This window comes from Schistocerca americana, chromosome 2, assembly GCF_021461395.2.
Source record: "Schistocerca americana isolate TAMUIC-IGC-003095 chromosome 2, iqSchAmer2.1, whole genome shotgun sequence".
Classification (NCBI taxonomy): Eukaryota; Metazoa; Arthropoda; class Insecta; order Orthoptera; family Acrididae; genus Schistocerca; species Schistocerca americana.
Genome location: NC_060120.1, coordinates 445182554 through 445441155, shown reverse-complemented (window position 1 = coordinate 445441155; position 258602 = coordinate 445182554). Strand labels below are relative to the sequence as shown.

Here is a 258602-nt window from a genome sequence, read left to right as displayed (position 1 = left end):
CGTGTGATCTATTAGTGTCTGCGAACTGCTCTCTCGCTCTCCGAAACGAGACTCTACTTCCGCTTCCTCTCCTCTAGAAGTTCCCCGCGGTGGCGCCTGTGTCGCGATGGGCGTGGCGCAGCGCCGCTACCGAATTGCTCGACCACGCATGCCGTATCGGTGGCGCGGATTATAAAAGGCCGCGGCTGCCTGACATGGTTTCACGGCACAGTTAATTGTGTTCAATATCCATTACCCCTATATTTATCATGAAGATATATTAGAAAAGAGTCCCGATGAAAATCTTAGCTTTACCGCTGGAAGGCATACAAAACTGTTTTGCCACCAAACATAAAACATCTGCTTCTGTTTTCAGACGGCTACTCAGGGCAGAGTAAGAATAAAACTATGATAAGATTCCTCATGACACTTGCAGAATATGAACGTTTCGTCACAATTAATCAATAGTTCATAGTTCGAAGATATGCCCTCCTACGCTGTGACACAGACTTTCCGCCTGTTAAGAGGAAAACTCGAGCTGTTAGAATTTATGGCATCATGCAGTATGTAGAACGTATTTTTCCTCAAGTGTCCAACAAGTGTTCCAAATTACAGTTGTTTCGCAGGCTATCATTGACTTCAAAACCAACAGCCAGACAGGACAGCAAAGTAAACCCAAGAAATAAGAAACTTCCGTCGTATCAGAATTCTCGTACGAGGACGACCTGAAAAGTAATGCCTAAGAATTTTTTTGTGTGAAGACCTCACGTCTGTTTGCACCTCTTCATCACTACCAAAGTGAAGGCGTTTCACTCACTCTACTCGTATGTCGTGAACAATACTATCATTTCTAGGTTCCACAATGAACTACTATTCAAGTGCTGTCTATTGCGGGGCGCTGCAGTCAGTATAATGTGGCGTGCTCTGGTAGCTGCTGTCCATTTGAAAAAGCGATCTCAAGAGTTCTGCAGAATTTTGTTGTTGTTCCGGTCTTTCTGAGAAATACGTTTAACAGCATGCAGGAGGTCTGAGTTCCACAGACAGGAGACACTATATCACTGCCACCAGATGGATCTATTTGTGGACCATAAGCGACAACATGGAACAGGCCTGTATCCCTTGTAACATTCCCTAGGCCGAGGTACCACTTTGTAACATTCCCTCTGCGGAATGACAAACTCTAACTTATAACGTACTGGACCACTTGGACTGTCTCGTAGGCTAAGCGGTAGATGTACAGGGATGCGTGGCAGGTTCTCTTTGTGACTTACCTGCGCGGTGGCAGCGTAGTCAGCCTCCGCACTTTCTTGAACTTTAATCTTACCTGCCCTTACCTGCAGTTCAGCCGCTCGTACGTTGTTCGGCACCCTGTGGATTCTGGACTTAGTAACTACGTAGAACTAAGGTTTTGGAGAGGAATTCCGGTGCTACTTAATAATGCAACACTGCTCTGATAAAAGTAATTATATTCTAGAGACAAGTTGGCCTCAAAATCCTTTGATACAATTTATCACAAACAAGTTGCAAAATCGTACTTTGCGTGCCAGAATCCAGCCAGATAGCGGGCAGACGGATATGCCCCACTAAGTGGGTTTAGGACACTGTCGGATACCGATTGCCTTTGGTTGTTGTCTCAATTAGGCTAATCCCAATTGTGATCGTTTTAATATCATTCCTTCAGCTGCCACGCGAATCTTTTGGTGCATAAGGCCAGGATCTTGTATTACCCGATGCCACGGAACTCAGTCTTTACTTACACATGATACCCCACATAAAAATAAGCATGATCATAACGAATTGTTCATAATGATCATTGGCAGAAAACAAAAACAGAATTTGCAACAGCAGGAGCGAGCACAGCAGCTGACTTACCGTGTTCAATGACTGTCATGTTGTACATGCACTGAACTTCGCTCAATTAACAACTTGCATCTATACCTCAGTAACTGTCACATATTAAGATAAACATTCATTCACAGTCCAAATAATTTCACCACCTACGCGAACGCTACTTTGTCACGATCTTATGCAGATTTCGCCAAAAGCTTAGTTTGTAATTTTGCGGTAGCGCAACTGCCGGCCATCCGTAGTGCTCCCCGGGCTAACCGCTAGTCCTCAATAAAGGCGAGCTGTGCTCTCCTCCTCCCCCACTAAACCGCTTGTGACGTCACCCAACATCTCGGCCCTTAAAACAGACACATTGTACCTTATACTTTCCCTGTAGCTTTCTGCGCAAATACACTTTTGATTCAAACTCTTCTGCAGATTTTACTCTGGCCCTCTGCTTTAATCTAAAGGTTTTTCAAATGAACTACTTTTTATTACCCTTAGGCTAGCTCTGATCGGACCAGTCCACCTTCTCCATCTCCAAGGGGTGTCCGCCTGTGGATGCTGCATCGTATTTCTAAGCTACCCCTGGCTTTTCTTTGTTCTTCCGCCTCCATGTTCTCGAAAGCCACCGTGCTGGTCTACTACGCCCGACTCTGCTCTTACTGTAACCATTCGGCATGCTATCTCCGCTCTGGCTGGCTAGAACTTTAGTTTTGTTGCCCTTGCAACATCCTCACATTCTTGGGGTTCACAACAAGTTCTTAAAACTATTGCTTATCTGAAGCGTGGTCATTCGTGCACAGCACATTGCCACGTTTCACCCTACCTATAATATGGTGTGGGACGGAGAGGGAGGGATGAAGGGAGGTAAGAGTGGCTCTAAGTTGGGTAGTTCATGACCGCTCATTGATGAGAATACATTTAACTGCCGCATCTCCTCCTGGTGCAATCTTTTGGGACGACGATTTTCCCCAATGCCTAATAAATGTGTTGCATTATGACCCACTGATTAAGCGTGCTGGTTTTTTTTTATGGCACTTTCATTGTGTCATTAGAACCGTGAAGCATTTTCCATCAATTGTGGTAGTGTGTATTGGCTTTCCTGGATTTCTATTACATGGGCCGGTGAGTGATTGTCGAGCAATGCAGCAGGAGGAGTCTGTAGGGAACTCTGGTGTGAAACAGCGATAGACAAAGTCCTCAGCTGTATGTTTACAGATAATACACTTATTAAACTCCTCTCTGTGCAATACCAGCATCTCGTCATTTGCATATATTTCCTACCAAAAATAAAGATAGTACATTCCACTCTAGCCTTTTTGCACCAGCTTATAGGCGAAGGTGTCATCCTCTGTAGAGTTTGAGTACATATGCCATTATGTTCTAGTAGTATTGTGAATTTTTTTCCCAGGAGGATAACACCAGTTGTAAGGCATCATCAATATTTGTTGTGTATTGCGATTTTAGGCGCCTGTGTAGCGTTGTGGATATAGATGTGTAATTAGGACCGAGTTTTATGATTAGTTGTGTAAATGGGACCGGTCTTTACTTCAGTTCCCCCCCCCCCCCCCCCCCCAAAATAAATAAAGTACACTAATCTCTCCTTCACCTGGAGTGTTTCCATGTGTTGGGGGAGAGCACTTGCGGCTTTCTGTCCTGCCAATTCCCAGGTGGGGTGGGACGTCTATGTTATTTACTTTGTAAAGATGTTTAGACATTGTGTGAAATTAATGTTTCGAAACTATTCTCATTATTTTATTTATTTAATTATGTCATAATTCCTGTAACACTGATGTATCTGTTTATTTCTATTCTTTTGTAAAGCCTGTACTTATGAAACATCCCCTTAGAAAAATTTATGAATTACTGTGCTGATAGACATCTTATGTTATTTGCTTTTCAAACAGCTGAGCAAAACTGAACGTACTCAGACATTACTCTCTTTACTTATTCTGATCAACACTAAACTGACACACAATATTTTTAGCGCAACGCAATCTGACTTCTAATAATCCCTACAAAAGAATGGCCCTGACTAACAATAACCTATACCTTTCATAAATCACTTACCTCACAAAAATCTTCGTTACTCAAACTACTGCAATACAGCGAGCGCCACTACTGCCAGCTAAATAAAAAATTCAAACTACTGAAGGCACTAACTACTAATAGGCATAGTTAGCAAATGAAAGATTTTGATAGAGAACAAGCAGTGTATTTACCTTAATAGTGTTCACAATTCACAAGTCATTTTATATATATATATATATATATATATATATATCAATCCATGGTATCCAATATTACAAATTTACTCTTTCTGGTGGACACACGTCCAGATCGTCCGCTCTCAAAATTCCGCCATCTCTCTCCCCACATCCACCACTGCTGGCAGCTCACCTTCAACTGCGTAACGCTACGCGCTGTTAACAGGCAACAGCCCAACACTACAATAGCAAATTCCAACAGTGCAAACCAACCACAGCCTTCACACAGCACAGTCAGTGATTTTCATATAGAGCGCTACGTGGCGTTGTGTTGTTGTGGTCTTCAGTCCTGAGACTGGTTTGATGCAGCTCTCCATGCTACTCTATCCTGTGCAAGCCTCTTCATCTCCCAGTACCTACTGCAACCTACATCCTTCTGAATCTGCTTAGTGTATTCATCTCTTGGTCTCCCTCTACGATTTTTACCCTCCACGCTGCCCTCCAATACTAAATTGGTGATCCCTTGATGCCTCAGAACATGTCCAAACAACCGATCCCTTCTTCTAATCAAGTTGTGCCACAAACTTCTCTTCTCCCCAATTCTATTCAATACCTATACGTGGCGTTATCAACATTAAAACCTAAACAACCTACTTCCAATCTCTCCTTCACCTGGAGTGTTTCCATGTGTTGGGGGAGAGCACTTGTGGCTTTCTGTCCTGCCAATTCCCATTCCCAGGTGGGGTGGGACGTCAGCACAGCCTTGGGACAAAGAAATTCTCACCATTTTTTAAATTCTCAACTTTTTTTTAGAATTCCCGTCAAAATTTGAAATTCCCGCCAGTAGGGTAGATGGGGGGGGGGGGGGGGAGGAGGTGGAGAGGTCGGGGACCAACGTGCAGGCTAGAGAAAACACATGACATCATATGGGGTCGGGCTAATTAATTGATCAGGGTTCCCTCACGTAACACTGAGAACAGAATAAAAAATTCGGAGGCATACTTTTCAGCACACCCTCTTTGTATTAACTCCTTTCCTACCGCATCTAACTTGATTCATCACCCAACAATATGTTTAGTGAGTCAACCAAGTCAGTAAACAACGTGATTACAAAATAAATAACACACAGAGTCTGAATGATCGTCAAGTTAAAGTGTGTCGCTGTTGCTATCGTTGATGCAGGAGCACTAAATAGTATTGTCTGCTAGTTCACGTTAGTATCCGTCAGAAAATCAGTGTCGTTTAATTGTTATTGGTTCAAGTAGTCTCATTAGTGACCTCGGTGAGTATCTTTTTAGAGTGCGCATATAATACGTACAAACGTGTTCCCGAGCTCTTCGCTCTGCCTCACGACACAACCTTTATGACCACACACCCGTTTCCATATAACTGCGAACGAAACTGTATGTCATATACATTTGTGGCAGTGCAGGACCTTTTCACACCTGTCGACGAAGCTGCTTTGGTGCACTGACCAAAGGGACATCAAGAATGGACCGGACAATGATTGATAAGTGTTATACATGTATGCACGGTGTATGTAACACTTAATATCTTTATCGCAGACCGCAAGAAGCCTACTGGGAGGAGAAACAGTCGCTGCAAACTAGACGTGACTCTACAATGTCGTGAGACTGTGAAGGGACAGCTATCTCAAATCTGAAAGGCTCGCCGAATACTGGACAACCAGGTTATGCCGTCTGCCTGTAGAGCTGCTGGGGAATGTGGCATTACAAAACCTCTCTTCCAAAACGACTTATTTTCGCGTTCACAGACCCGAAACTGTCGCTGCTTTGAAAGTGCATTCATTGTTTTTGCTCAAAACACATACAGAATGATAATGGTACACTGGGCTCGCGTTCGAAAGAAGATAATTTTCAGATCGCCGTCTGTATATTCTGATTGCAGTTCTACAGAAATCAGTGCACGCGAATGATGAAACATATCTCAAGAAGCAATGACCGCTACTATTACGTATTGTTGTCAAACTGTGCTAATGTCCCATCCCCAATGATCATGACCTCGAACTCGTCCAGAGGTTCGATTCTAATCTTCGCTTTTTGGTTAACGGCAGATCGGCACACCGACGGCCATTCTCCGACCTATACGGTTGTATTTGAGTAGCATTGAAACAAACCTTGCAAAGTACCCGAGTTGACAATTTCTACCACTCGCCAGTTATTCTCAGCAACTCTAACCATATTGTCTGTGTCATTCTGCGTAGGTTCAGCGACAGTTCTTCCGCTTCCCAATGAAGAATTTTATGTACCTACCTCTGTACACAGCAAGCTACTGAACGTTGTGTGGTGTACCAAAATCACCTCCTCCCCCTTTCTCCCTTCCACTTACCCCACTTCCGTATTTCATTTGTAAATGGCACACTCAAAGAAATATTGTAGGTACTACTCTACATACGCCTGTCTCAAATTTTGCTGTCAATACGCGATATTAACGTTTAAATATGAGAAATGTTTCTTGATTTGCATAGTAACGTGCGAGTAAGATTCTGCGCGATGTATAATGCCTTTCTTCTGGCGTCCCGAATCGAGTCAGCATGGCTTATAATCTTTGATGAATAGTGCAATAAACGAAGAGTAGCAGCTAAGGGCAATGTACCGCTTCTTATCGCAAAGTCTGTGGCGTCAGCAGGCTAGCGCAACATTCAGACGCCAGCTTACAGCGCGCATAATGAAGTGTTCTGGTAGTATTGCCACTGACACGTGTTTGGAAAAAGTACATTCACTGAAACGATCTACAACAAATTAAGTAAAAAGAAAGTTTTGTTTCTGCAGGTGTTTCTTTCATGAGGGCGTGGTTAGCAGATCTCTAATAGGCATGGTAATAATAAAATATTTTGAAAATGTTATTCACTCTAATTGCGACCTAGAACTCTTGAGGAATACCTGTAAGTGTAACCGAATGTGCTAAGGTGAGCGTGTGGAATGATAATCGATTCAGAAGTCGCTGGTTCGAATACCCTCAGCAAAAGATATATTCACCACCAGTATTTGGTTGGCAAGGGGAGGTGAGGTAGGGAACTCAAGTTACTGGTCACCAGGCTTTTCACCAGCATCCTGGAGCAAATACCGAAGGTTTACACAGTCTCTTGGAGTGAAGACTTACGACACTGTTGATGGTCAACCGACTTTCGGATAGGAAAATTAATCTCGGGAGCCCGTTGGTGTTAATGAGAGGAGTAGGCTATGTTTTTCCATAACAACACAAACACGACACTACTCTGTAACAGTTCTGTCACTAAATGTAACTGGGTTTGCTCTTTTGATGCTAGTTAATTCTCAGGATGAGCATTACTGCAAAGGGCATTTGATTCTAAAGCATTGTGTCAGGGTGAAAATACTAAATTAATTAATTTTTCTCTCTTAACAACATGTGGGTTCTTCCTTGGCTCAGGTATGACATCGAATGAAACATCATTTTTACATAAGATAACTTTTATTGAAGATTTATACAACTGTTTCCTTACTCGATGTTCTGGCTCGGAGAGCGGCAGCTGTGTCGTTTGCTGCGGCAGCGGCGGCGTCTAATTACGTGTGGCGGTGTGTATCTCGTGTCGCCGTCTCGCCCAGTTGACTGGAGACGCGCCTCGTGCGGTGGCCCGTTTAATTATTGAGAGCAAAGTCGTGCATCGGATGGTGATTCCTTGGATGTGGCGTCCCAGTGTTTCTCTTCTCTAAGCGGCCGCGTGTGTTGTGCGTCGGCCAGCGGAGCGGCGCGGCGGGGGAAAGCCAGTGCCCCGGACTCGAACAACAGACTCCCGCTTGCCAGTCTTCGGCTGTCAGATCTTCATCCCAGCTCACAGATGACTGCTGATGTGAGGCCGTCTCCTTCCCGTCCTCACGAGTCACCCGGGTACGTAAAAATCAGACTTCAAATACCTTTTAACTTCTGTCTTCTGGCGCCGAGGCTCTTGCTTGCTATTCCATTACAGCGGCGGACTTGGTGCGTCTGCACATGATGTAGTCTCTTCTTGCATGACGGTCTTCAGCACCAAAACTGACTGAAAACTACTGCTACTCTACTTCACTTCCTCTTTTCTCTTCTTCGGGCCCATTGCGTCTCGCGTATTTATTCACTTCAGTTCACTGGAGGTTAACGACTTCACGGTCATTGTCTCTTCTGTCACGTTGAAAAGCTTCTCGAAGAATCTTCTTAACGTCGGTCATTGGCTCTTGGAATGTAGGCGAGGGCCTTTGCTCACATGTGAGACTGAGAAACTCGTGAGCCGGTCATTGCCTCTTCTGTCACGTTGGAAAGCTTCTCGAAGAATCTTCTTAACGTCGGTCATTGGCTGTTGTAATGTAGGCGAGGGCCTTTGCTCACATGTGACAACTGAGAAACACGTGAGCCGGTCGGGCGATGTTTGCCAGTGTGTAATTCTTCTAAACTACGTTTTTCATTTATATTCTAATTTCTACTTCACTTTGATTTCACTAATTTATTTACTTATCTTAAGTACCACTCAACAACTCTGTACGAGCCGCGCGGGATTAGTTGAGCGGTCTGAGGCGCTACAGTCATGGACTGTACGGCTGCTCTTGGCGGAGGTTCGAGTCCTCCCTCGGGCATGGGTGTGTGTGTTTGTCCTTAGTATAATTTAGGTTAAGTAGTGAGTAAGCTTAGGGACTGATAACCTTAGCAGTTAAGTTCCATAAGATTTCACACACACACTCTGTACGAGCACTCACCACAGTCATTCAGACGATAAACACGCTTAAGAATTCATGATAAAGCAAAGCAAGGCAGCGGCAAATCAGTTCCACTAAGGCCCTGTCCAGCCAGGATGGCAATGCACGATTCCTGCACCCATCCCCAACGTTTATTTCCAGAGCGAGGAGCCTACTTGGACCACATAAAGATAAATGCACTTTCTTCCAGTGAGTGGATTCAACCTAAAACTACGATTCTGGAAGGTCTGCAAAGCATCCATCCGTGTCTGCCGTAAGTTCTTTATTGAGTTCAAAATGCTTTTTAGCCACACATTTATTTGTATATGGGAATAACTGAAAGCCAGAAAGTATCAAATCCGGCGAATAAAGTGCGCATTTCAACAATTTGTACTTCAAATGTTTCACTTTTTCCATTGCCAAAACATATTTATGGACAAGTTAGTAATCCTAATGACATACGAATTTTTCTTTGGTAACCCAAGCATCTTCTCACGTTTAATTCATATTATTTGCCACCTTTTTTTCTGTGCAAAGCAAACCAAAAGAAGAATCTGTTTCACCCGCCCCTTTGACCGCTTTTTCATCATCTGAAGTAAAGTGATGGACACTGTGAAACCCACCAAGAGTGGAATTGCTCCACTTGTTGTAATTCAACTCCGTAAAAATATTTTTATTTTTCTGTTTTAGACGTAATACGTCTACCACGAATACTTTTAATAGCTAAATTCTTATCCACGCTGTATTTTGCTAAACTTATTATTCAATGTATAGCTTTAAACCATTGATGATGACAGAATAATAAAGTTTCTAGAAAACATTTTCTTTCGTGGAATATTCTAAATTTACGTTTCACTAAATACAACGTACTCTTCAAATTCTACTCCACTAATAATTATTTGTTTTTGGATTAACATACCTTATTTGAAAGCCCTCATTGTGCTCTTTCAAACAGTCATTTTACCTTTTCAGAAAACTTGATCTTTGGGAAGTTATTTATATTCAAAATAACTGTATTCCACAATGTTCGAATCTTATCCTTTCAGAATGCCGGCGGTGTACTTTTGCGATCCCAATTTACCTGTTTCCAAAACTATATAGACTTTTACGAAAGTAACAAATTGTTGTTGTTGTTGTGGTCTTCAGTCCTGAGACTGGTTTGATGCAGCTTTCCATGCTGCTCTATCCTGTGCAAGCTTCTTCATCTCCCAGTACCTACTGCAACCTACATCCTTCTGAATCTGCTTAGTGTAGTCATCTCTTGGTCTCCCTCTACGATTTTTACCCTCCACGCTGCCCTCCAATGCTAAATTTGTGATCCCTTGATGCCTCAAAACATGTCCTACCAACCGATCCCTTCTTCTAGTCAAGTTGTGCCACAAACTTCTCTTCTCCCCAATCCTATTCAATACCTCCTCATTAGTTACGTGATCTACCCACCTTATCTTCAGCATTCTTCTGTAGCACCACATTTCGAAAGCTTCTATTCTCTTCTTGTCCAAACTAGTTATCGTCCATGTTTCACTTCCATACATGGCTACACTTCATACAAATACTTTCAGAAACGACTTCCTGACACTTAAATCTATACTCGACGTTGACAAATTTGTCTTCTTCAGAAACGATTTCCTTGCCATTGCCAGTCTACATTTTATATCCTCTCTACTTCGACCATCATCAGTTATTTTACTCCCTAAATAGCAAAACTCCTTTACTACTTTAAGTGTCTCATTTCCTAATCGAATTCCCTCAGCATCACTCGACTTAATTCGACTACATTCCATTATCCACGTTTTGCTTTTGTTGATGTTCATCTTATATCCTCCTTTCAAGACACTGTCCATTCCGTTCAACTGCTCTTCCAAGTCCTTTGCTGTCTCTGACAGAATTACAATGTCATCGGCGAACCTCAAAGTTTTTACTTCTTCTCCATGAATTTTAATACCTACTCCGAATTTTTCTTTTGTTTCCTTTACTGCTTGCTCAATATACAGATTGAATAACATCGAGGAGAGGCTACAACCCTGTCTCACTCCTTTCCCAACCACTGCTTCCCTTTCATGCCCCTCGACTCTTATAACAAAATATTTCAATTAGGAAGATATTCCAATTTGCGGACAACGGAGCGAGTTTTCTGATGTAAGTAAGAATAATTTAACTCTTACAGATGTCGAATGACATGAAATGAAATTGTATACTTTTTTCGTGGCACTGGAAAGAGCCTTGGAAGAGGACTTCAACGACGTAACATGTGTGGAACCTGTTGAATGAGAACAAGATAACAGCGCCGCACACCTCTAACCTGCCATTCGGAGAAGTGGCCACACAAACGGTTGTACTGCTGTACCGAATGTCAGCTAACAAGTCACAGTTTGTATGTTTACCTGTGCGCTACAAGCCTGTCAGTGTGCGCTCTGGTTTTATGCAGGGTGAAAAGTATTTAAACCGACAAACTCTGGGAGGTTGTAGGAGACATCAAAACAAATTGTTTTTCCCTAATGTCATTTTTTCCTATGAGGATTATTTAAACCGGTGGAGGCCGTATTACGCTCTTCAGTTGTTAGAGGGCGTATTACGCTCTTCAGTTGTAGGCAACTGCTGTCCACCAGTGTAGTAGTGCATTGTCTTTGTTTACTAATTGGGCGATACACCTGGAGTGAGTACACTGATCTGGTTGGTGCGTACTACATCCTAATCGCCGTATCCCGCATCATACGACCTTTGCTGCTGTGTACCAACGTCTGCATGAGACCGGGTCATTTAGCAGATTACCGGCACATTTCACTCGTCGTGTGCGTCGATTCCTGGACCGACGGTTCCCGGAAACGTGAATTGGCAGAGGTGGTCCTGTACCATGGCATGCTCGATCCCCAGATATGTCCCCTCTGGACTTTTTTATGTGGGGAGAGATGCGCAACCTTGTTAACGCAACTCCTGTTGCATCAGAAGGGGATCTGGTTTCCTGGATGGTAGCAGCAGCAGGAACAATTCAGAATACTCCTGGGGTTTTTGCCCGTGTCAGACTGAACATGATCCGACGGTGTAACCTTTGTTTATGTGTCAATGGAGGCATTTTTGAAAATCTACTGTAATTGAAATTGGGTTGTGTTAATGTGTTGTCTCTTGGTCATAAAAAAATGGTTGCTTTAATTAATATGCCGCCAGACAAATCTTCCTCTACCGGTTTAAATACTCCTCATAGGAAAAAATGACATCAGGGAAAAATATTTGTTTTTATGTCCCCTACAACCTCCCAGAGTTTGTCGGTTTAAATACTTTTCACCCTGTAGATGTATGTCAGACAACTTGCTGTTCAGGGTTTCACAATGTATACGTCATTCGGAAGAGTCGTTATTGTTTTCGTTTATGTAGAATGTTGCCAAATACAGTGGTGTACAAAACTTAAGGACGAAGTAACTTTCGCATGATGTGTCACTACCAAGTAACACAGCTCGATGAAACTTGGGATCATAGAGGTCTCTTAAAAAAATTCCGGAACTTTGCCCACAAATTTTTTCTACACTTACCTTTTACTTATTGTGCATGGTGTCCGAAACACTCTCCTCCACAACTGATACGCCGTTTCCACTTCCCGAAGCAGTCTTGGTACGCCTCTTCCTGGATCGCGCGGAGCTCCTTTTGCAAATTTATATTGCCTATCCTTGCTAATCTTCGTTCTTTCAACAGGGTTTTCAACTTTAGAAATAAAAAAAAAAATCCGCAGGTGCCAGATATGGAGAGTACGGAGGATTAGGCAGCACAGAGGTTTTGTTTCTTCTTCAAGTCACGCACCAACAGGGATGAATGTGCGGATGCATTATTGAGATGCAAGAGCCATGAATTATCTCGCCATATTTCAGGCCGTTTCCTTCTCACGTTTTCTCACAGGCGTCGCAACACATCCCGGTTGTACCATCAATTAGCAGTTTGTCGCTGTAGCACGAATTCATGATGAACTAATAATCCTTCAGTGTCAAAGAAAACTATCAGCTTGACTTCGACATTTGACCTGACCTGATGAGCTCTTTTTGTTCTTGGAGAATCTTTCTTGACCCATTCTGAAGATTGAACCTTGGTCTCAACATCATAACAGTAATCTCATCACCAGTTATAATTCTCTTAAGGCAAATCGCGTTCTCACTTGAGCGCGATCCAAAAGCTCTGCACAGATTGCAAGGCGAAGGTCTTTCTAGTCTTGACTCATGAACCATGGGACGAACTTGGCGGCAGCACGATGCATTTCAAGTTGCTGTGTCAGAATTTCATCGTGTAATCACACTCAAATGTAACGTTCTTCTGCAATCTCTCTGACAGTCTTCGACTGGTACGCACAATTTCTTTGACGTTCCTGACATAAACGTCGTCGGTAGACGTCGAATGGCGTCCTGAACGACGGTCATCTTTATTTTAAACCGTGTGAACAATTCGTAATATTGAATACCGCTTAACTACTCATCATCATAGGTTTCCTGCATCATTTGGTGAGTCCCTGTGTAGGTTTTCTTGAGTTTCAAGGAAACTTTAATGCAGACGCGTTGCTCTTCTAACTTTGGCACCTCGAAATTCGCAAACTGTGCGCCACAAAACTCACACTTATGTGAAAACGAATTTCTTCGTTTTCCTTGTAGGCAGCAACAAGGCCGCAATTCAACACCTGCCTCCACAAGCACTGGTTGAAATGGTAGTTGCAGTCATTAATCTTTGCATCCGGAAACAAATGTGCTACTGATAGGATGATTGCAGCTTCAAAATCCGTCATGATAGCTGTAGGATTCCATCTAGGTACGTTGCTCTTACAGCTGTGAAAAAGCGATCGTACGTTTCTCGCTTTTTATTGGATAGCAATGCGTGCACGGTTGGAACTGTGATTGTTTCCTCCTCAGAACTAGAAATATCGGCGTGAACAATAAATAACTGTCCAAACTGCTTGCTGCAACTTTTGAACGTTCCATTGACAAAGAACGAATTGCAGTATGTTAAACGGGATTTTCCCCTTTCGCTGGCGAACACCAATATCCTATCATTTTTGGTCCTCTGTCGTCATATACAAGTAAAAATTTGCTCCCGTCATTCATTAGCAAATGATGTTCTGGCAGAAATATTCCTGCAGCATCGATCGGATCATGTGTAGATCCCATGCTTATTGCCTAAAGTGTTGCCCCGATCGTTTTGCACTCCTGTGTGACGGCAGTGATGTGACAATGCAGTACTGAACTGCGGTGTGTTGCCTGTTTGGTGTCCCTGTAGAGTGTAGACCGCCCGCTACCTGTTCGGCCGGGTCTCCTCACAAATGTCGCTCCTCACAACTGTCGCTCCTCACAAGTGTTGCAACCCCACTTTGTGGACACTTGTGAGAAACTGGAATGTGGCGACACTTGTGAGAAATCCGGGATGCTAAGGGACCGCCACAGGGTGTGTCGTAAATGCTGCGCCACTACCTGCTCGGCCGCTACCTGCTGCCGCGTAGTGTGTGTGACTGAGTGCTCGGCTTGTGGTGGCTCGGACAACTGCTGAGGGACATTCACGGTCCTCCAGTGCAGCCAGGTTACATTATTTCATTTTTTTGGGGGGCCAATGAAGAGTAGCCTTCGTCAAATTAGAAATCAGAGTTGATTTTGCCCACACGATGTCATGTCAACCATTAGTTCAAATGGTTCAAATGGCTCTGAGCACTATGGGACTTAACATCTGAGGTCATCAGTCCCCTAGAACTTAGAACTACTTAAACTTAACTAACCTAAGGAGAGCACACACATCCATGCCCGAAGCAGGATTCGAACTTGCGACCGTAGGGGTCACGCGGTTCCAGACAGAAGCACCTAGTCCTAGAACAAACATTAGTTGCAGCACAGTTACGCGTGAGACCTTTTTCACTAGAATTTTTGTTCCGATTAATCTTACATAGGGCATAATTTTCGCTCAACGTCATACTTAACGATGTATTTTACAGAAACTATAGAAACCTAAAATGTTTTCAATCTTTCAACCCCTTACCCTAAATTTGATATGATAGGAGTGGCAACCTTTTACAATATATTCAGAGGAGCCAACTAAAGAACTTGGTTCTCGGTAGAAACTTTTTCTTTAATTATTTCGAAATAAACCTCAATTTTTCCGTACCACGCAGGGAAGTGTACTGAAGTCTAATGTGAGTCCTGCTAGCAATTAGCGTTAAGGAATGCAGTTTATGTATTGAAGTAAGATGCATTCATCGTCCACTCAAACAGACATTGTTTCTAAAATTCTCTGAGGGAAGGGCGAGCCAGTCTATTTACTGAATGTCCTCTCATTCCAAGAGCTCCTCTATCAGCGCTATTCGATTCGGTCGCCCATTGTCACCCATAAAGACGAAGTTAGGGCCGAAAGCACACCTAAGAAGACGGGCAAGGGATGGGAGTACAGTGTCGCAATGACATTAACTGGTGAGTGCACCGCGCTCAATGATCTGGAACTCAGTATGCCCATACGATAGTATGCTGATTTATGCCCCTCTACACCATAGCACCTGAAACATTGCACCTGCCATTTCCGACAGTGTGGACGGACCCTCATGTAGCGAGAGGTTTGAACATGCAGTGCACCCGGGAACGTTGTTGAACATGATCATTTTGGTGGTGTAAGTGTTACGGTATCGGGAGGCGTAACGTTACATGGGCGTACTGACCTCCAAATCTATGAACACGGTATACTCACTAGGATGCACTGGGGAGACGTACTGCAGCATGTGCACATGCACCAATGACCGTCATGTAGTTGTCAACCACCCTACCACAAGAACTCCTTACAAAACTTGTGGCCAGAATGGAAACACGTTGCAGAGCATGCATTGCCGTCTGTGGTGATCACACATTCTATTCATATCCGTGCCTCACCGTTTATTATGTCCAGGAGACCACCACAAATTTCTGTGGCTTCAATGCAGTTATAGTTTTTCAATAAATATGTCTTTCTATTCGATCATTGCATACTTGCAGTTACCTTTTTTACTACACTGAAGCATTTCTTTTTAAGTATGGTCAACGATTCCTCGAGCTATGTTACTTGGCAGTGCCACATTGTGCGAAAGTTACCTTCCTCTTTAAGTTTTGCACACCAGTGCCGAGAAACTGGAAATTGAAGAATAAAATACACCGAAGACAAAGTATAGCAACTGAAGACTGAAATGCAACTACTATTTTAGTAGCGCTAAACTATCTAACACTATGAGGCGGGTGGAATGTGCCAGGAGAATAAGGCAAAGGAGTGGCCAGCAAAAGACATACACTACAATGAATTTCATTCGTTCCACATTTTAGTTCAGTCAAAAGTTCCTTGGCAATAACTTTCAAAATCGTTTAGGTCCAGAATACAGACTTTTGATCGCCCGATAACTTGACCGGTCTCGTACTTACCACGAAAACAAATGCGAACGCGCACACTCAAACGATTCTAAATCGGCCGACGACAAAGTTTAATGGGCACTACTATTCCCTTCATACTTCATTGTTTGCCAACAATCGGCCGATTCTTAAACATCAAGCCGCACTTTACGAGTGCGCAGTCTTGTCGATTATCTCGTTCGTTTTTAATGTGGGGCTCTTTTCTCTCTACATAGTGTGAGGTGGTGAAATGGCGGTGATAGTTGGCAAATTGATAGAAACCGCAAAAGAAGAGATCGAGAAACGACCAGCTCTGTATAAAAATAGTTTAAAGGAATACGGAGATATAAATTTCAAGAAAAATCTGTGGTTGGAAGTCAGCGGGAAGCAGTTGTTCCGGGATGCAATCTATGTGATAGTCATGGAATACACAAATATTTACATTTTAACACCTTATCATATTGAAATGAAAGAGAGCCTTATGGTGAAGTAAAGTACCACGGTAAGTATTGTCATGTTCCTAGGTTGTTTTCATACACTATGAGATACAATTATCCATAGAGCAGTCGTAGAGTGGATCTGCGAATTTCACTCCATATTTTATTCGTACGTAATTGTGAAGGGTACAGCAAGCTCCAGTACTGTGGGCACAACAATTTATATTTACGTCTATTGAGCGGTGGAAAAAAAAGAAAAAAAACACCACATTCGATCACGCGGTGGGCTTTAGAATGACTGTAGTTAAAGATTTTCGTGGTGTAGTTAAATATTTTTCCGCATATCGATGTAATACGTGATTTAAATGGTATAGCTTCAGTGGGCAAGTTTTAGCCAGGAGGGATATTCAGTTGATTTCCTGAGAGCCGTTTACCCGTGTTAGATGATTGAAATACCTCTGAATCACTAGCTCTTCCATAAGAACCGATGTCTGCAAACAAATTTGTAATCAGCGTCGGCTAAGCTATCAGAACACAAGAGAAGAACTTTTTTCATTTCAAATATGAAGATCCGGTACGTTCTGACTACATCGTCTGTATATGCTTGCCGTCAGTCGCTCCAATTACGTTTGGAAATGCGTGCGACGATAAAATTCGCTAGCAATTTGTAAAGAGCCATCTTCTTCTCTATTTGCCGTACACGAGAGTATTTGACACATATTCCAAATGGGTTCACACGTCGTTTGTGCAATATCTTGTACAGTAGACACTTCAATCAGATATTCAAATGACAGTGTGTTGAACCTAGACCTAGTAGCCAGATATATGCAAAAAAATATTAACAACAATATACAGGTTTCTCTATTATTCTCAACTAAATAACATTTTCATAATTATACTGAATTACGGGCAACCGCAAAAAAAAAACCACCGCTCTCGCTGTAGAAAGTATTTTTTTGTTTGTTTGCCCCACGACCGGCTTGACGCCAATTTAGGCATATCCTCATATGATCCAAACAGGGTTTAGAAAGAAAGTGTTTTACAATTTTTTCTTTTTACCATGGCTTAGTAAATATTGTTATATGTAGTAGAATAGTGTTGTACATTAGGCATATTTTAAGCTGCTCTGAGGCCTCCCACCCCCGGTCCTTCACATCATCGATAAATCAAAGCCTCTAGATGTATTTGCGAAATTTATAAAAAAAAAAGGTAGGTGTCGTGATGTTTGAAATTTTCCCAGCGTACTGATTGTTCCATAAAAACACGGGAGAACATTGTAATTCTGTCAGATACAGCAAAGGACTTGGAAGAGCAGCTGAATGGAATGGACAGTGTCTTGAAAGGAGGATATAAGATGAACATCAACAAAAGCAAAACAAGGATAATGGAATGTAGTCTAATTAAGTCGGGTGATGCTGAGGGAATTAGATTAGGAAATGAGACACTTAAAGTAGTAAAGGAGTTTTGCTATTTGGGGAGCAAAATAACTGATGATGGTCGAAGTAGAAAGGATATAAAATGTAGACTGGCAATGGCAAGGAAAGCGTTTCTGAAGAAGACAAATTTGTTAACATCGAATATAGATTTAAGTGTCAGGAAGTCATTTCTGAAAGTATTTGTATGGAGTGTAGCCATGTATGGAAGTGAAACATGGACGATAAATAGTTTGGACAAGAAGAGAATAGAAGCCTTCGAAATGTGGTGCTACAGAAGAATGCTGAAGATTAGATGGGTAGATCACATAACTAATGAGGAGGTATTGAATAGGATTGGGAAGAAGAGAAGTTTGTGGCACAACTTGACCAGAAGAAGGGATCGGTTGGTAGGACATGTTTTGAGGCATCAAGGGATCACCAATTTAGAATTGGAGGGCAGCGTGGAGGGTAAAAATCGTAGAGGGAGACCAAGAGATGAATACACTAAGCAGATTCAGAAGGATGTAGGTTGCAGTAGGTACTGGGAGATGAAAAAGCTTGCACAGGATAGAGTAGCATGGAGAGCTGCATCAAACCAGTCTCAGGACTGAAGACCACAACAACAACACACATAATGGTGGGTAATAAAACAGTAGACACATAAATACAAACACGGAGCCGTTCACACTCGACAATAATCCACACTACAAACTGTTGACACGACACACAAACACTGAAGATGTCGATGGCACAGGTGAACGATGGAGTGTGACGGTGAACACTGAACACTAAACACGACAGCACACACGAGACACTAATGGCGATGATCTCCGGCGCGCGAATGTCCACGTAGCATTTGTGAGCCGGGGACCTGCCAAGGGGGGAAGAAGGGTGAGGGGGGGGGGGGAGAGGGGAGAGCGAAGATGCCAATGGCTGAGGAGACGGGAGGAGGAGTAGAGGGACAGGGGAGGGGAAGCCTGGGGGAGGAGTGGGGAGAAATGGAGGAGGGTGGGAAGGGGGAGAGAAGGGAGGGAGGGTGCCCAAAGGAACAAACACAGGAAGAGAGAGGGAAGATCAAAGTTGGTAGGAGGGGTAAATGGAGGGGAGGAGGGCATCATCAGGGAGGGGGAGCTGGCGGAATCCACCTTGGGAGAGGGTAAGGAGGGTGGAGAGATGGAGAGCAGGTGGGGCATGGGAATACAGGCACGGAAGCAGGCGGGGGTGGGAGAGAATGGGGGAGACAAGCGGGTGAGGAGGATTGAGTTTACGGGAGGTGTAGAGGATGCATATCCTTTCAAGGAAAAGGAGGAGGTGGGGGAACGGAATGAGGTCATACAGGATCCGCATGGGGAAGGAGAGATGGATGCAATAGGCGAGGCTGAGAGCATGGCGTTCAAGGATCCGAAGGGATTTGTAAAAGGTGGGGGAGGGGGGAGCGGAGATCCAGGCAGGATGGGCATAACAGAGGATAGGGCGGATGAGGGATTTATAGGTGTGGAGGATGGTGGAGGGGTCCAGACCCCATGTACGGCTAGAAAGGAGCTTGAGGAGCGGGAGCGTGCCTTGGCTTGGATTGTCAGGAGATGGAGGGTCCATGAGAGGCGACGTTCGAGGGTGACGCCAAGGTACTTAAGGGTGGGGGTGAGGACGATAGGACGGCCATAGATGGTTAGATAGAAATCAAGGAGGCGGGAGGAAGGGGTGGTTTTGCCTACAATGATCGCCTGGGTTTTGGAGGGATTGACCTTGGGCAACCACTGGTTGCACCAAACAATGAACCGGTCAAGATGGGATTGGAGAAGGTGTTGGGAACGCTGCAGGGTGGGGCGAGGGCAAGGAAGGCAGTGTCATCGACAAACTGGAGAAGGTGGCCGGGGGGTGATGGCGGCGGCATGTCCGCCGTATACAAAAGGTACAGAAGGGGGAAGACGACGGAGCCTTGGGGCACACAGGTGGAGGGAAAAAAGGTGTAGGAATCTGTGTTAAGGATTGTGACGTAGGAAGGACAGTGGGAGAGAAAGGAGCCAATCAGACGGACATAGTTAAGAGGAAGGGCGAAGGTTTGGAGCTTGAAGAGGAGACCGGAATGCCATACGCGGTCATAGGCACATTCGAGGTCCAGGGAGAGGAAGATTGCGGAGCAACAGGAATTAAGATGTTCGGAAAGGAGATGAGAGAGGTGAAGGAGAAGGTCATCGGAAGAGCAGGGTGGCCAAAAGCCACACTGGGTAACGGGATGGAGGCGGTGCTGGCGGAGATGCTGGTGGATGCGTCAGGTGAGGATGGATTCCAGGACCTTGCAGAAGACCGAGGTAAGGCTGATGCGACGGTAGGAGGAGATGGCGTATGGTGGTTTGCTGCGTTTAAGGAACATCAGGATACAGGAGGTTTTCCACAGGTCTGGGTAGTAGCCAGTGGACAGGACTACATTGTAGAGCCTGGCCAGGATGGAGAGGAAAGAGACAGGAGCTTCACGAAGGTGGCGGTAGGTGACACGATCGTGACCAGGAGTGGTGTTGCGGTTTGTGCGGAGTGTAGCAATGAGATCCTGCATAGTGATAGGGGCATTGAGTTCCGTGTGTGCAATGTTGTCCAAGTACTGGAAACCAGGTGCAAGGGGAGGGACAGAAGTGTCAGTTCGATTGCAGACATACGGGAAGAGGGAGTAATCGAACGGGGGATCGTCGGGGATGGAAAAGACATCAGAGAGGTAGGAAGCAAAGTGATTGGCCTTACTAAGGGTGTCAGGGAAGGGATGATCATCATGGAGAAGAGGATAGTAGGGGGAGGGTTTAGGTCCGGTGAGGCGACGGAAGGCTGACCAGAACTTGGTCGAGTTTATAGGTAGGGTAGCATTTAAATGGGTGCATGTCTGTCGCCAGTCCCAGCGTTTCTTAGCTGCGAGCAAGCTTTGCATGTGTCACTGGAGTTGCCGGTGGCGTCGTAGTGTGTCCGAGTCACGTGTGTGGAGGAAGGCATGGTAGATGTGGTGGGATTCATGGAGCAGGAGGACAGCCTGTGGGGGTAAGGTAGGACGGTGGGGGTGGATGGCGACAGTAGGGACGTGGGCCTCCACGGCCTCAGACAAGGTCTGCTGAAGAAAGGAGGCGGCATGGGTAACATTGTCAGGGTGGTGGTAGGTGAAGGGGTGGCCTTCGACCTGGGTGGAGAGGGTATCTCGGTAAGCATTCGAGTTGGCAAGGGAATAATCATGGATGTACTTCGGCAGAGGGTCATTATGAAGGTCGGGGCGGGGGCGACGACCGTCTGAAACGGTGAGGAGGACAGGGAGATGGTCGCTACCAATAGGGTCCAGGACATCCACCGCTATGCAGCCAAGGAAGTTGGGGGAGGAGAGGATGACATCGGGAGTGGAGTTGGATTTGGGGTGGGTGTGCTGGGGAATGGGGATGAGGTCGCCTTGGAGGGTGGAGAGGAACCGATGCCACCGCCATAACTGGGTGGTAGAACGACTATGGATATTGAGGTCGGTGGTGATCACATAGGAGGAGAAAGTACGATCAATGTGGGAGAGGAAGTAGAAAGGATTAGGGGCGTTAGGGTGGACATAGATGGTGGCGCAGGTGACGGTAAGGCCGGGGAAGAAGAGACTAAGGATCAGGTGTTCAGTGGAGTCGGGAAGGAGAGGTTGGAGCCGAACCAGGATCTGGCGGTGGTGACCAATGGCAACTCCACCACGTGCAATCGGGAGAGGATTATTGGAGTGGTGGAGAAGGTAGGGCAAGGTGTGGATAGTGTGGTGGGGTTGGGGGAAGGTTTCATTGAGGAGGAAGGCATCCATGCGGTGGGTTGCAAGGGTGTGCATGAAGAGGTTCTTGTTGGCGGGAAGGGAACGGATGTTGTTGAACAGGATACGGTGCTGTCACGCCATGACAGGGATTTAGACGAGGGTGTCGAGATGGGAGAAGGTGAAATGGGCCTGGTTGTGGGAGTAGGTGGCATACATTTTTAGGTGGAAGATGGAACGGGCGGCGAGGGAGACATGTTGGAGGGTGTGAGGGTGCTGGGAGGTGTGGACGTTTTGCAGGACAATGGTGAGGAACCTGATGATGTCCTCAGCGGTGGGGGGGGGACGAAAGGAATTGCCAGGAGGGGTGGGGGCGACCAGAGGGCGGACAGGGATGGTGAGTTCAGGAGTGGTTGGAGCGGGTGGGGCTTTACATTTTTGGGAGTAGGTGAGATGGGGGAGATTGCAGGCATTACAGGAGGGAGGGGACTGAAGGTTAGGGCACTGCCGGAGGAAGTGCACTTGCCTACAATGCGGGCAGGTGGGGGCCTCGCGGCACTCAGCTGTTGGGTGCGTGTTGTAGTGCAGACACCTCTGGCAGTGAAGGGATTGAGGAGGGGAACGGGAGGGGTCGACCTTATATCGCTGGTTGAAGAGGAGGGCACCCTCCTTCAGGAGATGGTCAATGGAGGGGGCGTCCTCAGAGAAAACCCGCTTAAGGTGGGTGGGGACGGCTGAGTTAAAAATGTGGCGGACCGCCCACACCTCCAGGGAGGGATGCACCTTGAGCTCCGCCAACACCTACTCCTCCGTGGTCGTCGGACTAAGCCGAGTGATCACGGCGGTGAGGGTCAGTGGGCGACGCGGGGGTTGGAGTTGGCGGGTCGGAGATGGAGAAGGAGCAGGTGTGAGGGAGGCATTGGGGCCAAACTTGGTGATGGGGAGGCGGGACAGGATGTCACTATGGAGAGTGGGGCTGGGGGAGGAGATGAGACCTGCATCCCATCTGGGAGTGAGGAGGGAGATGGGGGCACCAGGGAAGTGTTGGCGGAGGAGGAGGGAGAGGTTCTGGGCCTCGAGAAGGGAAGGATCGGGATGGGAGAGGAGGTATTTGTATAAAGTGGGGGGGGGGGGAGGAGGAGGAGGAGGCGGAGGGAGCAGGGCCAGGTGGGGAGACATCCATGGCATCCTGGGTGGGGAGGGAGGACGGGGCAGGGCCTTCTTGGGAGCAGAGGAGGTGGGGGTGCCACTAGGGCGTTTAAGGGCAGCAGTAGGGTGGGTGGTGATATGAGGGACAGGAGGTATAGGGAGGTGGCAGGAAGTGGCAGGTCCCAGCGTGGACGCAGTAGTCGGCGCCGGAGATTGTGATGGTGAAGGTGATGGCGACGGCGATGGCGGTGGTGGTGGCGGTAGCTGGAGCTGCAGTGACAGGCTGGGGGAGTGGGGGGAAAGGATCAGAGGTAGAGGAGCTGGAGGAAGAAGCTGGGGAGGGGGCGACAAAGAGCGAGTGAGAATGGAGGGTTAGAAGAGGAGGGATGGAAAGAGGGGGGGGGGGCGACTGGGCACACCATGTAATGGTGGTGGTGGTGGTGGTGGTGGCGGAGGGCGAAGTCTACACTATGGCAGTGGTGGTAGTAGTGGCAGTGGTGGTGGGGGCTGACATGACGACAGGGAAGAACTAAAACAGTACAGGACGAAAAAGAGAGGAAAAAACCGGGGACAGATGAAGACAGAGGAAGACGGACGAAGACGAGGACCAGAGTCCCACGCTGCTGGCGCTGGCGACGGCTGGCAGTAACGCTGCAGCTGCTGCTGCCGCGGACGGGTCCGGGGCCACTCCTGCTGCTGCTGCTGCTGGCTGGACCGCTGCTGCTGGCCGGCTTGCGGGACTGCAGCTGCTGCTGCTGCTACTGGCTGGACCGCTGCTGCTGGCTATCTGGACCGCTGCTACTGCTGCTGATGCTGCTTGGCTGGACCACTGCTGCTCGGCTGAACCGCTGCTGACTGGCTGGCACGTGCAATCCTAACACTTCGATTAGTGACAGGCACAAATCGAAGGGCGGTACTCTTGCAAATACGCGCTGAGCTCTGCTATTTAAAGCCAAAGGGGGCTGCAATGTGCATGCGCTTCGCATGTACTGTTTAGCGTGCACGTTCACAACTCCGTGCGTTGCGCCTGACACCCTCCGTGGTGAAAACTTGGCATTTTGATATCAGATCGATCTTCATCTTTATACCGATAACTACGTTGACTACGAAGTTTCTCTACAACGGGATTCCAAGCGGAATTTAAAAATGGTTCAAATGGCTCCGAGCACTATGGGACTTAACATCTGTGGTCATCAGTCCCCCAGAACTTAGAACTACTTAAACCTAACTAACCTAAGGACATCACACACATCCATGCCCAAGGCAGGATTCGAACCTGCGACCGTAGCAGTCACACGGTTCCGGACTGAGCGCCTTAACCGCGAGACCACCGCGGCCGGCCAAGCGGAATTTAACTGGAAACCGCTATCTCGATTGATAAGAGTCTCGCTGTCTGACAATTTTATTTCTATGGATTCATTTATAATTGAACTCCAGAAATTTGATGTTTGAGCCACAATTTTTGTATCATTGTAATTCATAGAGTGGCCAGTACAAATGCAATGTTCAGCGATTGCAGACTTGGTGGGTTGGAGAAGGCGAATATGCCGCTGGTGTTCCACAATACGTTCCTGCACCGTTGTTGTTGTCTGCCCTACATATGACTTGCCACAATCACACGGAATCTTGTAGACACCTGATTTGCGTAGGCCCAGGTCATCCTGAACGGATCCCACCAGTGATGATATTTTAGGAGGAGGGCGAAAGATGACTCTAACTTGATGCTTCCTCAATATTCTACCTATCTGTGACGAGATGTTCCCAATAAAAGGTAGATAAGCCGTTGACCTGAAGACCTCTCTCTCCTTCTTCCTTGTTGCGTCGTTTGTAGGACTGCATAGCTCTATTCACTAGCTTAGTTGAAAAGCCATTCATCAGGAATACTTTTTGCAGGTGTTTCAGTTCCGCTTGAAGACTGTCGACGTCCGAAATTTTTACGTCATATGAATTCCATACATGAAAATATTAAGTTCACTATGGAAACTGAGAAAGATGGTTGTTTGCCATTTTTAGATGTTCTGGTGCGGCGCAAGAATGATGGCACACTAGGTCATTCGGTGCATAGGAAACCGACCCATACAGATTTGTATTTGCAAGCTACCAGTTGCCACCATCCGGCACAAACAATGGGTGTCCTTAAAACTTTAATCCACCATGCCAATACTATTTTATCTACCTTTTATTGGGAACATCTCGTCACAGATAGATAGAATATTGAGGAAGCATCAAGTTAGAGTCATCTTTCGCCCTCCTCCTAAAATATCATCACTGGTGGGATCCGTTCAGGATGACCTGGGCCTACGTAAATCAGGTGTCTACAAGATTCCGTGTGATTGCGGCAAGTCGTATATAGGGCAGACAACAAGAACGGTGCAGGAACGTATTGGGGAACACCAGCGGCATACTCACCTTCTCCGACCCACCAAGTTTGCAATCGCTGAACATTGCATTTGTACTGGCCACTCTATGAATTACAATGATACAAAAATTGTGGCTCAAACATCAAATTTCTGGAGTTCAATTATAAATGAATCCATAGAAATAAAATTGTCAGACAGCGAGATTCTTATCAATCGAGATAGCGGTTACCAGTTAAATTCCGCTTGGAACTCCATTGTAGAGAAACTTCGTAGTCAACGTAGTTATCGGTATAAAGATGAAGATCGACCTGATATCGAAATGCCAAGTTTTGACCGCGGAGGGCGGCAGGCGCAGCGCACGGAGTTGTGAACGCCCGCGCTAAAACAGTACATGCGAAGCGCATGCGCAATGCAGCCCCCTTTGGCTTTAAATAGCTGAGCTCAGCGCTTATTCGCCAGTACTTGCACAGCTGTACTCACGTTGAGATGGCGAAAAGCCTTTGTGCCGAAATATCGTGGCAAGATGTTACTGACTTAACGGCAGCTCTCCCGTGTTTTTATGGAACAAAGGTAGGTGCCCCTAAAACAAAACGGGCATTTGGTGCGCAGAGAATAAGATAAACCTTACAGAGCGTGCGAAAATGTATTTAAACATAGTAAAGCTATACCATATTGTCAGCTGGAGGCGATACGGGCACTAGCTAGAGCACTATGCAGCCAGCCATGAGGAAAATTTCATCGGCCGTGGTATCCGAAAATCCAGCGGAGAGACACTACCTAGAGAAAGTATGGCTAGTGCTCCGAACGGTGAAGCGTGAAAGAGGGGGAGGTGCAGTACATAAAAATAATTTACAATCTAAACCAGCAAGTGATATAAAACATGGACGATACATGTATAGAAAGCTAATATGGTAAATTGCGTATGATGCAGACTACTTAATATTTATAATGGATATTATTCCACGCATTTTAAAAGCAATGAAGAATTTATAAACAGCAAAAGTTTTTACATGCAGCAAAATACGTCGTCGAAAATAAGAACAATCGACTGTCGGGTTAGGTAGTCAACATTTCCTATAATATTCCTATGTATCTGTTCAGTCTGTTGTGTAGAAAAAGTGGAACAATTAGGACTTGTTTTCGTAGAGATAAATGCACTAAAGAATTCGACGTATTGTCAACTGCGAGCAAGAGACAAAAATATATCTACTTTGACAAAATGTTATTTTTACTTTCGTGTAACAATAATCGTTCGACACAAGGTAACATAGGGCCAACACATTCTCCAACTGACGATGATCTTGACTGAAGGTGACAGCGAATGTGAACCTCCTACTTGTAGGTCAATTCCACATCATGGAGGTAAAAAATGCCTTAGGCAGAATCGTACTAATCTTGATGACGGTGATAAAGAGTTATTACAAGCATTAAACGAAACAAAAGATGGTGATACTACCTTCGCTTTACGTATTGTACCCTCACTCCAGTCTCTTGCCCCATGAGAAAAACTAGATGCTAAGATTAATACCCTAAGCATTTTCAAACATATATTAGCAGAGCGCCGTCGTCAGACTTCTTCAGAAATGAGTCAACGCGCAAGCAAAAAAATGGTTCAAATGGCTCTGAGCACTATGGGACTTAACATCTGTGGTCATCAGTCCCCTAGAACTCAGAACTACTTAAACCTAACCAACCTAAGGACATCACACACATCCATGTCCGAGGCAGGATTCGAACCTGCGACCGTAGCGGTCACGCGTTTCCAGACTGAAGCGCCTAGAACCGCACGGCCACACCGGCCGGCAACGCGCAAGCAGCTGCAACGGACAACTGTCAACTTTGTCTTCTCTGCAATACATTATCCAGGGACCAGTATTCCAGTGGAATCGGTGACAAATCGAACAAATTATTCTCCACGTGCTGATGGTGGTGATTCATCACCAAATTTGCCGACAGTACATGAGATACGGGACATTCAAAACAGTACATCGCCAGGGTGCTCCAACGACACAGTACAATCATATTGCTTCGTTTTACTAATGACTCTGAACTGATTGATTTGGAAGAAACATGTGCCTTTATTAAAAAATAAGTATACCTATAAAAAGAAAATATATGTTACACTTGCCTTGATGTCACATTTACTATCTGTTTTACAGCTATAGCACGTCGTATAATTGTATGTTTTCTTATGGATGGTCCAATTAATTTAACAAGTTCACTGCAACTGGCAATGCTCGTTCTATAACAAGCGAAAACTTTTTCGGGCGTTTAGTAGTTTAGAATCCTGTGTGTAAAACAAGTGAACTTGTACAACTAGCAGTTGGACGACAGCCAATCAGCGCTCCCACTATCAACCGAAAACCGAACAATTTAACTACAACAGTTTGCGGAGATGCAGTCCAATCCGACCAAATTAGTAGACGATAGTTTGGCTTGTACTGCGCGCCTGCCCTTACAGTCCTCCGAGTGATGTCTGCAAAAGCTGCAAAGTGATACGGCGTCTGTATGCAAGATTTTGTTTACGGATGAAACATTGTTTACCACCTATGGACAAAAGAATCTCCGCAATATGCACTACAGGTCAACTAGAAATCCACACTGCTTGAAGGAAGTGAAGAAACAACAGCTTAGATTGTGAACGTTTAGCGCGCGTTTTTCAGGAACCAAATCACTGGCCCTCGTTTTATTAATAGGGCTCTAAATAGCCACAAGTATATTCAGTTCCTAACAGATAGTTCGCCGTTGTTACTGCAAGACATATATCATTGACATAAGGCAATCCGTGTGGCCTCAACATGATTATGTTCCGCCTACTCTGCATAAATAATTGCAGAAATTCTTAACAGATCGGTGCGGAATGGGCGAGTAGTTCCGGCCGTGATGCGTTACTGCGTCGGACACTAACTCGAGTTCTACAGTCTGGCCCGAAAGTTCTGCCATCTCCCTCTTTTTTGGTCATGATTTATATTTATTTATTTTGAACAGGTCATAGTAGATGTGTGACAAACGTTGATACTTTACGTTCCAATAGTTTAGTGATCCAGAACATCAGTATGGGCACAATCATTGTCGCAGCGCGAAATGGTGCGGCGCCAGGTCCTGTGTGAAATTTGCTGAAGCGTAGGCAGTGTGATTCCATTGAATGCCTCACTAACAGCTCGCTTCACGTCACTAACAGCTTGCTTCCATTCGTCAAATATCTGGTATCGACGTTTCGCGACATGCTGGTTAATTATTCCCCACAGGGAACTGTAGCATGGTGTCAGATCTGGATTCCCGCTGGCAGATGCACTGATCCTCTCCCTATCCACCTCTGGGGCCACGCTCCATCCATGAGTTCTCCAACACGGAGGGTGTACTGGGCAGGAGCTCCACTTGTTGAAACAAACTGTTACCAAGAGTGTTGAGTCTCTGGAGACCTGGAATGAACCATTCACGCAACATTTGGAAATTGCAGCCCAGATCATAACATGTGGGGAATTATTCTTCAACTCTTCATAATAATATGGATTTTCCTTGCTCCAGAAAAAATACCGCTATTCCGACAAGACCGATAACACATCGAGCAATCTTGACTACGCTTCACGTATTCGCTGCATGCCCTGATCAGTCCATTCATTTACCAATGTTGGTCTAAAAGACTGCAATTCTAGATCTTTTTTCATGTGTGTCAGCGTAGTCGTTTCTGGAATTCCAAGTTCAGCAAATCTTTTCCAGAACGATTTTGTGGGAGGTCTGGTCGCAGAATTCGCCATTACTGCACGTGTTTGTTGTCGTGTTGATGGTTGATATGTCCTGTTTCCATCCGAAAAGGATCTGATTCTGCAGAGTTTCTGTTGCCATCGTAATATCGTTCGCTTTGGTGGAGATTATTTGGGCAACCGTGCCGCAAAATTTCGTTGCACATCTTTCATGGTTTTGCCGATGTGTGCACGTTCATGAGCACATGCACCTGCCAGTACACGTTCTTCCTTACTGCAGGTACTTGTGTCCGCCGACTGAAAATAAGGGAAAGACATCGAGTATAACTTCACATGATGACCAAAAAAGACGAGGGAGTGACAAGACTCTCGGATCTTACTGTAGTCCGCGAAAGGCTGCATCTAGAGGGCTAGGTTGAATGAATCGCAAAGGTACGTTCTAGCAAATTGGACTTGATTCTTTCCTTCATAATCAAGTGGACACTTGCTTACTTCATCTTTTATAAAGCTGTCTGTGCTCCAGCTAAATTTCTTCTCAGTAGGCCGCGGCTGTTGACATACTATTACTAAATGAAAACACAACTTAAACAATGTACTTAAATCTCCACAAACTAAGTGAGTAGGTATGTGAGTGGGATCTGTTAGGCTAATTGCAGTTAATTTCGGCCCACAATTGACATGGGATGCACACACAGACCAGTTGTGCATTTAAATATGATACGTGATCGTACTTACTACGTGGTTTAAAATCCTATGTCAGGAGGGAACAGCTTCAATTTACATACTGTGCTTTCTTCTCGTCTTACTTAGGGAAATATTTGGGACAACTCTTCTGGTGCGAAAACAGTGTTTATTTGGCAAAAAAGAAAGAAAGGCAGTGAGAACAATACGCGCATTCCAAAGAGAGAATCATAGCGTTCGAATTTCACAGAACTAAAAATATTACCTGTTCCTTTCCCCTTTATTAAAGCCTAACTCCTCGCAATAAAAGAAAACAAACAGCGACTTTAATTTACAGAAGTTCCACAGTTATGGGGCAAGGAACAGAAGTAATATAGATTTAGAATGCTTCAAAGTTCTTTCGACTACGCTGCAAAAGTTTCCCTGGGGAGCACTTACAAATCCTAGATTTAGTCCCGATCTCTCCCCATGCGATTTCCGTGTTTATGATCCGCGAAGAAAGACATTCATGGCTATAAATTTGCTTTGGATGATCGTATGGCATTTCATTTTGCTTTGGATGAAGAGGTCCGGATGAAATCATGTTTTCATAGACAATGGAAAACATATTTGCAAGAAGGCATTCGCCTCTTGTGTCACAGTGGGATAAATGAATTAACATTTATGGCGATTACTTTTTAAATAATAAAACGTGTACTTATTTTTCTCTATCCTTCTCGTTTTCGTTTGACTGCTCCTCGTAATTTTTGTCACAGCACCAACCGTCGGATTTTTTTTTTTATCAAAGTGGGAGGAGAATGTTGATCCAAGTTGTTCAAATTTGCACACATAAAAATGGATATTAGCTGGAGGCATGGCTCAGCAGCCGTGCTCCATTGGGTCTGCTGGATCTTGTAGGACCGCTGTCGAGGTCTTATCGAAACGTGCTGTTCCATTAACAACTGTAGAACGCTGTGGGTTGGTATTGATACGCGATGCCACAGATGGATGCCAGCTTTTCTCTAAATTTCCATTGAAACCTGTCTGTACGTACCGTGTTTGGAACAGCGAAGAAAATGTGGTTGAGATCAGCGTAATAGGCATTATTACTATCGCAGTAAGGAGAATTCAAGATTAGTATTCGGTGTAGATGTGCTGCAAAATATTCATAATTAAAACGCATCCAAATTATACTTGTTATTAATTTCTCTGAGAAATTTTTGGCGTGGAAGCAAGGTTTAGGAGGGCTATTTCTTTGTATCGAGGCATACCGTTTTCCCTTGCAAGATATAGATAAATTCTAATAATCTTACCAACAGACATTATTTTTCTTCCTGATCCGTGTTTCAGGTCTGATTTAGAAATTGGTGAGTGATAAAAAATTTCTGATGGTAGGTACGGCTAAGTTTGCGAACTGATCTACCCATCCAATGTGAGTGATGCCTGAGTGAGCAGAGATCTCTTTTAACTTTTTTTTTTTAAATTTCATTGGATTTATTTGGCCTCTATCTGCCCAGCTATTTAGCCAATTGAATAGATAGTTGATATATTACAGTTATATATTACTTTTATAGTTAGTTTTTAATACACTTCAATAATCATATATTATCACTAGAAATAATACAAACACAGAAAACTACTGTTTCTTTAATAATTAGCATCCATTTATCGCTGGAGTAAATTTTCTGCGGTTCATTGTTGGAATTAAATAATTTATTGTACAAGAGATTAACACTATACACAAATACCCAGTTCTGAAATGAATGCATAAGGTTTCTTCTAATATTAGCAGTTGTTGGTATACACGTAGTGAGTCAGTCAACTACCGCTCTCATTTATGGATACATTTCACACTCCACTGCAGTCCTTACATTCGCAAGTTAGGAATGAATAATTCACCCAAAATAACTGATTTTGATAAATAATGAAACCTTGGAATAAGGTGATTAGAGGAAAGAGATAAACATTTAAAGACGATATTAAATCACTTGGAATATGCTTTAGGTATTCATTATAGATTTCCTGAAAAGTTTCAATGATGCTCGCCGTTATATTTGTAAATCCTGAAATTCACGGCGAATGCCAACGTTCCAAGATACGGTATAGGTAGGGGAGACCGGGGACAAAAGTAACATTTTGCATATTGCATTTTTGTATTACCACCCTATAAACTTTTGAAACAAAAGGAACTAATGTGTGTCTTCTCTGAAGCTTTCCTAACACAAATAAATTTAATTTCCACAAAATTACATATATTTGGTATTTGTAAAACTAATTTTAAGGCATCCCCATTACCGGGGACGATAGTAACACAGGTAGGTTACGAAAGTAACATAATAAGTTAAGACACATTTTATTACCTAAAGGACTCATACAGTAACTTAAAGTACATTACCATTACGAAACATTAATTAAACATCAATAAACTTCAATTCTCATTCGTTTACAGTTATTATATTAATTGAAATAGCAGTTAATAGCACTGAACAAATTCAGGTTTAATGAGTAAATGTTCAGTGTGTCAATAAAAGAGAAAAGTAATACATACTCCTTTGGTACAAGCAACATGAGACCAACCCTTACATTCCCAACACTGAATTCACTTCTCTTTGGGACGACTGTGGTGGAAAGGCTCGACACATACAAGGCAGTAGCTATCATTGTCTTCCGGTGATGATTCTTCGGGTTTTTTCTGCTTTCGCACTCTTGGCCGGCTGCTTTTTAAATTTAGCTTGTTTTCCGCTTTTTTCGCCTGGGGACGGGCCTTTAGCTCTTCTTTTATAGCCAGTCTCAAGTGGTGTCGGTCAAAATTGCAGACTTTCACCTTTTTGTTCCTTTTCTTGTTTCTTGCCTTGGACCTGCTTTTGGTAACGGACGAACACTTCGGGTGAAAAGGCTGCGCGAACTGAAGAAGATGATTATAAATCACTAGGTCCTGCATTTGTGTCCTGCTGTGACATTTGAAAGTGTTTTCTCGCATATTGCTACTGGATCAAAATTAGATGTCCTACCAGCTTCAGAGGGGTCACTAGATATCGCTAATGATTCTGCTAAGTACGTAGTTTGGTTACCATAATTGGGAAGCTTGTGCTGGGCGATCAGTGACAGAAGATGGTGCAAAATCGATTTCACTGAACGCATTCCTATTAAATGGCACTATGCCTGTGCAGTGAAACCCTGCTGAAATGTTTTTGGGAGTTACACCAAGTGGAAGTGCTTCCCTTACAATTAAAGGGATGTCATAAATTGACATGGTCTTTCCTGGATGATTCTTGATCCAGTTGTCAGCAAAAGCATTCACCATCTTTTTAAATGGATCATAAACTGAACGATCTAGAGGCTGCATCCTGTGTGTACAGTGTGGTGAGAATAACAACATAACAATCCCCTTGGTTTTGCTAAAATTCAGGCTTCTGATGGAGATATGGGATTCGTGATTGTAGAGAAGCAGTAAAAATTTGTGCACAGGAGTTGGTTTAGCAAATTTTACGAAATGATGCAAAAATAACAAAAATTCTTCCTCTTGCATTCAACCACTCACATTTCCTGCTCCAATGCAACCAATAGGACCGTCTCGAATAAAACAGTCATGATACCTCAAGCAAGAGAATACAAAGAGAGGTGGTGTACTGTTTCCCTGAGCGTTGATGGCAATAGCAACAGTTACAAGAATGCCTCTTTCAGCCGACGTGATAGCTCCTACCTGCTTTATTCCCAGTTTAGGAACAATCCTGTTTGGTTTCTGAACACTGACAGCTGTCTCGTCCATATTCCAAATGTCCATGGGCTCTAACTTATATCTCTCCATAAAGCTAGTCAGGTAGTTGAAAAAGGCGTTCACATTTGATGGATTAAAAGTCGTTGCTCGAGCCAGACTTGTGGGTTGAGGTGACCGAATAGACAACTGGGGATTCCAATTCATGAATGCTGAAAACAGTCTGGACCAGCAGTTTGATTGTCCACCCAAGTTGATGGAATTGGTATATTGTTTGTCGTTGCCAGTTCGTGAGCTAATTTACGGATATCCTTAGGGCAAAGTCCGTAAAATATCTCCGGCGCTTTAATCACATATTCAGTTATAATTTTTTCTTGTTCATAAGAGAACACTCGTTTTACACTTCTGTATCCAACACGAGGCATTGGTGTGCTGCAATCACTCATACAGTTCTCTTTCTTTGTAATGTACCGATGCAATGTCACATGGCATACATTGCGTTTCTTGCTGCTGCTCTAATACTTATATTATAATTTGCAACATCATCTGCCGCAGTTTGATATACAGTAGTAGGAGTTAGTCCTCTTGTAGTCGTCCTAACCCATGTTCATAGCATAATTCCCTGTAACGAAATAACTAAGTAAATAACGAACCTGTTCAGTAATAACGAGTTTGTTCAGCAAGACACTGCTACTCCTAACAGTATCATACCTAATTTACTGTTCACTAACGGAAAAATACACGGGGGACCTGCAGCTAACAATATTTTTTCAGTAACGGGGACGAAAGAAACACTGTTACTTTCGTCCTTACCAGTAATGTTTCTTTTATCCCCGACCACGCTTTTCTGTTTAATTGATATTTTAGACACAGTCTATACAAGTAATTAAAAAGTTCATTATGGTGGCATAAAACTGAAAGTTTCACACTAGTTAAATTATTACAGTAGACTAACGTTTATAGCGTAATACCACCGTTATCACAAAACTAAGAAAATTGAGAAAACGTACGTGACCCACCGAAAAAACGTTTTACTGCGACACTCTCAACAGAGACTCTCCAGTACTGGCCAACAATTGGTAGGCAGTTGGGAAACATGAAGGGAATTGAAGATAGATGCAAACTATCCACGATAGCCTAGTTACAGAGTTTCAAGTACCAGCTTTAAGTGAGGTATCTAGACATATAAATAACACCCCCATGTATTGTGGAGGAAGGGTGAGCACAATTACAACATATACAGAGGGATTTCAGCTATCTTTCTGTGCTCGACACATGAATGGAACGAGAGGAAGCCCTAATAACTGGTGTAAAAGGAGGTATAATCTGCAGTACACTTCACACTGGTTTGCAGAGTATATACATTGGCAGAAAAAAAATCACAACACCAAAAAAATAATTAATATAGAGTAATGAAATTTTGGGACTATATTTGTCTAGGTAACATATGTATGTGGTTAGCGTCTCAAGATCACAAGTTAATGTAAGCACAAGATAAGCCATTTCAAATGGGAAATGCTGGTACATTAATAACAGGTGTAGCTGCCAGAATGTTGCATGCAGCCATGCAAATGTGCATGCATTGTATTGTACAGGTGCCGAATTTTAGTTTGTGGGATGGAGTTCCATGCCAGTTGCACTTGGTTGGGCAATATAGGGGCAGCTAATGTTGTTTGTGGATGATGCTGGAGTTGTCCAATGGTGTCCCATATGTGCTCGATTGGAGACAGATCTGGTGTTGAGCAGCCCAAGACAACATGTCGACACTCTGCAGAGGATGTTAGGTTACAACAGCGGTATGTGGGTGATCGTTATCCTGTTGGAGAAACCTCCTGGAATGCTGCTCATGAATGTCAGCGCAACAGGTCAAACCACCAGACTATCATACAGATTTGTGATCAGGGTGCTTGGGATAACCATGAGAGTGCACAGTCTGCTGTTGTACAACAGCACACCAGACTCTAACTCCAGGTGTAGCTCCAGTGTGTCTAGCAAGCAGACAAGTTGGTTGCAGGTGCTCAACTGTCCTCCTTCTAAGCAACACACGGGCATCACCGGCACCAAGACAGAACAGCTTTCATCAGAAAACACAACATACCTACACCCTGCCCTCCACTGAGCTCTCACTTGACACCACTGAAGTCACTGTCTGATGGTGGGATTAAGTTGAAGGCGGCCGCCCACATTGTATGAACTCTCAGACATTCTGCTTGACTGTATAGTGGACACACACACACACACACACACACACACACACACACATACACACACACACATTCCTCAGTATCAAATGTAGTTACAGAGCCTGATAACATGTGCGATGAAGCCTTAGGATTTGAGGGCTTTGTTGTGGTCTGATTGCATATTTCATAACTGCAACCAGCCAAAGAGAGTGCCCAATCACTGCCGGGGATTAGCTGTACAATCTGGGATGTCTGGTGTAGATTTAAAATAGTGAACAATAAAATACGGTCTACAGTAAGAATGAATTTCATACCATACAATTATTGGTCAAATTTCTTTTATGGAAACATATTGGCCAATGCTTCCTCCTTGATCCAAGAATAACTGTGTTGTACTGTATAGCACACACATCAAAAAAAGTTTTGCATCACCCTGGTTCCCAGAACTCCTGAAGATAGATGTTAACTGTGGATATTGTGTCACAGACACAGTCCCTTTGACTGTCCAGGGGTGTCACTAAATCTGCCCAAATATGTAAACAACCATGCATGAGCAGCATCTATTAGACGGAGGGGATCTGACAGCTGATCAGTTCCAGTCATGTCTAGATGGTCAATACTGTGGTTGCATTGTTACTTCCTACCAAGAAGGGCTCTCAACAAGGAAGTGTCCAGGCGTCTCAGAGTGAACCAAAGCGACATTGTTCGAACATGGAGGAGATACAGAGAGACAGGATCTGTCGATGACATGCCTCGCTCAGGCTGCCCAAGGGCTACTTCTGCAGTGGATGACCACTACCTATGGATTATGGCTTGGAAGAAACCTGACAGCAACGACACAATGTTGAATAATGCTTTTCGTGCACCCACAGGACATCATGTTATGACTCAAACTGTGCACAGTAGGCTGCATGATGCACACCTTCACTCCCAAAGTCCACAGCAAGATCCATCTTTGCAACCACAACACCGTGCAGCATGGTATAGATGGGCCCAACAACATGCCAAATGGACCACCCAGGATTGGCATCACATTCTCTTCACCAATGAGTGTTGCATATGCCTTCAACCAGACAATTGTCAGATACATGTTTGGAGGCAACCTGGTCATGCTGAACGCTGTAGACACACTGTCCAGTGAGTGCAGCAAGTGGAGGTTCCTTGCTGTTTTGGGGTGGCATTATGGGGGCCGATGTACGGTGCTGGTGGTCATGGAAGGCACCATAATGGCTGTATGAAATGTGAATGCCATCCTCCAACCGATAGTGCAACCATATCAGGTGCATATTGGCGAGGCATTCGTCTCCATGGATGTCAATTCACACCCCCATCGTGGACATCTTGTGAGTGACTTCCTTCAGGATAATGACATCGCTCGACTAGAGTGGCCAGCATGTTCTCCAGACACGAACCCTATTGAACATGCCTGGGGTAGATTGAAAAGGGCTGTTTATGGATGACGTGGCCCACCAACCACTGAGGGATTTATGCCGAATCGCCATTGAGGAGTGGGACAATCTGGGCCAACAGTGTCTTGATGAACTTGAGGATACAGGCATGCATCAATGCAAGAGGACGTGCTCCTGGGTATTATGGGCACTGGTATGTACTGCAATCTGGACCACCACCTCTGAAGGTCTTGCTGTATGGCGGTACAACCTGAAATGTGTGGTTTTCATGAGCAGTAAAAATGATGGAAATGGTGTTTATCTTGACCTCTATTCCAATTTTCTGTACAGGTTCCAGAACTCTTGGAACTAAGGAGATGCAAAACTTTTTTTTTTATGTGTGTATTTTGGATCTAAGTCGTGGTGCTTTCCATTTATCTGGCAGTGACCATGGAATTCTTCAATGCCATTTTGTGATACATCTCTGGTGTGGAATGACCAAGCCCTTGTGCCACAAGCAGTATTCTCTTCACCATAAGAATAATACGAATATAAACATTTTGCCATATATTCTTTCGTGTTTGCTGCTATCTCATTTAAATCCTGTCTGCCTAATAAACTACGAAACTAGAGTGAGACAACAGCAAACGCGGAAGAATATACATATCATGTCATGTTTATATTCGTATTATTCTTATGCCTAATAGTGGTACACTCAGAAATGAAGCACAGCAATTAACTAGATTTTTAAATGTAAGATGACTCTAATATCTGTGCAGAATGTAATGTACTAAAGAGGCATCTGCAAAGATTTTCAAACGGAGAAAAATTTTCGCTAAACTCTCGTTCAGAACATCTATCATACGCCGTCTATTATTTGGTTCTTGTTGATGATTATCGAAGAAAGCAGCAATGTAAATAGCAACAGATACCAGTCTCTTGCCATTGTTTCGCTAATATGACGATTCCTCTCTTTTGTTTTTTAGTTATAAGCGGCGGTAGCTTGCACAAAAGCAAGCCATCCCGCGAGCGGCGACAGGTCGTAAACACATTATCAGAATGTGACTAACAATGCATGACACAGTACAGTAACGCATTTTCAGCTTAGAGTGATGTAAACACCTATAACAAAGAGAACGGTACTTATCAGATGAAAGAAAAACAAGCAATCAATTCAAACCAGACGAAGCACGTGAAAAGGGAAGGATACCCGTATACATACAGACGGAGCGCCTGATGCATAGCAATGGCTAGCTGGTGAAGCTTAACTGCTAAGCTTACGACTCAAACCAAACTACTGTAGCTGTATCGTCATTCATTCGACATAAATTGTGTCTCATTTTACAATGGACCAACTTTGTTTCGATTTGGAGGTGCGGCCTGAAACTTTTCTCTCCCCTTGAATTTCGAGTCTCAAATTTCAGGTGCGGCTTAGATTCGAGTGTGGCTTAGATTCGAGTAAATACGGGTAAATATCTACGAAGTACTAATCCTCATAAAAGTAAGCAAATGAAAAGAAGAAAATATCTTCAAGCATAATTGTAAGTTCTGATCTCATGATACAAGACGGAAGCATTACTTGCATGTCAATTCATTAAATACAAACATTTTTAAGGGAGGCGTGTATCATACTGGCATTATCAGTGGTGTATGAATCCATGGTTTCATGGCGATATGAATTAATAAAATTTTCTCGGGCTTCCAGCTGCGTCAGGTGGTTAAAATCCCACGAGCTTTCAACTGAGCTCTTCTCAGTCATTGTCAAGTGGTAAGAATGACTGCTGAGTTGACGTGGCCACATTGCTATATAGCAGCACTGCTGGCTGCGACGTCACTGGTGCTCTCTTCCTCGCCATATATGGTAATGTTTTCATTCCGCATCTGTTGCACCTGTTTTAACCTCGCGATGGCTGGGTCTCAGGCTCTGCTGAGCTACAAACCACCGTCGTTGTTAAGAAGAGGAAGAGGGCATTATTAAGAATCTCCTCCCTCAGGCGCTGAGACCACCTACGCTTTATGGACTACCAAAAATCCACAAACCGGATTCTCCTCTTTGTCCCATTGTGAACACCATTGGGTCACCGACTTACAAATTGTCAAAACACCTGGCCAGCCTCCTTGCACCGCATGTGGGTCGTTGTATGCATCACATCAGGAACACCGACAACTTTATCAACAGAATTAAACAATTGCATTTTAGTCAAGGAGATATAATGGTTAGTATTGATGTGGTCTCCATGTTTACACATGTTCTGGTCAAAGACTGTATAGATCTCCTCTCCCAGTTATTTGATAGCACAATTGTGGGACTGTTTAAGCACACATTGACATCATCATATTTCCTACATGGCAGCCAGTATTTTGACCAGTTGGGTGGCATGGCCACGGGAAGCCCATTAGCTCCATCCTTTTTATGGAAAAATTTGAAGACATTGCCTTGGACACAGATCCAGCTAAGGCAAGTTGCTTTTATTGTTGGGTTGATGACACTTTTATCATCTGTCCCCATGGTCATGAAAAACTGGGAGAATTCTTAGAACACCTGACAGCATTCACGGCCACATCAAGTTTATGATGGAAGTCGAGACAGATGGTGCATTGCCCTTCCTTGATGTTCTCGTTCGACGGAAGACCAATGGGCACCTCATCCACGGTGTCTACAGGAAACTGACACACACAGATCAGTATCTGCACACTCTCAGCCATCACCATCCGGCACAAAAACATGGCGTTCTGAATACCCTTGTCCATCATGCTAAAGTCGTCTCAGACACTGAAAGTCTGTCACTAGAACTGAGCCACCTCCAAAAAGTTTTTCAGGAAAATGGGTACAGCCACAGACAGGTGTCACTGGCTATATCTGGTGTGACATGCAAGAAACTCACCAACAGAGAAGAGAACACCATCGAAAAAGAAAGCAAGAAACTTGTGTTTCTGCCTTTCTGTGGTACTGTGTTGGGAAAGATTAGCCGGCTCTTGAAGAGATATAACATTTCATTGGTGTTCAGGCCCCCAGCAAAAATTCAACAGCTCATGAGGCCTGTGAACGATGATCTAGGGCGTAGAACGCCGGGAGTGTACAAGATACCATGTAAGTGTGGCTGTTACTATGTCGGCCAGACAGTACACACTATGGAGCAACACTGGATGGAACACGAGAGGTGCTTACGATTATGCTATCCAGAAAAATCAGCCGTAGCAGAACAAGCCTTAGAAAATATACACTGAATTCTATTCGATGAAACATCTGTCGTTATGAAGATGAAGGGATTTTGGAATAGCATCATAAAAGAAGCTATTGAAATAAAAACCTCTGAAAACACCATTAACGAGGACGGCAATTTGCAGCACAGCACAGCCTGGGACCCGATCATCGTGAGGTGAAAACAGGCACGATGGACGCTGGATGAAACCAGTACCATATACGGCAAGGAAGAAAGCACGAGTGACGTCACAGCCAGCAGTGCGGCTATATAACGACGTGGGCACGGCGACACAGCAATCATTCTTACCACTTGACAATGACTGAGGAGACCTCGGTCAAAAGCTTGTGGGATTTTAACCAGCTGACGTGGCTGGAAGCCCGATAAAAAATTTTATTAATTTGCAGTGGTGGCTTGTGGCTACACATTCTGGGTGTTCACAAATTTTTAGTATCAAATAAATTTGAGAGTGTGAAATTAATAGCATCTGCTGTATAACAGTTATGCTTACAAACAAGTTTATACAACTATAGCAACTGCTAGTAATAATAATAATAATAGTAATAATAATCATTAATAATAATAATAATACACATAACTCGTCTGGAAAAGAAAAAAATATGATTTTTGGGGAATATTGTTTTGTTTTGTTCATAATTAAGTACAATGTAGGGCAAGAATGAAATAATGTTTGAACTTCCACTGCACCCCCATCTCGCATTTTTATGTGAGGGGAGTTTTTGTGCTTTTTTATTTTTTCGGATGAATGTACAAGATCTTTAACACATGTAATAATCCACGCATTAACTTCTGGAACATTCTCACTTTGCACCTTGTGACATTCGCCTGCTTTATTTCTTCATTGATAGCCCTTGGTGTCGATGTACTACGTTGTTATATTGGCTGAAAATTGGGGGCCAGAGGGATGGGGGGGGGGGGGGGGGGGAGTGGAAGTTCAACACTGACTACTGTAAATGATATAGCAGACAGTTGCACAATTGAATTTCACAGTTCTTTACTTTCATTGTTCACAATACCCCAATATTACACAATTATATGGCCAGTTCACTATTAGTAAATGTTGATAAGCCTCATTAATAGGTTGTAGGAAACATCAGTATACTGCTACAATAGTTTGCTGTTCAACCTCAATGAGCAGTAAAAACCTAACCACACAGCTCACAGTTCTTGCAGAATAGTACAGTATGTGTGACACTATTTTTCAAATAAATTAAACAGACATTGTCATTAACTGTTCTAACACATGGCCTATTTGTGTTACACTTATCCCACTGTCAAGTTGATGCATTGTTGTTAATCTAACAAATACATATTTCACATCTGAAAATCGGCAGTGAACTGACTGTCTTGGGACTGAAAATCAGTCCTTTGTATATCCTCACAATAATAGGCACTGAGAATATACATTATTTGATATTTAAGTTATAGAAATTACAATTAACACATAATTCATTCAATTAACTGAATACACTGAAAAATTCCTTCTTTTTAACAGTTCCTTCTTCCACAAAGGCTAGGCCGAGTTATTTGTTTAAATAATGAAATTATCAGATATAGTTATACAAACAATATTTTTGAAAAACCTGGTAATAATTTTGGAATTAATTAAGGGCTAACTTTGCTAATATGTTTTCGAATAGAGCCAAATAAATACTTTAAATAAGAATCCTAGTAGTTCTTCTTACAAATGTTTATAATTAGTACAGAATTTTATTGGAATTTGCATAGCTGAATAAGTGTTAAGGAGAAAAAAATGACATTTTACTAATGACTATATTTGCACATTTAAAAAAAAAAAAAAAAAAAAAAAAAAAAAAAAAAAAAAAAAAAAAAAAATTACAGAGAACACAACAGAATAATTAGCGCGCACAAAGAGTGTTAGACAATGCCAAAGAGGTCTATTTTACACAGTGCACTTTGTGCCGTCACACACAAAATATATTGTTCACACAATTCCAACACCCCTCCTTGAACTTATATTTTGTGTGTTGCTTCCACAAGATAAACCAAATAGTCCCACAATCTTCTCAAACTTCTCCCTTTCCAAGGGTTTGGTCAGAAGGTCAGCTAACATGTCTTCTGTGCGCAGATAGTCCATGGCAAAGTTCTGTCGCTCTATGTGGTCCCGAATGAAATGGTGCCGTATATCAATATGCTTTGTCCTAGCACTAGTAACATCATTTTTAGCTAGGTTTATGGCTCCCTTATTGTCACAGAAGATGGTTGTAGGTTCCTCAATTAAATTGGGTTCTATTTCACTTATTAATGTTCATAGCCATAATGCTTCCTGTGTGGTGTAAGATAGTGCCATATACTCGGCCTCTACGGTGCTCAATGCAACAGTTTTTTGCTTTTGACAGGACCATGATGTGAGGCCCCCATTAATTTAAAACAGCAGCCAGTGGTGGAGTATCTGTCTCCCAATTCACTCCCCCAGTCCACATCGCTATATCCCTCTAGTTTTGCGTTACCATCTCTATGGTATTTTAACTCATAGTTTGAAGTTCCTCTTAGGTATTGGAATATCCTCTTTACAGCTTTCCAGTGCTTTTCCTTTGGGTCTCTGCAATATCTGCTCACTGCGTTGGTGGCAAAAGCAATGTCGGGTTGCGACGTTTGAGACAAATATAACAGACTCCCTACTGCTTCTAAATAAGGAACATTCTTGTCACATTCCACATCAGTCTCATTTACACTTAACTTCACTCCTACTTCCATTGGAGTACTTATGGGTTTGCAATCACTTATGCCAAATTTCTTTAATATTTTTTCCGTGTATGATGATTGACTTATGCTCAATTCTTGTCTTTCTTCATCCTTAGTAATCTGCATACCTAAATAACGTTTGACTTCTCCCAAATCATGTACCTTAAACTTGGTTTGCAGCTGTTTCTTGAAAATTCTCATTTGGCCTTCACTTTCAGTCAGGATAAAGAAATCGTCCACCCATATCGCCATTATTATTATTTCTTCTTTTCTCCCTTTATAGTAAATGCTGGGATCTGCCTTGGATTGCTTCATATTGATATTTATTAGAGTTTCATGTAGACATCGATTCCAGAAATGTCCACTTTGTTTAAGTCCATAAATACTTTTTCTCAAATGCCAAATCTTTTTACTTTCTGATCTGGTTTTTATGGCTTCCCTTGGTGGAATGACATACATCTCCTCCTCCAATTTTCCATTTAAATATGCCGTTTTAACATCCATATGACGAATTATTAAATTTTGTTTTACTGCCAAGGCTAAAAGATATCTCAATGATGCATACTTGACTACAGGTGAAAAAGTTTCTTCGTAATCTACCCCTTGTTTTTGTGAATATCCTTTTACCACAAGTCTTGCTTTGTATTTTGGTGATGAGCTTTCAGGGTTCTTCAAATTGAATACCCATCTTGCCTGCAGTGGTTTCTTATCTCCTGGCATATCTACCCATTCAAAGGTTTCATTCTGATATAAAGATTCTAATTCTCTCTTCATCGCTTCTTTCCATTCTTGAGAGTTTGGGCCACTCATTGCTTCTTCTGCTGTTCTTGGCTCATCATTAAAAGACTGTGCTGTATACATCTCAAAATCCGGATATTCCTTCGGTTTTGGTACACGAGAAGAACACCTTACATTGTTTTCTTCATTTTTTTCATCCTCTAACTCATTGTCATCATAAATTGTATCCATTTGTCCTTGGCTGTCGTCTTCCTCTTCTTCACTTTCTATTTCCTCACACAAGGTTTCACCTTCTGTACTAGGTGCAGTTGACTTAGTTGTTTTCCTCTCTTTTGAGTCCTGTCTATTTTCAAAGAATATTACATCTCTACTTGCGACAATCTTTTTAGTCAATGGATCCATTAATCGGTAGCTCTTTGAATTTTCACAATAGCCTACAAAAATATACTTTTTAGCTTTCGGATCCCATTTTCCTCTTAGCTGTTTTGGAATATGTGCCATTGCATCACACCCAAAAACCCTTATATTGCTTAGATCAGGTTTCTTTCCTATCCATATCTCATAAGGGGTTCTATTCTTTAATGCTTTTGTAGGTGATCTGTTGTTCAAATATACAGCTGTTGACACTGCCTCTGCCCAAAAATCTTTGGATAATTCAGCGTCAGTCATCATGTTCCTTGCTTTCTCAACAATGGTCTATTAGCCCTCTCAGCAAACCCATTTTGAGATGGGCTGTACCTTATGGTAGTTTGATGCCTGATTCCCTTTTCTGCCAGAAGTTTCTTCAATTTCTGGTTAATATATTCTCTCCCTTTATCAGACCTGATGATCTTGATCTTCTTTCCCGTCCACCTTTCAACCATATTGCAATATTCCTGAAAGATATCTCTCACTTGATCTTTAGAACTAAGAAAATAAACATGAGTATATCGTGAGTAATCATCAATAAACGTAAGAAAATAATTACTCCCACCTATGGATTCACACTCCATCGGGCCACATACATCTGTGTGGATTAACTGTAAGACTTCTGTGGATTTACTCTTACTAGTCTTGAAGGGTAACCTTGCTTGTTTTCCCATTATACATGTCTCACAAGGATCCTTGGACACACTAAAATTCTGTATTCCCTTTACCATATCCTTTATTATAGACATACTCTTTCTATTTAGATGTCCAAGCCTCCGGTGCCATTAAAAACCTTCTGCTGAATATACTGAATCACTAACATTTTTATGTTTACTGTCAATGGTATCCAACTTAAAAATACCCCTTTCATTACTTGCTGTAGCTATAACTTCACCACTTTCACTGATTACTCTTGCACCCTGCATGTCAAAAGTGACTGTATTTCCTTTCTTGACAATTTCTCCTACAGACAGCAGGTTAGTTGCCACATTTTTCACATAGTGAACATTGTGTGCTGTAACCATATCTGATTCACTATTTACACTTACATGTAGATCTAGTTTCCCAGCCAGGTGACACTGGAGCTTGTTGCCATCAACTGTAGATATTCCCATATCTTTGATGTCATAAAGAAGTGATTTATCTTTAACAGTATGCACAGATGCACCTGAGTCTAAAATCCATTCCATATCATGATTACTCATCCCACCAAAAGAATAAAAACATGAGAGTGCCTTACCTTTGTTATTGGTCCTTCTCTCTGGGGTGTCAGTAACATACCTCTTTTGCTGAGTGTCTGATCTTGGGCTTTCTTTTTCTTTGCACTGAGATGCAACATGTCCCATCTTCTGACATTTATAGCACCTCACCGGTTTCTTCTTTTTGTTTTTTGAGTAGAGAGCAGGCGCACCTTCCTTCTCCAATGTACAACAGCTTGGAGGATTTTCATCTTAACACTGTCGCCTGTGATTGGTATACCCGAGCTTTTAAGAATGTTCTTGGCTCATCATTAAAAGACTGTGCTGTATATATCTCAAAATCTGTAGCTGTAAAGAGGATATTCCGATACCTAAGAGGAACCTCAAATTATGAGTTAATATACCATAGAGATGGTAACACAAAACTAGAGGGATATAGCGATGCGGACTGGGGGAGTGAATTGAGAGACAGATACTCCACCACTGGCTGCTGTTTTAAATTAATGGGGGGCCTCACATCATGGTCCTGTCAAAAGCAAAAAACTGTTGCATTGAGTACCGTAGAGGCCGAGTATATTTGTTTTGTCTTGCTTTGTATTTTGGTGATGAGCTTTCAGGGTTCTTCAGATTGAATACCCATCTTGCCTGCAGTGGTTTCTTATCTCCTGGCATATCTACCCATTCAAAGGTTTTGTTTTGATATAAAGATTCTAATTCTCTCTTCATCGCTTCTTTCTATTCTTGAGAGCTACACTTTAAATTCTTGAAGTACACAGTGCACTTCACGCCGTCACATACGAAATATATTGTTCACACAATTCCAACAAATTTGTATTTGTTTATAAGTCAACAATAGAATCTAAGTCACGAAACAATTCACCCTATAATGATCTGTAGCTAAAGATATTAACTAGGAAAGGTCAAAATAAATTAGGAAATTAATTACATACAGAAAACTAAGCACAAAACTAGACCTGGTGCTATATTCCTTAAGGCTGAGGGCCAACCTTTCTCTTTTATGGAAATGCAGATTATAGTCATGCATGTTAATGGTAATTAGGCAAAAATGAAAATAAAATGAATTTAAGGAGGCAGATGGCAAAATAAGATAGGAAGTAAAGAGATCCCAGTTTGCTTCCCCACAGCCTACACAACAACTTATGCTTATTACACACTTCTTTGTTAAATATTTGCTTGTAGGCATGCTTATTTGATTTCATTCATTTTCTGAATCAACTGATCTGGTCTGGAAGGCATTAGTTCCTTTGTGACTAACTTATCCTGATAATTTTCTTTTCTGTTAGCACTTAAAATGGATTCAACAGAGTTCATATTGACACTGCACACAAAAGCCAATTTCAGCATAGTAAACAAGCAACTCCAAACAAACTGCCATTTGCAGAAATGATTAAATTCAGGTAGTAATGTCTTCCAGCATGGTCACTAGACTAGAATGAAAATGAGGTACCCTGGGAACCAAAAGCACACCATCGTCGATCCAACATTTAAGTGAATATAAGATGGACCAGTGAGACAGCTTTTCATGAATGTTTGTATATACAGTGTTGGCTTACATTAGATCAACAGATTTCAGAAGCACAAATAAATGCTACAATCTCACAATTGACAATGATGTGCTCAGTGGTTATCAGCACCTCAACTGAATTGCTGTATAATAAAATTCTAAACTTAATATACTATAGCTCATTCAGAAACCCACAAAATAAGTTTTTCTGTCAGTATAACTACAAAATATACTGACATCCAAAACAATTTTACTATATAGTGAGTGACCAGGCATATCTGAGGATTGTGCTACTGTCTAATGGGATCTATGCCAAGCGAACGGGGATACAAATCTGCTGCAGTGTGTTACCACATGGTGACATTGACAAATACAAACAAATCTCTTGTGTTAGTATAATAGCAATTCTTACATTTAACCTTGCAATAAAGATGGTGTTTCTGTAGTCCTTGTGGAAGTGCAAAATGGCTAAACGGGGATGGCTAGAGGACAAATGTAAGGATGTAGAGGCTTATCTCACCAGGGGTAAGATAGAGACTGCCTACAGGAAAATTAAAGAGACCTTTGGAGAAAAGAGAACCACTTTTATGGCAAAGGAGGGAAAGCAGAAAGGTGGAAGGAGTATATAGAGGGTCTATACAAGGGCGATGTACTTGAGGACAATATTATGGAAATGGAAGAGGATGTAGATGAAGATGAAATGGGAGATACGATACTGCATGAAGAGTTTGACAGAGCACTGAAACATCTGAGTCGAAACAATGCCCTGGAAGTAGACAACATTCCATTAGAACTACTGACAGCCTTGGGAGAGGCAGTCCTGACAAAACTCTACCATCTGGTGAGCAAGATATATGAGACAGCCGAAATACCCTCAGACTTCAAGAAAAATATAATAATTCCAATCCCAAAGAAAGCAGGTGTTGACAGATGTGAAAATTACCAAGCTATCAGTTTAATAAGTCACGGCTGCAAAATACTAACGCGAATTCTTTATAGACGAATGGAAAATTTATTTATTTTTTTCCATAAGATAGATGGGGATACACCAACCCAAAATAAGCTATTTTTATTGCTTCGATATCTAAATATTGAACTAATCTCCTTAGTAAATACAGACTAGCTGTTATTTTACCACAGACATAATCTATTTGCTGATTCCACGAAAGTCTGTCATCTATAGATATCCCCAGAAATTTACATTCTGAACAGCTGTTTTCCTGAATGTCCTCATTTAAAACAGTATTTTTATTTGAGCCACTTGTCTTAAAATAAATTAAATTAGTTTTGTTAGTATTGACCCTCAGGTTTTCTTTTTCAAAATGTGTTTGGGCTTTTTCAACAAAATTCTGTACCACTGAATTTAGGTCATCATTACTACGTGCCCAGCAAACCCCAGAGGTATCATCAGCATACATAGTAATACGATGACTGGTGTCTAATACTTTTGGGAAATCATTCACGTAGCAAATAAACAAGAAGGGGCCCAAGATAGAGCCTTGTGGCACACCAAAATTTATATTTCTTATCTTTGATCATCTTTTTTCGATTACCTCTCCATTATCATACACAACTTCTGTGCATTGTTGTCTATCTTTAAGGTAAGATTCTATTAAAAGCAACAGTTTCCCACTGACGCCATTATAAACAAGTTTACTTAAAAGAGCGCCATGATGGACTCTGTCAAACGCTTTGGAAAGATCTAAAAACACTCCTGCCATTTCGTAACCCTCATTTATTTTCTCCATTAGACAGTGTACAAACTGTACTGCTGCAGATATGGTGCTCCGACCACTTCTAAAGCCGTGTTGGAAATCTCCTATTAAGTTATTCATAGTATAGTGCTCGATTAAGATTTCTAGCATTATTTTTTCAATTAATTTACCAAACACTGAGGTTAAGGCAACTGGTCTGTAGTTCTGGAGTTGTTTTCTTTTCCCTTTTTTATATAAAGGTTTAACTATGGCAAGTTTCAGTTTCTTCGGACACACACCTTCTTCAAGTACACAATTTATTAGATGGACTAATGGTCTGGCTAACTCCCCCTTGCATTTTTTCAGTAGAAAAGGAGAAAATTCATCCCACCCAGCTGATCTTTTATTTTTTAGGCTGTCAATTAGCTGTGTTACGTCCTTGATGGTTACTGTAGGTAGCTTACAAGACTCTCGTTCCTTTTCCTTATCGTTTTTAAATTGCATCTCCTGTTTCATGGAAGTATCATTTCCAACAGCATCTATAAAGTAATCATTAAATATATTGCTAACTATATACGGATCAGAAAAATTATCATTTCATATACTTAACTCTACATTATTAATTTTAGTTTTTGAATCAGTGTTCCTCACATCATTAACTACTGCCCAGCATGATTTTGAGACACAGTCAGAATTTCTGTCTGTTTACTAATATGTTCTACTTTCCTTCTCCTTACTTCCTTGTGATACTTATATTTATATTTTTTATAATCCTCTTTATATGAATCAAGACTGGTTTCTCTGTGTAGCTTATACGTATACTCCATTCCTTCTTTGAGTCTTTTTGTTTTTTCATCCAGTTTTACACGTTTGACTACTGGAGGTTTATTTTTATTTACATTGATCTTCTTTGCCGGGATAGTAATAACAATATGTCTAGTTAAAATTTTTACAAATACTTCCCATTTGCTGTCAACTCCCCTTTCTCTATAAACTGATTCCCAAGATTTTTGACCCAAAGTTTTCTTTAGCAAGGTGATGTTGTATTCAGAAAATAATCTTCTATTCTCATACTTTTTTGTTTTGTTTAAGTTTATTAAGACAACCAATCACTAATAATTGTCCTAGATGATCAGATATGTGCCCATTTACAGTCTGTACCGACACAACACTTTCATAATTGGTCATTAGATGATCTATGGAACTGCTGCTTGACTGAGTTATTCTAGTGGGCACATGACCAGGTAGATCTTTAATATCATAGGATCATATGCAGTCTTGTAAACCTTTGCATTCCTGGCTGTCGCTTAGTGTGTTTATATTAAAGTCTCCTAACATTATAATATATACTGTATTGCCACCCTTGCGTAGCTTCCCCAATACAATATCCAGTGCTTCCAGGAAAACTTCGAGATTACCAGAAGGGGCTCGATATATACCTAACACAATAAGTGGGATGGATACAATCATTAACTTAATTATCACTGCTTCAAAATCTTTCTCAATACAATAATCATTAACCCACGATAAACTAGTAGAAGCTGACCTTGGGGAAGATCAGTTTGGGTTCCGTAGTAATACTGGAACACATGAGGCAATACTAACCCTATGACTTATCTTAGAAGCTAGATTAAGGAAAGGCAAACCTACGTTTCTAGCATTTGTAAACTTAGAGAAAGCTTTTGACAATGTTGACTGGAATACTCTTTCAGAGTCTGAAGGTGGCAGGGGTAAAATACAGGGAGCGAAAGGCTATTTACAATTTGTACAGAAACCAGATGGCAGTTATAAGAGTCGAGGGACATGAAAGGGAAGCAGTGGTTGGGAAGGGAGTAAGACAGGGTTGTAGCCTCTCCCCGATGTTATTCAATCTGTATATTGAGCAAGCAGTGAAGAAAACAAAAGAAAAATTCAGAGTAGGTATTAAAATCCATGGAGAAGAAATAAAAACATTGAGGTTTGCCGATGACATTGTAATTCTGTCAGAGACAGCAAAGGACTTGGAAGAGCAGCTGAATGGAATGGACTGTGCCTTGAAAGGAGGATATAAGATGAACATCAACAAAAGCAAAATGAGGATAATGGAATGTAGTCGAACTAAGTCGGGAGATGCTGAGGGTATTAGATTAGGAAATGAGACACTTAAAGTAGTAAAGGAGTTTTGCTATTTGGGGAGCAAAATAACTGATGATGGTCAAAGTAGAGAGGACATAAAATGTAGACTGGCAATGGTAAGGAAAGCGTTTCTGAAGAAGAGAAATTTGTTAACATCAAGTATAGATTTAAGTGTCAGGAAGTCGTTTCTGAAAGTATTTGTATGGAGTGTAGCCATGTATGGAAGTGAAACATGGATGATAAATAGTTTGGACAAGAAGAGAATAGAAGCTTTCGAAATGTGGTGCTACAGAAGAATGCTGAAGATTAGATGGGTAGATCACATAACTAACGAGGAGGTATTGAATAGAATTGGGGAGAAGAGGAGCTTGTGGCACAACTTGACTAGAAGAAAGGATCGGTTGGTAGGACATGTTCTGAGACATCGAGGGATCACCAATTTAATATTGGAGGACAGCATGGAGGGTAAAAATCGTAGAGGGAGACCAAGAGATGAATACATTAAGCAGATTCAGAAGGATGTAGGCTGCAGTAGTTACTGGGAGATGAAGAAGCTTGCACAGGATAGAGTAGCATGGAGAGCTGCATCAAACCAGTCTTAGGACTGAAGACCACAGCAACAACATGTTTTTACCCCTATCAGTGCTGCTGTCTGCTGAGAAGTGGTCATACTGGTTGTAATACACACTAAAATTCTCAGTGAGTTTCTCAGAAGAAGCTTGTTTCATGATACCTTAGCAAAAACTTTTCTTATTTTCAGCCATCTGATGTAAGGTGAGCCACATTCAATCACACAAGCAAGCACACCTCACACACCCATGACTGCCACCTCCAGCAGCTTGGACAGACTGCAACTGTCATGTAGAATGGAAGCAGCAATCTGAAGGGGGCAGGAAAGGGGAAGGGGTAGAAAGGCACAGATGGGAGGGGGGGGGGATAGGGGAGAGAAGAGCACTGTCTGGTGGAACAGAGAATAGACTGCCAACAGATGCAGTGTCAGAAGGCTGTGAGGCAGGGAGGTGTGGAAGGGAAGGGGACAGGAAGGGAAACAGAGAGGTGCGGGGAAGGAGAAGGATGGGTGGGTGCATTGGTAGAGGACAGCACACAAAGGCGGTAGGAGACAAGAGCAGTGAGGAGGTGACAGGACAGAGGGGAGGGAAACCATTTGGTGGAAGGTGTGGACGCTGTGGTTACTGTAGGTTAGGGTCTGGATGATTTTGGAAGTGGAAAATGTGTTGTAAGGATAATTCCAATATGTGCAATTTATAAAAACTGGTGGTATAGGGGAGGATCTAGACAGCTTGGATAGTTAAGCAGCCACTGAATTCAAGTGTGTTATGTTCAGCTACTTCTCCTTTGAAGAAAAAGTATGCAAATAAATCTGCAGCACTGCCATGGGCACTCGCATGGCTCCCTCCTATGCCATTCTGTCTGTGGGCCATCTAGCCTCCCAAAATGCCGAGGCACTAGTCTTGTTCAAGTTCATTGATTATGTCTTCATAACATAGACTCAGGACCAAGACATCCTGTCTTCATTTCTTCACATTGTCCAATTTGTTGCTGATATACTGAGGTGGCAGCATAAAACATAAGACTTCTCCTGGTCCTCCTCAACCCAGAGTGCCACATTTACCAACCCCCAATAGTACCTACATTGACAGCTGTCATCTCTTTCTCACCAAAAAATTCCTCCCAAACAGCCTGGCCACCTGGGGACAGCAAATCTGCAATGACAAGAACTCCTTTGTCTAATAGGCTGAGGGTCTCACCATGCCCTACACAAACAGGCACTATCCCCCAAGAGTAGTCGACAAACAGATCTTCCATGCCATTTCCCATCAAACCCACAACCATCCCACCACTCCCAAGAACTAACAACAAAGAAGTGCTCCCTTCAACCCCCAATATAACCGCAGACTGGAATAACTGAACCACATCCTTCGCCAAGGCTTTGACTGTCAATACTCATGCCCTGAAATGAGAGATGTCTTACCCAAGATGCTTCCTATTCCTCCTAAAGTGGTGTTCTGTCACCTACCCAATCTCCACAAAATCTTAGTCCATCCCTATGCCATTCCCAGTCCCAACCCCTGACCGAGGTGCAAGACCTGCAAAATTCTCTCACCCAGCACTGTGTATTCCAGTCGTGTTACAGGTTTATCCTACCAGGTCAGAGGCAGGGTCACCTGTGAAAGCACCCATGTGAGAGACCAGCTCTCTTGCAATCATTGCACAGCTTTTTATATTAGTATGACTACCAACCTGCTATCCACTAGTATGAATGGCCACCACCAAATTGTGGCCAAGAGCAAAGTAGACCACCCTGTGGCAAAACATTCAGCTGAATATAACAATTCTGATTTCAAGGGCTGCTTCACATGTCAAGCCATCTGGATCTTCCCCTCCACCACCAGCTTTTGTAAACTGCATAAATAAGAATTATCCTTACAACACATTCTCCGTTCCTGGAATTATCGTGGCCTCAACCTATGTTTACCACTTCCCCACACCCTCAACACAACAGTTTTCATCCCCTGTGTCCTGTCACCTCTTTTCATTTCTCATCTCCCCTCCCCTCTTTGTGTGCCATTCTCTGCCAATGCACCCACCCATCTTGCACCTTCCTCACACTTCTCCTTTTTGCTCCCAGTCCCCTCCCCTACCTCTCTATGTCCCTGTTCCATAGCCTCCTGACACAGTGCCTGTTGCCAGCCTAGTCCCTGAACACTCCACCAGACAGCACTCTTCCCTCCCCCCACCCATATCCTGTCATCCATTCCCCTTTCTGACCACCTCCGATTGCTGCTTCCATTCACAGGGCAGTTGCATTCTGGACTGAGCTGCCAGAGATGGCGATCATGTGTGCGTGAAGTGTGCTTCCTTTAGTGAACGAATCTGTGTACTTGTGTGTTTACTTTTCTGATAAAGGCTTTGGCTGAAAGATAATGTGTAAGTGTTTTTTGTTGTACCTGTTTGCAACTTAAGGTGTCATGTTTTTTTTTTTTTTTTTTTTTTTTTTTGGTAAGTAGCTATCTATCTTTTCCTTATATTGTTGATATTCCAATCTGGAGTTTCCATTGTTAATTTGATGTGAGATAAGTCATTTATATTGTTCCTGTTATCTCACTTACACATGGAGTAATACTTTTTACAGTATTGATGTTTAAACAACTCATTTTGGCTTACAGATGTAGTACCTTGTTGTTTCATTGAGTTTAATAGCCTTATCTGTGAACGAGTAATGCCAACAGGCCATCCAGAGGCCACTTTTCCCCAATGGTTAATTTTTAATTTGTCTACCCCGGAACTTCCATATTTGATGCCTAATACTACAGATTGACTGCCAGATTCTTTTGTATACGAAGGTGGGATCTATGATTATTTTTCTTTGTGATGATTTTGAGTTAATTAATTAATTGTATTTAAAGTCATCTCTGTCCTGTTATTGCAGTATATAAACAAAAATCTTATTAAAAACAATCTTCTGCAGTCAGTTGGTATTGTTTTCGGCACAAGGACATCAAGATGTCTTGAAAATATACCCAGACGCTGGAGGAACAAACATGGGATCTAGTTGCATCAGAAAATGTGATTGAAGTGGTGAAGGATGATAACATGTCTTTTTTTTAGCAGCCATGGAATTTAATGTTTCAAGTAACATGCTAAAAAGAAGACTTCCAGGGGAAAAAAATGAGATACAGGAGATGGTAAAATGATTGCGGGAAGCTTAAGGAGTGAGCTGAGTGAAGAAGGAGTAGAAGAGTAAGAAATCCTTAATTATATTTTTGAAATGAAAAAACCAATAGCATTCCAGTTTGCCAAGTGTAACAAAACACCACATCATTTTTATACTAATAACTTACACAGAAAAATGGAGAAGCACTGGCCACATTATCTCCTTAGGTAGGGAAAAGCAGCCTTCAGAAAAATATATATAGTTTCTATATATTTTTCTTCTAGTCTTAAAAATATTTGGTGTGTTACCTTATAATACATAAATTCAAAATATGTAAGTAGCAACCTCCTATCAGTAACCATGGTTTGGTGAAAATTCAATTTCTCTTAGAGTGGCCACTTTGTAAGACCTTCCTCCATTGATATCTGAAAAGGGCTCTCACTTATGAAGAATTGCAATGGCTTTGGTTATATTCTTGCTGTTTCTGTTTGCTGCAGTTAACACTTCCTCCAATAATGGGATGTTTTCATGTGCTTGGATTCATCCAGGACACCTCATTGCTGAACCCATGTAACTGCATGCCCAATACAAGCATTGCTATCTGGGCACCTCCAAAATCTTCTGCAATGATCATCAGGGATCAGACACTCAATGATGAAAGGAACCCAACAACACTGATCCAGGTTCCAGTCCAGGTGATCCCCTGCTCACCTTCTTCATGTTCCAACCTGCTGCAGAGTTTGTATGTTAGCCATAATAAGCCAAATTTATCAAGTGGAGATTATTAGATATTGTTTTGATGAACACAGAGCTGCCAGCTGTCTCCAGAAAGGTTGTGCACATTTCTTTTGCATTCACTTTGCAATACCTACAATTCATAATATAAAGATTACGGGTGTTGTCTTGCTCACTTACTTCAAACAGTGAAGTGCTTTACAGTTTATACTATTAACCTGTTGATTTTAAGTTGCCAAATTGATCATGTGGAGACTACTAAATATTGTTCTTGTCAATAAAATGCTCCCAGTAGCTTTGAAAGAGATGGTACACAGTTCTGCTGCATTCTCTACGAGCCATAATTTGAAGCTAGTAGTAATCAGCTGGTGCTGACCATGGATGACTACTATAAGGCAGATTACAATGTTTCGTATCTCACAATAAAGGCTTAATGTTCAAATGGAGTCAATGTTGTGTATGGAAATTTGGCAGGCAGTGTCCACACTGTCTAATTATCTATGATTCAGTAATCATAACTTTGTAAGAATTTATATGGCTGCTCCTTTGCTTCTGCTATTCCAGAAACCAAATTATTTTAGAAAGTGATATTACACTTGTTCAGGTAACTCATTGGCACATCTTTTTAACACATTAACATGTGTTTGTGATTAATTTTTTCCCTGAAAATAATGACGGCAAAGAGAAAGACTCATCTTTTTATATCTTCTGCATTATCATTACTTTTCTTTAGCTGAGATACAAATTTGATATGGTTTAGGTACTCTGGTAAGTAACGTGAGCTGAAAGAATCATTTTATTATTGTATTGTCTCTGTGTTCCTTAAGAACAGATACTGACACTTCCTCTATACATGTTGACTTTGTATTCTTTAAGTTGGTAATATTTTCCTAAGCTCTGTGGTATGTAACAATATCTTTATATCAGTTTCATGTTCTTATTTTTTGGATGGTTCATCTATTTTGGATAACATTTGTTTTATTTTTTGTTGAAATACTGAAAAGATACTCATTCACAAAATGTAATAGTTGCAGTGACATCTTTCTGTGATCATAAGATGCAAGTAATTGTGTTTCTGTTTGTTTTCTCTGTTTCCTAGTTTGCAGCCTTCAAGATTGCTTTGTTTTTAAATTTGAACTGACAATTTTTTCTAGCTAGCTGGAACTTTTTAGTCAGCACTACCCGCCACAAGATCTTTTTGTAACTGTGATAAGAATATGTGAAAGCTGACTACTATGACCTCTATTATGAATATGAGACATTTAGAAATCTGGATGGGCTAATACCTGCTATTTTCCATCCAATTTAGTTGGACATTGCTACTAACACGTTTAGTTTTGGAAATGTCTGGTCCAAACACAACTAAAATAGTATAAAGAACACAGAGGATTTTACTTCTATATTGTTTTTGTGTACAGTTTTCTCATCTTTGATTTAACAGTATCTTTCAAGATACTGTATTTTAAACTTTTTAGAGATCTTTTGTATGCTATTATTAATAGGACAAAATAACCTAAGAGTTCAAGATCTTTTCAAGATAATTTTTTTTTTTTTGTAACCATGTCACTAGTACAATTTCTTTATAGTACTGGCCTCATCAACACTATCTACCTAGAGGTTGCTTCATGCCTCTTTTTATTGTTCATCACATTGGCCATAAGAGAAGTGGTTGTGAAGAACATTACACTATCATTCACTGGTATGTATTTCATTTAATATAGCTACAAAAAGGCAACACCTTGCCTTGCATGCTTCCCAAAAGGGTACCCTCCATTGAAAGGAAACAGAAATTTTGTAAAGAGTTAAACATTATTATAAATGTAGTGTTGCTGACAGTGTTTGTTAGCTTCTAAATGTACAGCCAGTTCTTGCCACTTCTGGAACTCTATGCATGCTGATCACTGCAAATGCCACTGCAGAATACTTATCTTTCTGTTCAGTGAAATGAGTGACTAGCAAAACAAGCTGGCTGATAAAATATTGCAGTGCCTGCAATTGTCAATTGCAAAACACAGTAGTGTGCAAACTTCTTATAATGTGTTAAGAAAGAGCTTCTAAAGTAACTCCAATGAAATAATTCCATTTTATGTAAGTATGCATGTGGCAGAATTATAATTATTACCAGTAGAACTGATGACTTTTTAAAGCAGATTCCTGTGTCTCACTGAAAGGAGTAGTTTTGTTGTGTGTTTAATTATATATGTATTGTTTGATGACATTGTTCCAGGTATCTTGTTAAGGTTGCCTGTGCTAGAGAAAAACCCAGAAAATTTACTTGCCTGGCAGGTATTTTAAGTTAGTAAGTTCCTTGAAAAAATGAAGACAAAACTGTTGTTACTGATATTTACTGCTGAATTCCTTAATGAAATTGTTGAAGTAAGTAGTATTGTATAGTTGTTTCTTAATTTTGGCAATCATTAAATAAAAAAATTAAATTTATTTACCTTTGAACAAGTGAAATATAATCAATGCCATCAGATAAAATACAGTCATCTACAGAATAGAGTTTGATGATATAGCATCTTACTTCAGTAAATCTAGTATAAAGACTTAAATAAATAAATAGCAATTCCATGCTGTTTATATCACATTTAATTCCATACTGAATGCTACTGCACGATACAATAATTCAAACACATATCCACTTACTAGAATACTTTTAGGTGAATGTGTAACATTAAATGATGCTGTATGCTATAAATAGGCACAGTTCAGCATGAAAATTCCATGTGTTTTGTTAAATGTTAATGAAATTTTTGAACTATTTAATATGTCTTACATTGAAATCTTTTTGCTGCTACACTTTCGAATTTACTCATGGATAATGAATAGCCACATAGTCACTTTTGGAGAATTTTGCTATAGAATGCAGGGTGGGGTTGTTTATCAATCATATGTCTATTTCTTTTGTGTGGTGATGTGCTTGTAGTATACTCACTGAGCTTTTTTTAATATGAATTAAGCTGCTACAAATGAGTAAATTAGGGACAGTCATAACCTTCATGCTGAACTGTGCCTGTTTATAGCATACTGCAACATTTAATGTTACACATTCACCTAAAAGTAATGTAGTAAGTGGATGTGTGTTGAATAATGAATTATTGTATCATGCAGAAGCATTTAGTATGGAATTAAATGTGATATAAACAGCATGGAATCTCTAATTTAAGTCTTTATATTACATTTACTGAACTACACAATTCCCATTGAGCAATTCCAATCAAAAACACATTTAAATGAGTCATATTATCCCACAGCAGAATACCATAAGTTACTTGAGTGTGGAATAAGGCAATATTCTACTGATGCAGCTTCTCAACTATTACATTTCATAGATCACTTGAAAAGAGTTTATCAGTGTGAATCTCTACTTTGAGTCTCAGATTAATGTGGAGATCAATAAGTTTAACTTACTGTCTTGTTTAGTAGTAACGTTTCAGTTAAATATAATTTCTTCAATTTTGTTTTTATCTTTGTCCACAAACCAGGTTCTTTTGCAGCTAAATTTGAAGAGTGCTCTAAGTTCTGTAACTACTGTTATGTTCTCGGCATATAGCGCTGCATTGCAAGATTGTAATTATGTAGTTTGAGGATTACAGCTGGGACAATTGTCTTGCAAATGTCAGTTTATATAAACAATTACAGTCAAGGATGGTTTCTAGTGTCATTGTGCATCTTACACCAATGTGTTTCTGCATCCTAAGATTTTGTGATTGTGAATGACAGTGAAAGAAAAAAGTTAGTTTTTCAGTATCTACTGTAATGTGGGGAACCATGAACTATGTAGTTTCTCAGTGCATGATTCAAGTTAATCTATATCAATGATGTTTCAAAACAATGAAGTGATTGAATAAAAGTGACACACTTGTAATTCAGCTACACTGATAATTTTGACTCAGTAATAAAATACACTTGCGTAGTATACAGTAAATACTTTACCTTTGTACCGTTGCTTAACAGAGAAGTAGGCTATATAACCCCCCCCCCCCCCCCCCCCTCCCCTTCGAATATTCTCAATGAAATGGTCTTTATTATATATCAATACTCATACTTCTTGTTTTGCTGTATGAAAATGAGTTAGCTGCACTGCCTAGAAGATAATTTCATCTACATGTATACTCTCCAAATTACTGTGAACTGCATAGGAGAGGGTGCTTCCCATTGTTAACAATTGGGGGCTTCATCCCATCCCATTCATATTTGAGGTACGGGAAGAATGATTGCTGAAACACCTCTGATCATGGTGTAGTTAGTCTAGTCTTGTCTTCAAGATTCCTACAGAAATGGTGCATTCAGAATTTTAGTATATTCTGATACTCCTCACTTAAAGCTGATTCTTGAAACTTTACAACTGGGCTTTCAAGTTATTTGTTTATTCATTGACCTATAGATAGGTTTCTTTGCATTTTTTTTCAGAGGTACATCAGATAATAATAATGAATAAAATACCACATAATTAACTCACAGTACAGACATATATACATCATTTATCTCTTGATTAAATAAGACAGGCAAGAAAAGTAAATCATGAGACTCGTCTGATACCACATCTTGGTTGTTACAGTACATGGTTCCAGTATAATTTACAAACTGGACATGCATGTCTATTGTGTTGCTTGCAGACTCCATCCTGTTTGGTTGTTTATTATTGGTAATAAGTTTTCATAGTATGCCCTCTTTAACAGAGTAAACATTATTTTTTTTGTTTGTAAATATAGTTTAAGACAGCTTTAAATATACTCAGTTCCTTTGTGTTCCTGATCTCTTTTGGCAGTTTATTATATAGCTTGACTCCCTCATAAAATATAGTAGGTTGGGTGTTAACATTATTCTATTTGCTGCATATATCTATCCTCAGACATCTGCTCCTTCAGTTTTTCCAGCATATCCATTATGCTCACATCTGGATCAGACAAACCTGTGATCATTAACTTTGCTTTTGTTTTTATACATTTGATATCCCATGTTAGTTTCATTTGGAACAGGTCTTATGCACTTGAGGAATATTTTAGGCTGTTAGTGTGAGTGTTTTGCAACCCATTTCGTTTGTAGACTGATTCCATTTTTCTAGTATACTAACAATGAACACCTACTTTACCTGCAACTGAGCCTATGTTACCATTTCATTTCATGTCCCTACTTATTAACTGTATCAGTTTACCTAATCCAATAATTGTGATTAATTAATATTGATATTATGATCATAGGATACCATGTGTTTTCATTTTGTGAGGTGCACATTTTTTCATATATGAACGTTTAAAGCAAATGTCAAATTTTTCATTATTTTGAAATCTTTTCAAAATCTGACTGAATATTTGTGCACCTTTTTGCAGGTAGAATGCCATTATAGATAGCTGCATCTTCTGAAAAAAAAGTTTTCTTAGAGAAGCCTGGGGTTATTGTTAATATAAGATTACTGACCTGGATTTTATCTTGGCAGTAGTGCTGCTTCCTGCAATAAATTGAGTTAGTCATCAGTTTGTTATATGATGAACACAGCAATGTATAATGTAACATTTTTTGCATATTATTTTGCATCAGTAAACTAACAATGATCAGATTACAATAAATAATTTGCGTAGTTCATAAATTACAGTTGGAATCTACACTATGAATGCAATACACCTCCACTTTCGAATTCTGTCTGTCAAATAATGTGATATTGATTTTATTACTTAGTCACTATATTTAGTTACTGTTCAATTTGTATTATTGGCTATATATAGTAACAGTACTTTCTGGAGACCAATTGCAATACTGAGCTGTTTATCATGTGGTTTTAATGGTTTGGCTGACTTTAATACCAATTACACACACATGTGAACTACACCTAAATCACTAGAAATGTACATTTCAGTTACTGTTTATGAACATTTAAATGACTGCTGATGACACAGAGATGTTCGCATTTTGACAGCCAACGAGGAACTGGTTGAAATATTATGATGCACACTTACTTACGGATGAGTATAAGAATAAAAATGAAAATTTGGTTTTACATATTGCTTAGTAACATAGAACAAAGCAAAATCAGGTAAAACATTATTATAAGATGCAAAAGAGCAGTTTGGCTTAAACATGACTTGCGTTACCAGAAAAAAAGACAATTTTATAGGTACTATTTCATTTAAATAATTTATTCTTCTGCAGATACTTCCAGAGGCCTGCCTCCTCTCTCCTACCACATTCTAGAAAATGACAAATTTGATTATGAAAATTTTTTTAGTAGGAAGTTTATGAAAAAAAACAGATGAACCTTAAATTATGAATATTTCTTTATAAAAATTATTTCTAATGAAACCAACTGTATTATTGTCATGAGTGCTTGGGAAATTACTCTGTGAACAACAAAATCTTGTGGATTCCCACATGAATAAGAAAGTAGCTATTTTGTGCAACACATATATGTGCTATCTACAGAACTTATCAAATAAAGAAAAAAATTATATTGGTGTTAGGAGTAGTTGAAGAATGTGTAGAATTGTTCCATATTTTTGTAACATCCTCTCCTCTTGGGTTGTGCAGCTAAATATTGAAAATAATATAAATGGATAATCAAATGTAAAAGAGTAATTAGTTACACAATTACATAATACAATCAGCACTTGTCAATTGACCACAGAAATTTTTGAAATGATAAAAACAATGAAATACAGTGCATAATCATTTTAAAAATCAGGTGGAGCAAATGGCGAATACAAAGCTGAACTTCAGTCTACAGTGAAGATAATATAAATTAATTTGTTCACATTTTTCATGTTATAAAAATTCAATGCTGCTGTCTTACTTGCATTTATTACCAGTTTGTTGTGACTAAACCAGCTTTCAATATTGTTCAATGTCTTTATTGTACACTTCTGAAACATTTACATTTCTTTCCCACTCACTAGTACACTCATATCATCAGCAAACTGGATGGTGTCCTTTCAGAATTTGTTTGGTCATTGACATATAACAGAAATATGTTGCCCTTCAACCACTTGCTTTTGACTGCTTAGCTATGATTTTATCCAGTTGTTGGATGTTCCTCTAATCCCTCTTTGTTAAGCTTAGGCAATAGTTTTGAATGACCTAATGTGATCTATGATATCAAAAACCTTAGAAAGATCTAGACATATTCCAATGACAGTTTTGCTATTGTCTAATTGCTGAAGTACTTCACTTAGACATGTTTAGACAATTTGCTATACATTTTAATTGCCATGTACTTATGACCATTGTTAGTTTTTGCTAATCTATTTTCTGGCACGAACAGAGAGGTACAGATTCTTTTGTTGTAGTTGTGCCATTGATCATTACACCTAAACTTGGTAGTTCAGCAAGTATATAGTTAACACTATCAACAGTATAAACAGGGTGATTATAATTAAAGTCAAACTTTTAAATCTCTGTAGAAATAACACCACTGGCCAGAATGATGTCAAATTGTGATGGAATACTATTGGAGAAGCAGGAAAACATATGGCAGAAGAAGAAAAAAGTTTGAAAATTGATCAATAAATGGCATTGTATGTGTCAGAATATGTAAATGAAAACACCTGTCATGCACACAACTCATTGAAGTTGTACAAACACACCAGGTTCACAGCTTTTCCTCCTTTCATATCTGCAACATTTGCCATGTCAAAGTCTTCAGACAGAGATATTGTAATGGGCTCATCCATGTTGTCTTCATGTTCTATATCAAAATTGTTCTTGATGTTGGAGCATGACTCTTCACATTGCTGACATAGTTTCATACAGAACCGTCCTGCCTGCCTACACTCACACTGACCTAGGCTGTCTGCCTTGCATTTGCAAGATATAAGTTAAAGAAGCCTCTAGACAGTCAGGAACTCCATGTGGTAATGGAAGCTAACCCATTTTTTGTCAATTTCTACTCCCACTGCTCTGGAACCATGTAGTATAATATGTGCGATTGATTGGAGCTTTTTGTCACTGTGATTTGTGTGTTCATGTGGGTGTACATTTGAACAAGTTTGTGATTCACATATCTATTATTTATGAAGTAAGTACAGTAAATGTGTCACAATTGTTCAAATGGTTCAAATGGCTCTGAGCACTATGGGACTTAACATCTATGGTCATCAGTCCCCTAGAACTTAGAACTACTTAAACCTAACTAACCTAAGGACATCACACAACACCCAGTCATCACGAGGCAGAGAAAATCCCTGACCCCGCCGGGAATCGAACCCAGGGACCCGGGCGCAGGAAGCGAGAACACTACCACACGACCACGAGCTGCGGACGTCACAATTGTATTTGATGGGGACTTGGACGGACATAAGATTATCAAACCCATGGATTTCCTGAGGATTTCAATCATAAAGCAGTCTGTGAAGATAAAATTAAGCAGCACCATGAAACCAATAGTTTCACAAGTAATTTTTTTATTGAATGCTAAAAACAAGGATACGCCCATCACCATGCTGATCATAAAATACAGTGAAAGTAGAATCACCCCCATGCAGGCAGCAGATGATACAGACACACTGATAGTGTGGATAATGAAATCCCTGGCTTTGCACATAAGAGTGTCACAATTGTGGGGGAAGATAATGACCTTCAGGATCTCCAGATGCTTTCAATGTGTATTTTCTCAAGCCAGGGAGAGGTGCAACCCCTCAGATCCTACACCAACCAAGGTGTACAGTGGACTAGAGTGTTATCAGGCACATGCTCTTGCTCCATGCAGTGAGTGGTTATGACTCTACATCCACATTACCAACCAAAGCACGGTTGCAAGTCTCAAGAAGTCTCCAAAAATATGGATCTCAAATCACAGATTAATAAATTCATTTATCCTTAAACCTGAAAAAAGGAAATAATAGCTGCTGGTGAGAAATTTTTGATTGGTGTTTATGGTGGTAACCATCCAACTACAACACTCAACACAATGAGGTATATCCAGTACATGACAGCAGCCTACAAGGCATCAGCAAATATGGCTTCCAAGCCTTTCACTGAAGCTCCAACTCAGCAACTCACTTTCAGTGTTTTCCATTAGGGACAGCAGTGAATTGGAAACTTATTAGATACAGAGCAGTGGAGGTGGAAGTTGACAAAAGACGAGTTGGTTCTCATTACCACACTGAAACCCCCAACTTGTGAGAGGTTTCTTGAGCTTATACTTGTAAATGCAAGACTCATTGCCAAGGTCAGTGTGGGTATAGGTGAACAGGACTGTTCTGCATGAAAATATGCCAGCAATGAAGGGTTGGCTCCTATCTTATTGACCATTTTGATACAGAAGATGAAGATGACCTGGATGAGCCCCCTGCACTACCACTGTCTGAAGCAGTAGAGGTCACTGAAGGTATTAATTCATCCAAAATTTTACAGTGCCCTTACTAATGAATTTCCTCTAGTACAACATTAATAATTAAATTAAACTTTTTTGTGTGAAGCTCTGCAACAAATTGCTGTTCAGTCTGACAATTTGCCTGGACTTTCCATTACCCAGAACCCTTCACTTAACCTTCTAGTGCCCAAGAAATATTGCCTGAGCCTCCAACAGCCAAGCAGAGACAAGAAAAAAAACTGTACACATGACATCAATACAAATATTTCCTCATGCATCGATAGTTCAATGTACAAGTTATCTGTCTTTTGTATCTGTATTTTATCATCAAATGCCTTCAGTTCTTTTCCAGATAAAGAATCTACTCAAAGTGATGAACCAATCCTAGGCTCAACATTCACTCATTTCATGACACATGTACATTACTACATACAGATTTCATATTCATCTTTCTATTCTAAGTAATATGCTGCAAACATACTTTCTTAATTTTTTCATCAAATATGTTTTTCCATAAATTCATTTGAAACAACTTTTTATAAGTGTAATACACAAAAAGTACAGCACTGTTAAGAGATAGACAGGTGTGAGAGGTCATTTGGCTGCAGGATGCAGAGGGCATTTTTTGTAATTTTTGCTTGCTGCCCTCCACCAAGTGCGAAAATTGTATGTTACAGACATCTCTTGTAGTCATTTTAATGCATCTTCATGTGTCGTAGAGGTCTTTGCTTGGTAACATGTATTTGAGTTGTGGGGGTTTGCACTGGGTGTTTCTTACATTTTTGTGGAAGGACCATAAATCACTACTTTTCAGCAGGTTCTAGTGCCATTACCACTTGCCAGGCAATCAAACCTGTTTAGTAAATTTTGTGAGAATTTTGTCTTCTTTAACTTTATATAGATTGGTGAATTTAGAAAAAAAAAAAAAAAACATATAATTTTCAAGAGCTGAAAAAAGTTCAAAAAAATTTTGAGATTTTTTTAAATTTTTCTATCTTCTACAAGGCACCAAATATGAAATTCAGATTAAGCACCCCAAAAAACGTATAGAATCATTGAGGAAAAGCTTCTGTAATTTTGTTACCTGACAATTTTGTTAGCCCGTTTGACTGGGCTATCAGGGAAAACTCAGAAATCCTCTATTAACTGTGTATTTAATGATAGCCTCAACTGTTATAGCTGTAATGGACTCTCTGAAAGTCATAAAAATACATTATGGGTAGTTTCATGTGACACATGAAGAACAAGAAGACATAAATATAAAATGGACAACAAACATAGTAAGTGGACTCTGCTATATTCTTTGGTGTGAATATTGATAGAAATTAAACTGGCCCTATCACATCCTATATCTGTCAAAAAACTTTGTTCTACAGCTTTCCCCTTATGCATAGTCACATTATCTGCACATAAGGATACCATATGCCATCACAGCTGCTTACTTTGGAAATTTCCATGCACTATTGTCTTATGGCATTTGGCAGCATCTTTTTGAGTAATCATCCATGGCAAAAGAAGGGTCACATAGAAGAGATTTATATGGATTATGAGTGGTTTTCATTTAAGACACTTGCAGGAAGCTGTTTTGTAAACTATAGACTTTGGCAGTGACATCCCAGCATACCTTCTCCCTTGCACGTTTCATTAGTAACAGCCACTCTCTTCTCAGCACCAAAAGTACATATCACAAACACAATACAGAGGCAAAACAGGATTTACATAGCAACCTGACAAACTGTACCCTTGTGCATAAAGAAGTAAATTACTCAGGTATGAAATTTTTCAATACTCTGTCAAGGGACATCAAAAGTCCTGCTCTTGGAACACCAAAATGACCAATTTATATTAAAAATGAAGAAATTCCTCCAGCTGTATTTAAGGTGTCGATTTTATTTAGGCAACTAGTTTCAACATTGTAACAATGTCATCTTCAGGCCCATACACTTTTTGATGTCAACTGCATGTGGCTGATACTAGAAGTCAGTGGTACCTCACCACTGACTTCTAGCATCAGCCGCTCACAGTTGACATCAACAAGTGTATGGGCCTGAAGATGACGTTGTTACAATGTTGAAACTAGTTGCCAAAATAAAACTGACACCTTAAATACAGCTGGAGAATTTCTTCAGTTTTAATATAAATTTATACCAGCTGACATCCTGCTGTCCTCCATTTCAACTATGGATGTACAAAAATGACCGATTTCTTGCAGTTTATTTTCATGTATTATGATGTAACATTAGCTGATATGAGTGTTATCATGTGTCTGCCATATTGTACTCTTCTGTATCCATTACTGCAGATTTTATAAAAAATTCATATTTTAAATATTGTAAAAACACTTATTAATTCTGTATCCTGACAACTTTAATGCTGTTGGGATGTGTAAATTGCCAAAATGAGCTCCTTGATTAGTTTGAATATGTGTTGAAATTCACTTAAATCTGAAATAAAATTTACACTCAGTGTAAAAGACTATCAATGGTGTTGGGGGAGTGAAGATGAGAAGAGAGTAACATGAAAATAATAAAAGATAGTGAATAAATAAATAATCAAGCAATGCCAATGAATCAGATGATAATCAGTTTACTCAAGAATACAGGCACAGTTGGAGGAAGGAAATTTTAAATGTGATCAACTGCAATTGCTTCACAATAATTGATACATATAAGAAAATGAAAGTAACCAATAAAATGAACAAAAATGAAATGTTAAAAGATCTATTACCTGGTTTTCTAGCCACTTGACTGCATCAGTACCAGCTTGAGGTATAACTCTACACTGGTTCTGAAATGTGGAGCTGAGACACCTTTCAGATATGACAGGGCATCCAGAAAAACTGATCAGACAAGTAAAGCAGGCCAAGTGAAGTCACTATCGCTTCACAGTGGTGAGTGAGCACTCCATCTTGTTTTGGTTTCTGTGCTAAAGTGCTTTTGAGAGGAAAACACTATCTGTCCTAGTTCACATAAATGGCCTTTGAATCAGGCTCTCTGTCTCACTGATTTCAAATCCTTCGCAGCATTGACATACTGAATAAGTCTTCTCACTTAATAGTGCATAGTCACCCTAATGACTGCAGCTGTCTCTCTATAACTGCAGTTGTCTCTCATACTGCATTGACACCATGCAGTTCAATGCTCCAGACTGGGCCGTGGCACAAAAGTCCTCCCTTCTTCGAAGAATTCTTTTGAATTTTGATTTTTGCAACCGTTTCCTCACATTCAGTAACATCTTTGGAAACTGTTTCAGTGACTTTTGCCTTAATCACTTCAAATGGTGACGACATCTTTCTACCTTTGCCACTCATATGGTGAAAGCCCAATGCGGTCATGTACTTTAAAACTGTACACATGTACAACACAGGGTAAGTAAATATCCTAATTGTTGTGATGGCTGTTTACATAATAACTTAACATTTTGCTGACAGTCTGATGGATGTGTTCCATTCTTCTATCTGATTGAGGTCAGAAGGACTATTTCTTAGATTTCAGATTCACAACAGATGGTGGAACTGCTTAGTCAGCTCAGGCATGAATTTAATGCCCTGGTCTGTTGGGAATGTGAAACTTGAATAACCAGTTACCATGGGCTGTGCCGCCATGCTTGCTTGTCAGTTCATGATTGCAACCATCGCCATGTAATATGAAAAGTGGTATATGTTGGTTAACACATAGCAATTACCCACCAATGTTAAGCTAAATGGACCCAAAAATGGCAATTTCTAACATTTCAGGTGGTTTGGAGCCTCTGGCAATCTTTGAAATGGCATGCCATGATGACTGGGATTGGCACATAGTATGCAATATCTCAGATACCGGTCAATCCCCCATCTCCTTTTCTTCCACCAGTATTACTCAGCTGTTTGATAGCAGTTGTTTCACACATTCTGTGAACTGATAGCACATGATTGTACACTTTCTTTGATACCTCATTCTTTCTAGTTGTGTGTATCATAATGTGTGGCCCAAACTTCATCATCTTACATGATAGCCTTCTGTGCATTGTGAAGCATGGCTGTGTCCTGAATAACTGATAGTCTGTTCCAGTGTTGCTCTGTGCCTCCTGCCACTCTGCCAAGTCTCATACAACACCAGTCTTTCTGCTCAAGCATTTGGCATTGCTTTGTCCCTGTCAGGTTTCTGTACTATCTCCTAAATGAATCCATTCAACCTTAATGCCCAATGAGTTAATCTGCTTAAAGGATCTTTCACTCCTAATATCCACTTAAATGCCACTTGGATCCTTATAATGTTGAATTTCCTCCCATACAGGTAACAATGGAAATACGTAATACCATATGTGACACTCAACATCTCTTTCACCATTGTTGAGTAAATCCATTTGGCTTTATTCAACTGCTTTAATGCATGTACTATAGGATGTATAATGGCTCTTCTTGTCCATTGTCTTTTTCGAGCCCCACGTTTAGGGCAGCATTTTGTATAATGTCATCTTCATAACTTGATAATGATCTCAACACTCTACTGACTGTCGCCGAGTTTTAGGCAAGGCCAAGTACAAATCAAACCAAGTCATCAAGAAGAAGAGGCATTATACAAAATGGCGCCATTTTGTATAACGGCTCTTCTTGTCCGTTGTCTTGTTCGAGCCCAACGTTCAGCACTGTTATTTTGTGTAACGTCGTCTTCGTAACTTGATAACGATCTCAACACTCTATCGACTGTCACAGAGTTTTAGCTGAGACCAAGTACAAATCAAACCAAATCATCAAGAAGAAGAGACGTTATAGATGCTCCTTGCCATTTATGTAATGACTCAGACTGCATCTAAATACCTGGTTACTTGCAGCACAGAATAGGTTAATTTGTTTTTGTAATTTGGAAATATTAGTACTGTGCTAGTTTTAGCATCTCTTTCAATTTTTCAGGTGCAGTTTGGCAGTGAGTTTTCCATTGGAATTTCACACCTTTGAACAAATGAGTTAAAAGTTTAGTGATTTCAGCAAACCCTTTGACAAATTTTCTGTAATAATTACACAAGTGTAAAAATGACAGAAATTGTTTCATTCAGTCTTGGCTAATCACACAACCTAAATAGTTTACCTCTGTGGATGCAAAATTACAGTTTCAATAGTTAAAATTACACATGCCAAATCCAAAATCTTAAACACTTGCTCTATTCACTGCACATGCTCCTCTAAATCTTTAGAAAACACAATAACATTCTCTAAATATGGTTTTAACCTAATTAATACTCCATCAAATAATCTGTGGAATGTGGCTGGCTCATTCTTAAGCCCACAAACCATCCTGTGATGTTGGTAGCATCCCCACGGAACAGGGAACGCAGTCCTCAGTGGGTCTTTTGGGAGCACTTCCAATTGGTGATATCCACTCTTTAAATCCACTGTGGAGATGTATTTATTATGTTGTTCTAGGTTTGTTTATTTATTTATTTATTTATTTATTGTTCTGTGGGACCACATTATGGAGAAGTCTCCATGGTCATGGAACGAGTCAATACATGAAATTATAACACGATTGTAGAAACAGATAAAATGAAATATAAGAAACATAGTCAGCTGACACGTCGTTAGTTTAAATAAAGAAAATCAAGAATGTAACACTGGAATTTGCTTAATTTTTTAGCTCTTCCAGGAGCTCCTTGACAGAATAGAAGGAGTGAGCCATTAGGAAACTCTTCAGTTTAGACTTAAAAGCGTTTGGGCAACTGCTAAGATTTTTGATTTCTTGTGGTAGCTTATTGAAAATGGATGCAGCAGAATACTGCACTCCTTTCTGCACAAGAGTTAAGGAAGTGCATTCCACATGCAGATTTAATTTCTGCCTAGTATTAACTGAGTGAAAGCTGCTAACTCTTCGGAATAAGCTAACATTGCTAACAACAAACAACATTAAAGAAAATATATACTGTGAGGGTAATGTCAAAATTCCCAGGCTATTGAATAGGGGTCGACGAGAGGTTTTCGAACTTACACCACACATAGCTCAAACAGCCCGTTTTTGAGCCAAAAATACCCTTTTTGAATCAGAAGAATTACCCCAAAAAATAATACCATATGACATAAGCGCATGAAAACATTCGAAGTAGACTACTTTTCGTGTTGAAATGTCACTTATTTCAGATACTGTTCTAATGGTAAATAAAGCGGCATTTAGTTTCTGAACAAGATCCTGAACATGGGCTTTCCACAACAGCTTACTATCTATCTGTACGCCCAGGAACTTGAACTGTTCCGTCTCGCTTATAACATGCCCATTCTGTCTGATTAAAATATCAGTTCTTGTTGAATTGTGAGTTAGAAACTGTAAAAACTGAGTCTTACTGTGATTTAGCATCAAATAATTTTCCACAAGCCACGAACTTATTTCATGAACTACATTATTTGATAATGTTTCAATATTACACACAAGATCCTTCACTACCAAGCTGGTGTCATCAGCAAACAGAAATATTTTTGAATCACCTGTAATACTAGAAGGCATATCATTTATATAAATAAGAAACAGCAGTGGCCCCAGCAGTGATCCTTGGGGAACGCCCCATTTAACAGTGCCCCATTGGGACTGAACATCATTACCACTCTCAATATTGCGGAGAATATGTTGGCCATCACATCCATTGTATTTAGTATAGGATGCGCATTTGTCACCATTTTTGTGTTCAGATATTGATACTCCAACAAAACCTGTATTTCTCCACCATATCTAATGATTTCTTTGGCATAATGACAATGGGTGCTCATCATGGACTCTCACACTCCGCTGAAAAATGCTATCTTTCAGGTGCCCATTGATGGATTTCTCCATTAACAATTGTAAATCCCGAGATATTTTGTATGGATTCTAGTGGATTGTGGAATTATCCCCTGCCAATATTTCATTCTGTTTCATTTATGTAACTGGTAATGGTGCACTACAATATGAGCAAATCCATAAATCGTATTGATAGAGTTTCAGTGTCCAACTGTTTTCTTTTAAATACTGTATTTACATAATGCAAATTCATCGATGAATTGCTCATGGCAAAGGTCTCCACTTGACCTCTGTAAGTCATCCTCTTCTAGGATGTCCAAATTGGAATTAACAGTCCTTTTGTCAGATCTACTTTGAGCCAAAATTATCCAGGTTCATGGGAACCAGTACTCTCCACCTACCTCCTGCACCTGTGTCACTCCTCCTCTGTGCGAAACAATGCAAAGTGTTGAATTCTTCATTGTTTTACAGTGGCTGTACAACACACAACAGATTCTTTGGCAGGTTATTTCCTACAATCACCAAGAGTAATTTTCCCATACCTCTTGGTACTTTTATCATGCAAATTGAGCTCCAAAAAATGTGTACATGGTTTATTTGACTCCACCTTTATGATCAGTGAATCTTGCAACAAAAAGTCATTTCAGTGGTCATTCCCTGCTGGAACAATGTCCCACCGGATTTGATAGTGTGGTGTGAAAGGCAAATTTTTTTGTGATGCTTATTCAGAATATCAGATCTAGGATTGATTGTGCAACAGCATTCACAGACATGGGGTAACAGTTCCACAAATTCCTGAAAATTTCTTGTTCCAGTACAAAAATTGAGTAACATTAATCCCAATGATGCCATATCATTATTCCCTACCCAAATGTAATTTGTTTCTCAGAGAATTCAATCTCTTTGTTCATAACAAGTGCAGACTAGTCAAGTTTAGTCATAGACACATGAGTCCCTGTGTACACCAAAAACCTATGCTCCATTCCACTTACTATGTCCACCAGTCAGCATTCCACCTTTGCATATATTTCTGTAGCATTACACTTTACTGGGAATGCCATCCAGTGGTTGAGGAATTCCTGTTGTCATTTAATGAAGCTCTACCAAGATGCTGTTCATTTTACTTCCATTTAACAGTCATACACCCAATACCCTGTCACACCACATCAGTAGCATTTTGATTGGTGGTATTTTTTCCAAACACCTGTCACATATCTGCATCTGTAGTGCCTGACCTCACCTCTGAGGGGGCAAAAAAAAAAAAAAAAAAAACTTACACCTGAGTAGCTATGTCTAATTTCCATAGCTGCATAGCAGCCTTAATGGCAGCAGCCAAAACCTTTGAATTCTACATCTGTACTTTTCTTGATCTATCGAATGGAAGTCCTCTGAGAAATACATATAGTGCTTTTTGTTCAGCTTTTTCAGAATAAATTTATTCAGTGTCAACTTAGATGTTTCTACATTTATTTTCATCATCCTACATAAGAATTCTTCCACCACCTTGTGCCATTTCTGGAACAACCTGTTGTGTTGTTCCCTTATGAATATAGCACTATTTTGCTTGAAAATAACACTGAAAGAGTCCTTTTTTAAAGATGTTCAAATGTGCATATTTTATCCAGTCCCTCATGATACATGACATGCATTTTTACCTCACCCACAAATGATAACCGCATCATGTGCAGATGTATTTCATCTGGCCAATTACCTGGAGTATCAGCAGCAGACCGACATGTCCTGTGATGGTTTGCATGCAAAGAAGCCACAAGACTAGCCACAATAGGATCCATAGAAGAAACAGGTACTCTAAATGAAACTTTTGTCTCTGTTGACACAAGTGCTTATGCTGTCAATGCTCATTATCCACTGTTAAAGTATCTACCAGCCTTTGTAATGTGGCATTTTTTCCCAATAGTTTGTCCATGTGTTTCACCAATGTACAATTTCATCCTGCATTGTCATTGCTCATGTTTCTGGCAGTTATGTAACCTCTGTCTAAAGAGACAGTATACTTAAAGTACACTGCACAACATCAAAGCAAGGATGGTTACCACAAACACTTGGGCAGAGAACAAGAAAAATGCCATTAATTCTTACGAGAGGTCATAGCACATCAAGATTCAGAACATTGATGTGCCTCATGCCAATAATGTCAGTAATTCCTACATGTAGCTTTTACTGCCTTCATATGCGGCAATTCATGGTGGACCACATTACAATATTGACATCACATTGGCCATAAATAGTAATCTTTACAATTTCTTGTAAAATAGGACAGATCCACAGGTCCTTCAGGTCTCTCAAACTGAACCCATAAATTCCTATGCACCCATCCTATCCACTATACACATACATAAGAACACCAAAAAAGATCACCTAAGAATATAAAGCTCACTTACCAAACTTGTGCCATTGAAACTGCAAGGCAGAGCAGATGACAACATTGCAGCCAGAGTGTCCTCTTGGTGACTGACAGCAGCTGATGTAGCTACAGACACTTATGACACCAGATTGTTGAAGCCAGGAGGTGACCCCAACAGTGATGGATTAAACACTACCATCAGCAGGACCATCTGAGCAACAGCATGTGTAGACAACATAATCTGCTGAGGTCAGCAGGATAGCAGTAGCCGACAGAGACTGCAAATCATTGTCAATGAATGGCAGCTACATCCAGGCTGCTTTCCCATCTTGAGCTGTGAAATACAACACAGAGGAGGATGGTCTCAAGCAGTTAGCCCCCAGGATGATTGCTGTCAGAGGCGTGTTCCAATCTTGGGCAGTGGTCAGCATGGACCAAAGTGCAGCAACAGGATAACCAGGCAACTACTATTCTGGACTCAAACACATGTCCCACCAGGGATGTGGACACCTTCAGGAGGCAGTCACCCAGTAGGTGACTCGGCGATGTGAAGACACCAGCTGGACCGCATACAATTTTCTGCTCAAGCAGGTGCCTGTGACTTCTGGAGTCTAAGTCCAGAACAGGTGACTGGTTGCATCACCTTGTGCTGTGAAAGGGCTTCATCCTGAAGTTGGAGACTCGTACTGGTGGTGTGGATCAGTATCACATGCACACCTGGATACTATCTTAGAACCATGTAGCATGCTGAAGGAGATGGTCTGATTCTAGCACTATTTATGCAAAACATGCCAGCTAGTGTTTTCCTCTTGCCAGTTCTGTAGCCCAGAATGTGAATGAAGTTAGGGTGCTTGCTTGCCTCTGTGAAGCAATAGTGACTTCACCTGGCCTGCTTAACTGGTGGCAGGAAGATTTTGCAGCATCAGCATACTTGCACACTGAATGTGTCTTCTTTCTTCATAGTTTGAGTTGGTCCATCTTGATACTACTCATGATTTTGTCTTCTCCTGGATATGCATTCTATTCTTAAATACAATCTTAATAAGCCACAACCTCCCTGTCTTCAATTACTCATAGAGACATGCCAGTATATTCCATGTATGGTTAATGTTGTACTCATCCATCACAGGTGCAAATATTTAATTAGAACTTCTCAAAGAATCATTCTGATAATATAAATGACCACGTTTATCAGTGGGACTACACTTCATACAAAAATGTCTTTGTAAATAATTTTATATCTTCCTTTTTTGTAAGCATGTACCACTTTCTGTTAAATACCTTTATATAACATTTGTGTTGTGCACCTAGATGAAAAGGTACCATCCCTTAGATTTTTAATAACTTGTCTTCATCATGTAAGAAAAGCCTTTCGTTGCACTAAAATAATGACGCATCAAATTGATAAAGTTAATATTTAACAGTTCTCCTGCATAATACATCACTTTCAGTTAATTTCTTCTTAAATGCTGGTCACTAACTGGTAAGAAATTCTAGTAATGGCTATTTGTGTGTGTTCCTATGTAACAATGACATATTGATTTGATGAAATTTGGTTAACCACTGTTATTATTTAACAGTTTTCCTGTGTAATGTTTCACTTTCAGTTGCTTTCTTCTTAAATACTGGTCATAAACTGGCAAGACATTGTAATAATGGCTATATGTGTGTGTGTGTGTGTGTGTGTGTGTGTGTGTGTGTGTGTGCCAATGTTCATTTGCCTGTCAAATACCTCTTTGCTCTAAAATGTTGATCTGTAATCTTCACAGATTGTACTGCTAGGGCAAAGTTAACATAGCAATACTGACTACTTAAATGACTACCAAAATCAAATTTGAAGTCAAGCAATCAAACAAAACTATTTTGCTCACTGTTCATAGCTCCTTACTTTAGAGAAAGTTATTGTTTTTCAGTAATATAACACTTCCTAAACTGAATTTGGGCACTTTCACAGTGGGGAAAGCACTTCACTATATGTATCAGTCACCATCAGATCAAAATAGAACAACTGTCCTTCCAATAAACATGAGTCAGAAGCCTTTCAGAATTTTCTTGTAACAAATCCAGCTCCAATAACTTCAGTAGGATTCTATGGTACAATTACTATATTGGTAAGTAGATGTAGTTAATGATGTAATTTAGTTAACATTTGGTTTATTTTGCAAATTTTGATAACATGCAATGGTCATGCCTGTTCAAGCACTGAAACATTTTTATATATTAATTTCAAACGTCAGGTTTCAACAAAGATTAGAGATGGTGCTGACAGTGGTGTCCCAATGTTCATGCTGCTGTGGAACACTGATAATTGTAACCCACACTGCTGATTTGCTGTGTTGATGGAACATTCATGAATCACTTGTCAGGATCTCCTCCATGCAACATGAAAAAACACCAACAGTTTAGTACAAAAATCATAGAAATAACTTTACATATTTAAAGCATATTCTATTATGGCTTGCCTGATGTCATGCAAGTTGAAAATGAGGACAGTGCTGCCTACCAGTTTGGAGCATTACAAGTGCATGATCACCATACTGATGTCACCTCACTCCATATGGTATCATTTTGTCATGCAGTTCAATGCTCCACACTAGGTCATGTTGCAACAGCTATATATATTTTAGAACTATTTACATGAAATGTGCACAGTTAAACTATACTTCATCGCTCCTGCAACATTACATAAATGACCATGTTGCACGATGGAACATATTTTCACATTCCTCTTCGTGAAAACTAACTTTAGAGTCATCTACAAGCAAATTTGAAAGGTATAAAAGTAAAACATTTATGTATGGCAGAATTTTTGCTGTCTTGAGATCATCATCCTGCAGTACCAAGACTGGATTTCAGATCTATTTCTTGCACTGGACAAAATTCCTTATTTTCTATAATGTTCTGTATTTGTAATACTACTAGTTTGAGAGGGTTAATCCTCCATCTTCAGGTATTGAAATGTGGTCAGTTACAGCCCCATGGCAAACGATGAGCTTCTGGCCTTCAATTTTGTGATACTAAAATGTCTGGAGGTGAAAAATTGGTGCTCTGAAACAGGTGGCATGGTTAATATGGAACATTGTAGTAGATGTTTTTGCTTACAGGACCTCATTACTGCCATGAGGATGTTGTGATATGGACAAACTTATTATCTGTTTCTTGCTTTCTTGTAGGCCATCAAGTACAGAGAAAGGGTTCAGTCAAATATGTAGAATAAGAGGCTGCAATATAATTGGTTGACTAAGGAAATCATACTGTAAGACAGTGTTAGGATACGGTGGTATAGAACTGGGGCATCAGGGGCTCATGGCTACCAACAAGTATTAACTAATGTGTATGTGAAATTTAGTAAACAAGCACTACAGAGCTTAACTGGAGACCATGTAACTCATGATGTTGCATGTTTTTCACCCTTTGTACTCAGTGCTTCCTGATGATGGTTCACATCAGTGACACCCCATTAAACCAAAATGGCAGACTGCTACAAATGCTCAATATATAGCTGTATGTCTCATACTTTCTGACTACCAATCATCTATATGTAATAATAATATGACTGCATTTGATACAGAAATTTGATATTTTTTTCAATATATATAGTAGTGACATGTTTATACAAGTTGCAAATTACACAAATATATGTGAGTAAAGGAAGTCTTGAGATAGAGAAAGCCTTCTGAAATAAACAGATTAATTTAATTTATGAACTTATTTACTATTGGATTTATGTAGTGAGTAAGATATTTATGACATATAAAATAGTGATAAAGAAGTTAAAATTATGCTGGTAAAAGTAAATATGTTGTTCAAGCATTGGTGCACAAATTAACTGTATCATGAAATATAGTTATGAACACAATAGTATGTGTTATTCAGTGTTTCCTTTTTTAACATAGGAGTGTTAGATGATGAAAACACAATCTTTTAATATAGTTGTGTTTATTCCAGGCACAGAGAATATCCTTAAAACCCAGGCAGAGACAGCAGGATTTTCAAACGGACAAACTACAGTACATCCCCTCACTGATGGGGCATATGAATGAGCCAGTATGCCTTCTAAAGGGAAGACATAGAAACATTGCATTTAAAGTGCCAAAAGAGTATTTGGTAAGTTATGGTAATTTTATGCAAATATCTTACTAATTTGATGAACGAAATACAACATGTTGTTGTTGTTGTGGTCTTCAGTCCTGAGACTGGTTTGATGCAGCTCTCCATGCTACTCTATCCTGTGCAAGCTTCTTCACCTCCCAGTACCTACTGCAACCTACATCCTTCTGAATCTGCTTGGTGTATTCATCTCTTGGTCTCCCTCTACGATTTTTACCCCCCACGCTGCCCTCCTATGTTAAATTGGTGATCCCTTGATGCCTGAGAACATGTCCTACCAATCGATCCCTTCTTCTAGTCAAGTTGTGCCACAAACTCCTCTTCTCCCCAATTCTATTCAATACCTCCTCATTAGTTATGTGATCTACCCATCTAATCTTCAGCATTCTTCTGTAGCACCACATTTCGAAAGCTTCTATTCTCTTCTTGTTCAAACTATTTATCGTCCATGTTTCACTTCCATACATGGCTACACTCCATACAAATACTTTCAGAAATGGCTTCCTGACACTTAAATCTATACTCGATGTTAACAAATTTCTCTTCTTCTTGCCATTGCCAGTCTACATTTTATATCCTCTCTACTTCGACCATCATCAGTTATTTTGCTCCTCAAATAGCAAAACTCCTTTACTACTTTAAGTGTCTCATTTACTAATCTAATACCCTCGACATCACCCAACTTAATTCGACTACATTCCATTATCCTCGTTTTGCTTTTGTTGATGTTCATCTTACATCCTCCTTTCAAGACACTATCCATTCCGTTCAACTGCTCTTCCAAGTCCTTTGCTGTCTCTGACAGAATTACAATGTCATCAGCGAACCTCAAGGTTTTTATTTCTTCTCCATGGAATTTAATACCTACTCCAAATTTTTCTTTTGTTTCCTTCACTGCTTGCTCAATATACAGATTGAAAAACATCAGGGAGAGGCTACAAACCTGTCTCACTCCATTCCCAACCACTGCTTCCCTTTCATGCCCCTCAACTCTTATAACTGCCATTTGGTTTCTGTACAAATTGTAAATAGCCTTTCGCTCTCTGTATTTTACCCCTGCCACCTTCAGAATCTGAAAGAGAGTCAACATTGTCAACAGCTTTCTTTAAGTCTACAAATGCTAGAAACATAGGTTTACCTTTCCTTAATCTAGCTTCTAAGATAAGTCATGGGGTCAGTATTGCCTGACATGTTCCAATATTTCTACGGAATCCAAACTGATCTTCCCCAAGGTCAGCTTCTACTACTTTTTCCAATCGTCTGTAAAGAATTCGCATTAGTATTTTGCAGCCGTGACTTATTAAACTGATGGTTCGGTAATTTTCACATCTGTCAACACCTGCTTTCTTTGGGATTGGAATTATTATATTCTTCTTGAAGTCTGAGGGTATTTCAGCTGTCTCATATATCTTGCTCACCAGATGGTAGAGTTTTGTCAGGACTGGCTCTCCCAAGGCTGTCAGTAGTTCTAATGGAATGTTGCCTACTCCCAGGGCCTTGTTTCGACTCAGGTCTTTCAGTGCTCTGTCAAACTCTTCACGCAGTATCATATCTCCCATTTAATCTTCATCTACATCCTCTTCCATTTCCATAATATTGTCCAAAAGTACATTGCCCTTGTATAGACCCTCTATATACTCCTTCCACCTTTCTGCTTTCCCTTGTTTGCTTAGAACTGGGTTTCCATCTGAGCTCCTGATATTCATACAAGTGGTTCTCTTTTCTCCAAAGGTCTCTTTAATTTTCCTGTAGGCAGTATCCATCTTACCCCTAGTGAGATAAGCCTCTACATCCTTACATTTGTCCTCTAGCCATCCCTGCTTAGCCATTTTGCACTTCCTGTCGATCTCATTTTTGAGACATTTGTATACCTTTTTGCCTGCTTCATTTACTGCATTTTTATATTTTCTCCTTTCATCAATCAAATTCAATACTTCTTCTGTTACCCAAGGATTTCTACTAGCTCTCGTCTTTTTACCTACTTGATCCTCTGCTGCCTTCACTACTTCATCCCTCAGAGCTACCCATTCTTCTTCTACTGTACTTCTTTCCCCCATTCCTGTCAATTGTTCCCTTATGCTCTCCCTCAAACACTGTACAACCTCTGGTTTAGCCAATTTATCCAGGTCCCATCTCCTTAAATTCCCACCAGTTTCTTCACTTTTAATCTACAGCTCATAACCAATTGATTGTGGCCAGAGTCCACATCTGCACCTGGAAATGTCTTACAATTTAAAACCTGGTTCCTAAATCTCTGTCTTACCATTATATAATCTATCTGAAACCTGTCAGTATCTCCAGGCTTCTTCCATGTATACAACCTTCTTTTATGATTCTTGAACCAAGTGTTAGCTATGATTAAGTTGTGCTCTGCGCAAAATTCTACGAGGCGGCTTCCTCTTTCATTTCTTCCCCCCAATCCATATTCACCTACTACGTTTCCTTCTCTCCCTTTTCCTACTACCGAATTCCAGTCACCCATGACTATTAAATTTTCGCCTCCCTTCGCTATCTGAATAATTTCTTTTATTTCATCATACATTTCTTTCATTTCTTTGTCATCTGCGGAGCTAGTTGGCATATAAACTTGTACTACTGTAGTAGGCATGGGCTTCGTGTCTATCTTGGCCACAATAATGCGTTCACTATGCTATTTGTAGTAGCTTACCCGCATTCCTATTTTTTTATTCATTATTAAACCTACTCCTGCATTACCCCTATTTGACTTTGTATTTATAACCCTGTATTCACCTGACCAAATGTCTTGTTCCTCCTGCCACCAAACTTCACTAATTCCCACTATATCTAAATTTAACCTATCCATTTCCCTTTTTAAATTTTCTATCCTACCTGCCTGATTAGGGGATCTGACATTCCACGCTCCGATCCGTAGAATGCCAGTTTTCTTTCTCCTGATAATGACGTCCTCTTGAGTAGTCCCTGCCTGGAGATCAGAATGGGGGACTATTTTACCTCCAGAATATTTTACCAGAGAGGACGCCATCATCTGCATGCCCTCGGGAAAAATTACGGCTGTAGTTTCTCCTTGCTTTCAACCGTTCGCAGTATCAGCACAGCAAGGCTGTTTTGGTTAGTGTTACAAGGCCAGATCAGTCAATCATCCAGACTGTTGCCCCTGCAACTACTGAAAAGGCTGCTGCCCCTCTTCAGGAGCCACACGTTTGTCTGGCCTCTCAACAGATACCCCTCTGTTGTGGTTGCACCTACATTACGGCTATCTGTATCGCTGAGGCACGCAAGCCTCCCCACCGATGGCAAGGTCCATGGTTTTTTTTGGGGGGGGGGGGGGGGGGGGGGGAATACAACATATTTTTCTAATTTATGCTGCATATACAGTGAATGCTATTTCAGCTATTATACAATTTTCAAGTGATCCTACAATAATAATGATGGTAAAATTTTTTATATGAAGTTATAGAAGCATATGTTGAATGGCTTATGCTGGCATTGGTAATTGCTTGCTGTGCACTTTAGGTGTTCAATACAGAATTTAGAGTGCTTTGTTGAGATGATTTCTCAGTTTTTGTGCTGCCAGAAATTTATGTAGAGAGCTCACATTTTTATTATCACCTGTGACTGTTCGATAGTAAAGCTTACTCCTCCAGTGAATATATGTTTGTAGATATTACATTATAATGCACATTTTACAATTTACAAAAAGAACAGGGTCTCCAAGATGTACCTACTGTCAAATAAAGATACATAACTCCTATGCTTACCAGGACTCCTCTGCTGATAAGCATGAACAACATTTAATAAAACATTAATTTCAGTATCTTCTTAACTTTTGCTGGGTGAGGCTTACTATTTTCCTCATTTGTCATTATGCAAATGTTGTATGTACTTTCATCTGTTGTTATTTTCAGTTTACTTTGTTCTCAAAAAATAGAGAGTGATATGCGTGTTGTTCTTGTTGCCTTTCATAGTTGTTCAATAGTAGTTGTGGCTCAAAGCATCTTATCACACTCTATTCATACAACTAAATTTAATAACACAGGCCAATGAAAAATTTTTTAAAAACTTTTTTTACTTTGATATATAGACTTTTATGAGCTGAATCCAAATCTAGCCTTAGTTTTTTTGTATCACCCATAGTTTTCGAACAATGAGCTTTTCATTATATAGTATAAAAATCCTATGCTGTATGGTAAATGAGGAAATTAATGAAATGCTTTGTTACAAAATAAGCATGGTTTGTATTTACAGTAAGCTACTTATAATATATATATATATTTCACTTTGCAGCTGGAATTGGTTTGTATTTTCTTCCTCTTTTCTTTGAAGCTTCTTGTGTAGCTTTTTCTACAATGAGTTGCTTGGTGAACTTCTCAGTGATGTGACCAACAGTAGTCCCCCATCATGTTGGTGTTCCAGCAGCCTTGGTAGCGTTTTTCCATCACTTTAATGTCCTGGTGAAAACACTCTCCTTGCTCCTCACTAACATCTCCCATATTGTCCGGGAAGTAATCAAGGTGACCAATCAAAAAGTGAACTTTCAGGCTCATTAAACATCCTAAAGAAACATATTCTGCGTCTTTTTCATGTGCTAAGAACTTTGTAACAACTTTCTTGAATGATACCCATGCTTCTTTCTCATTTAAGGTCATTGTGGATTTAAAGTTCACATCAAACATGAATTTTATAATGTCAGGTCCAACAAAGATGCCTTCTTTTAGTTTAGCTTCTGATAGATGTGGAAATTTTTGGCAGAGATACTTAAAACATGGTCCATCTGTAGGCAAAACCCTTACAGATTGTTTCATTAGGCCTAACTTTATACGTAGAGGTGGTAGGAGTATGTTTTTTGGATCTACAAGGTTTTTGCGTAGAATGTTCTTCTCACCATGTTTTAAAAACTCCCTCACAGGCTAGTTCTTTCTGCATCAGTGTTGATCCCTAGCTCTACTGTCCCATTCACACAAGAAACATGGAAATTTGGTAAAGCCACCTTGCTGACTAAGGAGCATGCATGTTACTTTTAGATCGCCACATATCATCCAACCATGAGCCAAATAGCTATTTTATTTAGCACTATTTCTAGGTTTTCATAGCTTTCTTTGTCCGTGGCTCGTGGTCTTGCGGCAGCATTCTTGCTTCCCTCTTCGGGGTCCCTGGTTCGATTGCTGGCGGGGTCAGGGATTTCCCCTGCCTTGAGATGACTGGGTGTTGTGTGTCTTTCATCATCATTTCATCCTCATTCACTTGCAAGTCACCGTAGTAGCGTTAAAGAACTTGTGGAGCAGCGGCTGAACTGCCCCACAAGGGGTCTCCCAGCCACTAATGCCATACGCTCATTTATTATAGCTTTCTTTCATATGTACAGAATGTCCAACAGATATGGATGCATATTTTTCACCATTGTGTAATAAAACAGTCTTTAAACTAGTTTTGGATGAATCAATAAACAGCCTCCAGTCTTCCTTTTTGTATTACAATGGAATTCATCATCATCTGGTTCATTGAAATCAGATTGTAGATCAGAAAATACTTGTGTTGGAATAGAATTTAAATCATCTGATGGTTCAGGAACTGGCACGTCTACACCATGCCCTACTGGTTGGATGGGGACCAGAAGGTTAGGGTAGCTTATTACCATCTTGTTTTTCGAATTATGACCAGTAATATCAACACTGAAAAAGTAGCAATCATCAGAATGATTTCTTGGCTCCCTCCATGTCATAGGAACAGCAAATCTCAAGTCTTTTTCCTGTGCGGCACCCAAGATTTATCTTGATCACCAAGTTTAGATCCATGGTATGATAGATAAAACTTTTCACCAAGTCCTATAATGTTTCTTTGGTGTTTTTAAATTCACCACAAATATAACAAAAACTGTCAGCAGAGTTTTTACAATCATGATTAGAAATTGTACTGAGCACATGTACAGGAAAGTACAGGAAATGGGAAAGTGAGGTTAGCTTAACAGTAAACAAAACACCATCTGTTAACGTAAAAATAGAATCGACCTTTTTTGCCAGCAAATGTTTTTCAGCAGTGCTAACAACGTCATCTACATTCATTACACCTCCTTTTAAAATTATTTTAACTATATAAAAGCTGTTAAATTCTTTAAAAAATCACGTAATTTAATAAATTTAACTGAAAAATGTGAAGAAATGGTTTGTGGTACAGTTTTTTAAGTATCATATTTTGATTTCCCATGCTAGAAAAACATAAGAATAAGGTATTTTCAGCAAAAAAGTTTTTCCATCATTGGCCTGTGTAATTTATTACTTACTCCCAGGAGACTAATACTGTTCCTATTTCTGTTTCATTAAGTTTTTTACTTTTATTCATATGATCACTGGAGAATCATATTATTGTCTCTCTCTTATCAACATTAATGTTACATAGTCCATTTGAATGTCAAATATTGCCTATTGAAGTTTCCTGTTCTCTTTTTTCCTTATGTTTCCATGGCTGTATAGATAGCAGTAGACTTCATTAGACTCAAGTAGATACTGGTGTCGGAATAAACCTACATCCACAATAGTAACTTCAATTGCAGAATTTCTTAAGGCTTGTTCTTTGAATGGGGATTGATTTGATTTTTTATCCTGTATTTAATTCTGTACAAGGGATTTACATACTTGCAACATAGCACAAGTCAAGGAATACAAAGTCACATCAACATATTTGGTTACCGGTACACAAAATCTTTTTGCACTGGATAGTACATTAGTTATATTCTGTGTGCTGTCACCTGAATTTGCTGCTGTAAACTACTTACTGGCACAAACGACACAACATTAAATGTAAATTTTTATCTGTGTAACATCTTTCGTGTGTTGATAGAAGTTTAGGTATATAATACGTTTATATTCTGAACTTAAGATTACAAGTTTATTTGTCTTTACTATAACACATTCTGCAGTTGGTTTCTTTTTTGTAGTGGTTTATATTTACTAGCCAATGCTTTTATCATCATGAAAAATCAGTCTATTTGTTGATTTGTTCATTTTAAATTGAAAAAGAATTAATGAATTAATTTTGTATCACATTCACTCATACCGTATTCTTCCATTCTACTTGGTATTCTTAGGCACGCTGCAAGTATTCATAAAATTGCTACCATCTGTGGTGTACACAGTAAGGTGAGTATGGTGTAACAGTTTGCATAGCTGGATGGTGTGCTGTGAGTTGCCAGTTAAAATCCAACCATCGTCAATTATTTGTTACTAGCCTTTCCCCTTGGCTTTGCACATGTATGCATTCTACACGTATTTTGAACACATGTCCCCCTCTGTGTGTCCTCCTCTTCCTACTTCTGTCTACCCACCTTATTCTCCCACCTGTATCTGTCTGTCTCTTCCTCCCCACACTCCCTGTATCTTCGTCTCCTGTTCCACCTCTCTGTCCATTTCCTTCACTCCCTCTCTCTGACCATATCTTCTTCCCACATCCCTCTGCCCACTCTGCCCATATCCCCCCTCCACCTCTCTCTTTTCATCTCTGTGTCCCTCTCTTGCTTTACCACCTGCTCACTACCTATCTACAACATCCACCTGCTTCATGCATCTCTCCCTCCTCCTCTCTCTCTCCCTCTGTCCATTTTCTCCTCCCAGTCACTGTCAGTCACCTCCTTTATCCAACTCTACCTGTTCCCAACCACATTCATTGGCACATGTAGCCCATGTGATGCAATTCAACACAGTAAACATGTATTACTTGAGTATGCCTCTCAAGCAGGTCAGACCACACACCAGGGGATTGAAAATCATTTATTTGCCCTGATGTACAGGCCACCATGCAAAGCAGATCAGTAAAGTAGGCCAATATTACTCCACCACAACATGACTCTCATACATGACAGCCCACATGTCGGAGCCTGGAAAACCATTTTATTCCTCTAACATGTAGGCTGCCCTATAAAGCAAGTTTATTTGGTAGGTCAGTACTGTTCCCACACAAAATGCCTCTCGTGCCAGGGAGCTTATATGCAATGTGTCATAAAAAACATGTTTTTGGTCTTATCTTCACTCCTATTGGAGCTAGGAGGTTATAAAACCCACAGTTCTGATACTCATGAGGTCTGTACAAATAGCTGCACTTTCCATTCAGGAGTTCAGTTCTACTCTGGTTGTATGTTGGTGTTCATAATAAATGTGCTTTCAGTGGTAAGTGTTATATTTCATTGACAATCCTTGTTTTGCATTTGGAGTAGATTGTGGTTACTGCATGACACTGTTTGGTGGACATGCTGTGTACTTCAAATATTCTGCATCAGCCTACTTCCAATTATGCAATCTAAAAGCCATCACTTTCTTAGACAGTAAACAGAGTACAAGCAGTATATTGTTCCCTAGGTCTGTATATTGAAGAGATCAGTGTATTCCAACACATCAGGTATCCACCAGTGTTTTCTGTGGACATTGGTCAGGACCCTTTAAAATGGCTGAGAGGGTTTGACTGACCACCAAATACAATAGGTGGGATGACATGATGTTAGCAGCAAGCCTTTTTGGTGGTAGAACAATTGAAGAACAGGGCCCAAAATCAAGGGGAAATGACACAGTCTCAAATATAGAATATTTTGGCCCTTTTCCACATTGTGAATCCGAGTATGATAGTAACTGACAACATCACACACTTGATGAAAGGTGTGGTAGAAGACATGCACCAAGTTTTACTGGTAAAGGACGTCACAGCAACTGTGGAATTCATGAAGAGTGTCAGTACATTGAGAAAATGCAACAGAAAAGACTTAGCTGAAAGAAGCACCTATCTGAAATGTGGTCCCTGTGCCAGTTGTGGAAGACCATCACAGGCTTGCCACTCTCCTATGTCATATACTAAGAGAATGGTGTGACATTTTACAGCAGCCAGAACTGTTGATCCAAGTAATAGCAGCCATGAATGCTGAACCCATATCAGGAGGTAACAGAAAATGTTGAAGAAGAGATGTATCAATCTTTAGCATCAATCTACAGTAGAAGATGCCAAGAGGACTGGACTTAGCCTACTCAGACTAATGTTGCAGACTTAAAGTGGTAACCCAGCATGTGACCAACAAAGATACAAACAACTTCTTCTCCAGATATAGTGTCCTGCAAAGGAACAGACATTTGGAGGACAGTATGACTATACATCACCAGACATCAGCCAACAGTTCTACTCATGCCAGTCAACTGCAGGTGATTATAGATAACCTGTGGGATGTAGCCCATTGCCATACCCTGTAAAAGGTTTCTCCCCAACATGCTGTAGCCATTTCCTGTCACTGTACAGGGATACAAACCAGCTGCTGATAAATTCAGGGAAACTAAGTGAAGCAACCAATTCTGAAAGCGAAGCCACTGCAGATGCAAATTCTCCATTGATGACAGTCAGCAAAATGTCAGGACATATCACTGACATCATCATCAATGGCCAAAATGTCCAGGCAGTAGTCAACTCAGGGGCTTCTTTTTCTGTAATTTCAAATGGTTATCATCACTCACCAGTTAAAGAAGAATATGTTCTGTTATATGAAAGCAATTGTATTGATAGTCGCAAAGAGGGAAATATCTCCATCTGACAGGAATATGTATTACAATAATAAATATCAGTCACAGAACACACCCATGTGAGATTGTCATTTTAACAGAATGTAGTCATAATGTTATGCTTGTATGGGGCTTCATGCAGGCATTACAAACAGTCATAGACTGTGGAAGATTGGAGCCCCAGATTGAAGAAGCTTTCTAATAGGCACCAAAGACTACTCTGGGCAATTGTTTGCTGTTGAAGGTGGTGTTATCCTGCCATTATCAAAAAATGGTTCAAATGGCTCTGAGCACTATGGGACTTAACATCTGAGGTCATCAGTCCTCTAGAATTTAGAACTACTTAAACCTAACTAACCTAAGCACATCACACACATCCATGCCCGAGGCAGGATTCGAACCTGCAACCGTAGCAGTCACGCGGTTCCGGACTGAAGCGCCTAGAACCGCAAGGCCACCGCGGCCGGCCCTGCCATTATCAATGAAAGGAATTCTCCTCATTGATTCAGGTGTTAAGTAAAATTGTGAAGTTTTTGTTGACTGCAAAAAGCTCCTCAGGGTTACAAAATAAATCTAAATGCAAGAGATGATCATAAGCACTCAAGTACCCATAATTCATCTCTAAAGGTATGTGCATAGGGAAAGCCAAAACAATTCAGAAAGGACAGTTCCATTGATAAAGATTCTTGCCCTACTACCAATACAGGGACAGCAGGGTAGGAAGCTACTGTCAAACTGCAAATAGGATCTGGTTTAACTGAGGAACAATGTCAGAATGTGTTAGCTGTTCTGCTTCCAAATATAGTTTGGAGAAAAGATAGAGCAAGAAGCCCATGGCAAAACATCCTGTCAACACTGGGGATCATCAACCCAGTTAGCTAGCACGTGTACAGTGTGTCTCCAACTGAGGACAGTCAAGGAGGAAGTTGAGAAGATGCTGCAAGATGACATCATTCAACCTTCAGAGATTCCTTTGCCCTTTCATGTTGTGCTTGTGAAGTAGAAGAATGGGACATGGTGTTTCCATACTACTGCTGATGGCTGAAGTAAATCATGAAATAACATGACTACCCATTGCTGCACACTGATGAGAGTTGTTGCAAGGAGTAAAATATTTCTCAACTGTGGAGATGAAGTAACCTACTGGAAAATTGAAGTGGCCAAAGCTGACTGGAAAAAGACTGTCTTTGTAACTACTGATGGCTTCTATAATGGCTTCAATTTATGCTGTTTGGACTATGTATTGCACCTGCCACCTTTGAGTGTATGATATACAACTGCTTCAACAACTAAAATGTAAGATGTGTCTCTGCTATCAGGATAACATTGTTGTTTGAGGTTTGAAGAACATCTAAGCTACCTAAGAATGTTGTTGAAGTGTGTTCTGACTATAGGTCTTTGCCTGAATCCAAAAAGGTGCCTCTTTGCCACCCAAGAATTAAAAATCTTGGGGCACCTAGTGATTAGTGATGAAATCCATCCTGACACAGAGAAAATAAGAGCACATTTGTGATGTGAGAAGTTTTCTCAGAATGTGTTTGTACTACTGGCAATTCATAAAGGACTTTTGCACCAAGGCACACCCTTGTAAGAACTACTGCAGGGAGATGCCAAATTTCCATGAGCAAGCTGCATGAGAGGCCTCTTTAAGGAGATGCTGTCATCTTCTATAGTACTTGTGTTGCATGATGAGAATGTTGAGATAGAACTTCTCAACAACACTGGCAGTTATGGGGTAGTTGCAGGTCTAGTACATATTTTGGAGGGTGCTAAAAAGGAGATAGCTTATGCTTCCAAGTCTAAGATGAACTACTCTACAACTGAGAAAGTTTGTGTTATTTTGGCCATCAACAAGTTCCATCTATATTTATTTGGCAAACAATTCATCATTGTGATGGGACACCATTCTCTGTACTGGCTAACTAACCTAAAGTTCTCATTGGGTTGACTGACAAGGTAGACCCAGAGGCTTCAGGAGCCCGTCATCACAAACAATAGACAAAAACAAGAGGACATTGACTGGGTTTCAAGAAATCCTTCTGTGGAACATATCATTGTGCACAAAATCTCATTTATCATTACATCAAATGGCATTGCTGCTGCTGAACAGAGGAAGAACCAGCATTACTGAAAACCATAGAAGCCTTGAAGACCATTGAATTAACTAGAAGAAAATTCCAAGTAATAAATGAAATATTCTGTTAGAGGAACTGTGATCCAATGGTGTGGAAATGATTACTCATCAACGCAGCTCAACAGTGGCCAGTTATTCTGGAGTTTTTCCATGACTCTCCAACATTTGGTCACATGGGATTCATGAAGACAGTACATGAAACCAACTGCAGTCATCTCTAGCTAAGTCTCTACTGATCCATTAGACACATCTATTCGACATTACGTGAGCAGCTGTAAGGAATGCCAGTGATGGGAGCACATGCTGTGAAATCTCAGGCATCATTGCATTATATGCCAATGCTACTGAACAGAAGGAAGAACCGGCTTTCCTGAAAACTGTAGAAGCCTTGAAACTGAGGAATCAACCAAAGGAAAATTCCAAGTAATAAATGAAACATTTTTTTAGAGGAACTGTGATCCGATAGGGTGGAGATGATTGGCCAGTTACCCTGAAGTTTTTCCATGACACTCCAACATCTGGTCACCTGGGATTCATGGACACAATACATCAAAGCAGCTGCAAGTATCACTAGCTAAGTCTCTACTGATCCATCACACATATTCATTTGTTACTAAGTTAGCCACTGTAAGGAATGCTAGTGATGGAAGCACATGCTGCATTTGCCTCAGGACATCTGGTACCAGTTCTGCCTGTAGCAGCACTATTCCACTGAATTAGGATCAACCTCATTGGATAGGTTCCTGATGTTGACAAATGTGAATCAATCTACACTGTCTACACAGTCTACACTGACTGTCACATCCACTAATCTGTCACAAAAGCAGTGCCAACTGCTGAAGCTCTGGAAGTGAATTGTGAAAGACTTCATTTTAAACAACAGACCACACTGTGCAATGGTTTTTGATCATGTATATGTTTTGTAGCTGAGGCTGGTATCAGAGGTAATATCACACTGTGACATCACCAACAGACAAATGGCCTCACAGAATGTTTTAATAAGACTTGAGAGATATGGTATCGATGTACACTAATTTCAAATAGAGAGATTCAGATACAGTACTACCTTTCATGACATTTACATACAACATGGTGAAGCAAGACAGTATAGCCTTTACACTGTCTTTTCTTCTGCATGGTGGAGAGGGTAAACAACAATGGATACACTTGTTTTTGCTTCAGCTGCATGATACTAGGATGACTACGTGAAAAACAACATAACTGGGACAGAAGACAGCTGGCTTGGATATTTATTATTTATTTATTTATTTCATTCATATTCTGTAGACCCATTAGCGTTAAATCGCTTGGGTGTAGAATGTGTCATTTACATAGATTTGAGACATTTGTTTATAATAATAGGTAGTACACTGAATAATATATTACATAGAAAAAATGTTTACAAGAATAGTTTTTTGTAAAAAGTTACAAATTACATTGAACAGACTTACAATAGACCAAAATCAATTCACATATTCTCATACATAAATTTGTCCAGTGAGTAAATGGTTTTAGTTAGAAGATACTGTTTAAGCTGATCTTTAAAAGTATGTGGATCAGTAACTGACATTTTTATTGCCTGAGGGAGAGCATTAAATATTTTTATGCAAGAGTAGTGTACTCCTTTTTGCACCATACTTAGATTCTATGGACCTTGGACACCCAGGCAAAAGCACAAGAGTACTATAATGCCAAACACTCATTGTTGAAATACAGACCAGGAAGCTTGGTATGGATTTTTAGCCTGTGTGGATGGTGCCACATTGGAAAAGTTACTAAATCACTATTTCATGTGTACTGTATCATTCATTTTTTGTCAGATATCACATATGAAGTTGAGGATTATGAACATTCATCAAAAGACAGAAGTGCCTACTGCAGTCATGGGGTGCAGATTGATCTACATCTACATCTACACACATACCCCGCAATCCACCATACGGTGCATGTTGGAGGGTACCTCGTACCACAACTAGCATCTTCTCTCCCTGTTCCACTCCCAAACAGAATGAGGGAAAAATGACTGCCTATATGCCTCTGTACAAGCCCTAATATCTTTTATCTTATCTTTGTGGTCCTTCCATGAAATGTAAGTTGGCGACAGTTAAATTGTACTGCAGTCAGCCTCATATGCTGGTTCTCTAAATTTCCTCAGTAGCAATTCATTAAAAGAACACCTCCTTTCCTGTAGAGACTACCACCTGAGTTCCTGAAGCATTTCCGTAACACTCGCGTGATGATAAAACCTACCAGTAACAAATCTAGCAGCCTGCCTCTGAATTGCTTCTATGTCCTCCCTCAATCCGACCTGATAGGGATCCCAAAGTCAAGAATAGGTCGTACTAGTGCTTTATAAGCAGTCTCCTTCACAGATGAACCACATCTTCCCAAAACTCTACCAATGAACCGAAGATGACCATCTGCCTTCCCTACAACTGCCATTACATGCTTGTCCCACTTCATATCGCTCTGCAGTGTTACGCCCAACTATTTAATCGACGTGACTGTGTCAAGCGCTACACTACTAATGGAGTATTCAAACATTACAGGATTTTTCCTATTCATCTGCTTTAATTTACATTTATCTATATTTGGAGTTAGCTGCCATTCTTTACACCAATCACAAATCCTGTCCAAGTCATCTTGTATCCTCCTACAGTCACTCAACGATGACACCATCCCATACAACACAGTATCATCAGCAAACAGCCGCACATTGCTATCCATCCTATCCAAAAGATCATTTATGTAGATAGAAAACAACAGCGGACCTACCACACTTCCCTGGGGCCCCCTGATGATACCCTCATCTCCGATGAACACTCACCATCGAGGACAACGTACTGGGTTCTATTACTCAAGAAGTCTTCAAGCCACTCACATACTTGGAAACCAATCCCATATGCTCATACCTTAGTTAGGAGTCTGCAGTGGGGCACCAAGTCAAACACTTTCCGGAAGTCAAGGAATATGGCATCCATCTGATACCCTTCATCCATGCTGAAAAAAGGGTGAGTTGCGTTTCACAGGAGCAATGCTTTCTAAAACCGTGCTGATGCATCGACAGCAACTTCTCTGTCTCAAGGAAATTCATTATATTCAAACTGAGAATATGTTCAAGAATACTGCAACAAACTGATGTTAAGGATATTGGTCTGTAATTTTGAGGATCCGTCCTTCTACCCTTCTTATATACAGGCATCACCTGTGCAAAATGCAAGCTAAGTAAGGAGCCAATGTAGTAGAGTACTCTCTGTAAAATCGAATTGGAATCCCATCAGGACCTGGCGATTTGTTTATTTTCAACCCATTCAGCTGCTTCACAGCCTCAGGGATGTCTATCACTATGTCCTCCATACGGGAATCTGTACGAGACTCTAATGGTGGTATGTTTGTACGATCCTCCTGCATGTAAGATTTCTCAAATGCTAAATTTAAAATTTCAGCTTTTGTTTTGCTGTCTTCCATTGCCAGGCCAGACTGATCAGTGAGTGACTGGATGGAAGCCTTTGACCCGCTTACCGATTTTACGTAAGACCAGAATTTCCTTGGGTTTTCAGCAAGATCTTTTGCTAAGGTGTGACGGTGGTAGCGGTTGAATGCTTCGCGCATTGCTCTTTTTACAGCAGCACGAATCTCTTCTAACTTTTGCCTGTCCTCATTCTCCTGATCATTCTTGTACCGCGAGTGCAACTGCCTTTGCTTCCTGAGCATTCTCCGAATTGCACTGTTGAACCACAGTGGGTCTTTTGCATCTGTAACCCACTTTTTCGGCACATACTTGTCCAACGCGTGATTTACAATGTGTTTAAAATTTGCCCATAATTCTTCCATGTCCATCATACCGGAAGTAAATGAAGTCGATTCATTTACTAAGTGGGATGCTAACAACTGCTTATCTGCTCTTTCTAGTAAGAATACTCTCCTAGCCTTCTTGACCGACTTTTAAACTTTCGTAACCATGGTCATAATGACAACACTATGATCACTAATCCCTGTCTCAACACTGACACCGTCGATGAGGTCTGGTCTGTTCGTGGCTACCAGATCTAAAATATTTCCATTATGTGTTGGCTGTCGATTTAGCTGCTCAAGACAGTTTTTGGATAATGTGTTCAAAAGTAATTCACACGATAGCTTATCTGTACCACCTGTAATGAATCCATAGACATCTCAGTCTATCCTAGGTAGGTTGAAGTCGCCTCCGACTAATATAGCAAGATCCGGGTACTTCTGCGATACAGAATGTAGACTCCCTCTGAATGATTCTAGAACTGTCACGGTGGAACCTGGTGGCCGGTAATAACACCCCACAATTAACTTTATTTCCCCTAGCCCAGTTAAACGTGTCCAGATAGCTTCACAATCACTCTCTACTTTGACCTCAGTAGACACAATATTTTTGTCAACTGCAATGAAGACACCACCTCGTATGGTGTCTAATCTGTCTTTCCGATACACGTTCCAACCCTCACTAAATATTTCAGAACTTCCTATCTCAGGGTTCAGTCAGGTCTCAGTCCCGAGAATAATTTTCGCACCACACGCTTCCTGGAGGGCTTCTTGCTCTAGGAAAATGAAGAGCTGCTCAGTGATCACCATACTTCAGTGGGTGAGGCTACCCATAATACACATAATAGTGAAGAGAATTTGACAACATGACCAGAATGCAAGGGTCTTCCAGTGCTGCCAAACTGAGGAACATTGATAAGATTTATATCCATGGCTCTGTAGTTGGCTTCAATGAGAAATTCTGAAACAGCAGACTGCTATTTCTCCAGGGTAGGGAACACTGCCACAAACTGTGCTGCATCAGTGTGGCGTAGTTGTTAATGTTGATGATTGGCATGGTTTGTGTAACCAGTTCAGACCAGGCCAGCAGCAGTTATTTGTCATTTAGTATTACCATTTCTGGAAGAGTCTTGAAATTTTTTTATGCTTGTAATGTTTGTATATCTTGGAGTATTCAATGTTTGTATAAAATGCAGCACTCTCCACCCAGGAGTTCAGTTCTGTGCTTTCAGTGCTACTTGTTGTTCTTCATTAATAACTTCCCTCTCAGACTTGGTCTTCATGGTTGTTACATTGTGAAAATAAAGAGTGACAATTATTGAACTATACATAAAAAATGTTAATTAGTTACAAACCATGATGTGTGCACACTTTATTCAACATTTTAACGTCACTGCAGATATTTGGGTTTAGGTTATGACATGTTCGACACGCCTGCCATCCTTGGTGATGATGTGGCGCAGATGAATAGCAAAATTCTACATGACCTGCCAAAGTTTCAGAACTCAGTGCTGTCAGTGACCTCCTAAATGGCTGTTTTCAGTTCAGCAATGGTTTTGGTGTTACTGCCGTACACCTTGTCTTCAATATAGTCCCACAAAAAGGAGTTGCATGTGTTCAGATCTGGAGAATATGGCAGCCAGTTGAGGCTCATGCTAGTGGCCTCGGTGCCCCAGAGCCAGAATGTGGCCCCCTAAGTGCTGCTCCAGATCATCAAACACCCTCCTGCTTCAGTGGGATTGAGCTCTGTCTTGTGCACACCGCATCTTGTTGAAATCAGGGCCACTTTCAATAATGGGGATGAAATCATCTTCCAAAACCTTAACATACCGTTTGATAGTCACTGATTATTTTGTGACTGGACATTTCACATCACACAGTCACTTGTGGAGGATGAAGAGACTTCTCAATCATAAAAGTGTGGATTTTCAGTCCCCTAAATGCGCCAATTTTACTTATTGATGAATCCATCCAAATGAAAGTGGGCTTCGTCGTTAAACCAAACCAGTCATCTGATCTGGTTTGAAACACAGCGTGAGTCTTGTCGATGTTTTCCTGCATTTTTCACCCTTTTTGGATGAACAACATTGCCAACACTGCCTGCTCTATCAAACTCATGAATCAAATTCTTGATTGTTAGCACACTTGGACCAATTGTCTTCAGCTGGAACTGGGTCACGCACTTTCTTTGAACTGCAATTGGGCTGTTATTGCTCGCATAGTAAGCCTTCACAAGCACTATATGTGCATGTTTTCATGTGCAAATGACTGAGAACACCAAGAGTTGTGTGCATGTGCATACTAATTCCCATGATGGCTTGCAGCCAACTGTGCAGTTTGAATGTCCTAATGCAAACCATTCAGAAGTTATGATGATTTTATTTGATATAGTTCAATAATTGTCACCCTGTACTATTACTGGATCAGACAGTGACTACCTCTTTCTCACACCTGATTAAATGAGAGGAATAGATCTGGTTAATTAGTGTTCTGCTGTCTGTAAATAGAAGTGTACGGCAATGCTGTTTTGTGACTCTAACTAACTTGAATGAACATAAAAAATTAGATGTCATTAAGAACAAAGATCAAGTATTTTACAGACCAGTATTCCACAGATGTTACATGATTCTTTCCTTAACAATTAAAATGGACAAATGTTACAGTTTCACTAGAGCACATGTTTCTACACATTTTGTCATTCCTATGGTGGCAGGTATTTCCTAAGCTACTACACTCATAGTTAGTATTACCTTAATACTAATGCTATTTTGTATCCTGGTAAAAGCATGACTCCTTCTTGCCCAAATATGATACTGTGACAAACCTTAAGACCATTACAGGACAAAGTATGCTGTCAGATTCACAAATTAAACTTCCGGTGGCATGATTACAGTACAAATGACAGAAAACTATGATTCAGCTGAATGAGGTCTCCGTAGTACAAAAGAGTAAATAATAGGAAGATACTAGAAAACAGTGAGGTGAGGGGGGGGGGGGGGGGGAGGCAGGTAACTTAGAACCCATCTGAAAGGGACCAATGTGACCTTTGTGGTCTTATGACTCAAGTAGGGTTACACAAAACCTAGGGTAACAAGGGCCCATGTTGTGTAATGGCTCTCTTGAATCTAAGTTTTGAATGATTGTACCCCTTCCATTTCTTTCCTGATTTCTCCCCTAAGGTGGGGTTCTTGTTAAGAAAGCTAGAAATAATGCTTTAGTTGATTTATATGTGTTGCTAGTGAATACATTGTGAGCCATACTTCCTGGAAGTAGGTACTGGGCAGCTTGCCTGTCTCTTTGTGAATGTAACAAATTTCTTAATAAAATTGTCTTTTGTACACTAGTTATGCATTTCATAACTTTAGCATTTGCTGCATATTGTGTAGTCATTTTGTGTCTCTTCATGCCAGAAAATGATACATCATACATTTATTCTAGTATCTTTGTCCTGTGGAGACAATCTTTTATTGACCTCCAAGCACACACTCAATTGACATATAAATTTCCAAGGCGTGAATTTATGGAACAGATTCTCCTGAATTCTGTGCCATTATCACTTTCAGATAGTAGTTATACATAGACTATATTGAGATTTATCAATGAAAGAAATACATTAAAACTCACATGTTCAGTATATTTTTCATAATGTATCAATTGTGTGAAAATTCATCAGCTTAGTTAACATTTAGGCATCAGTCTAGCAACACAGCTAATGTTACAAATAACTAATAAATCCAAACACCTTGGATATCGAACACCAGTCAATTCAGTGTATTTGGAATCTTCTTGTTTGCATATTTTTTACACTGCAACATCAGTATAAGGACATTTAAATATGTGATACAAGACCACTGTAAGCGAGTGTCATCATAAGTCCTGTCATTGTGTCATAATGCATACTTTGGGAGGTACACAGAAACTGTTTCTCAGGTTAAACAACATTTTGCTTACAGACCCTGGCACTTCTGTAATATTACATTCATTACTGAAATTATGACGTACATAAAGGATGTTGTAATCTTACCCTCCACACATCACCAGTAGTTTTTCAGTATCTTCAAGAAGATCAATTGCTTTCTTTCAAACACTTCGAGAGGAGTAATATACAAAAATTATTTTGTTTCTTATCTTCATTTTCTTGTTGTTGGCTCCAGTTTGTCATGTCTATGGGTAGATTCTTTGAGCTGAAATTTTGAGTTTATGGGTTCCAATTGACATGATAATTGATGAAGTAATTTCTGTTTCTATGACTTTTTTATTTCAAATCATTCTTCTATGTCACAGTGTCTTTACAATCCCCAATTTAAAGCACAAATTCACATTGTTATTGCCATAATGAAAAACATGTCCAATTCCACAAGAGAGGCATGCCCACTGCCTCTAACTCATTCTAGGGTACTAACAATATTCCAAAGAGTTTACAAAATGAAAGAGTTTACAAACTTTCTTGACAGAAAAAGGATCTGCACCAAGTTATATCATTATTTTGTAAATGAATCCAGAAATAAATTTAATAATTAGTGTCAGATTGTATAATTAATAATAGGAATGTTAAGTGTGCCAGATATTTTGTAATTTCAAATATTTCTAAAAGAAGAAGAATTTTAGCTGTAAACACAGAGTTAGTACATATCAATTAATTTCTTTTTATACATTTTACACTGAAATATAATACATCATATATAATATCATATGAAACTCATTTATTTAAACAGATGAGATAATTTTCATTTATTTTTATTTATTTATTTATTTATTGTTCCGTGGGACCACATTTAGGAGAAGTCTCCATGGTCATGGAACGAGTCAATACATGAAATTATAACACGATTGTAGAAACACATAAAATGAAACAAGTCGTTAGTTTAAATAAAGAAAATCAAGAATGTAACACTGGAATTTGCTTAATTTTTTATCTCTTCCAGGAGCTCCTCGACAGAATAGAAGGAGTGAGCCATGAGGAAACTCTTCAGTTTAGACTTAAAAGTGTTTGGGCTACTGCTAAGACTTTTGAGTTCTTGTGGTAGCTTATTGAAAATGGATGCAGCAGAATACTGCACTCCTTTCTGCACAAGAGTCAAGGAAGTGCATTCCACATGCAGATTTGATTTCTGCCTAGTATTAACTGAGTGAAAGCTGCTAACTCTTGGGAATAAGCTAATATTGCTAACAACAAACGACATTAAAGAAAATACATACTGTGAGGGCAATGTCAAAATTCCCAGACTATTGAATAGGGGTCGACAAGAGGTTTTCGAACTTACACCATACATAGCTCGAACAGCCCGTTTTTGAGCCAAAAATACCCTTTTTGAATCAGAAGAATTACCCCAAAAAATAATACCATATGACATAAGCGTATGAAAATATGCGAAGTATACTACTTTTCGTGTTGAAATGTCACTTATTTCAGATACTGTTCTAATGGTAAATAAAGCGGCATTTAGTTTCTGAACAAGATCCTGAACATGGGCTTTCCACAACAGCTTACTATCTATCCGTACGCCTAGGAACTTGAACTGTTCCGTCTCGCTTATAACATGCCCATTCTGTCTGATTAAAATGTCAGTTCTTGTTGAATTGTGGGTTAGAAACTGTAAAAACTGAGTCTTACTGTGATTTAGCATCAAATTATTTTCCACAAGCCACGAACTTACTTCATGAACTACATTATTTGATAATGTTTCAATATTACACACAAGATCCTTCACTACCAAGGTGGTGTCATCAGCAAACAGAAATATTTTTGAATCACCTGTAATACTAGAAGGCATATCATTTACATAAATAAGGAACAGCAGTGGCCCCAGCACCGACCCTTGGGGAACGCCCCATTTAACAGTGCCCCATTGGGACTGAACATCATTACCACTCTCAATATTGCGGAGGATTACCTTCTGCTTTCTGTTCTTAAAGTAGGAGGCGAACCAATTGTAAGCTACTCCCCTTACTCCATAATGTTCCAACTTCTGCAGTAATATTTTGTGGTCAACACAGTCAAAAGCCTTCGTTAAATCAAAGAAAACACCTAACGTTCTCAACCTTTTATTTAATCCGTCCAAAACCTCACAGAGAAAAGAGAATATAGCATTTTCAGTTGTTAAGCCATTTCTAAAACCAAACTGTACATTTGACAGCAAATTATGTGAATTTAAATGCTGCAGTAACCTTGTATATACAAGCCTCTCGATAACTTTAGCAAACACCGATGGCATAGAAATAGGTCTATAATTGTCAACATTATCCCTGTCTCCCTTTTTATAAAGTGGCTTCACTACCGAGTACTTTAATCGGTCAGGAAACCGACCACTGCTAAAGGAAAAGTTACAGATATGGCTAAGTACTGAGCTAATATACGTGGAACAATACTTCAGTATTCTGCTAGATACCCCGTCATATCCATGAGAGTTCTTGGTCTTTAGTGATTTAATTATTAACTCAATCTCCCTCTTGTCAGTATCATGGAGGAGCATTTCAGGTAACAGTCTCGGAACACTTTTTTCTAAGAGCGCTATATGATTCCCTGTTGGGACTAGGTTTCTATTTAGTTCACCTGCTATATTCAGAAAGTGATTATTAAGTACTGTACATATATGCGACTTATCAGCAACACGGACATCCCCACTACGCACTGATTCTATATCCTCGACCTGTCTCTGCAGACCAGCCACTTCCTTTACGACTGACCATATGGTTTTAATTTTATCCTGAGACTTAGCTATTCTATCTGCATACCACATACGTTTTGCCTTCCTAATAACTTTTTTAAGCACCTTACAATACTGTTTGTAATGGGCTGCTGCATTTAGATTTTGACTGTTTCTAACGTTTTGATATAATTGCCACTTTGTTCTACAAGATATTCTTATCCCTTTAGTCAGCCACCCAGGCTGCCTGTTTGTGCTAGTACCCTGTTTTAAACGTTCTAACGGAAAGCAACTTTCAAAGAGCACGAGAAAAGTCTTGAGGAAAGCATTATATTTATCGTCTACTGTATCAGCACTATAAACATCTTGCCAATCTTGTTCCTTGATAAGGTTTACAAAAGTCTGTACAGCAACTGGATCAGCTTTCCTAAAAAGTTGGTAACTATATTTAACATGTGTTGAAGCACAAAAATCTTTTAGACTTAAAATTTGTGCATCATGATCTGAAAGGCCATTCACCTTTTTGCTAACAGAATGCCCTTCTAATAATGACGAATGAACAAAAATATTGTCTATGGTTGTTCTACTGTTCCCTTGCACTCTCGTTGGAAAGAATACGGTTTGCATAAGATTATATGAATTAAGGAGGTCTACCAGCATCCTTTTCCTTGCACAATCACTTATACAATTAATATTGAAGTCACCACATATAACTAACTTTTTGTATTTCCTATAAAGTGAACCAAGAACCTTCTCTAGCTTTAGCAAAAATGTTGTGAAATCGGAGTCTGGGGATCTATAAATAACAACAGTAAGAAGTTTAGCTCCACTAAATTTAACCACACCTGCACAACATTCAAACACCTTTTCAGTGCAGTACTTTGAAACATCAATTGACTCAAATGGGATACCGTTTTTCACATACATGGCTACTCCCCCACACCGCAAAGAGCTCCTAGAAAAGCTGCCAGCCAACCTGTATCCTGGTAAAGGAAGCCTCTGAATTATCTCCTTATTTAAGAAGTGTTCAGATATACCAATAATTTCAGAGTCAACATCTATAAGCAGTTCACTAACTTTATCTCGAATACCTTGTATATTTTGATGAAATATACTAATTCCCTCATTAATCGGATACCCAAGCTTTGTAGAAAGTGGTTTCTTTGTTAGAGAGACTTCCCTTAAGCAGGAATACCTATCAGCTGACTTCAATCTAAAAAAGGTACAGCTCTAACACCCACAACTACCGGAATTTTCCCATGAGTGATCCCACCACCCCCACCTATGCTGTCACCTATAAGTTTTGCCAACCTCCCCTTCCCATACCTGTTGAGGTGCAGGCCATGTCTAGTGAAACCCGTCCTACTGATAGACTCCACCGACACCACTGAAATGTGACTCATGCCTTCTGTCATCAGCGCACCCCCAAGTCTCATGTTATTACGCCTGACGGCTATATTAAGATGAGGCCGATCGTGACGCTGAAACAGTTCCACGAAATGCACATTCGTGTTGCCAGTCTGAGTAGCTATCTTTTCCAGGTCACCATCTATGTCATACTTCCCATCCCTATCAATACTATTACCAGCCCCACCCACAATCACTACCTGATCCTCTTTAGTAAAATCCCTACATAACCCCCCTATGTTAAAAGTCACCTGAGCCAATCCTGCATTAGGCTTCACAATGCTGGTGACCTGGTACTCACTCCCCAAAACTTCCTGCAACTGCTGGCCTACACCTCTACCATGAGAACTACCTAACAGCAGAACCTTCTTCTTTCTCTTAGACTTTGCAACTGTCCTAGCCACCGTAACTGCTGAGGTCTGCTGCATACTTCCTACATCTACAGCTACTAGAGATTCCTCTCCACTAGACTCTGACAGTTGGTCATATCTATTACAAACACCAATAGTAAAGCTATCTGAAAATCTCCTTCTCCTAGCAGATCTCTTGCCAACAGCCAGCTCCCATTCCCCAACCCCCTTCTCCCTCCTCATCCTATCTAGCTCCTCCTGTGCGTTTTTCAACTGCACCTGAAGGGCACAGATCTTACGCTCCTGCTCCTCTATCAACTTACTCTTGCTACATAACCTGCAGTTCCAGGAGAGGATCTCACCAGAATGCCCACTGGCTTCCCCACTGCATTCCCCCCAGTGAAAATACTTCGAACAAGTCTCACACCGCAATCCACTACTCACGAACCTACGGCAAAGCCCACACTTCTCACTCATGGTAAAATTTTACAATTATTGAAACAAGAAAACAACTTTATCTAAGTTCCGCTACTACAATAAGAAGATGTTAAAAACTGACTACAATTATCACAAACTTGCTCTACAAGGGAAGTAACTACTATTATTGAAAGTATTAATCAACAACAAATGAGAATATAACAAAATACTAACACAGAAAGAAAATCAAACGTCTAATGACAGTAACGAAACTGAAAGCAGTTCGCAAAAATTTCTTCTGAAGTTATTTCACCGGAAAACACCAAGAACACCGGTTGAAGACCACTAAAGTTCCTAAATAAAATACTAAACACAAACAATTAATTAGTACTTAGCTTTCGATGCGCCGCTACAGCTGCAACTGGTCAGCGCGGAATGTAAACACGGGTAAGAGGTTAAGTTGCTCGATACGAAACACTCACAAATATCAGGCCACAACACACGAAATGCAGAGGTGAATGAAGAAACCACTAATAAGTCACTTATATAGTAAATATTATCACAAAAACAGTTAAAATATATATCTGAAAACTAAAAATAGATGAAAACTTAGAGAGCGATCTCACACGCAGTCACGCGCTTATGACGTCACCTATACAAGATTCGAAATGTTAGAGGAGGGTGTGTCCCATTACAATGACCCTCCTAAGAGTCATTTGGTGGATTTAACTGGTAGCTCTGAGGATGTTTTCAATTTTGTCCCCGTCAGGTGTAGGTAGGGTTAGCCCAGGCCAGGATGGGTTATAAAGCATTTCATGCAACATCTACTGTCAATTGGAAACATTCATTTAAATCTCATCATACATAAAATGTTGCTAGATTTATAATTTTCTGAGACTAGTCAATAGAGAAAACCCCAGAAGCAGTGTGCTAATGGGTGTGGCTATCAATGTGGGTCAGATAAAATTTCAGTCGTTTTAAACAAATCAGTACCATTTGTGCCATGTCATTGCATGCCTCATGGTTTCCTTGTGCAAGTCTGCTTACTTTGACATTACAGAAAATAAATTAATGCATATTGCATATTTTGATTTTTTGAACTTAATATGACATATTTTACACTTTAATGCTGCATATCAAACACCTTTTTCTGCCTTTGTTGTGTAATTTTACACTTCTGTGCATAATAGTGCATTTTCTCAATTTTGGTCTGTACATTCTGGAATTTCCATAAAGAATGATAAACCATTTTCAGTGACAGTGATCTCCGTGCTTTCACCAAGCAGAGATATGATATCATTACTGTGGAGTGGTGTATTTTGGCAAACTACTGAGAAGCAGTCATGCTCCAATCTCCCTGCAGCCTCCAAGGTTATTTTTTAACTCTTCTTCTTTCAGTTCTGATTTGTGCTGAGGAAGTGATCAGTCACATCTCACAGCCACTCTCCTTCTTTCTTACATACTACTACTACTGTCTCCTCTTACTATCACTGTCTCCCTCTTGCCCTCACTTACTGCTACCATCTCATTTATTCGTTCCAACTGCTGCTGTCTCTTCTCACTGTCACTATCTCTCTCTTCCTCATTGTCATGACCACATATACTGTCTCTTATTACCACTGTCTCTCACTCATTTCCACTTTCTCCATCTCTTTATTCCTGTCCCATTGGCACTGTCTACTTCACTCTTTTCCTAGCACTGCTCTTTCACTTTCAACTATGTTTCCTTCTTTTTACTGCTACACCAGGGCATGTCACTCATGTGAGAAGAACTGTATGGGTTAGTAAAATTTGGGAGTTTACTTACGTGAAATTGAATTTTACATGCACAAAAATTTTATGTGTGTTTCAGTACTACAACATGGGGTTCTCAGAACCATTCAGATGATAACAGGGACTATTTGCAGCATATTTCTCCATGCTACATCACTTTATAAATTATATTTTTGCATCACACCATATTTTACATTCGTATTTTACATGTACTGTACATGTAAGGTAGCTTTGGACCTCTGTATCTCAGAAATGGAAGCAGATGCCAACAAAATTTTCAAGGTTGTTAGAGTTTGAGATCTTAGGAATATATTGTAAAAACTCCAGCCATTTGCTGTGCATAGCTGTCTTCAAATCTCTGGTTTGGTTTTGGTATGAAAAATGGCAAAAAATGGCTAATGAACTGTCCATGAGCTAATGGTGTCTATGTAAGCCCTGTAAGGCCCACCACAGACCACGTCAATTACATTACATTGGATGACCAGATTGGGTGATTTTTGCCATTTGAGGTACTAATTATAGAATTTTGAGCAAACTTTTTTTAAAAAAAGTTATGTGATATTTTTGTTGATCAACTCAATTTTTGGGAGAAACAAGCAAATCCATGTGCATTTTTATGCACTAATTTTAACGTAAAGTTATTTGTAATGTTGTTTATGACTCTACTGCCTTGTGAAGCACTGAATTATTGCAGCCCCAAAGTTCTGCCAGTCTCCAAATAACGTCTATGGTGCTAACATTAAACAGCTGTAGACAGGTAATTAGGCCCTTCTTGTTACAAAGATATTCATAATTAGAAGTTATCATTACAGCACATGGCAGAAAAACAATAAACTGCAGCACTTACACTAAACTCAAATACAAGTAATGACAGAACTGATCAATAAAACAACAACTAAGCTCAAGTAAGGGCAACAACATACAGTAGTTGGCCTTGTTTAAATTAGGGGTTGGTGATAGCTGGTACTGCTATCAATATATTGATAGTTTAAATCTATGGGTTGCCTTGTTGGCTATCGATAGAGTATATCCCTTTTTGTCACATAATTGAAAATAAAAGTATGTTTCAGGTATGCTACATGGCAACTAGGTCATGTGTAACTTCATTTAGGAGATAGAGTGTTCCGGACCCCCTTTGGCTATGCCCTTGTTAGAGTCAAAGTAGCTTTGTCAGTTGCAGTCTGTTAAAATACAATAAAACTCCACTTAATACATCCTTCACTCCAGTCAGACTGCAGTGGCAGTCTGACTGGAGTGAAGGATGTATTAAGTGGAGTGGCAGTACAGTGTAGTCAGCCCGAGCATTGTAGTCATATGGGTGTATGCATATTCCATTGCTGAGTGTGAAGAATTAGATTTTCTGGAAGCTCAGCAACATTTTCAGTCTTCTTTATGTGCCAACAACCATTCACGTTGTCAGCTACACCTATACTCATTCTTTTGTTTGCATTAAATGTGCCAATATTTATAAAACAAAATAGGTAGACCAAACAACTGAATTAACTTGTTTATGGCAGAGGTACAAAAATAAGATATTTATTCAGACAGGACACATTTTGAACAATATTATGTTTAGAGGGGATCAACTTTAGGACTGATTTGCAACAACATTCTTTCTCTTTTTAACCTTTATGATTTTTGCATTTTTGTTCCTGGGAATACGAAACTTCTTACACTTGCCATGAAATATTTATCTTGTATAAAGTCTTATACTCCATGAAAACCAAGATAAATTGCTGGCTGTACTATAATAGAAAGAAGGATGATTATATTTATAGATCATTTTATATTACAGGAAGACCGTTTTCAGGACATAGATCTAGTTGACAGAAGTGGTGTGACTGGTGGTGTGCAAGAAGTTGAAATTAAACCAATAAAACCACCTGATATCAGTATTCCAATGAAGTTAGGTCGAGATGAAAATTTTTCTATGTTCTTGCCAAGTCATCGTAAAATGGCAGCTCAACTCATTGATGTTTTGATGGGTAAGATCACTCATGAGTAGTAAAAATTCATTTTAAGGTAAATTAATTTATCAAAATTCATCTCAAATTATGACACTACTACAATTTAATAAACTATAATATCTGTACCCTGTAAATTACTGTATTGTTCTGTTGTATGTACCTCTTAATAATACATGCAGTTCAATACTAGAAATTCAATTCTCTGAATTTGAAAATGTGATAAGGAAACATCTGGTAATATTCGTAGGTGGGACATTAATGTACAGGAAGATATGTTCACAATAACCAGTTGGTGTAAAACTGATAGGCAGGGTGAAAATGTACTAATTTTTTCATACAGTTTAATTTATAATTCGTCAGACTGCAGTGGTAATGTGAGTATACAATATTTATACATTTATACAAATATGATTCATTATGAATCTGAAGTGCAGAAGTGCAACCATGAATGAAAGCAATGGAATGGACAAACTAAATTTACTGTTTAGCCTGTCTTTGTGGATATTTTATCATAAAATTATATTAATGACACTGTCACCATCAATGCATATTCTAAATCTGAACTTCCACATTTAAATAATTCCAAGGACTTTCTTATCCACTGGCTTAACTGTTTTTCAGAATAGAAAAATGTTGAGTTTTTCTTTCACAAAGTGTATCTGCATGACCCCTACAATTTCAAATTCCTACCTACGTAAATTAATTAAGCAAGTTTTATTAATCTTCTCACTAAATTGTCTGTTTATTTTATATTTATATTGCATTTTCTGTGCTGCTTCTTTTCAAATAATATGTAGAGTGTTTTGCAAAAATTTGTAAAAAGGGGTTTTTGAAGTGGACACTTATTTGCAATTACAGTACTCAGGACTACTTCATTTTTAATGTCCTCCATTGTCTGTGCTGTGTATATAAATATAGTGTCATCAGATTGCTTTGAAAAATCCTGATCCATTCAGAATAAGTAAAACTAATCTCAGTACAGAATCTTGTAATGTGTTACTTTTTGGTTGGTTGGTTTTTAATTGAAATCAGTAATTGATTAGATTATTCCCATTAATGTGTGTGATTTCTGTTCATTGTTTCTGCTTTCCCATGAAAGATTTGAAAGTGTTGTAGCATAGCCTTGTATCCTATTGCCTTACTGACATAGCTTTCACATTGCCTTTGAATGGTTTAAAAAATGAAATACCATATAAAATTCCTTTAAAATCTAACAAGTCTTCTTTTGTCTATCAAAGGGGCCCAGAACAGCATCATTTGTTGCCATTTTTGTTGTCTACATTTCCCTGAAACTGTGTGAAGCTGGGTGCAGTATTTTAAATTTATTTGTAAGGCTACAACTATATATTTCATTTTCACTTCATAGAGTTTTGAAAAAATGGAAATTCATTATATCAATATGTAATGTCCTAATTCACCTCTGTTTCCTTGCTTTAAGACTGGCTTTATTTTAATTAGTTGTAATGAAACTATAAGAAGACTCTTTCTCTATTACAGCATTCAGTATATATCATAAGAGTTTTTCTAGACTTCCATTATGTTTCTTTATAAGATGTGGTGTAACAGTATCTACATCAAATAAATTTTTAACTTACACAGTTGATTTATAGCATTTTCAGCCTGTGTTTTAGTTATTGTTAATATGGTTTATATCTGAAAATCTTATCATTTTACTCAGTTCATCCACTTTGTTATAGGTTAACACTTAATCATCCAAAATTGTAAATATGTATCAAATATTTTTGGATTAAAGGAGACCACTCACAAAAAGACAGAAACATTGAGTTGTTGACAGGCATACACAAAATAAATAACACTTCCTAGCTTTTGGAGTTATCCTTTGAGAACTGGAGTGAAATACACAAAGAAAACATATGCATACACATGCCTATGTCCCTACATGGTGCTGGCACCATGCACACCATGTATGGGCATAGGTGTGCCTGTGTGTGAACATACAACTGAAACAGTGAGACATTTGTACCTTCATCATTTAGGACAAAGCTCGGTTTTAGTAAAGCAGTATGTAATTCAGCAATAGATAGCATATGTATGTTTGTTTTATGAATTTGTTATATGTATCCCATTTTTCCATTATTCTTGTCTTATGTACCTCAACTACAAATAAGTTGCTACGCACCATGTAGAGGTGGTATTGAGTCACAGGCAGGTACAACAAAAAGATTACTAAACATGTAGGCTTTTGGTAAAAAGGCCTTCTTCTAAAGTAGACAACACAAACACATTCATGCAAGCACAACTCAGATAAACATGACCACTCTCAAAGGACACTGAGACCAGACTGTGAGATACTGGCCTCAATGAGCTGAGACAGTTGTCATGGGTCTGAGTGCTGGTGTGTGTGTGTGTGTGTGTGTGTGTGTGTGTGTTTGTACTTACATAAATCTGTGTGTGTGTTGTCTACTTTAGCAGAAGACCTTTTGGCAGAAGGCTCACATGTTTAGCAGTCTTTTTGTAGTGCCTGTCTGCAACTAAGCATCTCCTCTGTATGGTTGAGTAGCACTCTGTCCTTTTCATAATACTGAACAATGGAAAATCCAGAATGGAATATAACAATATTATGAAAAGGAAAGTTTCTACTCACCATATAGTGTAGAAGCTGAGTCGCAGATAGGCACAACAAAAAAACTGATGCAATACGAGCTTCTGGCCAACAAGGCCTCTGTCAGAAATATACGACACACATACACATACAGATATGCAACTCACACACACATGACTGCAGTCTCTAGCAGCTGAAGCCACACTGAGAACAACAGCAACAGTGCAACATAGGAGTGGCAACTGAGTGAGGGGAGGAGAAGACGGGGAAAGCCGGTTTGGGGGGTGGGGGTGGGGAGATATAGCAGGGTAGAGTTTGGGGACAATGAAGTGTTGCTGGAGAGTGCATAGTGACAAGTTGGGATGTTAGATGGAGGGTAGGAAGATGTAGGAGGGGGTGATTGGGGGAAAAGGAGAGAACTAAAAAGACTGGGTGCGTTCGTGGAATCGGGGGTGTGTAGTGCTGGAATGGGAACAGGGAAGGGCTGGATGGGTGAGAAAAATGACTAATGAAGGTTGAGGCCAGGAGGGTTATATTTCAGGGAGTGTTCCCACCTGCGCAATTCAGAAAACCTGGTGTTAGTAGGAAGTATCCATATGGCACACACTGTGAATCAGTCATTGAAATAAGGATGTTATGTTTGTGAGCGTGCACAGCAACAGAGAGGTCCACTTGTTTCTTGGCCACAGTTTGTGTAGGTTCAGTGGATGGTGGAAAACTACTGTGGGAGGGGTGGGAAGGGTAGTGTGCAGGACATTTCTCATTTCAGGGCATAATGCAATGAAGTTGAAACTCTGGTGAGAGAACATAATTCAGTTGCTCCAGTCCTGGTGCTGAGTTATTAGGCGTATGCTCCTCTGTGGCCAAATGGTGAGACTTCAGGAGGTTGTGGGAGACTGGAAAGATAAGGCATGGCAGATTTGTTTTTGTACAAATAATAATACAGTCTGTGGAGGTCTCAGTGAGACTCTTGGTATATTTTGAGAGGGACCACTCATCACTGCAGATGTGACAACCATGGGTGGCTAGGCTGTATGGGAGGAACTTCTAGGTATGGAATGGGTGGCAGGTGTCAAAGAGGAGGTATTGCATGTGGTTATTAGGTTTGATATGGACACAGATACTCATGTAGCCATCTTTGGGGTGGAGGTCAACATCTAGGAAGGTGGTTTGTTGGGTTGAGTAGTACCAGATGAAGCTGTTGAGATTCTGGAGACATGTGGACAGGATGTCCTCACCCTCGATTCAGATCACAGAGATGTCATCAGTGAATCTGAACCAAGAGAGGGGTTTAGGATTCTGAGTGTTTAGGAAGGATTCCTTGAGATGGGCCATGAATAGGTTGGCATAGGATGGTGCCATGCAGGTGCCCATAGGTAAGTTTGTAGGTATTGCCTTCAAAGGAGACATAGTTGGTCATGGCAACTAGAAAGGAGGTTGTTGGTTTGGAATCTGTCAGGCTAGCACCCCTCCTTCCACAATGACCTCCATCTTTCAGATTCTGCCAGTCCTTATCTCTCAACAACATAGTCTTGCAAAACCATATTAACCAAGATCAAACCTCCTTGTAATACCTTCTCTCCATCCATAAAATTCTCCTGCTATGCGATTCCAAATTCCTGGAACCCATAACACACATTGAAACTCTTGCCCTCCCGGAACTAGAGCAACATGCACAACACTAGCTCAAAAAACTCTCCATCCTGCTCAATTTCTACTCTCACTTTAGAGTACCACTGTTCACCACCTCTACAGCAACCTCCAACCCTCTCCCACATCCCCTAAAACCTGACAAACCCTGTCTCACAGACCTACAATATTTACTCCACTCTCCAAAACTCCCCCCTGCCTCCACACAGAATCCAGAGCCTAAACAGATCCAAAACACAGTCATGAATCCTTCCTCCAGACGCCTTAGCTCTACAGAAATATCAGTTCTTTCCAAAGGCCTCATCTTTTGCCCCACTCCGAAATTCAGTCATGCAGGACTTGTTAAAGATCTTCTCTCCTTCCCCCAGTCCTTATAGTGGAAACACTTTTTTGCCACCAACCCTACCAATCAGACTCAACAAAAGACCAATATTAAACCCTGCCTGACTCAGTTCACCTCTCAATCCAACTGTGATCCATCCCCACAGCCTCCAAATTACCCCCTGTTAACTTTCCATAATTTATTAGCCTTAAACCTTGCCTCACCATCGTTCTCAAAATCCCTCAACATGCAAACTAACCTTACGTTCTCAGAAAGCCCACCATCTAAAAACTGATCCCGACCTTATGATCCTACCTGCAGACAAAGGATCCACCATTGTTGTTTAAAAGCGCAAGGATTATGTGACAGAAGGACTCTGCCAGCTGTCAGATACATCCACCTACAAACCTTCCCATCATTCCAGAAATCCAGCAGGATCTCCAGTCTCTCCTCAGATCCTTAGGCCCATCCCAGAACCTCTCCCCAGTGTCCATCTCTCTGCTCACCCCTACCACTCCCAACACTCTTACTTCCTACATTCTTCTAAGTCCATTAACCCAACCATCCAGAATTCCCCTTTGTGGCTGGTTATTGTGCCCCCCACGAGAAAATCTCTGCTCTCATAGACCAACATGATCTGCCTTTTTCCCAGAAGCTACTCTCCTATACAGAAGATAGCAACCATTTCCTCCACTGACTCTCCACAGTTCCTGTCCCTTTACCACACGGTGCCCTGCTTGTCACACTTGATGCCACCTTTCTTTACACTAACGCCCCTAATGCAAATGGCCTTACTGCTGTTGAAAACTAAGTTTGTCAATGCCCAATGGATTCCAAACCAACAATCTTCTTCCTAGTCACCGTGACGAACTATATCCTCACCCACAGTTACTTCTCCTTTGAAGGCATAACCTACAAACAAATCACAGGCGCAGTTATGAGCGCCTGCATGGCACCATCCTATGCTAACATATTAATGGACCATCTAGAGGAATCTTTCCTAAACACCCAGAATCTCAAACCCCTTCCCTGGTTCAGATTCATTGATGACATCTTTGTGATCTGAATTGAGGATGAGGACACCCTATCCACATTCCTCCAGAACCTCAACAGCTTCTCTCCCAATTTCTTCACCTTATAATGTTCCACTCAGAATGTTACATTTAACTTAATTTTCTATTGCCTGGAGTTCATTTGATGAAAGAATATAACAGTTTCCAACTTCACAAAATTTATTGACAACTGAACTGCATACTCATCACATTAACAAAAACATACTTGTCACATTAACAAAAACACTGACTGACATACTTCACAGATCTTTTTGACTGACTGATAAAACAACAACTCATCAACTGACTCTCTCGCAGCATCACTGCTCTGCGTTGTATAGAATTTTAACAATAAGTTTCAAAATAACCCATTATTAAATTTGCACAGTTTCAAAGCTACAATTGAAATTTACAAAATGTAAAGAAACTGATGTTACAGCTGAATAAGGTATAAAATACAATATTAATTGACATAATTTTTATAGTATCATCACTAGTTTTAAATATGAAAATTGATCTGAACTTTAATTACAATAATGTCTCTTGTATTATTTTAGTTACGTAATTAATTACAGTTAAGATTTGGTTATTAACATTCAATGACAGTACAAATCTTGTGCTTTATCTGATTACACACACAAAATTAACAAATAAGGCCTCAAATTCTGAAAATTGGAAAATTGTTTGATGTAAACAATTGGAGAGTTAATTAGAAATGTAATTACAAAGGATATTAATTACAGAGTAGGACATACAAATAGATAACAAATGAAAATACATCGCTTGGTAATAACTTTTAAGCTGTTTCTCAAAATAATGAGGTTCTCTGTGTCAACCCACCAGTCAACTGCAATTAAGGTAATTAGAGGCAGCAGCCACGTATTCCAACATTTCCACAGTTTCTTAATATTTGCTGCCAGATATTTTACACTTCAATTTCTTGATTAAACATCTGACTCAGCACCTGTACATAATTTTGTTAATGCCAACAATCCCCTGACAAACATGATAATATATGTCCTTCCAGTACATTCTGTATGCTTTCACAATGAATATCAAGTGTTTTAGCAAATTGGACAGACACACATGCAAGTCCCTAGGAAGCACTGACTCGTCCAACAGCCACTCAGATGCATAAAAAAAAGGTGGTATCAGTCTCTTCATTAGAGTCTTGGGGAAGGCTGTACCATTACAAGCTGGTCCTACTGAACCCAGCAAACCACCTTCCTAGATGTTGACTTCCACCTCAAAGGTGGATACATCAATATCTCTGTCCATATCAAACCTATTAACCACATGCAATATCTCCACTTTAACAGCTGTCACCCGTTCCCTACCAAGAAGTCCCTTCCACGTAGCCTAGCCATCCATGCTAGTCGCATCTGCAGTGACAAGTGGTCCCTCTCGAAATGTACTGAGGTTCTCACTGAGGCATTCACATTGCAAAATTATCTACCCAACCTTGTACAAAAACAAATCTCCTGTGCCTTATCTTTCTAGTCCCCCACAACCTTCCAAAGTCTCACCATCTGGCCACAGAGGAACATTCCCCTTGTAACTGAGTACCACTCAGTACTTGAGCCACTGAATTACATTCTCTGCCAGGGTTTCAACTACCTCACATCATGCCCTGAAATGAGAAATGGCTTGCCCGCTATCCTTCCCACCCCTCCCACAGTGGTATTCCACTGCCCACTGAATCTACTCAATATACTCATCCATCCCTACACAACCACTGCTCCCAGCCCCTTATGTCATTGCTCATATCCCTGTAATAGACCTTGATGTAAGGCATGTCTCATACATCCTCCCACTACTCCAGTCCAGTCACAAACATCAACTGTCGTATCAAAGGCAGGGCTACCTGAAACCAGTCATGTAATCTATCAGCCAAGCTGCAACCAATGTGCTGCATCCAATAAGTTGTCTGTCCACATGAATGGCCACCAGCAAACTGCGGCTAAGAAACAAGTGGACCACTCTGTTGCTGGGCATGCTGCAAGACATGACATACTTCATTTCTATGACTGACTCACAGTGTGTGCCATATAGATCTTTCCCATCAACACCACCGTTTCTGAACTGAGCAGATGGGAACTCTCCCTGCAGTATATCCTACATTCCCATAACCCTCCTGGCCTCAGCCTCTGTTACTCATTTTTTTCAGCCATCCAGCCCCTTCACTGTTCTCATTCCAGGACTGCACAGCCCTCATACTACCAATGTACCCAGTTGTTTTAGTTCTCTCCTTTTCTGCTACTGCCTCCCCCCCCCCCTTTCCCTTCCCCCATATCTCCCCTGCCCTCTGTCTCATCTCCTGACTGCACCTAGCTTCTCTAACCTCTCTCCACCTTGTCACTGTGCACTCCCCAGCAGCACTTCACTGTTCTCCACCCCTATCCTGCTATCCCTCCCCTCCCTGCCCCAGCCTTCTCCTTACCTCCACCCAGTTGTCGTTCCCCATCATGCACTATTGCTGTTGCCTACTGTGTGGCTTCAGCTGTCAGAGGTTGCAGTCATGTGTGTGTGTGTGTGTGTGTGTGTGTGTGTGTGTGTGTGTGTGTGTGTGTGTGTTGTTTATTTTTGACAAAGGCCTTGTTGGCAGAAGGCTTATATTGTTGTGCCTATCTGTGACTCAGCATCTCTGCTGTATGGTGAGTAGCAATTTTCTTTTTCATAATATTATCATCATTAAATCCTGGATTTTCCATTATTTATCTATAAATAATGCATATGTGTATGTAAAATGACAAAATCCAGAAAAGAAATTTTTCTATGGGTGAGGGAATAAAAAAAATACTTAAGTGTAATTTGTCTAACAGTGATTTAAATATAATATGTGTTCAGCAGTCTAGCCTCTATTCATTATATGAAGCTAATGTACATACTGCAGCCTCAAAGGAAATAAAAACCTACGCTAAGTGGAACTGAAAGTGTTACATTATGAACAGCTTGACTGAACCCTACCAAACTTATACTATACTATATCCATGAAAGTGGCATATGTTGATCAAAAATTTTATCCTTATTTAATCTTACCTTTAATACAGAAAAAAAGCATTCCTATGGATATATGATGTATAATGGATGTATGTAAAATTGCCTGGAAGTTTTCTGTTGGTGATCACAACACAGCATGCCAAGAGGATGAGCAAATGCAGCTTATCACTACCATGGTGGTAAGAGTCATACTGCACTACTCTGGAATGGAAGCAAACACCTGTCAAATGTCATCTTGAGGAATTTATTGCCTGGCTGGAATACATGCTATGTTAGTTCCTTAAACTGTTAGTTGGAGGATGGTATGAAAGTATACATCTCCATATCATAGCTGCTCCATGGGTGACAAATTAGGTGACCGGGCAGGCTAGTTAAGGATCTTTACACTTGTCAAAGCATTTGTGGTGTCAACTGCAATTAGGGCCATTTGATGCCTTGGCCATGAAGTGTGTGACAATGGGGCTTACCATTTTCGCTGCTACTGACAGGCAATCAACCACTCTTCAACAATCATCAAATCAGTTCTTAGTGCATCCAAGAGTTCATCGCACCATGAATCCAGGAAAAGGAGAGACTTGAGTATCAACAATCACAGGCTGTTTCCTTTGCCATTAACTGTATGACTGCAAGAGTATCAATTTTAATTACTGCAAACAGAAATGAGGCCCATTAATGAATACCACAAAGTACCACTCAGTTTCTCAGTTGACTATGGCTCTGTACTCTGTTATAACAGCTCAGGCTCTTACCTAGCTTCCATTATCTTTTATTTTTCCACAATAGTTTGAAGTAAAATTTAGTCTGTTATGTATGTCCGGATTTCAGCTGTTGTCATTCATCCATTTGTCAGAGGCACTTGAACAACCCTATGACCTTCTGATGCAGTCCTGAAAGAATCCATGCCCACTAGTTTTGCCACATTGATTTTCTGAGTACATCTCGTTCCGCTCATTTTGCAGCCGTTGCACTAGAGAAAACTCTCTTGTGTGATCTATCAGTGTGATGCTCCTATTTCCTTCAGTGTGGCAAAAAGTCTTGATGAACTGACACAACATATATTTCAGGTTGGGAATAAATCGCCAAAGATGACATTTATAGTCTGTTTGCTTCCATACCACTGTGAGTATGAGAGTGTATACTTATTCATGGGGGTCACACCTCATTTTGCTGTCAATGATGAACATCAGTTCTAAATAGATTGAAAGTTAAAATAATTCAATACCCATTATCTCACGAACATCATGAATGTCGATAAAAAAATGAATTGGTGCAGCTTGCTGTAATTCTTTCTGTTTTTATTTCAAGAATAAAAAATTTTATGTTGCTTTAAAAATCTACTCCCATTCTTAAAATGTATAATAACTTATTTATGTCAGTGTTTCTTCACTACAGAAACATGTTTATACTGTTTCAGTTATATGAGTAGGAACATCGTATTGTATGATAAATAAGAAAGCACTGTGTATAACATACTTTGCAGTGACTGTTATAAACATATTCCAGCAACATGCGGTTGTCGAAATATACAAGCTGAAAGCAAATGCTGAATGACAAAAAACTGGTGGAACATCATTGAGACATAATTGGTATTCTAAGAAAGCCTTATGATGTTTATTGTTTTAGGAATGCATGGCAGTGAGGACTTCCTTTCAGCTTCAGTGTTCTGCAGAGAAAAAATCAATCCATATCTTTACATTTATGCTTTGTCAGTGGCGATGTTACACAGACAAGATACCAAAAACATTACACTACCAACGATTGTGGAGATTTTTCCTGACAAGTATGTAGCTGGAGGAATTTTTCCTAGAGCGAGACAAGAGGCGAATGCTGTGCCTGATGGTTCTAGGGTATGTAAAACAGTTTTCTTATCTTATCTCACCTTTGCAGTACAGTTTAAATTTCCCTTTTGGATTTCAGGCATGAGAAATAGACACATAATTGCTCAGAAAGGTGGAGTACATCCCTCTCCCCCCCCTCCCTCCCCCTCCCTCCATCTCTCTCTGTCTCTGTCTCTCTCTCTCTCTCTCTCTCTCTCTCTCTCTCTCTCTCACACACACACACACACACACACACACACACATGCACACACAGAAACAGAAACACACAAACACTAACATATAATCCTCCAGCGCCTTTGACATTGACTCTTTATGATGTGGTAGCTTGGGTGTATGGATGTTAGGGTAGAAGGAAGGATTGTGGAAAATGATAGTTAGGATGTGTGGGGCAAGAAGGAGGAGGTAAGTTATTTGAATAAAGGAGATGGAAGACTGGTGGATTTCAATGACTAACTGAGGTTTAATCGTTGCAAAACTGAGTCCATGAAGCGTGAGAGGATGAGAAAGAAAGAGAGAGATTGTTAGAGATTGGCTATGTGATATGAATGCTTTCATACGTGACACTACTTGTGGACATATGATTGGACTACAATACAATGAGGTGTGTAGGTACAGGGCACAGAAATTCCACCATCGTTATACACAAGGACCTGTGAGATTCATGGTGGAGAGCAAGCATATTATAGGAATGGGCTACGCAATATCCTGGTCCATCCCATCTACATCCAATTCTGTAAAATGCTGTAAAGTGCATGACAGAAGGCACTTAGTATTGCTAAACATGTTAGAATTTTTTCCCATTCCAGTAGCATGCAGAGGGCAAGTGAAATGACTGCTTAAACACCTTTGTGCATGTGTAATTAGCCTGCCCATGTTTTCACAGATCCTTCTGAAGTGGTGTGCAAGGGGCTGAAGAATATCTCTAGATTCCTCACCCTGGTTCTTGGAAATTTGTAGGTAGGTTTTTGTAGGGTAGTGAACACCTATCTTCAGTGGCTACCACCTCAGGTTTTTCAGCATTGCTATGACATTCTCCCATCTGGTGATTTGATGGAAGTATTAAGTTTTATTTGATTCTATAATTTTTAATTCTATAACTTTTTTAAAACAAATATTAGCCCCAGAGAATCGTGTTAAGTATACAAGAGATGTTCTAGTATCTCCAGTTCAGTATAACTGTACCATTTTCAGCCTGTTATGCAACAGAGGCCACCTGACATTTGACTGGAATACAAACTGTGCTAGGGTCCATCATTTCAAGAGATGTAGTCTACATCTACATTTATACTCTGCAAGCCACCCAGCGGTGTGTGGTGGAGGGCACTTTATGTACCACTGTCATTACCTCCCTTTCCTGTTCCAGTCATGTATTGTTTGCGGGAAGAACAACTGCCGGAGAGCCTCCGTGTGTGCTCGAATCTCTCTAATTTTACATTCGTGATCTCCTCAGGAGAAATAAGTAGGGGGAAGCAGTATATTTGATACCTCATCCGGAAATGCACCCACTCAAAGCCTGGACAGCAAGCTACACTGCGAAGCAGAGTGCCTCTCTTGCAGAGTCTGACACTTGAGTTTGCTAAACATCTCCGTAATGCTATCATTCTTACCAAATAACCCTGTGACGATATGTGCCGCTCTTCTTTGGATCTTCTCTATCTCCTCTGTCAACCCAACCTGGGATGGATCCCACAGTGATGAGCAATACTCAAGTATAGGTCGAAAGAGTGTTTTGTAAGCCACCTTGTTTGTTGATGGACTACATTTTCTAAGGACTCTCCTAGTGAATCTCAACCTGGCACCCACCTTACCCACAATTAATTTTATAGGATCATTCCACTTCAAATCATTCCATATGCATACTCCCAGATATTTTACAGAAGTAACTGCTTCCAGTGTTTGTTCCGCTATCATATAATCATACAATAAAGGATCCTTCTTTCTATGTATACGCAGTACATTATATTTGTCTATGTTAAGTGTCAGTTGCCACTCCCTGCACCAAGTGCCTATCCGCTGCAAATCTTCTTGTGTTTTGCTGCAATTTTATAATGCTGCAACTTCTCTGTATACTACAGCATCATCCATGAAAAGCCACATGGAACTTCTGACACTATCTACTAGGTCATTTATATATATTGTGAAAAGCAATGGTCCCATAACACTCCCCTGTGGCACACCAGAGATTACTTTAACGTCTGTAGACATCTCTCCATTGAGAACAACATGCTGTGTTCTGTTTGCTAAAAACTCTTCAATCCAGCCACACAGCTGGTCTGATATTTCGTAGGCTCTTACTTTGTTTATCAGGCGACAGTGCAAACTGTATCGAATGCCTTCCAGAAGTCAATGAAAATGGCATCTACCTGGGAACCTGTATCTAATATTTTCTGGGTCTCATGAATAAATAAAGTGAGTTGGGTCTCTTACGATCGCTGTCTCCAGAATCCATGTTGATTCCTGCAGAGTAGATTCTGGGTTTCCAGAAATGACATGATATGCGAGCAAAAAACATGTTCTAAAATTCTACAACAGATCAATGTCAGAGATATATGCCTATAGTTTTGCACATCTGCTCGACAACCCTTAAACTGGAACTACTTGTGCTCTTTTCCAATCATTTGGAACCTTCCGGTCCTCTAGAGACTTGCGGTACATGGCTGTTAGAAGGGGGGCAAGTTCTTTCGCATACTCTGTGTAGAATCAAATCGGTATCCCGTCAGGTCCAGTGGACCTTCCTCTGTTGAGTGATTTTAGTTGCTTTTCTATTCCTTGGACACTTGTTTCGATGTCAGCCATTTTTTCATTCATGCGAGGATTTAGAGAAGGAGCTACAGAGCGGTCTTCCTCTGTGAAACAGCTTTGGAAAAAGGTGTTTAGTATTTCAGCTTTATGCATATCATCCTCTGTTTTAATGCCATTATCATCCCAGAGTGTCTGGATATGCTGTTTCGATCCACTTACTGATTTAACATAAGACCACTTCCTAGGATTTTCTGTCAAGTCGGTACATAGAATTTTACTTTCAGATTCACTGAATGCTTCACGCATAGCCCTTCTTACACTAACTTTGACATCGTTTAGCTTCTGTTTGTCTTGAGAGGTTTTGGCTGCGTTTAAATTTGCAGTGAAGCTCTCTTTGCTTTTGCAGTAGTTTCCTAACTTTGTTGTTGAACCACGGTGGGTTTTTCCCATCCCTCACAGTTTTACTTGGCACGTACGTGTCTAAAACACATTTTACGATTGCCTTGAACTTTTTCCATACACACTCAACATTGTCAGTGTCGGAACAGAAATTTTCGTTTTGATCTGTTAGGTAGTCTGAAATCTGCCTCCTATTACTCTTGCTAAACAGATAAACCTTTCTCCCTTTTTTTATATTCCTATTTACTGCCATATTCAGGAATGCTGCAACAGCCTTATGATCATTGATTCCCTGTTCTGCACTTACAGAGTTGAAAAGTTTGGGTCTGTTTGTTATCAGTAGGTCCAAGATGTTATCTCCATGAGTCAGTTCTCTGCTTAATTGCTCAAGGTAATTTTTGGATAGTGCACTCAGTATAATGTCACTCGATGCTCTGTCCCTACCACCCGTCCTAAACATCTGAGTGTCCCAGTCTATATCTGGTAAATTGAAATCTCCACCTAAGGCTATAACATGCTGAGGAAATTTATGTGAAATGTATTCCAGATTTTCTCTTAGTTGTTCTGCCACTAATGCTGCTGAGTCGGGAGGTTGGTAAAAGGAGCCAATTATTAACCTAGCTCGGTTGTTGAGTATAACCTCGACCCATAATAATTCACAGGAACTATCCACTTCTATTTCACTAAAGGATAAACTACTACTAACAGTGACAAACACGCCACCACCCATTGCATGCAATCTATCCTTTCTAAACACCATCTGTGCCTTTGTAAACATTTTGGCAGAATTTATCTCCGGCTTCAGCCAGCTTTCTGTACCTATAATGATTTCAGCTTTGGTGCTTTCTGTCAGCACTTGAAGTTCCGGTACTTTACCAATGCAGCTTTGACAGTTTACAATTACAATACCGATTGCTGCTTGGTCCCCGCATGTCCTGACTTTGCCCCGCACCCTTTGAGGCTGTTGCCCTTTCTGTACTTGCCCGAGGCCATCTATCCTAAAAAACTGCCCAGTCCATGCCACACAACCCCTGCTACCCATGTAGCTGCCTGCTGTGTGTAGTGGACTCCTGACCTATCCAGCAGAACCTGAAACCCCACCACCCTATGATGCAAGTCGAGGAATCTGCAGCCCACACGGTCATAGAACTGTCTCAGCCTCATAATCAGGCCCTCGACTCGGCTCTGAACCAAAGGTCTGCAGTCAGTCCTGTTGAAGATGCTGCAGATGGTGAGCTCTGCTTTCATCCCACTAGCGAGACTGGCAGTCTTCACCAAATCAGATAGTCACTGGAAGCCAGAGAGGGTTTCCTCCAATCCATAGCGACACACATCATTGGCGCCGACATGAGCGACCACCTGCAGATGGATGCAACCTGTACCCTTCATGGCATCCTGAAGGACCCTTTCCACATCTGGAATGACTTCTCCTGGTATGCACATGGAGTGCAAAGGAAGCCAGAGAGGGTTTCCTCCAATCCATAGTGACACACATCATTGGCGCCAACATGAGCGACCACCTGCAGATGGATGCAACCTGTACCCTTCATGGCATCCTGAAGGACCCTTTCCACATCTGGAATGATTCCCCCGGTATGCACATGGAGTGCAAATTGGTTTTCTTCCCCTCCCTTGCAGCCATCTCCCTAAGGGGCCCCATTACGCGCCTGATGTTGGAGCTCCCAACTACCAGTAAGCCCACCCTTTGCGACTGCCCGGATCTTGCAGAATGAGGGGCAACCTCTGGAACAGGACAAGCAGCCATGTCTGGCCAAAGATCAGTATCAGCTGGAGACAGAGCCTGAAACCGGTTCTTCAGACCTCCGGAATGTCTTCCACCCCCTGCCACACCTCGAGATGACCTCCCACTCTACCACGGGTGAGGAGTCAGCCTCAATGTGGGCAGTATCCTGGACAGCCACAGCTGGAGTCTGATCGGGGGATGCGTGGGACGAGCTGGCCGTCCCAACAAAGCCCCTGTCCGGACCCCCACAGTGATGCCCATTGGCAACAGCTTCAAGCTGTGTGACCGAAGCCAACACTGCCTGAAGCTGGGAGTGAAAGGATGCCAACTCAGCCCACATCCAAACACAGCAGTCACAGTACATTTTTCCTAAAAGATTGAGCTGAAAGGACAATAATGGCAGTGTGGTGACAGTAGTCCAGAGATGCTATTGAGACAGCCAAGAAGTTCATCATTTGCATTTATTCTTTGTATTTACTGGATGCCAAGGTTTTCATGTTGTTTCTTCAAGAGAAAATAAATGTACAGTTTTTGTTCAATACAAACTAACAATCTAGTTGTTATGGAATATAGAGAAATGTTATGTTGGTGACGCCTTACTAAGAAAAAGAAGAATACACTTCAAGTCACAAAAAAAATAATTTTCTTATAATGAAGTCGGAACAACATGAAGGCATGAGGAACTGTCATCTGCTTCACAGATGAACAACTTTACTACATCAACAAGAAGTGTGACTAAAACATTATGTTTGTTGAAATTTTGGTCTAGGCTATGGTAAGAATGGTTTATAAAAGCTGAGAACATTTTCCAGCAACATAATTTGACCAGAGACAGTGGCAAGTCAAGGTATATTTTTGCAGATATGGATCAAGAGCTAGTGAAAATAGTGGAAGAGCTCATCACAAAGCCATTTCTTAAGCAGTCTAATCAAACTTTCAAACACATAGTCAATAAATGCTTGGCAATACTCAAGGAGCAATGCATGCAGCATGGTTTGTCTGAGGAACCAATCAGAGTTCGTACTGTGTCAGAATTACTGCAGAATTTGTACAACTTAGTAGGACATAGCTTATTTTTGGATGAAACATTACATACCTCTTTGGTTAGCTGTCTTTGAACAAATATCAGACTCTCACTAGTGGCCCACAATGATCTGTTACTGTCAGAATTGGTGGAAAAAGCTGACACAGATTTCCAGTTTTCACCAGCAACACAAGCCCAAAAGAAGTGTGTTACATTTAAGGAGCATCAGAGGAAAGATCCCATGAGGACAGCACAGGAGGTCGGAAAGTTATAGAAACTAAAAAAGAATACAATAAATTATTTGTAATCTTGAGAGACTTGTAGCACATTACGGTGTTAGAGGAAAAATGTATCACTAGTCAGCACATGAAGGAGACACAGTTTTCTCAACTGTACATTCACAAGCCACATTTTAGCAGGGAGGATTTGGTGGTATGCTGCTGGTATCACAGCAGGTTCACTGAGCAGACTAAGAAGTACGAATAGCCATGGAGGTACCCAAATGACAAGAGCAGTTGATATGGGGTATTATCAGCTACCAGCTTTGATCTTATCACCCTGAAAAGTTCAATGATGAGCAGGAGCAGCACAATATAACTGTCACCTGATGTACTAACAAACAAGACAGTAATATTAAAGAGAAGGTTGTGTAGCAATGATGCAACTCAAGCAGTTGTGTACACTGAAGGCTGCAAGCAAGATGATGATACAGAAGTTCAGAACAACTTGAGCATCAATGAGACTTAGTCCTGAAACTCAGGAAGGATGGAATTGCATTTTGACTGTACTCACTCACCTCATCTTGGGGTTAGGTTTCCTGGAATGTTTCATGTAATCAAGAACTAATCACTAGTGGTTTTTCCATTCAAGGTTCCTGCTACCAACGTCAAGGAGTTACAAACAACAACAAAAACCACAGGCAAGGATGAGGACACATTTCAATGAATAATGTTCTATGAGTGGACCCACCACCTAACACCTTGAAAGTATGCAGCAGCCAAACAACACTTCGATAGATGGCGGGACGCGGCATTGTTCATCATGTGGACAGCCCCTGGGTGCTGTCAGTACGAACTTCTGGGGTACAAAATAACAACAGAAAGTATAAGGTCTCTTCCAGATCTTGTACAGGCAATATAAAATATGCACCATACAGAAATGTGTCAAGAGTGACATAATTTTTGGGAATGATATTTTTTTCCAGTGTCATTTACCAAATGTCAAAGAGATTCAAGAACCCCTTAATGCAGTGCTGGCAGGCAAATATACTATTGATAAACATCCAGTGCCATGGTCACAGCAGATGGCAGGAGCTTTCTCCAAGCTTAAGCATTCTTTAGCATTGATTACTCTGTCATGCCATCTTAGTTATACTGCAGGATGATCCTAACAGCTGACACAGGCCAGCATGCCACTGGTGTGCCAATGGAGCAACAGGTAACAGGAGAGTGGCAGCTGCTAGTATTCATTTCAAGGAAGTTTATGCCAGGTTAGACTTGATGATCAGCCATCAACAGGGAGCTACTAGTGATGTATGAAGCAGTAAAATATTAGTTTACAGAGGTAGAGGCTAGAGCCTTTGTTATTTATATAGAGCACCATCCATCGGTCAATGCCTTTAAGAGGATCATCCAAGTGAGCCCCCTGTGTCACATTAGACATTTGGAATGCATAGGACAATTTACAATGGACATACAACACATTAGTGGTCATAATAACATAGTGGCAGACTGCATATCATAAACTTATATGACAATACAGTATTTTTCATAGTTAGCTACTGCTTTGGCACAAAAAGTGGACAAGGAGCTGCAAGGATTAAAGTAGGACAGAGATTCAGGTTATGAACTGAAAGAAATTCTCACTACATTCCTCTGCAATATCCCAGGACCATATTTCACATGTTTCATGACTTTTCACATCCAAGAATTTGTGCCTCAGCGTGCACAGTGCAGCACTTCACTTGGCCAATTACAGACAAGTGTTAACAACTGGCAAAAGATTAATTACAGTACCAACAATGTAAAGTTGGACAGCATGTTTCTGCACCTATTGGTGACATCATTATGTCAGCAATAAGATTTACCAATATACATGTGTACATCATGGGACCTTCAGAAGGATATAAGTACCTACTGACAATGATCAATCACTCTACAAGATGGCCAGAAGCTATACCAACTATGGTTGTCTTGGCTGAGACAGTGTCTAGAAACTTTTTCAATGTATGAATCACCAATTTGGAGTCCTGTCCACAGTGGTAACTGACTGTGCATGTCAGTTTGAGAGTGATTTTTCAGAGCTCATGAGATTATGTGGAATCTCCCATCTGCAGACTGTAGGCTACCATCCTGCCAGTAATGGCATAGTAGAAAAACTACAGAGGACTCTTAAAGCTGCACTGATGTGCTGCTAAGAGACATGGACCAAAGCATTTCTGGTAGTGCTACTTGGGTTACGAACTGCTGCAGAAACAGATACTAATCCTCCAAGTCAGTTGGTTTTTGGCCAGCAGATTATTCATATTCCTGCCAACTAATAGAGCTACAAAATATAATAATACCTTCAGCTTGTATGTTACAAGACTTCTTACATAAATTGCCACATTCAATGCAAAAGCTTCATCCACAAGTGTCTATTCATTACGGTACAACATCTATATTTATTTGTAAGGACCTTCATCAGTGTTCCTAAGTATGGTTACAAGCAAATGCATTCAGACCACCATCTTGCCCACCATATGTGGGACCTTAGCGGGTCTTGGGGCGTAATACTCATAATTTTTTTATAGAGCAGCAAAACAAGGCCACGACAATATCTATAGAGAGGCTAAAGCCAGTGTATATGACACAAGAAGAGAATGGCAGTGCTGCCTACAGCACATGCAACCACAGACAGTCAGTATGGTGGAAAGGCATTAACACCTGACAGTACAAAAGTTTTTAAAATTGATGAGATATGCATCAAGAGGAGGAGTACAAGCAGCCAGCTGATCATGCAATTATGGTGCCTGTAGAGATTAGCAATGAAAGTCATCCCTCAGTGCTCCTACACACTAGATGCCTCAGCTGTGAGTCAACCACAACCACGTGGACATCAACCAAGACCACGGTCACTGACTATGCAAGTGGAGATGCATAATGTGACACCTTGGTCAATGAAAGACTGGACCTAATAGAGGAGAGTTCTCCCAAATTGGACATCAAATTTATCCTATGTTTTCTAGGTTCCAGGTGCAGCAGGTTTCCATAAGAAGATTTGTATGGTCGGGAAGAGGAAATAACAGCAAGGTTCTGCAGTGTGTCACCACACAGTAGTAACTTCATGGCCTACATTGAGAAATGTGTGTGTGTGTGTGTGTGTGTGTGTGTGTGTGTGTGTGTGTGTGTGTGTGTGGTTCAAAAAATGGTTCAAATGGCTCTGAGCACTATGGGACTTAGCTTCTGAGGTCATCAGTCCCCTAGAACTTAGAACTACTCAAACCTAACTAACCTAAGGACGAAACTTCCTGGCAGATTAAAACTGTGTGCCCGACCGAGACTCGAACTCGGGACCTTTGCCTTTCGCAGGCAAGTGCTCTACCATCTGAGCTACCGAAGCACGACTCACGCCCGGTACTCACAGCTTTACTTCTGCCAGTATATCGTCTCCTACCTTCCAAACTTTACAGAAGCTCTCCTGCGAAACTTGCAGAACTAGCACTCCTGAAAGAAAGGATATTGTGGAGACATGGCTTAGCCACAGCCTGGGGGAGGTTTCCAGAATGAATCATTCTGGTAATCTAAGGACATCACACACATCCATGCCCGAGGCAAGATTCGAACCTGCGACCGTAGCAGTCGCACGGTTCCAGACTGTAGCGCCTAGAAGCTCTCGGCCACCAGCGGCCGGCATGTGTGTGTGTGTGTGTGTTTGTGTGCCCCCCCGCCCCTGCTGTGGTAATGTGCTACAGTGATATGTGGATGGTCAAGAGTCGACAGTAGTCAAGAGATGGTACTGAGGCAGCCAAGTAGATTAGGACTTACATTTATTCTTAGTATTTACTGGTTGTCAAGGTTTTAATGTTGTTTTTCTCAAGAGAAAATAAATTTTCAGTTTTCATTTGATATGAACTAGTTATCTAGTAATTACAGAATATAGAGAACTGCTACAACAGTACCAGTATTTAGTGCTGCTTCTTGTTGATCTGTTGTAATATCAGTGTGACCTCTGCGGTATTAGTTGACAGTTATTTCATGGTCACCTTGAAATGCTTCCAACTCAACTTACAATGGTACAGTAAACTGGAAATGCATCATCAGTAGCTTACTACAATAACTCCTGAAATGAATATACAGTATTTCCATGTGACACTTGGAAATTTTGAATATTTGCTGTCCCTATATATGAAGATTTTTCTAGATGATACAACCCCCAACAACATTTAAGTACTTGTGTAACACAAGCAAGTTAGAATAATCAGTCACTGCCTTATAAATAAGTTCATAGAAAGTGCAAAATTACAATATATTCATCATTCACCACAAAATCAGTTGATGATATTTTTGTAATATGGATACATTCAACATGAAATAGCCTTGGTTGGTAAATATGGACAGTCATTCAATGGCAAGAAACAAATCAAAAGAATTAGCCTCAATTCACAGACAAATATAGCTTAATTAAATTTAAAACTCGTTTTACATGAAATTCTTCAGATAAAAATATATTACTGTATTAAGTTAGTGGTGTTAAATTTTGGACAAAAAACAGTTGCATTTAGCTCCTGTCCTAAAATCAAAATATTAGAGTCCAGATGAGCTAAAAATGGGAAAATATGTGCAAATTTAATGTGATGCATTGTATTTGTCTTGCTACTTGCTTAATTACTCATAGACATATTTGTCTTACTAGTTGCATAATAATTCATAGACATATAGTATCGCACAGAGTCTCCATTTCTTTACTTCTCTTTTTCTATTAAAACTCAAATAAACAAATTAGCTCATATTAGTATGAACAAATAGTTTATTTACTTGATTTATGCTGGTTCCATATTTGTTGCTCTGTAAACTGTCATGTGCATCTACAGTATCATTTTTCTGATGCAAATATGCTATACTAAACTACCTGAAGTATTTATAACGTAAAAATACCTGTGGTGCAATTCAGAGTGACAAAATTTAAGTTCTGTGGATCAATATGTTGCAAACACAAATGTAATTGAAAACCAGGAAGAATTTTCACTCTGCTGTGAAATGTGCACTGATCAGACTCTTGCTAGTACACTAAAACTGTGTACCAGACTGGAACCCAAACTTGGTACTTTCACTAGCAGTTGTTCTACCAACTGAGCTATCCAGGCAGGACTCTCATCCTGCCCTCACAGCTTTTCTTCTAACAATATCTCTTCTCCTTCTTTCCAAACTTAATAAAAGTTCTTGTGCATATCTTACAACACTAGAATGTCTAAAAGAAAGTGTACTTCAGGGAAATTGCTTAGCCAAAGCTTAGAGGATTGTCTCCAGAGTGAATTTTCATTCTGCAGCAGAGCATGTTCTGATTTGAAACTTCCTTGTAGATTAAAACTGTGTGCTGGATTGAGACTTTAACATGGGACCTTTGTCTTTTGTGGCCAAGTGCTCTGTGTGGCCAAGTGCTCTGCCAACTGAGAAGCCAAGTGTGACTTATGATCTGGCTTTGCACCCTTACTTGTGTCAGCAAAGGTCCCAGGTCCAAGTCTCAGTCTGTCACACAGTTTTAATCTGCCAGGAACTTTCATTGCTTAAAACCCTTTATTCCTTACAGTAATATGTTCATAAACATTAAGAAACTGTCTTCCTTTATTCATCATAGGTGTGGTTAGTTCTGCTTTTTACCCCATATTAAATTACAGTTTTACCCTCACACAATATACAAAAGTTAGCAACTTAAATAGCAGAGCAAAATATTTTAATTAATTACCTCAGACACTTCATGTTGTGTAATCTGTAAGAAGTTTGTATGTGTCATCTAATCCAAACAAAATGTATCTTTAGTACTAATTTTTTGTTTTTGTGTAACCAGGTTCCAATAGAAATTCCAAAGGATTACACTGCTTCAGATTTTGAGCCTGAGCACCGAGTTTCTTATTTCCGTGAAGATATTGGCTTGAATCTAAATCACTGGTATTTTCATCTGATATACCCATTTTCTGGACCCCGTAAGATTGTGAATAAAGATCGTCGTGGTGAATTATTCTACTATTTCCATCAACAAATTATTGCCAGGTTAGGCTGCATCTTCTTTTTTTACAGGCTGCATAATTTGCTGGAAATTTTAAATGTAATAAATTACGTGATGTCATTATTAGCAAAATATCATAATGCTTCAACTTTATCCTGCAATCTAGGGTTTAAAAATGGATAATAGAATCGTTCAGTTGTGATTTCCAGTTCTTGATTGTGATATTTGACCTTGAGTTGAAGACAATAATATGTCTTCAACTCAAGGTTTAGTGTCAGCCTTAAAATAACCAACAGTGATGGTGTGTATAGATATTAGCTTGCTACAGAATAATTAAAACAAAAACAGTTTTTCTCAAAGTATTGCACTTAATATTTTATAATAAATAATTCTTAATCAATTACATTGTAAAGTACAACTACAGAAGAATGAGTTTCTAAGTGGTTTGGGTCAGGTGATTGATGGTGTGATAAGGAGAGGATACAAAAGCAAATACATACTGAAATATATTGCATACTATGAATCTCTGGGCTTTACAGAGTGCAATCCAAGAACATCTGTCTGGGAAATCTGAATTGGAGACATTATTCTGAAAATATACAGGGTGAGTCACCTAACATTACCGCTGGATATATTTCGTAAACCACATCAAATACTGATGAACTGATTCCACAGACTGAACGTGAGGAGAGGGGCTAGTGTAATTGTTTAATACAAACCATACAAAAATGCACGGAAGTATGTTTTTTAACACAAACCTACGTTTTTTTAAAATGGAACCACGTTAGTTTTGTTAGCACAATGCACATGACACTACTTTGACTCAGTCCTCCGGCTCTCGCAATGTCTCGTGTACTCATGTTCGGGTTCATGGCAACAGCTGCTAACACACCAACTGCACCCGCTTCTCCTGTGATGGGCCTGTTATGGACCCATTTGCATGCTACGACCATACCTGTTGCATACAGTTGGCGGTAGATGTTTTGCAATGTGCAGCACATTAGATGCTCTCTGTCCAGGTACTGTTCTGCATACACCCTGCAGGCTTCAGCTGCATTTCGTCGACACTTGCCATAGACGAGTATCATCTCCGCCTTTTCAGAGTTTCAATACAGCATGGTCACTGTTCCTACAACACGACAGTATCACAGACGTCTGGTAACTCAGTGTACTACATACAGTCGGTCTGCGTGTGAAGACGAATGCAGAATAACAATAGCAGCAAGCGCTACATGCAGACACTGCAACAGCTAGACAAAACCACAACAGTGCACTACAGCCACACTCGTAAACACAGTCATCATCATAAACATGTCCCTGCAGATGCTACTCGCCGACCGTGGCCCGTGTTTGTTACAACACGCAACTGAACGTCGGAGGTTTCAAGCGTCAACTTTAGGTTACAATATCTCCGGATGTAATTAACATTTTACAATGCAACAAATGGCACTGATTACGTATTTGTTTACATGTTCAGATGTGCTAACAAAACTAACGTGGTTCCATTTTAAAAAATGTAGGTTTGTGTTAAAAAACATACTTCCGTGCATTTTTGTATGGTTTGTATTAAACAATTACACTAGCCCCTCTCCTCACGTTCAGTCTGTGGAATCAGTTCATCAGTATTTGATGTGGTTTACAAAATATATCCAGTGGTAATGTTAGGTGAGTCACCCTGTATAGTGCATCTAGAAAGCAGCGAACCACACATAATACCAGATATAGAAGATACACCAAATCTAAAACTTATGGTAGTGAGATTTTTTGAGGAAAATGTAGGTGTATGTTGAAACAATATGGTAGTGGCAAATGGAGGAAAACTGCAGTATATAAGAAACTCAAATTTACTGAAATGGAAACTGGAGCTGTATGTGAGATTGTGTAAACAAGACTCAGTATCACACATGGGCATAAGCATTCAGCTGGATATTTTTATCAACTATCATATTCAGCTCTAGAAACAACTTGAAACTTTAGAGAAAACATTAGTTACCAGTATATAAGATACTCACTCATGCTGTCATCATTAGAAGAGACTTTAATATGCCATTAATCAATGAGTATAATTACAGTTTTGTAAATGGTGGACTTGTTAAGCCATCCTGTGAAACAAATATCTGAAAACTGTCTAGAAAAGATAGCTTGGAAGTTCATTCATGTTGGAGATATATTGAATGTAATGGAAACAAACAGACCTGAGTCCCTTGAGGATGTCCACAATGAAATTTATCAGAGACCACGAAGCTGCTGTAGCAACAGTGATTACCAAAATACAAAGGGCAAATAAAACAAGCAGAAAGATTTACATTTCAGCAAAGTTAATAAATAGGTGGTAGTGTCACATCCCAATAAGAAACTTGAAAAATTTTGCCCTGGGCAGGAGCTCATAGAGATAGTGTGCCTGAAGTTTAGGAGAATAGTTAAACAAGCTTTTGATACATATGTACTTAGTAGGATAGTTCACTGTGGAAGGAATCCTCCAAGGAATACAGTATCTATAAAGAAATAACAACTACTGAATAAGAAGCATGAAACAAAGCATACAACTACAGATAAAGAGATGCTGAATAAACTGCTTTTGGCTGTCAAAGGGCAATGTGTGAAGTCTTAATTGATACCACAGAGGGTATAATTGAAAAATCTCTGACAAAACCCAAAGAAATTTTGGTCATTTATAACAACTGTTAGTGACACTGAAGTTATGAGATGAGACAGCAACTGAAATTGTAGGTAGCAAAGCAGATGTAGAAAGAGAAGAGTAGATTATTTACATCATGCACAGAGGCATTTAAGCAACTATTCTTCCTATGCTCCATATATGAATGGAATGGAAAGAGTCTCCCATTAACTGATACAAAACAAAGTTCCCTCTGCCATGCACTTCACAGTTGTTTGCAGAGCATGGATGCAAGTGTAGATGTTGATTAGGTTTAGGTAAATATTCTGTACTTGTTTGATAAATAATTGTTTGAGGAAGTGGAAACTACCTACCCCTGTGCCAATGTTATCATTGTGAAGTCAGACATAGACCCCATCTTCTTATCATTTACAACATCCTGGTGAGAAATAAACAGAATACTGAGCAGGTACAATGGAATTACATAGTGATCTGTACTGGAACCACCTCCTATCACTGTCTATGTGAATGACCTGAGCTTCAATAATGAAGGATACAAAACAAACCTATCAGGTGATGACATGAAACGTACAGTAAAAGCTGAATCAAGACAATATTGAAGAAATAATAAATGCTGCTTAAATAGAGCACAAAATAGATATAACAAAGACTCCAGTATTACAACTGATAACTGACTTGCAGTAAATAATAAAGAGTTCAGGTTATTAGTTTGTGGATACAGAATAATATGAAATCAGATAACAATGTGACACATGTCAGCACATTGTCAAATAAAAGGTTTTAGTCTGTTTGTGCTGATGTGTCAGAAATAATTTGCTTTGCTAATCCTCATTGCTGCAAATGTGAATTATCTGGTCACTTATTAGTTATTATTTTGGGTTCAATTGAAAGCAATACATATACAGAGGAAGATCTTTTTTCTAATTCACAAAAAATGATTTCAGTCCTAAGAAATTGTAAGAAAGTTATTGTGACAGATTCAAAATGCTTACTTAATACAGATACTATGCCCACAGAGAAAACTGAACCTAAGACAAATAATCTGTATTACTTTTGGTATTCAGGTTATGTAAAACTTTGACTAAAGTTAATATAGAAGAATACTCACATTTTTACAATATTCATAACCCCATAATCATCTCCAATGGTGGCTTCGGATTTCCAGTACAAGGAATCATGGCCTTTTTGCCAACAGTCTTGTGAAATAGGGCAGAGGAGTGGACAAAGTTTCAGCCAGCTTGTTGCCCTTGGTATGGGAAATGGTCCCAGAGTGTGTAAGAATCAGCAATGGTTAACCCTGTCAGGATGCAAAAGGCAGTGGAAACCACTCCATTAAAGACACATAAATGTCTATCCACAATACATGTGACCTGTGATCTTTGGTAATTCGATAATTTATTTGCATGAAACATGTAATTCCATGCATAACAGTTGGTATTACAATACATACAACAGTATACAATCAAACTTTATTTTATAATAGATACTGATGTATACAGTCTCAATTAGTTTACATTATAATAATTAGATTTTTTGGTTTCTCTGGTAGGCTTTAGTAGTACTGCTCAATGAACCATGATTCCCCCTCCCCTCCCACCAGTCAACAGCTTCAAATGTGATGGTAATCCCAAAAATAAGGTCTCCTATTTTTTATAAGTACATAGACCTGTTTATTTCTACAATGGTTTACATCAGTTTACAGCTTGAACATTTAGCTATTCTTCAACATAATCACCATTTCTGCTGATGAATTTTTGTAAATACTGTGGCGATTTTTGTATGCCCATGTCATACCAGCCTGCCGCTTTGCTGAAGAAGGATGCTGCCACTGGTGTGAATGTTGCTTGGTCTCAGGTGTAAAGTGGTATACCCAGGTTTCGTCACACGTGACGATTGAGTCCAGAAAGTTGTCCTGTTCAGCTGCAAGTTGGTGAAGAAATGCGTGGGAAGCATCAACTTGTTGCCACAAGTGGTCTTCAGTCAGCAAGTGTAGCACCCACCTTGCACACAGGTTCTGGTAGTTCAATCTTTCCATTAAAATTCTGTGAGCGTTGCCTCAGGAAACCTCAGGAACTAACGTGCAGAGATCATTCAGGGTGATCTGCTGATCTTCACGCATGCTTTGCTCAAACTTCAACACTGTCTGCTCAGAAATTGTTGGTCTCCCACCCCTTTGTTGAATTTCGGTCCGACCACCTGCAAATTCTTTACACCACTTACGAAAATTTTTGACATCCATGCATGACTCACCATACACTTCCATCAATTGGCGATGGATTTCAATCGGCGCAGTGCCCTTTGCAGTCAAGAACCGAATAACTGCGCTTTTCGCACTTGGCAGTAACATCCAACGGGAGCTTCATTGTCAATGGCTGCCAAGCCAAGACTGAGTGCCTCAGCATGATGTGCACATGTTTACACGAAGTGAATGAAGCACTCTTCATAACAGTGTGACCAACTGCCACACAAACAGAGTTCTGTACTTGAAAAAAAATAGGAGACCTTACTTTTGGGATTACCCTCGTATGTTGCTCTTTTAAGGTATGTACTGTTCACAGTTTTTTTCAGTCTCCCATTTACAATATGATATTTTTGTACTTGTCTGGTGTAATGTTCATGAATTACTGCATTACAATACATATATCTCTTATCTTCTACAGCTAGTATCAAACACATGCATAGAATATAACAACAAGAATAATGTTACTGATAATATAATGTAAATAGATAGATAAAAAATCTACTCACATAGTTGGGCAGGAGAACACAAATGTAAAAGGATTTAAATTTTACAAGCTTTTGGAGCCAGTGGCTCCTTCTTCTGGTAGAAGAGTTGAAATGGAAGGAAGAGTGGTGAAGGAAAAGAGCTACAGTTCAGGAAACACCCAGAACCCTGGGTCAGAGAGGACTTACCAGACTGGAAGAGAAGGAAAGACTGATTGTTGGAGACTGCACTGGATGAGATTTGAAAACCTGAGAGCTTAAAGGTGGAAGACAGTGTAATATGCAAAACGGAAATTACTAATAAGACATTTTGCATGAGTTAATAAGAGTGAATAGTTAAGTGCATTGTATGTAACACAGGAGGGAGGGCGGACGGTGAAAAATTGACAAGTCAGAAAATGAAAGATGCAGGAAACTAAAATGGAGTGAAGAAAGGAATAGTTACTATGAATAAATGCTGAGGTGGAAGGAATTAATGTTAATTAAGGCCAGGTGGGTGGTGAGAACCAAGGACATGTTGTAGTGCTAGTTCCCACCTGCAAAGTTTTGAGAAACTTGTGTCTGGGGAACGAGTCCACGTGGCACATATGGTGAAGGAGTCACTGAGATCATGACTGTCATGTTGTACATCATGCTCTACAACAGGATATTGTGTGTTGCCTGTATACACTCTCTCCCTAAGCCCATTCATCCTGACTGATGACTGGGTGATAGTCATGCCAGTGTGAAAGGCCAGACAGTGTTTACATAGCAGCTGGTATATGACGTTTCCATGTCAAATATATTGTTTCACAGGTGGCTCACCCTTTCATAGCATATGTTTTTCCAGTTACAGGACTGGAGCAGGTGGTGATAGCAGGGTGCATAGGGCAAGTCTTGCAGAGCGGTCGGTTACAGGGGTAGGAGCCATAGGGTAGGGAGATGGGTGCAGAAGGAGTATAGGATCTGACAACAATGTTGCAGAGATTGGGAGGGTGACGAAAAGCTATCCTAGATGCAGTGGGCAAAATCTCATACAGAATGGATCTCATTTCAGTGCATGATTTTAGGAAGTCACGGCCTTGTCAAAGTAGCTGATGGATGCATTCAAGACCAGGATAATACTGGGTGACAAGTGGTATACTGTGAAGGTGTTTTCTGGAGGTATCAGCAGTCCCAGCATTGGATGTGATGGCCTGGGAAATCTGCTTTTGAACTAGGCTATTGGGAAAATTACATCCTGTGAAGGCTGAAGTGAGAGTGGTGGTGCGTTGCTGTACAGAGTCTGCATCCAGACAAATACTTTTGCCTCAGATGCCAAGGCTGTATGGGAGGGAACATTTGACATGGAAATGATGGCAATTGTCAAACTGTAAGTACTGTTGTCTGTTATTAGGTTTGATGTGGACGGAAGTGTGTAGCTGGCCTTTGGTGAGGATGAGATCAGCATCAAGGAAAGTAGGTAATGCAATTAATCCAGGGGAGGAGAGTGCCTTGGATGAGAGGTTGAGAACACTGTATTGTTGTGACTAGTTCTTGTGATTATGAATTATTACTGGGATGGGAGGCAGTGATGAAGGCTGAGATGTTAAGGAGGTTGGCCAAGCTCGGCTTGTAGAAGAGGAGTTGTGGTTGATGGTGTGGCTGTTTGTGGAGCTGCAGAGGGACAGGAAGGGAAACACCACTGTTGAAGTTGTTTAGGAGAAGTTGGGATGGCTTTTTTAGGTGAAGTTGGACATTTTGTTGCTGTTTGAAGTTGGCTTGGTGGATGATACCATGCAAGGAAACATGAGGGGCAGTCTTGCACACACATTGACAATTTGTTGGGACCATAATAGTTTGCTATATATGTGCACACCTAAGAATTTACATTCATCACAGATTTTCCATAATATATTACTGTCTTGAGAATAAATACAATTTTGCAAATCTCCAATTCTGAAGGAAATTATGTTTGTTTTTTTACGTTGACTTAGATGTCATTATTTTCAGGCTTTGACTTTCCGATATCTACCAAATTTTTTATCTCTATGCCCAGATTAAACATATCATTTACCACACAAAAGCCTGAAGTGTCATTTGCATACACTGAAATGAATGATCATTTTTAAATGTATTTGGGAAGTCACTGATATAGCATATAAAATTGCATGGACCAATTATTGATCCTTGAGTGACACTGAATTTAATATTCCTTACCTTTGATGTGTAACTTTTTAATGTTCCTCCATTATTGTGTGTGATTGTGGTACACTATCTTCAGTTTTTGAAATAGGATGTAGTAAGATGTAAAAGGTTTCTACTGATGCCATATCTAGCCAATTTTGACAGGACTACATCAGGATCAATCCTATCAAAAGCCTTTGATAGATCAAGGAAACTCCCGCTATTAGCATGCCTTTATTGATTTTGTCAAGAACTTTGAGCATAAATTCCAGTGCTGCTGTCATGGCACTTGATCACTCCTAAACCCATGCTGAAAATCTCCAAGGAGTTTATGCTTAATATTATGCTGTAACATATATTTCAGAATTATTTTTATATTTACATCTGTACTCTGCAAATAGCCCTAAGTTGTATGGTAGAGGGTACATCCCACTGTACCAGTTATTAGGGCTTCTTCCTGTTCCATCCATGTATGGAGCATGGGAAGACAGATTCTTTGAATGCATCTGTGCATGCAGTAATTATTCAGATCTTATCCTCATGATCCCTATTTCAATGACACATCCTAGACTAATCATTTAAAGCTGGTTATTGAAACTTTGTTAATAGACTCTCTTGGGATAGTTTATGACCCTCTTCAAGAGTCTTCCAGTCTAGTTCCTTCAGTATCTCTGTGACACTCTCCCAGAGATTAAACAAACCTGTGAGCATTCATGCTGCCCTTTTCTGTTTATGTTCAATAACCCATGGCAGTCCTATCTAGTACATGTCCCACACACTTGAACTTTCAGATAGTACTTCATTATAAATAACTGCATCACCTGCAAAAATTCTGATTCTACTTTTAATATTGTCTGCAAGGTCATTAATATGTGACATGAACAGCAAAGGTCCCTACACAATTCCCTGGGACACACCAGAAGTTACTTATGCATCTGATGATGACTTTCTATCCAAGATAATACGGTGCATCCTCCCTACTAAAAAGTCCTCAATCCAGTCATAAATTTCACTTGATACTCCATGTGGTGATACTTTTGACATTAAGCGTAGGTGTGGTACTGAGTCAAATGCTTTTTGGAAATCAAGAAATACAGCATGTACCTGATGGACTTGATCTGAAGCTTTCAGTCTGTTGTGAGAAAAAAGTGCGAGTTGGGTTTCACGTGATTGATGTTTTTAAAATCCATGCTGGTTGGCATTGAGGAGGTCATTCTGTTCAAGATACCTTATTATGTTTGAGCCCAGAATATCTTCTAAGATTGTACAACAAATTGATGTCAAGGATACTGGCTGCTAGTTTTGTGGATTACTTCTACTACCCTTCTTGTAGGCGGGTGTGATCTGTGCCTTTTTCCAAGAAGTGCACATGTTTTTTTGTTTGAGGGATCTATCATAGTGAGAGGAGGCATAATTCAGTCGCAGATTATTGTTAGAAGAGGAGGTAACTCAGGCACAAATTCAGTATAGAATCTGACAGGGATTCCTTTAGGTGCCAGAGCTTTGCTCAATTTTAATGATTTCATCTGTTTGTCAACACCACTGACACTAGTACTTATTTCATTCATCTTTTCAGTGACACAAGGATTAAATTGGTGCAATTTTCCTGGGTTTTCCTTTGAAAATGGACTTCAGCATTTCAGTTTTTGCTTTCCTACTGTCAATTTCAGTCCTTGTCTTATCCACTGTGGACTGGAGTAAGACTGTTGATAGTTTTAATAAATATGGGCAATCCAATATCTATATTTATAAAAATATCATTATTGGCCCTTGATATACCGAAAAGAAATTACCAGTCTATTGAAGGAAAAAAATATCGATGTACTGAACTATAAAAGTATTGGCTGCACATAGTAAATATGCTGCCAGTTTTATGGATGTAAATTTAAGTAATGATTTGTTATTAGATATTCTGTACATCAACATGCTATCAGCCTGCTTATCCTCCTAGAGCAAGTGCTAATAATGGTAACTGCATGTAAGTGGCACAATAAAAGATGTCTGATGATTCCATTGTTTGGTTTCATAACATATCTACTTTGTCCAGAACACTTCATGGCACCAGCGACCTAGCATTTGTAGTATCAAAATTGCATGGTAAAGTTAAACGTTGCAGTTTCCGTTGATAGCACTGGGTATTGATTATGTCTGCATTTCCCCTCATGCACCTCCGACCACCACAAAGACCAATCTTGTCATTTAGATTTTCATTTATCTTTTCAGCAACTGTTTTTGAAGACTGCCAATGTAAAGAAAAAAATGGTTCAAATGGCTCTGAGCACTATGGGACTTAAAATCTGAGGTCATCAGTCCCCTAGAACTTATAACTACTTAAACCTAACTAACCTAAGGACATCACACACATCCATGCCCGAGGCAGGATTTGAACCTGTGACTGTAGCAGTTGCGCGGTTCTGGGCTGAAACGCCTAGAACTGCATGGCCACCTCACACAGTGAAAGTAAAATTATATTCTACTACAATTTCAAATGCATAATTTCATAAGAACAATTCCAAATATTTACCAAAAACTGCTAAAAAAATATAAAGTAAAATAAAAATATCTGTAGTTGATATAGCCATTTCTGTATTCATATTTGGGGGGGAAATAGATCATCAATATATATCAATATATTTTGGGAAAAATATTGATATATCTGTATTTTCACAATGGCCCTAGGCTGGATACTAACTTGAATGCCACTAACAGCCGTTATGTGTGACCAGAATTTCTTTGCATTCTGTGAAAGATCACTTGACAATATTCTGGTATGGTGGTCATTGAAGGCATATGCATTGCTCTCTTGACAGCCAAATCTGTTTCATTCAGCATATCTTGGTCTACAGCCCTACGCTTTGTTTTACACCTATTTTTTCAGTTAACTTACTAAAAACGGAAGTTAAAATGAGTGGTCTGTAATTTTCTACTATTTGTTTATCACCTTTTTTGTTGAGAGGTTCAATAGTGGCTAATTTTAATATATTAGGCAATACTTGTTCTTTTGAGACACTATTTATTAGATGCATCAGTGAATATTCTAAGTTACGTTGGCATTTTTTAAGGAAAAATGGGGAAATTTCATCCCAGCCAGCAAATTTTATTGTTTTTGCGTTCTATGATGAGCTGCAAAATATCTTTGAGTTCAGCTGCAGGCAGTTGATCTAGTTTAGAGTTGACCTCAGCATGATTTCCAACATGTACATTATCTGTAGTACAAAAGTCAGTTTGTATGAAGTAATCATTAAAAATGTTACTTATCTCCTGACAATTGGTGACAATTTTGTTATTAGATATCTGTATGTTGATGTTATCTTTTAGTTTTGTTTTATTGTCTCTTATTTTGCTTATAGTGATAAGAAGTGCAATAGTATCGAAGGAAATCGACGGAGATCCGAAATGTGAAATAATTTGGGTGAAGGTTAAAGCAGGCTCAGACATGGTAACTGGATGTCTCTATAGCCCCCTGGCTCAGCAGCTGTTGTGGCTGAGCACCTGAAGGATAATTTGGAAAATATTTAGAGTAGATTTCCCCACCATGTTATAGTTCTGGGTGGAGATTTTAATTTGCCGGATATAGACTGGGAGACTCAAACATTCATAATGGGTGGCAGGGACAAAGAATCCAGTGAAATTTTTTTAAGTGCTTTATCTGAAAACTACCTTGAGCAGTTAAACAGAGAACCGACTCATGGCGATAACATATTAGACCTTCTGGTGACAAACAGACCCGAACTATTTGAAACAGTTAACACAGAACAGGGAATCAATGATCATAAAGCAGTTACTACATCGATGATTTCAGCCATAAATAGAAATATTAAAAAAGGTAGGAAGATTTTTCTGTTTAGCAAAAGTGACAAAAAGCAGATTACAGAGTACCTGATGGCTCAACACAAAAGTTTTGTCTCAAGTACAGATAGTGTTGAGGATCAGTGGACAAAGTTCAAAACTATCGTACAATATGTGTTAGATGAGTATGTGCCAAGCAAGATCGTAAGAGGTGGAAAAGAGCCACCGTGGTACAACAACCGAGTTAGGAAACTGCTGCGGAAGCAAAGGGAACTTCACAGCAAACATAAACATTGCCAAAGCCTTGCAGACAAACAAAAATTACACGAAGCGAAATGTAGTGTGAGGAGGGCTATGCGAGAGGCGTTCAATGAATTCGAAAGTAAAGTTCTATGTACTGACTTGGCAGAAAATCCTAAGAAATTTTGGTCATATGTCAAAGCGGTAAGTGGGTCAAAACAAAATGTCCAGACACTCTGTGACCAAAATGGTACTGAAACAGAGGATGACAGACTAAAGGCTGAAATTCTAAATGTCTTCTTACAAAGCTGTTTCACAGAGGAAGACTGACTGTAGTTCCTTCTCTAGATTGTCGCACAGATGACAAAATGGTAGATACCGAAATAGACGACAGAGGGATAGAGAAACAATTAAAATCGCTCAAAAGAGGAAAGGCTGCTGGACCTGATGGGATACCAGTTCGATTTTACACAGAGTACACGAAGGAACTTGCCCCCCTTCTTGCAGCGGTGTACCGTAGGTCTCTAGAAGAGCATAGCGTTTCAAAGGATTGGAAAAGGGCACAGGTCATCCCCGTTTTCAAGAAGGGATGTCGAACAGATATCCAGAACTATAGACCTATATCTCTAACGTTGATAAGTTGTAGAATTTTGGAATACGTATTATGTTAGAGTATAATGACTTTTCTGGAGACTAGAAATCTACTCTGTAGGAATCAGCATGGGTTTCGAAAAAGACGGTCGTGTGAAACCCAGCTCGTGCTATTCGTCCACGAGACTCAGAGGGCCATAGACATGGGTTCACAGGTAGATGCCGTGTTTCTTGACTTCCGCAAGGCGTTCAATACAGTTCCCCTCAGTCGTTTAATGAACAAAGTAAGAGCATATGGACTATCAGACCAGTTGTGTGATTGGATTGAAGAGCTCCTAGATAACAGAATGCAGCATGTCATTCTCAATGGAGAGAAGTCTTCCGAAGTAAGAGTGATTTCAGGTGTGCCACAGGGGAGTGTCATAGGACCGTTGCTATTCACAATATACATAAATGACCCTGTGGATGACATCGGAAGTTCACTGAGGCTTTTTGCAGATGATGCTGTGGTGTATCGAAGGTTGTAACAATGGAAAATTGTACTGAAATGCAGGTGGATCTGCAGCGAATTGACGCATGGTGCAGGGAATGGCAATTGAATCTCAATGTAGACAAGTGTAATGTGCTGCGAATACATAGAAAGATAGTTCCCTTATCATTTAGCTACAAAATAGCAGGTCAGCAACTGAAAGCAGTTAATTCCATACATTATCTGGGAGTACGCATTAGGAGTGATTTAAAATGGAATGATCATATAAAGTTGATCGTCAGTACAGCAGATGCCAGACTGAGATTCATTGGAAGAATCCTAAGGAAATACAATCCGAAAACAAAGGAAGTAGGTTACAGTACACTTGTTCACCCACTGCTTGAATACTGCTCAGCAGTGTGGGATCCGTACCACATAGGGTTGATAGAAGAGATAGAGAAGATCCAACGGAGAACAGCACGCTTCGTTACAGGATCATTTAGTAATCGCGAAAGCGTTATGGAGATGATAGATAAACTCCAGTGGAAGACTCTGCAGGAGAGGCGCTCAGCAGCTCAATACGGGCTTTTGTTAAAGTTTTGAGAACATACCTTCACCGAAGAGTCAAGCAGTATATTGCTCCCTCCTACGTATATCTCGCGAAGAGACCATGAGGATAAAATCAGAGAGATTAGAGTCCACACAGAAGCATACTGACAATCCTTCTTTCCACGAACAATATGGGACTGGAATAGAAGGGAGAACCGATAGAGGTACTCAGGGTACCCTCCGCCACACACCGTCACGTGGCTTGCGGAGTATGCATGTAGATGTAGATGTACTGTTGATCAGCAGGTCTTTGAGGCATAATCTGAATTTTGTATTTTTGGGTTAATCTTTTTCAGCCTTCTATCTTTTATCAAATTCCACAGGTCTTGACTGTAGTTCCTTATTCTTATTTACATTTATCTTCCTTATAGGAATAGACTTATTTAGATGAAAAGAAAATGTATCTAGGAAGGCATCCCATTTATTATTTACTCGTTGGGCTTGTATACTAAATGCCTAGATCCCTGACAAGCTCTCTCTCAGTTTAGCATTATTGATAACAGAGAGAGTTCTTGTATATTAATAAATACTTTTTAGTTTTATACAAGGAGCTCCCTTTAGTACTTATGGTTTGCCTAGGCGGTCAGAGGTGTGACCATTTACAACAGCAGCTATAACAATATTTTCACAGTTGGTAATAACATGGCCTATAGAGCTTATACTAGTTGGTGTGTGATTCTAGTTGGTATGTCTCCTAACAGATCTTTTAAAGCATTTGCTTTCTTGCAAATCATATAAAGTGTTAAAATTAATATCTACCAATAGCAAAATATTTATATGTTTCTCTTTAGACATTAGTTTAAAAAAACTGTATGAAGGGAATTCAGAAATAATTCAACATTTTGGTGGTCTATACAATGCTATGATAAAGTATACAACAGATAAGAATTTCATCTTAGTAGCAACAATTTCATAGTGCAAATCAGAAGAATACTCTTTTACCCAGCATATATTTTCAGAAGCTTCTGTTAAGTTATTTGTTCTTAGGTATTCAGCCATTCCTCCACTTTTATGGCAAGTACAACAGTAACAACAAGATAAGGAGTAATTCTCAATATTAAACATGTGCATGCTATCTGCAGATTTTGATGTACACTGACAACAAGTATGTGGAGCACAATGTCTGTAAAATAGTGCTCTAAAATATCTGTTTTATTACCTAGTCCCTGTACATTATAATGCAGAAAAGAAAGATTTCTTTATTCAGATACATTTTGTGCATGTGTATCCCTCCTACTATGTATGATTTCCCTCATTTTTTAAAATGTTGCAAATATCAATAATCATCTTACTAAAAGTCTTGGAGCGTAACCTATTTAAGTGAATGCCATTTTTTCTCAGAAAATTGTTGCTTAAAAATCTATTTAGATTATTACAGATCTCTTGAATATCCTCACTATGTATGTATCACTCACAGAACTGCAAATTATTCTGCTGATTACTATTCTGCAAGACCTGTATAGGTTTCTTGCAACTGGATTATTTTTCTAGCTCCAATGACAATGTCTTCTTGGTGGTACTATGTAGTGATTTTGTTCCTTTTTGTGCTTCATCTGCACTGATTTGAATTTCAAATACTGTTTAAGTGTTGATTTAATTGATGGATCCTGATCCCAGAATGAACGTAATTCTTGAATGTTCCACAGCATAATTTTTTAGAAGTGAGAAATTCATCATCATTTGCCTTTTCAGTACTGTGATGACTATTTCATTTTTTCCTGTATGTAATGTTGTTCCAATGATATTTGTTTTTGGATTAAGTGTTTCCACTTTGTGCTTCTTCACAAACAGTGGATCTTAAAGGTTCAGAAAATTAGATATCGTCACTTCATGAGGTTTTCACTGTTAAGTTTGCGTACCATATTCTTGCTTCTTTTTAGGAAAGATTTTTCGCTGAGAGTAGTAGGCTAGTTTTGCTATTCAGGCAATGAAATAACTGATGATGGTAGTAGATGGAAGTAGAGAGGCTATAAAATGTAGAATGGGAATGGCAAGGAAAATGTTTATGGAGAAGAGGAATTTTTTAATATCTAATATCAAGTTAACTTTTAGGAAATCTTTTCTGAACGTAGCCTTCTACAGAAGTGAAACCTGGATGATAAGCACTTTGGGCAATGAAAGAATTGAAGCTTTGGAAATGTGTTCCTACAGAAGATTGGTAAAGATTAGATGGGGAGATCACATAACTAATGAGGAGGTACTGAGTAGGGTTCAGGAAAAAAGAAATCTGTGGTGTAACCTGACTAAAAGAGGGGATCAGTTGATAAGATATGTTCTGAGACATCAAGGAATCATAAATTTAGTCTTCAAAGGAATTATGGAGAATAAGAACTGTAGGGAGTCCAATAGATCAGTATAGCAAGCAGGTTCAAATGAACGTGGGTTGCAGCAGTTTTCCAGAGATGAAGAGGCTTGCACAGGCTAGAGTAATGTGGAGAGCTCCATTAAACCAGTCTTCAGAAAGAAGATAACAACAACAACAATAATGAGATTTATCTTTAAGTCTGATGGTATGTCTCCAGTCTCGTAGGTCCCACAAATGAACTTGAATAGTCATTTCATTGCCACTTCCCCCAATGATTTTGAAAACTTTGATGGAATGTTATCTATCCTTTCTGTCTTATTTGATCACAAGTCTTCAAAATCTCCATTTAACTATGACTCTACAACTGGGTCCCCTACACCTCCCTTATTAATTCCCATTTTTCTTATGTGACATCATCAGGTAAATCCTCCCCTTTGTGATTGCCTTCAGTATACTCTTTCCAACTATCCACTGTATCCTCTACATTTAAAAATGGAATTTCCACTGACTTTAAATGTTGCCAATCTTGCTTTTAATTTCACAAAAAGGTGCTTTAACTTTTCTATATGTTATATTATTTCTTTCAGTGGCCATGTCTTCCTTGATTCTTCACATTTTTCCTGTAGCTATTTTGTCTTGTCTTTGAAGTATTTCTTCTCTTACTCAAGTGTTCTTCACAGATGTCCTCCTCATACCTACAACAGTCTGTCCAACTTCTGTGATCGCCCTTTTTAGGGATGTTCATACCTCTTTCAGTTGTATTTACAACTGTGGCATTCATCACAGTGGCTACACCCTAAGAGAACTTCAAATGCATCTCATCATCCCTCAGTATTTCAGCAGCCCACTTCTTTCCACATTTATTCCTCTAGACCATTCTCTCAAAATTCAGCCTACTCTTTATCATTATTAAATTGTGATCTCTTGGACTGGAATGCTCTTTTCACCAGTGCTAATCTCATTTTTATGTTCTTGCTCCATCTATCTTGGGTTATTTTACTGCCCAGGTAGCACAATTCCTCAACTTCACCTATTTTGTGATCACCAATGCTGATGTTAAGTTTCTTGCTGTTCTCATTTCAGTTAATTCTCATTACTTTTGTCTTTCTTCAGTTTACTCTCAATCTGTAGTCTATACTAATTAGACTGTTCATTTCATTCAGCAGATCCTGCAGTTCTTCTTGACTTTCATTGAGGATAGCAACGTCATCAGTGAATATTATCATTGATATCCTTTCACCTTGGATTTTAGTTACACTCTTGAACATTTCTTTTTCTTTTTTTTTCCATCACTGCCTCTTCAATGTGCAGGTTGAATAGAAGGGGCAGAAGACTACATTCCTGTCTTATACCCTTTTTAATATGAGGATATTGTTCTCGGTCTTCCACTCTTGTTGTTCTCTCCTGGCTCTTGTACATATTGTATATTACCTCTCTTTACCTATAGCTTACTATTATTTATCTTCGAATTTGAACATATGGCACCATTTGACATTGTTAAAGGCTTTTTCCAGGTCAACAACTCTTAAGAAGGTGTGCGGATTTTTGTTTAGTCTTGCTTCCATTATCAAGTGCAACTTCAGAACTGCCTCTCTGGTGCCTTTACCTTTCCTAAAGCCAAACTGGTAATCACCTAACACATCCTCACTTTTCTTTTCCATTCTTCTGTACATTGGTTTTGTCAGCAACTTGGACGCATGAGCTGCTAATCTGACTGTGTGATAATTCTCACACTTGTTGGCTCTTGCAATCTTCAGAATTGCATGGATGATGTTTTTCCGGAAGTCCCATCATATGTCACCAGACTCATACATTATCTAAACCAGAGTGAATAGTCATTTTCTTGCCACTGCCCCCAATGGTTTTAAAAATTCTGATGAAATGTTGTCAGTCCCTTCTGCTAAATTCATCTTAAGTCTCTCGAAGCTCTTTTAATGTCTGACTCTAATACCTGATCTTCTATCTCTTCTATATCAACTCCTGTTTCATGTCATGTCATCAGACAAGTCTTCCCTCTCACAAAAGCCTTCAATGTACCCTTCCCATGTATCTGCTCTCTCCTCTGCATTTAACAGTGGAATTCCCATTGCACACTTAATGTTATCACTCTTGCTTTTCATTTCATCAAAAGTTATCTTGATTTATCTGTTGGCTGGCAGTGAGGCAGTCCTTCTGGCAACCATTTCTTTTTTGTTTTTTCACATTTTTCATACAGCTATTTCATCTTAACTTTCCAGCACATCATATTTATTTCATTCCTAAGTGACTTGTACTTTTGTATTCCTGAATTTCACTGAAAATTTTTGTACTTCCTTCTTTCATCGATCAGCTGGAGTATTTCTTTTGTTATCCATGGTTGCTTTGCAGTTCCCTTCTTTGTACCAATGTTTTTGTTTCCAGCTACAGTGATTGCCCTTTTTAGATATGTCCTTTCCTCTTCAGCTGAACTGCCTACTGAGCTATTTCTTATTGTAATATCTACAGCCTCAGAGAACTTCAAGCATATCTTTTATTCCTTAGTACTTCCATATCCCTCTTCTTTGTGCATTGATTCTTCCTGACTTCAGCATACATTTTGTCATTACTAAATTGTGATATGTGTCTATATCTGTTCCTGGGTATACCTTACAATCCAGTATATGATTTCAGAATCTCTGTCTGACCATGATGAAATGTAACTGAAATCTTTCAGTACTGGCCTTTTCCCAGTATACCTCTTACCATATCTTGTGTCTTATCTCAGTGTACCTCTTCCTTTTATGAATCTTGAACACAGTAATCACTGTTACTAGCTGAAATTTATTGTAAAACTCAATTAGTCATTCTCCTCTCTCATTCCTACTACCAAGCCCATATTCACCAGTAACCATTTCTTCTATTTCTTCCCCTACAAATGACTTTTAGATTTTCATCTCCCTTTACATACATATCCATTCAGCATCCTCATGTACTTTCTCTGTCTCTTCATCTTCAGCTTGCGACGTTGATATCTATACTCGAACTATTGTTTTCGGTATTGGTTCACTGTTGATTCTGATGAGAACAACCCTATCACTGAATTGTTCAAACTAACTCACTCTCTGCCCTACCTTTCTAATCATAATGAATTCTACTTCTGTTCTATCATTTTCTGATGTTTCGATGTTACTCAATACCGATCTGACTAGAAATCCTTTTCTTTCTTCCATTTCACTTTTCAGATTTTCTAGCTTCCCTACCACATTCAAGCTTCTGACATTCCATACCCTGGCTCATTAAACGTTATCATTTCATTGGTTATTCAATATTTTTATCATGGCCATCTCCACTTTGGCAGCCTCTCTTGGAGACCTGCATGAGGAACTAGTCTGGAATCTTTTGCCAATGGAGAGACTACCATGACACTTTTTCAATTACAGGCCACATGTGCTGTGGATACAAGTTAGGTGTCTTTTAATGCAGTGGTTTCCATTGCCTTCTGCATCCTAATGCCGCTTATCATTGCTGAGTCTTCCAGCTTAATGGGAAATTTCCCATCCTAAGGGCAAGGGAGTGCCCTGAACATCTGTTTGCTCCTCTGTTCTCTTTGACAGGGCCATAGGCTGATTGAGGATGACTTCTTATGCCAGAAGTCTTCAGCCACCAATGCTGATGATTTGCATTCAAAACAAAGGCCTTGATTTGAGGAAGAAATTTTTGAGAATGTACAGTTGGAGCACAGTATTGTACGGCAGTGAGTTATAGACTAGGGCACAACCATAAAAGATGGAAATTGAAGCATCTGGGATGTGTTGCTGCAAAAGGATTTTGAAAATTAGTTGGGCAGATAAGATAAGGAATGAGGTGTTTCTCAAGGAAGGAACATATGGAAAATAGTGAGAAGCAGAAGGGACAGGTTGGTAGGTGTTTTGTTAAGACATCTGGGAATAACTTTCATGGTACTAGACTGAAGTAAATGAAAAGCAGTTGAGGGTGAGGGCACCACAAAAGGAAATAAATCAGGATTTAGTCTAGAACCTGATGACACTGGTGGGCTTGATACAGCCTGAGAATCAATTTGCCTTTCTGGGATGATATCTTCATCCAAGGTGTAAGCAGATGAAGTGAGAACAGTTCATGAGAAATGATTTCTCAAATTTCTGCATCAATGGATGGTGATCTTGATCAGCTTCCTCACTCACATCATTCCAGATGTACTGTAAGATGCTTCGATTTTAGATGTCTCTTTAGGTTTGATGATGAGCCAGAAGCTATGGAAATTTATCTGCTGATAGTAGCATCATTTTCCTTTTTCTTCCGTTTTGGTAAAATGGCACCAAACATTGCTCATAATTCTTCTAGGCAAAAGCGATGTGGATGACATATTGTTCTGCGGCATTGAGAAGTACATTGGTAAAATTGCAATATTTATTATTAACACAGCCATTTTAAACTATGAAAGCTTAAAGCAAGAACAAATATACATACAGCACATTTTATAATTATAAGTTATAGAGTAGAATGTAGACCATTGTAATCTATGAAACCTAGACCCACAATCATGAAGTTTGTATCATATACGAAAATGTCTGAAATAGTCATAGTAATTAAGAAACTTGTGAAGACAAGCCTGATAATATTGAGGATTTCACTGCTGAAAGATAAAAATTTTGAATAATGTGTTATCTGAATTTGGGCTCCATAGCATGTGAACAAGAGATGGCAGGATAATGGTGCAGATAAAGGCTGGAAAAAAGCAGTGCAAACGAACTCTAAAGCCCATGCTTTACGAGCTACAAACTTATCTACTATTGCAGCCACTAATTATACCAGTGTATCTGTATCAGTTGGCCATCTCTTTCAACTCATTTCAATGAACTCCACTACATATTTCAGAATATCAACATTGATGTCTTTCTTTTAACAAATATGGACTTCTGGCTCAAGCCCAGCATGCTCTTCAGTTCTCTAAATATAGACTCCACTGTCCTAAGACACCACAGAACTAGCAGATGAGCAGGTGGAGTAGTGGCACACAAACACTTTGACTTACTACTGATCATGAAGACAAACAGGTCAAATATATGTTCGTAAATATCAAATCCATTAAGAAAATTTGTCTGATGTGCTTCTTCTACAGACCTCCGAAAGTAGGCAGGATAGCCTGTTTCAAAACTGGCCTTGCAAAATTTGATTCAACTTAGAAGCAAACAAATAATACTAGGAACACTAACATAAATAATCTGGCCCTTCCCTGTGAAATTCAAGTGTGTAGTTTCTTCTTCAAATGAAACAGTATTTCAGCTTGCACCAACCCACAATGCAGCCCATAGTCAGGCTCCCATACATATATTTTTTGCCACAAAATCCACAAGCAATGAAATTTATACCTGGAATATCAGTTCACAATATCATATTCATGACATACTCTCTAAAATACACAAGGAATAAACTGTGGTAACATACAAAGACTTTAAGTGTACCAGTATACCTGAACTCAGAGCGGTGGCACAAGAGATAATTTAGGAGATGACTTTCATATCATTACTGGATGTGAAAGACCAACTATATGGATTTACTGTCAAACTAACTCTATTACACAATAAATATGCTGCCCAAAGACTAGAAACCTGAAGTGAAAACCTGCACCTTGACTAGCGTAAGAGCTAAAGCAGTTCATGAATCTCAGACACACTCCACCTCAGACTTACAAACAACCTTCTACCCTCAAAAATAAAATTGATTACAAGCAGAAAGCAGAGTCAATCAATCTGAGAGAAACAATGACTAATACATGCCAATACATTAATCTAAATTATAAAGACCAGATGCTCTATGGAAAAGCATGTGTGATCTAGGGAAGAGAAGGAAAAGTACAAGCTGCAGCTGATCCCATTGTCTCAACCAAGAAACTAAACCAGTACTTGACTTTTGCAATAACCTTCATTGAACCGTAAACAAAATGTAGACTTACTGATTATTTCACAGAGGTAAATGATTGTAGTCACAAAAAATTCTTTGTTGAGGTGATAATGCTGTTGAAAAATCTTTCAGCTCAGCATTTACCCTACAGGACAGTGTTGCAGTCCAAATGAGAAGGCTTATTGTTGACCTACTACTGCTCATAATAACTACTGCTCTCTAAACCTTGAGGCTCTTGCCTGGACAACACAGCAAAAACGATCGTTCCCATCCAAATGCAAACACTAGAGATCCGATTGCTAGGAAGAGTAGCTGGATATGCTCTTTTTGATGAGGCAGTGAACCTAGACATCAGAAAATAACTTAGAGCGAAAAACTTAAATGAGCAGACTGAAGAATATGGAAACAATTGGAAGGATTACGTCTTGAGAATGGAAGGTGTCAGATTACCAAGATTGGTGATAATTATTACCCAGTGCACAGAAAATATTTAGGAAGACCAAGGAGAATAAACAATTTCAACCCAGAAGGTGCAACAGGCAAATGCTTAATACGTGCAGAGAGAAGGAGAATATATATCATATTCAAAACATTGTGATTTTTTAAGTAACTGTGATTTTAATAAGCTTTGTAATTACATATAAAACTCTTGTCTGATGTAAGAGGACTCCTGAAGGCATTCATCTGTTCATGTTAAATGAATAAATAAAAAATTAAACATAATTTACAGATTGTTCCAGAATTACTGTCAATATTCAGGGATATGACAGGAACGGTCATTTGAAGCAGAAAACTTCATGTGGACATATGCACTATTTTGAATGGTTTCCAAGATGGAATATATTTAATGTACATTGTTATTTATTTTCTTTATTGTTCATCACACTGTCATTGTTTACAATGTACCATAGTACTGTAGAACTAGTTGAGACAAATGTTTGATATAGAACCTGTTCTATCAAGTTGGGAAATTACTGCAAACTGGCATATCTACACCTCAATGCATGTACATTATGCAAGACTTTCCATATTCTCTTACTCTCTTCATGCAACCTGTAAGTTCTCAAGAAAAAATGAATTGGACCTTTTTAAAGGAAATTTAATGTAGTTTAATTTTGTACTGCAACAAGTTTTTTCAAGAGGCTGTGGATTTCATGTCATTCAAAAACAAACATACAAAAGTAACTTTACCTATGTTCCATCTCAGAAACCATTTGGAATAGGGCATACATCCATATTTAGTTTTTTTCTCCAAATGACCGTTCCTGTCTTATCTCTGAATATTGACCATTTTCTCTTGAGACAACCTTTATACATGGACAGTCATGTATGTTAAAATAATTATGTGCTTTACATACTGTTATATTTAGTACTCTATCCACCAAAAGTAATTAAAACCTGCATAAAGGCCATGAACATACCAACAACAGTAACTATAAATGCAACAGACATAGAAGAAGACATAAGAATACACTTAACAAGAGGGGACTACCTTGCAATCTGATCTATAAGAGTGGTGGGGGAGGAATGAGCTAGTGAGCTATCTTACGATCAGGTCCCTGAGAGTGCTGGGGAGCAGTGAGCTAGTGAACACGCACACAACAAGAAAACAGACAGCAACAACACAAGAAGATGATGATTATAAAAAATCAAATAAGGATACAAAGAATAAAGAGCTGAACGCGGATGGAGAGATGCTCAGTCAAGAAAGCATGTTGCAAACTCTATCACCGTGCCAAGACCGCAGAGAACAGAGTGACACCTCAAGTTGTCATGTGGTCTGCTCCATGCAATCTTGTCCATGAGAGTGGGGAGAGCAGAGAACTACTTTGCAATCTGATCAATAAGAGTGGTGGGGGAGGAATGAGCTAGTGAGCTATCTTGCGATCAGGTCCCTGAGAGTGGTGGGGAGCAGTGAGCTAGTGAGATGGCTTATGGTCTGATTGGTGAGAGTGGTGGGGAGTGCTGAGCTGTTGGGAGGGAAGTGATGCCTGAGTCGCTTTGTGATATGCTCTGACTGCAGCTTTTGTGCTCACTGGTAACACATTCCTAGTGTGATGCTAAGTCAAAGGATAAGAAGTAACAACTCACTCAAAAGTATGTAAATGTTTATTGAGCTTCTGAAATTTGAGATATTCTTTTGAAATCAAGAGTGGAGACATGATGCTCAAGGTGTTTTCTGCCTTAATGTATAGTACCGAAGCACCTCTGGCTCATGTGCCTCAGTAGCTGCACGGTCAACACAGTGGGTTATAAAGCCAAGCGGCCCAAGTTTTATTCCTGGTTTGGTTGAAGGTTTTTCTTCCACTTGGCGGCTGGGTGTCATGTTATGCTTACTTTTATATTGTCATTATTAGTATTACTATTGTGATAGCTGAATGGTTACTGCTGGACAGCCAGTAAATCGAAAACAAAACAAAAAATCCTGGAGCTTTCTTCAGTTTCTGTTTTTATCATCATCATCATCATCATTTAAGACTGATTATGCCTTTCAGCGTTCAGTCTGGAGCATAGCCCCCTTATAAAATTCCTCCACGATCCCCTATTCAGTGCTAACATTGGTGCCTCTTCTGATGTTAAACCTATTACTTCAAAATCATTCTTAACCGAATCCAGGTACCTCTTCCTTGGTCTGCCCCGACTCCTCCTACCCTCTACTGCTGAACCCATGAGTCTCTTGGGTAACCTTGCTTCTCCCATGCGTGTAACATGACCCCACCATCTAAGCCTGTTCGCCCTGACTGCTACATCTATAGAGTTCATTCCCAGTTTTTCTTTGATTTCCTCATTGTGGACACCCTCCTGCCATTGTTCCCATCTACTAGTACCTGCAATCATCCTAGCTACTTTCATATCCGTAACCTCAACCTTGTTGATAAGGTAACCTGAATCCACCCAGCTTTTGCTCCCATACAACAAAGTTGGTCGAAAGATTGAACGGTGCACAGATAACTTAGTCTTGGTATTGACTTCCTTCTTGCAGAAGAGAGTAGATCGTAGCTGAGCGCTCACTGCATTAGCTTTGCTACACCTCGCTTCCAGTTCTTTCACTATGTTGCCATCCTGTGAGAATATGCATCCTAAGTACTTGAAACCGTCCATCTGTTCTAACTTTGTTCCTCCCATTTGGCACTCAATCCATTTATATTTCTTTCCCACTGACATTACTTTCGTTTTGGAGATGCTAATCTTCTTACCATAGTCCTTACATTTCTGATCTAGCTCTGAAATATTACTTTGCAAACTTTCAATCGAATCTGCCATCACAACTAAGTCATCCGCATATGCAAGACTGCTTATTTTGTGTTCACATATCTTAATCTCACCCAGCCAGTCTATTGTTTTCAACATATGATCCATAAATAATATGAACAACAGTGGAGACAGGTTGCAGCCTTGTCTTATCCCTGAAACTACTCTGAACCATGAACTCAATTTACCGTCAACTCTAACTGCTGCCTGACTATCCATGTAAAGACCTTTAATTGCTTGCAAAAGTTTGCCTCCTATTCCATAATCTCATAGAACAGACAATAACTTCCTCCTAGGAACCCAGTCATATGCCTTTTCTAGATCTATAATGCATAGATACAATTCCCTGTTCCACTCATAACACTTCTCCATTATTTGCCGTAAGCTAAAGATCTGGTCCTGACAACCTCTAAGAGGCCTAAACCCACACTGATTTTCATCCAATTGGTCCTCAACTAATACTCGCACTTTCCTTTCAACAATACCTGAGAACATTTTACCCACAACGCTGATTAAAGAGATACCTCTATAGTTGTTACAATCTTTTCTGTTTCCATGTTTAAAGATTGGTGTGATTACTGCTTTTGTCCAGTCTGATGGAACCTGTCCCGACCCCCAGGCCATTTCAATTATCCTGTGTAGCCATTTAAGACCTGACATTCCACTGTATTTGATGAGTTCCGACTTAATTTCATCCACCCCAGCCGCTTTATTGCACTGCAATCTATTGACCATTTTTTCCACTTCCTCAAATGTGATTCTATTTCCATCATCATTCCTATCCCATTCTACCTCGAAATCTGAAACATTACTGATCGCATTTTCACCTACATTGAGCAACTCTTCAAAATATTCCCTCCATCTGCCCAAGGCATCCACAGGATTCACCAGCAGTTTTCCTGACCTGTCCAAAATACTTGTCATTTCCTTCTTACCTCCCTTTCGAAGACTGCTAATTACACTCCAGAATGGTTTTCCAGCAGCTTGACCCATAGTCTCCAACCTGTTTCCAAAGTCTTCCCGCAATTTCTTCTTGGATGCTGCAATTATCTGTTTGGCTTTGTTTCATTCTTCAACATAATTTTCTCTGTCTACCTGGGTTCTGGTTTGTAGCCATTTTTGATACGCCTTCTTTTTCCTTTTACAGGCTGCCTTGACTGTATCATTCCACCAAGCTGTTTGCTTCATCCTACTTTTACACACTACTGTTCCAAGACATTCTTTAGCCACTTCTAGTACTGTGTCCCTGTACCTTGTCCATTCCTTTTCCAATGACTGTAATTGACTACATTCAACTAACTGGTACCTTTCTGAGATCGCTGTTATGTACTTGTGCCTGATTTCCTTATCCTGAAGTTTCTCCACTCTTATCCTCCTACATATGGACCTGACCTCCTGCACTTTCGGCCTCACAATCCCAATTTCACTGCAGATTAAATAATGATCAGTGTCATCAAAGAATCCCCTGAATACACGTGTGTCCCTCACAGCCTTCCTGAATTCCTGATCTGTTATTATATGGTCAATGACAGATCTGGTTCCCCTGCCTTCCCAAGTATACCGGTGAATGTTCTTATGTTTAAAAAAGGAGTTTCTGATTACTAAGCCCATACTGGCACAGAAATCCAAGAGTTGTTTCCCGTTCCTGTTGGCCTCCATATCCTCTCCAAATTTACCCATAACCTTTTCATACCCTTCTGTTCGATTTCCAATCCTGGCGTTAAAATCACCCATGAGCAGAACACTGTCCTTGTCCTTTACTCTAACAACTACATCACTGAGTGCCTCATAAAAACTATCCATCTTATCTTGATCTGTCCCTTCACAATGCGAATATACTGACACAATCCTAATTTTCTTGCTAGACACTGTCAAATCTATCCACATCAGTCGTTCGTTTACATACCTTATTGCAACTACGCTGGGTTCCATTTCTTTCCTGATGTAAAGCCCTACACCCCATTGTGCTATTCCTGCTTTGACTCCTGACAGGTAGACCTTGTATTCTCCCGCTTCCTCTTCTTTCTCACCCCTTACCCGAATATCACTAACAGCTAAAACGTCCAGCCCCATCTTACTTGCAGCCTCTGCCAGCTCTACCTTCTTCCCAGAGTAGCCCCCATTGATATTAATAGCTCCCCATCTCATTACCATTTGTTTGCCAAGTCGTATCTTTGGAGTCCCTGGTTTGTCAGTTAGAGGTGGGACTCCGTCACCTCCAAAGGTCCAAGGCATTTTGCTCTGATTGTTGCCAGCATCATATTGAAAGTACCAGGGAAGCAGGTTGCTAGCCTTACTTGCCCCGAGTCCCATTGGGTTTTACCCCTAATGGCTGAGGGACTAACCAGTGGATTTGGTAGTCTTTGCCATATGAGCACAAAGGTGAACACGACTCAGAATATGTCCGAGATGCCCAGCCTTATTCCAAAGTAACTGGTATCCCGACTGTCGGGACCACTTACTTGGCCACTCATACGTTGCCCGTGGTTCATGAACTAGGACATGACTACAGGAACCCACACCATGAACCACTGTTTTTATGGATGAGAAAAATTTCATGTACTAATCCACATGTGCACATGATCTATAACAAATTGTTTATAGCTTGGAAAACATTTTCTTAAGGATATGGGGTGGGATGCCGTTGCAGCAGCCTAGCACAGAATTTTTATCTTGCTCATTACAGCCACCTCAGATGCATTTTGATATCTGATGAACTAACATTCATTTTTTCTGAATCATCAAGCATCCGCTCTTTAGAAGGATCTGGCTTTTTGAATCAATTCAGGAGTAGACTGACCATCTCTAGTGGTACAGGGAAGGAGCTAGATGGCTCAGATAGTGAAGCAGCCATTGAAATCAAGTGTTTTGTTCGGCTGCATATTGTGCCACAGGATGGTCTACTTTGCCAATGCACCTGCCCATCTTTCCCTGCTCCCCTCCTTTTCCACTCCTTTTTTCCCCACCTCCCTGTCCCACAACTGCCTGATGCTGTGCTTGTTGGCATTATAGTCCCTGCACACTCTACCAGATACTATTCCTCTATCTCCCCATTCATACACTAGTGTCCCTTCCCCTTCCCCTCTCCCTCCAGATTGCTGCTTGTATTCCAGCCCAAGATGCTGGAGTTGGCGGGCACATGTGCATGAGGTACACTTCCTTGTGTGCAGGAATGGTGTGTGTTTCTCTTTTGTTGATGAAGGCTGTGGCTGAATGCTTTGTGTAAGTGTCTTTTAATTGTGACTGTCTGCAATTTAATGTGTCTTCTTTATGATAAGTAGCAATCTTTCTTTTCTACTTTGTTAATATTCCTACCTGGAGTTTCCATTGTTTGTTATTGCTGTACTGTGCAAGATTTGTCTCCATTACTTTTCCATTTCATACCTTTTTTATATGTAAACAGCATTTTGCAATAATTGTCTTTCTTCTGCCTATCACGGTGCATCTGATAGAGAACACAACTCACTGAGCATTGTTGGGTTACACTGGACACTCGTGCCAGTTTTTGTTATGCCGCCATCAGTTATTAGTGAAAAGTCTGGTTGGTTTCTTGCCGAACTGTAACGACTATTGTTAATTGTGATATAGGTATATTTTTACATTCTGATTGATAAAGCTATTGACATTATATAGGTATAGAAAAGTACCCATCCGTTTAATGATGGAGAGTTTTTGACCATATCCCATTAGCTACAAAGCTACACAGTGAAAAAATACTGTGATTTGGTGTTCTTGTAAAGTGATATTTATCAGCTTGATAACAACAGTGGATATTTTTTTAAAATAAGCACTCATCACATTATCTTCACAGTTTGTTTAAAGACTGTCCCTTTGGAAAAAATGGTACAGTTCTAACTTGTACTGAAAAAGTATGAAAAATTTATTCTGGATTTTAAATGCTGATCAAAGTGATTCAAAGTAGATTTGTATTTACAAAAGAAATTCAATTACAGTTCCTTCTTCACCTTTTTGTGGGTAAAAACTCTCAGCTACATGCCAAGTTCCAACATCCAGTTGCATGAGTAATAATTATGACTCTAGAGACTAGGAAGTGTGCCAGAAGTAGATGTGATGGAACAGCAAACACTATAGCAACATAATGCACTCCTTTGCCCTCATTTTTGTGGCAGTTTCACAACTACATATTCTCCATAGCAAAATCTTGTTGCTTGATTTATAGCAAAATGATTCAATGTATGTGTTTCACGATAAATGGCTGAGATTTCAAGTAGAATGGTGGCAGAGGCTTGAACACACTTTGATCTTCTGCCATATGCTGAAAATCATCATGTGTCTGGCACATGCTCCCCACACATGACATCACTAACCATTCCCCCTCCTTTTATCTATGACGTCACCATCACTTTGTGACAAGGCATGTCTGCTTATCTATGAAGTCATTCACAATCCAAGAAGTCACACCTCATTTCTCAGAACAATGAGAGCCATTAAAATGAAACACCCAATCACAGTGAAGCCTCAAATATACTACCTTGGCAATGTTGAAAAGTATCCACATGATCTAAAATTTGCATTATGTTCAAAAATGTTTACCAAAAAAATTAAATCAAGTGTGTAACTAGCAGTATTTATGTGTCAAAATACATTACCTTCACCTGGTTTTGCATACATTGATACTATGTTCAAAAGATTTTATCAATAATACAGTATTTCCTAAAAAAAAATATGTTAAGTTTCAACCGAATTACATAAATTGGCACTATTCATCCCTCTCTCTCTGTCTCTCTCTCTCTCCCTCTCCCTCTCTCTCCCTCTCCCTTCCTCTCTCTTCCTCTCTCTCTCTCTCTCTCTCTCTCTCTCTCTCTCTCTCTCTCTCTCTCTCTCTCTCTCACACACACACACACACACACACACACACACACAATGTTTATATCCTGGACTTACAGGGTATAAGCAGCACCTGTGAACGTCCATAGTTTGATCTCTGCACCATACTTGGTGAAAGGTGGAATGGACCCTCAAGTTTAAATATTCCAGGTCTAAATTGTTATATGATGCTTGTCAAGTGTTGTAATGTTGATACACACACACACACACACACACACACACACACACACACACACGTGTGTGCAAGTGCACATGCACAAAATGCATCAAAATTTATGCCTACAACATGACTGTAGACTCACAGTACACTTGTGGCAATAAAATAATGTCCTAAGCAGGTGGATGAAATACCATCTTTAGGCCTAAATGAGGTGATGTACCAAAACAAATTTCATCAAGCCTGTAACTGCACAAAATAAATATGGCTAAAATACTATGTTAAACTGGCAGGCACACGAACAAATAGGCATCTCGAAGAACAGCTGGCTACAGGATTGATATATCATAATTAATGTGACTGTAGACCTAAATGAGAGTATGAATGAAACAGAACATTTCAGGGGGAAGTAGATAACAACACACACAATCAATGTATCAGGTGTGACTCAATTACCTCTCATCATGCTCTGGAATGAGGAACGTCCTACCCACTATCCTTCACACCCCTCTCACAGTGGTACTGCCCACCAACCTCCTGCTCCCAACCCTTTGCCTTATGGATCATATCCCTGTAATAGACCTAGATGCAACACTTGTCCCAGCATCCTCCCACTACCACCTACTCCGGTCACAAGCATCACCTATCCAATCAAAAGGAGGACTACCAGTAACAGGAGTCATGTTATCTACAAGCTAAGCTGCAACCACTGTGTTGTGTTCTAAGTTTGCATCACAGCTAGCAAGCTGTCTGTTGACATGAATGGCCACCAATGAACTGTGCCCAAGAAAAAGCTGGACCACAGCTGAGCGTGCCACCCAAGATGATGTATTTCATTTAATAACTGCTTTTAAGCCTGTGCCATCAGGATCCTTCCTACAAACACCAGCTTTCTGAATTGTGCAGGTGGGAGCTCTCCCTGCAATATATCCTACATTCCTGTAATCCCTTGACCTCAACCTTCATTAGTCACTGTCCTTCATTGCCTTCCCTGTTCCTACCAATGCAACTACAGTCGTTTTACTTCCCTCCTTTTCTGCTCTCTATCCCTTCCTCCCTCCCTCCATCTAACTTCCATACTGCACATAGCTGCGCTACCCTCACTCCATCTCATCCTTGTAGGCTCCCACCAGCAGAACTTTACTGTCTGCCACCCCTAACCTGCTTTGCCAACCCCTCCCAGGCCCAGAATCTTTCTTAACCCCCCCCCCCCCCTTCCAAATTGTTTCTTCCAGCATGCACAGTTTCTTGCAGTCTGGCCTTAGCAACCAGAGGTGTGTGTGTGTGTGTGTGTGTGTGTGTGTGTGTGTGTGTGTGTGTGTGTTGCCCACTCCAGAAGAAGGCCTTTTGGCCAGAATCTTTCTTCTTAGCAATTGTTTTGTTGTGCCTGTCTATGACTTAACATCTCCACTACATGATCAGTAGCAGTCTAATCTTTTCATAATATTGTCTAGTGTGAGAATATTATTTTCACATGTAAAATGTCCATCAGAATGTCCATCAGATATGCTATTATTACTTTGTATTTCATTTGGTCTATGCATAGTTGAGGCTATATATAAATACCAACTTTCAAAGAAAGAACCATACAACCAAGGCTTTCTAAAACTCCATTTCCATAATCAACTACTAAACAATGCCTAAATTTAATCACAGTGCTCCAGTGACTGTAGGAGGATACAAGGTGACTTAGATGAAATTTTTAGTGGATGGTGAATGGCAGCTTACGCTAAATGTAGAAAAATGGGAGTTAATATAGATGAGTTTTATACTGTGCATGAGTTATTTGTAGCAGAATGTGAGCAATTCTGATCACACAAAATGAAGTAGCCTTCCTTTCTTGTGGGTGCTGTACTCAATCTCTGCAACTATGCAGTACAAAAGAAGTGTAACAGTCATGTAAATGCTACAATATTAGTTCCAAAAGATCGTGGTTTATGGAATTCCCATGTCTGCGCTCCTCAGCAACTCTGCAGAAAGTCTTGTTTTGGCCACACTTGCTTTTTACCTATAAAACCAATGGTTTGAATAGAAAAAGATTGGCTGCTTTGTGAAATATAACATGAACATAACACAGACACTCAGATTTGGCACAGCATTTAAAGTGCCAGATTAATTAGAAAAGTTTAGAAAGAAGTAAAATACAGTTTGAGATACCCTAAAGGGAAATGCTGTTCAGTGAAAATGTGCATTTGAACAGGCTTTTCCTGCACTTAATGTTTGTTGCAGTATTCCATTTAAGCAAATAAGAACTAACATTTTGCTGTCATACTGAATCAATAGATTCAATAAAACAATGAAATTTTAAGGAACTGTATCAAGGAATCCTGTAGAAATTCAGAACCAATATTCCAATATAAAAAATGTATTCTGTAACGAATGAAAAATTATACAAAAAGAATTAATTTATGCTATTGCATTTCAGACTACATCAGTGATTTTGCAAAAACTTAATTGCAAACTGCTTGATGTTTTTTGTGTTCTGTAATAGTGAGGTTTGTTAATGCAAAAGGACTACAGTGAAGTGTTTATTAGGTTTCTATGATGTAAGTGCTGACAGAACACCTGTATTGAACAGCACCTTGTGGCCATTTTACTATATACACAAACTGGTGTTCTGACAGACCAAGTCAGGCCATTCAAATGAACTCCAGAAAAAAATTAAAGATAAAGCTCATTTTGCAGTATTTTTGATTTGTTTGGGATGCCGACTAGATTTAATCTCACAACAAAGTTGCAAAAAGTACAAAAACGCTGTATCTTTTTTTCTGCTAGCACTGGAATTCTCAGTTGTTTCCATCACTCAGCAAAAAGAACCTAACATGTTACTTTTGCATCTGGACCAGACATTCCAACTGTAACATCTGTCCACTGGAGCTCTAACTCAAAATTGTTGTGTGTAATTGTGGATGACTAAGGAAAGTTGAATGAAGCTTTCGAAACCATAGTTTATTGTAAAAGTTTGATGATAATTCCACTTAGCTTACCAGTGGATTCCTTAATGACATGAACAATTTAGAGTTTCCATTTATGGCAGTAGCATTTTATGACATGTTTTGTTTATCAGATATACTGTTCAATGTTTTGAAGAAGAGATCATGAGACGTTAACTACTGCATACCTAAAGTAAGAACTACTCGTGATACACTAAGAAACAAGAGGGACGAACAATATTTTTCAATTATTTTGCAAAATGCCAGAAAAATGATAAGACACTTGCCTCACATGAGGGTACAGTTCCCTCTATTAGGATGGATGTGTTCAAGTGTATCGAGCCTTGAATTATGAAATTTTGAATCACATTTTGCTGGAAATAGATGAAAGATTTCGATAATCTGAAAAACTCTGTTTGTTTACCTTGCTGATATCACAAAATTTGAAAAATACCATTCCTGTTTTCCTTCCACGGCACTTGAAAATTTTCAAAGTTTCTTTGAACCTGTATACTTAAGGGCACAATGCTTAATGAACAAACTCTTTATTTTGATGCCAATGAGAAGCACATAAAGGTTTCTGTTACAAAATGTCAGAAATGCTTAATAAGGATAAAGATATTTTTGTGGTTACTTACAAAGTCTCTTCCCTTATTCTGTCCATATCTTCTACTACAACATCTGTGGAACTAACCTTTTCCTTGTCTGAAGCATATAAAAATGTACCTGAGGAATCTGGTTTCAGAAGAGAGACTTTCTTCTTTAGTGAATATTTCAATTCAGAAAGAATTTCTAGTTCATTTAACAAGCAGACAGCCATTCTATGATAACATCATTGACAAGTTTGCAGCTTTAAAGGACCAAGAATTGATTTTGTGATCAATAAATAGGTAAGTTCAGTTATTAAGATAAGCCTGTATGAATATAGCTCTTCTCCTAACTTCCCAGTCACTAGTCACTACTAACATTCACAAGTGCTTTTTGACCTGTAAGATCATGGCATTTGTGTGTGTATGTTTGTGATGAACTGATGAACAGCACCAATTTATGCTGTTCAGGTGAAGCTTAGATAATTTATTTTGGTAATACAGGACTTTGCCATTTTTTTTTTTTTTTTTTTTACATGACACATTTACACAATTCTGGTGAAGTTTGAGTGATTTTTTTTTTGGAAATGCTGTAGTGTTGGCAATATCTTTTGAACATGGCACCAATTTACAGAATTCCAGGTGAAGCTTACATATTTTTTCCTTGAAATACTGCAAGCTACACCCTTCATATAACTTATTTGATAAATACGAGGATGGTTTGAAAAGTTCTTGGAATGGAATAGAAAAGAAACACGTACATCACTGAAACATTTTACATTTTTCAATGTAGTCTCCTTGTAGATTTATGTACTTGGTCTTGATTCTGAGTTTCCTCCAGGCCTGCAAAATAGTGTCAACTCTGGCTATCAGTTCTTCATTTGAAGTGAATCTTCATCCACCAAGAAAAATTTTCAGTTTTGGGAAGAGATGGAAGTCTGACGGAGCCATATCTGGTGAATAAGGCATGTGTGGCAACATTTCATACCTTAGTTCATGTAATTTTGCCATGGCAATGGCAAATATGTACGTGTGCGCATTGTCTTGATGGAAGATGACTTTCTTCCTTGCTAAACTTGGCCTTTTTTCATGTATTGTTTGCTGCAATTTGTCCAGGAGGTTAGCATAGTATTCTCCAGTAATTGTTTGCACAGTGGAGAGATAATCTACAAACAGAATCCCCTTCACATCTCAGATCACTGATGCCATGACCTTTCCCACTGAAGGAATTGTCTTTGCTTTCTTTGGTGGTGGAGAATCAGCATGTTTCCACTGCTTTGACTGTTGTTTTGTCTTTGGGGTATGGTAGTGCATCCAAATTTCATCTATGGTCACAAACTGGCACAAAAAATCTTGTATGTTTCTCCTAAAATGGGCCAAACATTGTTCTGATAAGTCAATTCCCATGCGTTTTTGATCCAGTGTCAAGAGTTGCGGGACCCATCTTGCAGATAATTTTTTCATTTTTGATTCTTCAGTTAAAATGTGATATATCCTTTCAGATGACATCTGGCAAGCATGTGCAATTTCACACACTTTCAATTGGTGATCCTCCATGAACATTTTGTGCATTTTTGCAATGATTTTTGGAATAGTGACACATCTTGGCTGACCACTGCAGCCATCTGGAGTGGCCGAGCAGTTCTAGGCTCAGATTCGAATCCTGCCTCGGGCATGGATGTGTGTGATGTCCTTAGATTAGTTAGGTTTAACTAGTTCTAAGTTCTAGGGCACTGATGACTGGAGCAGTTAAGTCCCATAGTGCTCAGAGCCATTTGAAGCATTTTTGACCACTGCATGGATTGTCATCTAAGCTCTCCCAACCAAATTTAAATTCATTTGTCCACTTGACAACAGTTAAGTATGAAGGAGCAGAGCTCCGAGCGTATTCTGGAAATTGGCATGAATGTCCTTTGCTTTCATACCTTTCTTTATGAAGTTCTTAATCACTGCTCGAATAACGATTTTTTCCATCTTCCCAATTCACTACGCGGGAAGAACAACACAGCCACAGCTCTCTTCCAAGAGCACTGATATGGCACATGTTTACAGGCCACAGTCCAATGAATATCATGTGAACAACTCGTTGCGCTAGCACGGACCTCTTGTGGTGTTTCTGAGAACTTTTCAAACCACCCCATATTTTAGAAAATAACACATATCACAGATTATTCAAATACTTTTGAACATGTCCAAGATGGTGACTCTATGGCTACATTGTAATTGGATGTTTAGTTGTAATTATTTGTAAATCATGGGGATGTGATTGGCTGTTTTGTTTTAACAGATGCGACTGTTCCAGGTAATGAGATATGGCATCTTGGATTGTGAAACACATCACAGAGAATGTGGGTGTAGCATGTCATGTGATGATGCTGATGATGATGATGTCATAGATAAGGGGGCATGGGCTTGTGACATCATGCTTGGAGGGCATGTGATGACCTTCAGCAGACATTTTAAAGGCCAAAGCCAACTAGAACCCCTACAGTCACTGTTCCAGCTGACTCATTTGAATTTTGCAGAGGATTTTGGTGTTAAATGCCCCAAAAATGTAAAAGTGCATCAAACTAGGACAAGTGACCTCAAGAAGAAAATAGGAAAGTAATTGTAACACATAAAGTTACTCAACTTTGAAAATAAAAATGACCATTTGAAAAATGAGATTGTACTGACTAGAACAAAGGTTGTTGTTCTAGCTCACATCATAAAATTCACTCAGCTATGCCAAACATTGAGGAAGTTGTGCAAAGGCAGAGTATGAATGTATTCATAAAGCCCAATCAAAGCAATGACAACAAATTGATGATAGAAATACAAAATTGTCTGATCCAAAACAAACACAAATAGTTTTAAGACTCTAAAAATGTTCTTATAGCAATGAAATAGGGCAGAGAAGACTTTTTTTGAGTGAGTAACTGAGCAGTGTTGCCAAGTATAAGGCACCAAGGAAAAGAAGATGTATAACAATTTTCAGTGGAACCCATTGCCTCATGAGGGCTTAGGGTTTAGTCAGCAATGTTTTTTATCTTTTTTATTACATTAACCATTTTAGTTGTATAGATTTACTTCTTCATTGAAGATTTGAAACATGTCTTACCTGTCATTTCAGGTTTGCATTTGGTAGGTCTTGATTGAATGTCAGTTGTATTGCTGAAATTTTAATTTTATGGAAAATTCTCAAATAATGTATTCTACACAGTATTGACTAAATTTGGCTGATTTCCACAGTTATTAGCACTTATAGCAACACAGTGATCAGTTTCAGATTTCACATAGAATGTTAATCACAGGCAGTAACTGAGCACAATAACTTCATGTTTACTGACCGAATTAAACAGATGTCCATTTTGTTGAGTCAAAAATACAACCAGACTAGAAGCTACTCACAGACTGAATTTTACCAAAGAGGTTCTCAAAGATAAACGACTACATGTTGATTAATAAATAAATGCCGTGGAGATGCTAGCACAGGGAATGCTGTAATTGGGTTTTGATGCATTTTATGGTGTGATGTGAACTGAATTTTCATACAAGTGTTTCTCGTGTGCTTTTGAGACACAGGCTGAAGGTTTTAGTGTGTAGGTGGTATATAAAGACTGGCGTAATGATATTTTGTGATTTCTGTAAATATGTATTAATTTATAAATTTACTATGACAGATACTCTATAGATTTCAACAAGAAGTTGTTTCAACTAAAATATGGTTAGTTGAGAATGTAAGAAAGGTCGCAGAACTATTTTATGATGCTCCACTTTGAATTACTGAATTACAAGTAAAGTTTCCATATTATAAATGATATTAATTTATATTAATTCTTAATTACTGATTTTATTGAATAATGAGTGGTATCATTCGGTCCAAAACAATTAGTGCGGTAGTCAAATGAAATCCTGGAATATAACAGGCGTACTGACTCAGTTTGCAAAAGTAAAGTTGAGTGTGAGCAATCTTTAGTTACAGATAGCTTCTAAACTAATTAGTTTTCACAAAACTGAAACAGGTTACCAGAAAGAATGAAATGGGATCTTTATAATGAGTGGTGCCTGTACTCTAAAATCTACTAATTAGCTCATACCACTTTCACCATTACATGCTGTAGTAATAATTTACTCTTCATTAATATGATTTCCAGCAAAACTAGATACGTCATTGCAATCAGCTGAGTGAAAACTACTACCTGAATAATAAATTCATGAGAAGTATTGCATGTACAGTATTTTGGCAATTTCAAGAATGTGTAACATACACCCAGTATGACTACTCTAACACAGTTGAAACATAAAGGGGAAAAATTTTGTTAGTTGACAGGAGTAGATTAGTAGCAGTTGGAATAGTTACAGCTTGCTTTGTTTCAGCTTGTTCTATTTCATTGTTGTGGTCCATCCAGTATCTTTTTATTTGTTGCTAACGTGATGTCCTCAATTTTTTAAAAATGTCTATAGTCTTTCTGTGTGTCATTTCTGCTGAAAATTTTTGAGTATTAAGAAGGGTGTTAATTTTAGCTCTTCTCTGCATCTGCTTTGAGATATTGTTGGTTTCTTGGAGTAATTCTCCTCTCATGTTCTTTCCCAGCTTTTTTGTCAGTAGTAGTTGTTGTTGTAACATACTATTTTCTAACAGTCATAAGATGTAAAGGAAATATGAGCTGTTTTTCTACTTCATTGAACTGATAATTGGGTTAGCCTTGTGAAAAAAAAAAAATTTATTGGATGATATTAAGAAAAATTCCACTGACAGCTGGTAAAATTCTTGTTTTATTGATGCACAACCAGTTTCAGGGCCTAAAGCCATACCATCAGGTGCAACCTACATGGTAAAGAGTAATTTACAGTGCCTCAGATTTGAGAATATTACAATCAATAAAGATTATATTTAAAAAAATACTCATAATGTCAAAGGGTCAAAAATGGGTGTATCCATCACTCCTAGTCAAAATATATTATTCAGTGAATATTGTCTGCTTTATATTGGTGAAGAAAGGTTGACGAAGATGTGAGCCATTAGTTTTGTAAAAATTGCTGGTGGATGCATCATGTGGTTTAGACCGATGTTTTAAAATTTGTCTGTGTTTAAAAGAAAAAATGTTTTTCTGAGAGGATGCAAACTTTTTTTTAAAAAAAAAAAAAAAAAAAAAAAAAAAAAAAAAAAAAAAAAAAAAAAAAAAAAAAAAGCTGAATTGGCAATAAAGAATCACTACTCACATGATTAGTTGGGCCACAATGCAAATTTCTGTTTGGAATCGTATAAGGTGGCAATTTCTTACCAGAGTGACAGCAAGGTAAGCCAGTGTTGGGAAGGGTAGAAGTGGCCCACACAAGCAACTAAGATGGATTAAGAGGCTTGCAGAATGGAGACTATCTTGTGGAAGGCGTGACATCATGTACACATGACTAGAACCATTGGGTCATTCTCTTTACAAGCTAGAATAGTACTGAATTTTATTACATACTAATACTTAATGGCATAAATGATCAAAGTTAGCCAGAATTCTATGGTGCTTTAATTGTAACTGATTATTCGATGTGAACTGTGCATTTTCTTTTTTGTATCTAAAAATTTCTACTTACTGTAATATACTAAAAATTTGGATTTTTTTCTTTTTTATGAAGTATTTTTCAGATTTTCTGAAGTTCTTGTGATGCTGTGCCCCACTTCACATTACTTTTATTGGAACAGAGTTCTTGCATTGAGAGAGTTACAGTTTCATCAGTTTTATAGTGCTGGATCTTAATATCTATTAACAAGCATTCCTTATTATACATTTGCTGTATTAAAAATTTGACTTTCTTCTTTTTTGGTTGTTTTTTCATGTTGTTTACTCACTTATATTTTTGCATGATGATTGTGCTCCATTATTCAAGTCTCAGCGGTATATTGATTTTCTGATCATTTACAGAGGTCTCAACACCTCTCAGGTGTTGAGCAAAAGTTGCTTATCATTGTGACATCTTCCTTCTGATGCTTAATAAATATGTATTTTGTTGTATTAAATTGTTTCATTTGTGAGCTAGCTGAGGAAGTTTCTAAGAAAATGTATACAATAATTAGACTGGGACATTGGTTGTGATTATTAATCCTACGGATGGCCTAGTCCTACCATGTATCATGTATGGCTTGTGTAATACCATCTACTATAACCCCAATTTGTACCAGTGCAACAAGACCAAAATCAGCCATCATCATCGATATACCCAGCCACACAGTACTCTGCTTTACAGACCTCTAAGGTGAGGCTAGTTGTAAGGCTAGAACAGCTCAACAAAATTCATGTTGGTGTTAAAAGTTAGGGTGGGTATGTTCTCCATTTAATCATTTATGCTAAGGTCCAGGCTCTTTCCAGTCTGTTTTCCACTCCATCAACTATTACTACCTGATGAAATCCATACACATCATTTGATTGAGCTCTTGACTTGGTTTAAATATGCTGGTGACCTGATAATTTGGGCCTTGCATTTCCAGCAACTGAGGGCTGGCTGAGGTATGGTAACCTACATGTTGTCAAGGGTGTCATGGCATAACCTGTGTGACATGGTTGTCATCTCACAGATTTTACAAGCTTATTTTATAATAGGGCACTTGCAATGTATCTTTGAATGTTATCATGTATGTCAGAAAAAGTAAGAGAGTGTGGGTTTTCCTAAACTGTAATCCAAATCTGAGCAAATTGATGTTTGCCATGTCAAATACATATCTCACAAGCAGTATGTCTGCAGTTTCAAGAAGGAATTAAGTTGATTAATATTAAGTAACTTCTGAAGTTGGTTTCTTTAGATACATGTGCTTACAGTTATTAGTTGCTAAAACAATACCATATTAATCATAAAAAATATGATTGTCTCTCATCAACCACAAATTAATATACTGTTTAGCATTCAGTTCAAAATCTGCCTCTGATCCTGGTGGTACAATACACATAGAACGAAGATGATTTTGTGTCTTCAGTCAGATTTCAGCAAGATTTTGTGTCTTTAGTCAGATTTCAGTTATAATGTTTCAGAAGCTGTGGTTCATTCAGATCAATCATGTTTACAATTCAAGATATTCATTTCATTCTTGCAGTTCTGACTTTGAAATAGGAATTTGTTATGCTGAATCAATAATTTTGTCCATGTTATCACAATAATGTTGGCCGTATTTTGTTGTTTTATTGTCAGCAAAATCGATTTTCGGTCGCTTAGTGACCATCCTCAGTGCTGTAATATACAATTAAAATTGGTAGGCACTGGTATCAAGCTATAACCACAAGCTTAGAGTGATCACATAAACTCATGAATGGACATTTGTCCTATCAATTATAACTTGAATTACATCCAAGACTTTCCATTGCAACTACTGAATAACTGTTAATGAGAAACATAAGTTACCCAAAGATGACAATAACCTTTCCATTCACACTAATCTCCTTCATTTCTTTTGCCACATGGTTTCTCTCTCCCCTCACCAGTAAGTATGGACAACCACTGATAAATAATCTGTGTGACTAATTCTGTGGAGATATGCATTTGTTTGTCCATGCCTGTATAAGTTTTCTTAACCTGGAGAAGTAGTGGTAGCTTTAACCCTATGAGGATGTGGTAGGGTCAATTCAACGCTGCTCATTTTGTTTCATTGGTAGTCCTTTGTTGCGCAGTTGCACATTGTTGAAGTTCTCAGTAGCGCTAGTTATTGAACTCTCCTCCCTAATGTGTGCACATTCTCAGTCAGCTGCTGTCCATGAAAGGAGATAAACGAGTGCAAACTGTAAGAGGGTATTTTTGACCCTTCGGCAACTGCAGTGTAGTATTTCTGTGCCATTTTTCAATTTATCTTTTTTCATGAATGTTTCGTGTTTTTTGGTGTTTTTATTCAAAATGAAAAATGAAGAAAGAAAGTCTGAGCATATACGTTTTTGGGTGGTGAAATTACCAGACAGTGAAAACAACTTTATGACAGATGGCTGTGAAAAATGGAGATTGTGTAAGTGAGCGCAGTGGCAGTAGTGGTACTGAGCAAGATTCATGCAAAGGCAGTGACACAGAAGATAATATACCACTAAACAAGCTACAAAATATTGCCTACAATGCTGTTCATTTTATTTTGGTAAAGATGGAGCCAAGTGGTGCAAAAGTCCACCTCAACAACAAGTTCAGACCAGTTATCAAAATATCATCAGGCAGGTACCTGGCATAAGTTTAATGGCAAGATTAGCAAGACAGAGCTTGAATGCTGGAGTCTGTTTTGCAATGAAAATATGCTTAGTATTATCTTGAAATACACAGACTTGCAAATTGCAGAAAGGAAAGCAGCTTGTGAAGTAGTTGCAAACCACTGTTTTTTGAAGTAAATGACCATTAGTGAGCTGAAGGCTTATATAGGCTGACAATGACATGACAGCATTTTCATTTTATTCACAGATGTCCTCATTTTGATGATAAATTCACACACAATGAAAGAAAACAGCTGGACAACTTAGCACCAGTATGTCAGATATTTGAAATATTTGTTGAAAACTGAAAGAAAGCAGATGTGCTAGGAGAAGATACAACCATAGGTGAAATCCTGCTGGCATTCAGAGACAGATGCAAATTTACAGAATAGATTCCATAAAAATTAGCTAAATATGACATAAATATATTTGCCTTGATTGGTGCAAAGCATTTATATATCTTCAAACCTTGAAATATATGCTGTGAAGTACCCAGATGGACTGTTTTCACTAAGTAATAAATCATTTGATGTGGTGAATTGGCTGGTGCAACCCATTTCAAAAACAAGCCGTAATGTGACTTTTGATAATTGGTTTATGAGCTATGAACTGGTGTCACCTCTGCTGATAGAACACAAGCTAACTTCTGTGGCAACAATGTGTAGGAAGAAGCGGCAAATCCATTCTGAATTTTGCAAAACTCGTGGTAGAGAAGTCTACTCATCTAAGTTTGGTTTCTACTTGTTTCTCATATACCAAAGAAAAACAAAGTTGTTTTGTTCAAGTCTAATCGTCACCACAAAACTGAAATTGATGAATTGATAGGAGATAAAAAGAAAACAGAGATAAATATGTTTTATAATTCTACAAAATGTGGAGTTGACCTTGCAGATGAGCTGTCAGTGACTGATGATGCAAGCTGCAACTCCAAAAATTGGCCTCAGACTGTATTCTACACAATACTGAATACGGTCAGCAGAAATGCTGCTATTGTTCAATGATCAAACAACAACAAAAGCCAAAAGCGTTGTAATTTCATAAAAACACTAGACTTTATGTAAAAGTCTACAAAATAATAATTTTAACAGCTCTTAACATTACATATTTTATGTAAAAATTAAGTAATGAAGCATTTGTATGCTTAATGGTGTTTATTTCTATGTAATTCTTTATTTAATAAATGATTCATAAATTTAATTCCCATCTTTTGTTAAAAAGTGCCAATAAATACTTAAAAATTACAAATGAAAGACCCTCCACATCCTTCCAGCAGTATTAAACATTTAAGGTGTCACACGACAAGTAACTGAAGATGAGCAGTTTCCAGCAGCCATTTTTGTTTGATTTTGCATGTGGAATTTCTGTTGTGTAAAAATGCTATAACCATGTATGTAATACTTGGATACACACTGCAGTACCAGGCCACTGGCATGTTACACTTCGAATATTCTGCCAAAGGCATCTGCATGGACCAGCCTCCAGAGGCATCTACGGAGGGCCACAGGACTTGTGCACACAGCATGGCATCCACCACACTGTCCACCAGAGCCCTCCTCTTTATAAGCACAGTGCAGAAAGCAATCATTCTCATATTTTGTCCTTACTTATTGTCGGCAACTGCTTGTATCAGAACCTGGATTGTTTCTGTGTTTGTGCCTGTCTTTTCAAATGATGTTCCCTTGAATATGGAAGAAAAATAAACCTTGGTTTATTGTGGCTATACTACTGTTTGTGCCTTACATTATGGGAAAAAAGGGACAGTTAGAAGTGTGCGTTGACCTGATAAATGATGTGCATTTGGTTGGAAATTAAGTTACTTTACAGTTTTGTGAACTCCTCTTCAGGTACAACTTTGAACGGTTGAGCAACAATCTTGGATGTGTAAAGAAGTTGAACAACTGGGATGAACCATTAAAGGAAGCATATTTTCCTAAGCTTGACAACGTGTTGGCAAGTAGGGTGTGGCCTGCACGGGAAAAATTTACTAAGTTACATGTGAGGAACCCTTTTGAATGTCACAGTATTACTACTCTAACAAAACCTGGATGGTAATCTGCAACAGAGTGGTGTGTTTCCAGGATATCAACCGTGAAGCTGATCGGCTTTCATTTGACATTGATGATATGAAACGCTGGAGAAGTAGAATATTTGATGCCATTCACCGTGGAGCAGCGATAAACGTGAGTCAAAGTTTATGCTAGTAAGATTGCTCCACCATCTTCTCATATACTTCTGTTATGTATGCTGTGATGTAACATTTATTAAATCTTAAAAATATGTTAAATATCACTGATCAAAATGTAAGGAAAACTTTTTACAGATTAAGCTAGATGTAACTAAAACCCCATTCCTAAAAATGATCTCTATTGTATCTATATGATGTATTTCAGTGTTTCAGTACCTTATTTTCAGTAAAACTTATTTCTGTAATGTTAATCTTATTTTTTTGTTTGCCTTTATGAAATGAATTTAGCATTCTGACTTCTAGACTGTAATGTCAACTACAGAACAATAGTCAAATTTTAATGACAGGACCACTTGATAAGAGCATGTTTGGAATCTTAGTATTTGAAGCCTTAAATAAGGCTTTTAAAATCAAATGAATTGATAAAATGTGCAATAAAACATAATGGATAGGTATGTCAAGAAAAAAATTGGGAAATAAACTTTTAATATTCACAGAAGTAGTAAAGGTAACCACTCACCATACAGGTGAGTCTTTAACTGATCAACAGGCACGTAAAGAGTATTGGAACTTCCAGAATGAAGCTTTCATTTGCAGCAGAGTGTGCACTGTTTTGAAACAACCTGGCACTGTGACAGATTAAAACTGTATTCTCGTCAAGCAGACACTTTTAATCTGTATTAATTAAATATATATATCTATATCTGAGTTGTGTCCATTCTGATGGCCTTCACTCGTAATGACACAGCTGGTACATACATGTAAACATGAAATGTAGGAAGGGGAAGGAAAGAAAAGGCTTGGTGGGAAACTGTGATGGTTATCCACAAAGGGCAGTGTCATAATACAATGGTGAAAGTTGAAGTTTTTTGCTGAACTGGGCTCAAATCCATATCTGTCACTTCCCATGAACAGTTGTGTTAACCACTTTGGCCATCTGGACATGCTACTATCCAGCTCAAGTTTCCAACTAATCACATTATGCAATACAGCATCCCTTATTCATTAAGCTCATTACTTGTACATCCTAGTTCCTGTAAGAGGACAATGTTTGTGCATTTGCAGTGAAACTAACATCAAGGAACCACTTTCAAGGCGAATAAACTTGTGTTAATGACTAATGAAATCCACTGCAGCTGTATTATACACCTGAAGTGGTTTTCAAATTGATCATTAACATTAATGTCAGCTATGGCGCTTAGCATGTTCAAGATCATGAAGAAACTTAGAAGAAAGTAAGATATATGGAACTTGGTACAAGGACCATCATTAATTCTTATGGTTATGGGAAAAACAACGTATAATAATAATAGTGACATGAAAATTTGTAATGCTTATTATTAAACAGAAACATCCAACTGAAAACTTCCTGTTTTCTTATGAAAGTAGTTATTCAAGCCAATTTTTCTGCTATTTTAATGAATTCCACTGGCAAATAAGACACCTTTAATCTTGGCAAAGCTTTCTACACCTCACATAGGTGCTCAGTATCACCTGTCTGCATTCTATCTAAACCATCATTATTATGAAATATGATAGTTGTCAGATCTCATAATTTTGTGATAAGCCCTTCCTCATGCTGTGTATCACAGATTTCTTAGAAATAGTACAAGATATTCCTTCTCAGAATATCTAAAAATGTAAATTGGTAAGTTATACCTGTTCCAAGCTCAAAATGGGACTCAGTCAACTGGTGTCACTTATAAAGGCATTTGGCAAAATAGTTGTATGTAACTATATAACTTTTTTAGATTTACATTTCTTTCTTTCTGTTTCAAATAGATCTTTTTTTCACACTCTTATTTTGCCACCAAAGGTTCCTAGTCACTTAAGTATTCCTGATTTTTATTAAATAGCAGTTCTACGCATGTTATTCCACATAAGCATTGAATCATTAACCCTTGTGTTCACCCAATCTTCTGCCTTACATAAGGGAGGTACTGTATTTACAATCTTATTTTTGTCTCCATTTAATCATGTTTGATTACATTGGCTGTTAGATCAACTTTTTTTGTAAGTTACTGAATTATCTCCCACAAGTGCAAACCCTCGTCCAAGTCGTGGGAGACGGGCAACGGCATGAAGTAGGGGATTGCCTGCGGGAGTGAGGTACAGTGTGGACTGTGTATGCCCCGGGACTGCTATGGTAGCTGTGAACGTCCTACAGGAACCCTGAAAAGTGATGGCTAACAGGACTCTGGTGAAGCTACGATAGGCCCAGCAAGCCAGTAGTGGATTATGATTTCCGCTTTCAAAAATAGAACAGGCCTTGGAAAGGACAGATTTAATTGACAACAAACTGGCTATAAACAAGGACTAAGATTTGGAACATTAAATATACAAACATTGACTCGAAAAGTGGAGGAGATGATAGACATGATGGAAAGAAAGAAGTTAGACCTATTGTGGTTAGCTGAAACAAGATGGAAAGGAGAAGGAAGGAGAGAACTGAGGAAAGGCTACCGATCGACTGGAGTGGAAATGAGGAGGGAAGGAGAAATTGAGTCAGAATACTGGTAAGAGATGGATTAAAAGAGGACGTGAAGAGAATAAGTGATAGGATGATGAAGACCAAAATATCACTCAAGGGGACGACCATAGAGGTAATACAAGTGTATGCGCCACAGGTGGGTTGCACTTCTGAGGAGAAGCAAGAGTTTGAAGAGGACATGCAGAAGCAGATGGGAAGGAAGAATATGATAGTAATGGGAGATTTCAATGCACACATAGGAAGAAAAAGACAATGCTGCAAAAGTGTGCTTAGAGGGTTGGGGTTGGATTGTTTAGGGAAGGAGACCAGACAGCGAGGTCATCGGTTGCATTGGATTAGGGAAGGATGGGGAAGGAAGTTGGCCGTGCCCTTTTAAAGGAACCATCCCAGCATTGGCCTGAAGCGATTTACGGAAATCACGGAAAACCTAAATCAGAATGGTCGGATGCGGGATTGAACCGTCGTCCTCCGGAATGTAGTGTGCTTAGACCAGAGGGTTGTTGCTGAAATGACGAAGGTGGAAGACTATTGGAGTTCTGTCAAAAGAATGGCTTGATGGTTGGGAACTCCTGGTTCAGGAAAAGAGAGAGCCACAAGATTACCTTCTACAGTCAATACTTAAGGAGAAAGTTGACAGTTGACTACTTCCTGTAGGATAGTGAGATGAATAGGAACATCATTGACACTAAGGTAATATGATCGGAGGCCTTGGATAGCAACCACCATTTGCTGATAATGAACCTGAGAGGGACTAAGGATAATAAAGGGACAGAAGATCAGGAAAGACGTATAAGGGTATGGAAGTTGAAGGAGGAAGAAAGCAGGCTACAGTACCTGCAAGTAGTAAAGGAAATCATCCCAAAGGAATGACCAAAAATGGTAGTAGAGGAATGGGGTAGATTCAAGGGAACATTAGTAAGTGCGGCGGAAGCAATATGTGGGAGGACAAGCAACATAAAGAGATGGAAAGAAACAGCCTTGTGGAATGATAAAACAAAGGATATAGTACAGAAGAGGAATAGAGTGTTTAGGGTATGGTTCTTACAAGAACAGTAGAGACAAGAGAAGAGGATCAGGCAAGCAATTAAGAGGCAAAAAGAGTGGTGGTGGAGGAGAGAAGAAAGTGGATGGAACGGTGGACCAGAATGATGGAGGAGGGTAGCGAAGCTTCAAAAAAGGTGTTATATGGGATGATTAAAAATAAGAGGAAGAATGGTACGACAGATTATGCTTAAATAATGAACAAAAGTGGAAAAGATCTAGAGAATAAGGAGGAACTCAAGAATATGTGGAAGGAGTATTTTGAAGAACTCCTGAACCCGAATGGAGACCTAGATGAGGTGGAACAAGCCAAGGAGAAAAAAGAGGAGGAACAGCAAACAGAAAAGGACCTTACATGGGGAGAAGTGGAAGAGGCATTAGGCAAGATGAAGGGAGGTAAGTCACCAGGTCTGGATGAGCTAAGTGTAAAGATAGTGAGAGCAGCAGGAGAGGTGGGGATACAAAGGCTTTCTCAAATAATGAAAATTGTGTGGAGACAGAAGACGATCCCAGAAGACTGGGAGAAGGGAATAATTATCCCGATCTTCAAGAAGTGAAATAGAAAAGAGTGCAAGCACTATCGGGGGATAACTCTGATGAGTCATTGCGCAAAGATTTTTGAGAAAATTTTGGAAGCATGAATTCGAGCAAAATTAGAAGGAAGAATGAGAGAAGAGCAACATGGCTTCAGAACAGGAAGGTCCACAGTGGATCTTTATTTTTGCTGTAAGACAACTGCAGGAACAGCACTATGAATATAGAATAGATCTACTAACGACCTTCCTGGACAATGAAAAAGCATATGATAGTGTACTCAGAAGCAAAGTGTGGAAAGCCCTGGAGAACATAGGAGTAGCAAAACATATTGTTTGGAGGATAAGGGAAATGTACCATGGAAGTGTGCGCTGTGTATTTGGTGAAAGGAAGATGAAAGCTATGGTGTTTGCTGATGATCTGATGATTTTGGGGAATAAGGAGGAGGAAGTACAAGAGCAGTTGGATGTACGGGAATGAACAGTACAAGAATATGGGATGAAATTTAGTATAAGTAAGAGTGACATGATTATCACAACAAGAAAGAAGGAGAGAGGAAAAATGGGAATAACAACTGGTGGGGAACGACTGAGGAGAGTGGACAGTTTCGAGTACCTAGGAAGCCTGATACAGTAAGATGGAAAAAAATGACAGAGAAATATACGAGAGGGAGAAAAGCAGAAGCATTTCAGAAGAGTGTCAGAAGCCTGATATGGAGCAAGGATGTACCCAAAAATCAGTAAAAAGGTTATATACCAGTCACACTATGTCCCGATCCTGACATATGCATGAGAAACCTGGTTTATGAAAGGAAGAGAGACAAGCAAAGTACAAGCTAGTGAGATGAAATTCTTGAGGAACAGTATTCTAATGACAAAGATAGACAGGTTATGAAATGAGAGGATCAGAGAGTTAATGAAGGTGGAACCATTACAGGAGGAGATAGAGAAATCAAGGCTGAGATGGTATGGAAATGTTAATAGAATGGAGGAGAAGAGGATACCCAGGGGGATACATGAGATGAAACTGGAAGGAAAGAGACCAAGAGGCAGAAGGAGAGACAGATGGCTGAAAGGAGTAGAGGAATGCTTCCAGAAGAAAGGAGGAGACTGGGCCACGGTGAAGTCAGAGAGATGGTGGCAGGACAGAAGATGTTGGTGAGGCCTATGTTCCATACAGACCCAGCCAGAGGCTGGAAACTGTCCAAGATGATGATGATGATGATGATGATGATGATGATGACTGAATTATCTTTTTATCACATGGTACCTATTTAGTCACTTGAGTTCTTTTTGTGTGGTAGTATGTGCATTAGATGGATTGTCCAGCCTCACCAGCACTTCACTTCTCTTTACTCACACCTCATAACCAAATTTTATGAATGAATCCTAATCTTTTCACATCGTGTATGTGTGCAGATATAAAATTCCAGGAGGAATAACATGAGATGTGTGAGAAAAGTAATGTGACCAACAATGCTATGAGTGATCTAACAATGCTGTGTTGTTCTACTTGTGTAGATCATTGAGTTCATTTCTTCCAGATGCTGAACATGTGTTTCAGCTCCATACAGCCGTCATGTGATTTTTGAGAGCACCATGAGTGAAATTAAGTTTTGTTGTGTGTTATGAAAATGGAACAACAGAATTTAGAGCAATGTTATGCAATCAAGTTTTTTGTCAAACTTGGGAAATCTATGAGTTTGACCTTTAAAAAGTTGAAACAGACCTCTGTATCAAGAGTTCAAGTTTTCCACTGGCATAAATCATTTTTGGAAGGCAAAGAACATGTTGGAGATGAACTTCACTGAGGGCTACCTTCAGCTTCAAAAATGTCAAATGTATGTGTCCTGTTGTGAGATCACACTGACTTTCAACAATAAGGATGATGGATGATCTGTTAAACTTAAACATTTTAACCATACATTAAATTTTTGCTGAAGATTTGCACAAGCAAAAGGTTTGTGCCAACATGATGCTGGAAAACCTCACATCAGAGCAGAAGGACAATTGAAGAAATGTGTGCATTGGCCTTCTTCAGAAAATTGTCAGTGACCGCAAGTGGCTCAGTCACATGATGATGGTAATGAATCCTGAATTTTTTAGTATAATCTGGAGACAAAATGGCAAAGAGAGGAGTGATACACTGAGAGTTCTCATCAACTGGAAAAAGCTCGAATGAGCAAATCAAAGATAAAAACAATGCTGACAGTAGTGGTGTTGTGCTCAAAGAATGTGTTCCTCAGGACAAACTGTGAACCAAGTGTTTCACAAAGATATCCTTGAAAGGCTCAAGAAAAGAGTGTATCAAGTGAGATGGGACATTGCAGGCAAGTGGATGTTGCATCATGACAACACACTATGTCATGCAGCCACTTTCATCACAGAATTTTTGACCTCAAAAGGCATTCCTGTTGTTCCATAGCCCCCCTATTCATTTGATCTGAGTCCATGTGACGTTTTTCTTTTCCCAACATTGAAAGATGTCTAAAAAGAATGTCATTTTCAGACTCTGGAGAACATTCAGAAGAATGTGACCAACATATTAAAGGCCCTACCAGTTGAAGCCTTTCAGCGCTGCTACCAAGACTAAGAGCAACTCCACTGGTGTATAGCTACTGAAGGAACTACTTTCAAAGGGAAAATATTGTTTGAAAAAAATAAAAACTTCAGTAGATAAAAAACTCAGCCTCATTACTTTTCTCACACGCTTCATATTTTGGTGACGCAAGCCACTTTCAAAGGGAAAATATTGTTTGAAAATAATAAAAACTTTGGCAGATAAAAAACTCAGCGTCATTACTTTTCTCACATGCTTCATATTTTGGTGACGCAAGCAATCTATGAAGTAAATGAAAGTAGGGACCGTCTTTATGCCTATGTGACAGATAATCTAACAGGATTTTATGTTCATGTGTTACTCATTGTTTCTGTAAGACCTCTCTAGTTCTCTTCAACATATTTTGTTCCTTGATTTTCAAGTTTGATTAAAATAATAAAGTGTACAATATTTACACAGTCAGTATTCAGCTGCAAATTACGGTTCTCGTAAGTGGTGACCCCAACAATGACAGACAATAAACTAATTGAGAGTGACATCACTTTGCCTACTAATGTGGACACTACACCTCCAAGTGATTTATCATGTTTTTTAGAAGACCTTCGGACTATTCCACTATTGGTGTTAACTTCCAGGCAACTGCTAGTTACTTTGCATCTTATGCAGCTCTCACACTGTTTGCCGGCAAACTGCAGCATGTGTTCTGTGCCATGCAGTATATTGTCACACTGCCATACATTTCACAACAGCCTGTTCTTTTGTTCTGGCTTCTTGAACTTTCCTTTGAGGCCTATGTATCTCAGATAATAATGTAATTTGTCCTGACTATTGGGGCACTGGATTTGCAAACTTTGTTGTTATTATCAGATGTTGTGCACAACACACCTCCTGCGGTTAAATATACACATATCAAGAACAGTATGAATCATGGAGTGTGCAGACTGATGGACATCCTCATTCAACAAGTCTTCAAGGTGAAACTATTGGTGATTAGGTGCCTTCCATTTCTTGGCATCACCTGAAATCACAGGTTTCTCTGACCAAGGTTTTTGATGCCTCATGCGGAAAGATTTAGATGAGCCATTTATCTTTATTGGTGAAAAATGCAGTGATTTCCAATACTTCATCACCATTCAACTCACAATAACTTATTGCAGATCATCTTTTATCATGTTCTATCATTTGATGATGCGAATGGGCCCCAAGAAACTGGACAACATAGCTTTGTGGGTAGGGTTGTGGCCGCCATTGCTAAGGAGCATTAGCTCCTGCTTGTAGAACTAGTGAATGTGTCACATTGCAACGATGATGCTCGTCAGCCAAAAGTCTGAGGAGCTCCAGTCATTTCTAGCAGCACTCAACCTACCAGATGGTACAGTGCACATGGTAATGTGAACCAGAATCCAAAACTATGTTGGTATCATTCTCTCTTTGGGAAACTATCACACAGATGCATACAGCCATGTGATTTCTCAAATGGGGACAGTGATCAAAATTAGGCACACCTGAGTGCTTCACTGTACAGTGCCTACCAACTACTACGAATAATTCTGTCCCCACTAGAGGTAGGTGAATTACTCATACTCTGCTGTGTGATGATACTGTACTTCCCCGTATAGGCAATATATCTATTTCAAATGCTGCTGACAAGCCTTCTATTTTTCACTGTGTACTTATGTAACATCAGCTTTAAGTCAAAGGCACGTGCAAGAAGCTAGTTTATTTAAATAATACAGGCTCCGAAGTCAGTGGCCTCCATGCAACATCATCAAGAAACCATTCATCCATAGAGTTATGGTTCATAGCAACATGAAATTCAAGAATTCCTACTTTTGGTGACTGATATGCAGTCATGAACTTAGGAGTCTCACAGAATTTTTGATGGACAGTCCTGATCTCTGATGTCACTGAGCCCATACTTGGCACAGATTTTCTCCTCTGTTGCAACATAACTGTGTCCATTCAGGAGGCTACACTTAACATGAACAATGAAATTGTATGTGGTCAATCACAATTGTGCTAGACACTTACTGTTTGGCAGCAGCCACACCCATCACATGAAATAACTTCAGCACGTTCAGCAGTAGAGGCAAAAACACCACTCTTAAAGGAGCTCTTTACCTTGCTGTCAAATGATTGTGATCTAATTTCAAAAGTTACAAAAATGCACATTCTTATTGAGAATGAGGCCCTGCATGCCCATGTTTTCGACAATGCCGCTGCAGTTGCTATGGCTCAAGAACATGTACATCAACTCAGAGATGATGATACTCACAGTATGACAGTGAACACAGCAGAATGCAGTGAAGTAAAACATAACACTACACACCACATTCCAATGGTAGCAGAGCCAGCAGTTGCTTACAAGGCCTTTTGGTTGGTTCTTTATAAGTATGCTGCTGTAAAGAAAGAGTTTGCCGGCTGCAGGGGCTATCAGATGTTCTGATAGCCCTTGCACATCTCCCCTACATCTAGTTCAGAAGAAAGATTGTTCATGGCATCTATGGGGGGACTACCACACCCAGAATGCCAGTACCACACTGGAATTTCAAGTTATTTTAGAATGGTAAGATCTAGAGTAAAAACAGTGCAAAGCTAGGAAGAAACAGACTCTTGAGGTATAAAATCAAAAATGTTAATTATAAGAATTTATTTGAGATTACTGAGGTGTACAAAATTAAGTTATAATTTTGGCATCTTGGGAAGTGAAGATTAAACTGATGTGCATTAAACAACAATTTTTATTTTATCAAAGCTCCTTAGACAAGTGGAGCAACAAATAGAAAAATTTAACTAAGGAAGTTTGAAAGTAGTATTGAAAAATCAAGTTATGTAATGCTTAAATAATGTATAAACTAACTTAAGTAAAAATGATTTGCACAAATTAACAATCAAGTCATGGAAGCAATTAACAAAATTTGGTATTTACAGCAGCTGAAGACAGTGAATAGGCTGGACAAGCAAGGAAATAAAGAGAAAAGAAACAAGTGGCATGGGGTGCTTTTGGTAAATTACATGAAGTTTTCAAACTTTATCTTTGGATCAGTATAAACAAACGTGTACACTCTGTTTTTGTATTACCAGTTTTGACTTAAAGCATCGAGAGATGGACTTTTAGTGTGAATACCATCTCTATACTGAGTGTTGCTCAGTGAATATATATATACATTTCTTCATGTCATCCGCCATAATACACATACTTTCTAATGTCATCCGCCCACCTTCCATCTTCTCAGTCTTTTCTTATCTCCTGGAAAATTGAAAATTACACACATTCATTTGTTTATGTGACGTGCATATGATCATCTCATGTTCGCTGTGTTATCTTCTACTCCTGTTTGTTGCCTGATTCATTTGTGTATTTATCTCTCTCCTAGTAATTCACAACCTATGTATCTTCATTTTTCACTGAGCGACTCTCAATATAGAGATGGTTTTCACATTAAAAGTCCACATCTCTCTCTCTCTGTCGATCGCACTGGACTGTGCGTGTTCAGTACAGACTAGGCATCAGTGCAGATTGTGTATGAGTAGTGCACACTTCATATTGGCATTCAGAGGCCATTTCATGTTGATGCAATGAAAGACCTAACAGAGTTCTAAAGAGGGCAGCAGATTGTTGGGGCCTGATTAGCTGGATCAGCAGTAACCAAGACAGCCAACTTATTGAATGTTTCAAGAGCAATTGTTTCAACAGTCATGAAAGCCTGCATGAAACATTGAAAGACATCAATGTGTAAACATAATAGTTGGTACAAATCAAAACTAAATGACAGAGATTGTCATATGCTAACACAACTAGTGTCAAAACAACACAAAACTGGGGCCACAGTTGCCTGAGGCTGCAGTCATGTGTGTGTGAGCTTTGTTTGCATGAGTGAGTATGTGTTTGTTTGTTGTCTCATTTTGAGATGGCCTTACTGGCTGAAAGCTATATTTGTGACAGTCTGTTTGTTGTGGCTATCTGCGACTCAGTATCACCGTTATATGGTGAGTAGCAATTCATCCCCAGGCAGGATGAGAAGGAAAGACTGATTGTTGGGGACTGCACTGGACGATGTTTGAAAACCTGTGAGCTTAAAGGTGGAAGACAGGGTAATATGCAAGACAGGGATGACTACTAAAACATCCTGCATGAGTTAATAAGAGTGAGAAGCCAAGTGCATTGTATGTAACAGAAGTGGGACAGGGAAAAATGAAAAATAGATAATTCAGAAAACGAAAGATGTAGGAAACTGAAATGGAGTGAAGAAAGGCGTAGTTATTGTGAATAAATGCTGAGATGGAAGGAATTAACGTTAATTAAGGCCAGGTGGGTGACAAGAACCAAGGACATGTTGTAGTGCTAGTTCATACCTGCAGAGTTCTGGGAAACTGGTGTCTATGGGGGAAGAATCCAGATGGCATATGTGGTGAAACAGGCACTGAGATCAGGACTGTCATATTGTACAGTATGCTCTGCAACAGGATGTTGTGTGTTGCCTGTATACACCCTGTGCCTATGCGCATTCATCCTGACTGGTAACTGGGTGGTAGTGTGGTAGTCATGCCAAAGGCCTACGAAACAACATATGTCATATATATATATATAACTGAAGACTATAATACATGGGGAAGTTTGGAGAAGACCTTTATTCAGCAGTCAATGTCAAATGGCTTGTGATGATGATGACGATATTGTTTTTCTTCAGTGCAGAGTTGTCTTTACATCAGCAACAGATGCAAGAGCCCACCTCAAAGTTTTAGTTAAGAATAATAAGTACTGAGTTTCCTCAATCAACTTTATACATCTCTCCTCGAGTGATTTTCATATGGGTAAAACCATGGACCTCCCTGAAGATTCATTTCCCATTAAGCAACTTTCATTGGAGTTTCATTTTGCTAGGATATATGTTTAACATAATTTTTTCTATTCGATGCTTATGTGGATGTATATACCATTTATTACAATTTATCAAAACATTACAGTAGAACTATAAATACTGGGAGCTCATATGCAACTGGTCCTATCTACTGTTTTTACCTTTGTCCTACTATTACACATTTTCATATTAACCAAGAATGGGTGAAAGTGTGTGCCAACAAGATGCCCAACTATCATTTCACTGTGATGGCTATTATGTTGTCTTTTCTACCAGACAGGCAGTGACAGGTAGTGTTGGTATCCTCCAGTTCTGTGGCACTCTGACCTACAGCTTGCTATTCACTGCTACAAATTTTGAAATAAGAACCAAACACACAACAACAGCCAGATTTCACTAAAAACTAAGAAGTAACATCTATTATGCATATTTGCATACTTGCTTAAATATGTGGACAAGTGTAAAAGAAAGTGTTGAATTAAAAACCCTTTGGATGGATTGCTTTCCATTACAATTTTCATTCCCAGTATCACCAAGATATGTTTCAAATGTTTTACAGTGAATTCTGGTTGGAATTCTCCTTGTGACAAAATGAAGATGTCAGTTTTAGTTTACATATAGATAACTTTTTTGTCTAGCGTGATAATTTTAGGCGATAAGAAGTATTCAGAGCTGAGAATATCGAATAATTTCATTTCAAATTATTTTCATTTTCACATATTTGAAATTTAATTTTTCTGTGGTCATCAGTGCTTTTTTTCCTGCAGGACAGAGGAGAATATGTACCTTTAACAGAGGAAAAGGGTATTGATATGTTAGGTAACATGGTGCAATCAAGCTCCCTGTCAGTTAACAAGAATTTCTATGGTGACATGCACAACCTTGGGCATATGATGGTTGCCTACTGTCATGATCCTGATGGACGAAATTTGGTATGTATTATTTCCTAGAAATACTTTAAAAGTCAAAGATTGTGTCAGTTAATAACAAACACATGTTTAATACTCATGTTTTGTACAGATTTTCCCATTCTTACTGGAAAAGCTTTTGGGATAATGCAGCAGCTTGATATTGGGAGGAGGGAAGGAAATATAAGAAATTACATTAGAGACAAAAGTTTTTTGAAAATTATAAGCCAAAATAGTTATTAGCCAGCAGTAGATTGTACCACATTTTTTAGAACTGTATGAGACTGTTCTTACATTCATAGCATATATGCAAGTTGTACACAGCTCCCATTCTTCCACAGTCCACAGCCCTCCAATGTGAATGGATTAATGTAAACACTGCCACAGTATTAAAAACTCTCATGCAGTGCTTGGGCATTATCACAGGTTAGAATTATTTTTTGCAGTAACTTATTCCTAATCCAAATTTTGGGATTAAGCTCAATTGACATTGTTGGAGCACAATCAGGTGATGCCATTTTATTTGTAAGTCACATGCATTGGTGAACAACTATAGGAACTTAATTTGATAACTCAGTAGCTTTTTCCTTCACAAGTACACTGGACTATCTCCTATTAACTATGTAGCAGAAGATCTCTTAAGTAACTGTGCTTGGCATCTACCCACTGACGTTTTCACATAAATTACTAAAGTAATCATGATGTAGGCTCAGTGTACATGTACAGTGATGTTTGGAGGGCACCTGCTGTTAATTGTGTTACAGACAGTTCTGTTACAATAGAGAAGGAAAGCTGCTACTCACCATATAGTGGAGATGCTGAAACCACACTGTGGTTTCAGTTGTCTGAGACTGCTGTCGTGTGAGCGAGTTGCGTTTGCATGAGTTTGTGTGTGTGTGTGTGTGTGTGTGTGTGTGTGTGTGTGTGTGTGTGTGTTTGCATGTGTGTGTGTGTGTGTGTGTGTGTGTGTGTGTGTGTGTATGTATGTCTATTGTTGACAAAGGCATTAATGGCCAAGAGCTATATTTGTGTCAATCTTTTTGTTATGCCTATCACAACTCAGCATCTCCACTATATGGTGAATAGCAACTTTCCTTCTCTAATATTATTACATTGCATCCTGGATTTTCCATTGTTTGATTTTTGCGAAATGATAGTGTTAGTTGCACCCATTTGTTGTGCCACAGGTTAACTGCTTATTTCTAATTATCAAATCACTTTGTCAAGCTATGCCTCTTTGCATGTTTTGCTCTTTATCTCACTCCTACTTCAAGTCACTGTAATCACAGTTGCCCTTTTTTTCTTTTTTCTTTTTTTTGTGTGTGGGCGTAGGGGTGGGGTGGGGGGTGGGGGGTGGTGGTGGGGGGTTGGGGGGGGGTGGGGGGGGGGGGGGGGGAAGAGTGAAGCAAGGAAAAAAAATCTGCTAGCAAGCTAATGTGTATGAAGAAGTGCAAGCTTCAAATCTCTTTTACATGGATGCTTGTTTGACCACAAGCTATAGTGTATTATTAATTTGTCAATGTGTACACATAAACTATAAACTCATCAACATATAAATATGAAGATCATTGAAATACTCACTCTAATTTTTACTCACCAAGTGGTGGCAGAACACACACATAAAGGACTCTTGTAATTGGCAAGTTTTTGGAGCCAGTGGCTCCTTTTTCAGGCAGAAGGGTTAAAGGGGAAAGAAGAAGGGTGAAGGAGAAGGACTGGAGAAGTCTAGAAAAAGTGGTAGATTTTGCAGAAAGGCACCCAGAACCATGGGTCAGGGGGGACTTACCATACAGAATGAGAAGGAAAGACTGATTGTTGGATTTCTTTCCTTCTCATCCCGTATGGTAAGTCTGCGATTACGGGTAAATTTCCTGAAATCTACACCTTTTCCTTGACATCTCCAGTCCTTTTCCTTCACCTTTCTTCCTTTCCCTTCAACCCTTATGCCTGAAAAAGGAGCCACTGGCTCTGAAAGCTTGCCAATTACAACAGTCTTCTATGTGTGTGTTCTGCTGCTGCTTGGTGTGTAGATTTTTTTATCTATCCAATTAAATAATTTTGTAATTTTTTTTTTTCTGTTGTTGTTATATTCACTCTAGTTTTTGATGGACATTGTCCTCTGAAAACATTGCTGAATGCACCTGATAGTTTCCATCAACACCAATTTTCCATTATACCCATCTCAAAAGTGAGGCTAGTCGACAAAAACATTATGATGATAAATTTTACAATTCATGAAGTTGCCACTAAATGGAGAACTTGTACCTAATGTGACGTCCCCTCTCCCCTTTTGTTGTTGCTGTCGATGTTGAGCCGCTACTGCTACAGCTCGGTCGGTGGAATGGAGATGCGACACACCGTGATGATTGTCCCCGTCGGATAACGTGGAACAGCACCTGAAAATCTCTAAAGAAAATTGTTCCTCACGTAATGTGTGAAAGTCCATTTGCGAGTCTGCACAGTCTTCTCAGTGATGTGAACTGCTGATTTTAATTGTCTGTTATGGTTTTATGATATTTTGCTATGCCTGGTTAGTTAGTTATTGCAGTGTTGAGTGAATCATTCATCACCGGCGTCGTTTTACACCACTGAAGCGAGGAAACTTTCTTTGCTGTTCAGTATCAGTAGTTGTTGTTACGTTGCTAGGCAGAATTGTTCACTACGGCATGGTGCAAATCCAGAGATAATCTATAACGTTATCTTGCTTTCGTGCGTCAGAATATTATTTTGGCAAAACACTCCTTTCAATGCTCAATGTTCATCAAGTCACTCTTTCAATTAAAATGTTCACAGTTAATTAATTTTGTTCATCAACTATCACACAGTTCAATTAATGATGGAGCCAACACATGAGATTTCCATTACTGATGAACAATTTTTATTGTTCCTTCTTAGCAGTTAGTTTATAATCATCACACTACATGCACACTGATGGATCAGATCAATTACGATTCTTTTCAGTTTGGTGATCATGACAATTGACAACTTTTACAATCGGCGTATTTGTATTATCTTCATGTGGTCGTATTAATGTTTCCTACTCAAGCCTAATCAGGTATTGCAGTCTTCAATACTACGTCCATTCTTCGTTGTAACTGTTCACTTTGATGAAGGAGGAGTCCAACAATAATATCTCCAATAATTAGAGTTCATTAACTCATGATACACTATCAGAATATCACTTTAGTTCAAGTTCTGAAGTCAGAATAACTGAGAACAAAGTCTGCGCATCTCTATCATGCAGTAGTACTTTTTTTGAATAGAAACAATCTCGTAGTGTTCTGTTTGTAGCACTATAACAAATGGTACTCTCTCATGACTTGACAGCAAGCATGGGACTAACATTTCCATGATCAAACATTGTAGATGCATTGAATTTCCTTGTCGCCATGTTTGCAACTCTCTTTCACAATAAATGTTATCTCTGACCGACATATTACTTTGGACTTAACTTTTGTCATACTGAATTGTAGTTATTACTGAGATGTTTGACAGCTAATTAAAATAAACTTTCTTTCTACCTTCATATCATGACATACTCAGTAATTATTGAAATTTGTGTTCATCAAAACTTTAAGGTGTTATATTATTGTCAAAGTTGTCGTACCTGTCAGGATAACACTGTTCCCTGCTTTAAATTATCATGACATTCTTATTTGAGTTTTTGGGTTTCTTGGGGTGTTACACTAATCATCATAGATCTCTAGCATCTGGCCACATGTGTCAAACCTAAATGTCTCATTCTACAATAATTCATTTTTCAAAGAAGATGAACTAAATATTCCAGAATTCGAATCAAGAACAGCTGCAAACATGATTGACTTAGAAGTAGCTATCCTCAGAGTAGTGAGGCAACTTAAATCACTTAATAAAATCAAGTCTTCTTATCCACACTGTATACCAATTAGGTTCATTTCAGAGTATGTTGATGCAATAGGTCCATACTTAACATATATTTAACATATACAACCCCTCACTCAACGAAAGATCTGTGTCTAAAGACTGGAAAGTTGCATGTATCACACTAATATTCATACAGAAGTAGAAGTAATCCACTAAATTACAGGCTCATAGCATTAACATCAATATGCATCAGCATTTTGGAACATATACTGTGTCTGAACATTATGAATTACACTGATGAGAATGATCTATTGACACACAGTCAATACAGATTTAGAAAACATAACTACTTATTTACTCACCTGAAGTGTTGAGTGCTATTGACAAGGGATTTCAAACTGATTCCATATTTCTAGATTTACAGAATGCTTTTGACACTGTTCCTCACAAGTGGCTTGTAATCAAATTGCCTACTTCTGGAATATTGTCTCAGTTATGTGACTGGATTAGTGGTCACAGTTCATACTGACTGATGAAAAGTCATCGAGTAAAACAGAAGTGATTTCTGGCATTCCCCAAAGTAGGGTTATAGGCTCTCTGCTGTTCCTTATTTATATAAATGATTTAGGAAACAATCTGAGTGGCGGTCTTAGGTTTTTTGTAGATGATGCTGTCATTTATCATCTAGTAAAGTCATTGGAAAATCAAAACAAGTTGCAAAATGATTCAGAAAAGATATCTGCATGGTGAAAAAATTGCCAGTTGACCGTAAATAATGAAAAGTGTGAGGTCATCCATATGAGTGCTAAAAGCAATCCATTAAAGTTAGGTTACATGATAAATCAATCAAATCTAAAGGCAGTAAATTCAGCTAAATACCTAGGAATTACAATTATGAACAACTTAAATTGGAAAGAACACAAAGAAAATATTGTGGGGAAGACAAACCAAAGACTGTGATTTATTGGCAGAACACTCAGAAGAAGCAAAAGATCTATTAAAGCGATTGTCTAGACTCTGCTTATCCTTCCTCTTTTGGAGTACTGCTGCACAGTGTGGTATCCTTACCAGATAGGATTAATGGAGTACATCAAGAAAGTTCAAAGAAGAGCAGCACATTTTGTATTATCAAGAAATAGGGGAGAGAGTGTCACAGATATGATACAGGATTTGAGGTCGACATCATCAAAACAAAGGCAGTTCTCACTGTAGCAGGATCTTCTCATGAAATTTCTGTCAGCTTCTTTCTCCTCCAAGTGCAAAAATATTTTGTTGGTGCTGACCTTAATAGGGAGAAATGATCATCATAATAAAACAAAGGAAATCAGAGCTTGCACAGATAGATATAGGTGTTTGTTTTTTTCCGCACGCTGTTCGAGAGTGGAATCATTGAGAATTATTGTGAAGGTCATTCCATGAACCATCTGCCAGGCAGTTAAGCGTGATTTGTGGTGTATCCATTTAGAGGTGGATGCTGATGTAGATAATGGTGTAAATACAACAGTGGACAACCACTCGCTTCAGTAGATGAGCCATCTGCTAATTATTAGACATTCACTTACCTTTCGCTGGGAAAGTAGCATTGATTCCTGTTATTGGCATTTCATAGGCATGAAGGAGCTTATTAGTGTATGCTACTTTCCTGATACATTGCAATTGAGTGGGCTCATCCTGGACTGGAGTGTTTCCTTTCCACCCAAGAAGTACTTTGGGATCAAATGCCCCAGGAAATGTATAGGCCTATGAACAGTCAGTGCGGGGCCTCAGAGCTATACATAGTGCATAGAAGTAATAGTCTGACAGTGCAGGCACTGTGAAAATGTGAACATTGATATAATGGTGGGCTGCAGCATAAGAGACTCTGCAGTGTATACCTAGACATGCTGCCAGATTTCGTGTGACAGTCTGTTACACAAATTTGGGATGGTACTGGTCCATGTGAGTTTCACAGTGCCACCATGTTCATGCTGCTGCTGGTTCATGGAGCAGTTGTATTGAGACTCCACTGACTCACAGTGGCCAGTGTTGCTGTTCTTGCTTGTGGTGCCACACACACACATACCACATTGGTTTCTACACTGTCACCTGGCCATCATCATGCCTGCACCACAGCCAAGCTGCGCCTCCATAGCATCCCTGCTGATGCATTGTCTGTATTGTTGTCCACCCCAAGTGTCACAGTAACAGTCATCGTGGGAGTATCATAGTAGCCACGAATTAAGTACAAGCATCAGTTGTATTGTATATCTTGTCTTGCTAGTCACAAGCTGTGGCCGATGAGTTTACTCTATTCTTAAACTCATTGAATGAGAAACTAATTGGCAGAATGGAATCAAAATTTGATGATATGGAGTCTCAAATTGTTAAAAGTGGATAGTCCAAAGTTGAAGATTTAAAAGGTGAACTTGCTGATAAAATAGATGAAGTGTCTAGCAAGTTTGATAACATGCTATCAATGTCTGATGAAGTTGTGATGGCATAAAATCTCTGAATCAGTAATTGAGGGTTGTTGCTGCTTGAGGCAGTGGGAGTTAGCGTGCTCTGTACATTCGTAATGCTTACTAATAAATAGTGTGTAAATCATATGTCTATGTTGTGTCACTATTCTGCTGTCACAGCACCAGTAGCCCATTTCCTACAGTGGTGATCTCCACTCCTCTCCCACAGAAGCTGAAATGGCATCAGCAGAAGGTACACTCACTGTCAGTGCCCTGGCTTACACTGCCACCAGCCTTGGAAAGCCTCCTGTGAACACAACACACAACAATGCAAGGCAATGCTGCCAACACATTTCCCTCTTCAAACACACGACAAAGCCACCAAAAATTAAAAGATGCCACCAATACTATTTCCTTATCTGCTAGCACAGCCAGTGGCAACACGTTAGTCACACAGCTGACGTGCTTTGGGCATGCCATGTGCTCCTGGCGCACCTCGCTTCTTCCACTGCATCCACCTTCACACAGCCACTTGGATCACTTAAGACAAACGGCACCCCACCGCAACCCCTCCTCATGTGTTCTGCACGATCTTGGAGGGGGGGGGGGGGGGGGGGAGGGGAGGAGGGGCAAATGTGGAGCACCTCTGGGGCACTCCAAAGTTGGGAATGAAGTGTCTAGCAAATATGAGGTTGTGGTGGCATAAAATCTCTGACTCTACAAATGAGGATTGCTCCCCATGAGGCAATGAGACATAGTATGCTCTGTGTGCTCATAATGCTTACAAGTGTTATGTAAATGTACTTACTAATAAATAGTGTGGCAGGATAAATCAGATTGTCAGAAGTCATTCATTGGAGAGCATATGGTAGTTAAAGTATGAGAATGGAAATCTTAGTGCTACTTCACACAGCCATTACTGAGGTAAAGTCTTCAAAAAGTGGGGATCTTGTAAGATAATAGGCAGCAGTGTTACATGATAATAAAAATTACAGATGTAGCACTGTCTGCCAGAATGTGTACTGTGGGAAATTTCGCTAAGTATTTTGTGGCTAGAGACAAAAGAGATTTAGAGAAAATAACTGCCAAGACAAGTCTTCCACAATGAAACACTTCTACTTTAGTCCATACAAGATGAATGATACTTTAAATTTTCTGTTAAAGAATTTTATTGACTATGATTTAAATTTTAAATATGAATGACTGTTTGTGAGCAAATGTGGTTGACTGCAGGTGGAATTTTGGCTACGGTAGTGGTCATATTACTCACAGAGTTGAGGCACACATGGATGTTTCTGAGAAGTTTTGTTGGTGGATGCCAATTGGGTAAGGTCATCTAGATGGCAAAGTGCCACTCAGAAATGTAAGCGAAGTATCGCATCTTGGAAGTCTGTTTTGACATTAAGACTAAAGTATATATTTCAGTGCTTCTGAAATACCAGTAGTGGGTTGTCTTTTGAGCACTACATAATGCCTATTTTGGCTTTTCATATGCTAATATGTCAGCAAACTGGTTTCCATGCATGGGAGACATGTGATCGATTTAGTTTGTTCTTGGAATAACAGTGTACTGTTGAATCTTCAAATGTGAACTATTGTCATTAAATCAAATGTTTTCAAAAGTGTTAATGTGTTTGTTTTCATAATTCACTGAATAAGATTCATTGGCCACTTGAAAAACTTATAAGGTGCACATAAGGGTGTACAGTGGAAATTCAATTTTACATTTTCCGATTTTATGTTTTTCATGATTCTACACCGTTTTTTCCTATTTACATTTGATGTGACTGAATGAGTTATAAGTGTTACAAGTGACAGATGGTTTGCTCCATGGGTGGTGGTGGAGTAGAGGGAATATTGTGGGCCATTGCAGAGAGGGAGACATGAGAGAGGAAATGCTGATGTAATACACGACTGGAGCTGCCAATACAACTTTCAAAATTTAGCTTCACCACACAATTATGATACAGGTACTGATAGATTGCAGCAGCAATGGATAAACAAGACAGTTGATGTTAAGGGTTCTGGCCCCAGACAATATGTGATGAGGGAGACCAGCCGCCACCTTTTCTTGTGCCACTTATAACGCTGTCTAATTTTTTTGCATGTATGTTTCCAATGTACTGTATTCCCCAACAATATCAATCATCAACCTTTTAAATTAAAACACTGAGCCGTAAGTCACCCAACAGCCAGAGCACCTACCACACCACACTAAAAAGCATAAAATGATCTCACCTGCTGGATGTGTGGTGAGGGGGAGTGGCCCTCAAACAACAGGAGTGCAGGTATGGGTGAAAGCATTTTCTGAAATGCTGAAAATATACTTTTTGTGCAGATGATGTGCTGTGTGGCATGGATGCCACATGGAAACAGAACAAGGGTTTTGTGATAACACATTTTAAAGAATTTTGTGTTCAGATCTGCCATGATGCAGTTGCAGCAACTACATAGACTACTCACATATATTCTTTGCACCACACACAGTAGATTGCAAGGATTGGCAGCAGTGATAAAGGGCATGAAGCAAAACTGCAGCACCTGAGCTTTCTTTCAAATTTACATTTTGCACAGTATACAGAAATTCACTGAGCTGATTTTTAATAAGGTTGTAACATCAATTGGGGAAGTAGACTCAGTTTTTCATGTCTCAGTTTCTCTCATTGAGCCTAAAAAAATAACACTTTCACAGTGGCAAGCACCTAAAGTACGTCTTGTAAGAAAAGCATTAAACAATAACAACAATATTGACAGATTTTGTCATTAAGCAAATGTCCACATTTAAGCTTATAGTTTAACCACTTTGCTGCTGTGATATTTTTGTTTTAATTCCTCATGTTCTTCATTCTTTGGTTTCTTTTGGGTGAGCACAAAGGAGAGATCTCTCAAAAATGTGTGTTTTGACATATAATTTGTGCTCATAGCATGTTGGAAAATAGCTCAATTATCTTGTACCCAGATATCAATTTCAATTTTTTGATGAATTTTTACTTGATGTTACACACTGATGAAGTTCATTACCACATTTGAAATGTTAACAAATGTTTCTCCACAGGAGACCTTTGGTGTTATGGCAGATGTAGCAACAGCCATGAGAGACCCTGTGTTCTACAGATGGCATTCATTCATTAATTCAGTTTTCCAAGAACACAAGAATTTGTTGCCAAGGTACACCATTCAACAGGTAAGGATAAGTTCTTATTTTTAAAAAAACTTGTGTTGATTCATGTGGTTACAGAGAAATCTGAATATAATACATAAGAAAAAGTAATCTCTGCCAGCAACTATACATTTTTTTGTCAATTTGTTAATTAAAGATCCATAAGTTTGCCATCTTAACCCACAACACTTTGTTGTAGCTGCAGTTCTACAATTAATGTTATTACACCTGTGTAAGTTTTGCACATCTCTGCCTTCTGTTTCCTCCCTACATTTTTTTCCTTAGAAATTAAAAAATGCCTTTAATTATCTCTTTGCTCCTCAGAATATCTATTGTTGTAGCACATTTTAAACTGTGGTTGAGCCATTCTCCTAGGAATGCTAGCTAGTCTGAAGTATTAAGTCTAAAAGCCATTGTGCAAATTTAAAGAGGAGTAGGAAAACAGTGATCAGTTAGAGTTTTGAAATGGTCCACATTGACCTCTTCTATTAAGGCACTGCCCACAAGAAGTGGTGATATCGTATCAAAAGCAAATCTTTCCTTGTAAGGTATTTCAAGTGACTTGCCTTTGTTCAACTTTGATCTGTGAATGAGATCCCTTAATTATTTATAAGCTGGAAGACTGCCCAAAATGGAATTTGAGCCATTTTGATCTTGACATTTCCTATTTAAGCAAAACCATCTAAAGGCCTCATAAACTTCTGTGATTAATAATCAACTGTATCCTGGTTCTCTCAGTTATCAATCTCTTATTCATCAAATATGCTGTCAATCTACAGCATGAAATATAGCCTCATTAATGATCAACACAAGGAATCTACACGGAATGCTTAAAAATTTCATTTTATAAAATTACTGTACATAAAATGGCAGGTCTCACAGAGAAAAATAAAAAAATAGTATCACAGTGGACTGGAAGTTCTTTTAATTACAGTATGGCATAGCACTACATTATACTGAGGTACTGATACACTGATAACTCTTTTCAAATATTTCCATTTCTTGAGCTAAGGAAATAATAAAAAGACGCTTTTAATCCACACTTGCTCACATTTGAGGAAAAATCTAACATTTATAATTTTACTGCAATATTTCAGAATATTTTATATCTATTGAGGTATTGATATAGTAATGCTTTCTTTGATATCTGTACATTCTGTCAATGCATCTTTCATTGGTCAAATTACAATTATAACCTTTGTTTGAAGCATTGTGTTCTGTTAAATTTTTATTCATATTGAAGTTATTACGTAACAATTTCTTGTGCATTCAAAAAACACCACCTTGCTTCTCATTTGTCCATTTCTTTGTGCTAGTAACATGCAGTTGGGTTAATTTTTTCTCCTGGACATATTCTGCAAATATTACATGTTTTATAAGTATTGTTTGGGTTTTACATTTTGAAAGAAGCAGTTGAATATATTCAGTACTTGACTGGCCCTATCTGAAAATATATAAAATTTTACAAGAAAGAAGTATTTAAAATTTTAAAAGGCAAGAAGTTGTGTCAGATGAACAGATGAAGAACCACTGGACTAGAATATCCACATACTGGGTTTGTCTTCAGACACTGACCCACAGCCTGACAATGATTCTGAAACTGAATCTAGAGTGGCCCAGTTTCTGCTAATTGTGGTAGGCAGCCAGGTATGGCTGGAAAAACATGGTTCAAAGCTAAAGCCCCTCCAGCAAAAACTACTTGTCAGAAGATTGTGACACACCTTCTAGACATAAAGTGGAAAGCAAAAAATTTGAAAGTGTTTCTAGATTATTGGAAAAATTTTTTTCCAGGCTGTGTAATTGACAGCATTGTAAAGTACATAAAGCAAGAATGTAGTAGAATTGCAGCAGCTTATTCATGAAGTGCTCAAGACTGTCCACAGATAAATTTTGAAGAATTATCTACTTTGCTTGGTATTTTGCATCTCACAGGAATGAAAACGTCACTGAATCCCAATGTCAATCATCTGTGGACCACTTATGGGACTGCATCAGATCTTTTTATAGTGTCAACAAGCAAACAGGTTTTCTATACTCTTCTATGAGCTGTACAAGTTAATGACAAATTTAGGAGGTTGCAGAGGAAGGAAACAGATAATCTGGCACAAATTAGAGAAATATTTGATTAGTTTGTTGATGTTTGCATGTAGAGTTACAGCACAGGAGCATTGACAACAATAGACAATATGTGTTTCATGTAGTTTTCCCACAGATAAAATATGTCATACAGTTTTGGGTGTGTATCTAGGATATTATCAATTCTTGTTCCAATGTTTTGGCTGACAACTTTACAGCTATTCCCAATGTGAGTCATTTGTAAGATTTTAAAATCACTTTACACAAGTGATTTCAAAATCTAGCAAATGACCCAGCTCAGCTGAAATAGTGGAACAAGAATTAACAATATCACAGATACATGTCTGAAAGATGAAGGAATAATAGACACCTAATAAATTAGAAGCATTCTCTGTATGTTGCAAATTCGAGTAGTCTGTCCCAAACAAGCTGGAAAAGTGCTGTATAGAAGTATACACACACATCAAAAGAAGGTTTGCATCACCCCGGTTCCCAGAACTCCAGAAGATAGACATTGACTATGGATATTGTATCACAGACACAGTCCCTTTGACTGTTCAGAGACGTTACTAAACCCACCCACAGATGTAAACAACCATGCACGAGCAGCCCCTATTACATAGAGCAGGTCTGACAGCCGATCAGATCCAGTCATTCCACCAGGAAGGAGGTACAAAGCTCATGTTGTCTGTTGTTCAACCATGCTAGACAGTCAATTCCATGGTTCGATTGTGTCTGCATTGTTACTTTGTGCCAGGAAGGGCTCTCAATAAGGAAAGTGTCCAGGCATGTTGTAGTGAATCAAAGCCATGTTGTGCAGACATGGAGGAGGTACAGTGAGACAGGAACTGTCAATGACATGCCTAGCTCAAGCCGTCCAAGGGCTACTACTGCAGTGGATGATGGCTACCCATGGGTTATGGCTTGGAGGAACCCTGGCAGCAACGCCACCATGTTGAATAATGCTTTTCATGCAGCCACAGGATGTCATGTTGTGGCTTAAACTGTGTGCAATAGGATGCACAATGTGCAACTTCAGTCCCAACGTCCATGGTGAGGTCCAGCTTTGCAACTACGATACCATGTAGCGCAGTACAGATAGGCCCAATAACATGCCGAATGGACTGCTCAGAGTTGGCTTCACGTTCTCTTCACCAATGAGTGTCACATATGCCTTCAACCAGAAAATCGTCAGAGACATGTTTGGAGGCAACCCAGTCAGGCTGAACGCCTTAGACACACAGTACATCGAGTGCAGCAAGTTGGAGGTTCCCTACTGTTTTGGGGTGGCATTATGTGGGGCTGACATATGTCGCTGATGGTCATGGAAGGTGCCGTAATGGCTGTATGATAAGTGAATACCATCCTCCGACCTATAGCGCAATCATATTGGCAGCATATTGGTGAGGCATTCATCTTCATAGATGACAATGTGCGCCCCCATTATGCACATCTTATGAATGACTCCCTTCAGGATAATGACATCGCTCGACTAGAATGGCCAGCATGTTCCCAAGACATGAACCCTATCATACATGCCTGGGATGGACTGGAAAGGGATATTTATGGACATGATCCACCAACCACTCTGAGGGATCTATGCCAAATTGCCATTGAGGAGTGGGACAATCTGGACCAACAGTGCCTTGATGAACTTGTGGATAGTATGCCACGACAAATAAAGGCATGCATCAATGCAAGAGGATGTGCTACTGGGTATCAGAGGTACCAGTGTGTACAGCAATCTGGACCACCACCTCTGAAGGTCTTGCTGTATGATGGTACAACATGCAATGTGTGGTTTTCATGGGCAATAAAAAGGACGGAAATGATGTTGATGTTGAACTCTATTCCAGTTTTCTCTACAGGTTCCAGAACTCTTGGAACCGAGGTGATGCAAAGCTTTTTTTGATGTGTGTACTTTCTGTGATGCTATAACTTTATATACACTAAGTATGGAAATTAATGCAGGCAAACAGCCTGCTGGTGCCTATCAAGTATTCAATGATGCAGGAAACATGGTGTTATGACTAAATCAGTCCGTTACATCTATGTGAGTTGCTAATAAACTCTACACAAATCATTGACTCACAGTAGTAGATACTTTTTAGAGGAACAATAACACTAGATTTGCTGTCAATAAAGGGGAGGACAGCAAATAGCACCATTTTTGCATTTGAAGAGAAACCAGGTATCAATTGCCTCCTTTGCCCGTATGTTCTAAACAGGAAACAGATAAAGAACATAGTAATGTTCTCTGTTAGGCTCAGAAATGATAGTATAGAACTAACAGTAGCATAGTGGATAAACCTGAACTGATTACATTGTACAATCTCACAAAAGGGGACATTGATGATGTCGATCACCTGAAATCAGAATATTATATTTCAAGAATAAGCAATTACTAGCTGCCTACACTGGTTTGCAGAACATCAGAGCTTTACATGCTCAAGTAATATATAAGACAAATACATTTGATACATTACTGAGAATGGTGCTTACAAAAACACTTATAATCACATGTATGACAATTCCTAGAAAATCACACCACTTGAATGAGAAAAAGTAAGCTGTTGTAGGTATCCACAATCTACCTACAGCAGAAGAAACAAGTTAATCAAGAAAAAAGTTTAGATATCACTACTGCTGCAAAACGAAAGCTTCCATTTTTGTTCCAGTCATCTTCATAAAGAAAATACAGCAGTAAGCGTTCTTCTTACCATGTGTGTACATCGTAAGAAGCTTGATCTGACTCTCATTAGCAAAACAGGAATGAAGTTAAACTTAGTTATTCACTTACCATGGCTATTTCAAAGTGCTGTTAGGAGAGATGTGGGTATAATGATAAACCATGTGTGACAGTTGCACATTGAAATATTTCTACATTAAGCACGACACTTGCGTAATTTTATGTTTATATGTATTGATAGTGTGTTGGTAATAATAAAAAATAATAATTTACTTGATAAATATGTCTTTGTATTGAACCTACTCTTAAAAATTAAAAAAATTGTCTTTGTGAGAAAAAGTCTGATATGGGCGTTATAATGAGACAACAACAGCTGTGAGCAATCATGGAAACCATTTGGCTGTCATAAAATGAACAAAATATTTTAAAATAGCTATCATCTGTTTCATAAGAGAGGAAGTCTGGTGAAAGCAAAACACATTCATATTGAGAGCTCCATAGTTCCTATGTATTCAGAGTAAGTACTGATCAAACACAGCACTGTCTCAAGGGCCTATGTGACAAGTTCCCAGATTTCAGTGCAATTGAAGACCATATCACAAAGATCACAAATGCTAGAGATGACTGAATAGTCACTGCTTAACGAAAGTTATTAATATTCAAAATGTGAAACTAATTCATTAAGTCTGTAGCATTATATATAAGTGTGGTTTCAGCTCTCTGAGATTGTAGACGTGTGTGCTAGTTGTGTTTGTGTGTGTGTGTGTGTGTGTGTGTGTGTGTGTGTGTGTGTGTGTGTGCATGCATGTGTGTCTACTGCTGACAAAGGCCTTAATGGCTGAAAGCTGTAAGTATGTGAATCTTTTTGTTGTGCCTATCGCGACTCACCATCTCCGCTATATGGTGAGTAGCAACTTTCCTTCTCTGATATTGTTGCATTGTAAATACAGGGTGATTATAATTAAAGTTAAACTTTCAAAATGCTGTAGAAATAACACCAGTGGTCAGAATGACGTCAAACTGCAAGAGAATATTTTTGGAGAAGGGGGAAAACTTATAGCAGAAGAAAAAAAAATAGTGTGAAAATTGATCAAGGGATGGTGCTGTATGTGTCAGAATACATAAATGAAAACATCTGACATGCGCACGACCCATTGAAGTTGGTATAAACTCGCTTTTCCTCCTTTCGCATCTGTGATGTTCGCCATGACTGTCTCCATGTGGGATCATGCTCTGCTTGTAAAGCTGTATTACAAGAATGATGACTGTGCACAAGTCACTCTGCAGAAGTTCTGGACCCTGAAGGGTTTGAAAAAAGGCAATGGTCCAATAACTGCTTTGGGTCTGGGGAAAATGATTCAGACATTCGAAAAGACAGGTTCTTTGGTGTGTAACCTGGTAGAGGCAGGAAATGAATTGATACATCAGTGGAAGCAGTGGCCACAGCAATGCAGGAGGAGATGATTGGTGGTGTGCAAACGTGTAGTGCACAGAGAATTGCCCAAACATTGGACATACCCATGAGCACGGTGCGTAAAATCCTACAAAACATCCTTCTTTGCTATCTATTCAAAATTAGCCATGCGTACAAGTTGCTTCCTGTTGACCTGACAGCAAGAGAGACATTTGCTTTAGAATTTCTCGCTCACATGGAAGTGGACAATGACTGGCTGTGAAAGATTTTGTGGACAGACAAAGCCCACTTCCATCTGACAGGATATGTCAATACACAGAATTGTCAAATATGGGCAACAGAAAATCCACACACAAATCAACCAGTAACAGTGCATCCTGAAAAGGTCACTGTGTGGTGTGGGTTTACGGCATCATTTATCATAGGGCCATATTTTTCCGAAGAGACAGGTGCTTCCAGTTCTGTTGTCTGTACTGTCACTGGTAAGTGCTATGAGTGTCTTTTCCCCTACCATGTCTTTCCAGCTCTCCTACAGCATGGATGTGTGGCTGGGATCATTTTTATGCAAGATGGCACACCTTTACTCATTGCAAATCCAGTTAAGCAGCTGCTGAAGCACCATTTTGGAAATACTAGAAATATCAGCTGCCATTTCCCTACAGCCTGGCTGTTTCTATCACCTGATCTTAATCTGTGTGACTTACCACTGTGGGGCTATCTGAAAGATGTTGTGTTCAGTGTGCCAACTAAAAACTTAGCTGCATTGAAAGAATGCATTGTGGAACACATTCTGAACATGATCCTGGAAACAATTTGATCAGTTGTGGAACATGCTGTTTCTCAATTTCAACTTGTTGCGGAAAACGTTGGAAAGCATATTGCCGGCCAGTGTGGCCGAGCGGTTCTAGGCTCTACAGTCTGGAACCTCGCAACTGCTACGGTCACAGGTTCGAATCCTGCCTCGGGCATGGATGTGTGTGATGTCCTTAAGTAGTTCTAAGTTCTAGGGGACTGATGACCACAGCAGTTAAGTCCCATAGTGCTCAGAGCCATTTTTTGAAAGCATATTGACCATGTTTTGCACCAGCCACATGGAAATTAATAATCCGATTTGAATTTGATTGATGCTTTTTATGTGGTTTCAGCCTCAGGACAATTGAAAACTGATGTGATTGATCTTTTTATGCGATTTTTGGTCTCAGGACAATTAAAAGCTGGTGCGATTGATGCTTTTTATGCGGTTTTTGGTCTCAGGACATTAAAAATTGATTTTTCCCATCCGAAGTGATATGATATTGCCGTGATGGATGGACTTATGTAACTAACTGTATCACACGTGTACACCCATGCACACTTGAGTAGTACAGTTTGTTTAATGTCAGACATACACCTTAGGCATTGTTGCATGATTCTTTCATCATTTTTAGTTGACCACTGTTAAATTATGAATGCTTACAGTGCCATCTATTGCTACATTTTGTAACTGTTTATTTTTCTTCTGCCATGCATTTTCCCCCTTTTTTTGATAATATTCTGTAGCAATTTGCTGTCATTCTGACCAGTGGTGTTATTTCTACATTGGTTAGAAACTTTAACTTTAATTACAATCACCCTGTACTACTTCATTTTAAAAGTTTCTCCATCATGTTCCATTTTCAGCTTTTCAGCTCCCTTCTTCTTTCTCTCACTACTGTAACCCAATCTGATAAAGTCATCTCTGTTATTGTCTCTACTTCTGGTACTGTTTCTTCTTTTAATTATTTCATCATTTTGATGAATCTTCAGCAATGCAAACATTAGGAAAGAGAAGCAACTATTGCAAACTAAATCACTGTCCTGTATTAACAAGAAACTTATCATTATTTTTCTATGTACTGCTTGTGCTTAAACAGGCTACATTTACTACACCAAAACTAGCAGAAACCCTACAACTTTGACAATAGCTTCTGGTTCTATGGTTCATGATTCAGCGATACCACAAGCCAATACAAACAAGACCATAAGATGTTAGTGTATTTGTATAATGTTCTCAGCTCACTAAATAAATATCTAACCCATATTTAATTTCCAGCTGTACGTTGTATTAAAGACTGACAGAGCACATCACAGTCTATAGTAAATTTTTAAAATAAAACAGTTAATCAGAATATATAAATGTTGAACAAATAATATAGTGGCATAAAGAGTACAATTTATAGCTTAATTAGTCAAAAAGTGAAATACAATAAACTGGTAAATTGCAATAACTAGTCATCTAGCACTGTGTATTGGTAGCATATCTATTTTAAAATTTCATAAGTTACATAATCTTTCTGTGGTAATGGAAAATCACATACATTATATCGAAATATGCAGCCAAGACTCACTATGTTGAATTAAGTAGGAAATGGCTCAAACAAATAAAACAACTTGAACATCATACATGTAATATGATCTGAAACTGTGAATTCATACTAATTTTGCTATCCACAGTCATCAAACTATTATTTGCATAACAAATTTAACTTCTATGCCTGTACCAGACATAAAGGATGCCTTTGACTACCACAGGATTTCTGTTCAGATGTTGCCAAGTAGTGGTCATTGTATACAAATTTGCTACTCTAATTGCCTTTAATTATTTAGGTTAATTCAAGAAATGTTTGAGTATGTAATGTTTTAAAGCATGGCCTGCTATTCAAATTGCTTTGTCATAGGAAGTGTGGGATCTTGACTCATTAATCATTGCTCCATTCCTCTTATCTTAGTATTAATGATACTGTGCCATTAAATTGGTGTCCCTACCCAATCATCAATACATGATATTTGTTGGGATTTATGGAGAACATGGAAACTTTAAGATGGAGCTCAAGCACCCTGTGAACCTACCTACAGTCATTAGCAGGAACTCTTTGAAACATGTCTCCCATTCAGCTAAGTATTTCACAGTGCTGTTTACATTAAATGTGCCAACTGCAAAAGTTGGCACAATAGCCTACCTACGAACAGTGTACTATGCAATGTTCCACAGCCACATTAGCTGTGCTCTGGTCCTGTGGAGCCACTCTGCAGTCAACAATAATGTTCTTTTATTGCAAAAGAAAGCAATGATGATTATTATCTCAAGCAAAAATTGACCATTGTAAACCAACTTTTTCCAGATTAAGAGTATTGAATGTTTTCACACCATATGTATTCAACTGTTTCATTCACAGAAAGATAAATCATATAACCTAAAGCAAGAGATACGAAGTTCATCAAAATAGCACTTTCAATAAAGATAATATTGCCAGGCCAAGGTGTCAGTTAACAAAGACACAAAACAACTTCCCAATGATGCATCCAAAATTATTTAATGCACTACCTGAAGATAGTTAGTCATTACCAGTGGAGTAATTTAGAACTAAAATTTTATGTAAGCAATTTTTGAAAACATTTCTAATGGAGAATATCAGATGTCTCAGTAAAATATTTTAAAACTAAATTAAAATTAGTCTTCACTGCAATAAATAATAATTGACAATGGTAGCCAGTTTCAATTAAAATGTAACCTTCTTCACACCATATTAAACCATGATGGCATGTGTGGTGGTGAATGGAGCAGATATTGTGAATCTATGAGAAAGTTTACTCCACAGCCACTTTGATAAACAGCCTACAATACAGTGGCATCCATAATTTTCTTAGGTTGTTACTTTAAGGAGGCCAGTGTTAATAGAAGTTAGACAGTAGTCCACAGGGGAAATGTGCCCAAAACATAAATGAGCTGATGCAAGGGTGAAGAGATTCTTGAAACAATCCAAAAGTGACACATGGAATTTGTTCTATACGTTAATGATGCATGATACTGAAGTGAAAGACAAATGACAAGAAGTTACAAGATTTAGACACAGAAAATATTTTCCTAGCATCAGAGATACAGTACATACTGGATAGGAAACTTTGCAGACACAATTGCTGCACCATCTGCTAAAATCAAGCAGTTTCAGTTGATTGCAAGATCACTTTTTATACACCCCCATTTGCAATGTGGGAACTTCAACAGGTAGTCTTACTTTTAACACTGCCCCAGGATTGACAACATTTGTTGTCTGATGACCATACTTTTTTCATCAGGTGATAAAATTTGGCCCATGGAACTGCTCCCAAGTATTTGAGTCATACAAATCATAGAGCTCATACCAAAGCAAGAAAAAAGGCCATTTAACTGAAAATCATACTGGCTAATTGCACTAACCTCATAATCAACAAAACTCTACAATGGATTGGTAAGACTTAATAGTGGCTGGAACACAATTACTTACTGTCAAGCACCTATAATGTCTGTGTAAAAGGAAGCAGAACATATGAAAATTACATAATATTAATGAGTGACATGCAGTCCATTTGTCCAGCACAGCTTCCTCACCTCAGTCTTACTCGACATGAAAGAAGTATATGGTAATGTTCAAGCCCTTACATTTATACATAAACTTTGTCCTCTAGCACTGACTGTTAATCTGTTACAATATTCAGATGGTATATGCTTATACTCAATGCACATGTCTCTTCAGGATGGATGTCATAATTTAGCATGTGCTGCCGTATACCGGGAAGATTGGTTAATGAAAAACGAGCTATCAATATCACCTTACAGATCACAAGTTATGATGTTTACTCACAAATGTTCATAACATATTGCACAGCAGATGAAATTGGAAGGCCATACAATAAGAGTAACCTTGACTGCATAATACCAAGAATTAATCTTAGACTGTTGTGGTATGTCCTCATTAGACAAATGCTTTTGAGTTAGAACATGTGATAACATTCTCCACCCACTGGCCAACACTGGTGGTAGGGCAAAAATCCGATGACAATGCTCGTTCTGTATGTCATTGACGAAACCTCAATTGTATTCCGTGTGATTTCTGAAAATCTGAAATGTTTAACATTTCATATGAGAATGTCCTTAAAAGTAATGGCTCTGAATTTTTTTTCTTCTGTTCTCAATATCTGTCAAGCTATTACACGCCATGCATATTACTTTGTCAACTTTCTCACTCGACTGACACAAGCTGCAATCCTCTGCAGCTGGAGGGCTCTGAATTATAGTGTGTTACATGACAGTTCTTAAAGGTACTATATCAGTGAGTGGGAAATAGTGTGCTGTAATTGAATTTCTAACCACAGAAAACATGCATCCAATAGAAATCTGTAGAATAATGAAAGCTGTGTACATTGATGATTGCATCAACAACATAATATGCAATGTTGGATTTCGTGATTCATAATGAAAGAACTTTATGAGACTGAACTCAGAGTGGATGAGCACAAATGGCAACCAGCAAGACTCATTGGAATGGGGTTGATGAACTCATCAGAGAAAATCATCAGATAACACAGACTCAGCTGTCATGTAAGTGTGGAATATCATGAGAGCATGTACAAGCTGTCATTGCAGAACTGCAGTATAGAAAACTATGTGCTTAGTGAATGCCTCAAATGCTCATGCCTGATACAAAACAGAGGAGATTGGGCACCTGTCAGCAATGACTTTCGTTTTGAGTGTGAGGGTGATGGGTTCATCAGATGATGAAATTTGGATTCACTATTTCGTCCCTGAAAACAGGAGAGCATCAGTGAAGTTCCCACAAAGAATCACTGATGCCATAAAAATTCAAACCCATGCCATCAGCAAGCAAAGTCATACTCACAGTATTCTGAGACACTCAAGCCATGGTTCATTTGGAATTCATGTCTAAAGACACCACCATAATCTCTGAAAGGTACTGCGAAACCCTTAGAAAATTGAAGGAACAGATTCAAAGAGTTGATCCACACATGGAGCATGCTCTCCTTTAGTATGACTTTGCCAGAGCACACAAGTCCTGTGACATCTGCAAAATCTCACTCTTAGGTTCGCTGTTACTGATTGTTCTCAATATGATTCAGGCTTAGTCCCACCTGATTTGCATCTGTTTCTAAAACTTAAAGAATGCCTTTGAGGGCTTCACTTTGATAGTGATAAATACATGAAAGCAGAAGTAAGCTTGTGGCTCAGTCAACAAAGTCAAACATTCTACAATGATGGTATTAACAAATGGGTCTCTCATTATGAGCAATGTGTTCATTGCCAGGATGACTTGTTGAGAAAAAAAATGTAGATATGAAGACTAATTATGTAGACTGTTGATAAGGTTTGTTTTATTTAAAAAATTTTAGCAGCTTTAGCAGTTTAGCAGTTTTTAGCAATTTTGGAGGCATTACTTATTGCGTGATTTTATATATTCAGTACAACCAATGCAAATGTTTAATGAAAACATTTATTGATGAATCAAAAATAACACAAACCCTGTGTGTTTAGTGCCTTTCTTCTCCTGATCTCCAGAAGAACTGTTTTGCTCCCTCCCTCAAACAAGTCAGTAGCTACTGCAGAGCCAGTGGCCATTATGTAAGCTCTGCAGCTTGTCAAGCTGTTTGAACTTGCAAGGGTTCCACCATCTCGATACGCACTTTTAACTTTAGTTGACAGAACTCCCCATTTCTTCCAGAAGTTCTTCCTGAAAATTGCTTTTTTACAAAGAACAATCCAACTGTTCTGGAAAATTATCTGGTTTTATTTGTGAGTTTATAAACAGACTTGAATTCACGACTCAAGTTACAAGTTGTTATTAATGCAAGCATGACTGAACTGTTCCAAGGCTATTGGTAGAATCCTCCTCTACTTCATTCAAAACTTTTAGGCCAGTGCTGGCCATCGTCATGAACTTTGTCATGAAGGTCTCCTTGGTATGACGCATAGTGCTGCAGACTCTGCAGCTACTTGCAATGATATGTTTCATCATAATATGGCCTTTCTCTGCTGCACTATGCCCCAGGACCTCTAGCAAAAAATCCAAACACAATGAACCCAGAATCAGTTCAATACTCCGACTAACCATAATAACATAACTTAAGTGTGATTGTGAACCAACTAGCCATGATTTCTCAATTATATCAGCTGGTCCCCCTCCCCCCCCCCCCCCCCCCCCTACCCCCATGAACCATGGACCTTGCCGTTGGTGGGAAGGCTTGCGTGCCTCAACGATACAGATACCGTAGGTGCAACCACAATGGAGGGGTATCTTTTGAGAGGCCAGACACACGTGTGGTTCCTGAAGAGGGGCAGCAGCCTTTTCAGTAGTTGCAGGGGCAACAGTCTGTATGATTGACTGATCTGGCCCTGTAACACTAACCAAAACGGCCTTGCTGTTGTGGTACTGTGAAGCGGCTGAAAGCAAGGGGAAACTACAGCCGTAATTTTTCCCGAGGGCATGCAGCTTTACTGTATGATTAAATGATGATGGCGTCCTCTTGGGTAAAATATTCCAGAGGTAAAATAGTCCCCCATTTGGATCTCCGGGCAGGGACTACTCAAGAGAAAGAAAACTGGTGTTCTATGGATTGGAGTGTCGAATGTCAGACCCCTTAATCGGGCAGGTACGTTAGAAAATTTAAAAAGGGAAATGGATAGCTTAAAGTTAGATATAGTGGGAATTAGTGAAGTTTGGTGGCAGGAGGAACAAGACTTTTTGTCAGGTGAATACAGGGTTATAAATACAAAATCAAATAGGGGTAATGCAGGTGTAGGTATAATAATGAATAAAAAAATGGGAGTGCGAGTAAGCTACTACAAACAGCATAGTGAACGCATTATTGTGGCCAAGATAGACACGAAGCACACGCCTACTACAGTAGTAAGTTTATATGCCAACTAGCTCTGCAGATGATGAAGAAATTGATGAGATAAAAGAAATTATTCAGGTAGTGGAGGGAGACAAAAATTTAATAGTCATGGGTGACTGGAATTCGACAGTAGGAAAAGGAAGAGAAGAAAACATAGTAGGTGAATATGGATTGGGGCTAAGAAATGAAAGAGGAAGCCGCCTGGTAGAATTCTGCACAGAGCATAACTTAATCATAGCTAACACTTGGTTCAAGAATCATGAAAGAAGGTTGTATACATGGAAGAACCCTGGAGATACTAAAAGGTTTCAGGTAGATTATATAATGGTAAGACAGAGATTTAGGATCCAGATTTTAAATTGTAAGACATTTCCAGGGGCAGATGTAGACCCTGACCTCAATTTATTGGTTATGAACTGTAGATTAAAACTGAAGAAACTGCAAAAAGGTGGGAATTTGAGGAGAAGGGACCTGGATAAACTGAAAGAACCAGAGGTTGTACAGAGTTTCAGGGAGAGCATAAGGGAACAATTGACAGGAATGGGGGAAAGAAATACAGTAGAAGAAGAATGGGTAGCTTTGAGGAATGAAATAGTGAAGGCAGCAGAGGATCAAGTAGGTAAAAAGACGAGGGCTAGTAGAAATCCTTGGCTAACAGAAGAGATACTGAATTTAATTGATGAAAGGAGAAAATATAAAAATGCAGTAAATAAAGCAGGCAAAAAGGAATACAAACGTCTCAAAAATGTGGCTTATCTCACGAGGGGTAAGATAGATACTGCCTACAGGAAAATTAAAGAGACCTTTGGAGAAAAGAGAACCATTTGCATGAATATCAAGAGCTCAAATGGAAACCCATTTCTAAGCAAAGAAGGGAAAGCAGAAAGGTGGAAGGAGCATATAGAGGGTCTATACAGGGGTGATGTTCTTGAGGACAATATTATGGAAATGGAAGAGGAGGTAGATGAAAATGAAATGGGAGATATGATACTGCGTGAAGCGTTTGACGGAGCACTGAAAGACCTAAGTCGAAACAAGGCCCCGGGAGTAGACAACATTCCATTAGAACTACTGACAGCCTTGGGAGAGCCAGGCCTAACAAAACTCTACCGTCTGGTGAGCAAGATGTATGAGACAGGTGAAATTCCCTCAGACTTCAAGAAGAATATAGTAATTCCAATCTCAAAGAAAGCAGGTGTTGACAGACATGAAAATTACTGAACTATCAGTTTAATAAGTCACAACTGCAAAATACTAACTCAAATTCTTTACAGACGAATGGAAAAACTGGTAGAAGAAAGATTAAGGAAAGGCAAACCTACATTTCTAGCATTTGTAGACTTAGAGAAAGCTTTTGACAATGTTGACTGGAATACTCTCTTTCAAATTCTGAAGGTGGCGGGGTAAAATACAGGGAGCGAAAGGCTATTTACAATTTGTACAGAAACCAGATGGCAGTTATAAGAGTCGATGGACATGAAAGGGAAGCAGTAGTTTGGAAGGGAGTGAGACAGGGTTGTAGCCTCTCCCCGATGCTATTCAATCTGTATATTGAGCAAGCAGCAAAGGAAACAAAAGAAAAGTTTGGAGTAGGTATTAAAATCTATGGAGAAGAAATAAAAACTTTGAGGTTTGCCGATGACATTGTAATTCTGTCAGAGACAGCAAAGGACTTGGAAGAGCAGTTGAACGGAATGGACAGTGTCTTGAAAGGAGGGTATAAGATGAACATCAACAAAAGCAAAATGAGGATAATGGAATGTAGTCGAATTAAATCAGGTGATGCTGAGGAAATTAGATTAGGAAATGAGACACTTAAAGTAGTAAAGGAGTTTTGCTATTTTGGGAGCAAAATAACTGATGATGGTCGAAATAGAGGATATAAAATGTAGACTGGCAATGGCAAGGTAAGCGTTTCTGAAGAAGAGAAATTTGTTACCATCGAGTATTTATTTAAGTGTCAGAAAGTCGTTTCTGAAAGTATTTGTGTGGAGTGTAGCCATGTATGGAAGTGAAACATGGACGATAAATAGTTTGGACTAGAAGAGAACAGAAGCTTTCAAAATGTGGTGCTACTGAAGAATGCTGAAGATTAGATGGGTAAATCACATAAGTAATGAGGAGGTATTGAATAGAATTGGGGGGGAAGAGGATTTTGTGGCACAACTTGACTAGAAGAAGGGATTGGTTGGTAGGACATGTTCTGAGGCATCAAGGGATCACCAATTTGGTACTGGAGGGCAGCATGGAGGGTAAAAATCGTAGAGGGAGACCAAGAGATGAATCCACTAAGCAGATTCAGAAGGATGTAGGCTGCAGTAGGTACTGGGAGATGAAGAAGCTTGCACAGGATAGAGTAGCATGGAGAGCTGCATCAAACAAGTCTCAGGACTGAAGACCACAACAACAACAACAGCAGCTGTTATGGGGGAAGGTGTTTTACAAACTTCTGAATTATTAATTCATGTCTTCATACTCAAACATCTGCCATCCCTATAATTGAGTAATTGTGGTCATTTGTGACTAACTTATTATAATTAACATAACACAATCATATTGTTGAGCATGGAGTCTCAATAAATGTACCCGTCTTTGAATGAAATTTTATAAGCTTCTGATATAACAGAGAAGTAACTTTTAAAATGTATTTATTTATTGTGTCAAAAATATAGAAATATAAAAAAATGTATGTGTTGACATAATTTTACACAAAAGAAGACCGAAAGTTGACACTTCAAGTGCATTTGGTGTAGCTCTCATAAGGTATTGCTTGGTGCGGGTGGTTGGTGATGAGGAACACTGAAGGAAATGATTGTTAGTCTGCTCAATGCCACACTGGCAATGAACTGAGTCCACAGAGAAACCTCAAGTCCTCAGACTAGTCTTGCATTTCGTTGTGTTTGATCGTAATCTCTTGAGAGACCTCCATATTGACCACATCTCGGAATGTCCAGGGAAAAGTTCTTCCTTTGGAGCCAACCATTCTCCAAAATACTGACATTTCTCCTGCCATCACTAGATCCTTGCCACATGTGGATTCTTGATGAGAGCCTCAGTAGCTGTCAAGAAGCTCTTTCATGATTTCAGTCTAGGATGTGCTGGCTGATGACCGTATAGTGGATGGGCTTTCTTCGCTGTGGCCTTACTTTTCTCATAACTCGCAGCTACCTCACATCTGATTTCAGGAGGAGCTATGCCAGTGAGATTTCAGGAGGAGCTATGCCAGCCAGGCAATGGAGTTTGTCCACAGGAGTAGGTCTTAAGCAACCCGTGATAATCCGGCAAGACTCATTTAGAGCCACATCTGCATTCCTGGCATGACTGGACTTGTACCATACTGAACACGCATATTCAGCAGTGGAATAACATAGAACAAGTGCGCTTAAGTGCACAGTGAATGGATTAGCACCCCATGATGTACCTGTCATTTTCCCACTATGTTATTTCTGGCTGCCACTTTCTGTTTGGTGTTTAGACAATGCTTTTTATACATTAGCGTGTGATTCAGAGTTACTCCAAGATATTTGGGAGCTGGATTATGTTTGAGTACGATGCTTCCCCTGGATATATTTAAGGATCTATTTGCCTGTTTATTCTTCAGGTGCAAAGCGCAGGTCTGAGTCTTGGCAGGAATATGTTTCAAGTAATTCCCATGATAATAAATAGCGAATTCTTCCAAAGATTTTGATAGCGTATCTTCTACAGTCTCAAAACAGTCAGCCTGAGTAGTGATAGTGCAGTCATCAGCATAAATAAAGCTTTGAGTTCCTTCAGGTATAGGTTGATTGTTGGTATAGATGTTGAATACTAGCGGCACAAGCATGCTGCCTTGTGGTAGCCCATTTTTCTGAGTTCTGCATCTACTTTTCTTACCCCGAAGTTCCACAAAAAATCTATAATTCTGGAGAAGGTTTCTAATATTGCACATGAGCGTGAAGTCTTTAGTTATATCATAAACTTTATTCAGAAGGAGCCATTGGTTGATCCTATCATAAGCCACGGATAGATCGGTAAAGACAGCACCTGTAATGAGCCATTTCTCATATCCATCTTCGATATGTTGTGTTAAGATTAGAAAGGTGGAGTGTCTTCTAATACCACGGCAAGCAGGTTTCAGAGAAGCGAAAAGTTGCATGTCTCAATTATTAAACTCTTAAAATCGTAACACATCACAAGTTTATGTGTCCTTATTGACTGACATAAGTTACCTTGATCAATAGTTGAATATCATCAGTCCTGCTATGTTTATAATAACAATCCTCAACATACCACCTTACCAATCATATCCAGTGGGTTGTCTTACAGATTCACTTTCTATCTGTACTCATAAGCAATTACACTTGAACATATACTGTTATCACTAGCACCAAAGATGTGCTTACTAATAGTGTAGTAGCCCCTTAATACCATGAAATAGTGCATTGATAATGGCTAGGCACTAGTCCTACATAGTCTTGAATGAGCTGTGACAATAGCCCAAAGAACAGGGGACTGGCCTATTAGGACATGCATTGCTACCATGAAATAGTGCAGTGATAATGGCTACGCACTTTCCAAAATCTAGATTTGCTAATAAAACCTGAAAGAAAAGGACAACTGATCGCTGTGCTCTATCATTTGAAAGTCATATCACAGTCGTTGAGTGCACCCACATCCCCAATGGTCTAACAATGTGTGACGATATGAAGCAATGTGACGTTGGATTGCAAGCAAAATTCACACCTCTCTCTCATCGGTCAGCTTACTTGATCTGAGCAGCCGATCTTCTCCTCTGGATTGCCAGCTCCATCAATGTCCAAAACCTTCTTCGCCAAGGAAACAGGAATTTATAACATTCTCTCTCTATTTTTGAAATAATTTAGTACTCAAAGAATACTTTTAACTCAGTCATAGTATATTTCAACTTCCACAGAGATCAAATTCAATATTTTTCACACACAAATATTCAAACTCGTGCAAGTCAACCGACTTGTCTCACATCAGATCCGATTAGAATACATTTACAATATAGTTGGCTTAATAACCACCAGCAATTATGAACATGTCCTACTTCTCTCAAGTCCAGTAGTTGAATTCTAATTAAGAATGTTTCAACTGTTCTTCTTTTTCTTGTTAGAATAATCAACAATATAAAACACCATAAGATACATAAACACTCCTTGTTCTTCCAATATGGCTTCTGTGGTGCAAGTGGCAAACACTTGTCGATGCCATTCGACCATCGCATCTACCTTGTGCTTGTGACTCCTTTCCAGCCTGCACACATAAACATGTTTTGTGTAGTGTGAATGTTCTCTCACACTTATTTTTCAAAATATTGTGTGTTCGAGATGATAGAAGAGCGAGTGGTTCTAGAATTTACGTGGAAATTCTTGAACCAGTACAATGGAAGGTAACTTGATGAGGTGCATAGGGTTTCCACAGTATGGGAACAGCGATGAAACCTACAGAAATACTGTTTGTTGCTTTCAATTGTTTGTCACTGACATCATAAGTTGAAGCACAGTGTTGAACCACATCACGCACAGGATTGATCACTGTAGGTGATTGAAGAGTCAACTGAGAAGCACTGCACCATCCAGAATGGGAAGCATTAGCATGGCGTGCAAATTTTAGCACATGATGGTTGTGTGTGGGCCATGTAGTAATTGTATCAGTGTAAAAATTACCTCTTAAGTGGTCATTGTGAACTGTCAGGATTCACTACTGTGAAGGGCACCAGTGTGGAAATCAGGTACAATGCGTATATTATATAAATCAGGTACAACATGGTATGGTAGACTAACAGTATGATGGTCAGATATATCCAAGTGCTCACGATGGATGCTAAGAACAAACTGAAGTTTAGGTGAAGTCACAGATATTCCACTCACAGCACAACCGCAATGTATATCGTAGTGGATGTCCCCACACTGGCATCTGTTTATTGAATAGTATATGAAACTTTTATGGACTGGTACAGTATTTTATATATTTTATGTGAGGATCTAACAAATGTCCACTGACTGCAGTTACTTGTGTGTGTTGCAATAATAGTGAAACACAATGGAGGTGGCCTACAACTGTTTTTATTAGTTTTGGCTCAGGCAATGATGTAATGTAATCATTTTAGACACTCTGTGACAATTATGTGGAACTATAAATCTTCTACATCAGCAAGATAACATTTCTGCACACAAAGAAAGGAATATTGTGTCTTTATTCAACGAATGTGGATGAATGTATGGGACTGCTCTTCTGAAAACCTTATCACAATCACACTCACTATCTTCAAAATGAACTGGAGCATTAGTTGTGCACCAAATAAATTCACCCAGAACTTCAAGAAAAATTCATGACACTTCAGAAAGAATAGAAACAAATTCCACACTCATTGTCTTAAAATATTGGAATACATTTCCTGGAAATTAAATACTGTAAGAACAGTGAAAGCATGTCCTGTGCTGTCAGCTGCAGGTATTGTGACTTTAAAACAAACAGTAATATATGGATATAGAGGGGCTTGTTGTTTATCCCAAAGTATATATTCAGCCTATTTAAACTATGGTCTGTTTATATTTGCAAACACAGTTTTATATAAGTGATGTACTGCATAATAATTAACTTCCAACTTTTAAAATAAGAGCATGTTGTTCCTTCCTTTAATAAAGGTAATTCTTTTGCAGTTAACTTTCCCTGGTGTTAATGTATCTGGCATAGAGCTTATAACAGCAAATTCAATAAAAAATGAATTCACAACATTTTGGCAGAAAAGCGATGTTGATCTCTCCAGAGGTCTTGATTTTGCCCCTGGTGGAGCAGTCTATGCTCGCATTACACATCTGCAGCATGCCCCATACTTATTTGCAGTACAGGTGAGTTCACTTGAAACTCTTATTTATGCTAATCACCTATTTGATTAAAAATAAATAAATAAATAAACTGTTATTGGTGTAGACCAACATAGAATAATGATTTCCTCCATAGAGGCTTAAAAGTGACCAAATTTATTTACACATTTGTGTTCAAATGCTATGTATACTCAATAATTAAGAGGCTATTCCTGCATGGACCTTTGGAAATGTTATCAGAACAAGGAAAATCTTAATTACAAGGTAGTCTGTAATATTCCAGCCTGTAATTATTGTAAGGTTCACTAACACACTGCCCTTTCCTAAAAAGAAGCAAGCCAGTCCATGTTGATAACAAGTGATGATTCACAGGCTAACAATAAAATTCTCAAACATATACCACATCTGTAACTGAAGTCATAATGGAGCAAGAGGCTAAGCATTTATCCCAATGACAGCCAAAACACAGTGTAGGTCTTTTGAAGCTGATTGGATACCGGTGGGCTTTCATAAAAGACCAAACACTGATGACCTCAGAGATGTAGTTGTGCACTGTGTCACAGTGGCACCTTCCCAAATATATTTACTTTTACATTCATTTTAATGTTTTCCCAGGTATATGAAATACTTCCTCCTATAACCAGCTCAAATAATTAGAAATGCCATGGATGATGTTTCAGCTATCACAGTGAGGGGGAGTTGGGCAGTGGCAGAAAATAACCATACCATAGACTGCTGGAAGCTGCTGTACAGTGCTCGACTTGAGAGATGTGTTGAGAGGGCCTTGGTTTTCATAGGGAGAGGCAGGACTGTGGATTCTGTTGAGGTGTTGGCAACAGCAGTGAACTGGAAGCTGGTGTAGGATCCACTTCCATACAGGTCTTTTCAGTGTCTGGTTTGCAGATCTGAGTTATAATTGTGGATAGGCTTTGGTAGGAAAGATCTTAGTGGAAAGCTGATTTCTGTCAACTGAAGCTGCATCTGGTTGTAATAGCAGGTTCACTTCCTGTCTTTGAAACAAGAACATTTTCTGACAGTTTTATCTCGAGACAACGGTGGAAGGTGGAATATTACCTTGAGAGTGGCCAGCTATGTGTGTGTGTGTGTGTGTTGGTATGCTGTAACTGACTGTCACTATCAGTTCAGCCAAAACATCCATGATAACAGAAAGGTTAATTCCAATTATGATCCAAAAAATGGGAGGCAGTTGTCCCACTAGTACTATCACATTACTCACTTGCTTGACAGAGTGGTATAAAATAGAAATGTGGCAACACAATAAGAAGTAATCAATAATATTTATTAGTGGTGATGGTACAGTACAGCATTTGGTGTTTTTCAGTCAAGACTGTTTGTAATCCTTTCCTAATAACTTGAATGTTTCCTGGCAATCTATGATATTGTCACTGAGACTAAAAATAATCATGCACACACTTGTTCAACTATCCTAGTTCTCTGCATATAGTGACTGCTACTTTGGAATGTAGTCTTGTGAATGGAACTCGCAAAACTGTGTTCTGTGGCGTATGTATAGGAAGTGAGCTGAGCTGGTTGCAGCCACTGAACTGTGACAGTGTTCACAGCACACTGTCTTTTCTTCCTGTCAGCAGAAGCATCTCCATCTTCACCAATGTTAGGTAAGCAAAGGACTTCCCAGCTGACAGCCTCTCTTCCACTATCTGTAGTGGGTGGCAACTATTGGATGATGAATATGACAAGCCAATGGATGTGGTGCAGAAGCAAAAAGTGGTCCTGATTTGTTGGCACCATGTGGAGGCTGCTGCTTGGAACTGAGAGGTGCCAGGTGTGACTGTGCCAGTGTGGTGGTGGGCTCTCAAAGTATTATTGTGTACCACTTGAGCCATGGACTCAATAATCTGAGTGCTTACTCATGGGTGCCTAGGCAGAGAAGCTACTCCTATTGGGCTGCAGTTTTTGATGGAAATGTGGAGGAATGATTAACCTACTTTCTGGTGAGTCTACTTGCAGCAAAAAGATCCTGTTGTTTGTAGTGACCCACAACTGCCTACCATGTGTGTGTGTGTGTGTGTGTGTGTGTGTGTGTGTGTGTGTGTGTGTGCGTGTGTGCTAGAGCGTGAGGGTCAAATTTTTGTGCATGCATCAGTAGTTCCGTGTGCGCCGCCAGAGGCACTGGGTTTATTCGCGCGAAGTGCATATCATTTATTCCTTGTTTTAGTTACCTTTTGTATGATAATTATTCTATGCTTTTTAGCTATCTTTCTGTAGTGTGTGTTCCTTTTATACATATTTAGTAACACTAGGAACGAGAAGCTCACTGACCTCGACTGGACTGTTGCACATTACTGGAATCATGAGCTCTGTACTTTAGTGCCGTACACAAAAATAAAGTTCCATCATTTAGTTTAACATATTCTGGTGTATGCATCATTTATGTAGCAGGCAAGGCAGAATCACAGGACCTAATTCATTTACACTGTGGCTACAGCAGTGACCCCGATGTGATCTGCCCTGCCTGTGCATGTGTAACATCAGTAAAGAATTAATGAGAATCAAGCAGCAGCTAACCCAGCAGTATCTAGACTAGCCTTGGGGCTATTGCGATCCTGGCTGCAAAATCTGGCACTATGATTTGCTCAGGTACAGGCAATTTATTTTTATTCAGACTTTACCGGAGACGCATCTTAATTTGCATTGGCAGTGAGCCAATTGGAGTATGTAATGGGACACACTTCTCTGATATTACCTTTTCTTATAGAAATAGCCAATACCAAATAGTATTTTCAAATGTTGTATAAGTTAAAATTATCTCAGCTGTTTCACTAAAAGAATTTCATATGATTTTTTTGTATGTTGTATTATATTTCAGGTTAAAACGTACAAAAAGAAACTAATTTGTTACAATTGATAGTTACTTGGTCCTGTTTTTATAGCTTAAATTATTATTCTTTTAGAAATATCTGTAATTATGAAATACCTGGCATTATTAAAATTCATATTATTAATTGCACAATCTAATACTAATTATTAAATTTATTTCTGAGTGATATAACCTGGTGATGATTCTTCTTTTGTCAAGAAAGATTGTAAACTCTTTTGTTTTGTAAACTCTTTGGAATGTATTACTACTGCAGAATGAGTGAGTAGTGGTGGGCATGCCTCTGATGGAAATAGATGTGTTTTTCATTTTGGCAATAATAATGTAAATCTTGGTTTTATGAAAATGGAGATTGTGAAGTCAGTGTGATGTAGAAGAATGGGATAAAATACAAAAAAACAGAAAGTACTTCATCGGTTAACATGTCAATTGGAACCCACAAAGTCAAAACTGCAGCCTCAAGAATCTACGCCTAGATGCCCTGCAGCCAACAATGAGAAAATGAAGATAAGTAAAAAAAGAAATTGTATATCTTATGTCTCTCAAAGCTTCGAAACTAATGAAGAGGCTGAAAAGTTACTGGTGATGTGTGGGAGGGTAAGATTAGAAGTAGCAATATGCAGTAGAAGTGCAAGATATCATCATCGCACCACCTGAAGTTAATGTATACGAACAGTTGAAGATGGAACTGATCCACCCCATATCAGCATCAAAAGAAGAGTGCATCCGTCAGATATTAATTCAAGATGACATTGGGGACCAAATACCTTCACAGTATCTGCAGCATCTTAGAAGTAAAAGTAATGCTGGCACTGTATCAGATCATGATGTATGATCTGGAGCTGTCGTTTACCTCCATCTATCAAGGTGATTATCACGATGCAGTCAGATATGTCGTTAGACTCTGTGGCAGAATTGGACGACAAGGTGCTGGATGCTGCCTCACATGCACCTATTATGGTATCAGCCATCACAGTAGCATGAGCTGAGTATGATGCTTTAGCAGTGAAGGTTGATCAACTGACGCAGCATATTAGCCATCTGGTAGTGTGTTGCAGTGTTGGTGGAGATCGTAGCTGGCCAAGATACAGGTGACACCCCCACAACAGTGCTGTGTTCCACTCACCTGTGCCGTCACCTGATACACAGAAGGATATGTGCTGGTACCAATGGCATTTGAGGGAACTTGGACAATGCTGCACCAAACTATGCGTGTTCCCAAATGCCAGAGACAATTGAACGTAGGCGCTTCATCAGATTGTCGGCCAACATCACTCAGATTGTTGGCCAACATCATAGTGCCTATTCATCAGCAATCAACACACCAGCTGTAAGTACTTGATTGAGGCTGGCTCTGAATTATGTATTTACCCATGTATGATACTACATCAGTGCCAACTGCGTACATCATTCTGCCTGGTGGCTGTGAATAACTCGGTCATTGGAACATATGGCTTGCACGGAATACAGCTGGATTTTGGCCTCTGCTATGTGTTCCTTTGGAATTTCGCTGCAGCAGATGTGACTGACCCAATAATATAAGTGGATTTCTTGGTGTACTATAACCGTTTGGCAGATTTGACCAACACCTACCTTGTAGACTAGACCATCGGGCTTATGGCCTCAGATGTCTGGCGTCAGGCATCCAACCAATCTGCCCAGCTGATTACTGCCACTGACAGTGAGTATGTCACATTATTGAAGGACCTTCCAGCGTTAAAAAAGCCACTGGGCATACCAAAGGACATCAGGAACAACACTGTGTGCTATATCAAGACAACTGAGGGGCCACTAATCTCCTGCCGACCAAGTTGACTGGCGCTGGACTTTTTGAAGATAGCCAAGTCTGAGTTTGATACCATAAACAGAGAGGACAGCCCTTGGTCTTCACTGTTATACCTCATCCCCATAAAGGGTGGGAATTACAGAGCACTGAACATCCGCACAATACCTGACAGGTAACTGATACCTCTGCTCCACAACTTCAGCTATGCATTGAGCTGTGCTTGTGTGTATAGTGTACTAGATTGCACCAAGGCCTACACACAGATTGTGGTGGCCAATGAAGACAGCCATTATTATGCCATTTGGCTTATTTGAAAGTCAATTTATGACTTTCGGTCTCCAAAATGTAGTGCAAACCTCACAAAGGTTCATTGATTCAGTGCTGCAAGGCCTGTCATTCTGTTTTGCTTAGCTGGACGACATTTTGGTCTTCTCAGCTTCACCGGAAGAACACTGCCAGCATCTCGTCGAGGCTTTTCAATGACTAAGTGAGTACGGAATTTTGCTGAACATGGCGAAGTGTATCTTTGGACGGTTGCAAGTTGACTTCCTAGGCCACCACATTACTCCTTCAGGCTCACAACCATTCCTGGACAAAATAGAGGCTATCCACCAGCTGCCCCAGCCAGCCACATGCAAGGAATTAAGACACTACCTAGAGCTAAACTTTTATCGGCAACATCTGACACATGCATCTGAAGTTCAAGAGCTGCTAACAGCTGCACTGGTGAGCCTGGAGGCTAAAGGCTATTTGACAATTACCTGTACGGACGACATGATCATGGCATTTGAGAAAACTAAACAAGTGATAGTGGACGCGACATGTTGGCGCATCCCTGAATGCACTGTTGGCTGTGGTTGTAGATGCAAGCTAGACAGGCATAGGCAGCGTGCTCAACAACACGTTGATGAGGCCTGGTAGCCGCTAGCTTTCTTCTCTAGAAAGCTGACAATGTTGCAACAGAAATGGAGCACGTAAGACTGTGAACTGCTGGCAGTGTGTGAGGCTGTCAAATACTTTCGTCCTTATGTTGAGGCTTTTGCCTTCACAGTATTTACAGACCACAAGCCACTGACATTTGCCTTCCAGGAAAATAATCAAAACTACTCACTGAGGCAACAGAATCAACTGCTATACGTTGCCCCATTCACCATGGACATTCAACATATTTCCAGGATTGACAACATCATGGTGGATTGTCTCTCTCACATCGGCAGTGTCTCTTCACTGGACTATGTGGCACTTGCAGAAGCACAGAGGTCAGGCCAAGAGCTGCAAGACCTGTTACAAGATGCAAGGATTTCATTGCAACTACAACCCATAGGCATTCCTGGTGCCAGCGTGCAACTGTATTGCGATGTGTCCACAACCAAGCCACGTCCATACATTCCTCTGAACTTCCGACAGCAAGCATTTGAATCCCTACACAGCCTGAGACACCCAAGTATGAGATCTATGCTCCATGTGGTTCCAGACTGCTTTGTGTGGCTGCAACCAAAGAAGGACTGTAGAGAGTGGATGAAGTGTTGTTTCCAGTGCCAACGCAGTAAAGTCGACACACACGTACATGCACCAGTAGGTTAGCAAATTCTTGGCAAGGCATATTCAGATTTCTAAAAAATATGGAACACGATGCAGTACTATAGGGTCTTTAATAAGAAATCAAATATTGGTGAAAGTGTCACAGCCAAAAATTTTAGCAGCTGTAGAAGGAGTCACAGTGGCAAAAGTTATGTTTTGGGTAAATTTCTTGTATTCAGCAGATACTGTGATGAAAATATTCATAGAATTGATTGATTACTACAATTTTACAGTCATCTTTCAGTTGAATGCAAAGCAGGTGAATAAACTGCAAGTATATGTCTTCATTGATAAGTGACACTAATGGACCAGAATGTTTCAGGTTCGTGACTCATTGTAAATGCTAGCATCAATATACTTGGCGCATTGGTTTTGTTGTTATGTACTTGCACAATGTTGCTGATGCATATACTCTTACTTTACAGAGCTGGCTTCAGGCTCCATTTCTGATTATGATAAACAGTTGTCATGTTGCCTCATTTATTGCAGCTGTAATATATCATGTCGTGGCGATTATGGACTCTACATTGATGGGTCTTGAAACACTGTGGGCATGGTGGACTCTGTTGACTACTTGGAAACATATATGCTATATTTCTGTCTTTATGACCACTGATGAGAAGTGCTGTTTGATTGCTCTCACTCATGCTATCTTTTTGATATCAGATTGGGTGCAGTGAACTGACTAAGGAAAGTCATAATGTTGACATGGTATCTCTCGATTCATTATGCTTTGATAACTTGATCTGCTATGCTTCTGCTTAGATGGTTCATCTAACTAAATTTTTTTTAAATTTTCTATCTAATCTACTACAGAAATTTCAAAAACTTCATCCAACATAGAATCAGACTGTTATAATGACAGAGCTCATACCTTAACATTGACTTCCATGATGACGACTATATTCCTGATAACCATAACAGTGGTTGCATTGAGAATTTCTACATATCAATGCACACAATTTACTCATACGCTTTAACTCTGTAATACAAAAGGCATCCTGTGATGTACACTAAGGCATTGTAAAAGGTAAAACACTCAGAAGCAATGGTGTGCAACACAACATGCTAAGAGGACATGTAAAACAGCAGAAACATAATAAGTGAATTAATTGTAGAGTTTGGCAGGTATATAGGCCCATCAGCAACCTCTTTTGTATGACTAGACAGATCAGTGTGTTAAAAAATGCTGTCAGTGGGGAGCCATCAAACAAAGTGGAAATGTGTAACCAAGAGTCACTAGGCCCTGCAGACATCACAGGGAGGAATACAGGCATGAAAGTGCATTAAGCACTGCAACAGCTGTGGACATGTCTGTGTGGATGGTCTGATGGCATCTTCTGCTAGCTAGACTGGCGACACTCATACCTCTGTGTCGCTTCCATTGACCAGAACCCAATAGCGCCACAAACTGCAATGGGCACATGAATGCCAACTTTGGCATGATGAGTGGCAAAATGCAGCATTTTCAGACAAATCCTGTGCCAACTTGTCCTACAGTGATGGCTGCATACACATTCAAAGCTGCAGTGGTGAACACAATCAGGCAGATTGAATTGCTGAACAGCATACCAGACAAACACGAAGTGTGACTGTTTGGGGCACCACTGCACATGCTATCTTGCCTCATACATCTTGAGTACAATCTGAACAGCTACTGCTAAATCACGAGGATTTTACAGATTGGGGCATTACCTGTCCTGCACACTGTTCCACATGCCACATTTCAGCAGGATAATGCCTGGCTGTATGTGCTGAGGAATGTGCAAGGCTTCTTCAAAGTATGATGGGTACCTCTGCTTCCCTGACCTGCCTGTTCACATGACAGGTCATCCGCCGAACATGTCTGCGATGTGGTTGGTTAGTACCTTGTTCATTCAAGTTCTCCTGCAGCAACAATTGATATTTTGTGGATGCACCTACAAATTACTTAGCAGAGTATTCCTTAGCAGCATACTCAGGCACTCTTTGATTCCCTGCACTGACATCTAATGGCTCTGATTGCAGCACTTGGTGACACTACTACATACTGAATTTTCACAGTCATAGTGCATTTACGGGTCTGTAATGCTAATCATTTGCATTGTGTCAACTCCCCAACCAATGCAATAAATTTCATTGTGATCACATTTATTGGTCTTGATGTTTCACTTTTTCAAACTAGTAGTGTGGCTTACATGTGATTTCATGTTTGCGCTCAGCAGGTCATTGTAAGATGTCCGTGTCATATTGCTGGAATCTAGTTTCATGGCAAATTCTCAAATAATATACTCAACACAGAGTTTAGTTATTTGTTTCCACACTTATTATCACTTGCAGCAACACAATGACTGCTCTCAGATCTCACGTAGAATGTTAATCACAGGCACACACTTTCAATAACCTACTAATCAGTATGAAAGTGGCAAAATGTTTGTAGTGCACTTTCACATATGGATTCTGCTGGCTGAACACTACGAGGTGGTTTTTGATTCCACTGGCACTGAACACAATAAACTTACTGATCACTTATAGAAACAAGCAGATGTCCATATTGTTGACATGAAAATGCAGTTGTAATGGAAGCACAGATTGTTGCACGCTTGGCTCAAAAAATAATGTGGAAAAGTAAAAAGGCAATAGTTAGTAGAAATTCATGCATCTGAAAAAAGACTTCAACCAGCATACCTTAGCAAAGGATCTTTCTGGGAGCCCAAGAGAATTCTGATCCTACATAAAATCACTAAGCATGTCAAAGGCATCTATCCAGTCACTCATCACCCAGTGTAATGAGACAACAGAAGACATCAAAACGAAACCCGAAGTTTAAAATTGCATGCTTTAAAGCTATTCACACAGTAGTTCAAGTCCTCCTGCAGCCACAGTTCATAATTTGTGGATGCACCCCCAAACCGCATGGCAGATTATTCCCCGGCAGCATATTGAGGCACTTTGTGATTCCATGCAACAGTGTTTAGCAGCCCTGATACAACCCATGGTGATGCTACCAAGATCATAAAATATCAATATGCCAGTCTATGAATATTTTCCCCCACCCCAACATTCACAAGATTATTACAACACATAGTCATTTATCTTTGTGAATGTCTTTGGTAAATATCAATATATGAGTACATCTACATCTACAAACATATACCACAAGCCACCGTGTGGAATATGGTGGAGGATACCTTGTATTCCACTCACAAATGAAGCAAGGGAAAAATGACTATCTATATGCCTCTGTACAAGCCCTAATTTCTCTCCTCTGGCTTCAAAATCCACGCAAAATGCGCATTGGTGGCAGTATAATCATTCTGCAGTCAATTGTAAAGTGTTTCACAAAAAGAAACTTATCTTCTCCAAGGGATACTATTTGAGGTCACGAAGCATTTCCGTAATACTCACCTGTTGATTGAACCTTCCAATAACAAATCTGGCAGCAAGCTTTTGAATTGCTTTCATGTTTTCCTTCAATCCAACATTTTACAAGTGTTCCTCATGTGTTCTCCTTTGTAGATGAGCTACCCTTTCCTAAGAGTCTCTCAATAAACCAAAGTTGACATTCACCTTCCCTATTACCATCATTATGAGCTGGTTCCATTTATTATTGCTTTGCAATGTTATGCCTAGATATTTAATTAATGGAACTGAGGCAAGCAGCACACCACTTCTATCGTATTCAAACATTACAGGACTGTTTTTCCTAGTCATCTGAATTAACTTACATTTTTCTACATTTAGAGCAAGCTGCCATTAATTATACCAAATATAAATCCTGTTTACATCATTCTGTCACTCAGTGATGATACTTTCCCGTACACTTCACATAATTTGCGAACTTTCTCAGATTGCTGCTCACCTTATCTGTGTCATCATTTGTGTATAAAGAGAACAGGAGTGGTCCTCTCACACTTCCCTGAGACAGTCCTGTATCTGTTGGACACTTGCTGTTGAGGACAACATACTAGATTCTATTACAAAAAAGGCCTTCAATCCTCTCACATATCAGGAACCCATTCTGTATGCTACAACTTCTGTGAAAAGTCTGCAGAGGGCACCATTCAAGCACTTTCTAGAAATCTAAAAATATGAAATCTGCCTGCTACTCCTCACCCGCACTTCACCCACATGCTTAGAACTTTGCACTGGGTGAAAGATTTGCAATAAATGTAAACTAAGTAAGGAGCCAATACAGTAGACTAATCTCTGTAAAACCGAATTGGAACTCAATCTAGACCTGACAACTTACTCATTTTCAACTGTTTCAGTTGCTTCTCAATGCCAGAAATGCCTTTCTGTAAATTTTATATTATGTAGAATCAAACACTGCAAGAAATGATTACAGTTTCTCTTATAATCTATGGAGAGGTTAGTTGGACAAGTGATTGATCCAAGAAAAGAAGAATGGAGTCATCCAGCTGGGGAAGGCACTATTCACCAAATAGTGTGGTCATTTTAAGTTCAGTGAAGCCCCCTACCAATACATGGGTTCACAATTTTTTATTTTTTACTTTTTTTAATAGAAAGAACTGCACAGACAACTATGTCTTGAACCAATTTTCTGTAATTCACCACTGGTTTTATGCCTTATAGCCACACCATCAGATGCATATAAAAATTAAAGCATGGAAAAAACATGGTGGAGAATATAGAAGGCCCAACCTTCATAGTTAAAACCATAATTTTTGTAGGGGATAATTATGCTGACTTCCTGATGCATCCTTGTTACATGGTGTAGGATATTTTCTGTCACCTAACATTTTATTCATTGAGTATCTGCCCTACGGACAGTATGGTTTTAACTATGAAGGGTGGGCCTTCTATATTCTCTAACATGTTGTTTACCATGCTTTAATTTTTATATGCTGCTGATAATGTGTCTATAAGCCACAAAACCAGTAGTCCCTTAATAAAAATTGGCTCAAGGCAGAGCTGTTTGCAGATTTCGTGCTATAAAATGAACTACCACAGCTACGGATGCCCCGACTGAGAGTTGTTTTGGTTCACAGTTACTTTGGCTGCTTGCTCCACCATCTAATCATACATGAAATCTAATTTTTGTTCAGTTTAACTGCAAGGACAACAAAACAGACATCAAATTCTCTGAACATTCCACAGGTTCCAGAAGGAATGAAATCTGGACTTTCTAACGAGCAGTGTCCGTCCTCTCATAACTACTGATTAGTTCGTACTAATTTTTGTACAGCATGCTACTATAATGAGTTAAATTAGCAGTTATCTCAGTTAACAAGATTTTAAACAAAACTAAATACACTACTAGTCTCAGCAGTTGCTAAATTCTGATACGAGTAATGAGATTACATAAATTACTGCATAAAGGAGAACTTAATCATTTTGTGTATTCATGATATATACCATACTTGTATCAGTATAATCAGCTGAATGACAAGGGAAAAATATTTAAAAGAGCAGAATGATTGCAAGTGGCATAATCCCATCTCACTGTGTTTCAATGAGGCAGTGAAATTCCATCGTGATGTTTGCTACATGCACCTGTGCACCAAAATAACAACAGAGTTCAAATTTCTTGACAAGACAGACTATGTGGGTCTGCAAAGGGATTTAAATTGTGAATTAATTAGTAAATTGTAACAATTAATAACAAGTAAGGAAGTTTCATGTCATAATAAATTACTCCACTAGCTGTGAAATGTGGTACATTTCACAATCTTACTTGCTCTACCACTATATTCAACAAACCACAACTCAGCATCTATCAGAGATTGCTTCTTGTATTATTATTACACTGATGGAAAAAAATCATAACACACAAAAAATTATTAATGAGGAGTGATGAAATTTTGGGACTACATCTGTGTGGGTGACATATTTAAGGATTAACATTGCGAGATCACAGGTTAATGTAAGTACAAGATAAGCCTTTGCAAATGTGTAATGCTGGTGTAACCGCCAGAATGTAGAATGCAAATATGCCACTGTGCATGTATTATATTGTACAGGTGCTTGGTTTCAGTTTATGGGATGGAGTTGTACTTGGTCCGTCAATACAGGGACAGTTAATGCTGTTTGTGGATGATGCTGGAGTTGTTGTCTGATGATGACCCATAGGTGGTTGATCGGAAACAGATCTGGTGATTTAGGAGGCCGAGGCAACATGTCGACACTCTATAGAGAGTGTTTGGGTACAAGAGTGGTATGTCGGTGAGCATTATCGTGTTGGAAAACATCCTCTGGAAAGCTGTTCATGACTGGCAGCACAACAGATCGAATCATCACACCGGGCACACAGATTTGCAGTCTGGATGTTTGAGAAAACTATGAGTCTGCTCCTGCTGTCATATGAAATCGCACCCAAGACCCTAACTCCAGGTGCTGGTCCAGTATGTCTAGCAAGCAGACAGGTTGGTTGCAGGCGCTCAACTGGCCTCCTTCTAACCAACAAATGGCAACTGCTGCCACTCAGGCAGAACCAGCTTTCACTGGACAACACAACAGATGTCCACGATGCCCTCCAATGATCTCTTGACTGACACCACTGATGTCGCAAATGGCAGTCGTTTGGGGTCAGTGGAATGCACACTTCAGGACATCTGGCTCAGAGCTGACCTTGAAATAACTGATTTGTAGCAGTTCATTGTGTCTCTGTGGTGTCAATGGCTACTCAAACTGCTGCTGCAAATACAGAGTCATATGCTGAATATGATGATCTTCTCTCTTGGTAGTGCCACATGGTCATCTGAAGCCTGGTCTTCTTGTGACTGCACATTCTTGCGGCTACTGCCGCTAGCAATCATGTACAGTGGCTACATTCCTGCCATGTCTTTCTGCAATATCATACATGGAACATCCAGTTTCTCATAGCCCTATTACATGACCTCGTTCAAAAAATGGCATCTTGGTCACCTTAAAGGAATTTTCAACTAACATCAACTCACCACATCCAGTTTCAAAGGTAACTATTGTTCACAACCGTTACAGTGTGTGTTGAAAGCAGACCAATTTGGATTCTTATGGTGGTACTACTAGCACCAGTCTTATGTGACTGGTGTGAAATTCACATAGACACCATCTCTCAGGTATAGAAACACACCTACCAACTTTTGTTTATGCCGCACAACTCCTTCTTGGTATTGCCATTTTTTTCTTTGACTTTGCCATAACGCTCATTTCATAAGAAGTACATGGGACAAAGTAAAATTTTGAACAAGTCTTCTTGAAATGCAGTGTCTCAGAATTTTAACAGTAAACCTCTCCATTATGTACAAGGGTTGGAACTTTTTTAGTGACAACTATTTATTCACAACTGATACAAAAGATTTACATGTTTGCACCTGTTACTGTCCTTCAAAGAAGTCACCAGCATTGTGTATAACCCATTGCCAGTGATGTGGAAGGCGTAGTATATCGTTAGCAGAGCCTGTTCTGTTGATTGTGCGAATGGCGCGGACTAAAGTTATGGTGATTCTCATGTACGACTGTGATGGTGTTATCCTAACACATTACATTCCTCCACAGCAGACCATCAATGCTCAGTATTACTGTTCATTTTTGGAGCATCATCTGTGACCAGCTTTGCGAAAGAAGCGGCAACGCTTTCTGCTCAACCCACCCATCATTTTGCATGACAACGCTCAGGCACATACAGCACAAGCTGTGGCTGCCCTGTTTGGTTGATGCGACTGGGAAGTACTGTACCATCCGCCATACTCCCCGACTTAAGTCCTTCTGACATTGATTTGATTCCAAAGATGAAGTAACCACTTCATGGCATTCACTTCACAACTGTTCCAGAGATTTGAGATGCAGTAGACTGCTCCATTCGCACCATCAACAGAACAGGCTCTGCTAACAGTTTACTACACCTTCCACATAGCTGGCAATGGGTTCTACACAACGCTGGTGACTACTTTGAAGGACAGTAACAGGTGCAAACATGTAACTCTTTTGTTTTAGTTGTGAACAAATAGTTCCCACTATTTAAGTTCCAACCCTCGCATGACACTTCTCATATAGTACGGTGATTATCTCAATCACTCTGTCAAGCTTACGAAAGAACCTATTATGAACATTCCACTCTTCTTTGTGTCTTCTCTATTTCCTCTCAACTAGAATCAAATCATAAAGCTGGTCTGATACTGTATAAGCTCATAGCTATGTTTAACAGGTGAGAGTATTGATCTGTATCAAAGGCTTTTCTAAAGTTGAGGTGTAATATATCAAACTAAGTGCATATATCTATGGAGTCTTTGGCCACAAGGATGATGGAGGCATTGAGTTTAACAACAGAGCTTTTAGCGGCATCCATATTGATTCTAACAGAGTAAGTTTTCATTTTCCAAAATGTTCATACCATGCGGCAAAACTAATAGTAAGCTGAATAACGTGTGCTATGCCTTATCCATATTTACGTACTGCACAATTCCAGAGACTCTTTGCACTGTCTACTATGCACAGGTTCATAGTGTAGTATGGTACAGTATCAAATTCTGATGAGACTTTCCACATAGCTTGGACAGTCTCCTCACTCAGAATAGAACTTTGAAAGTAATGAACAGTCTAAAGACAACTGACATCTGCAGACCTCTCTTCCAAAAATCACTCATTTAATCTCTTGAGTCTCTACATAGATAAATGTGTAAGTTTGTAAAAAGCAGCAGTGGAAAATTCAAGAAAAATGTGAATGTCCATTATCATGGTGCAGGACAGAAAATTCAACTTCACTTTCAAAGTATACCTACTTTAGCTTTTAAAATTCACCGTTTAATCAAGGCATTCAGCTTTACAACAGTCTGCCATGAGAAATAAAAAATAAAATAAAATAAAATAAAAAAATAAAAAAATGCAAAGTCTCTGTCTTTGGAATTCTTGCTTAATCATTATTTTTACACTATATCTGAAGTTTTTGTCCATAAGCATCAGAGAAATATGAATTCTGATTGCAGAACTGATGGAAATGTTCAACTGTAATATCCTTGTAATAAGTTGTAATCTGTAACTATTCCAAACAGGTACTTATTTTGTATATACTTGAGTGTGGCGTGAAACTAAGATAGCATTGTAATAAATAATATAGATGGAAAATCATATTTTGTAGTGTCTCATCACATCACCTCAAGTCAGAACCTTCATCATACTGTTACTTGTTCAGTGTCATAATGCATGATCTGTGCACACCACATACATGTCTTGCACAAGAAAGAATCAGAGGACAAATAAATAAATAAACTTCATTAATTTAGGTTAGCAACTCAGGACCACCTCGAACAGGAACTGTAAGAATATTTTTGGCTCCAAAATTCAATGAACAAGGACGCCCAATGCTGTTTCGAGAACAAAAAAATTTGTTCATTGAGATGGACAAGTTTACAGTACATTGTAAGTATGCCATCAAACAGCTTCACATAATTATACACTATACAATAACAACAAATAAATGTCTATAGTTATATGCTATACATTGAAAAATTGCATTATCCTGGACTAGAGGGGTAATTTGAATGAAGTTAAGGAGTAAGAAAAGGATGGACCTCAAATGAAGATACACCACAGTGATAAATATTTTAACAGGAAAATTCTAGATAAAAACATTCATTATAAAAATATTCTCTGTTTATATAGAGTTTTAGAGATTTGTGTGTCCAATAATTATTACAGCATAATTTAAAATTTTTAAAACTGGAAAATTCCTTTCAGTGAAAACTGGACTTAATGTGTTCTGGAGAGAGTCAAAGAAATCTTCTGTAACAGCTACAGTTGGAAGTCCATTAAAAAATTTGAACAATTCTGATCCACAGTCACAAGAGGCAGGTGGCTACTGTTCTTGTGGGTGGCCTCGTCATTTGATGATCCCAAAAGGGAAACCTGAGGGTTTACCAGCTCATCTCTTTGTAATGATATCTGATTATGCCATAGACAGGGTATGTATTACCAGTTTAGCAAATAGTAGTTGGAGTAACAGATAGTTTTAATTTTTGGTTGATGCAATGGCAGAGATTTTAAAATAAATTGCACTTATTTCTCATTGGAACAGTGGACTGTTATGTGGTTGAACAGTTGAAAGAATTGAAACTGTAAGAGTAGTTAAAAAGTGGAAATTCAAGGAAAGAGTTTTACTGAGTTCCATCTCAGACAGTTTCATATTGGCTTTCAGGCACTGCTTAATATTACTATATCGACTATTTCATGGTTCATCTGTCACTGTCAAGGAATGACTGCAATAAATGCTGTGTTATTATAAATAGCATCCATTTATATGCAATGAAACAACAGTTCTTCACATCAGAGCCAGTATTATCTCAATGTACTGTATCAGCTGACAGTGTTGCAGCACTTCCACCAGTATGGAAAAACACTGCTTCAGATCTTAAAAAAATACAACATATTTAACTGTATCAAAAGCCAAACTGAGCTAAGGAAGCTGCTAAATTACAAGGAAACAGGCTGGTTGGCCAGTGCCTACCAACCTTCAGAAGGCAAAATTTAAAGTACTGCAAATAGAAACACAGATTATAGAGTGTGAGGACGCCACATGTTGTGAGGAAAGGCAAACATATAGGAGAAAGCATCAGAGAGAATGGATCGTCAAAGATCTTTGACCTGCTACTCTCTCTGATGTCTTCTACTTCATGTTTGTCTTCCCTTATGCTCAAAACAAGGTTATATTCAACCAAGGGTCTAGTGACCTGTCCCTCCTCAACCAATCCCTCTATCCTCCCTGCAGAAGCAATATAGAAATTCCAAAGATTATGAACAATAATTTTCACACTTGAGAGTTTCTGTTTCCAGATGCTGAATTTTGCCATAGGTGAACATAGGTACTGGCTTACCATTCTGTCTTCATATCACTTAAAAAAATTAACTGAACAGTTTTAGACAAAATTGTACTCTAGTTTCACATCGGTGAAAGAGAGAAATGTTGACACCAATAGTGAATTCCTATCCATCAACATAAAAGCAACAATATCATATTACTTTATGACCTTTACATAAGACATTTATTCTGTGATAACAGTAAAAATAGTAAAGTCTTTTGCACGATTGACTTAGAGACCTTCAGATGTAGGTTCAGCTGCCTAATGTTTATCACACATATATTTGCTTTGCGTGATGATGAGAAAAGGGAGTGAGTGAAACTGTGCTGCCACATAACTTACTGCCTACGAATAGCTCCGAGGAATCCACAAAACTGAACACCCCATCTGATTCATGAATGGCTATCATCAGTGTCACATGCCCTCATGCCTTGATTCACTGAGGAGAGGCACAGAATTTAATCAAAGACAGTAGCAGAAAGAGTGGTGATCAGGAACTTATGCAACTGCCTCTCCCGCCTTCACTGGCTATGAAAATTTTTTGCCATCACCAATATCGTAAGCAGCTGCCTCTGAATCAAGTGCCACTGCTATCTGGGTTATATAGTGGGCTGAGAGATAGTGAAAACAGCAAATGTAAATGTAATTCTGACAGGGGTAAAAACTTCATTTATAACTTGTTAATTTACAGAGACAAGACAAGTCTAGAGAAGTCTTCTGCTAACAATTTTTGAATTTGTAGTAATCAGCAATGTTCTTAAGTATTCAGTCTTGCTTTTCAAGTGTGTAGGAGTTGCCAAACCATGTGAACATTAGAAAATTTGAACATCTTCAAGAAATATCCACCAAGGCAGGTCCTTCTGATCTTCAGTTGTCATATGCTCTCTCTTCTGCAATATCATACTGTCTGCTTCTCTATTAGTGGAAGCAGCGTTACTTGCTTTGACTCCTTCTTGCAGTCCTTCCATTGCACTATAAGCAAAGACATAGCCAGAATTTTGTCAAAAAGGGGGGGTGGGGGAGGGGGATATGTTGAACAGAACCTTAAAAAGGATAATGTATTTCATTCTATTCTGAAAACACATTTATTTATTTATTAATTTTATGTACACAATTTGCTTTTGGAGAAACTTCATACAAGTACTATTTGGTCTATAAAATTAAGCAGGAAAAGCTTCTCTTAAAAAAGTATAGTGTGTAATAAGAAATACCCACACGTGCAATTAAATATTTCTTTCATAAAATAAATAACAAATGCCTTCAGTCACAGATGTAATTTTATTTCAGTGTACAATGCATTTTCAGACCTGGGGACTCATCTTCAGATGCTTTAAACATCTACATCAATTTTTTTCTTGCGTCAGATTTAGGTTAATTCTGTGTGGTCCTTGTAAGATTACAATGCTGTATTACAAAGTGGCAAATTGTGAATATAAGTTTATAAAACTAAGACAAATCAAAAGATAATTTACTGTTTCCAGTAGTGGATGCATGGTTTTGAAGCACAGTATGAGAAAATCTCTTTATGTGCATGTATGCCCTTATGTACATACATATATATTTATGTATGTGACTGAGAGGGAATACACAGTTATGAAGCACAGAATGAGTAAACCTGTTCATGTGCGTGCACACACACACACACACACACACACACACACACACACACACACACACACACACACACACACACACACACACACACAGGGTGATTATAATTAAAGTCAAACTTTCAAAACACTGTACAAATCATACCAGTGGTCAGAATGACGTCAAATTGCAATGGAATATAATCGCAGAAAGGGGAGAACATATGGCAGAAAAAAAATACTGTGAAAATTGATCAATAGATTGTGCTGTGTGTGTCAGAATACATAAATGAAAACACCTGTCATGTGCATGACCCATTGAAGTTGGTATAAACTCACCGGGCACATGGGATTTCCTCCTTTCATGTCTGTGATGTTCGCCATGACTGTCTCAATGCAGAATCACACTCTGCTTGTAAAGCTGTATTACAAGAATGATGACTGTGCACACATCACTCTGCAAATGTTCTGGACATTGAAGGGCTTAAAAAAGGCATTGGTCCGATGACTGCTGTGGGTCTGAAGAAAATGATGCAGAAATTCAAAAAGATGGTTTCTTTTGTGTGCAACCTGGTAGAGGGAGGAAATGACCTGATTCAACATCAGTGGAAGCAGTGGCCACAGCAATGCAAGAGGAGATGAGTGGAGGTGAGCAAATGTGTAGTGCACAGAGAATTGCCAGACCATTCGACATACCTTTGAGCATGATGCATAAAATACTACAAAACATCCTTCTTTGCTAGCCATTCAAAATTACCCATGTGCATGAGTTGCTTCCTGTTGACCTGCCAGCAAGAGAGACATTTGCTTTAGAATTTCTTGCTGGCATGGAAGTCGACAATGATTAACTGTTGAAGATTTTGTGGACAGGCAAAGCCCACTTCCATCTGACAGTATAAGTCCATACACAGGATTGTTGAATATGGGCAATGTAAAATCCACACACAAATCAACCAGTACCACTTCATCATGAAAAGGTCACAGGATGGTATGGGTTTACGGCATCATTTATCATAGGGCCATATTTTTTCGAAGAGGCAGGTGCTTCCAGTCCTGTTACCTGTACTGTCACTGCTAAGAACTATGAGGGTCTTTTCCGCAACCACGTCATTCCAGCTCTCCAACAGCATGTATGTGTGGATGGGATCATTTTAATGCAAGATGGCACACCTCCGCACACTGAAAATCCAGTTAAGCAGATGGTGAAGCGCCATTTCAGAAATGCTAGAATTATCAACTGCCATTTCCCTACAGCCTGGCCATCCTGATCACCTGATCTTAATCCGTGTGACTTCTGGATGTGGGGCTATCTGAAAGATGTTGTGTTCAGTGTTCCAACTGCAAACTTAGATGCATTGAAGGCACACATTGTGCAACACATTCTGAATGTGACACTAGAAACACTAAAGTGATTTGTGGAAAATGCTGTTTTTTGATTTCAACTTGTTGGAGAAAATGGTGGACAGCATAATGAACATGTTTTGCATCAGTCACATGGAAATTAATTATCCAATTTGATTTTGATTGATTCTTTTTATGCAGTTTTTGGCCCAGGACAAATAAAAACTGATTTTTCCCATCCAATGTGATATGACCTTGCCATGATGGATGGACTTACATAAGTAACAGTATCACATCTGTACACCCATGCACACTGAGTAGTACAGTTTGTTTAATGTGAAACATAGACCTTAGTCATTGTTCATTGTTGTATGATTAATTTGTCATTTGTAGTCAACCACTATTAAATCATAATGCTTACAGCACCATCTTTTGCTACATGTTGTAATTATCTATTTTTCTTCTGCCATATGTTTTCCCCCTTCTCTGATAATACGCCGTTGCAATTTGACATCATTCTGACCGGTGGTGTTATTTCTGCAGCGGCTTGAAAGTTTAACTTTAATTATAATCACCTGGCCTATAGGTATATGTTTATAAATGCTGATAAACATGTTTACTCATACTGTGCTTCCAAGTGATGTTTACACTGCTAGAACAAGCAAATTATTTTTCAATTTGTTTTAATTTTGTAAACTTATATTTCCAATGTGCCACTTTGTAATATACCATTGTAATCGATAAATACTGTTAAAGCATCTGAAGAGCTCAAATTACATTGTCCATTGAAATAAAATTGTGGTTCTGACTGAAGGTGGTTGTTCTTTATTTTACAAAAGTAATACAGCCACAGAGGAAACACTGACAACTATGGATAAAATCAAGTAAAATAGTTGTTTATTTGGCAATATGATAACTTCTCTTTATTGTCAAACAAATTAAAGTTTAAATGTATTGTATTGCCTCGTTGTTAACAAAACACAGTTTCAAATATAAAGTTTACTATTGCAGAGCAGAAGAATCTTAATGTTGGGTATAAAGTTAAATGGGTTCAAATTTATTTTGATAACAGCTGTCTTTCTCCTATAATCTTGTATTTAAATTTATGAGTTACCTTAAACCAGTTCATAATTTATCCAGCACTTCAAAACATCCCAAGTTCTGTAAATTCTTTCTCATATTTTAGTAAAGTATCTTTCATTCCATTAAAATTTGTCAGTTTCCTTAGCCTTAACTGATCAAGAACTTTTTTAAATTACTATTTCAACAGTCAACTACAGCAACCAAATTTATTTATGAAACAAAATGGAACACACAGATACTTTGATGTACAGTTTTGGGACCTTAACATTGATTCACACTTTAATGTCAACTCAACTTCTAATGTAAGTGACCTAATGAATGAGTTTGTATTTGTTGTTGTTGTTGTGGTCTTCAGTCCTGAGACTGGTTTGATGCAGCTCTCCATGCTACTCTATCCTGTGCAAGCTTTTTCATCTCCCAGTACCTATTGCAACCTACATCCTTCTGAATCTGCTTAGTGTATTCATCTCTTGGTCTCCCTCTACGATTTTTACCCTCCACGCTGCCCTCCAATACTAAATTGGTGATCCCTTGATGCCTCAGAACATATCCTACCAACCGATCCCTTCTTCTGGTCAAGTTGTGCCACAAACTTCTCTTCTCCCCAATCCTATTCAATACTTCCTCGTTAGTTATGTGATCTACCCATCTAATCTTCAGCATTCTTCTGTAGCACCACATTTCGAAAGCTTCTATTCTCTTCTTGTCCAAACTATTTATCGTCCATGTTTCACTTCCATACATGGCTACACTCCATACAAATACTTTCAGAAATGACTTCCTGACACTTAAATCAATACTGGATGTTAACAAATTTCTCTTCTTCAGAAACGCTTTCCTTGCCATTGCCAGCCTACATTTTATATCCTCTCTACTTCGACCATCATCAGTTATTTTGCTCCCCAAATAGCAAAACTCCTTTACTACTTTAAGTGCCTCATTTCCTAATCTAATTCCCTCAGCATCACCCGACTTAATTAGACTACATTCCATTATCCTTGTTTTGCTTTTGTTGATGTTCATCTTATATCCTCCTTTCAAGACACTGTCCATTCCATTCAACTGCTCTTCCAAGTCCTTTGCTGTCTCTGACAGAATTACAATGCCATCGGCGAACCTCAAAGTTTTTATTTCTTCTCCATGAATTTTAATACCTACCCCGAATTTTTCTTTTGTTTCCTTTACTGCTTGCTCAATATACAGATTGAACAACATCGGGGAGAGGCTACAACCCTGTCTTACTCCCTTCCCAACCACTGCTTCCCTTTCATGTCCCTCGACTCTTATAACTGCCATCTGGTTTCTGTACAAATTGTAAATAGACTTTCGCTCCCTGTATTTTACCCCTGCCACCTTCAGAATTTGAAAGAGAGTATTCCAGTCAACATTGTCAAAAGCTTTCTCTAAGTCTACAAATGCTAGAAACGTAGGTTTGCCTTTCCTTAATCTTTCTTCTAAGATATGTCGTAAGGTCAGTATTGCCTCACGTGTTCCAGTGTTTCTACGGAATCCAAACTGATCTTCCCCGAGGTTGGCTTCTACTAGTTTTTCCATTCGTCTGTAAAGAATTCGTGTTAGTATTTTGCAGCTGTGGCTTATTAAACTGCTTGTTCGGTAATTTTCACATCTGTCAACACCTGCTTTCTTTGGGATTGGAATTATTATATTCTTCTTGAAGTCTGAGGGTATTTCGCCTGTTTCATACATCTTGCTCACCAGATGGTAGAGTTTTGTCAGGACTGGCTCTCCCACGGCCGTCAGTAGTTCCAATGGAATATTGTCTACTCCGGGGGCCTTGTTTCGACTCAGGTCTTTCAGTGAGTTTGTATTTATCCACAATAATATGGTTATATAGCCTCAGATTAACTCCTCTATGATGTACAACATATGTTGTCATTTATATGATGTTTATGTACAAATACATATGAGTTGTGATGGTTGGACTCACTGTTCTAAGGATATTACAAATAGGACACTACACAACAGAGCATTGTTCATGTAGTAAAACTTAAAAACATGATTCCAAAAGTGAGTCATTTTTATACACAGAAACAGAATACAAAATGGTGAACACTACCCACCTTCCAATGTAAATATGGCTCTTAGTGACAGGTATCTGAAGAGATGTCCGGCTTACCTTTGATGCAGCTCATTTCATTGAAGCAGACAGGCTGCATCTTTAAAGAAGTTGGATGTGACAGAAAAGAAAGAAATTTGGAAGAAATTGGCTGTGGTCTATTGTAAGTGAACAGTCCTGGAATTTTCCTGAACTGAAAATGGGAAACCACAGAAAAACATATTCACAGTTGCTGGTGGATGGATTTGAACCACCTTGCCTCCGAAATCTAGGGATTGCTGGCAGAGCACCTCAAGGTGCAGAGCTACCCCAATTGAAGGAGAACATGACAAAACTGGTCATTGTACATTGTTTTCAAAGAAAATGAAATGCATCAGAACAAAAGGTGGAATTCTTATAGAGCATGTTTTTCCTTTGATTGTGAATGTTTTGTCATTTAATAGTGCATGAATATACAATTTCAAAATGTAACTGTGCGTGGAATTTATGGCTGCCTTTATTGTAGTATTATAAAGTGTAAATAGATTACGACAAAATGGGGAAGGGGGCAGATGCAGGGCACAGTTGGCTCAGATGAATTCAAACAGACTGCTGAAAAAATCTTTTAGAAATGAACAAACTATAGAATGTGTTGTCATCACAAACACCTTCTGCTCTCCATAAACCCCTTCACATCATTCTGTATCAGAACCAGTTTTCATAATTATGTAATGCCTGGATGGCCAGATTTGGTCTTATAATAACAAAATTTTAAGCAAACTTTTTAAGGAAATGCAACCATTGTTGTTTGGGCTATATTTTTGTTGATCGATGAGATTTCTGGGCGGTACAGGGAAATCTAAGTGTACTTTCATGCACTGATTTTAGTGTAATGTTGTTTGCAATGATGTTCACCACTCCACTGCCTCATGACATAGTGTAATAATGACTTCAATGCTAACATTAATCTGCTACCATTAACCTGCTACAGATGGGTAATTAAGGGATTATAGTAGTGCTTACATATTTTTACTTATGACAATGATAGTGGATGAATCAAAATCAATTTTTCTTCTTTCTTGTTTCAAATGTGTCCATAATTAGAAACTATCAGAACAGCACATATCACAAAAATAATAAACATTAGTGATTACATTAAATTAGCTTATAAGTAAGAACTGAACTAACAAAACAAACTCTGAGATCGGTTAAGGCCAACAATATACAATAGCTAGTCCTGACTAAAGTAGGGACAGGCAAAAGCTGATAGTACTGCAGATATACATACAGTTTAAATCTATTAAATCTATCAATAGCCTTGTTGCCTGTCGATAGTGCACATCCTTTTTTCGTCAAAATATAAGGGATGATCAAAAAGTTTCCATTTCACAATGGTGCTTTTCAACAGACATGCTGTCTCATGCATATTCTTTATCCTCCAATGGATGCCTACCAGTAACTGTTGTTCAGCAGCCAAGAAAAAGATAGCATGTTGGTCATATTTGGAGCCATTTGTAATAAAATCATCATAGTTCATGTTTCTGCATTTACCTCACATGTGCCAAAGAGACACGAATGCCAGACTAATCTCTTGTCGACATGTTAGTAGTTATATGCCTGTATTGGAATCTTTCTATGTCATGTAGATCCTGCAGCAGCATTCGCAAACTGAAACTCCCAGTTTCATTACATGGCAGTTGGGTTATGTGTAATTTCATTTAAGTGATAGGGAGGTCAAGACCTGCCCCCCTCCCCATCACACCCCACCCTTTGCCACACTTTGGTTGTGTCCTTGGTATAAGAAACACCACTCATGACTTATATTTGTGTCCTCATTTGAAATAGAAATGACATTGCCATCATGTCTTCTTTTGCTCAGCATGTGCATTATGACAGTTAAATTCTGTGTTGCTCATGTTCAGTATTGATTTTGGAAGTCAGATAACAGTTCATCTAGTAGTGCATCTTCAAATATATTCTTATAGTCATTTTTCAATACATATATTCTTTAATAACATTTGTTCCTAGCAATAAAAGTCAGCTTCATTTGAACTGTAATTGACAAGACAGAAAAATAATTTCTATGTATATTTTGCCTTATTGCCTAAGGCTTAGAGTATACTTCCATATTTTAGTGCAAAAGTTTTAAATAAGGTCTCATCTGACATAAAGCATAAAATTGAGAACCTTTATAAATTCAACAGAAAATTAATACCTTACGTTATTGACTGCTTCTTCTGCAAATTATTTGATTATCTAGATTCGAGGATTGATTATGTGCCTGACAAGTAGCAGTTTTTATTATAAGCAGGTTTGTATTCTTAGGGCATAAATGCAGCTGTTGTTCTATAATAAGTATAAACAAAGTGACATAAATATTAAGCAAAAAATAGGGATAAAAATGAGCTATTTAATATAATTCAGGATGCAGTGGCTGATTTCTTTTTCAAAGTAATGACACTACTGTCACTTTTAGCTAGATTAACAGGTTCATCACTGCATCACCCATACAGGTGATGGGGAAGCTTCCATGTGTGCCCTGTGAGCCACATATGGGTGATGCTCTTCTTGTTCAAGTTAATAGGATCTGCAGTTGGATTTTTCAAAGGAATTTAATGGAATAAACACTGAAGTACATATAACTGTAGGATATCCAACATAAACATACAAACATTATACACATAATACTATACATGTTATTCATTTATACTTAGGATAACGTATTACTTTACACTAGGTTACCTGTTGTTTGTTAAAACATGCTAAATGCACTTGAGGTTATTTTGGACAATTTGAACAATAGGTCATAGTTCTCCACAATAAATTACAAAAATAAAGCAAGCTACATTTTAACAGTCATGATTACATACAATTGTTGACAATAACAGGATGTTCCTAAGACAAATACATATTTTTAATGTGTCCCCAAAATTGCCCTTTGAGCATATACTTTGTATGCCCCTTTCACCAAACTATACTGATGCACTACCTACTGAAATTTGTCCTTCTTCAAGGGTTTGGTGAGTAGATCAGCCAAGATCTCTTCTATACATAAACAGTCTACCTCAATATTCCTTCACTATCTGTGATTCCTTATAAAATGGTTCTTTGTATTGATGTGTTTGGTTCTTCAAGGGTTTGGTGAGTATATCAGCCAAGATCTCTTCTATACATTAACAGTCTACCTCAATATTCCTTTACTATCTGTGATCCCTTATAAAATGGTGCTTTGTATTGATGTGTTTGGTTCTGGCACTATTGACATCATTTTTGGCTAAGTTTATAGTTCTCAAGTTGACACAGAAAGTCTTGGTGGGTTCTACACAGATATTATGCTCTGTTTCACTTACTAGAGTCCTGAACCACAATGATTCTTGATTTATGTCGATGAAGCCCTGTATGCAGCTTCTACAGTGCTCAAGGCTTTGGGTTTATGACTTTTACAGGACCAAGACATAGGTCCTTCCATTAATCCAAAAAACATACAGGAATAGAATGTCTGTTCTCTAACTTACTTCCCCATTCTGCATCAGTATAGCTCCAAGTTTTATATTTCCCTTTTCGTAATATCATAATTTATAGTCTGTGGTTCCCTTTAGATATCAAAATACCCCTTTAATGACTTTGCAATGTTCCTCTCTTGGGCTTTTGCACAACCTGCTTACAACATTCATGGGAAAAGAGATATCAGGCCTTGAAATTTGTAACAAATACAAAAGGCTCCACATCTGCTTCATTTCACATTAAGATGTCCCCTGGTTCTATCGGTGTAGAAACTGGTTTACAGTCACTCATTTCAAACTTTTTCAAAACTTTCTCTGTGCATAATGATTGATTTATGTATAACTCTCCTGCATTCTTATTTTTAACAGTCATCATAGCCAAGAGCCACTTTATCTCTTCCATGTCATGCATGTTAAACTTGTTTTGGAGTTATCTGTTGAAATGCTTCACCTACTTCTCATCTTCAGTTGCAATGAAAAAATCATTCACCCATATAGCAATTACTGTGGCCTCTTCTTTACTTCTTTTATAATGGATACCACCAGGATCTGTCTTGCAGTGTTTCATATCCATCTTTATAAAGTTAAAAAAAGAGTGAATAAACACAAAGATGGAAGTTAAAAGTTTTGTAAATATGTTCACTCTGTTTCAATCGATAAATGGGAAGTAGTTCTTTTTTTCAAAAATTGATAAATGCAAAAAAGTAAATTTTTGAGGCAACACATTTTTGTAAATATCATACCAAATTACTAATTAAATAAATGAGATAATTTGACATTGAAACAGCTTTTTAGGCACAATTCCAGTCGTGGGTTTGACTTGTTTGTTTCTGAATAGAGGGCCAAAGTTTCTAAGTTTTTTTTTTCAAAAGACAATAAATGCAAAGATGGAAGATAAATGTTTTATTAATGCACATATTAAAATTGATTTTTACCTTTAACATTGATTTGCAAAGAAAGCTACATTATTGCTTAATTTGCAGTTTACATTTACATAAATGTTTGATAAGTAGAAGTGCAAAACAGCAACAGATACTGCTGAAACACAACACAAAATACTGGCAACAGCAATATTAAACTATAAATCTATTAGTCACTTTCAACAATGTTCTTATAAAACTCTTCTGCTCCTTATGGTACATTAAAATTCCTCACAAGTTTTTGGACATACTTTTTCTTTTCCTTACTGGCCTTTTCCTTCTTTTCCAAGGTGGCTGCTTTCCTCATTTCCTGGCTGCAGTTTCTTAGTTTCTATACCTCAACATCTTCAGGACTTCCATTGTAAATGTCTGATACTGACAACAATACCTTCTTCTTAGACTCTCCATAAGTCATCACTTTTGGACATCTTGGATCATAACTCTTTCAGAGCAATGGTTTTTTTCTTTACTTCCCTATCCTTATTTAGAAAATTGATAATGCCATCTTGTTCTAGCACTTCATAGTATTCAGTCAGTGAAGGAATATCATATTTTTTTCAGTATTGTTTATCCACTCCACTGAACACTGTCAGGATTATAGCTGTGACCATGAATAGGGAAATAATAGACTACCTTGTCAAATTTTCTACTTTCTTCCATGAAGGCCATTACTGTGCACATCATTATTGTATTTTTATTTATTTATTTATTTATTTTGGTGCAAGAGTCAGAAAAAGAATAAATTTTAGTTGGACCATTATCTGGGTGGGATGCCCCAAGTTTTCTGACAAAATCCTTTAGAGCAGAGGCCACTTGGTTGCATCCTTTCAGTCCATCTGTTTCAAGACAAGTATAAAATGTAACCCTTTTCTTTGCCCATGCTCAAGAATTAATCATAATGCATAAATTGCATAGTCAAACCTGTCTTGAACAGAATAATTCACCCACAGAGATCTCTGGTATTGGCTGATCCAGTTTTATATCAAAATTTGCCATATTGGATTTTCCTCCTTCATTATTGCACAAACCTTTTATGCTCAACATTTGTGCACCCTGTAGTTTGTTATCAATTGATTTTTTCCCCAAATCTTGTTCACTTCAAGAATCTGTCTTTGGACATCACTAACGTTGGTTGAAATGTTGCAGCACATATAAGTACTGTCTGGCCATTGTTTTCCTTGTGCTGTACTTTAATGAAACAATATTCTACTTTTTGCTTATTTCTTGATGTTCCTCCTCCCTAACAAAGCTAGGTCAAATTGAACAGTAATCAGAAGTTAATTATGTTGTGTAAACCACTAATTTCATTCCACTGTTGGTTCTGCTAGCTTTTATGTTCTATTGTGTTTGCAGAAAGCTCTCTCATGTTATCATTAAAAATGATGTCCTAAATTGTTATTCTCCTTCAGACCTCCCAGAACCCATGCACAGTGCATTTATTAATTTTTCTTAACTGTCTAAGAGCAAATATCGAGTTTAACAAAAACTCGTATGTTTCAGAACTTTATACCAACAGTAAATATTGGCTGTACCAAACCATTTCAACATGTCATGCATGACAACAACTTGATGTGTACCCACAAAAATCTAAATTTTGAACAAATGAGCATTTATCAAATAAAAAAAAAAAAAAAAAATGCTCTTCGAATACTTTTCTTCAACTGCCAAATCTTCTCTTTTCCTATATGTGTTTTTCTGGCTTCTTCTGGTGGGCTCACGTATCTTTTTTCACCTAATTTCCCATCTAAGTAAGCTGTCTTCACATCGATTTGGTGAAAAAGTAAATCTTCTTTTACTGCTAGGGCTAAAAGGTATGTAAGTGATTCATATTTTAGCACTGGTGAAGACATACCTCTGTAGTCTATCCCATGTTTTTGTGAACTTCCCTTGACTACAAGTCATGCCCTGTATTTTATTGCTGTTTTCTCAGGAATTTTTTTGTTAAACATCCATTATTCATTTAATGGTTTATTTCTTACTGGTATCTCAACCAATTCAACAGTTTCATTTTGATGAAATTACTCCAGTTCTCTTTCCATAGCTTTTATTGATTGTTGAGAATGAACACCAGTCATAGCACCTACAACTGTTGAAGTTCATCATTAAAATAATAGGCTATGTATATTTCATTACCAGAGTACACTTTAGGTTTAGGTACATGAGAGGGACATCTTAAAGAGTTGATTAAATCTGTGTGCCAAACCGAGACTCAAACTCGGGACCATTGCCTTTCATGGGCAAGTGCTCAATTTGCAGAAGAGCTTCTGTGAGGTTTGGAAGGTAGAAGATGAGGCACTGATGGAATTGAAGCTGTGAGGACAGGTTGTGAGTCATGCTTGGGTACCTCAGTCGGTAGAGCACTTGCCCACGAAAGGCAAAGGTTGCGAGTTCGAGTCTTGGTCCAGCACACAGTTTTAATCTGTCAGGAAGTTTCATATCAGCGCACTCTCTGCTGCAGAGTGATAATGTCGTTCTGGAAACATCCCCCAGGCTGTGGCTAAGCCATGACTCAGCAATAGCCTTTCTTCCAGGAGTGATAGATCTGCAGGTTCGTAGAAGAGTTTCTGTGAAGTCTGGAAGGTAGTAGACGAGGTTCTGTCGGAACTGAAGCTGTGAGGATGGGTCGTGAGTTGTACTTGGGTAGCTCAGTCGGTAGAGCACTTGCCTGCGAAAGGCAAAGGTCCCGAGTTCGAGTCTCGGTCCGGCACACAGTTTTAATCTGCCAGGAAATTTCATATCAGCGTACACTCCACTACAGAGTGAAAATCTCATTCTGATCTTAAATAGTTTCTTCCTCTTCTTCATATTCTAGAAGTTCATCTTCATAGAATTTATGTATGCATCCCTTACGACCTTCCTCTTCTTTTAATTAATTTTAATAATTCTCAAGGAATCCGACATCTCTATGGCCAGCAACTTCTTATTGGTAGCATTTATTATTCATTAACCTTTGAGTCTTCCACATTATATATATATATATATATATATATATATATATATATATATATATATATATATATATATATATATATATATATATATGGTTATAATAGAGGGAAACATTCCACGTAGGAAAAATATATCTAAAAACAAAGATGATGTGACTTACCAAATGAAAGTGCTGGCAGGTCGACAGACACACAAACAAACACAAACATACACACAAAATTCAAGCTTTCGCAACAAACTGTTGCCTCATCAGGAAAGAGGGAAGGAGAGGGAAAGACGAAAGGATGTGGGTTTTAAGGGAGAGGGTAAGGAGTCATTTCAATCCCGGGAGTGGAAAGACTTACCTTAGGGGGAAAAAAGGACGAGTATACACTCGCACACACACACATATCCATCCACACATATACAGACACAAGCAGACATATTTAAAGACCAAATATATATGTCTGCTTGTGTCTGTATATGTGTGGATGGATATGTGTGTGTGTGCGAGTGTATACCCGTCCTTTTTTCCCCCTAAGGTAAGTCTTTCCGCTCCCGGGATTGGAATGACTCCTTACCCTCTCCCTTAAAACCCACATCCTTTCGTCTTTCCCTCTCCTTCCCTCTTTCCTGATGAGGCAACAGTTTGTTGTGAAAGCTAGAATTTTGTGTGTATGTATGTGTTTGTTTGTGTTTCTATCGACCTGCCAGCACTTTCGTATGGTAAGTCACATCATCTTTGTTTTTTTAATATATATATATATATATATATATATATATATATATATATATATATATATATATATATATATGTGTGTGTGTGTGTGTGTGTGTGTGTGTGTGTGTGTATTCCTTACGCTTTGTGTTGTATTTTAATCTCAATTGTATTAGGTCCTGTACCACAGCCTCACACTCAAAAGCTTTTAAGTTTCGTAGATTTGGTTTGTTCCCTATCCCCACTTTGTAGGGGTTTTTATTTTTTACTCTCTGGTGGGTGAAGCCTTTCATTTGTCATCACACCTTGCTGTTTTCTTATATTCCACACCTCCTGTTTAATGTCTGATCATATGAAACAAACACCTGTGTACAGTGTATGTTCCGTGACTTGCTCTGTACTTAACATTATTCTGTCGTGATCATCTTTCCTTGTATAGCACAAGGACTGTGAAATGTTGTTTGCCTAAGCACCATGTAACACTTGAGGCTGTTGACCCAACTTCTGCCCAAAAAACATTTAGGTAATCCAGAATCAGTTAACAAACTTCTTTCCTTTTCAACAATATTCCTTTGTTCTCTATGCAACTTCATTCTGAGATGGGCTGTGTCTGACAGTGGTTTGATGTCTAATTTCTACTTCCTTAAAATATTTCATGAATTTGTGGTTAGTATTCTCTGTCCCATCAGATCTGATGATTTTAATCTTGTTTCACATTTCTCTTTCTACCATATTGTGGAAATTGTGAAAACTATAACCCACCTGATCTTTATAACTTAAAAAGTATACTTAGTTATACTTGAACAGTTGTCTATAAAGGTAAGAAAATGATGACTTCATCAGTCTCACACTCCGTTCGGTCTACAAACATCCATATGCATGAACTGCTAGATCACCTTGGTTCTTCTTTTATTAGGCTTAGAGGGCAACATAGTCAATGTAGTCTTTTTCCACTGTATACCTATTTCACAGGGTTCCTTGCATTTACTGCCATCTTCCATTCCTGTTGCCATATCCTTAATATTGTCATCCCTTTTCTGTGTAGGTTTTCAAGCTTTCTGTGCCATAAGAAACCTTTTGTTGAGTACACAGAATGGTGAACATCTTCAAATACACCTTTAGTAATATCTAACTTGATAATTTGCCTCTCATTTGCACCACAGCTGTAATTTTTTCGTATTGATTAATTACTTTTGCTCCATTTCTAGCAAATATTACTCTGTTTCCTTCTTGATTGAGTATTTCACTTGCACATAAAAAGTTAGATGTGACATCTTTTGCATAGTAAACTTCATGTACTATAATACTTTCTGGTTCTTCATTTACAATAACATTAAAATCAGCTTTCCCTGGTAACTTGGAACCATCCACTGTAGATATACGTCATAAAGAGTTGTTTTATTTCTAATAATCTGTACTGATGGTACCAAATTTAATATCCATTCTGGCTGTCTGTTACCCATTTTTCCAAAAGAGTAATAAATGGAGACTGCCTTACATAGATTATCAGTTCTCCTGTCTAGACTATTTGTGTCATACCTTTTTCCCTTTGTACTGACTTACCTGGGGTGTGTGTGACCCATCTCCTGACACTTGTAACACTTGACTGGTTTCTTCTTGGGAAGTTCTATAGCTCTTTTCCTCTGTGAAGTATGGCAGTCTGATGTACTTTCCACATACTGCAGGATCTTCACTTTTATGCTGTCTCCTGTAACAGTACGCCTGAGCTGTCTAACCCCATAATCATGGGTGCACATTTTCTAGGTAGTCCTGATAGCAGTAGTTGACATTCTCATCCCAGTTCTTGCGCTTTTCCAGTTGAGTGGTTATAAGTTCGCAGAGTATTCCTACTTTTCTTGTAAGGTTTTCATCTTCAAATGCACTCTGTAACTTGTCCCAAACTACTTTTGCCATCACAGATTTCTGTATGTATACGTAGTTCACTGTATCAGTCAATAATCTCAACTTCGACTTTGCTCTTAAGACCTTATTCATGTAGATTTGCTCAGTGGACTTCCATTTACCATTCACTACATCCCAGAAATCATCCAAATCTAAGTATGGTTGTACAGCAAACTTCCATGTAGTATAGTTCTTGCAACCTACAAGGTGCTCTATTTGCGATATTTGTGCCATGTTCATTTTTCACAATTATCCTTATTGGTAATATGCACAGTATTAAATTATGCAAACTCCTAAACAACTGAGCTTGCCACTTCAGTTTTCACTGCGTGCTTTCTTATTGATGACTATTCCAAAGACATTTCTTTTCTATATGTTACATCAGAATACTTATTCTGAATGAATTCACTAGTGTTTGGGGCCACAACCTGTTAGAACTAGTGCAGTGAAAAAGTAATTATGAACACTAAACAGTAAGAATTAGGCTAGTTATATTTTACCATTCATGACTACATAGAATAGCTCAAAACTGTACATGTAGTACACTTTAATACACGCATACACACACACACACACACACACACACACACACACACACACACACACACACACACACACACACGCACATGCGTGCATGAAATGTATTGTTCATATATCCCCAGAAGCTCTTTCAAGCACAGCACAAAGAACACCCTCTTAGCTTACAATAATTACATATTACACAAATCTCTCTAGAAGCTGTGTCTGTATCAAACAAAATATCAAATCTAATTACTCTGTCATAACTTGTTTCCTTATTTGAAACCTCTTGCATCTTGGGCATATTCTTTTCTTGGTCTAACTATATCTCTTTATCGGTGTCTTCATGGTTGCATAATTTTTTAACATTTAGCACTCACACTTTATACAGTGGCAGCCTTAATGCATCCTTTTCAAATGTGTGACTCCATATCACTGAAATCTGAGCTCCTGAATCAAATAGAAGCATCAGTTTGCTTCCACAATATACTGCATCCAACATCTATGTGAAGTTTGTTTCTTCTTAGCAGTTCTCACATATGTCAGCAAACTTTCTATCTTTGAAACATGTCACTGATATGTTTAAAAAAAAAAGGTAACAGACATTTCTGTATATACTTTTCTAAAATTAAAGAGAAAAGCTATAATGAAACTCTTGCTTTTTAATTAATTTATTTATTTATTTATTTGATTAGCCATCCGTAGACATTTTGCAATGTACTAAAAAGTAAGTTCTGTCAAGTGAATATCAATCAAAATCTCTACAATAAGCATTTCATAAAGAATTTGCTGTGCTTCAATGACATTACATATGAAAAATTATCTGAATGATCAGTGTCTTATATAACTATGTTTTCCATTCATAGGTAGATCAACCTCCACCTGAGGGATGTCGGGCAAGTCACAGTTACTGTGGTTTGCGTGATAGAATGTATCCTGACAAAAAGCCAATGGGATTTCCATTTGACCGTATGCCTCGTAGTGGTGTGAATACTCTTCAGGAATTCCTAACGCCTAATATGGGAGTTTTGGATGTGATGATAAGACATTATGGAAAAACAGCAATTTCACTGCCACTGACACGAGATGATTGGGAAAAATTTGTGGGTGGTAGCCAGTACAGAGTATGAGACATTATCAGTTCTATTTGTGATGTGCCTGACACATAGCATTGGTATAAATTTGATTATCTTGAAAAAATCACAGTGTGTATAATAAAAAGCTAACTGCCATTTTCAAGTCTTTAATAAACAATGTTTAATTTGTAATCTTCTGGATGAGAGAAAAAAGATTTCAGTTAAAATATGTTTCACATTTCACTTAACAGATTTGCATATATTAACATCAAGAAATGTGCTATGTAACTTTTCACAATTTTTTCAATTTCTAAGTACTGTAGTGGGCCGGGCTGCACTGATTACTACAGCAGGCTGAAAGAGTAGTTCTTCTAGTGGTCAGGATGGCAGTGGTGTTCCCAACTGTGGATTGCAGGCTCAGTGTTTTGGCATAGGCTATTGCAGTCCTTTGCAGGTGAATGTAGCTGTAGCAAGATAGACAGCATGCATCTAAATGCTAACAAGTTACTACAGTTACAGGCGAAAATAAGCATTCGACGCCATGGCCCACTGTCAACCCAAGGTATCCATACTCCACGGGCATGGTCTGTCTTGACAGCCCAGTAGTGGTGTTACAAGGCTGAGGACAACAGAAGCAGCTACCCCAATACTGCCAAGTGGCTTTGCATGGTTGACATACTTCAACAGTGCCACATCATATGTGGTGTGGCTACATCCTGCACAGCTGAACAAGTGTTGAGTACTGGCAGATGCCCAGTGTTTTGGTGTCTGAAGGAGCTTCGGTTCAATTCTTGCCTCATCCAGTGGTGGTCTGCTCCAGAAAGAACTTTGGCTGCCACACAGCAGAAGCCAACACATAGTGGATGCTGATTGGAAGCCTAGCTGTGGTGACATCGCAACCTGCTGGACGACCCACTTTTGTACAAAACAAGGCAGGTCTTGTTGTTGATGTCACATAAGCAGCTTGCCAGGTGCCATCAAAATGTCTCAGAGTGGTCTCGGTCGTGTAGCTGCTGGGCATGACGTAAGCGCTGAGCTTGTGAGTGTCAGTAAGTGTCTGGATTTCTGCATCGGATCCTAGCTTGTACCTGCACTGCTATACTCCTCCCTTCCTGGAGTAATTCAGCCCTCTGAATTCTTGTGTGGCTAAAATCTGGTTGCAACAAATGAGCTGGTCCTGCAGCTCATATTTTATATAACACTAGCCTGGAGAAGGTTCTAAGTTAGCTGCTGCATATCTGTACTCTTTGTTCCAATATTTATATTTGCACTATTTTCACTGTTCTGCCGTCTTGGCTTCAGACACTTGGACACAATTACAAACGACAAATCTCTCTATAGTTTATATGGTTCTAGTCACTGGCTGGTTCCGTAAATTATGCGAATGTTCTGTAACGCAGACATTGGTATATCTAATATACGTTACTGCACTTGTCTGCAATGGTTACTCTAGTCCACGCAAGTCGTGTTTCATTCAATTTTTCAGGACCCACCCACTGCATCCTGCAAAATTTTCTACACCATCTCACTAAATTGCTAAGTGGCGCTAGTCCACGGGGTTGTAGAAGTCTGGAAAGCATCCTAGAACATTGCAGAACTATATATCCACTCTTTCTCATGTGTTATACTATTTGAGTCGTGCTTAATCTAAAAAATGTGCCACTTATCCTAACACAGTTAACATAGTAGCAAAATAATCAAATGTTGCAATACATAACATCAATGCTTGCCTGCCACACTAAATTAAAAATGTGAAGTTTCTGCTACACACATCACAACATTACACATTCCCTGTAATTAGGCTTTTCATTTAGAAGTTTATTTCACCTACTAACTAATCACTTACTTTAACAACAGCAAAATGTTTCCTTTATACTCCTATGCAGGCCTCTTGCATGAATGCAACATCTTATATTATTTGAATCTCAGCATTCACATGCATTTAAGCACAGACGTACCTATAAAATATGCATGCACATGTTCATAAGAAGAGCTTAACCTAAACTATTCACAAAAGCAAATATTGCAGAGGAAATAATGAGAGTGGTTAATGGCCATTTGTTGTGTTGGCATTACTTCATAATAAAATGTGAATCACTTTATTAATAAATCTAAACAATCTGTAAAGTTATTTAGGCCAGGAAGGTGAGATATAATTGTTACACCCCACTCCTGGCACCAATTCTAAAAGAGTACGTGGTTTGGGGATGTGGAGGGAAACTTCTGACACCAATGTTATTGTATAAATTGGCAGGGAAGGGGGAAGAAGGTTGTTAAATATGCCTCGTGGCGGAAGAGTGCAGGAGGTCGAGCGGTCAGGATTAGAGAGTGGGCATCCAGGGCTGCCGTTAAATGACAAAATAGGAAATTAAGTACAAGAAAGAGGATATATTTCAATATACGGAGTACAAAGGGCGCGCCTAGGGTCGGAAGTTAGCAGGTTTAGGCCAGTCTAGGAAGTTGAGCAATTAATTAAAATGGGCATCGGGAGGGGAAGCGGTTCATGTTAACTTACATTGATGGCCGGTTGTGAAAAGCAGAGCCAGAGGCTCTGCCTTCCACAAAGAAGTCTGTTGTTAAGTCTGGATTCCAAGAGTGAGAGGTAACTCCGCCCGCAGACCACTCCAGCGTGCACACACGTGATCGGGGTCCCACGCACGCTATTGGGTAAAACCAATGGCGTGAATTCGCTAGCAGTTTCAGCAGAGGGCTCACGGCGTCTCCTGTCAGCAGATTTAACAGGACAGAACCGCCTCGGCTTTGAAAGACAAGCGTCGCATAGACACGGTGTGAATTATCCTGGGAGCAAACTTGTAAAGATTCCACTGGGCCTTTGAAATAAGTTTTTTTTAAATGTTGACTCTCATAACAATTTTTTCCGTAGATTTGGATAAGTTTTGTTTGTTTTGTGGTCATAAGGCCACACAACTTTTAATTATCAAACAAATCATCTGACTAGCTAACTAACTAACAAAACATCTTACTTACTAATGAGTGGACTCATTAACTAATAGAGTAAACAAAGTAAAAGACTAACTGAAGAAAAGACTAACCCACTCGCTAACTAAAAATGAACGTATTCCAGTTTAAGATTTGGTGGTCCAGAAAAGGAACGACTGGTTTCGTTTCTTTGTTGATTATTTGCAAATACTCGCAAGTAAATGAATTATGGGGTGCTTGTTTCTAGTGAGTCCCCTCGCCTCTCACTTTCGGCCTGCTTGTTGTCCGGTAATCCCTTGCATCTCACCGTTTTATGAAATCAAATGTTCAAAGTGATGACCTCCAACTTAGATGCAGTTATTGACTCGTGCTATAAATCCCTGCACACATCTTGATAACATGATATAAGAACGTAGGCTTCTGCAGCCAGTGTCATAGTTATTAAAATTCTTCTGGGTATTATGCCGCGTCATTGTTAAAAACTAAGAATAATAATAAACTAACACCGACGTTTCGGCCGAATTGGAGCGGCGTTCCTCAGGGCACGACTGGTTTTGCATGGGAATAGGTGCTTCCATTTATTACAGACTATCGATGTCTGATGTCACTGTTGTAAACTTTTAACTGGCCCTCTAATACGATTGGTTAGTCATGATGTAAGGGAAGATGGAAGGAAAGAGGCTATTCGTGGATGTCCATGTCGTCAACGATTGGTAGCTGTCCGCCGATCAGCGTTCGGCTTCTGGTCGGCAAGTTTTCCTCCTGGTGTGCGCGGAAGTGAACTGACAATTGCTCTACAGCTGTTTGTGCAGATACGTCCGTGTCCCATGTAGCTTCTGCCCTGCGACCGCTCGCGGCCCGTTGGACTGGGATGGCCGGCAGCCAGGACGCCTGGAATGTGTAGCCATCTTCTCTGTTGATGTTGTCAGGCTGCTTAATAATTTCGATCGCCTCCCGTAGTTTGCGTTCTCGCATCCACGATTCTTTCGCCACTACTCGGGCTTCCTGGAACCTGATGGGTTGTCCACAGTCACGGTGGTGTTCCGCTGTCGCCGAGTTATTACGTTGTTGTAATCGTACATAGCGTTCGTGTTCTGCTACTCGTAAGCTGACAGGTCTCCCAGTTTCTCCTATGTAGGCAGCTCCGTACTCACATCGTAGTTCGTAAACACCTGCAGTGTTAAGATTGTTGACTACCTCCTTGGTGGAACCTATCGTTTCATGGATCCTGTGACTGCTTCGAAAAATCGGCATCTATCTCCATGCAAAACCAGTCGCGCCCTGAGGAAGGCCGTTGCAATTCGGCCGAAACGTCGGTTTTAGTTTATTATTGTTGTTAGTTTTTAGCAATGACGCGGCATAATACCCAGAAGAATTTTAATCATCTTGATAACATGTCTGGTGTAATTGCAGCGCAATCATCTCTTATTCTTTGCATCATGTTTACGCGAGTGGTAGGCCTTTCCCGATAAACGATATCTTTTAGAGAACCCCATAAGAAAAAATCTGGCGAGGTAAGGTCAGGCGATCTGGCTGGCCAATTCACAGGACCTGCCCTGCCGATACAGTGACCATGGTAAAGTCGATCTAGTACATTGCGCGCAACTAATGAATAATGCGCTGGACAACCATCATGTTGAAACCACATGTTTCGTCGAAGTTTGATCCTCAGGTCTTCAAGTAGATCTGGCAGTTCATTTTAAAGTAGGTTCCGATATTTGTTGCCATTCAAATTATCGTCGATAAAATATGGACGGATCAGTTTATTGCCAATTATACCACACCAAACTTTAACTGACCAAGGTCGCTGATGCTTGCCTTCTCGAATGCTGTGTGGGTTCTGTTCACTCCAGTAATGCATGTTATGGCGATTAACTTCGTCGTAGTTAGTGAATGTTGCCTCATCGGAGAAAAGTACTCCGGCAAAAAAAGTTTTGGTTAGTTTGCATCCGCTGAAATGCCCAGTGACAAAACGTTAGACAGTTTTGGAAGTCATCCTCAAGTAGTTTCTGAAACTTGTGAAGCTTCAGGATATTCCAAACACTCCTGTGTGAAATTCCTGATTGCCTTGATATTTCTCTTGTGCTCGCATGTGAATTATGAGCCACAAAAGCTAGGACTGCCACTTGATTGTTTTCTCCACAAAGAGTAGCTGCACGGGTTCTTTTTTTCTGGTTCACACTACCTTCCGCAGTAAATTGTTTAATAACTCGAGCAAAGGAGGACCGTGATCGTACTTGGTCAGGAATACGCTGGGCATAAAGCGCGACTGCATCGTCAAAATTTCTCCCACTTTCTCCCTAAATGTACACCATCTATATTTTTCCTTCCACAGAAAGATAATTCGTAATGACATATGCCACCCATTAATCTCAAGGGAGGAAAGATAAGTGGCGTGGAGAAAGGCAGGGTTAGAATTCCCATGAGCGAGAAGCAACCCGCTCGGCCTAATTCCGCCTAGCAATACTAACTTCGCGTCAAACGCGACTGGTAGCGAGCAAAAGCTGGATAAGAGCATCGATTATCCATTAGTGCTGAGTGGGATATCGATTATCGTACATAATTCTAAAAATGTAAATGACGTAACAGCCGCGATATTCCGAAATAAAATAAAGGTGTGAACAATGTGATTTAAGTCAATAAATTTATGAATGTCGTTTTCTACGTTTTTCCACCCGAAACTAAAAGACTCAAATTAAGCAAGAACCCCAACTTCTCGACAAACAAGAGTGATTACCCCGAATCTAACAAAAAAATTTGCTTCGTGGGTCACTTAGTTTTTTAGTTAATGAGTTCACTCGTTAGTAAGTAGGATGTTTGGTTAGTTAGTTAGCTAGTCAGATGATTTGTTTGATAATTAAAAGTTGTGTGGCCTCATGACCACAAAACAAACAAAACTTATTCGAATCTACGGAAAAAATTATTATGTGGGTCAACATTTGTAAAACTCTAATTCATCTCGCTCAAACCCCACCCTATGGGGGGAGAGAGAGAGAGAGCTTTAGTTTCAGCGAATCAAAATTTACCAAGTAAATAAGTATTTTTTATATATCTGTAACCACGGATTTTCTTGAATTACAGCGCCAACTACCAAGAATCAAAACAAATGTTTAAAACCTTAAAGTTTCCTCCCGTCCCACGCCCAGGGGACTGGGGTGGCGGGCTAATTTTAGGACCAGCAGATGTCCCCCTCAAAAATAATCAACTTTGTATTCTACACATTTTTTCGCGTGAAGCTTAGTTTTCGAGTTATTCTGGTTTGTCAACTTAAAATTTCTCACACTGTATATACGCTGTCAGTGATTCTATAAAAGTAAATCCTTAGATACCAAGTTTAAGACAATAATGATACATTCTGAAATTCATTTGTATGTATTCCATTGTATGACCAGAACTATGTTGAACGATCGCATCTAAAAAAGGACTGTAGAATAGGCTACCAATGCACAAAAAATGCAGCAAACTAGTGTGTCCGTGTGTTTAAGTGAGAAACAAGGGCGAGTGCTTACCAAAAGCAAAACATTTCAACTCTCGGCAGTCGTGGGACGACAGACATGCTACAAAAGGGAGGATTCGGAATAAAATAGAAAAACCGTAAATTTACCTTGATCTCAGTCAAGTGTCGACGTTGTGCTGAACAGAAGAGCTGCATTCAATCACTGAGATATGAAGAAATGAATTACGACGGGGAAACACTGTACTAGGCTGTAAATGATACTCCTACTCGTTGCTGCATCTAATCCAAGTATGCACACACCACAGCACGCCATTTTGAAACAACGTGACGAACGTTTTCCCAGCAAACTTCATGATAAAAAGTGAAATGGTAACACAAACTCCAACAGCCTATCTGTAAATTAAAAACGACATACCTTCACAATTGTTTACAACACCTCTCCTGTTTTAATGCTTATAACAAAGCTCTTGTGATCTCGTTCGTCATGGTGTAAGGACGCATTTTTTTTCTCTGTGTCTAACAACTAAAAAGTGGATAGCTCGTGAAAGAAAAGTATTTCATTTCTATGACCTACAAGTGCATCTGTTCCCCTCTATGCGCATCATGAACGATTACAGCAAATCTTCGGATGTACGGGAATAATCTTGAACAAGACGACCGCCGCATAGCCATCAGCATTGTCGCACTACGAGAGTGGAAAGGTTATTCTCATTAATGGGAAGAGAACTTTCAAGACTTATCATTTCGAGTTCATGTTGCAGCAGAATGAATGATGTAACTATGACATGTCCTGCATGGAGTTTGTGTAATAGTAAACAATAACTTGACCAATCGACAGGCGCTGCTAAGTACGATACTATCATCATACTCTCTCTTACTAAATTAATTGTCTTTTTGTACAATACTCTTAATCAGATACGTTCATTTTCTTCGCTTAAGGATTCCAAGGGAGGACCGAAGATTGTCACCGATGTTTTAATAAACCAATTGCTGAGAATATAATTATTGGTACAGACTCTCACCAACCCATCATTTACAAGTGTCCTTTTTTTCTTCTATGTCCAATAGATTAGGTAAATTGGAGCTTAGCAATGAAGCCACGAGTAAAGAAATCAACATTAATGATGAGCTAGCACTAGTCAATGCGTACGCAGATAAATTATCCGAAAAATGAGTGAGAAACTCCATAACAGACAGCAAGACAAATCCCCAATAGGTGAAAAAGCAAAATATTATGGTCTATACTGTGCAAAATTTCCCACATATTTAAGAAAGAAAAAGTAAAAATAGGTTTTCGCACTCAGAAAGAATTGAGGCTAGCTTGTGCTATTGCATTGATAACAAGTAGGAAATGTTTTGGAATCTTAGGGTTTATAAAACCTGGTTTGGCTCTTCTAATGACATTTGTTTCTTCATGCACTATAGTTCACTTAAGTCTCTGTAATACGTACCAGTATTACTTTTGTATTTAAATTCGGTTGTAGTCGATCTAAACTTTGGCTATAAAGTATTTTACTGAAGTATCGCTACATATCTCGTTCTGCTACTATGTGGCTGCCGCTAACGAACATTTCTACCCCTGACTACCGATACTTTCGGTAATATGTCATGTATCTTGCCCGGCTCAGCCAGCTATTGGTCTTACGCTAGAATGGCAGAGGTTGTGAAAATGACCCCTGTCATACTTTTTCTTCAGTCTCATGTCCAATTTTTTTACGTCCTTCATGAAATCATTTGACTGTTCCTAATTATTTCTCATCTTTATGGTGATATATAAGGATTTACATAATATCTATATTTTCTTAGACATTTCAATCGATATTTTTAGAACTGCAGAACTGAATGTACGTAATTAATCCAATGGTGAAGCAGCAACCGTCAGCAATAACGCAGATATGTTGTTGCTGCTCATTGTTGCATTGCGGAACGTGCAAATTACAATTTGTCTCTTACGTAATTTTCTTTGCCCATGAAAGACGTTTTCGAACATCTCTCATGTACTTTATGATGAAAAAAGTTACTTTTCTTATAGAATTCCGACGCTGAATAGGAAATTAGCTTCACTGATGAGGATGAGGACGTTTTTACCAGAGATAAGTGCAGATGGGGATGAAGACATTGTGATCGAGCAGAGATGAGTGGAGGAGGTCCCAGATGCTGGTGCAACAATTCTCGCTTCATCCATCACAGCAGGCCCACATGAGTGTCTATGCCTCTGCAAAGGTGGTCGCTAACTATGGGATGGAGTTTGACATTGCCAGATTTTCATTTTATGGCAGTAGGTGGGACGTGAATGTACTAAAGGAGAGAGGAGGCCCAACTAGTTACGCTAGCCAACGAGAAGACGGCTATGTCACCTAAGTTTTCCGTCTTATTTTTGACGAAGAAGTGCAATGTCACATGAAGAAATACACAGAATCTAAAAATATCAGGATTAATACATGAAAGTCTACAATTAGCATGAGCAATAACAAATCGGTAATATTACGTTTTGTTCAAATATGTAAGTAATGTATTAATATTCATGTTAAATAATTATTGTCTTAAATAGCAACAATACAGGTATTAAATGATGAAACTGTTTAATGATGGATCAAAATGACCCCTTGCCGAGTTTTAAGAATATCGGAAACTCCACCATTCTAGTGTCAAGCAGTTTCTATTTTTTATACAGCAGTTTTCTGCTTGAGCAATGTTTATAAAAGTTCAGGTTTTGTCCTTTTGATTATACTCTTATCCTTCTTAGGTGGATGTATATAGTTTTCTAAAAAGATAGGTTATAAAGAGTAAAAAGAAGAAATTCTTTCGAAAATAATCTCTACACTTATTGTTCAACTATGTTAGCCTTACTCTTACCACTGTGCTATTACTTGGTTGTCACGCATGTAAACTGTGCCCACACATTCTAATATTCCTAAATAGGACAAGATACTCTGTTTTAGAGCAATTTTTCCTGTTATTATCATTAATTTTTATCGTGTATCCTATGTCTATAACGCTTTACTTCTGTGCCAGTACCTTCTAATATTAGGTTTTCCTTAAGAATGTTTTAATGCTATTAGTCCTGAGACAACTTTTTTATTATTTGTACTTGGTGATGTATGACAGACTGAAATAATTATAAATGGACACACTGACTTCTATAACATTGCTCACACTGAAATGTTGTAAAAACCAGGAGCCCTCCATACTTCCATCCAACAATCTGTTTTCCATATAAGCCTTCCTATCGCACTCAGATTCTTATATAGGACATGGTGACATTGACTTATTCAGCAGAATGACTTTTATGTTATTTTACTAATTATGGTATGGGTAACAAGCAGAAAAGAAGAGTTGTTTACTATAACAGTGAAAATGTTTGAACATTTCGGTACTAAACACTGCCTGCCTGCTCCACAACACGTTATAAATTTCCAATTTAGATGCCCTAGCCGTTACTGGGCAGTAAGGGAGGCACAAATACCGCACCTTTTTGCTAGCTCTTAGGTAATGAGATCATGCAACTAAATGTAGGCTGCATTGACTTTGAGCTCCACACTCCATTGAGGTCAATTTTTTACCTGTTCTGTGGCAGAGCTAGAAGCACCCAGATCGAAAATCAGTAA

The 258602-nt window shown here is 39.3% G+C and overlaps 1 protein-coding gene across 4 annotated transcripts; it reads left to right on the top strand.

Annotated features, from left to right (window-relative positions):
* The first annotated feature begins 25641 nt into the window (after positions 1 to 25641).
* On the top strand, positions 25642 to 248745 carry LOC124595577 (phenoloxidase 2-like). 4 transcript variants are annotated; one of them, XM_047134363.1, is made up of 13 exons: positions 25642 to 25738; positions 77199 to 77357; positions 105182 to 105371; positions 115564 to 115787; positions 127733 to 127935; positions 171092 to 171242; positions 171326 to 171427; positions 183687 to 183851; positions 193164 to 193292; positions 213799 to 213987; positions 229391 to 229526; positions 229845 to 230068; positions 248388 to 248745. In XM_047134363.1, exons 1-13 carry the CDS (start codon positions 25655 to 25657, stop codon positions 248649 to 248651), a joined length of 2220 nt encoding a protein of 739 aa, XP_046990319.1. In that variant the 5' UTR covers positions 25642 to 25654; the 3' UTR covers positions 248652 to 248745. The 4 variants fall into 4 exon arrangements, with proteins under 4 accessions (XP_046990319.1, XP_046990322.1, XP_046990320.1 ...); XM_047134364.1 differs by lacking the exon at positions 25642 to 25738 and adding an exon at positions 57089 to 57214; XM_047134365.1 differs by lacking the exon at positions 25642 to 25738 and adding an exon at positions 60254 to 60307.
* Positions 248746 to 258602: the final 9857 nt, after the last annotated feature.

Excerpts from the sequence above, each read along its gene's own strand:
- LOC124595577 (XM_047134363.1), top strand. The coding sequence starts at position 25,655 with ATGGCGAAAAGCCTTTGTGCCGAAATATCGTGGCAAGATGTTACTGAC. Across the intron at positions 171,243-171,325 it reads AAAAATTTACTAAGTTACAT|GATATCAACCGTGAAGCTGA; the intron begins GTGAGGAACCCT and ends GTGTGTTTCCAG. Across the intron at positions 183,852-193,163 it reads ATCCTGATGGACGAAATTTG|GAGACCTTTGGTGTTATGGC; the intron begins GTATGTATTATT and ends GTTTCTCCACAG.